This window comes from Tetrao urogallus (genome assembly GCF_951394365.1).
Source record: "Tetrao urogallus genome assembly, chromosome: 23".
NCBI classification, from domain to species: domain Eukaryota; kingdom Metazoa; phylum Chordata; class Aves; order Galliformes; family Phasianidae; genus Tetrao; species Tetrao urogallus.
This window is the reverse complement of record NC_136836.1, coordinates 4,395,447-4,678,454: the sequence shown is the minus strand read 5'-3', so window position 1 is coordinate 4,678,454 and position 283,008 is coordinate 4,395,447. Positions and strand designations below refer to the sequence as shown.

Sequence of the window (283,008 nt, the reverse complement as noted above, 5' to 3'; positions counted from 1 at the left end):
GAATTCTGTGTTGCATGCTGAGGCTGAGCTCCATCCTACCGATGCAGTTTGTGCCAGTGTGAAATGTGACAGAGTCCAAACCAGCAGAAAACATAATTAGCAAAGCGAGTAGAATCCCCATCTGATGTCGTGGCACTTTGCACCCTATTGACACAGGAATGACCAAGTTGCACAGGCTGTTGAACAAAGCACCACCAGCATCCTTCTCAATCTGATGGCAGAAAAGGAATGAAGGAGGTGCTGTAGCCCAAATGCCTGTAACCCTGCCCTGAAGGAGTGTTGGCTCAAAGAGGAGCTCCCATGTTTCCTTCCTCTTCAGGAACAGAAAAACTTACCAACAAGGAAGGGGTTCCTTCTTCCCAGTGTGACCTAGAGGAGGTGGTGGTCACTAGGTCATGTAAGTGAGGTCTGTTCTCTCCTTATCTCAGGCTGAGTGGATTGGGTTCAGCCCACAGGTTTCATCTTGAAGCATGGGATGCAATGTCTTGACTAGAAAATTGATCTGAAATCCTGCTCAGCCTTCCAGTAGAACCTCGGTGTGTCTGTGAGGGTCTCCTCTCCCCTCTGCAGGAACAGACTGCAGCTGAAGTTTTTGTAACGATTTGGTTCAGCTGTGCTTTACTTTCTGAGCTCTTGGGTATGACTCAGAATTGATCTTCAAACTCTTCAGAGTTTTTCTTACTTGAGAGGATAAACTCAGCGCTGCTCTCATTTGCAGGAGTACAATGCCAGATGCTATCCAGTCTGTAACCTTCAGGAAAGTGAATGCCTTGCTTTCGTAGCCTAGTGATAGGAAGGCCCAAATTGAAATTGAAAAGTGAAAAAAGACTGGTAACTTTATTGTCACATACTATTGATCAGAGCTTGGCTGCCCTTTGCTTGCACTGTGTTCATCATCCAGCCCTGAAGTTGTTAAACTGGAAAAAAGAAGTGGAACAAGGGGACGAGCTGCTTTTGGAAGGGCAAGCAGAGTGCTTTCTGTGGGGATCTTTCACTTCCATGATGGAAGATGGATGGGAAGATGGTATGGCTTCACGTGCAGGAATGGATGCATGCCTTATCTGATCTGTACAGTGTGTTTGTGGGTAAGGACATGGCACACCTGTATGCGTGCACCCAAAGCACACAGCACTGAAACAGCTGTGTGAAGGAGTAGAGAGGCCGAGTGCACAGAGAACTATTGGATGTTTTGTTCATCTGTCTTTCTGTCCAACGTGGAATCATACAGCCTGTGCTTTAGTTGTTGACATGAGCCCCCAGGAAAGCACAGCTGAGCTCAGCACTGCCATCACGATGCTGTGCTGAGGGGTGGCACGGGGGGGGGGGGGGGGAAATCCCCTCTGCGCCCACCACTGCCTTCCTGGGCAGCAGAGCAGCCTCTGTCTGATTGGGCTGATCCTGGGAGTTAAGGGCTTATTCCTCCATCAGCGCATTGATGAAAAGAGAAGCGGAGCTCGGGGAGGAAAGCTTATGAAAAGAAAATCAAATCTATCAATTCCCTGTCCTGAATAAATGAATCTGTTATCTCGTGCGTGTAGCGAGATGCCCGGCGGGTAATGGCAGTTCCACGTACAATCAGGAAAGGGAAGTGAAAAAAAAAAAAAAGAAAAGAAAAAAAAAAAAAAGAGAAAAAAGAAAATCAAGCAGCCCTGAGTGTGCCTCGTGCGGAGTCACAGGTCTCGAGTTGCTGCTGCCCATAAAGGGAGCTTCACGCCCGTGTGCGCCTCGCCTGAAAGCGAACGGAACAGACGCCAATAGGTGGCGCTTAGGGATGCGCGGAGATGCGGGGGGAGGCGATGCCCGCTGTGCGCCCCGCAGGCGCAGCCCGCTCCGCTCCGCTCCCCTCCCGCCGCCGGCAGACGCCTCTTGTTCCCCGATTGGTCTCATTTTGATTTTAAACAAGACAAAATCTTTGGAGATGAGATAAGCGAGGCTGGTAAAACCAGGTCGCCAAAGAGCTGGCCTGGGTATATTGTGGGTAAATCACTGTGCTACCTGCTGTGACAGGAGTAATTTATCTCGGGCTGAAAAAAGCTACTGCTTCCCATCCTGAGCAGTAAGGGTCATTCATCACTTTTTTTGTTATTTTTATAACAGAAAAGAGTGCGCTGGTTCCCTCCCTCCATCCCCTCCAGCCAGTCCCCAGGGGCAAATTAACCGGTTTGAAAATGGATGAGCTCAGGGACTGTTTTCATTTGCGTTTTTAATGGTGTCACAGAAACCCCCTCCATTCTGCAGCACGCCCTTTAGCACTGCTGTGTATGTGGAGGAAGGTTCAGAGCTCCCACTGCTGCTCACCTGGCAGCTGGCTGTGCCGAGAGCCCTCTGAACCCACTGCAATACAGCAGGAGCCCGGGGCAGCTGCAAAGTGCACAGACTGGTGTGAGGAAGCCTCGGGGATTCTCAGGACTGCAGCCCTTGCTGTCAGGAATGAGGGCTGTCTCTGCTCCTGGGGGGAAAATGGGATCCTGCCCTGAAGTCAGAGCCGTCCGTCTGTGTGTCACAGGAGCACACAGCCCTGTTTCATCATGATGCTGAGCTCTGCACAACCACACAAGTTGCGAGTTTGTACATACACAGACATCAGCGTTTCATCTGTTACTCAAGCTAAATGTGTACATATATATGCATGTGTTCAGTGGATTGTTTTCGTGATATAGACCTACTGAACACATGTATGTTTATATCATTGTACATCCCTGCCCAGATCTGCCACAGGAACACAACTTGCACTTGTGCCATGCGTTGGAGCTTTAGCATTTTGTTCTTCTCTCATCTCTGTATGGTTTGGGCACTGAAGAGCTGCATCCAGACAGCAAGAAAGAAGATTGGATAGCAGAGTCCTTCAGGATAATACAGATGCTACATGATCCCTTCATCACCGAAGGGACATTGCTTCAATTACTCTGCCAATCACCTGTCTCTCAGCCTGCCAGTCAATTATCCTACAGCCAAGGGATTCGCTTCACAGGGTAGCCAGAAGTGGCAGATATCTGTATTTTGAAAAGCCAGTTTTGCATAATTCTGTACACAAGGGAACAGAGCTGCAAGGTTGGGTCCAAAGTGCCACTTCTGTGGAAAATTTCAAGCTGGCAGGTGAGGTCTGTCTGGTGTCTGAAGTTGCTGGGACATTGGGGAGGATTTCATTTGGAATGGTAGAAATTGCTTTTGCGTCTCATGCTTCACTCTAGTGAGTTTGTTTCAGAGAAAGGGCAGTGAGAAGGGGACGGTGACTGCTCCTGCTGTTTGCTTCCCTCTGCCCTCCCCCACCTCTGCAGGAGCTGCAGTGCACCCTGCAAAAGGGATGGGGCAGCCACTGGGCAAGGTAGATTTGGATTCCCTTTTATATCTCCTTTTGTGCTGTGCAGAGCAAAGCGTATCACTTTCCTCTGCCCTGGTGTCCTGTCTGTGATAGCAGTGATTACTTATTGTAATGACTTGAGGACAAAGACTGTACAGCACTGAAAAGCTCAAAGGGTTTTCCTGGGGAAGCAAACTGGCACTGCTCCTTAGGGAGCAGCACTGCGCTGTGCTTGCTGTGTGTATGGTTCAGGGCTTCTCCCACAGCCTCAGTAAGAGCCATTTGTCTCCCAAAATACTCATTGGTTTCAATGAAGATTTGTGGGTTCTCTTTCTTATTAGTATCATTAATTCTCATTTAGACAGAATTTATGATCCTGTCCAGTGAAGTTTATACAAAGTGGTATACTGCAAATGCTCTTATCCCTATGGGGATGGGCAGCCCAGTAGTTTGGACGTGAAGAAATACCAAGTGGACAGGAGGGTGCTTGGACTGAGCAGCTCTCAGGCTCTGAGGGAACCTCTTCCTTTGAGCTCAGCAGGGTGAGGGACTGCAGGCAGCTGCTGTGCACAGACATCATCCTTCCATGCCATCAAGCTACGCCTCCACCTTCTTGCAAAGCTGAGGGATGCAAGAGGCTGTGTGTAGCTCTTGCCTTGGCTTGGACCACAGCTCTGTGGAATGACTCACAACCCAGCATTGCTTGTAATTCCATGGATCTAGCTCTGTTACTGGAACCTTACTGCCAGGTTGGTTGTTTTTTTTTTTTAATATTCATTCTTCCACTTAGACTCTTCGTTGCCATTTGTTGGGACCAACAGCTGCTAACAGACACCAAGGGATTCCTGGCAGCTTTGTAGACTGTCTTTGAGTGTCTCAGGCAAAACCTGAAATGTATACAACGTGGAAATAACCCATACTATTCACCCACTGCATTGTGCCCTTCTTCCTCCCTGGGGCGTGGGGATGGATGCATGGAGGGGTGGTCCTGTATTGAAACATACAAAAATCAGTATGAGGGGCTATATTTTTATTCTTAATTGCTAGGGAATCCTCTAGACCTTGATTCAGGAGAGTGACCTGATGCACAAAGCGTGGTTCCATTTGCTCATGTACTCATGTTCTTAGCTTGGCCTCAAGAGGAAGCGAAGCTCATGTGATCCTGTGCTATATGTGCATCCCTTGCACTTATGAGCCACGTGTATGATGAAGACCAGGTCTCCAAAGCCCAAGGCCATACATCGGCATCATGCCTTCAGGCAGCTCGCTCAGAGGAAGCAGATGCTAAATGCTGGCATTTCCTTGGGTCACAACTTTATGCTCAGCTGCGTTCAGCCCTACGTCCCCATTTCAGCTCAGACCTCTTGGGTTCAGAAAGGGAATTTCCTCCTTCACTCTCAGCTTGCAGCAGCAATGCCCAGCCCCAGCGGAGCAGTGCTCACCTGGAGCTCACTGCAGTGCCTGATGAAGGTCTGTGGCTCTGAGATTAAGAGGTGATGCTCAGGTTTGTCTTTGCTAATCTGGCTTTATTCAAATTGGCTGCTGCTTCTTTCATGTTAAACAAACAGACAAACAGAAAGCCTTAGGAAGCAAGATCTTGATTTCTTGATTAGCCCCAGCCCTGCTGGATTCTCAACCTGAAATCCATCTCAGTGATCTGATAGGAATTTTGTCAGTCCAGCGTTGGATGGAGAGCCACTCCTCAATTTTCACTTAATTCCTGGAATTTTGAGCTGGCTGAGAACTTTTTAGTGAGTGCTGGTCTAACAACAATAGCACTGCTTCCACAGTGTTATTCATCTAGAATCTGAGTGCTTGGCAAACAAGAAATAATTAAGCTTACCATCAACCCTCTAGGGTAGGTATTAGGATACTTACTTAACAGATGTGTAAACAGAGGCAGAGAGCTCATGTTTTCATGTTCAAAGCACTTCGTGAATGCTACCTAATTAATCCTCACAATGGCCTTGAGATATTTATTAGTCCCCTTCAAGGACAGAGCAAAGTCACCAGTAGAACCAAGGACTCCTACGTGCTTCTTGAGCAGCACGCTGCTCCCTGGGCTCCCACTGGGGACAGACAGCTCAGGACAGGGTTGGATTTTTGTTCAACTTGCTCAGTTCCATTTTTGGGCATCTGCTAACAGCTTTCTCTGGTTTTTCTTAAAACTCTGAACCTTGAGTGACAGCAGGAACCCAGGCAGGAGCAGGCAGGCAACGCTGGGATTAGCAGCACCAGGAAGACTTGTTGCATTGGTGCTGGGCTGGCAGCCTGGTTTCCTCTGCTCATGACTCTTCTGTAAGTGGCCCCTTCTCCAGACGTGGCTGTGAGCCCTATGGGATTTACTGTGTGCAGGCTGATGGCAGATGCATCATTCTGCTTTGAAAGTGTTGCTTTAGCAGTGCCCTCTCTGTCAGAACATAATTAGATTGCAGCCTTGCCAGTGGCCTGCTGGACTGCGCTGCTGGCCTGAGGGGCTGATAGGAATCACCGAGACAGCTCGGGAGATTAATTAGGTTGATGTATTGCACCTATGTAGGAGATGTAAACACGAACCCTTCACAGCCAGTTTCTGGATCATGGCAGCTCTGGGATGTTTTTATGCTAGTCTGCTATCTTAATAAATGCTGCAAATTGGGTGCCAGTGGTCAAGGGTGCTTTCTGTTCTGCACTGTGATCTGGGAAAAGCATTTCAGCCTCTTTGATCTAAATGGGATAATGCTGATTCTCGGGGCTTAGATTTCACTGCTATTCTGCTGCTACTTATTGCATCTGAGGATATTAGCATTACTAATTCCATGAGTAGTATGGGGAAAAGAAGATCCCTGACATTTGCAAAGTTCATGGACAAACAAAGTATTTTTCTGCCCATCAGTTCTTGCGAGCCCTGGAAGTGACACCGCAGGCAGCAGTGAATGCTCATTCTGACTGCTCCATACCCAGTCATCAGGCACTGAGTTGTTACCTCCTTGCCTGAGATTGGGAGCTCCTCGTTCTACAATTCATTAACAAAGCTATTTGGGAGCAACTTGAATCATTTGCCCAACCTCCAGTTGCTGAGAAGCGCATTTTGTAACTTCGCCTGCGTTTCAGCAGCGCCTTCCAGCCCTTTGCAAACACTGTGGAGCAGCTGTGTGTAACTGTGCTTAGAGCAAGGGGCCACAGAGATGTGCCATAGGTGTGCAGGATTACACAGGAGGTGCTGTCAGAAGGCACTGCCTGAGCTGACAGAGCAGCACCTGCCACTGAAACCAGTGGAGCTGTGCAGCATTACCTGAGTGGGTGCTTCCATCCCATTCGTTTTTAAAACTCAGATCCTAAAGAGCACTGAAACTCTTTATTAGCCTTTAACAAGGCGAACTTACAGTGGGTTTGTTCAGCATTAATGATATTTTCTGCAGTGTTCTACCTACACCGTCAATTATTAATTAATCTCCCTATTTTTAGCTGTTACCTGTCCCTAATCACCTGGCTGCTATAGCTCTCTGGTTCTGTGCCAGCATGTGTTGCCAAAACGCCCCAGACCAGTTGAAGATATTAGTAGGAATGTAATTACCTCTTTATTGCTTGTGTAATTTTGAATCCCCTACATGTACTACGTTAGACAGACTTCTTGGAGGAGAGAAAGTAAATATTTTCCTCTGTCCTGATGCTCTTTGCATGCTGACAGCCGTCCCTCCACCTGGAACAGGAGAGCAGCCCTCACCCATCACTGCTGTGAACCCTCCGTGCTGCCCCACAGCGGTGTGACACGAGGCCATTCTTGGCCTTTGACATTTGTCTCTTTCAGCCTTTGGCTCTCTGATCAATCCATGATGCAGAGACACAATGGTTTTCTCAGCACGTTACTGCTCATTAGGGCCCTGCTTTAGCTGCTGTTCTGTCCCATAGGTGTGACATTGGCAAGGTGTGAGAAGGAGAGGCACAGAAACTCCATGGAAGCAGCATGGCCATCCATAAGGGATTCATGTCTCTCATGCTTTCTCGCTGAGTTCTTTTTGCCTCTTTCATCACAGTCACTGCATGGAGATGTGGCCACATGCCTCTCGGAGCTGCCTGAAGAAATGGAATTACTCTGTGCATGTCAGATCTTTTCTCCCAGCTGTGCTTCTTGCAGCTTCATCTGTGTGCTCAGGTGTGTGGGGCTGCAGGTCTCCAAGCACAAGATGAAACCCTGCTAGCCTGCAGAAACTGCCTCTCTTCTTTCCTATGGTTGTTCTCCTACTGCCAGTCTGCTACACATCTGCACAGCTGGCTGCAGTGGTCATTGCTAGGAAGGAGGTGGTTACAGAGGGAATGGAGCTGAAGTTCTTCCCTTCTGCAGTCGAACACAGCTGTGTTTGCAGATGGTGGCTGCATGCTGCCCTGCAGCAGTGTGTGGGATCACCGAGCCACATTGCAGCCTGTCCAGCTTTGCAAAGGTCAGTAGCTGTTGTGCTGCATCATCTCCTTGCTTTGTTCCTGCCTAGGAAGCAAAGGGCTGTGGCTGGATCTCATCTGCTTGCTGTTTGTGTCAGTGAGTGCAGAGGAGAACAGTGCGCTTCTCAGGGTGTGGGAACAAGTGGAGAATCCTTTTCCATGGAGTGGGAAAGTGGGAAAGATTGCTGAGTTAACTCAGAGCAGTGGTAGAAAGGCAGTTGTACAGCCATAACTCAAGTCTGTGTTTTAATCCTGGGGTACTCGTGTTCCTCAGCTCAGCAAATATTTGAGGAGTTCTTCATGGACGCTCATACGTCATTCCTCCTGCCAAGGCATTTCTGTGAGCAGAATATCAGTCAAAAGGTTATGACTGCCCTGACACAAGTCCTTGAACAGCCTGTATGCAACCACTCTCATAAATTGAATGTTCCCAGTCCTTCGGGTGAGCAGTCAAGCAGCAGAAAGGAGGAAGAGCACAGCCAGTAATTGAGCACAACAGGAAATACTTTGGAGCAGATTGCAAGAGGAACCACACAGCTGCACGAGACAACGCTGCCCCAGGTTTGGGATCTGTTGTGCACAAGAGCAAACATCTGCTTCCTTCTTGCTGCACACACCGAGGAGCTGGCAGCACAGGACAGAGCCTGTGCTCATAGCCTGGGCTGCCTGGGTGCACTTGGCACTGACAGCAAATGGGTGTGCAGATGGAATGTGGGCATCCAGACCATTTCCTCCTGTGCCATTGGGTTAGCAGTGCTCCTGCAGCTATGGACACCCTTCAGCCAGTAGTGGCTGATCAGTTTTGCAGATGAACCCACTGCAGTTAGCAGGAGACAGAAGCTGCTCTTTGGGAAACGGCTCTTCTGGGAACAGTTTCATCTGTAAACTTAACCCCCAGCACTGGAGAATGAGACAAAGATCAAGTTTAGAAGAGGTTGATTTGCAGACACTTAATAAACGCTTGAGTAAAAGAGCTTTTGCATATGCTGCTGAGGGCAAAACGAAACTGTTAAGCACAGATGTCAGCAGGGAATTGCTGTGAGTGTATTGCCGAGCTCTTGCAATGTCCTTCTTGGCTCTTGTCACTTGGCGTCTTCTGATGTCACTGTGGTCTTAAAAGAACCTAAAGAGAACTCCAGCAACTTCAGTGCTAGATGGGGAGATCGTTGCTTAAACTGCAGGAAACAGTGGCTGATTTTTACCAGAAAAGCTTGTTTGTGTCCCTTGCACAAATAAGTCTTTGGAGCATGTCTGAAAGCATCAAACCACGATGGTTAGGAGGATGATCTCGCTTTGTGCCGTTGTTTCAGGCTGATGATCTCCAGCTGAGAGGTTGGATGCGACTGCATCAACCATCACCATAAGATTGACCTCATCTCTTCCTAAGCCCTGAAAGTGTATTTTAAATGAAGCTGGATGAAGTCGTGCTGCTGGCTGCGAGGTTCTTTGCAGTGCTGGTGATGCTCCTTTCAGTGTTTTAAGTAAGACCTGAGATGATTCCATTTGTCTTGCATTTAGGTAAGGAGTTTGTGCAGACAGTCATTCTGGCTCACCTCGTGGGTGGTAACTAGTTAAGCTGTAACAATTTATTCCTTAATGAACCCTAGTAAATTAGAGCTCAGGCAGGGATTTGTCCTGCACTATCTCTGGAAATGAGGCGTGCTGAGGGGGTTTGGATGTGTCTGCATCGTGCTGCGCTGTGGATGACTGCAAGCATGACAGCTATGGGTAAGCAAAGGATTTTATAAGCAACTACTTTGCAAATTGAAATCCATCCAGAGCAAGTGGAAGGCGTCAAACAGGTGGAGGGAAAACCTGGGAACATCCAGGCTCAGCCATTGGCTGCAGTGAGCATGGCTCATCAGTGCCAGCAGCCGGCAGGAGGACAGCTTTGGATGCTGGCAGGGAAGCTGGGGATGGAGATACGACATAAAATGCATATAAAAGGTAAAATATGGGGATTGGAGTCTCAGCTGGCATGAACTGAGAGAGCATTTTTGACATCAGTAGAATTATACCTTCCTCTGGATGAGATCTGACCTGCTATTTTTGCAGTGTTTTTGATTGCTAATTTGACTTTGGAGTTGAAGTGGTGCTGATGTGTTCATTTCATTACAGGAGCTGGATTCTAGGCTGCAAATAGAGCTTAGCAGAAACTTTTCCACAAAGCGATGCCGTTCTGTTTTTCCTCGGAATCTGCCAATTTGTCAAATTTGTTTGCAGAAACAGTGTGATTTGGGTTCTGGAGGAATCACGGCAGCCACTGAACGCAGCCTGCTTGGCAGTGCCATCCCTCCTCGATGTGCTGTGAGCTGCAGCACTCACCCAGCAGCTCGGCCTCCTGCAAGCCCGAGCACACAGGAGTTTGGCTCCTGCTTTGCTGCCCCATCTGCTGCTCCTCGGGATGGGAGTGCTTGCACCACTGCACACAGAACTGGAAGCTGAAAATGCGATAGCCGTTCTCCATCCAGCTCTAATGTGAATTCCACTGTGCGAAGTAGGGATCTTACTTTTGATTATTGTACAGCTCCAGCACAGCAGTGCTCAGCCCAGCTTAAGTATTTATGTGCTACTGCACAAGATGTGTTAGGCAGTAATGTTGAATTAAGTGGCCAGATCTGAGAAGCCTGTGAGAATCCCAGGATGCTCGGTGCTGCAGTGACTTCCTCTGAGCTTACATCTCCTTCTACCACATATCAAAACATTTCTGCCAACATCCTTTCTTTTTTCCCTGTGGCTGTTTGAAATACCTGGAGCTGGGGACTTTCCAGAGAAGGGACATTCCCACCCATCTTCAGTGCTTTGGATCACTGGGATCTCTGAAGCTTTAGCAGCTGCACTGCTACCTTTGTATTTTCTCTCTCGTTGGGAGTCCAAGTCTCTCTAGTGGGAGGCCAAGAAGCACTCTGGTGTGTGTGAAATGGTACAAGGAGGCTTGAAGAAGAAAGGAGGATATGGACAGGCTCTGATGTTCATTTCTCCTTCTCCAAGTTTGAAATTGACAAAGCGTGGCCACTCCTCCTCACACTAGCCATTGTGTTCTCATTTCAGAGACATCCAAGGGAAACAAGTTAAAAGCAAATAGGGAGAAAATACCTCTTACTGAAGCAGGCAGTATGGATCTGTTATCCTCTCAAGACGTCCACACAAACTAATATGATTTGTACAGATACATTCTGTGCCTCTGATGCTTTCACTGGGCTTACCTGCAGGGTTTGATGGTAAATCCATGTGACAATGCATATGTTAAAAACTATGAAGAAGTTAGTAAAGATTTACTGCCAGCCAGCACATGAAATGAACAAGGAAAGGCATGGATGTGATTGTACAGCGTGGCCTCGTGGAGTGACTGTGATTCATAGAAATGCTTGTAGCTCTGTGCTGGAAAATGGCAGAGTTGGACATCTTGGGTTTCCTCTTCCTTGTGGTCAAAGTGGTCCCTTAATATTAAAGGTAACTTTGTTCATTGGGCCATGAGGATCCACTCAAAACCTGTGAGAGAAATGGAAAAATTCTGTTTGAGATTGCAGGTGTTAAGAGGACAAGGCATCCTCAGCTCCTGGAGAGCAGAGCAGAAGGGCTGTGAGATGCAAATGTTCAGACCTGATTCATTTTCATTTCTTTACTCAAGGTAACTTCTAGTCTGACCTTGGCAGCTGTAAATCTCAGAGCTGATTCTGAAGAGATGGGAACAATGAGGATAATTGCTCTGTAACTCTGAGAGCCTTGGTGGGGATGGAGGTATCAGCACATGTGAGAGAGGAACAACTCTCTTTATTGCACTGGGAAGCAGAAGGTCTATTTGCTATTAAGCTGAGTGACAGCCCTGTTTGAATCCTGACATAGCTTTGCCAAATAGGTGATCCTGCAATTAACAACCATTTGGAAGTATTAACAAAGTGAGAAAATTCGGATGGTTCTGTTTTAGCAGAATTACCTTTACTTCCTACAGTTTGGGATTCAAATAGCCCTATTTTTTCCTTTTGCTGAGGCATAACCCAGCTCAGGCCCATGGCACAACAGGCAGCACAACAGGCAGCAGTGGGGCACGTGGGACAGACCACCTCGTTGTCAAGAAACTGATTCTTTCCTCATTATATAACAATGCAAATGTGGCAATTTCCTCTCTGCTCCAGTTGTTACTCAATCTCCAATTAATTCAGAAATGGGCCAGCAGTAAATATGCAAGTGCTAGCACAGTTTAATACGAAGTCTGGTTTATTGTCAGGTCGCTATTTGAGATGCCTCTGATTAGGCTGACTTTCCCCTCAGCTGTTTAAATGTCACTGCTGGAACCACAGAGGTGAAAAGGATCTGATCTCTTTCCCCCAGCCCTCAACCTCTGCATCACAGGAACTTTGAAATGTGCATTTCTCCCTATTGTTCTTCAGCCTATTGTGGAAGTGCTGCAGTGACTAATTCTTGCATAAATCATTGCCATGACAACACCTGTAATATCTGCTGCCAAACAGCACCGAGGCGCTGAGGTTCCTCAGCTCAGCCAGAAGGATGAGGGGAGGCAGACATGGCTGAAGCAGCCCCACCAGAGCACTGCTTGTGAGGAAAGGAGCAGCAGGCTTCTCCAAGCTGCTTTCTGTGCCAGTGCCCTCTGCTTTCCTGCACCCCTGGGTGAGCAGGACTGTGTTGGAACAGCTGAGCTCTGTGCTCTTGGTGCCACGTGGGCTACATGACAGCATATTGATTCTCACTGGCTGGGAAGCAGGCAAAGTTGGGTGTTGTGTTTAATTAGAGATCTTCCAACACGGGCTTGTAAAGCAATCAGTAACTATTAGGGCAGCGTAATCTTACTTTGGGTTTGCTGCACATCATCAGCAGGGCCATCACTGTGTGGTGGGGCAGCATCTTTTATGACAACCTGAAGCCAGCTCCAGTCTCATGGCAAAACACACCAGCCCACTTTTCTCCTGTTCTTGCTAGCTCTGTATTCATTCTAGAAAGAAGGGCTGTGAAGGAGAAATGTAGCAGAGAGGTTACTGATTGCTATCTACAGCCTTGTTGCAAAGGAAAATTTACCATCACGGTGCAACACGGGAACAACTTGCGTTAAATGAGTGTTGTCAGGAGTTGTCGCAGGGAGGGCTGGATGAAAAACGAGGTGTGGCCTTTCACACCAATGCAAAATCCATTTGTCTGCCTAAGTCCATCCGCTGTTTTTCTTACAACTTATTCATCCCTGTTGTAAGTGAAATGTCCTGTGATGTGTGAAGATCTCAGTTACACCTCAGATCAAAGGCAAGGGAAGAGGGAATGCGTAGAGTAAGCGATCCCTGCAGTGACAGCACACCAGCTTTTCTTTGGAAGCTTCCTCCTATGGAGTGACCTTTCCTTTTTATCCACAGTCCTGGCTCCCGACCTGATTCTGTACTCCACAGTACCTCCTGTGGGCTCTGACATCTAAGCGTGGCAAAGTGCTGCTGTTCCAGTTTCTCTGCTTGCGTATAACAAACTGTGTGGGGAGCAGTGGGGGATGCTCCATGTTGTCTCAGTGCTTTGCTCCAATGTCCCAGGAGCTGCCAAGCAGTGCTGCCCCACTCCCAGCTCAGGGTGCTGATGTGTTCCCCTGTGGTGGCATTCGGAGGTGCTGAACACAAATGGAGCTTTCTCTTACGATTCCACATCTGGATTTTTGTTTTGATTCCTTTCCTAAGAAAGACTGAGAGGGAAGGGAGAGGTTTTAGTCCCATGCATCAGCTTAGCCACAGCCAGGAGTCCTTGGGAAGAAGAACAAACTGCCCTGCATGCTCAGCTGAGAGCTGCCCAGAGCCCAACAGGCAGTGACTGCAATGCCTCCTTCTGCCCCTCCTCAGCTCCAGGAGAAGTGATTCCCAGCACAAAGCCTTTTTTTGGCCCAGTCAAGCAGACCTGGGCCGTTGCTGCCGTGAAATTTACTCACAGAGAAGTGCAGTTTGTGAGGGGAAGCGGAGGCAAAGCTGTTTGTGAATTTGAGTCAGATGCAGCAAACCATTTCTGCCAAAAAACACAAAGCAAAAAAAAAAAAAGAAAAAGCCAACACAACCCTCTGCCTTTATTGCTTTTGCAGATAATCAGAGTAATTCATTTTGTACTTCTCAGGCAAAGTAAGAATTAACATTTTCTTTTCACTTTGGAATATCCCCCACTGAAAAGTACAGCTGAGCAGTGACATTTGCCCATGCAAACTGTCTTATTATCAAAACCCATTGTGTTTCACAGGAATATGTCTGCACAACTGTGGGGCAGATGTGCACTCATTCACATTCCCCCCTTCTCAGAGCAGGTGTGAGGTGCTTTGTATGCACCGTTTGCTTGTTAATAAGAAAAAAAGCCAGCAGATGGTGCTCAAGAATTCACACCCTTGCTGCAGGAGGTGTTTGCCGGAGCTCAGGCGCACACCTGAGTGGGAATGGAGCTCAGGATGTTTCCTAACCCTGGAGTTGAGGGCAGAAACCTTTCCTCCCTGGGGCTCGGTGCTGGCACTGCCCAGGCCTGCTGTGCCCTGTGCTGCTCTGAGGAATCGCTCCAGGTTTGCAGGAGCAGCTCACAGCTCCCTTCTTGCTGTGCCGCAGCTTGGCGAGGCAGCCCAGCACCTGGTGGCATTTCCCATCCTGACAGCTCGTCTCCTTAAGATCTGTTGCCAGGCTGAGAAGTCTCTTTCTTTCTCTCATTTCCAGCACAAGGAGGGAGACGTGAACCTCCTCCATCCTCTCTCTTAATGTGTGAATTAAGCTCAGTGGGGAAGGAAAGCCGTGCAAACATCTGTCCTGTTCCTTGTGCTGCAAGCTGCGCATGGATACTGCAGCACTTTGAGCCCATGTGGGACACACAGGGCTGAAATCACTGTGCCTCCACATAAAGCCTCTCACCTTGTGTTTAGGATGAAGCCCCTGCTCATGTGCTTTATCTTTTTCCTGTGCTCGCTCGCTTCCCAAGTTGCCAACGCTCCATTTCTGCAGCTAAAGGAAATCTCCCACTGGATGCCCTGTGCTGGTGCTGTGATGTGGTGTGGGACATTCGATGTGTGCCATCAGCTTGTGCTGCTGCATGGGGTGAGCTGCTGTGTGCTGCTGGGCACATGCAGGTGAAAATGCACTGCACAAAAGCTGTGCTCAGTGAGGGTGCGAGGGATTGTGAGGCTTTGCACGCATGTGTGAATGTGTGTGCAAAGGAAATGGCGATGGAAATGGTCTCGGTGAGCTCTTCTCTTGTAGAGGAAGAGGGAAGTCTCATCCCTTCTGAGACAGTGCAGCAGAAGTTGACTTGGGAGGGCTCTCAGCAAACTCCTTCTGGTGTTTTGTGCTGTGATTTACTGCCTTTGTTGAGATCCAGTCATTTAAGTGTGATAGTCTACCAGGCAGCAACTCTTTTGCTTAGTCCTGCCATTTTGGTTTGTATATCTCTTAACTGTATTCTCTGAGGGAAATATTAACTTATCTACACCAAAGTACAGTATGTTGGCTAGTCTATCACCTGGGAGGGTTTGTGCTTTCCATTGGCAGCGCACAGAGATGGACAGAGTGTGTGTGGCTTTAGAGAGGCTGCTAAAATTCATCCTTTGGGTTTCCAGCTGTCAGTGCCTTTAGCAATGAGCCGAGGAGGCACAGATTTGGAAATGGCTGCTCCTACCAATTTCATCTCCTCCAGACAGTGATTGCCCACAGTGCATGTCCCACGAGTGCACTGAATTACACATCCAGTTCCTTTTCCCTCACTGGATGCTAAGCTCTATTGGAGGCTGAGCGAATTCTGCCCTGCTAGCACCTCAAGAAGCCTTGCGTGCTTCTGCTCTTCTGCTTTTCCTCTTTATTTATGGAATTTGCATCTCTCTCTTCAAACAAAGAGCATGGCGTGGTCTCCTGCCTCCTCCTAGAACCTCCCAGCACAGATACAGCTCTTCCCATCAGCGGAGAGCCAGGCTTCCTCAGCTCAGCAAAGAGCAGGGCTGGGCTCAGCAGGCTGGGTGGGCTCCTGCCATACCCACTGAGTGCAGGGGGGCACTCAGCCATGGAGCTCACAGCCCTCCAGTCTCTGCTGGTGCATTCTGCTGCAGCAAAGTCTCTTGTCATTACTTTTATGGGAAGCTTTCGGCGGCCTCATTTGCTATTCATATACATCTGTTCCAGCGGAATCTGCCATTAATCTCCTGGTAGGTTTAAGGTTTCCCTTTTATATTCACTGTCTGGCCAGTCATCAGATAACTAAATGAATACCAATACAAAACAAAATAGTGGGTTCTAGATAATTGTTTACTAGATGAAATACAGATGATGCATCTTTCTGTCAGTTAAAAGGACAGTCCAGCCATGCAGGCAGGTCACTGCAGCTGCAGCAGAGCCCAGGATGTGCAGATGTGTACATCCCTCCCAGTCTGACCAGTAAAGGCAGGAGAACTTGCTGCCCAGTTTAAAACTGGGGGGTTGCCGACCTCCTACCCCATCTGTGGGCAGAGATAACTGAGTCAGAAACAGAGCTGAGGAAGGGCTGAAATGAGCAGCCTGACACCAGGCAGGGCTGAAAGGGAGAGCTGCCTCTCCTACCCAGGGCTGGTCCCACCAGCAGCACTGAGCAAAGTCCCAGCCCTGCACAGCCCTTGACACACATCAAGAAAGACAAGGGGGTGATGCTTCTGGAAAACAGAGTGGCTATGGTTTGCCCTGAGCAGCCCCAGCTTTTCCAGTTATTGTTTCATCTTGAAGTACTATACTCATCTTCTAGAAATGTGATGGCTATTAGCCAGGGCTGCAAGCAAAGCTGTAAATGTTCTGCTGGGACTGCAGCATATGGTTAGAAAGGGGCATTTTTAAGGCTCTTCCTGAAGTAAGATGGAAATTAAAACGATATTTTTGTCACAGGGCCAGACCCTGAGTAAGCGTAATTTGGCTCTGATGACTTCAGAGGAATTGTGCCAGTTTGTACAGCTGAAGATCCATCCATGATATTACAAAAAAACCAACATTTATTCTGTGTCCTTGTTATCATCACAAATCCAGCTAGTAACAAAAACAAATCAGACCAGCACCGCAGGTACAAACCCAGCACACATGTAGACATTTAAAACGAACAAAAGTGATCCTTCTAGCCATTTATTTTTTCTCCAGCCTTGAGGAGCTGCATTCCCATGTTCCCTTTTTAAACACAAGGGTGAGAAAGCCTTCAAACAGCTTATTGGCCACAACACTGTTCTTGCTCATGTGCTTGCAGGTACGGCGGGCTCAGCTGGGCAGGCATCAGCCAAACGTGGACAGAAAAAGCCACACACCCACACAGAAACCTTCTGCCCCTCTCTGTTCAGTTACATTTAATTTACAGCTCACCCCTAAACGGTGAATTTTAATACCATTTTCTTTCAAAAGTGTTACAAATAAATTCACCATCCCCAGCGTAGAAGTGTCAGCTGGCACAGAAATCGTTATTGCTGGGCTGTCGGCTGAAGACTGATATGTTTAAAGAGAAAATATATATTCACTCCAAAGTGGAAACTCATATTGTAAATTCAATTTGTCAATAAATATGGAAATGGTTTCCATTTCCCTCTCCTCCTACTCTACACTACTGAGATTGGTCATTGTGGTACCGTGTCAGAAGTGCAGGAGGAATTACTGGGCCCCAGAGCCGAGGGAGATCTATTGTCACAGCCTCAGGTCAGTGAGTTAATTGTACATTCATCAGCGATAGCAACAATAGGAACAGAGTCTGGAAGAAGGTAATTAGATTTAAGAAGCTCAGAAAGGCTTTATGAACGACTAATCTTCCTAGAAATATGCAGTGGGGTAAGTAAGCAACGTGAGGAACATCGGGCTTCGGTCCACACAAGTGCTTACACCAGTGGTGAGCTTTAGGTGAAACTGTTCTCTGGTGTCCAGGAAGAAAGTGCCCATTTTAGTCCAAATGGTCTCTGATCTCCACTCCTGTGCTTCTGTCCCAAGGTGGAGTGTACATTGATTCAAAGCTGCAATCTGAACTGGGTGTAATGCAGGAAGAATTGTCCTGCTTTGGGATTTTCCTGCCTGCAGATGAACACTGAGGCGCTCACCGAGCCTCTGGTGTAGCAGGAATGCTGACTCACAGCTTGAAGCAGTGATGGAGCAGCTGGTGGGAAGGCAGGGCCAACCCAGGGGAGCTCAGCTGTAAGCAATGCAATGCCCGTGAGGGGCCAGGAGGGATGGAGTCAGGATCCTCCCCTTCCCCGACTTCATTTAAGGGCTGGCAGTGGAGGTGAGGAGATCCTGTTGGATATTTCTGCATCCTTGAGGCCTTCTGAAGGAAAGCAGCTTCTTTCCTTTATTTCTGCACCTGTGGCCAACAGCATTTGAGCAAATCCTTGCTTGCCGCAGCCTGGGACCTTGCTGTTCTGCTGTCACTGCTGTGATTTCTGTTATGTTACACCTGGAGAAGTAGTTTCTTGCTGTGCCTAAACCAGCACAGCCCTACTGGTCAACTTGGACCTACTCTGCCTTCTTTGAGCTTTTGGTTTGAGGGCTGAAATGTCTCTTGGATTAAAGATGTGAGTGTAAATACTGCTTGTATTGGTAGTTGAATTTAAAAGGGAAAGCAACTGAGGAGTGCAGGAAAAAGGCACGCTCCCAAGATATAAAGCTGAGTAATAAGATATGCCTTAGACCTGCAGGTCCTCCCAGGGGGACCAAACAAACTCAAAACTATCAAAGATGTAATGAAAGCCCATCACTTTGATAAATGGAAAAATCACTCCTGCATCAGAATAGAAATATCATTTCATTTTGTCACCCTGCCATCATTAGCCTGGAGAGCAGGGATGTGAGCCTGGAATCCTTTTTGCCCTGCCTGGCAACTCGCTGCAATCCTACCTCTCCCAACAGGGGTGGTTTAAGTTTTTGCTTTTAGTGAAGTTCAAAGGATTTTAATTTCTTGGTTCATTAAAGCCCCTATGTCTACCTGGCATAGTTGTCCTCCCACTTAATAAAAGCCTGCATTTATTAAGGTAAGCGGTGGAACGTATTTTATGGGATTCCATCATGTCTGGGTGGTCCTTTTGTGATTGGAATGGCTCCAGGAGGCAACCCAGTGCTCCGAATAGCCTCAGCCACCGAGGGGCAAGCAGAGGTTGGTGAATGCTCAGAGCTGGAAGGAAGCAAGAGGGAAGAAGAGAGTGCATTCCTTGGGAGAGCGGAATCCATTTCTCTTCCAGCCAGAATCCCAGGGTGCAAGCTGAGTTTCCTTTGCCTGCTTGAAAAGTTTGGGATTTTTTTTTCTTCCTAGGCTTCCAAGTGCACAGTTAAGTATAAAGAGCCACGTGCTGAAGTCTAGGCTTTGGCAGTGAGTTATTCACCCAGAGTTAAACCCAGGCTGCTGAGTTATGGACAGCTCTGCTTTATCAGAGAAGTGTCAGGCTTCCCCTTGCTGTGACTGCTATCAGTAATTAGCACACCCTACAGAGCCTGCTGCTGAACAGTCCACATGCTAAATGCTGCTTTGTCATCAAAGTACAGTAGCTTGTAACTAATTACATCCCGGCTTTATCTGGACCAGTTCTTCCTTTTAAATACACTTAATAACTCTGCCTTTGAAGGTTCTAGGCATAAAAATAAGTACTTCAAATAATCTCCTAAAGACACATGCCACATTAGGTTTGGAGTTGAAGTAGGCACCTTGGATTATCTGTGCAAAACAAGAGCACTGGGCCCCTGGTGGGACAGGGATGGAGAGCTGCAGGTCAGGAGGTGTAGGAGGGGAAGGCTGCAGAGCCGAAGTCTGTGTTTGACAGGAGTCTGTCTGTGTGTGCACTGTCATCAAAAATGTGAGGAAGGAAAAGTGCACCGTGCCAAAAAGAGCTGTGGTTTGACTCAGCAGTGACTGACCTGAATGGGAAGGCCAACAATGTAAGGGCCAACATCCAGTGTTAGTCCTGAGTCCTCATCTTCAACCCAGGCACCATCCGTTTCTCTTCCTCAGTCGTGTTTAAACAGCAGCATCAATTGTGCTGGGTTCACAGTGTTGTTTTCTGCCATCGTCTCCCTGACCCTGTCAGTAGAAAAACCAAAGAAAACATTTTGTTTTCCTTGTTTTGGTGGTTCCTGTGGGATGGGAAACACCTTTACACGGAAAGAGGGCTGCTTAGCATGGCTTGGAAATCAGTGACAAGCACATGATTCACGGTGTCTATTAAATCAGGTCTGCTGACTCACTTAGAGATCACTCACCACTCACTGAAGCCAATGCTGTGTACCATTATGTGTACCATAATTGGGTACTAAAATATCCTGTAATGCAGCACTGACTTTTTTTTGTGATTGCTGAGTATTTTTGGCGTGTTTTTATTATTACTACTACCTCGTTTCCTGTTGCACAGTGGGACCATAAACTAGTGATGCTTGGGACAGGTGGGAATGTGCCATTCTCTATCAGCAGTTTGCATCCCTGTGAGTTAGGGAAGAGAAAGGAAATCCAAAAGCACTCCTGGCGAGTGTTGGTGGGGGAAGGGAGAAATGGGAGCTGCAGCTCCTCATCTAAAAGCAAGCTGAACAAAAGGAGCAGCTGGAGCAGTGACATGTGGTGACTGCAAAGCACCAAGGAGGAAATCAACTTTAAGAGACAGCAGAAGGGGAATAGCTGGTGGTGCTTTTAAATTAAAGGTGTCAGGGGGATTCCTAGAGGGAAGAGGCTGGGAGTTAGGAAGGAATGCATCATGGTGAGGGTGACAGCACTTGTGAATCACCTGTGTTGTCTGGGCCTGTTAAAGCCATGTCTTACAACGCCCTCCAAATGCAGACGGGATCACTTTCTGTTGGTTACAGCCTGCTTGTCTCATCTCAGGCAACCTTTAGCAGAGGAGGCTCTGGAGGCAAGATGAATATTTACAGCTCCAGCACTTCCCCTGTCTCCCCTCTAATTGCAGCTGAAGGTGTTCGTGTGGTCCTGTCTGCACTCAGGCTGGTTCTTGTGATCAAGCAGCAGGTGAGCTTAATGCTGGTTTTGGTTGTTAAACTGACAGTGGTGTTTCCTTTCATTTGAAACAAAAACACAAAGGATGGGAGAATGATGTGCATGATGTAGAAGGAGAGTACACAGAAGTCCAGGAGACTTTGACCTTGAGGGACTGGAATCTGTTTTCTGTTCAAGTTGCGTAAATTCAAGATCAGCCCCAGAACTGAAGCAAATCTTCTGTTCTGTGAACTGGGAGCACCCTTAATAGAGCTGCTGTGGATTTATGCCTGGCCTGGCCCTGGGAGAGTCAATCTGGATTTGCATTTTAACTCAGCTCTGCCAGTCTGGAGTATCTCCAAGAGACTTCCTTGGCTTGCTGTGCAATATTTTTTTCAGCCATTTCAAGTGCAGTTGTTAATGGGTGTCAATATGGAAAACACTATGAGTAAATACAGTGCATGTGAAAGAAATCAGGAAGGAAGCACTAAGCACACTTTCCCCTATGCAGCTGTGCTGACGTCTGTGGCCTTGCAGCAGCTCCTGCTCTGTACCATCCCTACCCTTCCATTCCTGAGGTTACTTTGCTCGAGCCCATGCATCTGTGGCCCTTTGGTCCCTTCTGTCTTTTATTCCTGGCTGTAAGGGTGACAAAGCCTTTGCCACAATCCTGTGCTAAAAGCTGACCACATCTCACCCGCTTCCCACAGCAGCTTCCTCCCAAATGCTCCTCCACTCCTGAAGCTCTGTCCTTTTCGCCACAGGAGAAGGCAGCAAACAATATCTGCTTTCATCTTCACACGCAGAGTTGATGACTTGCACAGTTTGCAACTTGCCACCAAAACAGATACTGTTTGTCAATGCTTGCATATGGTCACTTATTCAGCCGTGCTGGGACACTGCTAATTATTTCAGTCCGCTGTCTATCTGTCAGAGTACTGCATTGTCTGCTGGTTTAATCTACAGCAGCTTTTGTTTGCTTCAGAACAGTCGATATTTTTTCCTACACGTTTCCTTTTTCTTATCTCGCCCATTGCTGAAGCTTTAATTTCTACACCAACTCCTCCCTCCCTGCCCCCTCTCAGAATCATCCTCACATCCCGGGGCTGTAGGGTTGCTGCAGTGTTTGCAGAGCACTTTTAAGAGCTGCTGGAACGCTGAGGATCCTTATGGCTGCTATTGGAAACGGGGCCGCTTCTGCAGACAGGCAGCATTCGGGTCAGGAGAGCTTTGGCTTGGGTTGTATTCTCCAGGTGGCAGCTGCTATAAAGGAAACAGATGTTTTGTTACAGTTTCTAAGGAACTCTAATAGTTTTGTTAGATCTAGGGGAGCAGAGGGCTAAGGTCAGCAGCAAGCTGCAATAGCTGGTGCTGCAGGACTGGTTTTAACATGAGACAGATGATTGTTTATTAGTGCCAGGGAGAGCTGAGGAAAAGGCTTCAGGGGGAGAAAAAGCATTTGTGAGTACTGGCTTGCTATAAAAGGCACATGTGGACGTGGCTGGGTCTGCAGCTCTCTTCTATCAGCTGCCCGTGAAGCCTGAGCCCAGCAGATGTTTCTTTGCAGAGGTTTCTTGGAAAGAGAAGCATCCGCACCTGGCCGAGCAGGGATGGAGGATGTCACAGTGCCTGGTGCTGCCCGTGTGGGCACTGTGCTGTGATGCCATGAGCAGAAGGGCTGTGGGGGTTTCCACCTCCTCCATAAAGAGCAGCTCCTCCTCGTGTTGTCTTTGGGGCTGTCAAGCTGAGCGTCGTCCCTCAGGTTCTACATCCTGCAGTAAACTGATGCTCTAAAATGATAACAGAGCAGTGACGCTCAAGGTGTGAAATCCAAACATTTCTGTGTTCACAGAGCCACGCTCTCAACATGATTTCCTCATGTTTTCCTTCCAAAACACTTATGTCAAATCTGGGAAGTTTAACTTACCATTTGCATACAGGTTTTGCTTAGCACAGGTCTTTATTTGCTCCTTTGATTCAGAGTTTGCAGTACAGCTTTCTGTACAGGGCATTAATTTTGTTTTTAACCAGCTTCTTTTATCCTTCAGACTTGAATGCCAGGCACTGAGTGCCAAACTGGGTGGCCACAGGCTGGGAATAGTCAGCAAGTGAGTTCAAAGGGAGTAAAAACATTTCATCTGTTCAAAGACCGCTCTAGTCCTGACTACTCTCATAAAGACTAATAATATTTCATAGTAAAAGTTAGGGGGGAAAAAAAATCTTGTACAAACAGCATATGAAAGCTTTGAGTTCAGCTTGCTGAGGAGGAAAACGGGGAGAAAAAAAACCATGGGTGTGTTATTTCTTGTGCAGTGATGGTGGCGTTTTCTGTCTCTCTGGGGCAATTTGTCTCATTGCTTCAGAGGTGAGAAGTGGGGCCTTCTGGAGCAATGCACGCATCTGTTTCCATGTTCCCTCTGCACTGGCCTCAGCTCCTTGCAGGGTGAAGCACCAGTAACAGAAAAACAACCCGCTGAAGCAGGTTTTGCTCCAGGTCTTTGCAATTCGAGTCTTTTCAGCAGTGAAACTTGAGGTTTATTATCACGTCTGTACTTGTGTTCTCATTCTCTGGGTGTATATTTAAAACCAGTTTACTCTCTTTGTGCTTGGAAGGGCTGTGCTTCCTGCTGGGAGGCTTTGCATTGCAGAGCAGCACCAGGTCGCTGCTGTCAGCTTGGGTGCTGAGACACAACTGGTGCTGCAATACAAGAACAAGAAGAACAAGAGTTTCACAGCCCTTTAAGGGGCTTTGGGTTCTTATTCTTTATTCAAATATCTTCCACTGAACACCTGACCTGTGATACAGCTTCACAAGTCTGTGTGTTCTTAGCAGCTTTGCATTCCACAAATTCTATCAAGCCATTTCATGGGACCGTGACAACTTTGCATGCGTAGCATCGCATGGCTTGCAGAACCTCAGTCCACCCTTTCATGGAAAAGGCATCTTCAGTCCTTGATTTTGAGTCTGGGTGGGAACTGAGCAGTGGAGGAAAAGCTCCATCTGCTTCCTTCATGATTCCAGGCTGCACAAAGCAGGGAGCAGCCCACAGCCTCTCAGGCTTTCCTTTCTGGAGGCTCTTGGGCTGTGTGAGCAGCACTGCAGCCCCGAGCTGGGACAGGTGCAGCAGGGGATGAGCATTGCCCTGATGGGCAGAGCAGAGCTCAGCAGCTGCAGTCACATTCGGGCTGATCTCTGAGATAAATGTTATTTAAATTGCTGTATCTCGGCTGCTGTAGGAGCTGCACACCTCAGCTCAGCATGCTAAATATACTTTATTAATTGCCTTGCTCTTTGCATACACCGGAGGCTGGTTCATCATTAAATATACCAGGAACATTTATTCCTTGAGGTTTTGTTTCTTAGTGAAGTATTCCAGTTCTTAATGGCTCCCCTGGATGGGATCAGGTTGGACCTGGAATATTGCTGCTTGTACTGCTTTTCCCTTCCTCACTGCAGCACAGCAGTGGTTCGCTGTCTGTATTTAAGCACATCATGCCTGTACAAAGCAATGCTGTTAGACTGAAGGTGTAAATATTCTCTGGTAGTGTTCAGTTCTATTCGTCTTTACTGCTGTTATCAAAAGGCTACAGCTGAGATTGCTCTTTGCATCACGCACAGGGACAGGCAGCCTCCCAAAGCACAGCTTGCAATTGGCAAGCAGGCAATTAGACAAGTGTTGGGGTGTAGCTCCTGTGCAGGTCAGAAACCGAGGCCCTTCTGCTCAGGGTAGCTCTCAGCATGACTCAATTTAGGGAGTGCAAAAAACGGAGCACAGCATCCAATTTGTTGCTAATTGCCTCTGTTGTGAAGTCTGAAGTAGCCATGCTGAAGTTGGGGCTTTCAGGCCAGCTGGTAATTGGCCCAAGAAGAGCATTTGGGAGTGACAGTCAGACTGGAGGCTGCATTGGGTTCTGAATGGAGAGTGTCTTTGAATACTTCAATGCTTTCTTTCTGGGCCAGCATGCATCCATAGGAGAGGACCAGAGGCTGTTTCCAAAGGGAAGAAGGCTGCTTCTTTAGCATTCTTTTAGAACTGCTACCCATGTTCTTATTGCCACAGAGAGGCAAAAGCTGAAAGAGCTTTGCTGTCTGTTGGGAGCAAATCTAACCTAGAAGACAACCTGGCCCTGCTCCGTATCACCAGCTAGAAGCATTCTGGGGGCTGAGTTTGCTTCTCTTAAAGAGTAGGAAGAAAAACCTTCCCACCTCCAATAGTGTGTTTTTTTATGAGAGCCTTTTCCTTTTTTACAGCCTTATTTGTTGTTGTAGTAAAAGGTGGTGGAGCACCTTGCACAGCAGCATTAGTTACACGCTCCAGGTTAAGCCAGTGCCTCTGCTCCCTCCCAGTGCCGCAGTGCAGAGGTGGGGGAATGTCATCTCTTAGCAGTCCTGGGCCAGGCTGCCATCAGTCTCTGGAGCATCTTTGTTTGCAGAACCTCAGCCCCTTGGTAGCCTTTAAAAAACGAATTCCTTCAGGCAGTTTCTAGTCTGCTTCCTTCCCTGAAAGCATTTGTAAAGGAAAACACAACAACAATCACCAGGCAACACATTATTGTATTATTCATGCCCCATAGTTGAGAGTGATTGAGGTGGGGAAAAGGAGGAGGAGAACCCTGCAAAATTCATTACAGCTTCAGCACCGCAGAACCTCACAGGACCCGGGATGCTGCAGCCTTAATTGGAGCTAATGGGCCCCTGCTGCACAGGAGATGCCTTTGAGTCCATGCTCCGTGGGGCAGAGGTTTCCCCACCTGCTGCCTCATGCAGCGCATGACACGTTTCACTTCTTGCATCAGTTGGCAGCTTTTGTTGCTGCAATTCCTTTGCATTTAAACCTATATTAGCCTAGGTGCATTGTAAGCACAAGCGTAACTTCTCAATTGAAGGCAATGATTTAATTGTTTGATGCTATTTAAGTACATTACTTTGCTTTTCAAGCAGACAACTTCCATATTTCCCTAGTCTTTAGATAGGGAAGGAGATTTCAATCTATCCAAGGTATTTATAGAGCCCATTATCCTAGTGTCTGCTATCTGATGTGTTTATCCTTGCAATGCCTATTAGTTATTAGGCATGGTTGTTTTTCTGCTTTATAGGGTGTGAGGAGAGGGGAAAGTAAATGTACACTGCTTAATGACTTCTTCAGCTGAGTGCTTAAGGTAGAACAAGGGGCTCCAACTTGAAGTGTGCAGGTTTTCTAGAACTCTCCATCTTCTATACAGAAGATATTAAAGGCTCAGCCCTGCCACCGTACCTTCAAAAGTCAAACCCCATGGCAGCAAAGAGCGCATTTAGTCTATCTGGGGCTCCAGTCCAGGAGCTCTGGCCTTGCACAGAGGCTGCATGGCTGCTTCCATCCCATTCCACCCTTGCTGTGCTCCCTGGCTGCGTCCAGCTTTGCTCCTGGCAGACACAGAGCTGGCCAGGGCTGTTAGGTTTCTGTGTGGGGATTTCACTTTTGCCCCTCATGCTGGCTGTGCACTGCTGCCCTCCAGGCAGGACGGCCTGGATGATGTCCTGATAACCACAGGCAGAGCTGCTCACTGATAATGCCCTGCAATGGTCAGCAGCGCAGTGCCAGGGGTTGGGTAAGAACTGGAGCACGGGCCAGGCTGAGCTGCCACAGCCTAATTAACTTCCACTGCAGGCTGCATTGTTATCTTTGTGCAAGCACGGTTTCACCCAGGTTTAAATTGATGACGAGTATCAGCGCAATGACAAAACACTGCTTTTGGGATCAGACTTTTCACAGTAAACGGTTATTTGTTTTTCGGCATGAAAATATTGGCTTATCCAGGGCGATACAATTCTTCCTCTCTCTCCTTCCACCTTCGTTACTGCCTGATTTGTGCGTGTAGTTTAATTAAAACCGTACAGTATTTCCACAACTTGGTACGTCTCCGCTGCTAGGCGGGTGTTTGATTTATATACAGCATTCCAGTGAAACTGCCTGGAAAAATTAAATAGACATGAATCGACTTGCCGCAGGCTTTTGAAATCCAACATTTCACAGCTAAGTCCCTGCGGGCGTCTCCTTTCAGCCCCACAGGATAAATGGAACTGTAAGCTACTGTGCGCCGAGATACGTTAAAACGTGGTCATTAGGATTGGGCTTTATAATTGTAGCTGTTTGCCAAATGATAGCTTGGGAGCTGAGGAACATTTTGATTCATTACTTGTGATTATACGATTATTAGTGAAAAAAAAAAAAGGAAAAGCTGCCCTACTTGGTCTGACTCTTTTTTTTTTTTGGTCTTGGCCTTTGGAATGAATCTACACCTGTGGCCAAAGTCAGATGTTTGTAGGAACAGTTTGGGTGTAACTGTGTTTGATGAAGCTCTTGTAAACGCTGCCTCTGCCGTGCTTTATCTGGAGCTGTAAGCTGTTAGCTCGTGGATGGATGCTTATTCTTAGCTGAGCTGCAGCTCTTTTCAGAGGCTGAGTACATCATAAACAAAGTCGACTCTTTATCTGAATCTCAGCTTTAGTCTTTATGAGCGTGGCTTAAAATTGACCTTGACAAGATGTTATGCAACAGAAGCCCCAAACCTGCCTTGTTGCTCTGCATTCAGATACCCAACGTGCTCAAGGCCAAGAATGAACATCCAGGAGAGATGCCTTCCAGTGAAGGGATTGAGGGCTGTGAGCCCCAACCCCTGCAGGCAGAGCCTGGGCTGCTCTCAGCAACGGTTCTGAATGTCCCTGAATATCCAGAGGTGCAAACAGGAAGGAAAGAAACCTCTTTGTGCCTCCAGATTGCCTGTGGAGAGCCTCCAGTCGCCGTGCACTGAGCTGTGGGTTCATTCTGAGCTGTTGTTAGTCATACTGGAGTTCCACAGTGCCTCATCCTTCCTGCCTTGTGCTACGTGGGACTGAATCCAAAATTGCTAGCTTTGGGGAAGGCAAATTAAACCCACTGGGGGAAGTGGGCTCAGCTGTGTCCTTTCAGTAATTTATATTAAGTCTTGGGCTCTAATAACCTAATCATAACGATTTGGGGAGGAGGGAACGAATTTGTTTGTTGCCTTGTAGCCACAGGTGATAGCAAAGCAAAGACAGAAAAAAATTAATCCCGTGTTCTGACTTGTTTTTCAAAAGATATGCAGATGGTATCAGGAGGAAGGATCAAAAAACGCCGGTGATTTATGGATTGCTGAGAGTGAACACAACGTGGCCCTTCTGGGAAGCACCATCAGTTGGGCTCAGAAGTGCCACCGACTGCAGAACACTGCAGGTCTGAATTTTCTTTCTGGTCACCTATGGAAATATGTTGGTCTCATAGGAGCCTCGTGCACAGGAAGTTGGTAAAGCACCAAACCTGGTTGGTGGATGAGAGCTCCGGAAATCCTGCTGCCACGGAGAGAAGCTGTCATCTCGTGTTTGCGAGAGCTTTTCAATTTAATACATTTTAATCAGAAAATTAATCAGGAAACACCAGTTCAGCAAGATAATTGAACAATGAAGAGACATGATAATTACTGTTTAGTCTAATTAACTTTGTTAAGTCTTTATTGGGAACAGAGACTTCCTGAGTGAAACTTATTAAATGGTTCTCCCTAGAAAACAGAATCCGCAGCAAGAATCCTTTGTTACTCGTCAGGAATCGGATGCGTGGCTTTAAATCACCATTAGGAATCCTGCAGGTGGGTTTAGTTCCCTGTCGGGCTGATCTCAGTCCATTCCCACCTTCAGCTCACTGCCAGGCCAGTCCTGCTCCCAGCACACAGCCCACAGTTTTTGCTTTCCTATCAGAGCGTAGCATTAAATATTTATCATTTCAGAAAGGAGAGTTGTAAATAAATATCGAAATGAACTTTATTGGCTTTTGATCTGCTGGGAAGGCTCCTTGGCTGCCATCCATCGAGCAGTGACCCACAGGTAACTGTGTTATCTGTGTCGGGTGAGGTCAGGAGGATGAGAGATGCAGAATATCGACCCTTTAGGAGAAGTGTGGAGGAATGTGATTTAATAGTCTGTGGCTCAAGGGGTTTTCAGCGTGAGTCAGGAAGCTGTGAGCTGGGGGGATCTCAGCAGCTGTGCTCTTAGTTTTGTTGTGCCAAACCTGAGACATCCTCTATGGCTGTGGAGATAGGAGTGCCCCAGTGAGCAGTGGTCCTTTGGCTGTTTAAGGGGAAGCTGTTTGGTTTGATGTCAATTTTGGTAACTATTGCAAACCACAGAAGCTGTGCTTCCCTGCCTGCTGCCCCTAGACCTGCATGGCACCAGGGCTGTAGCTGGAATCCCACTCCCAAACACTTGTTTGATATAGGACCCTAAGGACGAAGGCATGTCCCCAGTGGGGTTGTAGGCATGCAGGTGGATCAGCTCTTCCCAAGACAGTGCCTTGGCATCCCTTCAGACCTCCATGTTTTCAGTTAAGCTAGGGTACAGGATGGCTCCTTCAAATCCCGTTATCTCCTCCAGTTAATTTGGGCAACAGCTCCAGCATTTCAAATTCCTTGTCGGCCAATGGCATTGTAATTGCATTTCTAATTTATTTGGTCCGGTTTATAATTAAAATGAGCATTCTGACTTATCGCCGTTGGATGTTGCTCTTGGGTTTTCCTGCCCATGTCGTGCTTTCAAGGCTGCAGAGCAGGCTGTGTTGTGCTCAGCCCCAAAGCACGAAGAAGACGACTTCATTACCCGTCTGTTTTTCTGGGTCACCCAGTGGCGGTCGCTGCTGTGTTCAGCCACGCTCTGAAGCACTGCATATTTCCACGACTTGAAACGTGGGTCTGTTGGGAACAAGCATTCGTGGAGAGTGAAGCCTGGCAGCCTCGTGTGCTTGTTTATTTCCTTCTTCCCTTTCTCTTGCAGTTAATTATTTGGTAAATGCTACCGGTGAACTAAGGATCAGTCCACCATCCTGGCAGCAGTTTGCCTTCCATCAAGGAGAGGCAGCTAATGGTGTTGCAAGGGAGCAACTCTTGAGAACCCTCCTGACTGAATTTTTTTCCCCTCTCATCGTTTCCTGTGGTGTCATTTAGGAAACGAAATTGCCAGAACTTTAAAACACTTCCCTGGCTGAAGAGGAGAGTTAATTATTGTTGAAGAGGGACAGCTGGGCAAGGCGAAAAGCTGGGAAATAATACAAGGAAAAACAGAGAAGAAGTCTGAGGTTTCAGAGGTGGAAGAAACAGAAAGAAATGATGCTTTCCATCAGTTAAGTACCTATAAGGAGCGATGCTTGCAGTGTCCAGGTGGAAGGAAGAATGCAATCCTGTTATCGCTCCCTTCCCTGCACCTCTCCCAGGTGTGAGGACAGGCTCTGCTCTCACAAACAGCAACGGAGCATTTTCCCCTGAAATCACAGAGCTGTGTGTCAGAGCACAGACGCACAGTCGGCCTCCCTGTGCTGCTCAGAGCTTTTCCTGCTCGATGGGCAGCAGGCACAGTGTGCTGGAAGCACCACGCTGTCATCCACTGCCCTGCACAACAGCCTTCCCTCAGCTCCTCGTGTCTCTTTTGTCATAAAGCTCCTGGTGCTGTGCCTGCAGCTCTCACCCACGTGTCTAATTCACTTCCCTGGAACAGGCAGGCTACAGAATCCTAAATAAATGCTCGCCGATCATTAAAGCCATATTTACAGGGACTTAACGGCTCTGTAATAGACATAGAACTTGCTCTGCAGAATTGTTACTGCATAAATAGACCAGAATAAGCAGCTGGTGCTTAAAGGCTTTGTAATGTATGGAAAGCTGTAATTTCCTGATTAACAGTGGTTGATTGCGACGGTATTGCAATATCTATTTCCTAGCGTCGTCAAAAACCTGACCCATCTCCAAAAATACCAGATGAAATGGAAGTGCTGTTGGAGGTGAGAATGACCGAGGGCTGGAGGAGTGCTGACCCCTGGTTTTGAACTGTTCTGTGAGTTTGGGGTCTCTGGGCTGTGTGGGGCCAGCTGTGGTAGGGCTGCCTGCTCAGGTCAGTGTGCAGCTCCCAGGTGAAGCTCTGCTCTTTAGCACTGAGAGCCCCATTCATGGGAAGCCAACAAAAGCCACTTTTCCTTGCAGATATTTACTAGTGGTGGTCAACATACTGATGGTACAGAACTCTTTCTAATTGCCAGAATGTCATCAGGATGTAAGTTTGCCTTTTGCATGAGCATCCCCTCACCCAAAGAGCATCCAGAGTCTCTTAGCCCTTGTTTTAAATAATGATGTGTCCCTGCATGGGGAAAAAAAAAAAATAGAGTCAAGAATATAAATTAAGTCTTCAAATATATGTGCAGTTCTCTGTGACACAAACTTTGCTCTTGGGGTTTATGATGCTAATAAAATCCTACTCGCTGCTAACAGCTCTTTCCTTCGTAGCCTCACAAACTGAGACAAATAAGTGCATGTATTGAAGGAGTTCACATTTTATGTCTCTTTGCATCAGTGTGGCTCTGCTTTATTGACATTTTTAGGTAGAAACTGGCTAGTCATGCTTGGACTACATTAACTATTATTTATTGTAGGGGCTGAGTATCCAAGCCCTCCTTGTTCTGGGTGGTTGTACATACAAATCAGAACTGTTTGTATCCCAAAGAGCCTCTAAATATGATGAGAGGAAGAACTAAGTGAGATGGAAAGGCCAAAAGGCAGCGAGCCAGGCTGGGTAAGCTGCAGGAATGTGCAGAGTGGGCACGGAGGTTCCTACGTTAGAGCCTTCCCAGCATCATCAGCAATGGCCCCACGTCCCAAACCACCCCCTCCATCAAGGGTTTGTGCCTCTGCTGAGGATCCAGAGTCTCCTTTGCATACTTTTAGATTTAAAGTGTCAGGTGCTTAGAAAGATAGTTATTTTATGTGATCAGCTATAATCCATTTTTTGTCATCCTTTGAATAAATGGTGTTAGGAGCTGCCTGAGCAGGGCAGTGTAAGTGCTTGGAGCCAAGATCCTGGATGCGTGCCATGCTGGCTCTGGCACCAACACAGATTAGAGAGCTACCATTCCTGGTGCAACATTTGTACTTCTGGTGCAAAATCTGGAGCAGCCAGGTTGGGAGACCACTGACAGAGAGCTGCTGCTGGCACTTACTTGGGTACCAGATCAGGCAGCTGGGCCAGCAGAGGGAGCAGGGAGCTGAGCCCCACATCTTAGCGGATGTGGGTTTAAGGATGAGTGATACTAGAACAGATCTTGCAGTAAAATCTGTGATCTTGTCATGCAAGTCCTCTGAACTTCTCAGACAGCTCCATTTGACCTGCTGTCATGCAGTAATGCTTTTCTCTTGTTTTCCACCCAGCTTCTTGCCAACTTGGAATAATGACAAATGGCTCCATCCATCCGGAAGTCCATGTATGACGCCACAGGGATGATGTGCAGCAGAAACACAATGCAGAAAGCAACCCTCAGAATGGAGTCAGTGTTCAGGAATATCTCACAGGTAAGTGGCTCGTGCCCTCCAAGGAATTCTGTGAATCACTGGCAATGTGACTGTGTTTGTCACAAAGATAAGGCACAGTCAAAACCAGTCCCACTCTGGCTTTGCTGTGCTGCTCTGATGGGGTCAGCTCTTCTCTGCTCATCCTGAGGGTTGGCTCCTGCCAGCAGAGCTGGGCTGACCTGCAATGTGCCAATTCCCTCTGCCTAGAAAATCTCAGCACTTAATTTGCTCTCTTTTTAGGACCTGGGCTTCTTTCTTAAAATAGAGCTTTATTCTTCACTTTCACGTTCTAAAGGACAATGAGAAAAGAGAGAGAGGGAGGGAGAAAATGCCATAAACTGGGACATTTTGTTAACCACATTCAGTGCACATCTGGGAGCTCTTTTGGTGCATAATTGCTGTGTAATGGCATTCACAAGCCATAGCCTCACACAGGTCCTCTCAGCAGCTGGCATTGCAGTGATGTGGCCCATGTTTTGGCAACGGAATGTGACCTGTTGGTTGGGTGTATGGATCACAGAGTGGAAAGTGCTTGGTTCCTTCTCTTTGCTCTATGGGATCCTGGTCATGCCATTGCTGTGCTAATTCTTCTAGCTCTACAAAGCCTCGTTGCTCCCAGGTTCACTGCTGAGCAGAGGGGATTGCACTGTTTAAGCCCTAATGATGCTTCCCTTCCTTTCCTTGGGATTGTATAGGACTTAGTCATCTAGTTAACTAATCCCAAAATGTTGGGGTCCTCATCTGAAAGGCATTACAGTCATGCCAGTCCTGGGGACAACTGCATGCAGCATTGCTTCTCCTGACCAGCAGCTGGTAGAAATGGTGTATTTTGGGCGAATGATGTCTGATGATGCATGAATTTGAGTTTAAAACAAAGATAATTGGGTCTGCCTCTACCACTTCTTAACTCGAAAGCGGTGTCTGTCCGTGCCACGTGGAGAAGATGATAAATTGCACTGAATCTGAAGCCATCAAATTTCCTGCCTGTCTTTCTTAACCTTGGGACAAATTAAATCAAATTCTACTGTGAAGCCTAAAGACAGAAAATTTGTTAGCTGTAACAGTATATTCTGCCAAGCAATCAGAACTCTCTGGTATTAATTACCTTATTCAGTAAGTTAAACAAATGACGTGGATTCAAGGGGAAGCCACCCAGGAGTATATAAAAGATGCACAGACATTCCTGCCAGTGAACATCCAAACTCCAGTTGCCAATTTGATGTGGGAAGCAATAACCTGTTCTAAAGCTGCCTCCGTTCCTGAGCAATAACAAACCACGTGTGAGCATCGTTCATGGAACTGCTCCATCAGTGCCTGAAAGCAGTAACTGCTGTGTGCTGGGTGCAGTGGCAGCTGGAGGGCAACCTATCTGTTAGCTTTCCTGTTCCCCAGCAGAACGTGGTGCTCCTCTCATCCCAGCCTGCACACTGCCTGGCTGTGCTCCCCATTGCAGTGAGCATCTCAGGGCGGCCACCTCCTGCAGAGCCACCGGGGGTGCAGGTTTGGGTGATCCCTGCTGCTGCTGGAAGTGAAGTGGAAATCCTCTCTGTGGATTTCTTTCTTTCATGGTCCAAGCTGGGAGTATTGTTTTCCCCTGCAGAGAGAGCAGCCAGAGGGAGGCAGGGTCTGAAATGGCCACAGCAGTTGGTGAGGGCATTGCTTTGCCGTGGCTGCTCCAGCAGAGGTAGCAGGGTGAAATTGGAACCAGGACATTCATGGTTTTAAGACCAGAAAAGACTGTGAGATGATATATTCTAACTGACCAAATGCCATTTGCTTACATTGCTTCTGGTCACAGTAACTTCTGTGTGTTGTGTATTTTTCTAAGAGATCCGGGTCTGTTTGGGAGGCACTCAGTGATGAAGAGCCTCCTGTTTCCAGACTGTTTGAATAATTAATCACCATTACTTAAAAGATGCTAGTCTCATTTTGCATTCCTATTTGTCTGGCTTTAATTCACATCAAGAGAGTCTCTCTGTGCTTGTCTCTCCTCGATTACAGCCCTCAGTATCTGATCTTTTCATTCTGTGGAAGTGTTTTACATTGTAATCAAATTATCTTCAAATTTCTTCCTGATAAATTACGGAGATTTACAATGCAGAATGTGGGATTCCTGCATTCTTCATTGGGAGGCATTTGTTTCTCAGCTCCCATCTGCAGATCTGTGGCTGTAACCGTGCACAGACACTGCAAATAGTTGGGAACGTTTCCATTCCCTGGGTGCCCCTCATCCTGCTTGCTGGGATAACACTTTCATCCAACTTACTAGACCCAAAGCAAAGCTGTCAAAGATTTGTTATTATTCTTTTACAAAAGCCATATTAATAGGTTTAAGCATTTTGGCTAATTTTGGAAAAAAAGTGAAAAAGGAAGGAAGTTGGATGGGTAGGATGCTGCCTATTGCATTAAAACACTCAGTTTTTTAGCTTGCTCTGCCCTGAAAAACTTTGCACGCTCACTGTGGTATTAAACTTAATTTATACTGCCAAAAAAGAGGTGGGAGAGCTTAAAAGAAAGCAGCAGCTCAATCCTGGCAGATGCTGAGTGCTTTCTTGTGAAGTGCTGAGTTGGCAGAAGTCGCTGCTGAGCATCTCTGTGAGTGCTGCTCCCCCTTTATTGTCAGTCTGGTCTGCAGCTCTGGCCCTAAAGCAGCACGGGGGATTTTCAATAAAACAAAACTCATGTCCAAGTTTTAAGATACATGCATTTCACTCTACAGAGCCATTCCAGAGGGCAAAATGCTAATTTGTCATCAGTCCTATGGGAGGAAGGATGTTCTGTGCAGCAATACAGAGCTCCTGCAGCCAGAGATGGGGCTTCTGGAGGAGTGCGTACACCTTTAAGTCATCACCCAAAATTGCTGCCATGCGTTCTGGCCTGGCAGCCCCTGGCCTTGATTTGGATGTGGGGCAGCTGATGGTGTCTGCTTAGAGGTTTTTGAAGCTGCAAAACTGTTGTGAAGGAGCCTAGGCTCAGAGTCATCCCAGCAAGGCATAGGAAGGGGGTGTTGGGGTGTGCATAAGGCAGTGTGAAAGCGAGGGGTGGTCAGTGAATGGGAATCAGTGTGGTGGTGGGAGGCTGGAGTCCTCCAGGGCCTGGGTTGTATCTCAGGGGGGTCCTGGGATTGTACAGAAAAGGGGAGATAACAACAGAAGTGGTACGTGATAGATCCAAAGCTCTTCTGGGCAAAAACTGCCTCCTTCTCTGAGTGTGACCCAGACCTTGTGTAACGCAGCCCTGATCTTTGCTGTAAATCCTATCAATAGCTGTAATTAACAGCGGCAAACTGTGGAAGCACAGGTTGGGGTTGTCTGGTTTATGTGACTCAGGTTTGTGGGTGCTTCACCACCCCAGGGCCACACGACACCAATGCAACCTCATTGCCCTGACTTCCAGCAGCTCTCTGCTCACGGTGGCAGCTCCAGGCTGTCAGAGGGGCTGCAGCATCACTGAGTGCAATCACAACTGAGATGGGGTCTGATTCAGGAGAATAGTTTTCTTTTTAAACTGGAAACTTAGTGGTAAGTTGAGTCTTAACAGAGTCCCACAGTCCTTCAAAAGGCACCACGTGCCTATAAACAAGCACCCCCATCTCTCTAACACATCATAAAATCTCTCCATAACGACCATCATGACAACAATAAACTTTTGTTATTACCTTTCCCCGTGATTTATCAAGCTGGTGGAAAAGGTGGGGCTGCTATTTTATTGGGATGATGGAATGTTTGCAGAGGGAAAATACAATCTGCATTCTTCCAAGGCTACTTTTATACGTGGAATGATGAATACGTTTCTTTTCCTATTCCCAGTTTCACACTGTAGGATGCAGAAACGCCTCTTCAAAGTGAATTTTTTAGGAGCAGCATAAAGTTCTGTCTCCGTAGGAGTGAGTGAAAGAGCCTGTGGAGCTCTGGGAAAGCAAACACTCGAGCTTTCCCCACAGGGGGAATTGCCTGGGTTTTACTTTTCTTGGACAATTTCTATCATTTGAGTTGTCCTTCCTAATTGGGATGGAGCCACGTGGTGGGGGGGTCAGAACCACACATGGAGCAGTGTCTGCCTTCTCCAGGCACCTCTGCAGTGCTGGCCATGCACCATAGCAATGCCCAACTGGGTGAGCACAGCAGCCCTGGTGCATGCAGGGCGAGTGAGGCAGGGAGACTTTGGCCCAGAGAGAAAAGAGCTCAAAGGCAGGCAAGTCCTTTGTGCCTCACGTGCACTGCTCAGCACACAGAGCAGATAGATGATGGATGGGGCAGTGTGAATCCCAGCCTTGCCTTATCTGGCCATTTCTCTGTGTTAAACACTTTTCATTGTTTTCTGCTGAGTTAAAGGTCTATGCAGGCACTCTAGAGATACCACGTCTAATAGTTCCAAATGTGCAATCAAATACAATTAATAATAATAATTGGAGTAACCAGTACGCTGTTGTAATTGACCTAAATGTTCCTTACTAATTAGAACTACTACAGTTCAGAAATCATTCACAAGCCACAGGTGTTTTTATACTAGGAAAAACAAACCGGCCTCAATCTGTGACACACATTGTTGTGTTAACACAGTGATGCCCAAGAGAAGACTTTATCACACTTGTCAGCATTTGCAGGCAATATCAGAGCAGGACAGGAGGAAAAATGTTTCAGTGATCACAACAAAGGGGTCAGAAATTGATACTGTCAGCCAAACCTGGAGCTGGCACGGATCGGGTCTCTACAGAACGGAACTGCTGGGATGTGCAATGTTGGCCATGCCACAGGACAGCAGGTCGCTCAGCCCCCCTCCCCACAGCAGTGCCACCCCACACCCAGCAGTCAGCTCCCCTAAAAACACAGCAGTCCCTTTCTTGCAAAGGAGAGATACCAGCTGTGATGAGAGCAGCCCACGCTCACACCCAGGCTGTGGGGAGGTGAAGTGCTGTGGGTAGCAGGGCTCAAACTGCCAGCGATGCACAGAGGCTGACATTGCAGGGATATCAAAGGAGAGCAGCTAAAGGCCTTGGCAGTTGGTTGCCCAAAGCGACCGCAGCCATGTGTCCTGCCCTGAAAGGTTTCATCAGCTCAACTCAAATGTCATCTGATCCTGACAAGTGAGGGAGAGAAAAAGAAGTGTCCTTGCTGGGAAATAATGAGAGGGCTGCAAGGAGAAAGGGAGCAGAGGAGAAGGGTCCTTGTGATCGTGATCCTCCTCTCCCACTTTCTGTCCAATTATACTGATTTGGGGGGATTATAAAAACTGCTGGCTTTGCAGCAGCACTGGTTCTCCTCTGTGCCAGGCACTGGATAAATGCATGGGAGTAGAAAGTCTCAGCCCCAAAAGTAGCTGCTGAGCAACCAGCAAAGGCTTGACACAAGCCACCAAGCGCTGATCCAGAATTGAAGTTAAGTTCCCATCTTTAGCACACAGTCCCCCATTGGATGCTGAGCAGTTCTTTTAATCCCTTTGTGCCTTAGTTCCCCAGGCTAAAAGCCTGTTAGAGGCCGTTCAGGTGCAGCTGATGCTACATTAGGGGGATGGGGGTCTGTATACCACTGTATAGGAACAGACATGGCAGAGGTGGTGCCTGGAGCAATGCCCAGCTGAAACACCACCAGGATGCCCCAGACTGCCATTCTCCTGTACAGCATCCAGAGTGACACTGCCTGCTGGCACTGCCCCATGGCACAGAGCTGGATAAAGGCTGAGCCCTCATACCATCTCCACGCACCTGTTGGACCGACCTGCAGGTACAGCCTGCAGGCAGGCGTGCTGAGCTCCCTGGGTCTCCCTTTCACTTCATAAGCATGCTTTTGTTTTTTGCTTCCAATGCCTTTTATAGGAGTTAGATGGGGCTGAAGTGGAGATTTAAAGGGATGTGCACACAGGACGGCAGGTCAAGGCTTGGGGCACCCTCTCCCTTCCAGCCCAGGGCTTTGTTAAATCCCCTTCACATCTCTGCACACAGCTGAATAATGGGTATCTCTGCCACAGAAATATGTACTGCTCTCTCACTGCATTAAGCATTGGCTTCAAGTGAATTTCTCTCACAAGCAGAACTAATAAAAGGACTAAAAAGTGCCAGATTCCACTTGACAAATGGCTCAAAGGAGAACGTCTCCTAAATGCTTTTAGCATTTGCAGTGATTGATCAGGGCGGGCTTAGAAGCAGCTGACCTGTTGAGTTTTTTTCAGGGGGGAAATGATGGAAGGATGAGAATGCTTTTTTCTTCTTGATCACTATAATTTTTGCTCTGCTGTAGATAATGTATCCAGTGTCCAGAAATCACCACCTGTGTTTTGGAACTGGCCCAGGAATACCATTTAAATCCATGCATAACAACTATACATCTAGCTGTCAATTCACTATTAATATTGTAGCATGCTGGGAATGAGATGACACGTGCTGTGGCAGTGGCTGTAGACGTACAGAGACAGACAGTCCTGCCCCAAAGCGTTCCATGGGTCACGCAGCAGCTCGGATCAGTCTGGCAGCAGCCTCTCCCAGCAAGGGTCTGCCTGCAGCCAGGCACTTAGTCTTCATTTGCACGGTGTCAGTCTCTGCTGCAGAAGCTCTGAAAGCCTTTGCTCAGGCATGAATGGATTTGAGCTGGAGCAGGTAGGAGAGGGAGCCGTGGGGCAAAGAGCCGTTCCTGCCTGGGACCCCCTGTGCCCATCTGGGGGCTGTAAATTGGGGGATCTGGCAAGAGCTGCTCAGCAGCAGCCTGCTGGAGCACTGCATGTGTGGAGCTGTAAAGCAGAGGCTGAGGAGATGCGTCCTCCATGTGATCTTGGGCAAACGACCTCCTTTTAAGAAAGTTATGGTTCTCTCAATACCGAACAGGGGAATAGTGCTCCTGCTGTGAGTGCTGAGTGCTTTAGAATCCTGGGAAGTTGCTGTGTTTCGAGGTGCTCTGTGCTTGCTCCCTGGCCAGACGAAATGAGGCAGCTTCAGCTCTGCTCTGCTAACAGCTGCAGTCATCCCTCAGATTTTTCTCATCAAACACATTTTCAAGCTACGGTCACAGTTCTTTTCTCTTTCTCTAAATAAAGAAAAATAAAAGCAAGTAATTAATTAAAAGGAGACATACTGTCACCACTCTGGGACAGCTGTCCTTTTTGTGCTGAGGATTTCCAACACTTTCTCCCTGGGGATCACAGTAAACCAGGCGTGTGTGCTAACTGAGGCCATACTGCCATGTGGGAGAATCGATGGCTCTTCCTTGTGCTGTTTGTGCAGGTGAGGGCTCTCTTGATTAATTGATGTCCTATTTATTGTCAAAACGTTGCCTTGTTCTGTTTTCCCTCTTCTTCATTTCTTGCTTCCGTGTCCAGGAAGCAAGATTTGATTCAAGGATCAGTCACAAGAGATTAGCAAACAAGCTGAGAACACGTGTGCTAGAATGCTTGAAACCAAGCAGCTCTTCGGACCCCCACTTCATCTCCCTCAATCCCCAGCAGCCTTCCCTGAATGCATTAGGATGCTTAGCGGGGACTTTCTGGAGGTGGATATTCCCAGAGAGTCAGCAGCACAGCCGCCTGATTTATCACTGCGTGGAGCAGATAAGAGCAATTTCATGTCACACTCTTCTACCCTGTGTCCGTTTTATGTGTAACTCCAGCAAGAAGCACTTCAGAAGCAAATTTGGTAAAGAGGAAGGGACACCCAGGGGATATCCAGAAGAAAAGGGAGAACAAATCTGGTGTGTAGTTGGTTGCCTGGGGAAATCTGTAGGAGCTCACCCATCTGGGCTGGTGCAAAGGGGCAGCAGAGGGCAAAGGAGCTGTGCCATGCACAAAGCTACACATGCAGCTCCTCCCATATCTCTGTAACAGTCCAGAGCACAAAGAAGTGCAATAAGGGCAGCAGCAGGATGTTTTCTATTTCCAGCTGTTCTGCATCCTTGCAAAGCTCTGCAGGAGCTATTAAGGTGAGATGGAACTGCAGTTCATTTATCTTTGTGCAGGCTTAGAGCAGCTGACGCACAATCTGCCTCCTTTAAGCTCTTCAAGAAGCTGGCCCTGAGATTCAGAAGTTTGGAATCCATGCAGAGTGCCTGGAAGAGGGGTGAGAAGTAGTTCCCCTGAGCCATCATGGGCTGAGCAATGAAACTGCTCCTGTTCACAGACCCCAAAGGGAAAACCTCTGACTGGATGGGAATGTGGGGCCAGCAGAGAGGTGCTCAGCGCTGGATGAGCATCCGGATGGGCAGGACCTGTCTGAGGGCACCTGCAGGGAAGGAGCCCAGTCCCAAGGCCCCTGGCTGTGCTCAGGGCTCTGTGGAGCAGCACTGGGGGGCTCAGCAGCATGCCACTGCTGTGCCTTCATTGGTTCGGTGCTTCCTTGTGTTGTAGTGCTGGATCACTTTGGTGTGGATAGTTTCTAGCTGAGGTCCCAATTAATGTTAGGAGTAAATAATATCGGTGCATCTTCATTAAGTGGGAATGACTGAGCTGCCTTCTCCCCTCTCCTGCAAGCACACTCCCTGCTGTCAGGGCTCGAGCTCCAAGGTGCTGGCAGGAGGGCTGTGCTGCAGTGCAATGCATGCTGTGATTTTGGTGGGACAACTCCTGCTGCCAGCAGCTTGTTTACTGCCCAGAGATGCTTGTGTCTGCTTTGGATTTCTTCATTAAATGTGTGTGTTTCAGCTGAAGGGTCCGTGACCTCAGGAAGGAAACCAGAGCTCCTCCTGCTCTCTCAGTTTTTAATTTCTGTACATCTTTCCTCTTTCCTTGCTGAGATGTGGCGCCTTCACACCCATTCCTGTGCATGTGGGGATTCATCCTGACTTCTGATCCCGCTCTGTTTACTCAGGGTACTTTCTCACACCTTTTTATGCTGAGCTGTGAGCAAACAGGCACTTTCTGGAGGGCTGACAGAAAGCACAGGAGTGAGAGGGAGGACAGGAGTGCTGCAGTTCTGCAAAACTATCCACGATCCAAAAAGACAAATTCCCTTCCTACCCTCCCACTGCAGGAGAAGGAGTGGGGGAGAACATGAAGCGCTGACAAGCTTTTAAACTAACCCGAGCCAGAAGGAGGCATGTGCTTCCACTCCTTTCCTCGGGTGGAATGGTTGGATGCTCAGCTGGTTGTGCTGGACGCAACGCCTCCAACTCACCCTGTTTGTCATAAAGACTGCATTTTGCAAGCTGAGCTCTTCGGTGCCCTCTCTGTGGTGCAAGCAGCAGCGAGGGGCCGGGTGGGCTGCACAGCTCACACCGGCGCTGCTTCGAGATGCTGCAGGCTTTAATAAGCAAGGGATTAATTACGCTTCCCATGACTGCTTGGCAGCTTCACCTCAGTGCTTGAGCATGTTAGCACATCATTAGTCAGAGGGCAGTGAAATAATGTCACTGTCCTCCCTCTCTCCCCCGGCTGCTGGCCTGCACTCATTATATTGGTGCGAGGCGGCGGTGGGGTGATGGGTACAGAGTCCTCCCGGGGAAATGGGGGCTGTGCTCTGCGGTCAGCAGTCCACTGCTCTAACAAGTGTAATTGAAGGGATTTACTCCATTATCCAATTTGATTACAGGCGAGCTGCTGGGTAAACAAGAAAAGGGGAGGCCTGGGTGAAACCGTGCAGCTCAAGTGGCTCTTTGGAGCTGATCTTCATAACCTTGTCAGTGTCTGTGCTCTTGGCAGAGCCTCTCAGGCTCGTCCTTTGAAGGTCTTTGCTTGCTACAAGTGGTTCGTGTGGGCAGCTCTGTCACAGTGAGCTGGCACCTCCGTTCCTGGTGTGGGCAAAGCAGCGGGCGCTGGGTTTTCAGCCACTTCTTCCAGCGAGCAAAAGTGCGATGCTGCGACTCCTCCTGAGGAGCTCTGCCAGACTCACCGGGCAGCTCCAACCTCAAACAGCTCACGATGTCTTTGTTCCCCAACTAACGCACCAGCGAGTGTGAGATGGATCCTGCCACCTCCCAGCTGATGGGAACTAACGGTGTTGGAGCTGGAACAGGACCGGGCTGAAGGCTGCCCGGCTCCACACCGCTGATTGAGGTTAAGAACGTACAATTGAACGGCACTTTTCAATGCAGTTTGAGCCAGGAATGATTTATTGGCGTAGGGGAACTTTTCCCACTTGGGCAGCAGTTAAGGCTGAGCTGCTCCACCTGGTGCCTGCACTGATGGGAAGCTGAGGGCATTTGCATGGGGTCTGGTGAGCATGGCCTGCATGGGTTACCATCCCCCAGGCTGGATCTCAAGGTGTTTATCTGTGATGAGCCAAGCAGGTCAGTCAGTGCTGGGGCTCGGCACGGTGCTCCCCAGGGCTGTGTTTCTGCTTGGGGAACCATCTGAGGGTGCTCTCCCACCCTTCAGCCCATGTGTCCCTGCTCACAGTGGACCTGCCTCTGCTTCGTGTGTGTTTGCAGTGCCTGGGAGGGGGAATTGTTTCACTTCAGAGGAGAGAATGGCCCTTTAAACCAAGAGCAGCACCAGGACTTGCTCCGTGCTCGCTGCCCTTTCAGGCAAAGCAAGGCAATGCAGAGCTGCAGCCTGTCTGCCCCTCACCTGCTCATTAATCACATCTGTGCCCCAGCAATGCAGACCTGCCCACGGCCTGATTACTTATTGCTTAACAAGTGCATTAGTGTAAATCAAGAAGCGTGTTTCAATTATCTAATAGAAGAATTATTGATCCACGCTCTCACTCTGAACGTTCGGATGTTCCAGAAGGAGAAACAATATTTGTATATGCTATAAAAAAAAATAAAAAGAAAAAAAAAGGAAAAATCTGAAGTGTGTTTTCATGTTTCAATTAGATTGTGTTTGGAGAGCTGCTGCAAGATGCTTTTATAGAACCCAGCTAAGGTGCATGGAGGCAGCTGCAGTGTGCAGCCTGGTTCTGCTGCTGGTCAGCAGAGTGCATGAAATGACATTCATCCCTTCCCTCTCAGGATGCTGTGCTGAGAAGCCCATGGCCTCTTTTTAAACTCACTGTCCACCGATAAGAGCAGCTGTTCCTCAAAATGTGCAAATCCAATTTAAGTACATTAAATTGAAACAATTTGCTTTTCCCCTTCCTTGCACTGCGGTTCCAAAAGCTGGGGGTGAGGGGGAGGGATTCGTGCTTCTTGAAGGCATGACATGAGTGAAAGGAGCCTTAGGCATCTTGCTGATAAAACAAACATCCTGGAGGAGAGTTAATACAAAGTGCAGTTATTCTAAACCTTCTTGCTTTTAGTCCATTGTCCTTTGGTAACTGCGTAAAATGCAGTTGAAGGATGTTCCTATTTCCCTTTGATATAAAACATGGGGCTATTTTAGAAACTTAAAACCCATTCCAAGCTCTTTTCAGCAATTCTTTTTAAGGCAGCACAGTTCAGCTGTCAGTCCCTAGCTCCGCTTTTAATTAAAATAGGTTTGTAGCCTTCACTGACAAGCAAACATCTACAGTAAGTTGCAAACTATAGAGCAATCCTTCTCAGCTTAAGAAGAGTGCCAAACAAAATGTCAGTTGCCACCTCTCTAGGAGGGCTCTGCCTATCTAAGAATAAATATACAAATAAAGCTGTCAGTTGGGAAGCTGCTGATAACCCTTTTCTGGGACAAGGAGCTTAGATCAGACACAGCAGCAGCAGTGCGTAGTTTGTGCTGCTGCAGGCTTCGCAGCCCCGACTTTGTCCTCTGTTGTGGTCACACGTTGAGGATGCTTTATGATGTGGGGCAGCCGAGGGGTCCTGGAGCTGATAGTGGCTGATTCAGGATCCCCATCCATCGCAGCAAGTGGAGGGAAAGCTGCAGCCCTGCTCACACCTCCCACAGGGGCTGAGATGGAGAGCCCCACGTGGAGAGCAGGGAGCAGCCTGTGCCCGTTCCTGCAGCCAGGAGCATTGACAAACCAGGGTTTCCCAGCTCCTAAGAGGCACACGGTGAAGCTGTCACTGCTTTCGTGTTCCGTTTATTGAGTACCTGAAAAACCCTCTGAAAGCAAATAAGATTAAATCAAATCAAATGTGTGGCGCGGAGCAGCAAACTCCTGCTGCAGTTTTATAACTGTCACCATTATTAACAAATTTTTGCTGCCTGGCCCCATTGCTGCTTGCTTTATTTTTCAGTGTTTAAAGTGCCCTCAAGGCCTCGGGGTCCCTTCTCACCCTCTTTGGGGGTCAAGCTGGATTTGAGCTCGATTTGTTAAAGCTGTGTTGACTTCCAAATAAGCAGTGTGATCATTGAATCCTTGCTGCTGGGAGCTTGGACTGCAGCAGGAAGGGTTTGGGAGATGTGGTGCAAGAGATGTTCTGCTTCAGCGCTGCCTTTGGGTGGGCTGTTATCCAAACGCGGTCCAACGTGGAGCAGGAAAGCTTCCCCCCGTGCTGTGCATCAGCCTGTTCCCCTACCAGCTGCAAGGGATGCTGTCCCCGACTTGCAGATGGAAAGCTGGAGCCCAACGGGTGACCTGATGCTCAGGGCAGCTCCAGATGAACCTGTGCAGCGTGAGCCAGCTCCAGGCCAACCCTAACACTGCACTGCTCTCAGTTGATAACCCCACAGGAGATTATTCTACACCCCTTTATTGAGCAGAACATCCTCTGCCTCCTCTCCTGAGCTGAGCAATATTGTGAATCCATCCACGTGGCAAGCATGAAGAGAGGACAGCACTTATATCTTTCCAGTCTCCTGTTTGCATACTGTTGTAATTAGGAGGAAGTTACAAAAAACACGTCGCTGTCAAGCAAAATTCATCTCTCTTTAAAAATTGGCTTTTGTCACAAGTTTTGTTGGTTTGTTCTGATCTCGAATGTGGGCAGTGGAGTGAGAGAAATCAATTTTCCTACCAGGACTAATCATGACCGGTGTGAAATTAAGTTGTCACGCAGTACCCCTAATGTGCATCTCTAAGTGCATGTTAGATTGTTTGCAGGGGCAAATTGCAGAAACCTGGCTCTTCTCTGTCCCTTTCACTTGGATTAGGCTCCGTTGTTGTAAAACACTGAAAGGCAAAATGCAGTGTGACATGTTGACACTGAGGCTGTGCTAAAGTTTCAGTGGAGAGAAGTAGGGCATATAACAGCAATATGAGCTGTTGTGAATCAAGATGCTATTTGTGAGCCATTTACTTACTTAGCCTTAAAAATAGTTAGGGCTGTATGAAAATAGGTCCGTGATTGAAATCAAGCCTTTGACGTGATGTGATGGGGAAAGGGGTGCCGAAATGCAATCAGTTACTCCGTAAGCAGCCGTGCTGTCTGTGCCGTGAGTGGGGCAGAGGGCTGTGCTGGGCTCAGCTCATGGGGTGACAGCATCAGCACCCCAAGCTTGGCAGCAGTGCAGCGCTCTGTGCCCCTCCTCTGAGCCCTGTGGGTCACATCCTGAATGCATCCGTGTGCCAAGAAGGCACGGAAGGAGGTGAAGTGGGAGGCTCAGGGGCTGCCAGGAGGAGCGAGGCAGTGATGCTCTCCTTGTGACCCTGGGTGGTAGGGCAGGAGCAGCCCCTGCCCGAATGGCAAGGAGCAAACTGTGCCCTTCTCTTTCACCTGCCCTGCAGCAGAGCTCAGAGATGCAGGGAGAAGCAGCGGGATTTAAGCTCATACTTGGAGCTTGTAGGCAGTTAATAAAGAAGAACGCGCTGTATGCAGACTGGGAATTGGCCAGTGGCACCTGGGCAGTTTGTTAGCCCCTTCCTAGAGCAGATTCAGAATCATTGCTATGGTGCAATTAAATAAATCCACTACTACCAATAAAGCTTAAACCCCATGAAATACAGCAGTTTGGAATTGTGTTTCTGGCTTAAAAAGAAATAGTTTCACAGAATGGCTCCAGGTGTGTGCGTTTGTACCAGAATGGCTGCTGAATGCCTGTTGAAAGAGCTGCTGAAATATTTTGGCAGATGTTCTTCTTGGTCTGGGGGATATTGCTGCAGGGAATGGATGTCTTTGAACAGGGTAATGCAGAGAGGTGTGGGCTGAGGGCTGCTTTGGGCAGTGGAGAGGAATTCTGTTTGCAGAGTTGCGGTAGCGACTCAGCTGTGCTCAGTGTGCCCCATGGTGATGTGCTGCTGTGCCCCATGGAGATGTGCTGCTGTGCCCCATGGAGATGTGCTGCTGGCTGCAGTACCGCTGCTAAGGGGGGACCCAGAGAAGGGAGATGGTCCTGACCCATCTCTTTTTCCTAATCTTAGATGCCTATTTTGCTCTATTTTTCTCATCAACGCATTTGAAATTGGAGGAACCCAGCACCCATGCGGCTCTGAACCCAACTTCTGTGATACGAGATGGGATTTATGACCTGTGACCATTTTTCAAATTAAGCCCATTGATTTTTTTTTTTTTTTTTTTTTTTTTGGTTGCTGTTTCATCTCTTTGAAATGCAATCAGTTGCCTGAAGCACCTGGCTTTGCAGGGCTCCGAGGGCAGCCCCACCTCGTGCTCTCAGTGCAGTGCAGCTGTGCTGAATGCTTCCCAGCCACAAGTGGCTGCAGGCTGAGTGCTACAGCCACGTGGAGAACAGCAGTGCCCTTTGAGCACAGCCTTTCGGTTTGGCTTTTCTTCTGGTTACAATCAGAAAGACATCAGTTAGGATCCTTTGCATGTGGAGGAATGGGGGCTATTCCTACCCACTGCCTAAAGAGGTAAGAAGTTGCAGTGCTGAAACGCAGTGGCTGCACGTCTCCTTGTTATCATTCTCCTGCATTTACTCAGATCTGTTAGAATTTTTCCAACCCTTTGAGATCCTGCAAGGAAAATGCTGTTTATCACCTCCAATTTCCCCAACGAGGTCTGAAAACTCATTAGTACAATAGATGGTGCCATATGCTTCCTTGGTATGTTCTCATGCTGTAACTATTTATGTTTTGTTTTTTTTTTCTTTCTAAAATTGCTTCTCAAATGCTTTGGCTCTACCTATTGTTGCAGAGCCACGTTTACTCCTTCTGTATCCGTGCCTCTTCTTGGTGTAAAGAAGGAAGGAAGCATAAAGCAAAACTTAATCCTTGTTGTTCTTTCTGCACAAATGCCTTTGTTTCACGTCCCTGGGGCGACTATTCCTGGAAAATGCTGCAGGTAGGAGAGCAAGGAGCCGTGCACTGAGCGCCATGCAGGTCAGCTTGTGGCGCAGAGGAAGCAGGAGGCTGAGACTGTGGGTTCCTCTGTTCCCTCAGCCCTGTAGGCTCTATGCTGGGAAGTTCCATTGGCTGGGAAGGAGCCCCTCAGTTGGTCGTGGTGCTGTGGTCATGAGTTCACCCAAAATGTTGACTTTCAGCTAATTTGATGCTTTTTAGGGCAAAAAAAAAAATGTCGTTTCCCAGATGAGAGACTGTTTGAGCTCAGTGAAGTTCCATGGTAGATATCCATGAGAGTCTGCTTACGTTTGCCATTATTTATTTTAATATTATTATTCCTGCTGTACTCTAAACAAGTCTTCCCTGCTGTTTCATGTCCTCATTGCGTCTGCTTTCTGGAAGAGCAACTCGAGAGCAAAATATTTACATTCAAATCAACTCAGAGGTGGAAACCGTGTTCTTGGTTTGCATCTGCAGGATGGGTGATGGCTCCCTGAGCCGTGCCTCACAGCTGCCTTGAGCTTTGGTGTCTAATCCATTGGATCAGTTGGATGTTAGGAAATGAGGCATTTGGATCGTTTGGGTGTTTGGATTTTAGGAAAGGTTTCTCCTCTGAAAGAGCAGCGATGAATTGGCACACCAAGGAGTGTTGGGTCACCATTCACAGCAGTGTTCCAGAACCACGGGGACTGGGGGATGTGGTCAGTGGGTTGGAGTGGGATGCGGGGGTCTGAGAGCTCTTCTCCAGTCTCAGTGATCGTCTGACTCTATGAGAAGGAATCATAATGCTCTGAGTGAGTCAGTGCTGCCAGCAGTTGGGTGAGAACAGTGCTTCCCTTCTGAAGTGGGTGATGGCAGCAAAACTGCCACTTCTTCCCATGGGGGACAAGGTGATCGTAACTAATAACCCAGACAGGCTGTGTCAGAGCTGACAGCCCAAAGCTCTGCCAGGCATTCTGATGAGCGCCGTGCTGCTTTCTCTTTGTCTGCAGAGGTATCAGCAGTTAACAGGGTGAAAATTGAACTGATGGTTGTGGGTCAGCTAAAAATCTGTGCACGTGATGGATGCTGTTCCCACTTCCAGAGAAGCCAAAGATCCTTAGACCCCAGGTTTCTTTCAAGATCACGAGATTCCCATCAGGCTAGCAAGGATTGCTTGCCAAGTGACACTTTTGAGATGAGAGGAGCAAGATTCTCACTCTGCGTGAGCTGAGCTGGCTGGATCATGCCCTGCTTTCATCCTTTTCTTTGAGATCTCCCAGGCTGGTGGCAGGGCAGCAGTTCTCAAGTAGCTCTTCCTTTCCCGTGGCTTTGTGGATATAAATACCAGCTCCTTGTTCCATTTCTTGTGCATCACTTCTTTTCCTACGCTACTCAAAAGGACAAAAGGAGTTTAGAGCTTTCTGAGCTTGGAATTTAGAGGTTTTGCTTGGCGTGGCATTGCTGGGTGTTTTTTTTTCCTGCTCCCTTTGTGTTGAAAATAGGTTTCCATTACCGAAGGGTGGGGGTATGGAGGAAGAAGAGGAATGGTGGTGAAAGCTGGAGGGGGTTTAACATGCACGTGTGGCACTGTAGCAGACATGATGTTCGTGTCTGGGCTTTCAGATGGATCCCACATGGTCAGCTGGTTCTCAGTGTCTCTGCCCAGCCTTCCTCGCTAGCTGGAGGTTTAGTGGAGCACTGCCTTCCTGCTGACTGCGGCGTGGCTCTGCCCCTCTCCCCCCATCCCTCCCTCTGGCTTCCGTTTCCATTCGGAATATATATGGGACGAGAGGCATGCGTGACTCGAGGGAGCAGGGAGGATTTATGGCCAGCAGACAGTGTTTAGTACAGATGTGCAGAGCAGCAGCTATCAGCTGCCAACAAAACCTCTGGAGATATACATCACAGGAGAAAGTTGTCAGCAATTTATTTTCAGAGGGCTAAACTTCACCCATTTTTTAATAGAAGAGGAGCCTGAGGGACCACAGAGGGAATAAATCATTTGGACTCATGGGAGACTTTTCGCTTCTTTCCAGAGCAAGTGTTACTACCTTTTTCCCTTTGCAACAGGTAGAGCATTCATTTTTTAACCACTGAAACAAATATCCTTATCTGGGAAAGACTTAGAGAATAAAATATTAGGTTTTCCTTTCCAAGAAAGTTTCCAGCATTCCCCAGAGAAAGAAACCAAATGCTCAGATAAAGGTCTGGTTGATCTCATAGGTATGTGGTTGCTTCCTTATGGTCCCCCCAGCATTTTGCTGTGCAGTTGGTCTGTTGGCCACAGTGGGGAAACCCAGTTCATGGCAGAGATGGAGCACAGCAACGTCGTGGGGTGGATGTCCTGATGATTGGCAGCTGAATCAATGATGTTTTAACAAGTCTCCATCAGGAAAGGATAGATTATATTCATGTTGCTTACAGTAAGGCACATGCTTGAGTCCAGTGCTACTGTGCATTGGCACACGAGTGTCCAACAGCGGTCTGTGCTGCTCAGCAAAGTTCAGTGCAGTCACTTCCACCATCTCCCATCGCTTTGTGTCATTCTGCTTCTTCAATGCAAAGTGCAATGTGTGGTTGGAGCTGCTGGGAGGTGTGCCCTGGCAGCAGCAATGCTCCGGGTGGGAGCAGTTTGGGTGCTTGGGAGATAAAGCACCGGAGCAGTCGGTGCAGAAAAATTCCACTCTGTCATCTGTCTCTTTATTGCACTTTCCCCTGTGGCCATGATGGGATTAGTGATATTTCCATTTGTCTGCTTTATGTATTTTGTTTTCCCTTCCTTTGAAAAATGAGCACGGAATGAAAAGTTTGTCAGGCCTTAGAGTTCAGCGAAACTCTCTCTGGAATTAATTTCAGACTGCAGAGTGTGAGGCGGCACCTAGAATAAAAACTATTTGATTAAACTTTTGTTTTTATATAAGAAAACAGTTATTTTTAAGTTTGGTGAGTGTAGGACACAGTGCTCTGTGGGGAAAGCAGCATTTCTGTTGGTCGGATGCCTGAAGACTTAAAGCAGCAGTAAGTGGGGATTGAGGAAACAGAAATTTTGCTGCTGCTGATTGTCCTCTAAAGATGAGAAATTCTGTGGTGAGATGTGAAGCACCAGGAGCAGAGCATCATCCGTGGCTGGACATTGAGCAGGTCGGATCTGGTATGAAATGGCCCTCCTGATTTCAGCATCCCCTCTGCAGAGCCTCTCCAAGCCTTGATCTGATTGAAGGGGTTTGTTCTGACACCCGCTGCAAACAGAGCAAAGGCTGCTGCATAGAATCAATGCCAGGTATGGAGGCTGTGCTGCCTGCTCCTGCATCTCTCATCCTGGGTTCCACTCCCTCCCAGTTGTGACTTCTGCCCTCTGCACCTGGAGATGCTCCCGTTTTGCCATTTGCTCTCCTGCTCCCATTCTGGAATGCTCTGCCCTCCCACCCCATGACTTCTGTAGCTGGATCAGTGCAGCGATGCCCACAGGGATCCCACCAGGTCTCACTGCCACCTCCTGGCACTGTGTGGCTCACGCTGCAGCTTCCAGGAGCACAATGTGCCCACGAGAGCTGAATGCTCCTCCTCAGGGCTGTGCGGGATGCAGGAGGCAGAGAAGTGGCCTTATAGAGTCACAATCGTGGCATCCTTTGAGTTGGAAGGGACCTGGAGCAACCCACCTGCAGCGGGCAGGGACATCCACAGCCCGATCAGGGTGAAGTAAATCAGCCAAGTAAAATATTCATCAAACAGACCCTTAGGGAAACACCATCACGTTCATCAGCTGAGCTGTCTGGAGGTCTCTGCTGCTGGTTAACAGATCCAATAGGCAGATCTGAGTGTACCACGGAGCCTTTGGTTACATTCCTGGGGCTGCTGAGCCCCCACCGTAACATGAAGTCACTGGGATGCCTTGGCACCAAACGCTGTATGTGGATAGGTCCATGTGCACAGTGCCAGCCTCTTGTCCAAAATCGTTGTGAACATCTGCTTCCTTCAATAATCAGAGCAGGGGATCAGCAGTCCTGCAGCACTGCTGGGAGCAGAGAGCTGGAGGAGAGGCACCAGGATCCTCCAGATTGGGTTGCACAAAGGGGGGTGAATGTCTTGTTTTCTGTAACGGCTGCAATGTGCTCCGAGATCCTCCTGCTGAGGTTCCACGTAGCATTTGCAGTCATCAGGTCAGTCCTGTTTGCCATACCCAGCCTGAGCTCCAGCTGCACTCAGCTGCCCTAGCGACGCTCAGCCTACTTCAGATCAGCTGGAAGAAGCTCCCACAAGAGCTGTGAGGTCTGCGTGTGGGATTTCAGGGCTCTCACATTCATAGGGTGGTGGCAGTGGTTCTATGGAGCTTAATGGAGCCAATGCTTGTAAATGAGGATATTTTTAATTTCTGGAGGTAAGGCTCCCCTGGGAAAGTGCATTTGCTGTTGTGAGGCTTAGAGGTAATTATAATCTCCTTTTTGACACTGCACTGTTGGGAATGAATGCCAGCATTTCCATTCCAGGGTTTATTTGATTATTTTTCTCATTTTGCAGAACATTATTGCATTAACCCGCCACTCCTCAATCCTTATCCTACCATGGTATTTATGCATGAGAGGAACTGTGCTCTGAAAGGAACATCAAACTGAAGAATGCTCCATGATGATAGAAAGGCTTCTGTTTATCCTGTGGCTTTGGAATAAGAGCTTATTTTTGGCTTTAGTAGCACATGCAGCCTCATTTGGATCCAAAAGGCAATCTGATCCTTCATCTGCAAATTGCAGATCTTTATTGAGGGCTGACAGTACTCAGACGAGGTCTTGGGGGTTATTTCATTTGTTTCTGTAGGGTTTGTTTGTACAGCGTATCATAGATGGAGGGATAAAATGTGCTTCCAATGCAAAATTAAATAAATGAAGTCATTACAGAATTGGTTAACTGGGTTTCTTCCCACAGCTGCGTGCCCTTCATGCCCTTGGTGGTGCAACCTTCATCCTCAGGCCGTGCCACCACTTCCAGTTGGGGCTGCATCAGCAGGAAATCCCCAACATCCCTCCCGCAGAGCGCTGTGCTGCTGTGGGATTTCAGCCATCCACCCTTCTGTAGATGCCAGCTATCAGTGCCCTCTGTGTGGCTGCAACAGCAAAAGGTGCTTTTCCCTCATCTTGGAAGAGGTCCAAACAGTGCCATTTCCACTTCTTTTTTCCTTACCTTTTCTTCCAGTCTCTTAAACATTGACCTGACTGCAGTTCAGTTTCTGGCTCATTCTTCTAGTCCATACAATATGTGATTTTGTTTGCTTGCTTGCTTTTAATTAAATCTCATCACTTGAAAAATCCCAAGGAAGAGCTTGCGGATCTTTCAATTTGATTTTTGTTTTCATTAAGCTGAAGCTGACATGACAAGTTTCCAAAAGCCTCTGCTAAACACACGTTGCTTCCATGCAGTGCTCTTCTGCATGGGGTCCCATTGCTGCCCTGGGGATGGGGATGGGATGGGGACGTCCAGCTGGCTTCAGTGGCTGCAGATCTGCCTTGGTCTTTGTTATTGGGATTGCATTCCCTCCTTGTCACAATGAAATACTCTGTTTTATGGGGTCTGCAGAGCCTTCTTTTGAGTCCTTAGACGTGGTTTTGGCATACAAAGCCAAAGGAAGAAGATTCTTCATACGGTGCAAGCAATTCTTCTTGGACCTTATGAAATTAATTATTCTCTATCCCATAACTGAAACTTATAACTCAGTGTAATTGGCAGGGAAGTCCCACAGTAACAGTCACACAGCCTGTTATTGCTTCTGCTACTACTCCACTGTGGGAATGCTGGAAAAACAGCCTCCCGTTCTGGTGTTTACTGGCAAATGTACAAATAAATCACACCGGTTTGTACAATAAGCTCAGCAATAAGTAATTCCTTCTTCTTTCAGAGTGTTTAAACTGTTGCAGGTGTGAGAAGGATAGAGACAGGCAGGTTTTGTGCTGCCCATTCAGCAGGGATTGTGATGTGCAGCTTAGGAGAGACAGATGGATTGGGAAGAGTTGGCTCTTTGGCTCCAGAGCCCCACAGTCAGCACTGTGCTCATGGCTCACCCGGTTCCTGGAGCACTCAGGGCTGTGTCAGAGCTCCAGCTGTCGAGGTGCCCTTCCAGCTGAGCCCCACAGAGCAGCTTTGCTGTGCAAGAGCTGAGTTCAGAGCTCACCCTGGGGCTGCAGCTGACGTTCGGTCTCACAAGCCCTCCAGCAGCATGATGTATTAAGATATTTTTTTCCTATCTGCTTCTAATTTCTGCCTATGCATCTCCCAGGTGGAGTCTACATTGACAAGCTCAGCAGAGCAATGCATCTGTAAACACTAACAGCCTTGCCATCCTGCCACGTTCCTGCTCAGTGCTGTCTCTAGCTGAGGCTGCAGCACAGTCAGGGAAGGGGAGGGATAGCAGAGCGTTGCTTAATTTCAGCCTTGGGAGCTCCGTGATGGAACAACCAAGGGAAACAGCAAAGCAAGAGATCACTGATGGATGTGGAATCTCCACATGGTTTGTGGGTGGCTGAGGAAACCACTCCAGTGTAACACTTCAGCAGCACATCTCAGGATGCATCACCAGCTGGAGCAAGCTGGGCTCACGTGGAAATACAGACAGTTTATGAACCATAGAATCAGTGAGGGTGGAGAAAACCTCTCAGAGAAGACCTCAGAAAAGGATTTTTTCCTGATATCCAACCTGAGATGGAGGATGGGGATCTGACCCATTGATAACAAAGGTCTGCAATTCATCTGGTATGCTTCGCTGGCAGGCGGTGCATGCGCACTGCCTGGAGCTGGAGTGGACTTAAGCACGTGCTTCACGTTTGTGAATACATAAATGTGTTGCAGAATCATGGAATCATACATTCTGAATTGCTGAGTATCAATTTGGATTTCCCTGTACCCTTTTTTTTTTTTTTTCCTTTAAGGAGAGTGATTGTTCAATAGAACAGTCATCTTTGTGGAAAAAGATGTCCTGATAAGAGCTCTAGGGCTTTTAGTATGAAACCACGGTAATCCTGGAAAGAATATTAACAAACCTGTAATTTTAGGGGATTGCTGAATTTATTTTCCTATCTGTTTAGGTCACACAGCCTGGGAGCATCCCCAGAGGATGCTGTAGAATGGCATTTGTGTGACCCTGTGCAGGGGAAAGCACTTCTGATCCAGTGCTGCTCAAACGTGCTACATCTGAAGTGTTTATCTTCACCAGAAGCACATGCCTGCATTGCCCTCCTATCACTCTCATGTCTGCTGGTATTGAACAAAGCTTAGGTTTGAACCAGAACATCTTGTTTTGGGATTTATTTGAACTTTGTTAAAGCCAGCACATGGGGATTCTTCCTACCTTTGCTTGCAGAGACCTGGTTTTACCTTCCCCTTGACTCCAGGATGCCAATTAGGTAGCCCAAAGCAGGGAGGGCTGTGGATGTTATTGATTAGGGCTCTAATTGCTTATCTCTCCCCGCTGTCCAAGCGAAATGGGCTGTATGGAGATGAACTGAGTGAAATAGAGATGTGGCTGCCTGCAACTCAGATTGCAGCACACATTGTTCCTCACCATGAGGGCAACAGGGCTATTTTTGAGCTGCTGTTTCCCAGTGGCGTCAGCTTTGTCTCAGTGCCTCCCCAAACTCACTGCTCCCAGTGATGCTCTGTGTTGTGCTCAGCCAAGGGAGGGCAGCCAGCTGCTGGTGCACACGTTCACTGCAGTGAACACCTTTTCAACAGTGCTGCAACAGGAGGTAAATTATTTGGTCATCAATTCCATCCCAGCTTAGAAGCAACGCTTGGCAATGTCAAGGCATTGCATGAGAGTAAGTGGACAACCCCAGAGCCAAGGCTTTGAGAAAACTGCTCCCTGTAATTCTGGGCTGGGGGTGCTTGGGGCTACTGAGAGCCAGGAGGCACTGGGAAAACAAGACAAGCAATTTGTTCCTGGCTGCAGGAAACATCGCCTCCCTGGGAGGAAAGAGATGACTACAGAGTTGTCTAATTGAGCAGGCAAATGTTTAGTGATGATTGCCAAAGGATTTCATGTCCTTATTTGAGAGAACTCAAACTGACCTGTGGAGGGAGGAGAAGGCTGAGTGTCACTGCAGCCCCTGCACAGAATGGAATGACCCGGCTGTGCCCGGGATGAACCATGCTGGCACTCTGCTTGGGCTGGATTTCATTGGGATGGGATGATTATTGTGTTGTAAAGACAGAGTCAAACAGGGTCAATTTAACGTTGAAGACTGCGAAGCACGAGATCAAGGCAACCTCAGGACTGTACCAGACTTTAAGAAAAAATTCTAGTCTGAATACCACTGTCTTGAGGCTTCAGCCCTGCGGGCGTTCAAAGCCAACATCAACCCCTTGTGCACAACAGGTTGGTGCAGCAAAGGGGATTCACGTCCATCACAGCAATGACAGGGCTTCTTCCAGCTGGGCCCAGGGCTCCTCGAGTGCATCTGTTGTGCTTCTCTTCTCTTTTCCAATGGAAAACTGGTTGCAAACACCAGAGCATATTGTGTGTGGGTGGGGGTGTGCTGGGGAAATACCACACTGCTTGATCTCTGTGACAGAGAAGGCTGGGGGAAGCTCCTGCAGCACTGCCCAGAGGTGCAGCACGTCTGGAAGGAGCGCTGGCATCCCTTGGGAGATGCTCTAAAGGAAGAAGCTTCTATGTGAAATAGAGGAGAGCAGATGTTCTTGAGGCAGCAGTGCACGTAAAGAGGATTGAAGGTGATAAAACTGTTTGCAGGTAATGTTTTCCATTTTCACATCAGATCTGGATATTTATACCCTATCTACACACATGTAATCTCCCATTGTGGCTGTGCATGAGCGTTGCCCATTACTTCAAGCTTGGGCCCTTGAAATTTCCTTTTCTCAATGCAGCTTGGTCCTGTTTCTATTCCAGTCGTATCACACCAGGTTGTTTTTTTCCTGAGGTCACTGTTACTGCCTCAGAATCCCCCTAACTCGATGCTCACAAAGCTTGTAAATAAAGAGCTCTCTCTAAGGAGCTGCTGAGCCAAGTGGCCACGGCCAAGTGAGCGTGGACCTGAAGGGGCATTTCCATCCCATGATTAACTGCCTGTGCTGGAGCTGCTGTGAGCACAACATGCTTGGCTTCAGACGCAGACAGAAGCACAGCCCAACCTTATTTATCTCGTTTGCACATCTAGATAGTCCCAGAAAACCCACTGAGGATTATGACAAGATAAGCAAGTTTTAAGAATACATAGAAAATGAGAACCGGAGTATTCCTCTGCAGCAGACAAAAGCTGGAAACTCTTAGTAATAACAAAGCACATTTTTGAGATTTTTTTCTTGCGTCGCCTATTCTTACTTCTGTTTTTCCTAGGGAAAAAGAAAAAAAAAAAAGAAATTGGTTTTGGAAGCCTCTGTCAGTGGAAAGGCCACATCGATCTCTGGAAGTGTTTTTAACTTTTTCTTTCCTGGCCATCCATCATGCAGTGGAACATCGGCTCGGCTCTGTTCTGCTGTGCCTGAGCTGCAGAGGGATGGGGCTGAGCAGAGGGCTCACACCCTCAGGCAGCCTGGGGCTGTGGAGGCACGGAGTTGTTCCTTGCTGGGTGCTGGTGGGAGCTGTAGTTAAAAGCTGGGACTGAGGAGTGTGGTACATAAACAGACAAGCAAGCAAACAGGAAATCCCAAGGGAAGCTTTTTTCGATTAATTAACATCCAGAGAGTACGGGGCCACCGGCTGAAGGAGCAAAGCAGGCGAAGCAAATCACTTTGCACCTTCTGTTCAAGATCATTTGGTGCCCATGCAGGTTTTTTGGGTGGCAGAGTGCTGTTTGTGCCCTGCTCCACATCCATTTCCCTTCTGCCCCTTCCCAGCTGCAGGCAGCGGTTCCCAAATTTGGGCAGGGAGTCCCAACTGAAGGAGCTCTTAGCTCTGAATTGTCCCTCTGAGTGTGAGCAAAAATCCATGCTACTCCTGCTCTGCTGTTTGCACGCTCCAGGATGCAATAGAAGCCTTCCTGAGCCAAAGAGAGCACTGAGCATCTCCTCAATGACACCATCAGTGGGGACACACGTCAGCCAGCAGTGGGGTGCTGGGATTACGCAGGGCTCAGGGAGACAGAGAGCGAAACGGATGCTTAGTGTGGATCCTGGTGGGTGATAGCTGTGAGACAAGCCCAGCGCTGCGAGGCACATTTTGTCTTGAGGGAGTGTGAACTAAATCAACCTGAGGCTGAAGAAGCCACAGGAAATCAGAATCAAATCAGCAAGAAGCTGAAGAGAGCACGGCAAAAAGGAAAACACCCCCGTTCACCAGCTTGGAATTGGAGAAAATGGGCTGGATGGCAGCAGCAGCAAAGAATCTTCACTTTTCTTATAAGCAGCAAAATCTGGAGTGGCAGAGGTGCTTCATTTCCTCTCTGACAATAAACACAGTGAAGAGTCAGCGTGGGGAGCAACGCGTTGTGTGCTCGAATCTCTCTGATAAGTCACAATACGCCGCGCCTCGTCAAAAGAAAAATGTTATTCCTCTGAAGATCTCAGCTCTTTGCAAAGTCGCCTTCTTGCAGTTCTTCTGAGTCACAAAGTGAGAGGGGAGGTCAGGCTGCCACGCTGGTGCTGTGCTGAGCAATGGAAGGAGCGGGATGCTGGGAAGCTGCTGGTTTTCTGTGCCTGTCCTGAGCCGTGCTCTGAGCGCCCTGAGCTGCCAGCAGTTTATTCCAAAGGTTCATTTTATGCCATGCAGGCTGCTGGCATATGCACACGCATGCAGCCAGCGTTCGTTGGAGCTGAGAAGATGGAAAAATAACAGTGTCCTCAGGGAAAACAGATACTCCCTCGTTGGTACCTTCCTTCCCTCTGCTGGCAGCTTCTCTGCACACATCGCAGCTCTCAGCCTGCTGCCCCCGAGAGCCAGAGAGAAAGATAAAACATTCCCATCACAGTGATGTTATTTTCCTTTCAAAGTTCTCTCTCGCTTTCATATATGGTTGTTGATATAGAAAACTGTGGATGCCACAGATCAGGATACACAGATAGAGATGTGCAGCTGAGTGCAGCAGCGGGGTGTCCCTTCTCCATCTCAAAGTCTGATCTCTCTCCTCTGCCATCAGTTTGATTTGCTGCCCTCTCTGACACCTTCTCAGGTTTGGAGGTTGTGTAGGATCCGAACCTTCATTTCCGATGAGCTTATGGGATCTCAGCCCACAGCAGAGAACTCGTTAGTAAAATCAGCTCTGGAGAACATCTGTTGATTACAGACAACGTCAGCATGTGTTGTGTCCAGGGAACCAAGCTGCCCTCGTGCAAAGGCTTTTCTCCCTGGAGATGCAATATTCATTGGATTTGTCAAGCTGACCCTACAGAGGGAGACCATAGCACCCAGCTCTGCTTGTTTGCAGCCCCATCCAGCAGTTTGACCATCCTCTCTTGCATAGGTGCAACTCAAAATGATGGGGTTTATGTTATTGCTGTATTCTTCTGCTGGGTGCAAGCAGAACTAACAGCACCAGCTCAGCAGGGTTCTTAGCTCAGCGTGGTGAGAGGATGCCCCATCCATGGAGGCATCCAAAGTCAGGCTGGATGGGGCTTTGAGCACCCAGACTGAGCTGTGGGAGTTGGACCAAGGGAGTCCCTTCCAAGTCTAACAATTGGATGATACTGTGTTTCTGTGAGGGTGTGAGATGGGGTTGGGAGGCACTGCCCCATCAGAGCAGCTCAGTGCCAGGTCCCTCCGGGTTCCTCCTGCAGCACCAGCAGCACCGATGCATTCCTGCTGTGAGGCTGAAGCACGTACAGCCGGGAGCTGGCAAGGCTCAGCAGCTCTCTCCTTGTTTCATGTTTAATTAGCTGGCGTGGGAAGGATGGATTGGATAGAACAAGGAACCAGAAGGGAGAAGGAAGGTTAATCTATCCTCTAGCCTTGCTATTCCTTCTTCCTTGTGATCTTGTGAAGCAAGGAGATGATGTGTCCTTTGAAGTGCAAAGCAGTCCCCATCCTTCTCCCTAAAGTGGCTGCCTGCTCCTCCTCCTCCTCCTCCTCCTCCCTCAGCCCCGTCCAGCTGCGGCTGCAAAGTGCTGCTGATGGTCGGAGCTGTGCTGGCAGGGAGGATGGCGAGCTGGGATCAGGATTCCTGATCCTGCATCCTCTGAGCACCAACATCCTGGGGATATCAGGAGCAGAAGGAGGGCAGCTGCGGCACGGTGTAACAAGCACCCTTTGGCCAGGACCCGTGTTCTCCCCTAGTCCTGTAATTGAATTGTTTTAATATTAATATCTTCTCTGGAGCTCTGCTGACGGGAGGAAGGGAGAGATGCTCCTTCCAAAATAGTCTTAAGCTAATGCAGAGAGTATGAATAAATCTCTCAGAGATTATAGCCTCTGGAAAGCTCCTGTGAATATCAGAAAGACATCCTCACTGCTACGGGAGGTTTGATTGAATTACAAATTTGAGGCAACTCCATAGCAAAACTGATTAAGTCTTTTCTTTTCCGCTCTCTCTTGTTGTGGCTTTTTAAAGTACCAAAGCTTTTTTAATAGTTAGAACCCTTCCGGTCCTATTTGTAAGTAATTATAACTGGCACCCTGTCCACATAGATGGTTGGGCATAAAGCAGAAAGCTTGCAAGGACCAAGGCCATTATGAGAAGCATTATCACTTCTTATCTCCAAGGCAGATTCACAGTCAGCATTAGAGGGAATCCTGCATCTCAGAGCTCTTCCATCAGTCATTGCCATGAGGTTTTTCCAGCAAAAGCCACGTACCAGAGCACAGAGGAGGAGAGGAGGGTCTCATCCATGCTCTGCCCAGCGATGGGCACAATGCTGGATATTGGCACCACTTGCCAGACCCTAACGCCCTACTTTGTGAAACACTGCTGGTTGTGTGGATGCGATAAAATTCACCTCATTCAGTTGTCTCCTATTATACCAGAGATTAAAAAAGAAGAAAAAAAAAACAACAAAGAGAAAGAAGAGCGTTGTAAGACAGAAGCTTTGCGTCTCTTGCAGTGCTGTCTGTCGGAAGCAGACAGCCATGGTCTTTACCAGCCCATGACAAGTGATTTTTCCAACAATCAAATGGGAGAACATGCTCTGTTAGGCTTATAATTGATAATATACCACTGTTGAAATATGCCTGTCAGTTCTGCAGGTAGATAAAATTGTATCATTGATATTTCATAACAATTTTCTCAGGCAGCGTCTGAAGCCACATCCTCCCCTAACAGATAAAGGCTGGGCAGGAAGACATGCCAGCAGGATCCAGCCTCCGTGCAGGAGGGGGGGAACCAGCTGCAAACCCCTGGCTGCTGGGTCTCAGCTCTGCACATCACACGCCTGTTTGAAGCCTCTCCCAGGGCCTGGCAGACACATCGCAGCTCGGTATGGAGATGTCTGTATCACAGAGGGGTTAAAATAATGAATAGGGAAATTGGGATGATCTAACCCAAGCCGTAACGCTGGCTTTTTAAACAGAGAAGGCAATTAGCTCTTGGACGTTTCAGAAAGCACTGTGATTGATCCTTTCCTCCCCGGGAGCACAGTGGAGTGCAGGTGTTGGGGAAGATGCTGCTGGGAGCAGCTGGGCTTTGGGAGTGGAGAAGGAGCACCTGTGGGACACACCTGGAAGGAAATCAGAGCATCATCCAATATCCCAAGTTAGAAAGGATCCAGATGGGCTCTGATGGCAGCACGCGGTCCTTAGGGTGGCTGCTGAGAGGGCTGTGGCTGCCTTTGAGATCACAGAGCTGAAGGGGGTTCAGGTCCCTCCATCTCAGAGTGCCAGGACATTCAGAAGCCCAAGAAATCAAAAATATTCTTTTTGGATCTCTTTTTGAAAAGCGCTTTGGGAGAAAGCCTGGGGCTGAGCAGGCAGGGAGCCCCAAGGCTGCCCACCATCACACCTCCTTGCTCTGCTCCTTGTCCTGCTCCCCAGCTCCACTCTCCAGCTTGGGTGTGGGGAAAGGACACAGCAGCTTCTGCTTCCTTTCTCCTTCTTTCCTTTTCAGACTGATGGTAAGAGCAGTCACGTGGAATCATAGGCTCAAATCCCATCACCTGTTTTGCTGTTCTGAGCAATCTGTGCCCGCCCCAACGGGCGCTGACCACCACCACCCCTCTCTGCACCCAATCCGTGGGTAATTGGGGCAAGAATTGTGCTGTCTGCTGCTCACCCATTAACCCCAATTAGCACCTCCGTGGAGGCTGGGGCATCTTGGCATTGGCACTTTGTGTGCTGCATCTCCTTCCCGTTTGTTAGCACTATTGACTAACATTTGGAGTCAAATTAAAGGCATGTAGCTAATAGCAGAATTCTGAATTCCCTTCAGGGTTGGCTGCACTGAGTGAAATTAAAGTTCCCGACATCCCCGCTCCCCTTCCCCTTTCCTAATTAGCCCTTCCCAACTCTTAGAGGCTGACATTTAAAATGAACTCATCTAAAATGAGTATTTTTGTAACCATGGTATTCAGTGCCATTACAGGACAAAAGAAGGGGACAGCTTCTGACATAGGGGGCAGCAGAAGGGGACACGGTGACACGTCCTGGGCAGTGTGGAGCCATCTGTCCCCTCTGCCATAGGAGCACTGCTTTGCTGGTATCACTGCCCTGGTGTGTGAGCTGCAACCTGGGAGGGGGCCGCAAAGGTCCCTAAAATCGATGCGTTAAGAGGATTTGTGGCTTTTCTGAGTCCCTTCATGAGAGATTTCTCCCTGCGAGATACAAGAAGCAGCAAACTGTGGGCTAAGTCAGCAGCAAATCCACTGCTGACACTTGGGACTGGGCTGACTCTGCTGAGCAAAACGTGGAGTGGAAAGACACGAGCCTTAGCAGCAGTGGGTGACCATGCTGCCCGAGTCCTAAACCTCCAATCTGGGGGCTTTGGGTGGGTTTAAGTAAGCATGGATCTAATACTAATACCCAGTACTTACATATGCTTTATCTTTAGCATCCTGTACAGACATTAATTACAGACACAGAGAGTGCCTGCAGATGCATCGCTGCAGATGCCACAGCTTTGCTTTAGGGCCGTGCATGCTTTTTGCTGACAGCTTCAGCTGTGCTTCCTCCTGGAGAGGTGCTGCCTCCTGGATTTGGACAATTTGCTCTGAGCAAGGCAGAAAATGTGTAACCGAGTCGTGTGTGGACAGGCACATTCCACACATTTGTCTTCATTCCTCTTTTGGGCAATTTGCAGGCGATGCAGAGATGAAAACTGCCCCTCCGCTTCTCCAGATGGAACCAAGCACCTCATGCTGCACGGCTGCTGCCCGCGGGGTGCTGAGTGCTGGGGGTGGGGAGGAGGCAGCAGCCACACGGATGGGCTGGCTCTGCCTTCACAGCCTTTCCCCATCTCTGACCACATGCCGGACATGCAAAAGATCCCTGTTTCCTTGGAAACGGGTTCTTTCTGCATGTGCTGCAGTGAGTCAGGAAAGTTTGCCTTCATCAAACCCCTATGGTGAAGAGAATAAGCTGCAGACTTGCTGTCCTAGGGATGGCAGCCTGATTGCTGCTGCTTCCCTTATTTACATCCTTTTAGAAAGGGAAAAGGGAAAAGAAAATGCCTTCTGCTCCTCGCAGAGATCTCTCAGCAAAGCGCCCACCAGTCTAAACCCCTTTGGTTCATCTTCTGACAAATATTTCCATCCTTTTTTTTTTTTTTTTTTGGAGAGAGGGAAAATCGAGAAAAATGGCCAGACATTTCTAATGTGGGGCTTTAACTCCTTGTATGGGAACTACTGAGTCACGGCCTGAACCTCTGATTGATCACCTGAGGCGAGCCATAAGCCAGCCAGAGGAGCACAGCTGAAGGCAATTCACCTGTGCTGCAGGAAGGGGTGGAGCCAGGCTGCCCCCCTCCTAGACCTATTGAAGAGCTGGCTACCAGGGGGGAAGGATCTTGCCTGGAGATCCCTCCTTCTGGTGTTTTGTGGGTGAGCCCAGCATAAGGGTAAGCCTTCCATTTATTCTCTTTTGTTATTGTAATCTACTTCGCCTAACTCTCTTGTTTATTTTGTGATTGTAACATCTTAACATCCATTGATCATACACTCCTATTATTCAACCAGGATTTACCAAACTGAAATAATGACAAAAACTTTGAGTTAGATCCAAAATGAGTAGGCAACTCTCATGAACAATTTTTTGCTATTCTCCTATGCTTGTTTTGACTGCCTCTGCCTTTGAAGCCTTGTTTGAATTTGAGAGCGAAGTTTAATTTGATTATTTTTACAGCCAGAAAGCAATGAAGAATGAATGAACATTCTTTGCTGAACATTTCATTTGAAAAATTCTGCAAAAACCACTGAATAAATGATTCAGTGATTGCAGCTGTGAATTTTGGTTAATCATCACTTTAAGGGCTGTGCTGGTATAATTTTGCCAGCTGAGGAATGCCATTACGTGCTTTAATGGTCTTTAATGGACCAACACAATGCTGTGTCGTGGTGCTGGTTGTGCTGTTGGTGGAGCAGTGGCAGCATTGACCAGGAACGTGGCTTACATGTCAGCCCTCATTCACACCATGTGTTAATGACCTGGGTCTGGTTGGAGCTCACTCCCTGCAGCTCTGTGAATGCTGACAACAACATTCAACATCCATTAGAAGTCTGGTGGTTCTTGGCTTTGGTATAAGCAAAGCAAAACTTGTTTTCAGGGACCTGGGACGGGATTGTTGACCACCAACCCGCTCAGCTTGCTGGGCTTGCTGCCCATGGGCTGATTGCAAACTGAATCCGCTCTGGTTTTGAGCAAATACAGGTGCAGTTTATGGAACTGATTCTCAGCTGATTCCTTTGGTTTCAGCATAAATCCCAGGAGAGATCAGCACTTTGCTTTAAAATCTTTGAGCAGCTCAAACCGAGGGATGGATAAAGGGAAATGTTTGCACAATCTCTTTGCAAATCAAATCTGTAAGTCATGCATTGCTCTGAAGAGGCACAAAGGAGATATAAGCCCACGTTTTGACTTTGGGCTTGCAAGGCAAAGCTGTCCTGCATTTTAACATCAGTGGGATTTTGTCCTGCGATGGAACTGGAGCCCTGAGGCACCCAAACACTGCAGTCCTTCCCTCAGCCTGCTCCAGCAGCTTCACCCCATGCTGGTCACATGCAGTGCAAGCACTCCGACACCTTCCCCTAATTATGGGATGTATAAAGCACTTGGTGACACATGGCAGAGGAGCCCTGTGCATGCAGCAGAGCGATCCACCATCCCCAGACCCCACACCTGCAGCAGAGCCATCTCATGGTGGTGGGTTGAGAGAGTATTTGGGGACATTGGTACCTCCAGACTGAGCCCATCACTCTCCTACATATGGAATGCACAACGGCACACCCAGGATAAGCCCCACATCCCAACCTAACCTTGGCACATGGATCCTATGGCACCATGAGCCCTGCTCGATAGCCAGGGCGGTGTTTTGCATTTTCCTCTTTGCAAAATTACCAATTTCTTTCTATACTGAAATTTCCCCAATGTCTGTGAACTTGAAGTTCAGCCCCCTTCCTGCTGTCCTGAGCTGGAGGCTGACTGCAAAGGTAGTGAATAACTTCAAGGTTTTTGTGAGTTTGGACTGATGTTTGAAGGTACTGAGCCACTGCTCTGTGTCTGTAGGACCTTAAATGCCTTCACAAATCTGTGCTTGGTACCCAGCCAGTGAACTTCACCCAGCAGGTGGCTGGTAGCCAGCCCATGGCGCAGGGATCCAACGCAACGCACGCTCATTATCTCTGCCTTGCTCAGAAAGGATATTGTGGTTTTAATAACTTCTTGGATCCATTTTTTTCCCTGGTAGCTCTTGTTACCTTGGATACAGGCTCTGGAGAGGCTCAGCCCTGCTAAAGATGGTAGATCATTTAAATGGAATAGACGATGAGGTGCGGATTTGCAAACTGCTTTTGCTCTCCTTGAGAGCTGGCTGGGAGTTGTCCAACAAAAGTGAGTTTCCTCAGGAAACACCAGTTTGATAGAAAGGGAGCTGTTTGTTGGAACGTGGCACCAGATCATCCCTTGGGATGATTGCACGAGCTTGAATGTAACATCTCCTGTATCTGCGTGACAGTGCCAGTCTGGAAGGAGCAGGGCACTGTGGCTTTGGCATGTGGCAGTGCAGCAATTCCCAGGATGAGCAGCAGAGCTGCACGACCTCCTTCCCTTTCTCCCAGCCCACGTACACGCACAGCTTACCCATGGATAAGTCGTGCAAGTCTGAGAAATTCTCATTTCATGCCAAGAGGTTACCCATCCCTAAAGGTCATCAAATCTATTAAAGGAAAACCCCAAGGTTCAGAGCTTTGGACACTTAATTTGGTTTGCTTTGGTCAAATTTCACGCTGCTGTACGTTTTGATTTATGCACTTTGAAAACCTTTCGCTGTGTTGGAAAAAGCCAAGGTGCCTGTTGTAATGAAATAGCTCTGGCTTTTCTGAGATGCCTCTACTTCTTTTAATGACTCTGGGGTGTCCAGGCCCATCCTGATGGTAAACAAACAAAATAAATTGCTTTTGCTTCCTGCTCCTCATCATAAACAGATTTGGATATGACAGCTGCCTGACAAATCATTAAGATCATTTGATCACTGTCAGAGCAAATCAGCTCGAACTTGAGACAACGCGCTAAGGCTGTCTTTGCTGTTGGGGTTACTCGAGTACAGATGCTGATGGCACTGTGCTCTTGCAAATTATTCTTAATTGCTTTATTGGAGCTGATCAGGGCCATCGTCTTTTGGTGCTGGGTGACATGGGCAGAGAAGCAGCTGTCTCAAGAGGGACCAGAGAGCTTCATCCCTTCTGCCATGAGCCTGGCAGCTCCTGCGAGTCCATCACAGCCCGCTCCCAAGCTCCTGCCTGCATAGAACTGAAATGCTCTGCTCCCAGGGCCCTGCAATGCTCCAACCTTATCCTGCCTTGGGGAGAGGGTGGCAGAGACACAGGAGAGGAAGGAAGAATCATTTAAGATGTAGCAGCAGAAGGAAGAAGAAAGAAATCTTTTTTCTTTGCTTAAAAAGAAATCTCAGCCTTCCTGGAGTGAAGAAAGAAGGGGAGGGAGGTAAAGGCACCACACAAAGAGAGGAAAATGTGCTGAGAAACCACAAGGCATTTAAAAGCTAATGCAGGAAACCGAACCGACTTTGATATCCCCTCTCATTCGAAACGTTTGAGGACAGAATAATGCTGCCATGATTTATTGCACAAAGGGATGAGAAAGTGAGTGGGTCTGAGAGCTACCTTCTGGTTCCTGGGACAAAAAATGCTTTGTATTAAATTACAATGTATAAGCAAAAAGCCCTTAATAAAGTGTCTATTTGCAGGCACGTATTTATTGAGGAGCAACATGTGCCCGTTCATGAAGAGATAGCTGGGTAAAAGCAAAGGTCATTGTGCAGGAGAGGAGCCTTTGTGAGCCTGTAAGAACTTTTCCACACTGCTCAACTGTTGCTGTGTGCACTGAAGCCAGCACTGCAGTGCTTCTGGAGTGGAGCTTCCCAGCTCATCCAAATACACAGGGGCTGTGAGATGGGGTCCTAAGGATGCCCTGAGTTTGCTTAAGAGCAGCTCAGCCAAGGAGCTGCAATCACCGCGAAGGGCCGGGTCCAACAGCTCAGCTTGCTAGCCTTTATTTTATGCTTGTTTGAGTTAATTTTATAATCAGTGGACAGAAGAGGCATTTTGGCTTCATGGCCATTTGCAGCTGGATGCAATCACAGCAGCAGTAAATTGTGCCCAGTTACTGAGCAGTGAGCAGATGAGGCGGGACCGGAGCTGAGCTGCTGGTGTCTGTTCCGAGAACGCTCTGTGCCAAGTGGGAAATCTGCATGGAGGCAAACTTACCCTGCCTGTTTCCTATATACTGAGTGGATGTAGTCTTGAGTCCTTCACGAGAGAAGGAAAAACCTCTGCAAACTCTTTATTCCTTAAATATTCATCCAAATATATGGTGGAGCACTGCTGAATGAATGAAATATGGAGCCGCATCAAAATCAACTTTTTTAACAGGGATGTGTCTGTTATATACGGTGCATCAAAATGAACATTTTTTAAACTGATGAAAAATCGATGTTACAGAAGCAAATGCTTAATTCTTCATTTGACGTCTTCATTTTTTAACTTCCAGATTACATTTTCAGTCATTTTACTTTCCTGCCTGTTGTAAACAAGCTGTGTCAGCCTGTCCGTTCTGCTGCCTCTGCTTTCGATGTGCTGGCAGGGACACAGCAGCTCCCTCCAACCTTCACAAGGAGAAGGTGAACAAGAAAACCTCAGCGCATGGTTATAGGAGCCCCACATCTTCTCCCCATAAGGGGAGAACAGGATGCAGAGCGCCCATGAACTTCCGTCAAGGATTCCTTTTGTGTCGGTTCCTCTTGAATTTGGGAAAGAGAAGGAAATCCTCAAGAGATGTTGGTTTTTAAGATGTTCAGAGTCTGGCTGAAACCGAGAAAAACTGAATTAAACTGCAGAAGAGAAGAGGGATATCTCTTAGACACAAGCAGAGAAGATGAGGCCAGGTTTGCCATGAGCCTTTTAACCCGGGGGTGGCCTGGGATGAGCTGCGTGGCACAGAGGGGCGCAGCCCCGCAGAGCGCGGTTTCAGCACCGGGCGGGCGGACAGCAGCCATTGGGATCCATCGGCGTCCATTGGGATCCATTGGGATCCATCGGCGTCCATTGGGATCCATTGGGATCCATCGGCGTCCATTGGGATCCATTGGGATCCATCGGCGTCCATTGGCATCCAGCTGGTCCCATGAAGGGATAACCATGACAGGCAGAGCTGTGCTTCAGCCCAGTCCTTGTGGTCCTCACATTGCAGGTCCACCCCCAGCACAGCCACACAGTGCACTCAGGGCTTGTCAGGTCCCGTTCAGGCACTGCTTTCCTCCAAGTCCAACGTGCCTCCAAAGCCAAACTTCTCCCAGCAAGGAGCAGACAGTGCCTCTCCCCGGTCCCACCCCCCAGCACGCTGCTGTCTGAGCACACACGCTGTGATCTCTTTTAAATGGATGTATTAATCCTGCTCTGGCAGCTCCAGCCTGGACTGCGTTCCTTGTAACCAGAGCCTAATTCTGCTCCCAGCTCGTGTGATTTACGTCTATTCCCTGCATATTCAATGAGGTGTAAAGCAACCCCTGCCACCATCAGCATCACCTGGGCTTGATTTGTTTCAGCAAGAGAGCGCTATTTTTTCTTTTATCCTAAGCAAAATGCACATTTGAATGGGATTAAATCTAAACCCCTTCAAACACTTAATTCTGACTGGAATGCAAACAGTCCCTGCAGACATTCGGAGCAGCTCCAGGCAGTGGTGAGAGCAGCAGTGGTGCTGTGCCTCCACATTATTTTCAATTGCAAAACAAAAGTGGGAAGAGAGGCCTTAAATGATGTGAAAATAACACTGTTTGAATTAATGTGTCAGCTCTGATGGATGCTTGTACTTCCCAGAGTTTTGAAAAGGCTCTGAAGGGTGAGATTTACCTACCATACATGGCTTCCAGTCAGCAAAATCTTGGAGGAAAACCTATCCCTCACTCCACACTGACTTCCCACGGAATATTGAATCAAGGTAAAGACGTGGAGGGCCAGATACACAGAGGCATTCTGGCTTCTAACTCCCATTAGTTTTGATGCGAGTTCAGTCATTTTCAGCTAATACCTTTCATTTAGTCAAGAAGGGGAATATCATTCCTTATCCCCACTTGGCTCTGTGGCACGAGCCCAGGCAGCACGCAATCCTGAATGGGGCTGACCAGCAGAGCTTGCATCCAGCTCTGTCCTGCAGCATCTTTCTGCTGCTTTGAGCCCTCAGGAAGGTGAGAGACCTTCTCTTGGTCTCACACATCTGTTCTCCTCCAGCTGGAGTCAGCACTGCAGCCTCATGTGACAGACAACAAGGTGTATTTACTGGTATTTAGCTCCAGTGCCAGGTGTGTGCAATGCAGGCTGCCTGCCCTGCTCCTCCTGGACTGATTCAGGACTGAAGAGGGGACACAGGGTGAGATTCTCCCCTCAGTCTTGGGGTGATGCTATTGGAGCAATGCTGCTTGGCTCTCCGTTCTGGTTCCTGCTCAGTGCTGGAGCACTGCAGATGCTTGCAGTGTCAGGATGCTCAGGTCCACAGGGGCTGCTGCCCTCCTGCCACAAGATACATGCTCTCCTTCACCCCTTTCACTCCTTTCTTTCCTCCTCCACTCTTTCCTCTGGACAAGCCCTGGATTTGGTGCTGGGTTGTGGCCAAGCAGCTCAACTGCAACCAAGGCACGCAGGAAGGTGCAGGACCCAGCACCAAGGGAAGGGGTGAAGGTATGGAAGCATCCTGTTTGCTGACCTCTGAAGGAGGCTGCATTGCCTGTGAATGTGGGCATGAGTTATTGCCTTCAGGGCCAGGGGAGAGATGCTAAAGCTGGGGCCACTGCTGCTCCAGATTGGAAGTGAAAAACCATCCTGAGATACTGCTGAGCTGCCCTGGAGCAAAAGGAGCTTTTCTTTATTCTCCCTTTGACTCTCAGCACGAGCTTCCTTTCCTCTTTCTTTCTTTCTGGCTCAGGTAGGAGTGTGCATTGAGAAGAGGACAGAAATAGCAACCAGCATCTGGGGAGGAACAGATACATGGAGAGGGACTGGGGAGGTCCAGGCTTTGTTCAGCCCCAGTGCAGCCCAGCCCTGAGCTGTGCTCAGCTATTGGTGGTTTCTCTGTACCTTAGAAAACATCATCTCAGTGTGTGCCAAGCTAGTCATGTGTTGCTGGTTTGGAGCCTGTAGGAATGCTAAAAATGCATTAAAAAAAAAAAAAAAAAGAAAAAAGAAAGAAGCTTAAGCACCTTCTCTTTCTAGCCACTGGGCAATTACCAAGTGAATCCAGAAATAAATAAAACATCCCCATAAATAGAGACAAGCAAAGGAAATTAAGCACCTTCTGTTCACAGCTGATGTGCTGCCCACAGAGCTGCTGGATGGGAACCACGGGGCCTGGGAGCCCCCAGGGGCAACAGTAGGGCTGTACAAGAGGTGTTAGCTGTGGGAAAACCACTGCTTGTGGTGATTATGGAGTGACTGTTTGAATGGTAACGTTGTTTTACCTTTTCTCTATGCTGTGGTAGTTGATGTGGGATGGCTGGCTGGATCCCATCCCACACCAACTGGTTCCAGCACCACCAGTGTCCTGGGTTAATGCAGTCACTGCAGTGTTGGAGGTGGTGGAGAGGTCAAGGCCTTGGCAAGCAGCACAGCTGCAGAGGGGAGAAGACAACATCTGTGCATTAAGAAAATTCTGACGGAATATTGATAGCAGATGCTTGTATTATGAGGGCGAAAAGCACCCTAAAAATATGAGGCTGTGTTCTATATGAGGCTCTTCAGAGGCCCAGAAGGGTATTTTCTCTTTAAACAAGCAGCACTTAAAAGCCAGTGCTTTCTCTCCAGCAAAACATGAAGTCTATTGGAAATCTGTACTGGGCTGGGAGGAGCAGGGGAGGCTCAGCTGTCCCAGCAGCCGCTCCGCTTTTCCTCTGCAAAATAAATGTGGAATCAAAGGAGGATCCAAGTCCTGGGTTTGTTTGAGACCAAAATGGATTTCAAAGTAACTCCCACGGTGTTTGCCTTTGCTTGGGCATTCGTGAGAGCTGGGAGGCCACGGGGTCATGATCTCCATCTCTCATGTTGGCTTTCCGTCCTGCTGCCCATCGCAGTGCGTCAGAGCGTTCTCCTCCTAAATCAATAGCAACAAAGCTCTCTTCGTGGTCGTTATGGCAATCAAGGTTAAATCCCAGCTGTGTACTTTTAGGTTTCCCTTTAATTTTTCAGGATTTTTTTAGGAGTTTTTTGATCATTTATATTTAAGAGCTGTGGATTAGGTCTACTATTGGCTGGAGTTGGCTATCGTATATCTTCAAAGCACTCCCTAAGCAGGAGCAGGAGAGGGGAGCAGGCATGAGGAGGAGCTGAGGCTAGAGGTGCAAACTCTCTGCTCCATATCTAATAAAATCACCCACAATTACTGATGAGACTTAATTACTTGCAGAAATACCGAGCAAACGTGAACAAAATGCATGGAAAGTATTTCAGGAATGCATAAGCTACCAAACAAACCACTAATAATGTACTATTATTAATGTATTAATGTCAGCATTAATGGCAATGCAGTGTTTTGCAGCCGGTTTAGTAATAATGCTACAGTTTTATCTATTAATAAGTGTAGTTATTTTCTGCAGTAAATAACACTGAAAATAGCATTGCTTTTCTGGGGGTCTTGACAGCTTCTGCTTGCACATTGCCCGGCTGGCATCCCTGCCCTGCTCTTCCCTCGCTCAGTGCGCTCAGGTGCAGCACAGCACTGCTCACTGCATTTCTGCTGCCCTGGGCAATTCCAGCTGAAGGGCCTCTGCATTTTTCTGAGCTTTCCTTCTTTGTTCCATATTGCCCTGCAGGAACCTCCTGTCCCACGACCTATAGAGGCTCAAGCACTCAGGGGATGTGACCCATTGCTGTCCCACTCCTCATCCCTCCTGCACGGAAGAGCTGCCATGCTTCAGGATGCTTCCAGGTACCATGTCATTAGCTACAAATTAAGCTTTGCAGTGCTGCTGGCAGCGTGGATCCCATCCTTTCAGGTCCTCCCTGCTGGGCACTTGCCATCAGAAGTCTCCTGGCTCGTCTGTGGTCGTGCAGCAAGAGGTAGGTCAGCTCAGAGCTGCTTTCTGCAAAGAGCTCGTGAGCCCGCAGGCTCCTTGTTGCTGTTTTTCTTTCTTAATTGGCTTGGAGTGTGGATGTGTGGATGTGCGTGTGCCTGCCTCCCTCATCAGCAGCACCCCTGGTATTCGGCGGAGTAATTAGAACATCTAAATCTTCCCTATATGTCATCCAGACTTTGTGAAATTAACTGTGATTACTGGCACCAGCCTGCAGACGTGCCGGATTCCACCGCAGCGCTCCCGATAAGCGTAATTGCTGCTCATTGTTGCTCTGGAGAGCCTTGCGCTCTCTGCCACGCGCGCTCTCCTTCCTGCTCACTTTTATATTAGCACTGAGTTAAATGGCTTTGGCTTTTGTTGACTCTGAGGCTTTACGAGGAGATGCACACAACCGAAATCAGAAGCGCTTCTTGATTGCTGAGCAAACAAAAGCGCTGGGTTTGGTGGAAATGAATCCTCCCCCGGCCCCTCGCTGGGCTCAGCAGGAAGAGCTCCCCACTATGTGTGCCTGCACATGTGTATATGGGGGACCTGCTTTGTGGCTTTCCCCACAGGAGAGCGTTATTTCTGCAGTCGGAGGTTGCAGCTTTGAATACATATGCCATGCAAAAGTGCCGTTGAGCAATGGGGGTGGTGGTGAAGCTAAGGAGCAGCGATAGATCTTCATTAGTTTCTTGTTAAATGAGATGTGCATTGACCACTTGGCTGCTAACGATGTGGGCAGATGGAGTGAAGAAGCACAGATTTTGCTCTCGTTTCCTTTTTCCCTTCTTTTCTTTCCCCCGTGGGAAAGAGAGAGAACAGGGGACACAGCAACAGGGATGGGATTGGTTTTCATTGGAATCCCTGTGGTGGCAGGGGCAGGAGGGCACATCACCAAGCAGCCTGGAAGCTTGGAAATGATGCTAACTATGGGCAAACTTCAGAATTCAACCCAAAGGAGGCATTTCCAGAGTGACATTTCCAGCCAGGAAGTCTGATGCTTGGTGTGTCTCTCCACTCTCATTATATACTTTACTATTGCTGTTATGTATGCTTCAAAGGTTAATATATGTTTATGATGAGTACGCTTTTTATAAATGTTAATTAGCCCTGGTGCAATTTGGGGGATTAGTGCCTCAGTAATAAATGCTTTTCCTGTATTTTAGCCATTGTTAGCAGTGTCACAGCTGGGTTTGGGGTCTGTTCTAGGTCTTAGGGTCTGGGCCCTAAGAGCTGAAATCTGGGCTCCTCCACCCCTACTCTGTGTCCAGAACCCTTCAGCTCTGCTTCTGCATGGCCCACATTGCACAGAGTGCTCAGGAATGGGGTCTGGAGCCCTTGTCTCTGATTTTCCAGGGTTAACGAGTGAATGCCCTTCCACTGACCACGTGCATAGACAAAATGGGATTTCAATCAGTGAAAAGGGAGAGGTAATTTCCCAGCTCCCATTAACTGATAGTAATTGCGTTGGGAGCAGAGATCTGAGCTCGGGATTTCAGCACAGAGCATGCAGACGTGGTGCAGGCAGATCTTGCTGCTGCTTCGCTTCCCATCACCTCTTCCCTGCTCCTCCGTGGGCTTCCTGCACGACTGGCATGGTGCATTCTGCACAGCCCCATGGAGAAGCCCTCCAGGACCAGGAGTGGTGCTGGGACACGTTGGGTTTGGCCAACTTCTGCAGCTGGAACCTTCCTGAGGTCCCCTACATGCAGCCCCATGGACATGGCCACAGCCCCAGCCCTGGTGCTCAGCTCAGGGCCCACAGTTGGAATGCAGGCACAGAGCTCCCCCCCACCACCGCCGTATCTCTGCAACACAAAGGTCAATGGAATTCATTACAGTGTAAAAATGAAGTTCTCAGATTGATTGAAGGCTCCTCTTTAGCACTTCAAATAAACGTGTTGGTTTTACTTGATGGAATGCTTTAAAGGTCCATTATGAAATGCCCTTTTATAAGAGAAGTAATTTTTTTACATCGTTTTTCTTTTCCTTAATTTTTGTGGAATGCAATTATCCATCCCCCCATCACTTCCTTTTCTTGTTAATAGTTTTTTTTTTTTTAATTATTTCTCCCTCCCCAGTGGAAAGAAAGCAGCATTATTTAAAGAGATACTGTAGTAAAACACAGTTATATGATGGATACAATGGATAGAAGAAGAGATGGATCCCTCCATCTTAGCTTTTCAATGGCTCTCATCGCCATAATATCAGTAATATCCAAGTGCTCTGGTCTTTAATCCCAGGGGTGCTGGGCTTCCCACCTGGACTGGGAAGTGGAGGAGTGCCCAGGAGATGCTGTCCCAACATCCCCATCCCTTTTGGGGGGGTCCTATGAGCAAACCCTTGTGGCTGACACCACCACTCCCTGCCAATGTGGGCACAGCACACCAGGGCTGCACTCATTGCTCAGCAGCACTGCAGGAACCCAACCAGGCAGCATGTTTAATTCCTATATTAATAGATTAAAAAATGGTGTCTGTTGGTGCCCCAGGGGACGGTCAGTGCAGAGCTGGTGTCTGCCAAGGTGCCGGGTCTGGTGCCGTGCGAGCAGTGCTCCTTGTCAGCTCCAATAAAACCTGGAATCTATCACTGGCCCTTTCCTCCAAAGGTTTTCTTACTGAAGAAAGCAATTATAAATTGCCCTTAATTCCAGGAGTGCCAATGGGGAAGGGGTGGAGGAAGGCAGGGCTGGGGCAGCAGCCACCTCCTTAGGGCTGTGCAGTCAGCCTGTGGGCATTGGGTGCTGCAGGGCTGGGTGTGAGCCACGACTGCTCCAAAAAATAGGGTAAACCCCCCCCCCCCTCATGTGGGTCTGATGCGAAGAGACACCTGACGTGGAAGATGAATGAAGAGCTGCATCTGAAGTGCCAGATACATAATACATCCTAAATAGGCTTCATTAGTGGTAACAATTAAAGTTACCATTGTGGATTGGATACGTTTTCTATTAACTTTGCCCTTGTCTCCAACTCCAGCTCACCTGGCAATAATGAGCTGTGTCACTTCTGATCTATTTCTCATAATAGTTCCTTTCTCCTCTAAATCCAGGCAGAATATGATCCATGGGCAGAGCTGTTCTGGGTTCCACAGGGATGGGTGCATGCCGAGCAGACTCCAGCTTTGTTCATCCCTTGCATTGGGACAGAGGCCGCTCTGGGTTGCAATTCAAGGTGCATGGACTGCAAGGAGTGCAAGAGGAATGGGGAAATACTGGAGGCTCCCTTGGCCAGGCAGGATCCCACTGTGCCCAGCAGCAAAGCAGCCTTCCTGCAGGAGCAAGAAGAGCAACGCTGTCTGCGGATTAAGTCTGGCTCTCTCTTGCCGCTTTAGCATTTCTTTTATCAAGGGGATTTGTTGCTTGGTGAAATATATTTTGAATTTTCTCGGTGCTGTTTTTACATTTTGGAAGCTGAAAGGGAATGGGATTGTGAAGTGCTGCCCTGTGTCTGCCCCAGAGCCACTTTTGAGCCTCCGCCAAGCGCAGTGTGCCACAGTGCAGCACAGCCCTCCTGCTTAATGCGTTCCCCCTCAGAAAGCTGCCTGTCATCTCATTATATCAATAGTGATTAAGAGAGGAAACTGGCAGTTAATCCTCTGCAAGGTATTTTGATGATTAAATTGAGAGCATCTGGCTGTTTATTAAGTTTGGCTCTGGACAGATCAAAGGGGGGGCAGTGGAGAGGTGACTCCCATCTCCAGCACCCAAGGAGGGTACGGCCACACAGTCCCCCTCCCCATTCAAGTTCAGCTTTCCACGTGGTTTGCTCTGAAAAAGAACGTGCAGGAAAAAAGAAATGGAGCCGTGACAATCAAGTTTCCATCAGCCCAAGTTAAACAGGTTTTGACGCTTCGGGACTTTCCTGATAATTAAAAGCAAAGTGATGGCTCGTTGCTGGTGAGAACTGGTTCTGTTGCTCAGCCTTAACAAAACCCCAGGCAGCAGTGCGAGGGTCGAGCATGGGGAGAGTCCTCCCCAGCCACACTGATGCTGACAGGGAGATGTCACCAATGTGGTGCCCACTGCAAGAGGAGGGCAGGGCTGGGGGCACACTGGTGGCAGAGGGACCTGCAGGTGTCAGCGAGGCAGCATCACTGCTGGCACGTGGTTGCCATGGCGATGCATTGCTGCAGAGCCCCGAGCTGATGATTATTGTTATTTATTATTTTAATCTGGCCCTCATCCTGCTGTGGGGTGTGGGATAGCGCTCAGCTGGTGCAGAGCCCAATGAGAACCACTGTGCTGTGCGGGGATCCGAGACCCTGGTGACAGCCCAAGGCCACAGGGAAGGTCACAGCAGACCTCAGAATTGAGATTTCATCTTCAGGAGCTGCTCAGTGCTTTGCTTTCAAAGCCATTCTTCATCCTTCCTCAGGGAAAGGGCCGCCTCGCCCAGAGGCACGCGGAGCTTTTCATATACGCGGTATCAATCTCAGTAAGGGAAGCACTTTTATATTGAAGATCTGATGGAGGGATAAATTCCCACAGAAGTAGAAAGCAGAAGCTAATAGGCTCTTTCACAATAAAAGAACAGATCTGCTGACAAAGGCATTTCCAGGGCATCCAAACAAACTGTAGCATTGGCAGAAGCCAGGGCCCCCCCAGCTCAGCACAAACTGCCCCAGGGGCTGCCCCCACTGCCACCCACCCTGCGCATCCCAGGCACGGTGCATCTCGCCCCGGTTATCTTTGCTAAGCTTCGCCCTGATTGATTTTACTTTGCTTTTTGCACTCCCCTTTTCCCTTGGCAGATTCCCATGGCAGACCCCGCCGTGGGCTGTCCTGGGTTGTGCTCTGTGCCTCGTGCAGGGAATGCCCCCTTCCTGGCACTGTCGGTTCTTCCCGTGTCGCTTTTGGAGGCGGCTGCAGGATGAGGATCTCGCTGCCCAGATAATCCTCCTGTTTAAGCTTCTTATCCGAAAGCGGCTCTTTGGAAATGATAGGGCCCTCGACCTCACCCTTCTGTGCAGGGATCACCCCGCACATCCCTGTGCTTCTCCAACAACCCCACACTTTTCCTCTCCCTCTGCCCCATTGCTGCGCAGCTTCAGGAACCCAAAAGGGCCCCATCTGCCCCTGGGGTGCCTTCTGCATTCCCCCTTTTGAAAAAATACGTGTTAATTTGTCTTCCCTATCAATTGATTTTCCAGTTAAAACTGCTCTCTGCCTGCCCTTGATTCACACCCTGCAGGAAAAAAAAGCCCTATAAAAGAAATGGATCCCCCCGTTGCTGAAGAGGCTAAAATTTACTGAAGACTTATGCGTGCCAGTCCCCAAAGGGGGAGAGAGGAAATGATTTGTTCAATTAATTATAAATGTTTTAATTTAAATGGCTAATGTGGAAGATAGTCAGATATAAAACAGCAAACTACTGAAGTGTTTTATGGGTCCTTAAAGACCACTAAGTGCTTGTTCTGATTCTGCTCCAATCACTCCAATGACTTTTCCTCTTGCATTCCGGGTAGGGTGCGATGGGAGGCGGCAGGGAGAGATTTCCTCTGGTAGTTCACATTCCTCCAGGAGAGCTGTGCTGAATGTTCAGCGATTCCTTTCTTTGGAGCTGGAATTTGCCTTTGGGGGGGGGGGGGGGGAGGAAAAAGAAAGAAAGAAAGAAAAGCAAACAGATGTGTTCCCCCGATATGTGGAAAGGTGACAAAACAGAGCAAAGCCCAGGAGATGCTGCCAAGTTTCTGTCCTGCAGCAGCACTGTTCCTGCTGAACGTGTTCCATCCCACGTGTTCGGGATGCTCTGACACGGGGCAGTGCTGCCTTTAATTGCAAAGGGGCGGGTGATGGCCCTGCCCGTGTCCATGTGAAGCCCTGTGAGTCTCAGCGATGCGCTGATGGACGACACGAAGCATTGCCAGCCCAGCCTCCGTGCTGTCACAACTGTCGCCCGTGGAATGGATGAGACTTACTGTAGGGAGAAATACTGCATGGAAAGAAAGAGTCCCTCAACGGGGGCTGAGAGGGTGGAGCAGCATGTGTGTCCGTGTGTCTGTGTGTGTCCGTGTGTCTGTGTGTCTGCATGTCCGTGTGTCAGAGTGAGACGACACTGCTGCCGGGCTTTGCTTCCTCCTGCATTCTGCTCCCACCGCCCCTTGTAGCCTTGCAGGCAGCTCCTTGCAGTTGGTCGGAGCTCTCTGTCCTCATTGCCATTCCCCTTTATTTTTCCTTCCCGATGACTGCTGCGGTGCTGCCGCTAATTCTCCTCCCCGGTTCCTATTTTGATGCTGTAAAAGAGCAAACAGGGAGGGGGGTAAAGAAGCCACTTAACAATGCATTGTTTCGATTCCTTTCTCTTCTTTGTCTTCAGGCTGTCCTGCCCTGAAAAGCATTTTCCTGGAGTTCTCAGTCTGCTGACCCCTGAAGCTTCGGAGCTATTACCTAACTAAATGGCTTTGCTTTTCACGCTTCAGCAAAATCTCTTCTTTCCTCTCGGCACAACCCATCTCCTCCCAGGCCACGCAGAAACAATTACAGCAGCAAAAGTCTTCTATAGCCGTAATGATGCTCCTGGCCACGCAGCAGCGCCTTGCGAGGTCCGTGCGTTGGATGCTGCAGCATCAGCCCTGCTCCCTGCAGAAGGGATTCGATGTCAGTGAGCGCTGAGCCCTTCCTGCCATGCGCCTCCTGCGATGCCCTGTGTGTCCTTAAGGGGATGTGCCTGCAAATTTCGGGGGCTGAATCTAGAAAACACCGGGAAAAGCGACCCGTCCTTGAGCTGACACTGCAGCATCGGGGGCCAAAGAGGGGGAAGGAGAAAAGCGGCAGGAAAGCAATGGGAAATGGAGTAGTTACGTTTTATGGAGTGAAGTGCAAAAAAAAAAAAAAAGTGGGAACAAGCATTAAGGAGAAAATGGGATTCGAGAAATTATTACTTTGGAGATTATTAAAGTGGAAATATTTGTGACGGAGTGCAGAAATTGGCCTCTAAAAGCGGCGCTCCCCTGAACCTGGATGTCCTTGTGTGCAGGGGACAGATCTCAGTGTGTGTGTGTGAATTTAAGCACTCTTAGGTAAGAGTTTGGGCCTTGTGCTTTAAAAGCACCTTGAAATCCTATCAAGGTGAAACAGTCTTTTTTTCCCCTTATTCTCAATTATTGCTTCGGAGCTGCGACGTGGAGCAGAAACATTTGGGGAGGGTGCAGCTTAGCTTGCAGGAAGCTGCTTGGGGCTGCTCCAAAAAAAAAAAGCCACACTGGAGAAGTTTGCTTTCAGGCTGTGAGCTCAGGATGTGATGAACTCCAAGTGAATCCTTGGGAAGCACAGCGTGGAGATGCCAGGGGCAGGAGCACGAGGCTGCAGGGAGAGCGTGAGCTGTGACCTGTCTTGTTAGAAAGCAGAACGCCTCTCGCAAATGGATTTCCAATTTCCCGTCCACCTGCTTAGCTGAGACAGATTTCTTGCTTTATAATTACTTTTTGGGTACTTACAGGATCTGGTATCCAGGCAACTCGATGCCTCTTAAATCCTCTTGCAAATCTGTTGTGTTGTTTTATTTTTATTTTTTTTTTCCTCTTGATTTTTCAGGTGCCACAAAAACACCAAGCACATCCCTAAAGCTTCCCTGATGCTTTTCATCCTGAAGTCTCCTGGCTGGCAGTGATGCTGTGCCATCAGCCAGGTGCAACAGGGCTCTGCTCCATGGCTTTGCACAGTGTTAGCAGGAGGCGTCAGCAGCATCCTCCATGCACGAGCAGCACCGAAGGTCACTCTGGCACTGTTAGAAGTGATCGACCGTCCCCTCCTTCCATTTATTTCATGGGCAAACGAAGGAGGAAGGCAGAGGGAAGCAGCAATAGCATTTGCTGTTGTTTACAGGCCCCGCAGTCTCTCCATTATCGTGCAAAGATCGGGGGCAAGTCAATGCACCCCACTGAAGGTTACGCATCAATACGCATTCAAAGGCTCTGACCTCTGTTGGATGAAGTGTAAGTTAATTAACTTTTGCTTGACAGCTCGTGTGCTGGAATCATTTGGAAACCTGCTGACGGTGTTGCTGCATGGCCCATCCCACCCAGCCTTCACCCCTATGGCTTTCCTCTTCCCCCTACCAGGGCTGGCAGCTATCGCTTGTGATCCTGATGGCAACAATTAGGCCATCAATCAATAAACTAATTCTTCCATTTACAGTCATTAGGGACTGTGGATCTAAGCATCTGCTTTTGCTAATGAGTTTAAAAGTTGGCTAAATATGGCAGACCTGCTCTCGTGGAGAAGGAACAACAGGAGTTCGTAGCAGAATTGGACTCTAGTGAAGATGGCATCAATTTTAATTAGCGGCTTCCAGCTAAAGCAGAACACAGAGGGGAGGGGGAGAGCCCAGGGCTGATTGCAGAGAGCTCAGAAGGAAGGGCTGTCCTGGCTTTGGTCCTGCACTCAAGGACCTGTCCTATGGCTATCAATGCTGTGGGTCTGGCTGCTTGCTAAGGGAAGAGAAAGAAGAAAATAATGCATGGAGCCACGCACCTAAATCTTCTCACTTCTGACTTATAACTTTGACAAGTCTTTATACAACTGAAACTAATCTTTGGCTGCATTAAATCTTCAGGACTGCAGTTGCTGTGTTCCCTTGAAGATTAATGAGAGCCACACCTGAGCTGTGAGCACCCGGCTCCTGGCTGCTGTGGGTCTGGGTCGACCCTTCTCAGTCAGAACAAAAAGCAAAAGGGGAAATCTCTGCAGCACAATTCCAGAAATGTCTCAAAAAACAGCACAGCCACGCACAGCTCGCTCATTTTGTCCTGATTTTGTGCAACTTTCTGAAGGCCCCATGCAGCCCAGCTGGGATTTCACCAATGCATACAGCAAAGCAGCACTCACCGATGGGCGTCTGCTGGTGGGAAAGGCACTGAGCTCCTCCCAGCAACAGCCCCCATGTGCTGCCTCTTAGCTTGGGACTGGGAGGTGCTGCTCCTGATGCTGATGCTGGTGCTGGTGCCAACTGCAGCCACATGTGCACTCAGAGCAGAAGCAGAGTTGTTTCCTAAGCCAACGTTTGCTTCTTTCTACACAGGCTCACAGAATCTGCCATGAAAGCAAAGCAATAAACACAAAGGCAAGTGTCTTTTTAAGACAACACGGAGCATCCTCAGCAGCAAACCTTGCAGCTCAGCTGCTTACAGCAGTGCATCTCCCCTTGTCCCAGCAGTGCAGGTGGCTCCATGTCGTGCTCTGTGCTCATCAGGCACGTTCTGCAGGGCCTGGCTGGGCAGAGCTGAGCCCCAGCACTGCTATTTCCTGATAGATCTGTTCTTACAGAACATCAGACATCACATTTTCAGGAACCTCGTGTTTCTCTGCACAGATTAAAACAGCAGATAAAAGGAACTGTTTGAAAAGTCCTTTCTTCTTTCGTCGTGCTCTCTTCAGTGAGTCAGATTGAGGCATTAGCAGCTGTCAGAGATGTTTTATGGCACGGCCTTCTCCAATAGAAGCAAAGTCCAGACAGAGGCTTTGGCTCTCATGGAAGATCTCTTCCTGAGTCTTGTTTCTGTGCCTGCACACACGTTGCAGAGAGCGGATGATGAGGATGGAGGAAGGAACAGCCATCCCAGTGCTGGGGGCACTATTTCAGCCCCTCGGAGGAAGTTGTGGTTGTTGGCAGTACCTGCAGTAATTTGCTGAACCTGAAAGGTCCTTGCACGGCTGAGGATGGAGCGTGGTGCCCATCTTTGGTGGCTGCTCCATCACAGATGCGTGCAGCTGTTGGGCAAAGCAGGATGAAGGCATTTGGATCTGGTGGGGATCGGGACCCCCAGCCAACACCCCCCAGTGGGAGAGCACAGCCCAAGAGCTGGGTGGAGCAGCAGAGGCCTCCACAGCCAACGCTCCTGGTGCTCTTTGTAACACATGTATTAAAAGGGTGATAATAAGCAAATCCGTCAGTTATGCAAATGAGCGGCAATTGCATCTTGAAGAGCATCCCACAGTTTAATTACATCATAATTGCAATGTAACACTTTAATTACCATATGCATCACGAAATCATGAGCGCTATTTCTCATCTCTTCACTAATATTGCAAATCAAACAGATTGCACGGGGGCTCTGCAAGCAAAGGCACCCAGCACCTCTCCATGCAGCAGTGCTGTGAGGTCCAGGCAGCTTTTCTTCAACCCTTGCACAGGGACTGCTCCAGAAAAGGGCTGGGGACTGAAAAGTGGTCATTCTGGTATCAGGTGTGACCAGCAGGACAGGGGAGGTGATGGTCTTTCTTCTTTTCAATGAACTCAGAAGTGAAAAATTTGTATTCTTGGTTTGCACCTGCAGGATGGGTGATGCTTCTCTGCGCCGTGCCTCCCGGCTGCCTTGAGTTTTGGTGTCTAAACCGTTGAGTTGGTTATATAGCAGGAAATTGGGAATTTGGATCATTTGGGTATCAGTGTTGATATTGGGAAGAATTTCTGTTCTGAAAGAGCAGTGGTGCAGTGACACAGAGAGTGGTGGATCACTGACCCTGGAGGAGTTCAGGACCACAGGGATGTGGCACGTGGGGACGTGGTCAGAGGGTAGGGTGGGATGGGCTGGGGCTGGAGATCTGAGAGGTCTTCTCCAATCTCAGTGGTTCTGTGTTTCTATGAATGCTGCTCCTGACCTTCAGTTCCCCTCCCAGCACAGGAGAAGGAGTTTCACATTGTCCTTCTCACACCCGAGAGGGAAACAATAGCGCCTTCTGGAACACAGCTTTAGCTTAAAACCTGTGAATTTGATTTAAGCCACTTTATTTCACAGATATTCCAAGTTTGCATGCTTTATTTTTCCTCCCATCCAGCTCCTTCCTTTACCCTGGGTGCAGCTAATGAGTGACAAAAGAAATATAACAGATAGGCTCCAACAACAGACTGAAATTCATGAGTGGACGCTCAGGGAGGACTGCCCAGCAGCAAAACCTCATCTCCTTGTTCCACAGAAGCTGTGGTGCAGGTGGGCTCTGGCCTTGGTTGCTCCCACTCTTCCCTCACACCGGAGCTGCTTCCAACCCATTGCATCGCGGCTGCTCGTGCTGCAGACTGCTGGTATGCTTTGCCGTGAGCTGGCAGTGATTTAAAGTCATCTTGTGCTAATCCATATAAATTCTTTTAATCGTGGATTTAATCTGTTAAGCGTGCAGTAATTAAATTACACGGCAGTCAGAGTCACACCAATGTAGTGTGTGAGGTGCACAGCCCCGCGGGCAGCAGGGATTGCTCCGGACAGGGCCCTGTGACTGACGTGGCCACATGCATCCTTCCTGAGGCCTCAAACCATTGCTTCCTTGCTGTTATTTCTCTCTTTCCCTTTCCCAGCCCTCTGAGGTCCTCAGGAGGGTCGGCACATCCCCGCATCCCAGTGCTGCAGCATCGCCCCGGGCAGCATCCTGAGCTCCTGCACAGCGTTGGCACAGCTCTCCCTTCCCACATCCGCAAGTGCTGCAGAAAGAGGGGATGCAGGAGGAGAAAAAGCCTCAACAGGAGCTGGGACGCAGCCTGGAGTACCTGCATGTGCTGGAGGAGACCTGGAGCTCCCACACCATTTGGGTTCTTTGTCCCCTCTGCTCCGCTGCCCTCTTCCCCCCAGCTGGACGGCGCTGTGCGTTCCTGCATGCTGGCATTGATAGAGGAGAACACTGCAGCACGAGGAACACATTAAGAGATTAAACTTCGTGGTGGGAAGGGGGAAGCAAAGATGAACTGCGAGGTGGAGAGATGGCTGGCTTCGGGATTGTGACAATTACTGCACTTAATATTTTTTAATGCTAAGAGCCAAACAGGGGCATATATTTAATTCATTAAAACTGTGTGAAGTAGCTCCCTCCATCCCAATGCAGTTAATCGGTGCTCTATGGATAAGTATCAGGGAATAAGTGTCTCCTAATGAAAGGGTCCCTGTAAGGTCAGCCTGCCGCTTGTTAACTAATCTGAGACTTATTTGTTTTGCAAATTGCTCTCGCGTTTTGAACCGCTGTGCAGTAATTTCCATGGCGGGGAAGCAGGAGGGAGTTCATGGGGATGGTTTTGAAGCTGTCAGTCTGTCACTGGGAGGAGGATAAAAAAATGCCACGGGGAAGGAATGGAACTGGTCCAAACTTGCACTACACAGCTGAGGGCAGTGCTGGCACCGTCCTGCACCTTACTGGGAGCACTGGGAGCACTGGGAGCTGCCCTGGCCATGTTACTCTCTCCAGTGGTTCCTTGCACACACAGCAGCGCAGTGATTGGGTGATAGAAATGACCTTTATTTCCAAATATCATCAGAAAACAGAAAATACATCCTTTGTTTTAATTTCCCCCTGCAGTAATGTAGCGTGGGGAAACCTTTTGATGAGGCAGCTTTTTTTTTTTTTCTTTTTCCCCTCAAATGTCATGGGAATGGAAGCATTCCAACAACTGTGTTTGTGTGCAAAAGAGGTGGAAGGGGGTTAATTCCCTTGATTGCAGGGAGGTGTGAGCCACAGAAAGGGCTGTGCAGCCCCCTGGACGAGTCAGGAATGAACTTTCACTGTGTGTTTCTCTGCAGGAGCCTTTAGGGCTGCTTCTGAGTTCCACCTCTGGGAAGAGCACCTGGATCCTTCAAAAGAATGAGGCTGATTTCTTGCAGCCCTATCGAACCGACACAAAGAATGTGGTAGAAAGGAACCTGGGAATGACAGTGCCCCTTCCATCCATTTAATCACACGCGGCCTCCTGCTCACCTGGCCAATGCCACCGATGTGGGCTGGGCTGTGTGCCCTGCAGGACATCAGCACCTCTGTCCCTAGACATGCAGGTTTGGTTCATTCCAGGGGGAGTTTGTCAGAACTGAAGACAGCCAGGTCCACAAGTGCTCTTCCTGGAGCAGATGGGAGGAGGAGCACCTCCAGGTGAGTTTGCTGTCTCCTTGCTCACTCCTCAAGCTTTCTCAGGCCCCAGTACAGCTCTGTTTATGCAGCTCCAACAGCATGGACAGACCCAGCCATCTTCTTCCCTTGTTGAGCTCACAGTACACTGCCTGCCCTGGACATCAACCTCTCCCAAGGGGCTGAGCAGGACCTTCCCTCCTGGGGACTCCTTTTCTTCTTGCCACCAAGGCAGCCCCACTTTCAGCTCACAAAAGGTGCCAGCACCCATGGATGTGGAGCTGCAGACCCCTGGGGTCAGCATTGTGCACCTCCTTGCAGGACACAAACCTGCAGCCCTGGGGACATCCAGCACTGTAACTCCCGGAGTTTGGGACAAAGATGCCCAACAACAAAACAGCGCCATCCTCTCCTACGAGAACTGGAGGGGATTTTTAAACCCCAGTGACCACAGTTTCCTTCTGGCACAACTCTGGAACAAACAGAGCCGCAGCACAGCCCCAACCAGCTGAGCTCCGGCGCTTCCTACACTGAGCGTGCACCGACGCTGACTTTCCTTTGCAGTGGAGCACCGCGCACTCCGCACGCGCGGCCCCATCTCCATGCAGTGCCCCCAACCCTCAGAGCCGCCGCTGTAGGGTCGTGCCCCGGCACCGCGGTGCCCCACGTGCCCACCTTCAATGGCAGGCGGAGGAATCGCTTCGCCTTGATCAGGAGGGAGAAGAATAACGAGCGGCAGGCGGTGGCCGGTGGGGTGCGGATGAAAGGCGGCCGGCTCAATTCTTCCCACACCCAGGGCGATCTGCCCCCGCTTTCTTCCTGCCATAATTGCCTGCCACGCCGCAGACGACTGTCGCACTCCACCAAAGCCCGGAGCACGGCGAGGCCAGGACTCGGGGCTCTCTGTCAATGAGCGGGGAGGCAGGGAGGATGCTTTGATCCTGCTCTTCTTCCTCTGCCGCGCTCAAGAATTACTACCAGGCTGCCGTTAGCGTTGCTTCGGCTCCAGCTTCCACTCGCTCTGTGCGGGACCAACTGAGGCTCTGCCATTCTGAGAGGGTCTGAGGCAGCGCAGCACCTGGGGCTGGTGATGCACCATTGAATCACGGAACCATGCCACATCCTGAGTTGGATGGGATCTATAAGGATCACTGAGTTCAACTCCTGGCTCCGCACAGAACCACACAAAAATCAGACCATGTGTTTCAGAGCGTTGTCCAGACAGTTCTTGAATTCTGCCGTGACCACTGCCCTGGGGAGCCTGTTCCATGCTGATGCCCTCTGGTGAAGAACCTTTTCTTGACATCCAACCCGATAAGAAAGATGCTCAGTGAGATCCAGGCCAAATGCGGACCAAAACCCAACACCCCAGAGCCTTCAGCAGCACCCAGCATGTTGGTGGCGGCCCTTCAATGGGGGCAATCACCACAAGAGCCATGTTGAGCTACTTCATGCCAGGTGGTAATTGCCTCAGTAATTAGGGATGGCTCAGAACCATAGGCAGTGCTTTTGGTGGTGTGTGTCCTGGATCACTGTGCCATCAGAGCCCCTGGAGGCTTTGTGCTGCCTCAGCACCAGGAGTTCCAAAGCCAGCAGCCACTATGGGGCTCTGACTTCCATGTGGTTTTTCAGGCGCTTCCTCTGGCTTTGACTTCATTGATTTGCCACATGTGCAATTGTAAGGGAGGCTCAAAGCTCCAGCAGTGGAAATCCAATACAGAACCCACCTGGAGAGCATGCGCTGCTGGTCAGCAAATTGTGAAGGAATTCAGTATCCTTCAGAGCAAGAAATTATCCTGGAGTGGAAGTAATGACTCTGGCAGCCTTACAGGTACAAAAAAAAAAAAAAAAAAAAAAAAGCCCAAAATATAAAGGGTGGGTAAGGCTGGAGATTTATCTGGAGCACTAAAAGCCTGCAAGGAGGCAACACCTCCATCTGGATAACTTTAACTGTGGCTTTTCCTTTTACGTGAAGGTGACCTGGTAGCAGCATCCAAAAGAGCTGAAAGGAAAAAAAAAGAAACCCTTTGGCTAGTGATATTCTGGGGGGCTATTTTCACCTAATTTTAGGAAATGCCAATATGAAATGGGAATCTGGAAGATCCAGCAGGCAAAAGGTCAGCTTGAACAAATTTCTCAGCCCAGGCTAAAACAGGAAAGGGGCAAAACAGTTTGCTAGCTGTTTTCCAGACAAACCCACGCCAGCTTCAGATGGTGGCTAATTAAAGTGCTGACATTTTAAGACACGGTGGTGCACAATCTCTTGCTTCGAGCCAAGTCTGGGCCCTTTTCAGACTTCAGTTCATGAATTTTGCTGTCCAGGGGGCTTGGCAAGCCAATTGGGGGTGAAGGGGATTTTGGTCTGGTATTTTCTTTTGAGGGTGAGCAAGCTTTCAGCTTTTGGAAGAATGCTATGACATTGCCCTAACAGCTCTCACCAGGAGCCTGCTTTGAAGCAGCCCCTTTCCAGAAGGCCAGGCGCCTTTGGAGCACCTATGGGAGGGGATCTGAAGGCAGCTGCTGGGCTGTGAGTGGGGCTGAGCCATCTGCCTGCTGCCACTGTGCTGGGGAGATGGGCTGAGAGCACTGGGTCGGCTGGAAGAGAGCGAGCTGCAATCAAGAGGCATATTGTGGCTGTTCGACTTCCTGTGCGATGCATAATTTAGGAGACAAAATGCAAAAGTCAGCTCAGCTCAGCGGGGATTCAGGAGTTGATTTGGGGGAGTGTAGGAGAGGAGACGTTGTCCCTTTGATTGCTCAGTGCGGGAGGAGGCTGACAGGTGATGGGAAGCAGTTGGAAGGGGAAAGAGCCTGACTGCTCCCAGCTGTTGGAAACGGCGATGCTGGCACATAGGGCTCATGCACAGGGCTGTGTGCCTGCTGCCCTTGTCCCACACACAGAGGTTTGTGCAGGCGGTGCCCAGAACCACCCCCAGACCCTGGGATGGAAGCAGGGCTGCAAGCAGACGTGTGGGCATTGAGCCCATGGATGAGGTCTGCAGTGGCCCCTCCAGTGCAGGGGCCGCAGTACACTTGGAGCGGAGAGATCTGGAGTAACATCCCCAATGAAGAGCCTGTGGAAACCAACAGAACCCCCAGACAGCAGGTGGGGGGCAACAACTGTGCAGGGTCTGACCTGCAGCTCCTGGGAGAATAAAGAATGCCAGGAACGGGTGCTGTGTTAGCTCAGCATCAAAGCATGCAGCACAGCTCCCCGGACAGCCGCGCCGTCGCAAGGTTGGTGCAAGGGCTGGAGGTGAGCTGCCATCCCTGCCCAGGCACAGACATTTTCTGCTCCGTCATCCTGAGTTTTCTGCTCTGCTTTGCCAGATTGTTCCAGGGAAGCTGTCGGCACCGCACGGCGCGTTCTTCCAATGCCATCTAGTGTCTGCACAGCCAGTCCCTGCGCTCTGCACCATGGCACCAGCACTGATTTATTGCTGAATGCTCTCTGAGGGCCAGCAGGCTGCTCCGGCTGGTTATTAATGGCAGTACCTGCAGCCTGGGTAACTAACTGGTTGGTGCACAGGTTAGGCTTGATTATTTTTTCTATTACTTCCATTTTGCCATACAAGCCCACCCCGGCAGGATGGATTGTGAGGATACAATGACACGTCCGGGGTGATTAAAATCTTTCCGTTTTCAGCCACTTGTCTGGGAGCCCCAACATCACCTGAGGCTTAATCACTCAGAAAACTGCTGTCATGTCCTATTGTCACTGTATTGGGAGCACGACCTCTTTCCCATTTAGCTGCCATTTCAAAATAATATGACTTGCCAGGGGACAGGCATGACTCAGGAGGCTGGTAATAGGATATAAAGACTTTGATCTGCAGGTCATCCATCCGAACACTGCCAAGGTCAGCAGCAAGGGCAGAGATATTACTGGCATGATGATTATTTTGCCAAAAGACCCAACACAGAAATAATCCAGCCCCTCTGTGGCAAGCAGCAGGGTCTGAAGGCTGGGTTAGATTCATAGAATTATTAAGGTTAGAGAAGATTACTAAGATCATCGTGTCCACCCATCGACCCAACCTCACCATGCCAGCTGCACCATGTTCCTCAGTGCTACGCGTTGCCCCTGTTTGGAGAGCATCCCAGGCCCCTAATTCCTCTCCACTTGGGTTTTGGGATTTGATGGCTGTCCATGGCCCCATTCTTCCTCGCCATCATTGTGCCCTCCTCTGCACTCATCGCTATCAGCTGCTGTGATTCAGGTCCTGTCTTCCATCCTTGGCTACAAGCAACCATGCAGATTTATCTCCACACCATCCCATTCAGTCAGTTTGATTCCATGATTAATTAAGCTCTTGCTAGAAATGAGGTTACTCCCTCCAGCCACGCTTATAAATATTAGCAGATTAATGGGAACTGGCCACGTTGAACGGCCGCTACCAGGCTGTGCCCTGGCATTTACCATTGCAGAAATGGGGCCACAGCACAGCTGCAAAATGCTGCTCATTGAACCCCTGCACCTTCGTGCCTCTGCCCCTCCTCATTAGCACAGTGCCCTCACCCCACTGCTGCTCCAGAAGATGCTTTAATTGCTGTTGGTCTCATTAGCAGTGCCCCCTTCTCACCATCCTTCCTTTAATTGCAGGATTCCTCCTTCCCCAGATCTGAGCAGAACAGAGCCTGTTACATGGGGTGGGAAGCCCAGGTGTCCCTTCCTGCAGAGCTGGGGCTGCCCTGGTGCTTCCCATGCACCAAGAGGGGGGTGAGCATCCCAGCACAGGGCTGGGCACAGGGCACACTGCTGTTTGTGTTACCTGCAACAGCTCTGGATACTCGAGTGACTTTCCCAGGAGTTCAGCCAACACCCAGCCTGCTCGGTTTGTTTGGTTTGCACTAATCTGTTTGGTTTTTTAATTGTCTGCAAACAAAGTGCCTTCTTCTTTGCATAGCAAACATGTTGGGCACAGGCAGCGCTGCTGCATGGAGTCATGCCCGCTCTCTGCTCCCAGGACCTGGGCTTCCAAAGCAGAACACAGCCCTTGTTCCCCACCACTGCTCCCCTCCTGCTGGCTGCTGGAGAGCAGAGAACACGACGAGCCTCAAGCCTGACGCCGTGCACAGCAGCTCCATCACTGCTCCCAGAGCTCCTTTGCTGTATTTATCCAGCATCAATAATGGGATTCTGCCCTACTGAACAGCATCTGCATCAACATCGCTGAAAGCAGGAGTGATTCCTGCTGCGTTAGTGTGTAAAAGCCTTTGCAATCATCTTGTGCTATGGATCTGAAGAAGGGTTTTAAATATAAGGCTCTTTAATGATGAAAATATGATGAATATAATGATGAAAGTAGCCTCTCCTTCTCAGCATTCTGCCACGGTTTGTGCCATAGGAACACTCTGGTCATGTTGGAGATGCTCTTTTGCTGTGGGTTCCCCCGCAGCCCTGATGCAGCAGCCCCTCCTCACCACCCCAGCTTGACTTTACTACATAAAAATAAAAAAAATCAAGCTTTTCAGATGGAAAACCCAGGCAGCAAAGATCGAGGAGCTCTGCAAAGCTGGAGAGCTGCACAGGGCTGGGGAAGAGCCATCCTCAGTGTGTGCAGCAGGGAAACGGGCACAGCCCCATCCAGCCATCTCCCTGCAGAGCTCACTCTGCGGTGTGATTCATGTCAGGAGCTCGGCGAGTGACTCCGAGATGAATGACACTATATAAATGCAAAGCATTATTAATATTTCACGTTGTAGTGAAAGTGCTCTAATGGGGCTTTTTCCTGCAAGACGGAGTGCTGCCATTAACACACCTCTGTGCGCCGACCCGCCTGGGCGAGCTGCTCCCCATGGGCTGGGTGCAGCTTCTGGCACCTCTGTGCCTCTGCAAGTCTGAACTCTTTGGCAAATGGAAGTGGGAGAGGCAGCGGGGAGCGTGCGTCACCCCGATGTACCCCAAAAAGGATGATTTGGGCCCCAAAATGGCAAGCTGTGAGAACCCCTTTGAATTGCCTCCATCACTAAAGGGGAACCTGGAAACCCCCCTCCCGTCACAGCTGTCACTGATGCTTTGAAAAAAAAAAAAGGGCTTGTTTGATTTCAAACTGCAGAACTCTTCCCTGGAGCCATCGGCAAACAGTGGTAATTTACTTTACAGCTGTTTAGATTTGTTTCTCTACTTTTTTTTTTCTTTCTTTCTTTCTTTCTTTTTTTTTTTTTTAACACCCAGCGGAATTGCAAATGAAACATCTATTTGCTCTTCAAATGAGGTCGGCCCTACCTGTGCTCTGGCACTGCATGCAGCACCCAGGCAGCCCCTGCACTGCTGTGGGATCGGGTCCCCATCTGGGGAGGATTTTGGAGCAGCCCCTGGGGGTCCGAGCAAGAGAAGGCAGGGGCAGCAGTAAGGACCACGTGGTGGAACAGCAGCACTGGTTGCACTGGGACACCCCAGTGTCCCCAGGATATCCAGGCGCCCTGAGCACATCCCTGCAGTGTTCCAGCCCTTCCTGCAGTGCAGGCAGAGTGTGACCCAACGCAGCACGCAGGGAGCTGCCTCGAAGCCAACCCCTGCCCCCAGGAATCTCCTCCTCGCTCCCAGGAGCCCCGCGATGACTCACACCCCGCACACCCTGCCATGCGCTCCTGCCCTGCGAGCACCGACCCGGCCTCTGCGGGACGTCCCCAGGTAAGGGGCAGCCCCGGGTGCTGGGGGCTCTGGTGGTGTGGGATGGGGAATGCTCTCAGTGTGGGTGCACGCAGCTGAGCCCCGCACTGCAGTGTGTGACTGTGCACCCTGGGCTGCTGCTGTCAGTTTGCTTGGGAAAGGCAAAAACTGGGTGGTGTTGTGTATCCTCAGTCCTGCATCCGTGCCTTCAGGCGACCCCATGGGGGGATGCAGGGAGCTCTGGCTCCTATGGAACGTATGGGCATGGGGAGCACTGGTAGGGCAGCATAGACCGCACAGAGCAGTGGAGCCTGTGTTGCCTTGCCAGCAAAGGGAAATGTTCTTATTCTGTTGATAAATGAAGTGTTTAAGGAGAGTCGGTCCCAAAAGCAGCACTGGGAATTGTGCCCTTCCATGTGGGATGTGCGCATTGGGCTCGATGCAAGCCAGGGTCAAACAGAACTGCTCTAGGTCCTGGGGATGGAATGGGCTGAGTTGATGCCAACTGGTGATGATGGGCACCCAGACCACCAGAGCAGTGACTCTGCATTGCCAGGGGCTGAGCAGCCCCTCCAAGCCCACTGCATGGTGTCCACTCGCCATGGCAGAATGTGCCATACCACGTCGTGCCATAAGGCACTGTCCCATGCCGTGCCATCCCATGGCATGCCGTGCCACACCAGCTCACAGGAGCTGCCTGCCCTGGTGCGTGGGCAGCACTGCTGAGTTGATGTCAGGCTCCTCCTGTGCTTTGGGGTGGGGGGAGTGGAGGAGACGTCGGATTCCAGCGGTGGGAGAGGACACAGCGGTGGAGCCGCGGATGAGTCACACCCCAACCTGCTCCTATTTGTCGTGCCAAGCCTGGTAGCGTAAGAAAAAAATAATAACAAATACCTGGGTGATGAGGTGAGAAATGGGGAGGGCAGAGTGGGATGGGGACAGGCTGAACCGGGCACAGATCGCGGTGAGCAGTGGCTGGAGGATGCTGCTCCTGAGGCTTTGCTGGGTCCTCAGACCCCACAGGTGGGGACGGTGTTTGGCAGAGGATACTTCAGAGCGAGCGAAGGGCAGTGGCTGTCCCTGAGGGCACCCAGGTGGGAGCACGGCTCAGTGCCACGGGGCACACGGTGGGGAGCTCCCGGTGCTGCAGAGACGGCCCCTCACTGTGTCTCCTCTCTCTTCCCAGAGCAGCTAACAGGACCGGGAGACCATGAACTGGTCGGTGTTCGAGGGGCTGCTCAGCGGGGTCAACAAGTACTCCACGGCCTTCGGCCGCATTTGGCTCTCCCTCGTCTTCATCTTCCGCCTTCTGGTCTACGTGGTGGCAGCCGAGCGCGTCTGGAGCGACGACCACAAAGACTTTGACTGCAACACGCGGCAGCCGGGCTGCACCAACGTCTGCTACGACCACTTCTTCCCCGTCTCCCACATCCGCCTGTGGGCCCTGCAGCTCATCCTGGTCACCTGTCCCTCGCTGCTGGTCATCATGCACGTGGCTTACCGTGAGGCCAAGGCTCAGCAGCACCGCGCCGAGCGGGGGGACGGATACCGCTCCCGCTTCCCCAACCCCGGCAAGAAGCGAGGCGGGCTGTGGTGGACGTACCTGTTCAGCCTCATCATCAAGGCTGGCGTGGACCTGGTTTTCCTCTACATCTTCTACCGCTTCTATAGGAACTACACCCTGCCCCGCTTGGTGAAGTGCCAGCTGCCCCCCTGCCCCAACGTCGTGGACTGCTTCATCTCCCGGCCCACTGAGAAGACTATATTCACCCTCTTCATGGTGGTCACCACCTGCATCTGCATCGTGCTCAGCCTGGTGGAGGCTGCCTACCTGATTGGGAAGCGGTGTCGGGAGCGCCTGCAGGCTGGCACCAGGGAGAGCCACCGGAACAGCCATGACTGTGCTGAGCCTGCAAGCACAGAGGGACAGGTGTTCCATGGGGTGGGATACAAAGCCCCCAGTGCCTCCATCCCTACCACCTCCATCCCTACAACCTCCATCCCCACAGCCTCCATCCCTACAACCTCCAACCCCACCACACTGCCCGAGCAGGAGAAGAGTCCTTCCTAGGGCTTCTGGAGCACTGTCTGCCCAAGATCCTGCTCCAGATGGGACCATCTCAAGTCCCCATCATGGGAGCACTGGGATGGCTCAACCATGGAGCCTCTCCCCTCCTCAAGGCAAGGCAGTTCGCATCGTTCTGGTGGATTTAGGGTAAGAGCAGGTGCTGCAAGATGAACCAGCGGGTACTGCAAGTTGAGGGGCAAGCAGCTCTGTGCCATGCACTGAGCCTGTCTCAGCTCAGTGCCTCATTGGGTCCTGAGTGTATCTTTGCAGCAAATAAATATTTCTGTCTCTAAGTGATGTTCTCCTGCTTTTTGGGCGCAAAACTGCAGGGGAGATCTCATGCCAAGGAAGGGCACGAAGGCTGTGCTGCCCCTGGAAAGGCACCGAGCAGCTCTGGAGCCGGTTGTGAGCAATGCTGCTCTTGGTACAGCAGCCACAGCCACGAAGCACAAGGGCGAGGAGCCTGCTGTGGGCTGGAGAAAAACACCCGAGCAAAGCAGCCAAATAAAGGAGAGGAAAAACACCCCAGCCATTGATTAAACAATAACATTAAATGGCAGAGTATGATCTCGTTTATTGCTGTAATATGTCGCGTTCTGCCGTGACTCAGGCTGCTCTGCAATTTCTAAGGCCATCAACAGTAACTGAACATTAGCTGGAATGAATAATTAACAATAATTTCATGGCGAATGCACTCATAAGTAACATTAACATTGAACAAGCAGCTCGATCTGTTACTGGTTTCGCTGTATTTAGAGGGTGCAATTATTATTTTTTCCGTGTGCACAGAAAGCCCCAGTGCTTGCTGTGTTTGCTGCAGAGAAAAGGCACACAGGGGGCTCTCCTGCCCAGCCCTGCACTGCAGGGCTCTGCTCGGCCACCTCTCTGTGCAGCTGCTTCCACTTTGCAGCAGGTCTGAGCTCATTAACCCTGAGCCCACAGCTCTGCAGAGCTGAGCTGCGATGTGCAGGGGGCAGGAGATGCTGTGTTCCCCCGTGGGGATGATGTGTGGGTTTGCTCTGTGAGGATGGGGGTGATGGAGGAGCACAGGGGGGTCTCTGCCTCCTGGGTCCCTGCTGGCACGTGGCACAAACAGTTTGGACACCCTTGGGGTGATGGTGGCAGATGGTGTGTACGAGTGGATTCCTTCCATCTCTTTTAAGTGAAGCTGGTTTGATCTCTGTCTTCTCTTTGCTGTGGATAATGTTCCTTGCTGAGATCTTTATGCCAGAGGATTCAAGCTGCTCCTTGTGCTAAGACCTCACCTCTCCTTTGGAGCACAGGGCTGGGCTGTTCGATTTGCAGCACGGTTGGCTGCTGTTGATCAAGGCTGTCCTCTCAGAGCAAAAGCCAGAGGTGTTTCCCAGCTGAAAGCCATAATCCCTGCTGGGATGGGACACATCCAGCTCAACCCAGCCCGCATCCAAACATCCTTGCCCCACTTCCATGCATCAAAGCAGCAGTCACCTAGTGCAGGACCTGACTGTCCAGGTGCTGCTGTTGTTGTGCTGCGTTATCTTGCCTAGAGCAAGCATTGCAGCAGCTCTGCAAAACCTTGCACCATCCAGGCTGGGGTTTGGTGGTGGCTGGAAGGACATTGGTGTGATTATCTTGTTCCTTCAGCTGTGTGTCTGTGCTCTGCACCAAAGGGAGCTGAGATTGCCCCAAATGGCGCTGCAGGAATTGGGAATGAGGGACAGTGGTGCTCCCATGGGGCACAGAGCACTTGGTGTCAGGGGATGTTATCATAAAGGCTATTTTCTAGACTTTGCATCATCATCATCCAGGGATTCTATTGCGAAGGATGCCCAGAAGCCTCCTGAATTTTTGGAAGGCAGCATTTAAAACTAAAGCATTGCCAATGCCAGCCCAGCTGGGGATGCAGTGGGACTTAGGTGCCACTTGGGGCAGCCCATCCTTCCCAGCAGGGTCACTGTCAGAAACCCGCCTGATTGCTGGGAACTGAGGACAAAACCTCTGATTTGTGGCCAATTCCCCGCTCCCACGCCCCTGGTGACTCCCACACTGCAGTGAGGTCGGGGCTGGGTTGGATCAAAGGCAGCGCCAGGACCTGGCCCCACTGCGTGACCCGGCACCTCCGCCTTGCAAACCCCATTGAAAACCCTTTTAAGGAGACTTTGAGATCTGTTTTTTTCCGGTGGTGTTTGAAGGCTGCGTGCTCCACAGCTCGATTGCTTCCTTATGGAGGCCCCGGGGTCAGCGCACTGGAAGTCACTGAGTGCTTTTTGCATTCATGTTGTACTGATTGTAAGGATGGGGCATTCCCAGGGATGCCAATGGATTTGGGGGGGGGACTCCAAGCATTCCACTCCCACGTGGGCACGAATTCACAACACAGGGCTGCTTCCTGCTAAGGAGTAAGAGCAATCCGAAGGCCAAGCACAGCCGCAGATGGGAGCTATGCTTTTGGCGTGGCTGCCCAAATACCCAGCGGAGCGCAGCACAACACAGGGCTGTGCTCCTTCCCCACCCAACCGCCGTGGGCAAAAACTTCTGCCCATGTCAAAAGGCACTGAACTTTCTCCCCATGTGTCAGAGCCGTGGGGCACGCGGCCCCTGCTCAAGTGCCCCAATTGCAGCAGAGGGGCTGCTGGGACCACAGGTTTTGTTGCTGCCTGGGGAGCAAACCAGACCAGCTGGGCGGCTTTCGGCGTCTCCTCCCTTTGCTTTTTCTATCTCTTAGGCCACAGCCCCCAGATTCCTGCCGCCGCTCATGGCTTGCTACAAAATAGCTCAAATTCCTGATCCTGCTGATAGGTGCCCAGGGCCAGGGAAGGGCTCCAGGGGCCCTGGCTTTGCTTGCAGCGGGGAGGTGGGTGCCTGGCATAGCATCACCCTGGCTCGCACTCCTGTTAAGGGGGGAAAGAAATAGGAAGGGCCCAGATTTAGCACTGGGAACTGCTGTGTTTCCTCTGAGCAGAACAGGAGAGATGCCTGGGAACTACTCAAGGTTTCGCTTGGGCTCTCCCGCTCCCTACCGTGCCCCCAGTCTGGCACAGCACCAAATCTTCTTGACCCGGAGTGAAAAAATGCAGCAAGGCTCCATCACCTCAGGGAGCGGCTCCTTGTGTGCCTCGAGTGCCCTGAGCACAGCATGCACGGTGAGCATCCGCCATGCCCTGCACTGGGAGGGGTCCCAGCACCGTGCCCTGGGGGCCCCAAAGCCACGCTGTGCTGGAGTGGTGCCATCAGGAATCACGGGGCCGATAAACCACAGGCAAGAGGAAATGCAATCCTGCCCAGGCCATGTTGGCAGAGGCGTGAAATGGGGCTGAGGTGGAGCAGGGACGCTCGGTGACACTTGGCTGCCCACACAGGGAGAGTCTGACCCAGCATCCCATAGGACAGGGGTGTTGCCCACTTAGGGATGCGTTCTGGGTCCCACGAGGATGGGGCAGGACGCGGTCAGCGGGGCACGGTCGTGTTGCTGGGTTGGTGCTGTGTGCTGGGAAAGGTCTCACCCAGCAGCACCCAGAGCAGGGTGGTGTCTGTGGGGTGCTGTAGGTTGGAGACATTTATGTTCTGTTGCCAAAGCATTAGTAAGGCAAACTGTATTAGAAATGGGTCATAATTGTATAACCTGTGACTCTTAACTGTTGCTGTTGCCTGGCTCACTCCCGGTGTGGATGGGGCTGATGGTGAGAGCCCCATCAGCACTGGGCTGGGTTTGCTGCTGGGTTCGGTGCTCAGAGGCCCCGGGGCACAGAGCATCACCTGGAGGAGCTGCTGTTTCTGGTGGAGGAATCTGGATCTATTGCTCTGGCTGCAGGATTTGACCTGCCTTTGTTGTTCAACCCAAGCATGTATGTGCATGTGCACAGACAATAACCACACGGATCTGTTTGCTAGACTCACCCAGTTACTCGGAACAGAACAAACCTTCCCTTCATGACACATTGCAGCTGGGACCCAAGCATACAGGAGTGCTGCAGCCAGGAATGGGTTTCCCCGCTCCCAGAGCTACTCAGACCCACCCTGCTTCCCTCAGTGCAGGGCAGGTACTTTGCTGGGGCTGGGGTGGGAGTTTACAGCTGTGGGCTGAGCTGGATGAGGTGGGATGGATCCTGCAGTGTTAAGGGGGTGTGGGTGTCACAGCTCTGGCTGCCGTGCTATGCTGCAGTGGCTGAAGTTGGGAACTCTGATGCCATGCCAGGACCCCACGGACTTGATCCACAGGGCTGTGCATGGCACATGCCCCCACAGCATGGGGCAATGCAGGGGGCACGACCACCCCATCCCTGCTCCTAGCTCTGTTACATTTGCACCCCAGGTGGGAGCCGGGTGCTTTCAGTCCCACCGCCCTGCACCTACGCAGGGCAGGACCTGGGGCTGACGCAGCAGGTTGGCACGCAGCGGTGCCGGGTGCTTTGCAGGAGGCAGAGCCCAGCGCACCTGGAGCTGCCCCTGGCCAACAGCCAGCATCACCCAGCCGCGGGGCTTGCACAACGCGGGGCGTGGTGCTCGGCTCCCAGCTCAGCTCCCTTCCTGCCCCACTGCAGACACATGGACAGGAGCTGCAACAGGCTGAGGTGAGCGCTGGGTGCAGGGCGGGGAGGGGAGAGGGCTGTGCAGCATCACCCATGGAGCCCTCAGGGATGGGGACGTGGGGGATTTACAGGTGGCTGTCGGGGGGATGGTGAAAAGCCAGTGGTCCTCATGGGATACGCAACAGTTACGGGCTCCAGGTTTCGCTCACCAGCTTTTGGTTGAGGATGGGTACGTGGCAGCTCCCTGCTCCTGATCTCACAGCAGATGTGTAGGAAGTGCTGGGCTTGCTCACACTCCAGCAGGGCTGAGCTCTCCAGCTCTGTGGGCTCCGGGCAGCACTTGAGGATCTGTTCCTTCCGCACAGCCACAGGACACGTAGAACCAAGGTGCCACGCCACGTAGAACCAAGCAGTGAGGGGATCCCGAGCACTGCGCTGTGATTGTGCTGCCAGCCATGCCCCAAACTGGGATCTTCCCACCCCGCAGCCCTCGGTGAGCAGGGACGGAACCGGAGCCTCTTGCAGGTACGTCTCAGAGGTGCTGGGTTGGTACAGGCAGAGCTTGTTCAGCATGGGAATGTGGGGTGTGGGAATGGTGAGGATGGTGATACTGAGAAGTGTCTGCACTGGAACCTGGGAGAGGAGTGACAGCCAGGGTAACATACATGGGTGATTCTGCCCCTACCTGGGCCCAGGATCCCTTGTGTCACCTACAAGGGAGAAAACTTGTTTCCTGCAAACCCCTTTGGGCTCTCAGTGAGCAGGAGCCATTCAGCCCAATTTACCCATGTGGAAACTGAGGCCTGAGTGGGGCTGGGATGGGCAGAGTCAGAGCCTGACATCCCCTAATGATAAGGATCATATCAGTCACCAAAACTGATGGATGCGCACAGGGGCTGCTCAGCACTCCCAGAGCCCCAGGGCTGTGCAGAGCGTGCAGGGGAGTGCAGCTGATGGATATGAATTCCTAGAGAGGTGAGCCTGGAGGAGTGGAGACCATGCACACCTGGTGCTGTGCCCCATGGGGAGCCCTGCCAGCCTGGTCCTGCTGGGGAGCTTCACCCGCTAGGTGATTAACGGCAGCCACAGGCTCCCCAAAGCCTCCCTTCCATCATACCACAGCTCTGATGTGTCTCAGCACATGAAGTGACATGCCCTGAGTAGTCACACAGTGGGTTGATGTGTGAGTACCCAGCAGACCAAACAGGGCCTGGCAATGCACTGCGGTGGCCAGCAGCACACGTGCTGGAACTTTGGGGAGTGAAGGGGGGATGGAAATGTGCAGCAGGGTCCCCTCTTACCCCCATCCCAGGGGTGCTGCCAGGTCACGAGGCTGCTTTTCACTGAAGGGTTTGCTTTGCTGCAATACCCAGCACGTCATGCAGCCCTGACATCCTCCCAGGGCACGGCCTCTCTGTTTATCCAGGGGATTTTGTTGCCAGTTTATACCGATGCATGCAGTCAGGGACTGTGGTTGGCAGGAGTGCTCCAGGCAGCTCTTCCCTTATGGCAAAGGCTCTGATAGAGGGAAGCCTGGAAGGGCTGAATCACCTCTGAACGTCGCTGTAAGAACCCAGGGTCAGCCGTGTCTCCATCAGCCCAGGCTCTGCTCTATGTTGTCATGCCGTGTCCCCAGCTGAGTGTGATGGACAGGAGGAGTTCAGCTGGGTTAGGAGGGTCCATACAGCGCTGCAGTGCTGCAGGAGATGAGCTGCCCTGCTGTTGTGTCCTGTTGAATCTCCCCACCCATCGATGTTTCTCTAGGTGCCTGATTCGGACTGCAGCTATCACCACTCATCATGGATTGGAAGACACTGCAGGGGCTGCTCAGTGGGGTCAACAAATACTCCACAGCCTTCGGTCGGATCTGGCTCTCCGTGGTCTTCGTCTTCCGTGTCCTGGTCTACGTGGTGGCAGCCGAGCGCGTCTGGGGGGATGAGCAGAAGGACTTTGACTGCAATACACGCCAGCCAGGCTGCACCAACGTCTGCTACGACCACTTCTTCCCCATCTCCCACATCCGCCTCTGGGCTCTGCAGCTCATCTTTGTCACTTGTCCCTCCCTGCTGGTCATCATGCACGTGGCCTACCGGGAGGACCGCGAGAAAAAGAACAGGGAGAAGAATGGGGAGAATTGCCCCAAGCTGTACAGCAACACAGGCAAGAAGCATGGTGGGCTGTGGTGGACTTACCTGCTCAGCCTCTTCTTCAAGCTCATCATAGAGATCCTGTTCCTCTACCTCCTCCACAAGATGTGGGACAGCTTCGACTTGCCACGGCTGGTCCAGTGCACCAACGTGGAGCCCTGTCCCAACACTGTGGACTGCTACATCGCTCGGCCAACCGAGAAGAGAGTCTTCACTTATTTCATGGTCGGGGCTTCTTCCATCTGCATCGTCCTCACTGTCTGTGAGATCTTCTACCTCATCTTCAAACGCGTTGTCCGGAGCACACGCAAGTGGAAGAAGTCCATCAAGCGCTCTATGAGCTACAGCAAAGCCTCCACCTGCCAGTGCCACCTCAAGGCGGAGGAGAGGGAGAACAAGGCCCTGAATAGGTGTGTGGCAGCCTAAAGGCCATGGCTCCCATCCTGACCTCCATCGGATGGGGTCATGGAAGGGGAAGAGGGAAGGATAAGGGTCCTGGCACGTGCTGGGGACGGCTGCCCTGGAGGTGACCACCAGCAATGCCACCACCAGAGCCTTCAGCTGGGACTTCACTGGCTCTGTAGGGGAGGGAAAAACATCCAGGGGAAATCTTCTTGGTGCCTCTAAGGGCAATTGTATGTCATGGGAACATGAGTGACGTGATGATGATGGGCTGGGGTGGTTGTAACCTCTGCAGCTTGTGACGGGCAGGACAGGGCAGGTACAGAGTGGGCACAGATCAAGCTGAGACACAGAGGAATCCCATCCCACCACCAGACAAGACCTTTTTAGGGACCCACAGCATGAGACGTGGGGACTCTGAGGACTAACAGTGCCAGGACTGACGACCACATGCATATCCCCAGGGTGTCCCAGCAGTGAGGGCATGCCTGGCAGTGGCCCAGTGGAGCTGCCCACAGGCATGCTGTAACTATGAGTGTCTGTTCTTTCCACAGAGGAGAGGAGCTGTAACCTCCCCTGTTCCAGCCAGCTTGCCTTCCCCTCGGACCATGAGCTTTTCAAGCCTACGAAGTTCCCAAACTCTGGATATTTGACCTCTGTGAAAAATTATTACACCCAACAAAGTCCCCTGAGAGAAGATTATGGGGTGACTGAGAAGACACAGGTAAGGGAAGGGCAGCCCCTGAGCTCTGCTGGCTGCACCCAGTGGTGCTTGGACATCATGCTGACATGTGGACACCAATCACAAGCTCTGCTAAGCAGCCACCACGCTGCCTCCAGTGGGGACAAAGCCATTGTGCTGGGAGGGCACACAGGACTGGGACCAGCAGGAGGGAGCAGCCAAAGGCTCCAACAGCTCCTCTTGAGTTTCCTGTGCTGCTGCTCCTATGCTGGGTACAAATGCACTGAGTAGTGCCCAGCCCAGGCTGCTGGTGCCCATCATATGGTGCTGCTGCCTTGGCCCAGGACAGGCAGGAACAGTTTCTCTCTCTCTGCTCATGCAAGCACCTGGCTGACGTCCTGCCCAAGTGGCTTTTCTGGCTCTGCTGCTTCCCTCTGCACCCACCCCTTGCCTCAGACGGATGTGTCATTCACATTAGCAATGAATCCAAGGGGTCAATAAACGTTTCATTGTAGACATTGGGATCTGCTCTGCTTGCTGGAAATTGCAGGGGGGAGGTGAGGGCTGAAGAAACGGATTTGTGTTGCTTCCTCAGGTGCCCCTGGTGGGTTCAGCCCCCTGGCCTCGTGCCTGGTATCCACCTGCCCCCTCCCCTCCCACTTGTCACACGTCGTTAAACTTTAATTCACCAGAACTGCACGCTGTGGCCCCCAAGGAAATCAAGGCGAGATCAGCATCAATCATTTACTAAACCTTGATAAATATTACAATAAATAGAAATGATTTCCACTTAATCTCTCCGTAAGCAGCTGTGTGCGGAGGGTCTGCACAACCCATGCTTTTTCAAATCCACACACGTCGTGCAGCAGGTGCTGCCACGGCTGGGGCTCATGCTGCACTGAAAGGCAGTGACACGGTGGCACAGTGACGCATCTCTGCTGCTCAGCACCTTGTCACTTATGCCATCTGTGGTGCCAGACTTGGGCACCCGACACCAGAGGAGAGAGATCATGGGTTTCTGATCAGGATGCGCCTCTGCAACCAGTTTGGAGTCTGTATTGAGGCGCCCTTGTGGCTTACTGGAGACCTGTGGCCGGTGTGAGTGAAGCAATGTGGGAGCTGGTCCATCCACAAGTGGGGACAGCTCCATTTCCTTCGTGGTTTTGGGGCTGCTGCCCAGAGGTGATCATTTCCGCCCATCAGGGACTGGCTGCAGAGCATCACTGGGGACAGATGCAATGAGGGGACACGTCACAGCAGCAGCCACAACTTTGGGCTGGTGGGAAGGGGGAAGCGGTGACCCTGCTGAGCTGGCTGGGAGATGGGTGATGGACACCTGGTGCCACAGCACGTGGATGTTACCCAATGCAATTAATTTATCTGAAACGTAACGAGGCTGTTCTGGCTCCACCTCTGCTCAGACCTGTCTGTGAGGAGGAAATGCCACGTCCTGGTGTGGAGACGCAGCAGTTTCCTGGCCCAGTTTCTGCTTGGATTGCCCAAGATCTGCCACTCTCATGCAGCCTGTGCTGTGTGCCGTCCCACTGCAGCTGGGAGGACACAAATGGGGGTTTTTGTCCTCCAGAGTATCTGCACTTAACCCTGGGCATAAAATATCAGCATCCGCTTACACTGCTTTCCTGTATCAGTTCCCTTAGTGAGGGGAGTACACTAAGAGCAAAACTACCCAGGGCATCCGCACCGCGGCCTCTCAGTGCCGCCCCACAGCCTCCCGCTATCCCAAACCCTCCCTTATCTCAGCCGGGCTCTGTTCAGACCCATCGGCGGCCGCGACCCCGTGCCATCGCTAGCGCTCAGCCTGCGATGTGGCTCCAGCACCACCCAGCGCCCACGCCGCGCACGGCCCCGCTCCACAAGCGCCTGGAGGAGCGAAAGATCCCAAAATATATCCGGAACGGACCGGCCCCGAGGGCAGCATCCTCCGGGTACGGGCCGGAGCATCTCCCATCGGGTGTCCCCGCGGCCGTCCCCGTCGCCTCGCGATGCTCGCGGTGCCCCCGGCCGCAGAGGAGCTTTGAACGGGTGCGGGACGCTCAGCCGCCGGGCTCTCCCCGCAGGACTGCGGGGGAAAACGGGGCACGGCCATTCCCATCGCTTTCTGTCCCGGTCTCCCCCCCTGGAGCTGCCGGACCCCCCCGGCTCCTCTCCCCCAGCGCGTCCCGTACTGCTTCGACTCCGACGGACGGCCCCGGAGCAACGATTCGCGTTTGGGTCGCGCACAACTTTTCTCTCCCCGCCTCCCGCCGTCACCGGGAGCCTCCCGGGCGGTGCTGGCGGCCCCACCGCCCCCGGCCCGCCCCGACGGGGTGGGAGCGGGCGGCCCCGGCCCGGCTCCCCGCACCTGCGGCGTTTCGCTAAGCCCCGGCCCCGGCTTCCTGTCCGCGCTCCTCCTCCGAGTCCCCCGGGCCCCGCACGGCCCCCGCAGCCCGACCCGGCCCGGCCGCTCACACCCTGCACGGCCCGAGGCAGAAGGGACGTGCCCGGCGCTGCCAGGCGGGCGGTGAGTGAGTGAACGGGACCCCCGGGACCCCCGGCACCGCATCATTTTCTGCTTTGTGATGGGATCGCTGCTCTCTGCATGCACCCGCTTTTCTGCTTCGGGGCACTTCTCCATCCCATTGGGAGACGTGTCCCTTAAATGGTCCAGCTGCGCTTAATTAGCAAACGTTAATTAGGAGTCAGGGCTGTGGCTGCTTCCTCTTTCCCAGCTGGGCTGCAGGGCTGTGCTATGAGGGGGGATGCAGGCAGGCTGCCTGGCTGGCTGGGGTGACAGTGGGACAGCCGGGGTCCCACGAGCAGTGCCAGGTCTGTGTGCAGTAAGTGGCTTTGGGGTCCCTAAGCTGGGGGTTACAAGGGCATGGGGGGAACAATTTGGGGCTGGGGTGGTATTGACCCACAGCAAGGGAGCTGGCTGTGGTTTGCAGGTTGGGCTAGCTGAGCTCAGTGGCCTTTTCCAACTTTAATGATTCTCTGATTTTGCACTCAGTTTGGGGACAGCACTGCCAGGGTGACAGCTGTGCTCAGGGCTTTGTGCCACTGTCACATTGCTTGCTGCCCTTTAGTGGGGCTGGGCTGTAGGAGGGGTGAGTTTAGGCTGCCCCTGCGAGCTGCCAGCCATGCCCTCACAGTGGGTTTGCTGGGACCTTCTAAAGAGGGGTTGTGTCCTGAGAAAGCTTGGGGACAGACACAGTGTGCGAATGGGGGATTGACTCGATCCCCCTCTTCTCCCTCTGCTGCCAGAGGCACGAGGCTCCTAGAAGATGGGCGACTGGGGATTCCTGGAAAAACTGCTGGACCAAGTCCAGGAACACTCGACTGTGATCGGGAAGATCTGGCTCACCGTCCTCTTCATCTTCCGTATCCTCATCCTGGGCTTGGCTGGTGAGTCCGTGTGGGGGGACGAGCAGTCAGACTTCGTGTGCAACACCAAGCAGCCGGGCTGCACCAACGTCTGCTACGACAAAGCCTTTCCCATCTCCCACATCCGCTACTGGGTGCTGCAGTTCCTCTTCGTAAGCACCCCGACCCTCATTTACCTGGGCCACGTTGTCTATCTCTCGCGGAAGGAGGAGAAACTGAAACAGCAGGAGAATGAGCTCCGGGCTATCCACAGCAAGGACCCGAAGATTGAGCAAGCATTGGCAGCTGTAGAGAAGAAGATGTCCAAGATCTACATGACGGAGGATGGGCGGCTCAAGATCCGAGGGGCGCTGATGTGGACGTACATCGTCAGCGTGATCTGCAAGAGCATCTTTGAGGCAGGGTTCCTCGTTGGCCAGTGGTACCTGTATGGCTTCTCCATGGTGCCCCGCTACGTGTGCAGGAGGGACCCCTGCCCACACCAGGTGGACTGCTTCATCTCCCGCCCCACCGAGAAGACCATCTTCATCATCTTCATGCTGGTGATGGGCCTCGTCTCCTTAATCCTCAACCTCTTGGAGCTCTTCCACCTCTGCTGCAAGAGCCTGCTCAGCAACATCAAGAAGGTGCCGGTGCCGGCTGGCCCGAGCCAGGGTGCCTTTGCTGATGACATGGGCTCGGGTCCTTACCCGGCCAAGCATTACCCCTTCCTGCCCATGGCCGAGAGCCACACGCCGCCCTACCAGGCCTACAACAAGCTCTCCAGTGAGCAGAACTGGGCCAACTTCCGCAACGAGGAGAACCTGGCATTGGGCAGCAGCACCAGGCCCCTATCAGACCCCTACGCCCCCAGGGTTCCAGATGCCCCAGTCCCTGAGGAGAAGCTGTGCAGCCGGCCCAGCAGCTCTGCATCCAAGAAACAATACGTCTAGGGCCAGGGTGGGGCCATCCCCACTCCCTTTGTGTCCAGACTGTCCCTTGTGCCCGCTCCGAAGATGTGGTGCCTGCTATTGGGAGCTGATGCTCACAAACTCACCGGCTCCTGAGCACAGCCTCTGTTCTCTGCTGTTTTCCCCATGGGCCTTGCAAGGAAGGAAACTACATGGAAACTACATGGGATGGTGTGTGCAAGGCAGAGGGACTTGGCATCACTGTGGGAAAGGGAGCAAATCCCCAGGGCTGGGAACGGGCTGTCCCAGGGCTGTGGCAAGGGGTCCTGTCCGTGCAGCTGGCCCCTGGGACCAATGAAGTCCCACTGCCAGTGTGGGAGCACTGTGAAGCCATGGGAAGCCGCTTGTCCTGGCCGTGGGCTGCGTCCCCTTCCTGTGACCCAGCAGACAGCTGGCATTGCTCCATGCGGGGGGCTTTGCTGCCAGAGCTGCCCCTGTCCCTGTGGACCACAGTGGGGTTAACCCTGCGCTGGGACATTTGTCACACCGCACGTCCCATCGCCCTAAGTGCCCCAGGACCCCCCCTTGTCCTGTCCCTGGACTCTTTCCCATGTGATGTCTCTAAGTTATTTTTAACGTGCCGACCCAAGCACGCAGCTTTCTGCCTTAAAGGTGCCGTTGTGCAGGGGACCAGGGAGCCGTGTCCATCCCAGGCCACCAGCCCTTGAGCCCAGTGGCTTGGGGGAGGAATTAGCCTAGCAGTAACCAGTTTGAGGAGCCGTTGTTTTTAATACTTTGCACTAGTCATCTCCTGCTGTGGGCTGCAGTGCTGGTGATGGGGCAGAGGAATGGACCACTGCCCACCAAAGCTGTGAGATGGAAGGGGCTGCGGGATCCTGCTCCGTCTGCTGCTCGTGGACCACGTGCATCCACAGAGCGTGAGCGCAGGGTGTGGGCTTTGCTCCTCTGTTCTGTTTCCTTTTCCTCCCTGCCAGACTGAGCGCTGTATTGCATTGAATAAAGTTGGATGAGTTAAAGGTGCGCTGTGGTGAGAGCGTGTTTGTACCACCTTGCTGCTGTCCTGTGGGTGGTGGGGCTGAGGTGTGTGCAAGGGCACAGTGTGAGTTCTGGTGATGCTGCTCGTCACTGCAAGTGCAAACCCACCTGCTGCCTCTGCAGGGTCCATTATGGGGCCACTACGGTGCAAAACAGAATTTTGGGTGCCCCCATCACTGGGGCCTCTCATCCGCCTGCCCCAGCTCTGCTGCAGATAAACCTGGTGGAAGCCACAGAGCTGCTGCATAATAGGTGGAAGTGAGCTGCAGATAAAGGAGCACAATGTGCCTCGGGGCCCTATTTGGTTTCCCTGGCGGCCTGAGCCCAGGGCAGAGCCTGCTGCTCTCTGCTGAGGGCCTCTTCAGCGAGGGTGGGACAGGCTAAAAATACCCCACAGGCAATGAAATATGGGTGATACGGGGCCGTATCGCTGCCAGAGGAAGCAGAGAGGGAGGCACTGTGCAGAGCCACAGCTGTGCCCAAGCCACTCCCTGCTTTCTCTCCCTCCATGGGGATGGGAACGCGTGCCTGGAGCATCCCCAGACCCCCATGCTGGGGTGCTGTGGGGCACCAGGACAGACCCTCTGCGGGGACCTTCCCAAGGGGTGCCCCTCGGCTGGCTCCCATCAGGCACCAGCAGAGCTCGGCGGCCCCATGCTCTGCAGGGAGGAAATGCCAGTGGGAAGGGGACCGGCGCAGCCCCACAGTGTTTACCGCCGGGCAGCCGCTGTTTGCTCTCCTCGCTGTCCCAGGCTGATATTTTTGTTGGCACCAGGAGATCATCACGCTTTTCCCTGCAAGGTGGAAAACAAGACGGCCGCAAGCCCCCTTGATGGAGCCAGCGGAGCCACGCGTGCCCGGCCCCCACGTGCTGCAACAACACAGCCCCGCACACCGCTATTGTTCCCGTGTTGTGACAATGGTGGCTGCTGTGACCCCGCGCCGCCGGGACCTTCGTCGGCACGCGCCAACAACAACAGCCAGAGCTCACCTGCACCGCGGCAGCGGGGATGGGGCAGGCGTGGGACCCCCTGAAGGCGGGCGGGCAGCCCTAAGACAAATAAAAGTTTGCAGCTGATAAGCGTGCTGGCTGGCCCGTAGGAGCCCTTTTGGACAGATAGCAGCGGGACAGACATTCAGGGCCTTTCTCACACCTCTGCGTTGCCTCCTGAATAAACAGCCCCCCTCCGGTCCCCTTCTGGGAACAGCACTCGCTGTCCCAAAGCCCGGCCCTGTGCCGAGGTGCTGAGTCCTGCAGCTCCCCGTGGGCACCCCAGGACGGGCATTTTTCTGGGCGCTGCCCCCCAGTGCCTCCCCTGGGATGGGGAAGCCCCATGTCAGAGCCTATGGGGTTTTTCTCTGTCCAAGGCTGGAGGTTTTTTCAAGGGTGCAGCCCCTAAAACAATCTCATTGTGAGCCTGCCTATGCCGTGCCCCATGTGCATGTTTTCTTTAATGGAGTGCAAGCAACAACTTGCTGCTGTTCCTACACCCATAGCTCCTGGAAGAAAGTGAGTGCCAAGAGAGTGATGTGATGTCTTCAAGGTGTGAAAGAAATGGAGGGAGGAGCACCGGCAGGTGGATGTGCACCCAAACAACGTGGAGCTCAGGGATCCCAGGCAGAGGCATCCCTTGGGCACAGCTTTTGGGCGTCCACTCTGAGCACCTCCTGATCCAGGAAGGGTTTAGGGGTGCTCAGCTGGTCCTACAGGGGCGACACGTTGCCCAGGACACCAGTTCCTGCTGAGGCCATTGCCCAAACACCAACCACTGTCCCAGGACCACCAGTTACCACCAGCCCGCACTGGGTTCTTCTGCACAGTACAGCCCAGACTGGAGGCAGGAGCAGCACACAGACTGCTGCAGCTCGTCCCACCGCAAGACTCTGTCCAAGGAGCTGGCCAAGCACCAAGGAGTTTATTTTTAAGCTTTCCCAGCGCAGAGAAAAGAGCAAGCTGCTAAATCCGACTTGCTCGCAGGAAGAGCAGCGGCGGCAGCGGGAGCAAAACTGCAGCTGAGAAGGGAGGAAGGGCAGAGGCTGGGCAGGGCGATGCCAGCTGGGACCACAGCAATGATGCATCTCTGAGCCCCAGCAGTAGCATGATGGCATCACCAACCGTGGCACAACCCTGCCTCTATCAGCCCAGTCCCTAAGGAGGACCAATGCAGCCAACCCCATGCAGCACCCTGCAGGGTTATATTTAAGCCTCCACGCGTGGGCACAGCAGACAATGTGGCCCCTGAGACCCGCGTGAGAACCACAGGCAGGAGGAAACGCGCTCAATAGCCTCGACGACTTCCCGCATCCTGACATTGTCGCTCCCCTCCAGCCGCTTCCTCGTGTTCAGGCAGTGGGGCTGCAGCACAACCCGCACCCCCATGCCCACCCCAGGATGGTGTCCGGGAGCTGTGGCTGCATGAAGAGGTGACACTGAGTGGGATGTGTCCCCTGTTGCTGTCCCATGCCTTGGATCTTGTTTAAAGTGGAGCTGCTCTTCTCTAAAGGCTCTGCAGGGCTTTTGCTGGAGCCGGCAGCAGCAATGCGGCTATGCTGTGGGACCGTGGGTCCTGCAGAGGGACTGAGACACTGGGAAAGGACAAGATGGGAGCCTGGGAAAACAGCCTGGGTTCACCAGGGCAGGGAGCAGAGGTCCCCAGGGAATGCGGGGACACGCTGGGGGACACAAACCATTCGTTAGCCAGCACCTCTGGGGTGAGCACACCTCTGCATCTCGGGGCTGTCGGCACGTCCCGAGTGCCCTGGGGTGACAGTGCTGCCCCAGGACAGGAAATGTGAGTGGGAGTCCCCATGGGTCCCTGCACTGCTCTGCAGAACCACGTCACTCACTCATGGCCCTGCTGCTCCAAGCAGCCCTGGTGCCACCACATGGTCACAGAGTCCCAGATCTACAGCTGGCCTGTCCCCACACTGAGCTCACCGGACATCCTCTGCAGCTGCCCAGGTGTGGTGAGCTGTGCCGAGCAGCTGGGGGGGCTCTGGGGTCTCCGTTCCCCCCCAGCAGTGTGAGCTGGGAAGCAGAGTGGGGAGGGCAGCAGAGCAGACTGGCTCCATCCCTGCATCCTGCCTCCGGAAACCAAAATCTGTTCCTCGCACCTGTGAGGGACCCCCAGCAGCAAACACAGCCACAGCCAGAGCATGGCTCTGCAGGGAGCACAGCTGCCCCTGGAGCTAGTGGGGAGGAAACCACAGGTCTGGCAGGGACAGTCCCAGCACAGCCAGTGGCCCCAGTGCCATTGTGGCCTGTGGACACCAGACCATGGATGGTGGCTGCTGCAGACCCTGAGCGCTCAGTCTGGAGTCCTTTGCTCTGAAAGAAGGGATGAAATGCCTGTGGAACACCAGCAGACACATATATCGTGCAGTCCTGTCTCAGGAGCTGAGCCCTGGCTGCACAGCATCATGCACAGCGCGCACCCCAAGCACAGTGACATTTTGGCAGTGCTGGATTTAATCCCTGCTTGGAGCACAGCCCACTGCCACATGGGCTTCCTCAAAGCCAGATGGGTCCTGTGCTGATGAAGGAGAGCATCCTCCCACAAAGCAGCAGCCCCTGTGCTGGACCACAGCAATGTCTTGCCCATGAGCTGTGGTGCACGAGAGCTGGAAGCTGACTTTCACCATAATGGTGCATTCAGCAATGCTTCCTCTCGCTCCTAGTAAGATATCATGGCTATTTTTCCCAGCTCTGAGTTCTCGCCGACTCCTATTCTTGTCCAGAGAGTGATTCCCAGGCAGCACATTGTTGAGATTCAATGGGAGGAAGGGTGGGTTTGCAGCACCAAGGGTTTAGGAGAATTGTGGCACTTTCCCTCGTTTGTAACCGGTCTGCAGAAAGCCCCCAGTGCCCTGGGGAGCCCATGGCTCACCTCTAGTGGTCTGCTGGTGCAGAAACCAGCTGGAAACGTGGAAGCACTGGTCAGGTAGCAGGTACAGATGGCTGCAGAGGTTGGGGATGCACTGCGGGGCTTGTGGTACCCACACAGATGCTGCTCGTGGCCCATCCTTCTGCACACATTGTTTCAGCAAGCGGAGAGGCTGTGTGGGCTTAGGGGCAGGAAATGGGCCAACAAAGCCCCAACAAAGCACGATTGTGCCCTGCGGGCCTGAGAACAGGCAGATCAATGGGCTATAAACAGCCACGGGAGACGCTCCGTCGCAGGGTGAACAAAGGAATTTCAGAAGAGGTTTCCGAGCTGGGTCCGACTGGTCCCAGGTGGGGGAAGTGAAGGGTTCATTCCCACCCCAGAGCACAACAGTGAGCCCAGCATCGCTCCCAGCTGGGCTGGGAAAGGCAGAGATTGAGTACAAGAGCCTCTCGGCAAGGGGGACAGAGAGGCATTTGAACTCCAGAACATGGGGAGACAGCAGGACTGGGCTTGGGGCATTGCCACAAGAGTCTTCCTGCACATTCAGGTCCAGGCAGTGCTGATCACAGCCACCGCACAGCACACGCAGCTCCTCTTGGCCCTGCCTGCCTCATTTCTCTCACAAACAGCCTCAGATGGCAAGTTCCTGGTGGAGAGCTCAGCCAGCAGGCAGCAAGCCAGCCCGAGGAGAGCAGGTCGGGAGGTAAACATGGCCCGGGCAGTAAAGCTGTCAGCAGGGCAGAAGGAAGCGGGACAGAGCAATGCAAAAAGCTGAACTGGCTGCTGACATCAGGGCTTTGCATGAGACACAACAGATTTATCGGCCCCGAGAGGGGAAGGCCAGGCTGGGGCAGGGTGAGAAGGCTAGCTGCGTGACCAGGGAAAAACAAGCCGGGAGGGAGCGATAACCCCAAGCTGCAGGCAGAGTAACAGCACAGAGTGGGGCTGATGCTGCTCAGAGTTTCATCCCAGTGCTGGTAACACTCCTGTGGCACGAAGGGACACCACTGGCCCTGGCCTGGTTTCAGGTATCCCAGCGCTCGCCCCTTGGCACAAAACATTCCTGCTCCTGTCCCTCGGGCCCCCACCCAGCGCTGTCACCACCCTTCTGGTTTAGATAAGGACGCTGAGGGGAAGCGGTGACGTGGCACGGGGGGGCTGGGAGGGAGGCACACAGCAACACAGCCTGGCATTTCAGTGCTTCCTCCACCCTTCTGACCATCACCCCTCCCCAGCCATGCCAAGTGGGGTTTCTTGAAAACACCAGGAGCAGAAACATGCTCTGAATCAGGTTTTCGGACTGTTGACAATGCAGAAGAAGACACTGAGGCCCAGGACTCACAGAAGTTTAATCTGGCTGTGCCTGTACAAAGCAAGAGTTCTCATTCTCTACACCTCTGAGCTCCACAATGGATGCAGGGCCGGGATGTCTGCCTCCTGGTCCATTTCTCTGCTGCAAAGCCCCAGGATGGTGCAGAGAGCTTCCGGATCCCCACTGCACTCAGGCTCTCATGGTGATAACATGTTGGTGAGGTGCTGAGGTCTCTAGCAAACCAGTCTGGGTTCACAAAGAGCAAGACGAGATGGAAGTAGGAGGGCAGGTCCTCCTCGCCCTGCAGTCAGCCCACCCTACCCCATATCACTCAGGTCCAAACGTACAGTAGAGAGCAGATCTCTTCTGTTTCCATGCCCACAAAGAAATCAAACCTAAAGCGACACGTGTGGCGGATAAAGCCATGAAGGTTTCGTGCTGCCAGGGCCAGAATGGGTTGAGAGCTGGTGAGTTTCACACATTCCATCTCCAAACCATTGCTCCGTTCCCCATCAGCTGTGGAGGACAGAGTCTGGCTGCAGTCCTGGAGACATTCACGGGGTGGGGAAACCCTGACAGGTCTGCAGAGCCCAGGGAAGGTGACGTAGAGGCAGAGAACAGCCCGAGCACAGCCAGGTGCAGGACGGGGTGGTGGGCAGAGGTGTGCAGGTGCAGAGGAGCCCCAGCACAGTGCTGCTGTGCACAGCCCAGGGCCAGCTGGGAGTCCTCAGCTTCAGCTGGCAGAACCGACAGCTCCATCAACTCTTCTCGGGCCGGTTCCTGTTCAGCACCGCCCGAGGGGCAAACTCCAACTTCTCCTTGAGGCTCACCACCTCGGTCAGGTCCTTGCCCGCAATCTCCTGTAGTTTTCGATCCTCCCTCCGTTCCGAGATGCTTTTCTCCTCCTCCTCGGCCGGCGGCGGGCTGGGGCCGCGGATGAACCACTCCAGGTGGTATCCAACGGCACCCACCACGAAGGCCACGGGGAAGGTGACGTAAGGCGCGTGGGTTCGCACGGCGCTCCACAGCACGGACCACATGGCGGCACCGAGACGAGCGGCCGAGCCCAACGAGCCCCGCTTGGGCCTACACCGCGGTGCCCGGAGCCCGGCGGCCTCCCCACACCCCGCACCCCGGAGCGGGCGCTCACCGGTGCCCCGCAGCGGCTGCGGGACACGGAGCTCCGTGCGGGCCGCGCTCACCCGGGCCCGGCCGCCGCCGCCGCCGCCACCGCTACTTCCGGTACCGGGGCCAGAGCGGCGCATGGCGGTGTGTGCTGCCACCTAGCGGGCAGAGCGGGGAGCGGGATGGGAAATGAGGGGAAAGGGGGAGAAACGGAGAGAGAAGCGGGGAGAGGCGGGTGGGAGGCTGCGGGAAGAAAGATGCGGCAGGAGAGCCGAAGGGAGAGCCGTGGGGGGAGAGCCGCGCGGTGAGACGTGGGGTGAGACGTGGGATGGCAGCGGGGGAAGCTCCGCGCAGAGGGAGACACGGGGGTGGGCGGCACGTGGGGTGAAACCGTGCCGGGAGACCTGGAGGGAAGAGCTGCGCACGGAGACGCGGGCAGCCCGCGCTGGGGTGCCCCTGTGCTGCCCGCCCCTGCAGTCAGCCTGCTTTAGAGGTCCCTTCCAATCCCTACTGTAAGTTCTGTAAGACTGTGATTTCTCGCCCCCACGGATCATGAACCCCCCCCCCCCCCCCATGCCCACCCCTTAAACCCCCCCCGTGCCCGCCCCACGCACACGAAGGGCACCACACAGAGCAGGGAAAGGCGAGCCGGGCGCCAGCCGTGTCCCCATGGGGAGGTGGCCGCTGCCCCGGAGTAACCAAAGTGGTCTTTTTATTAATTCTGGAGGTTTGTTACAATAAAAACGGAGCCACGTGTCACGGTCACTGTACAGTGCTGGAAGGGCCGGAGGTCTCGGGGGAGCTCAGGGTGTCCCTGTGCAGGCACAGCTCTAAAGCTACGGTGTGGTGGTGGCAGGACTGGGCTGTGGGGTGAAGGGCTGGGAGCTCCATCCCTACACCCTTTCTCCATCATCCTTCACAATGCCTGATTCCTACTGCCCCCCGAAGAAGTGACATCTGGACCTTCAGCGCCGCTTCTCACCAGGGCACAAAGCCCCCCCAGAATCATTGCCCTGCTCTTGAGACCCTCCCAAGCCTCCACTGTGAGGGGACACAAGCTGAAGCCCCCCGCTCCCAAATCCTGAAGAGCTGACTGTGGGTTTGAGGAGATGCCTGGCACCTATAGGAACTCGAGGCACCGATGTCCACTCCCTCTGCCACCCGCCCATGGGAAGAAGGGGACTTGGGGATGGGAGCCCTTGGAGGGGTCACAGTGCAGGCAGATTCCCTGGGCATGGGGGTGGTGGGAGCAGGCAGCTGGGGCTGCTCCCCATGGCAGCCCCTCGCCGAGGGCAAGCAGCACAGATGTGCTGTGCACCTGCCCTGTATGGGCTGTGCTCGGAATGGGGATGGGATGGATGCAGCCTCATCTCCAGATCCCCTATGGAAGCTGCTGTCAAGGAATTCGTGGCTTCAAGGAATTCCTGTAGCATAAATGCTGCATCCCAGGCTGCCCCCTGTCCCCATGGGGCACCAAGGGCTCAACAACCCCATCCGTGGTGTCCCATCCTTGCAGGGCAATGGCAGCTCAGGGAGAAGGCATAACCCTGTGAGGGATTTCCAGCAGCCCCACACTCAGGGGGAAGCTCCTGCCCCACACCTACAGCCCGGTCCCCATGTGCAGGGGACACCGAGGCCAGCCCCGGCCAGCAGCACCATACCTGCTCTGTCCCTGCACTAAGGTCCTGCATAAGCATAGGAAGGTCTCCCCAGCACTGCTGCCTTGCTCACACACCTGTGCCCAGGCTGCAAGATGCAAGGGAACCAACTGCCCTGTCCCCATGGTGTTCCCATGCAACTGACTGGGAAAAGTGGCAGGAAGGGCTTGGAGAGCACAGTGCTGCTGCTCAGTGTGAGAGATGCAGGTTCAGCTCACTGGGACCAGGGGACCTGCTGCTCTGGTCCATCCCGCCCTCCAGAACACAGCTCTGGTCATGTGTAGTTTCTGTTTTATTCCTTAGGTAATATTTATATATGAATATAGGTTGAGGACTCCTGGGTTCCCCACAGCACCGGGGCAGGAGGCAGGGAGCGGAGCAGGGCTCCAGCTGGGCATGGGGCTGGGGGCTCGGGGGTTCGTCCCCGCAGCCATGGGATTGCACTGAGTTACAGAGAAGTGGGGGGGCCTGCCTGCGGCCCCATCCCCTCCCACCCGGCAGGGCCGGGGGCTGGGGTCACCTCTCCTTTGGATGGGATAGGGACCAAGGAGGGGTCAAGGATACAAGAGCTGAGACACGGCCCCAAAGAGGGCAGGGGGAAGGAAGAGCCCTGGACCCTGGGAGAGACGGGCAGGGGCATGCGAGCAGGGGGCAACGGGATGGGGCAGAACCGGGTTGGTGCTCATTCACCGTCGGATCCATGAAACGTCTACGATAGAAAAGAGAGAAGCTGTGAGCGGGCCAAGCGCTGCCCCCAGGGTGTCTCCACGGCCCCTGATCACAGTGAGCGATGGACGCGCCGTCCAGTCCGGGTAGAAAAGCCGAGGCCGCGGTCACAGCCGGGTCTGCGCCTCGGGGATGTAGATCTCAATGCTGTCTGCGCTCTCAGTGGCCGAGTTCTGGCGGAAGGAGGCGGCGCGTTTGGCTGCCAGGAGCCGCTTGCGTGCCTCCTGCCGCTGCCGGTCCACCGAGTCCAGGGAGCGCTCCTTCACCGGATGCACCTTGGAGCGCGGCGGCTTCTTTGGTATCGGGGGAGGCACCTTCTTCTCCTCCTGCACAGACAGTGGGAGAGCCTCAGGGCGAGCGTGGGACCGGCCCTGAGCCTCCTTTCCCCCCCTGCCGATGTCAGAGCGATGAGATGAGGCTGTGCCGTGCATCCCTCCTTGCAGCTGCACGTGTGCAGGATCGTGCCTGGCCCTTGGCACACGGCACTGCCCAGAATCCAGCTGCAATATCACAGCAGAGGAATGGCCTCATTTTTTCCTGTTCTTTGTTTTTCAAGTGTTTGCTAAAAGCACCCGCTGGCTCTGCTGGCGGTAACTCCACAGCAGTGGTTTGGCCACAGATGTGCTTGGGGATGAAGAGGAAAGGAGGGATGTGCACAGCACCGGCCCTGCACACCCCTAGCGAGCCCTGCCCTTACCTTGGGCTCAATGATCTTCCACCCGTTGGCCTTGAGCTGCTGGAGCTCTGCAAACTTCATGCTGACATCCTCAATGGAGAGCTGCAGCAGGTCCCAGAAGCCGGCCAGGTCTTGGAAGGTGGGCACTGGGAATGCGTTGGGATCCTGTGGGGACGTTGAGGGAGACCACGTGGGTCACATTTCACGTGCAGGACACCCGCTGTGCTGGCATCGCCCCAGCAGCCGCAGGCTCAGCACAACCCAGGATGGTGTTCAGGCACTCACCATGTTCTGCTGGCAGAGTCGGTAAAACTGCTGCACCTTCTGGGACATGAGGAGCTGAGCACTGCCCACGGCGCTCCGGATCTTCTCCAGGACTGGCGGTGCCGGGCAGAAAGCAGACAGTCATATCTCCTACGGGGACACGGGCATCCCCTCCCCACCACTCAGCAAGGGCCCCGCTCCACCATTTGGGATCCCCAGAGACGTCTACACTGATCCCAACCTCTCGACCCTCCCTGAGCCAGGTGGCACCACCGAGATGCTCCAAGTGAGAGCAGCGCGGTGCAGCCCTGGGTACCCGGCCCCACTCACTCTCCTCCGGCAGGTCGTAGTCCTCGGCCTCCCGCTCCATCTGCTGGCACCAGCCCTCCATCTTCTCCACCTCAGCCTGCAGCAGTTTGATGAACCATTCCCCATCGCGGTGGCAGGGGGAGGCACGGCCGGAGTCAGGCAGGCTGCGGGAGCCCCGCTCCATCCACGCATCACGGCGTGGCACCTCCACTGCATCGTACTGCATCTGGTAGTCCTCCCGGTACGCCCACTGGCCCTGCGTGTGCACCGTTTTGTACACTGCGTACTGCCGGCCGGACTCGGGCTCCGAGGAGTGCCGCTGGAAGGGGCGGCCAAACTGCAGAGCTTTGTCCTCAGTGGCCACGGCCAGCCCGGCGAAGCCCTCCAGCTCCAGGTCTGCCTGCACACCCGCCGTCACGCTGTTGGAACGCTTGAAGCGGGCGCGCCTGGGACAGAGAGAGCGTGTGGGGTCGTTGTGGTGAGGATGCTGGGAGCTACGGGGCCAGCGAGGACATCCCTACCATTCCTGTCCCCCTGTGGGCATCGTCCTGCGGCTGGGGACACCCAGTATTTGGGGCTGCAGGGACAGCCCTGAGCAGCTGCATCTTTCCTGTCCCTCATTTCCTGTGCTCTTAGCCCGTTTCCATGGCTACCAGTGCTGGACGATGCTGGAGGATGCAGAGCAGTGTGCACCAGGGTGGGTGGGCACGCTCCCAGTGCTCATCTGCTCATGCACCATGCAGGTCCCAGCACACAGCACGCCCACCCATGCAAAAATTCATGTTTTGTTGCAGAAAAGCCCAGAGTTTTCACCCACATCTGTGCAGGTTTCGAGCTGAACCCCAGTAAACGAGACCCCAACACAGTGTGGGAGCAGGGGATCCCCTTCCCCAGGCTGTCCATTACAAGCAATGAAGTGTGGGCACCAAGGCCAGATTCTGCTCCTTATGGGGACAGAAGGCTCAGGATAGGGATGGTGCTGAGCTCTGGGAGCATCAGATGAGAGAAAATGATGCAGGCAGGAACTGGGTCAGTTCAGAAAGCCCAGGAGGGATCCAACTGGGGAAAGCCACTGGCCAAGGAGCTTGGCAAGGCATACCTTTTGTCTTCCTCCACCTGCACCCCGATGGAGTGGAACTCCCTCTGGCTCCGGCTCTCCGTGTCCGAATCAGAGACAGCCTCAACCTGCCAGGGGCAGAGAGAGAGCATGCTGGAGGGTGGCCCCATACCATTGGCATCCAGTGCCCAGAGAACGCTGCACTGTTAGGAGAGTGGGTGGGCACAGGGGTGGCATTAGGGCCGCTGTGGTGGCACAGGGGGTGGCATTAAGGCCACCCAGTGGACGTGGAGGTGGCTTTAGGGCCACTGTGGTGAGCGCGCTGTTGGCATTAGGGCCATCAGAGAGGCACACTGGAAGCAAAGGGACAAGTGGTAGACGCTCAGCATGGCTGGGACAGACTGATCTCCAGATCTCAGCCCATCTGGAGGAATGAAGCCCACCTGGACACCAATGGACGGCCGCCACTTCCTCTGCCGAGCCAAGCTGCGCAGCTCCTCCCGCCCGGGGATGGCCTTGATGATGAGCGTGGAGGGCTTGGGGGCTGTGCGGGGCTGCACCGGTGGCAGTTCAAGGGACACGGCCGTCACCTTGGAGCTCTCCAGGCTCTCTGCTGAATTGCAGCGGGCCGCGGCATCTTTGGACCAGGCGGGGCCGCGGGTGACCTCGCTGGGCAGGTAGCTCTCGTGAGCAGACTCGGTGCTGCTCTGCGCGGTGACGGAGATGAGGGGCTTGGCTTTGGTTCCTGGAGGGATGGGAGGTGGAGCTTTTCTGTAACTGAAGGCTGTTGTGGGAGAGGCGCAGGATGAAAAGGTGCGTGAAAACAGAGAAAATTTGCTCATTTCCTACCGCGAGCGGGCACCCTGGGGAGCAGCACCCACCCCCCTCCGCAACAAGGAGCCCAGACACCAATTTGGGGCAGCCCTGCAAGACGCTGAGCAGTCATCTGGCTAATTTAGCCCCAGAAAGGGACTGGAAAGCGGCCCAGACCCATTCATGCAGCAAGGGGCAGCAAAGGGAAGCAAAGAACAGGGAAAGAAAGACAGCAGAAGGATGCTGGGGGCAAGGTGGGGGGCATCCCATGGTGCGGCCGAGCCATGAGCGAGGTGGGGCTGCACGGGGCTCAGTGCAGGTGGGGCTGCATGGGGACCCTCCTGCTACCAATCCCTCACCACCCCCAGGACTCACAGGTGCCAGGCTTCAGGATGCTGCTGGTGATGGGCGGCCCGGCGGGGGCTGACATGGAGAAGAGCGAGAGGCAGTCGTCGTCCTGGGAGCAGCCCGCCTGGATGGCCCGCAGGTAGCTGTGGCTCCGCATGCGGAAGCAGCCGGGCAGGTCCAGAGCCTCCACGGCTTGCGACTCCACCTCACCAAAAACAGACTCACACACAGCCTCAAATTGGTGGTTGAGCTCATCATTGATCTGCAGAGAGCAGTGGGTGATGGTTGGGGTGGCATCCACAGCATCCACTCTCTGCCCCGGTGTGGGGACAGATCCGTGGCCCCAGCACAGTGCCAGGTGCCGGCTGGGACAGGGACCCTACCTGGCCAGTGGTGAAGGAGCGCCCGTAGCCCTGCCCCCGAGGGAGCATTCGAGGTGGCACACCGCAGCTGGGACAGTTACAGATATATGAATCAGAATAGTGCCTACTTGCAAACCTAATGAGAGACAGTGGGAATAGAAGGGATGGCACCAAAAGCAACACAGTCAAGCCGAGCATTTGGAAATGCAGCCGCAGCAATGGTCCCACAAGCCCCACTTGTCCACTGCAGCTCTTGCACAGAGCCCTTCCCACTGCCCCTACTCTCCTGGCAGGGCTGGGGGCTCCCCAGAGCTGCCGCAGGTGGGGCTGAACACAGCTCTCCAAAATAGTTGTGCTCCATGTGCCTGCCTGGTGCTTTGCCCTCCACTCGGGTTTGGCACGGAGATGCTCAGAAGAGGCTCCCTGTGCCAGCCCCGAGGTGGAGCAGCCCCTGGCAGGGTGCTGCCGTGCAGGGCTCCGTGCACAAGCGGTGGCAGCAAGGCGCATGCAAGGTCCCCACTGGGGTTCTGCACCCATGCAGGCAGAGTGCAGCTGCAGCCAGAGCTCCTGGCACCCGGCACATTGCAGAGACAGCAGGCGCCCAGCACAGGGTCATCACCAACCCAAAAATCCATCCTAGGTGCCACTGGTACAGAGCCATCAGGAGAGCGGAAATTCCATGCTACGTGCAGTGGGGACAAGGACACTGCCGGTATTTGGGAATCTCCCTGCCATTGTGCCCCTTTCTCTGTACGTAGCTGCAGCCCGGCTCCCTCCCGTAGCCCAGCAGCACCCTTACTTGCTCCTGGCCTGGTCGGCGCTGGAGGAGCGGCGGTAGCTGTCTCTCCGTGTGGCCGCCCGGGGCGACACTTTGGCGCTGGCATCTGAATCGGCGCTGTCCTCGTCGCCCATGGCCTTGATGTAGCTGCCACTGCGCATCCTCCGGCAGGGGATCTCCCCGTCCTTGCCCACCGCCGGGTACCCACTCCACTCGTCCTGCGGCACCTGGGGTGGGGGGTGTGTGGGTATGCAGTGGCACACAACAGCCCAAGCCCGGCACCACTCTTCCACCCTCCCTGCCCCAAAACCAGGAGGGTAGATCCCTGCTGGCAGTCCCAGCTGCGTCCCCTGCTTGCCTCTTCCCACCTTGTGGCCCCCCTGGCAGTCACGGCCAGGCCAAATCCCACCCATGTCAGTGTGGCTGTGCTGCTGCCACAGGCCCTTACCAAGCTGCGGTGGCACAATGTTGTCCCCAGGCCATGCAGGATGGTGGCAGGGCCGGCACTCTGTTCTGATAACCCCTGCTGCCAGCCACCCCGGTGTTGTTTCTCCCTGTCTCCTTCCCCGGGAAAGGGAGCGAAGAGTTAATTAGCTTTTAATTAGAAGGGAGGTGACCTAGAAGGGAGCCTGGTGACGTGATGGGACTGGCGGTGGCACTGGGCCAGGCGCAGGAAAGATAAAAGCCCAAAAGAGGGAGAGGGCAGAGGGCTGCGAGGAGCCTGCGCAGCTAGAGCTGCCTTGACCCCAACCCATGGACCAGAAGACGGCAGAGGAACTTAGTGCCACCTGCAAGGAACCCTGCAAGGATTGAGGACAGCAGCAACCCGTGGAGCTGGCATGGCCCCACACCACCCCAAACCATCAGGATGCAGAGACACGGTCCCAGCTCACCCCACGGCATCTCTATGGCATCACCAACCACAGTCCTGTGGGACAGCAGCACCTGCCCTGCCTGTCCCCCTCACCTGCAGGTACTGGTAGGCTCTGTCTTTGGCCTTTGTCTCCTGAAGCATCAAGGTTTTCTCCGTGCCGCTGGCGCTGGGGTAGGCTTCGCGGGCTTGGCTGACGGTCATGGTGTGCCAGGCGCTCCTCTTGACCGTCTGTCCATCCAGAGACATGGACATCCCAGCACACGCCAAGCATTTCCCTTCCCCGCCGCTCTTTAGATTCTTCAAGGTCAAGTCTCTGAAGGCACTTTCGGGAGCGTCCACGCAGTACTGGGTGCCCTGGTCCACGGCGTGCCGGCCAGACACCATGTAGCTGCTGTCGCTGTCCAGGTTGTCGTCGGAGCTCCACCAGCCCATCATCTTGGACCGGTGCCGGGAATCCACCTTGCGATCCTTGCTCTTGCTACGCTTGCCGTGGCGGGACTGGTGGTGGTGGTGGTGGTGATGGTGGTGGTGGTGGTGGTAGCCGTCCCCGCGGCCGTCCATCTTGGTGTCGTTGTAATCCCGCTTGGCGGGCGCCTCCAGGGAGTGCGACTTGGCAAAGAGCTTCTGCACGGAGTGGACGAGGTGGCGGATGCGGCTGGGGCTCTCGCTGCGCGGCTCGGCGCCGCCGGCCCGCGGGTACTGCAGAGTGTGGAAGCCGTCGTGGTGCAGCGGCAGCTGCTTCTCAAACTGGTCCAGCAGCGTTGGGGGCAGGCGGTTGATCTTGCTGGAGGGGTGGGCGGTCGCCATGCATTCGTCGCAGGAGTCGTAGGGCTGATGCTGCTGCGCGTGGTGCATCCTCGGGAAGGTGCTGCTGGCGCTGCCGGAGGGCGGATCGCTCAGGGGACCGCACTCGCCGGCCGTGCCGGGGCTCCGCACCGGGCAGAAGGGATGCTCCAGGGAACACGGCTCGCTGGGGCTGAGCAGGTAAGGCGGGTGGCCGTCGGGGATGTAGTCGGCGGGACGCTCGCAGTCCTCTGGGATGCAGCGGCAGCGGTGGCCGGAGGAGTGCTGTGTCTGGCTACGCTCCCCATGGTAGCCCTTCATGGTGTCAGCACCTGCCCCGTAGCCTCGGCATCCTGCAGGGTTTTCCCTGCGGGCTCACCTGCGGGGACAGGCAAGGGCAAACTGTCATGCTCCCATCCAGCTGCCCAAACCCCCATTGCTAAGCAGGTAAAGTGTTCTGGCTGCACGGGGTCAGGAAGCACCCATGGCAGGATCCAGCCTTGCTGAGCCCCCCAACCCCACCCAGGGCACTAGGCTGCCCGAGGGGATGCCAAACCATAGGGATTTCTAAGGAAAAGCAGCAGCCTGCCTCAAAGCAGATCCTTAATGCGGGAGGACATTTCGACATCATAAGAAACTTGTTTTCTTCCCTGGCACCAAACATCATGACGTGCTTTTCCATTAGGAAAACAGTTCTGGCTGCATTTTCCAGCCGTTGCGATTCACAGAGCCACTAATGAGCTGAAGCGGGGGGCCGGGGGGGGCTGCTCCATGATGACATCTCCAACCCGCCCATCCTCCCACCATTCCACTGTGTATTGACACCTCACATTCCTCCAATGCCATCCTCCACCACCACGTGCCCACTGGCAGCAAAGACAAGGAGCAAGGAAAGCCATCCCCACGCATTGCCACCACACACACACATAGCTCTCATTTAATCATTTCTGAAGCAAAACGCAGGGCATCACATCAGCCCCCTCTGATGGCAGCCCCAGGGCTGGCTCTGTCCTCACTGTGTCCCCAGATGCCATGCAGGGCCACAGAGACCCCCAGAGATGTGTGCCCCACAGGAGTTTACCTTCCTTACAGCCCCTCAAAGGCTCTGCCTTGGGTATGACTATAAACGAGGAAATTACTTACTCTCCAGAGTAGCTCAGCTAATTAACAGGCGTCAATTAACAGCCTTGTTATCATACTTAGGGAGGGTGCCGTGGGCACCCCAGCTCTGCGATCAGGCTCAGGAGAGGTGGAGCAGCCATGGTGACATGCCTGGGGACAACACTTGGGGACATGGGACAGCAGGGACAAGCAGCCCTGGGGGGCCACATTGAGCAATTGGATGGGGAGCAGGAGGGAGAAAATGAGGAACCCCTGGGGTGCACTGAGACATACAAACTGTGCCCACGGAACACCAGGAGGGCATGGGGACTCAACACCTCTGAGTACAGCACGGTCCGGTGGCTGCAGGCACTGGTGGCAACAGGGAGCATCCCCCAGCCACCCCCGAGCTTCTCCCCTTGCCTTTCTTCCTAACATCAAGGCTGCATCATATGGCCCTGCTCATCTCCCTCCCGCCCTCGCAGTCTCACTCCAGCTCTAACGAGGCTCCCTAATTGCTGCATCTTAAACGAAGGAAGCAGCAGCCTGCTGGAAGAAGAAATGCCTCTGCTCTCCTGGGAGAGCTGGAATGAGGCACGGGCAAGCAGCTGGGGGGGTGTGGGAACAGGTGGGCAGTCAGCAGCAGGACGGAGGGGTGGATGGACGGACGGACAGACAGACAGAAGGATGGACGGACAGACAGACAGATGGGTAGTGGCTGTAGGATCCCTCCCAGCCCCGCCTCTGCCTTGGCCTGAGTTATCATCTCATGTTCATAGAGGGAAGTGCTCAGCTGAAGCAAATATTGCCATGGCATTGGGAAGAAGGAGTCAAAACAGCTGAGCAGCCTGTTATTAGGAGCCAGGTGGGCTTTTGTGCTCAGGAATGGGAGGAATTAAACAAAGCAGCATGCTGCCGAAGCAGTGCTACAGCTTTTCTGCAGCCACCAGCAGTGGGATGGGGATGGGGATGGGGATGGGGATGGGGATGGAGCACTCCCATGGGTCTCACCATGGACCATGTGTCTGGGTCACTGCTGTGCTGCCCATGCAGGGACCCAAGGGAATGCTCCCATCCCCGCGTCCCATCGCAGATTCAGAAAAGGGAAAAAAACCCAGCACCCGTCTGAATTTTGTGCCATTTAACACCAGGGTAATTACCACCATTGGGAACCTACCGCCCACACAATTATGTGCTAGGATAAACTGGAAGAGCGTAATTACCATTACAAATAACTCACTTCTTGCCTTTATTGCATCCAAAGCCTGGAGAAACTCCCATCAGCAATTCCCCCGCCACCAACCTCCTTCTGACTTTTGCTTTTGCGGCAATTTCTCCCCACTCCAGGGTCAGCGGCGGGCGGACTGGGACCCATCACCCCAGGCACTGTGGGGCTCACCCAAATTCCACCTCCCTGCTTGATTTCCCACCGGGGCCTTTAGCAGAGACAAGTTCTGCTTCCCAGCACAGCACGGTGAGATCTCAGCCTCGGCAATGCCACGATGATGCCGAGGGCTGTTGGGATGTGGTGCAGTCCCCACAGAGCCCAGACCCCTGCAGTCCCAGTGGGAAGGGGACAGGATCGCAAACACCACTGCAACGCTCAGGTCTGACACAATGTTGGAATCATAGAATCACTGAGGTTGGAAAACACCTCTAAGATCAAGTCCAACCGCTGACCCATGCCCACTATGCCCGCAGAATCCATACCCACTACACCCACTGAACACATACCCACCGATCCACGACCCCTAGTACCACAGAATGAGTTTTTTCCCACATTTTCAGGTCCAACCCCAAAAGCCAGCATCCCAGCACTCACCGCCCGGCGCTCAGAGGGATGCTGTCCTCACGTCCTCATGTCCTTACAGCCCGACGTCCCCTCCAGCAGCGCGTCCTGGGGCGAAAGTTCTGCAGGGAGATGAAGCACAAAAAGGAAGAGGTGGTCGTCCCCAAACAGAGCCTGACCCAAATCCCTGTGGCTTTTTAGCACCGCATCCTTCCCTCCACCACGGCCAGCACAGCCCTGCACGTTTGGCGCAGCAACGCCCCGAACCCATCCCCAGCCACATCCTCTTATGCAATTCCCTGCCAGCGGGCGCCGGAGCTGCCCAGCAGCTGCCTCAGCACTGACTTTGATTTGCACTGGAGCCGTCCATATGCTCCACAAAGGCTCCTCCTGCCACCAGCGAGAGCAGAGTGGTTTTGTGCAGCCGCTCGCCCGGCAGAGATGCGCAGTGAGCCCGGTCCATTCTGCTTTGCAAATTAGCGACAAGTTTGCCAGCGCGGTTCCTGCTGGGGATTTTTATGGCTTGTGATGAAAGTAAGAGAGAACAAACACGCAGCTTGAGCTCCCGGCACCGCGTGCGAGCTGGAGCCTGAAAAAAAATAACGCTCTTCCCACTTCAGAGCTGAGCAAATTTGATCTACAGTCGTTGGATGAAAATAAATACGGAATAGCGCCAGGTCGCTTCCACCATGCCTTTCATCTATTTACTTTTTCCCCAACTGGTTGTAAGCGAGCAGGATTGCAGAAAGCAAATATTTTATTTTATTACTAATTAGTCCGTTATTTTATTAGGCCGTATTAGTAAAATTTACTCAGCCTGAGGAAAAAAAAAAATAGAAAAAGGGGAGGGGGAGTGCTGGGAAAGGAATCACCTAATTTAGTGCGTAATTCTGCATCAAGTAATTATTTTCTTAAAAGTGGAATTAGCTGAAAGCGGCTCACAGATATTTCATTAGTTGCGTCAGGCCGGAGAGAGAGAGTGTAATTAGTCAGAAGTTTGTCGTTCCTGGAAGTAATTACTTTGAAAGGAAGGAGGAGAGCGACCCTACTTGGCTTCATGGAGCTGCAGACCACCTCCCATCCCCAGAGCCCACACTGGCCCTGCCTGGCTGAGCAGGGCAGGAGCAGCGCTGGCTCCTGATGGCAGCGCAATATCCGTCGTGCAGCAACGTGCAGATGGAGAAAGGTTGGCTGGGAGCTGGGAGCAGAGGGACGGCACCGAGCACAGCTGGGAGAGCAGGGTTTGGGGCTGCCTGAGAGGGCTTTGTTCTGTGCAGGGCTCTGTGCTCCCAACAGTGCTCAGATGGACATCCAGAGGAGCCCCAAGAGAAGCCAACCTGGGATAGAGAGCGAGCAGGATGTAAAAATCACAGCCAACGTAATGCAATCAAGAAACCAAATTACCGGTAATGAAACAACAAGCAGAGAGCAGAAACTGCCTGGGAACGGGTGGCGAGGGGTGGGAACCACGTGGCTGTAAATAAGGAATGAAGGTGTTTTTTTAAAAAGTCACGTAGGACAAAGATCAGCTGAAGAACCGCAAATGTGAGCGGCGCCAGCGCCAGCCATCGGAGCTGGACGTGCAGAGCCAGCGCTCAGCCCAGCCCCAGGGCAGCACTGCTGGAGCTGCCCACGTCCACGTGGTGCCACGAAGCAGCGCAGGAGCTGCTCCAGCCCTGAGCGCTGCTCAGCCTCCCCGGGGCGACCCCGACCCGGTGATCCCCAGGAGTGGCGCTGAGCACCGTGCTTCCCATCCGACCCACTCCCGATGCCGAGGACGGGTTGTTTGATGGGAGCCGTTGATTAAGCACATGATTAGTTTTGGCACCGGCGCCGGTTGCCTGACAGCTCCTTCTCCCAGCGCTGGGGAGAGTGAGCGCGAGGTACTGCCTCTGCTGATGCAGCGGTTGGTGGGATGAAAAATCCTGCAATGCAGCACTGCTTCTTAATGAGCCATTTGTCTTTGAGGCTTCTTGACTCATTACCGTGCCGGGAGAGGGATGGGAGTTGCCCCAAGTCCCCATCTGAGCAATTACTCCTTGAGTAGAGCGAGGAAATACTGCCGTGCCGTGCCCCAGCTGCCGGGGATCCCGCACGGCCGCCAGCACCGGGATCCCCACCGCCACTGCTGGCTGCTGCTGCTGGAGCTGGGGGCAGAGGGCTGCCAGGTCCCCACCGGCGCTGTGTGCCACTGCTGGAGCCCTGGGGCAGCTGGCAGGTTTGTGCTGGGGCTGGAGAATCCCAGTGTGGAGGAGGAAGGAGCCTCGCAGACCCCCGGTTTGTGAGCGAGCTGCTTCACGTGCAGCAAAACCCCTAAAAAATGGGAGCAGATGGGGCTGGCAGGAAGAAGACAGCTGTGACGAACGCCCCATGGGGACACCGGGAGCCACCGCGCATACAGGAGGGGACAGAGAGGGCCAGGGGACAACCCTGCTCCCCAATGGGGACGTCTCAAGGCCACACAGCTCCGCTCAATGGATCAACCAACGGTACCAGCACAGAGGCCTCAGGGTGTCGGGAGGAGTGAGTAATTAAGGATGAGTGAGTAATTAGGACAGGGGCTGCCAGGGAGGAAATGCACCTGTGCAGCGAAGCGGTGCGTGGTGGTGATCCTGCAGCTCAGCCCTCCTTTCACCATACAGCAGAAGGATGCGCCCTCCCAGGGCGCTGCCACTGCCCTGCGGTGCCACCAACAAACCAAAGGCACGGGGCTCCCACACACACCAACACGTGCCTGTCGCTGCTAATGCCCACAGAGAGCTTTGCTCCCTCGGCCCAGCAGGATGGACAGCCAACGTGCCCAATATTCACGCACAGCCAAGGGGGGGACGCAATGGATGTGCCCCCAGCGGCGTGCTGACCCAGCCCGGTGCCCTCTGAAGGCTGTGTCCTGTGGTCCTCCTGCACTGGGGGCTCTTTGCAGGGACGTGGATGTGGGGAACCTCACAAGTGTGCAGCAGAACCAGTTGAACTCCAGCAGTTCTGTTCCACCTGCGCTGCAGCTCACCCCATTTCCAACGTAGGGAAGTGCTGCGCCTGCTTCAAAGCCACTTATCTCCCCAACCACGCAGTGTAATGACTTAAGCTGGGGATCACTTCAAAGCAGCTTTCACGAGCTCAGGGCACGCAGCCGTGCCAAGGGGCTGCTCTCTGGTCTGCTTCCCCCATCACACGCCATCCTCTGCCCCGACCTCAAATGCCACCCAAAAAAACCCATTAACTTTGCAGCACCGGCCCTGTTCTGCAGCTCACGTTGCCATTTCCAGCAAGCAGCCCCTGCGAATGTGCAACAACTGTCCCCACCAAAGGACATCGTGTGCCACTGCACCCCATCTTCAGCTGCAGCCCCATGATGGGGTGAGGGCTGGATGGACACAGATTGCCCCGAGCAGAGCGCAGCACCGCTCACCAGTAAGGGCCTGAACTGCCGCTTTAATCGATGGGCTTAATTTGCAAAGCTGATGAAAACCTAAATATTTAAATACATAATTCTGCACAATGCTCTTAAGAGTGGGGGCAGAGCACATGGGTTGGGGGAGACATGAGCACCAGGCACAGCACAGCCCCGTGCCAAGAGAATGGGGTCGGTCCGTTGTGACCGGTGTCCCCATTGCGAGCAGTATGGGGGTGGCACGGGGTCAGGCTGAGCTGTGCGTGGGGTGCTCAGCTCACCCTGCATCCTGCTGTGCTGCAGCCCCTGAGCGTCCCACCGTGGCTGAGGGAAGGGGAGAGCAGTGAGATAGTGAGCTGCAAAGGGCAGCACGAGGGGCTGCGGAGATTACACCCCTGAGAGTCCTGCGACAAGAGCTTAGAGATAAAAGAGATTTACAGGATTTACCAGCAATACAAATTGCATATTTAATTTTAGCTGTGGGGGACTGAGCCCGAGCAGCACACAGAGGTGAGCGGGTGCCGCAGGGCACAGCCTGGACAGCCACGAGGCCATTCCCCAGGGATCACACTGATGACATCCATGCACAGCCCTGGTGCTCGGGGTGCTCCTGGGTACCTCCTGACCCCCAGCCTGTGAGCCAGCTCAGGGATGACACTTGGCTGCCTCCTGCTTTGCCATGCTTCCTTTCATCCTTGATGAAGCTGTCCCTGGAGGAGGCTGTTTGCCATCCAGGGCACAGTGACTCGAGCTGGGGACAGGAGCAAGGGACAATCAGAGCTGAGCACCCTCTGGGGTGGGATGGAAAAGCCCTAAAGAGAACCAGGACCCCTCTGCAAAGCAGGATCAAGGTCAGGGGCGAGGCACACAGCCTCTGTGGCCCAGGGGACAGTTGGTGGCCCCAGCACAGGGTCCCCATGGTGCCACCCGGTGCACACATCCTTCCTCCCCACTCAGTGGGTGCGCAGAGCGGCGCAGGGACACGAGAGAGGGAAGGACGGTGGAAGATGAATGGGGGAGTCGAGAGGCTAATGGCATTGTCTGGAAAGTAGGTCGTGTGCTGAGCAAAAAGATATTTATATCAAAGCTCGTTCCCCCGCAGAAGCTCCAAGCTGGGCGCAGGCAGCACTGTGAGCCCACAGCCCCGTGCACCCCACTGCACCCCCTGCTCCAGCCCCAGGCCCATAGGGTTGGCACCTACAGGGGCCCTGGATGGGATCCTGCAGGCTGTGCTGCAGCACAGGATGGAAATGAGGGATGTAAAATGATCCCAAGTGGAATCTGTTCCTTTTGCTGAGCTGGCTGATGGCTGCTGGAGTCGCATGGGGTAATTTTTCAAGTCTCTTTTGTGAATGTGTAACAGCTCCCCAATGATCCCTGACAGGCAGCCACCAACAGGGTCCCCACAGGCTGTGCAACCCCTGTCCTGAGCTGCAGCCAGGTCTCAGCCCGGCGCCCAACCCCAGCCACATCCCTCTGTGTAAAGGAGACACCCCATGCACCGCACACAGCCCCAGGTCCCTCCTTCCCATAAAAGCTGGCCTGTTCCCATGCACACACTGCAGCCAGGCAGTGCCAGAGGTCCTGCTGCTGGGCACAGGGACGTGGTCCTCACTCATCCATCCCCATCGCACACTGGGCACCTTTGGTCTGTGGGGCCAGCACAGGAGCAGTTCCGTTTCCCATAATAGCTGCATCGGCTGAATTTACAGCCTTGCTCCAAGTTATTAATAATAATGGCCTCCCTCTTAAGTAGGGCTTTTCATCTGTCTCAAAGCCCTTTCCAGAGGACGTCTGCGGCATTATCACCATTTTATTAGCGTTTCAGTGGGCAGCAGATGAGATAGAGAGAAGGAACGTGCCCAGTGCCCCAGGGGCCCTGAGGATGGGAACCCTGGAACAACACCACAGGGCAGCAGGGACTGAACGGCCCTCAGCCACCACGTGCAGAGCTGCTGCTGTGATTTACACGGGTGGTGAGCCCAGGTCCCACCATGTGGATAAATCCACACTGGGCAACAATAAAACAGTGTCACCTCCTCGGTAATCCGCAGCGTGGTGACAAATAGAGGTGATGGCAGTGTTGGCTCCAGTGTTGGCATGAATAAATCCCAACCCCACGGCAGCAGGGCTGGGGTGAAGCCTGGGGTGTAACTCCTGTGCCCTGAGCAGAGGGCACCCATGGGTGACACACGGCACAGATGGCACAGGGGATGGCCACGTCCCCATCCCTGTGAGCGCAGAGATCTTGGCATATGGGACCCATGGCAGCCACATGGGACTGGGGACATTCCCATTGCGTGTCCCCACGGCCCTGTGCATATCCCCATCACCCTGTTTGTCCCCACGGCCCCATGCAGGGCAGCACCACTCCTGCACACCTCTCCCCACAAATCACACTGGGACTCTGTGGGCAGATTTATTTCCCTCTAAAAGTGCTTTGATCTGAAGTTATTTTTTGTTTACTAGCAACAAGGTATTGTAAATACATCTTTGCTGATAATTATAGAGTCTGGGCGCACACCTTAATCTCCATAAAATATCAGATGCTACAATTTGCCTGATTTAATGAGATTAGAGGCTGATAAGCCGCTGAGGTAAGCTGTAAACTTGGAGGGGAGGAGGAAAATGATCGCAAATGCTCTGTAACGCCCTCCTCCTCCTCCTCCTGCCCCCAGGTGCCATGCCCAGACCCACAGCCCCAGAACTGCCCACCCCACACCGCTCACAGCAGCTCCCAGGCAGCGCCTGGACCGCGCACAGCGGCTTCACGCAGCGATGGGCATTTAGGGCAAACGGTGCTTTTATACCATTTACCTCATTAAAACTCCAAAAGCTCAGAGAGGCACTGAGGCCGTGCGCCACGTGCTGGTGGAGGTGCGAGGATGGGGCGGTGGGGAGGGGGTGGCTGCTGCTGTTCCCCACGTGCCCCAGTTTACCCAAAGGAAGGGGCTTGCAGGAACAGGGCACGGCCACGTCTGCCAGGGCTTGGGGTGACATATGGGCACGGACACGTGTGTGGGGGCACACGCAGGGGTGTAGGGCACGGTTGCAGTGCCTAGAAGGTGAGCATGCAGGCACCCCATGCTTTGCAAGCACATATGTGCACGCAGGTGTGACTGTGTGCATGCAGGTGCACGCATGTGCAGTGAGGTGCACGCATTCCTGGTACCTCTGCTCACACCAAGCACAAGGTGGGAGCTTGTTGGAATCCATGCCAGAGGATGAGGGGAGGGGTCCCGGCCTGCAGGAGCTGCACACCGCCCTGCCACCCCTCACCCCTCCCCAAAGGGAGACCCTCGAGCACAGCGCCCTGTGTGTCCAGGCAGGGGTCCCCCTCCTGCAGCACTGGGGGGGGCTGCCTGGCATGCAGCAGGCTCTGCTCCATAATGAGCACCACCGTTTCCACAGCAACCTTAAAGGCCTACAGCTGCCGCCTCGCTAACGAACCTGCGCCGGTGGCTTTCCTGGGGGATGCTGAGCCCCCCAGCCATTGCCCATCACTGCAGCCTCAGGCTGGGGCACCCCCTCCCTGCACCCGATTGCCCCCATCCACCTTCCCCCCAGCCCCACGCCCCTCTGCACAGAGCCCCCAGGGTGCAGTGGGACCCCCTCCTCCCCATTGGGATGGGTGCCTGAAACGTCCCCGCTGCCAGCTGGAGGGCACTGCGACCCACAGATGTCAGCCTGATGGGTTAATTAATTTCCTTCTTCTTCAGGCTGTTATCAGATGGGATACGACGTCACCTGAGACTGTTAACTGGGCTAATTACTCCAGGTTCAGGTTTTGAATAATTACTTACTGTTGTCTCCAGCCTTACTTCCACTACTCTTCACAAAGGTCAGGCGGTTGCCAGCTCCCAAAGTGCCAGCAGGGGTGGGGGGCTGTGGCAGGGACGCCTTGAGCCCCTCAGGCTGCCTGGGGACAGCGGGCACAGGGGCAGCACCTGAAGCTGTCTGCATGCTCCAGTGCTCGCTGGGGTGACATCCCTGTCTGGTTGGGGACAGAAGGACCCACCCAAGGAACGCTGCACTGCCTCATCCCCCGCTATTATTAGCCCTTGCTAGCCTCCCTGGGAGCCATTTGCATATTTGATTGCAACTCCGAGGCGGGGCAGGGCCCTTCAATCAGCTGCTCCCGCAGCCTTATTTGCATGGTGTGACATTTTGTGCCCGGAGTGCTGACACTGTCACGGTGAGTGGGGACCTGGCTCGGAGGTGGCACAGCATCCCCAGGCCCCATGCACACCATGTTGGACAGGACACCCACCTGGGGACCAAAGCACCTCTCCAGGCCTCCAAAACAGATGGAGCTTTGGGTGTCTCGTGTCCCCAGGTGGCCCTGCCACGCTTTCCAGCCCAACCCGCGCCCCAGCCCCGTCCAACCTGCCCAGTGGGTAATTAGCAGCGGGTGCACAGGGTGTGGGTGTCGGCACAACGGCGCTGGCTGCCCATCCTGCCAGCCCGGCTGGAGCTGCTGCACATCAAAGAGCAGCGGCAGGCAGGGACCTGACATCCTCACAGAGATGGGGGGCTCCTGAGCCTCAGCGCACCCCCAGGAGGGGCACAGAGACCCGCCGTGGGTTGTCCCTCTTGGCCACGCAGCGTTGGACCGGATGACCGCACAGCTCAGCCACACAGTGCACAGCACAGCAGACAGCTTCAGGCCACCACAAAGCCACCGCTACGGCCACCGCCAAGCCACTGAGATATCGCCATCGCAGCCGCCACCGTGGCCACCACACCACCCTGCAGCCCCATCGCAGCCCTCAGCCCCCACCAGCCCCTCTTGCACCCCAGGCCACGGAGGCTCCGGGTGGCTGTGGATGGAGCCAGGCGGCCCCAGGGCCCTGAGCACTCAGGTAGGACCGGCGCGGGCGCTGCCACAGGCCATGTCCCAGGATGCTCTCACTCAGCATCACAGGGTGCACGCTCAGCAAGAGAAAAACAACCCGGGGTGAGGGCTGGGACCGAGCCTGAGGATGGCGGGGATCGAGAGAAAGCTCTGCTGTATCCCTCCCTCCTGCATCCCTCCCTCCTGCCTCGGTTTCCCTTCGTGGAGCACACACTGGAGGTACAGGCATGGTGGCAGGGGAAAGTTGCACAGAGGGACCTTGCTGCCATCGAGAGGAGTGAAATGCAGACAGGCAGAGCTCGAGGCGCAGCTGTCAGCACCAACTGTGCTGCTCACGGCAGTCTGGCGGGCGGGCAGACACGAGGTTCCAACCAGAGCACATGGCAGAGTGCAGCCCTGTCACCCAGACACAGGAATCTGCTGCTGGAGCAGGAAAACCCCTCCAGGATGCAATGGGTGGGCAAACACACCCCTTCCCAACACACGTTGGGCCGCCCGCTCCCACGGCACCTCCAAACGTGCAGCACAGCCTCTCACACGCACAGCCCCCTCCCTCCTGCCCTGCATCACCAACAACACAGCACGAGGACACCCAGCACAGCGTGGCACAGAGAGGGCTCACCTGAACAAAAATCCTCATGGAGAGCACCGCGTCTGCAGGGGGGAGCACAACGTGTGAGCTCAGAGCCCGGCCCCAACGCACACAGCCCCAGCACAGCGCAGGGCTGCAGGGGAAGAGAGGGAGGAGAACCCGGCTTGTCTGGGCAAGGGCTGGCCGGGAGCCACGCGCTGCACACCGAGGTGAGCCGGCTGCCAGCAAAGGGGATTCGACCAGGAAAGCGTTAGGAGCAGCGCTGCAGGAGCGCGGGCTCCCGCTCAGCACCCAGACCCAGCACCCCTTCCTCCCTCCCTGCACCCCACTCACCGATCCCAGCTGCTAAACCACACACTTGCCCATCCTCTCTCGGTGGGAAAAGGCAGACGGGAGCACCTCGGCGGCCCGGTTCGCTTTCCTCCCGCAGAACCCCTTTGGGCCGCCCATGCCGCGGTGAGGCCGGAGTCGCCCCCAGGGTCACGGCCACCCGGAGCAACGCGGTGGCCGCGCTCCCGGCCAACAGCGGCACCTCCGAGCGCAGTCGGCGTCTCCGCGCTGGGGACACACCTCCCCCCCCTCCCGCACACGGCCACGTGCTCGCCAAGGGCTGCCCTCCCCCGCACGCCCCCGGAGCTGAGCATCGCTGTGCAGCGACAGACGGACACGCGGCCCCGTATGCACGGACGGACGGACAGATGGATGGATGGAGGCACGGCCAGGCGCGCACCGCCGCGTCGCTGCGCAGGTGGATGGGCACGCAGTGCTGTGCACCCCACTGCCCCCACAGTGCTGCTGTGCACCCCCCAGCACCCCCACGCGATGCAGCAGTACCCCACGCACCGTGCACGCCCCAGCCTTACCGCAGCCCCCGGCTTTACCCCGCACCCCCCGGCACCCCCACACTTCCCACCCGCAGCCCTCGCCCCCGGCAGCTCCCCCCGCACGCCCACCCCTCCCACCACCCCCAGGGAGCTCTGAGCAGAGCGTGCTGTGACACATCGACACCGCCTGCCGTTCCTCCATCTCACCCTGACCGCGGCCACGTTGCAGACGCCGCTCCCCACCAAGGACCGGCTCAGCATCCCCCAGCGGAGGGTCCCAGCCCCAGCGCAGCACCGGGGATGGGTACCACCACCAGGATTCAGCACCTCCAGCTTCCCAACGCGGCACCCCCGCACTCCCACGGGCCGGCTGTTCTGCTCTGCTCTGCCCACCGCAAACTTCAGCTGCTTCCAGCCCCAGTGGCTCCGGCTCACCGAGCAGCGGGGTTGAGGCCGAGCCGCCCCTCGGTGAGCACCGGGCGCTGGCAGCCGTGCCGCAAACATCTGCTCTTCCAGCGGCCCCATGATTCACCGGTTATTAATTGGGGTTTGGCAGTGCTGGGATGTGTTTGCATCCCCTGGCTCTGCTCAGAGCCACAACTCGCTGCTGACAGGCGTTAGGTGCCAGAAAAGGAGCCAAGAGCAGCAGTGCACCGGGCACAGCGGAGCCGGGCCAGGACGGGCACGAGGCGCTGGGCACAGGAGCGGTGCAGCACTGCGAGAGGTGCCAGCAGCAGTGCCAGGAGCCCAGTGCTGCTCCTGGGGCTGCAGGTGGTGGTGGGAAGGCACTGCCTCGGCTCCCACTCTTGGCAGCATCGCTGGGTGCTGCTGGTTCGTCCTTCCCTGCTGCAAACAGCACTTGGTTTGCGTAGGGTCTCCTGGATGCTCCCATGAGCAGCACTGAGCTGCTCAGGCATCGAGAACTGCAGAGCTCGGGTAGCATCAGACAAAGGCTTTGAAAAGCCTCCTCCAAAGAGAGCCAAGAGAAATATGAATTCAGAAGCTGATTAGAAACCATGTCATGGCTCGTTCCAACTCCAGCATTTGGGGAGGAGTGAGCTGGAGGGGGGTGGGGGGAAACGTGCAAAATCTAACTGGGATTTAGGGAAGGCTTTATGCACGGGGAGATGCCGGAGCACATCTGCTTGCAGGGCGGGGGGACACCAGAGCACCCCCGGTCCTGCAGAACCGTGGAAAGCACAAATTAATTCTCTTTAATCTGATGGGCACCAGCCCTGCTGCCACGTGCGGCTGCCACAGCTGGCAGCGAACAGCCCGGCCCCACTGCGCCGTGCCCCCATCGTCAGCACTGGGTCTGCAGAACCCCAAGGATGCTTCGATGGGCACAGTGCTGCTCCACAGCCCCAAAGGCCGCTCCGTGTTTCCCCATCCCATCATTTTCCCCACACCGCAGGCTGTGGGAGAGATGCTCCATCCGCCTCCATCCACCCATTGCTGGGACCCATCCACCTGTGCATCCCGGCCCCCCCGCCTGCAGCACGTCTGCTGCTATTCTTAGCTCCCAGCCCTGCGCTCTCCCAGGCGATGGCACCGTATTTTACTATTATTACTCGCTGCCAACGGCTCGGAGCAGGCAGCCAGGATCGTGGTGGGGCTTCCACACCCCTGTTGACCTGTCATTCGGTCCCTGTCGGGGTTTGGGCCTCTACGTGCTATTTCAGGAAATCCAATTTTATGGTCAGAAGGAGCACACGCCACGCATTCTGCTCCCAAGCTGAATCCAGGCCTTTCGCATCGCCCTCCTCCAGATTTTAGCTTCGCCCATGATGGAAACAAGGGCCAAGAGTCACCTTTGGCTCCAGATCCCAATTTCTGCCTCGGTGGGATCCAGGGTTTCAGCTCAGCAGATCAAAGAGAAACGAGCGCCTGCAAAACCTGGAGCTGGAGCCCCACGGCAGCACATGGGCACCGAACCCATGGGGCCGGATCCTGTCCACACGGGTGGGCACAATCCACAGCCACAAACGGGCTCTGCCCCGAGCTGCCAATGAATGGGGAGGCAGAGGAGGAGCCCTTGTGCACCGCAGCATCCTTCACCCTCCCCTCCAAAATCTGCCACCAGTGGGGCATCGCAGGCAGGAATAACGCCGCCCCACAGCTGGGAAGCTCTGCACTTTGATGGCGATTTTCTCCCTCCAGCTCTGCCAGCACTTGACAAAACACTTGGGATAAGGGATGGCTTGCCTCGTGCCCGGCTCCCAGCAGCAGCGCCCGCGGCCGCGTGTCCTCGATGGCCGTGTGTGCAGGATGCTCAGAGCTGGGAGGCGAGGGACTGAGATAGACAGGAAATGACATCCATTTCCTAAAGGGGAATCTGTGCTGCCGGCCGAATCCTGCCCCATTTACAGTGAGGGAGGCCTTCAGCTCTTGGCTCAGGCTCTGGTGGGGGCTGCTGCTGCCCATGCATGGCTCCGGCCCCTCCTGCACGTTTGGGGTTTTGTGCTCAGCCCCATGAGGGGGGTGACACGCGGGGCTGAGTGTCACAGGATGGGAAAGCTGAGCGATCCCAGCGCCAACTTGCTCTGCAGGTTGGGCACGAGGTGGAGGGACAAAATCTGATCATGCAGGGGAAGGATGGCGGTGAGAGAAAAGAGGGACCCAGATCCCATCCCCTATAAGCCCCCACTGTGGGGCCGGGTTGGACCACAAAGCCTGGAAACACACTGAGAGCCACAGCCCTGCGGCCTGCACCCACCTGGTGGGACACGGCTGTCACAGCCCCAGAGCCCTCGTGCTGCCGGCTCCACGACTGCCGAGGAGGGGGACCCCCGAGCTGGGGGGGGCTGGGCCTGCCCAAACCCAATCTGAGCCCTCGGAACCAGGTGAGCACCGGGACCACATCCAAGGGATGGCTGCAGCGATGGCACAGCCTCTCGTGCCCGGGGGGCGGGTGATGCTGGATGCTCCATCCCTGCCCTCCCCATTTCAGCCCCCACGCAGCGGCACCGAACGGCTCTCGGGTGGGCACCGAGCATCCCACTGCGGTGCCTGTGAACACCCCGACCCACCCGGCCGCCCCCAGCTCTGCTCCAGCCCCAGCGCAGCCCCAACGCGTTCCCCGACCCCGCAGCCGCGCTCACACCGACCCCCGCGGGATACCGCGCAGGGAGCGGCTGCGGGAAGCGAACGGCAGGAGAGGCAAAGGGGCCGCCGGGAACACAGCGAGCATCCCTCGGCAGCCCGGGCACCAACCCCGGACAGCCCCCCCCGGTGCCCACCCCGATACCCCTCCGCAACCACCCGGTGCCCACCCTGTGCCCCCGCAGCCCGCCGCCCTTACCCCTCTCCGCCGCCTACATCCCGCGGCTGGTGCGGGGCGGCCCCCCGACGGCCCGGCGCTGCGGGGCTGGGCACGGTTCGGCCCGGTTCGGTTCGGCACGGCTCGGCTGGGCTCGGCTCGGCCCGGGCCGGCGCCCCGCGCGTGGAAGCGCGGCGGGAGGCAGCATGCGAGTGGCGGCGGCCCCGCAGTGCAGCGCGGAGCGGAGCGCGGCCGCCGAGGCGCAGCCAAGACGCGGCGGTGGATTTTCCCCGGGAATCAGAGCGGGAGGCGGCGGCGGCGGCGGCGCAAAGATGGCTCCGGTGCGGCTCTGCCGCCGCCTCCCGGCGCCCCGCGACCCCCCGCTCCGGTGCGGCTCAGCCGGGCCGGGAGGGGGAACCCGCGGGGCCGCGCACGGGGACGGGCAGCTGCGCGCCTTGGGGGTCCCTCCCACCCGTGGGCTTTCCTCCCGGGACCCCCCTTTATCCTCCCGGGAAGCCCCGAGGGGCTCAGCCCCCTCCCCCTCCCAACAATGCCGGCGGCAGCCGCCCTCTCGCAGAGGCCCTCGTGCCAGGAGCTGTAATTTGCTAATAATAATAATTACAGCACTCGCAGGGGACAAGTGCAGCAGAACAACGGGGTGGGGAACGCCTCGCTGCGTGCAGTGGCGGCGGTGGCACGGTGGCAGAGCCCGGCCCTGACCCAAAGCCACCCACCAGTCCGGACGTGGGGCAACGGCACGGCCCCTGTGAGCTCCTGGAGCTGCTTTTGAAGCTTTTTTCCCCCTTAAATTGTTTTCTTAAGCAGCCACATTCCGTGCCCTGTGCCCACATCCCAGCACTGCGGTCCTTGCGCAGGCCGCTGTCACCACGTGGGTTTGTCACAGCATCCCAGCTTACAGCAGCGGTCCCATCGTATCCCACCACACTGAATAGGGCCGCAGGGAGCCGTGGTTCGCCAGCACAGCCCCCGGCCTGCACACTGCCCCCATCTCCATGTGCGATCCTCCAGCTCCTGGTGCACGTGGGGACCGGCAGCGCTCTGCCGACCTCCTCACGAAGTTACATAAAACAATTAAAATTTCATGCGTGCTCCTGAAGGCGAATAACGGGGCTGCCGATGGGGCTGGGTCACGGCACGGCGTGGGGCACGGGCGCGAGTGGGCCGTGCTGAGATGCAGCAGCACAGCGTGCAGAGCTGCGGGCACAGCACGGCGCCCAGCCGCACCCCGGCCCCTTGCGGATGTTCCTGCCTCGGTTTGCGGCAGCGCAGTGCCCACATCCATGCGGCGCAGCCTCTCTGCCCCCAGCAGCGTCCCCAGAGGGATGTGAGGGGAGCAAGACACGGGTTTTGGGGGTGCCGGACGGCGCGGCTGGGGGCCGAGGCCATGCTGTAGCAGCGGGACCCCGCGCAGCCCCTCTCCCCCCTCCCGCTGCTTTACGTCCTCCCAAAGCATCGACCGTGCCGAGAGCCCTGCCAGGGGGCTGAGACCCCCAGCTGTGGGGCAACCCGTGCCATCGTCTCCCCCCATCCCCTCCATCATCCTCCCGCTCCCCCCGAAGCCCACCCGGCCGCAGAGCAGCGCCCACCGTTCACATTCGCGCGGTGTCGGGGACGCGGGGCTGAGGCGGCGACTGAACGAAACGGGGCTGGAAAACACCACCCGCCTCCCCCGCAACGCCACGGCCCCGCACCGCCTCTGCTGCTCGAGGGCTCCCCGGGGAGAGGAGAAGGCGCGGGGGGGTTCGAGGCCCACGGGTGGGAACGGGAGGGGGGGGGGACCGGGGCTGCCCCTGCCCGGCTGCGTCCCGGCGTTCGGCAAAGAGAGGCGGGCAGCTGTCGGCTCATTCCTTTTTAATCCGGCAGCGGAGTGACGCCGAGGGCACGGAGAGGGACGGGGCTTTGCACGGCCCCACCGGGAGGCCCCACTCAAAGCGGTGCAGTAAATTCAGCGGTGCACATCCCCGAGGGACCCCCAGGAGGGGATGGAACCCTCGGACTTTGCTCCCCACTGTGGCTTGTGGCTGCTGGGGATGACAGCGCTGTGCTGTGCACATGTGAGAAGGGAACCACGCGCCCACACTGCGTGGAGATGCGCTGAGAGCACAATGGGGGCGGATGGAGATGGGGGCGTGAGGTGAGAGCCCCCGAGGAACGGAGCCCCTCAACCCCCCCAGCCCTATGTGGAGGTGAAGGAGATGGCACGGCCACCGGGAGCCGAGCCGTGGGGGGCAGATGGGGACAGCGGGAGGCAATGAGCGGCCGCACGCAGCGTCCTTCCCAGGTCAGCACGGAAGCGTCGGATGCAGAAGCAGTAGACGAGGGGGTCGAGGCAGCTGTTGAGGCTGAGCAGAGCCACGCTCAGCACGTGCAGCACATCCAGGGCGGCCGGGGGCCCGCAGGGCGGCGTCGGGGGCCGACTGCCCACCCAGGGAGCCAGCATCAGGTGATAAGGAGCCACGCACACCGCGAACACCAGCAGCATCCCCAGCACCATGGCGCGGGCCTGCTGCCGGTGCGACCCCAGGGAGGGGACGGCGGTGTCGGACAGCGAGCGGGCGATGGAGGCGTAAGCGCCCAGCACCACCACGAAGGCGACGGCAAAGAAAGCCACCATGGCGTAGGCGTAGGCCCGCTGCCGCGCGTGCTGCTCGAAGCAGGCCGTGGCTCCGGCACGCGCCGGTGAGGTTTGCCGGGCGCTGAGGGCGGGTGCAGCACAGCCCAGACCCAGCAGCCACGCCGCACCACACGCCAACGCCGCCCCACGGCGCCCCGCCAACGGCAGCGCCCGGCGCACCGCGCTGAGCCGATCCACGCTGATGAGCGCCATGAAGGTGACGGCGCTGTAAGTCGCCAGGTAATAGGCAGCGCCAGCCAGGCGACACGCGGCCTCCGGCAGCATCCAGTCCCCCCCGGCCAGGTAATAAGGGATCCAGAGAGGCAGCGTGAGGTTGAAGAGGATGTCGGCCAGGGTCAGGTTGATGAGGTAGATGCGGACGGCTTTGCGCACTTTGCCGCGCTGCAGGAAGACCAGCAGGGCCGCCAGGTTGCCCGGCAGCCCCACGCACAGCACCAGGCAATACACGACGGGCAGCAGCACAAACTGCACCGGGTCGCTGGGCACGCACGTGGCCGGCGCCGAGATGTTCATCCCAGGGTCCTGCGGAGATGGAATCCAGCACAGGGCTTGGCTTGGCTCCATAGAGACGCTCTTCACCCCCCCCTCCTCCCCCCCCAGGCCCCCATCCACACGGCTGGCACGGCGCACTCTGAGAGCGGCAGGCACAGCTGTGCTGTGGCCATGGGGCTGAGCTGCAGATGGCGGCACCCGGAGGTGCTGTACTGGCTCCAGCTCAGTGCTGTGGGGTGTTTAACACTGGTCCCCCTGCTCTGCCGTGCCCCCATCGCCCCACATCCCACCCAGAAGTCAGCACACAGGGGAGCACACGATGGGGAGAGGTCGCAGCATGGGGCAGTTTGTAGCCCCAGCCCTGCAGGGCTCTCCCAGCACTGTGCACCCATGGACTCATCGCCATTCTCCAGTTCTGGGCATGGAAAACCTCTCTCTGTTGTAATCCCCGTAGCACAGAGCTGCAGCAATTTCACCTCTCATCACAGCTGCCCACACCTCAGCGATGGCTCTGAGTCACGCAGCGGGCGGCTCTCAGCACAGCAGGGCCAGACTCAGTGCAGCATCCAACACTGTATCAATGCAGGACTCATCCAGTGGGCCTGAGCTGCCTTGCAGACCCCCAGATCCCTTAACAATCCCTGTTTCTTTTCCCTTTTACTGGCAAATAGGGGATGCACCCACCCAGCCCTGCACCCCACACTCAGGGCATGGTCCCAAGCTCCATCCCATCCCTGCTCAGCAGGATGCTGCAGTCACACTGAGCTGATTGCTTACCACGCGTCCCCTCCAGCTGCTCTGAGTTGTCTGGCAGAGCTGGGCTGCAGGGAGCTTTAAATGCTCCGGGTGGGCTGGGAGTGCTTCATTTCCACCCCTATAGGAGTGAGTGCAGCCAGAGAGAGGAGGCACCTGTGTGTGTTTGTAATGGGGGAGGCCACGCTGGAGCCATGCTAAGACCCCCGCGCCAGCGTGGGCTGGGGAGAACGGGGGGGAACCTCCAGGCCCATTTCCCAGGCCCCACATGAAAGCAGCAGAGGTCAAATTTCTGCACTCAACAGCTGGGGGGAAGGAGGGGGAGGAGGGGGCAACCGAATGGGATCAAAGCCGGAATCTGCCTCTTTGTGCCTTCATTTGCTTCAAAGGGGGATTCAGTGGGAGTAGTGCCCCGGATCCCCCCAGCACCACAAAGAGGAGGCAGCCCCCTCCCTGCTGCCTCGCACAGCAATGCTTGGGTGCTGTTTTGGGTCAGGATCCCCCACTGGAGGTGCTGTGATCAGTTTGCCCCAAACGTGTCCCAGCCTCTTTTGATGGTTGATGCGCAGGGTTCCAACGTGACCTCGGGGTTGTGCCCAGCTCTCACCACAGGGCATTGAATGCATCCTGGAGGGCAGATGTGCCCTGACAGAGCAGGGTGCTCAAGAAGCTCTGCTGAAATAGGGTGGGGTTGGGGACACGGCTGCTGTCCCACCTGGATGTGCAGTGAGCAGCCGGGCGCAATGTGGGGTCACCACAGGGCTCCCATCCCATGCAGACGCTGCCCCTGCACGACACCCGCATTGCCATCATCCCCAGGCGCTGCTCCAGCAGCCCAGCACCCCCTGCCACACCTCAGGGACCCCCCAGTCCTGCAGCTCAGCGTGGAGGGAGGCAGAAACGGAGGAGGCAAAGCATGAAAAAAACAGAGGCTTTATTCCAAAAAACCACAACCCGCCCCCATCAGGAGCCCAGCGCCAGCCCAGCACCGCAGTGATGGCAGTGCCACGGTCACCATCCATCCCGCAGCCGGGACAGCACACAGCAGCACGGTCACATCGCTCCACAGCAAGCAGAGCCACCGCTAAAACCGCCCCGACGGCACCGAACGGCCGCGGCCGCCCGTCACAGCACCGCCGTCCTCGCTCCGTCCCGGCTCATTCTGCCTTGGCCTTGGCGGGCGCTGCGTGCCCGCGGACGTTGAGCAGCAGCAGCAGCCCGAGGCACAGCGTGGCGGGGGCACACATGGCCAGCGGCTCCCGCAGCGCCAGCAGCGTGTAGATGGCACCTGGGGGGGCACGGGACGCTGGCACGGGGCGAAAGGCGGCGGAGGGCATCCCCGACACCCCCCCCCCCCCCCCCCCCGCCGGCTCTCACGCACCGATCATGACGACGCTGAGCACGAAGTTGCTGATCTCCTGCAGCAGCTGCGGCCCGAAGGCGAGGAGCAGCCCGGCCACCGCCTCCACCGCACCGACGGCCGTCAGGTAGGAGCCGGGAGAGGGGGAGAAGCCGAAGTCCCTGAGGGGGAACACCTCCGCGAATCGCACGAACTGCTCCTGCTGGAGGGCGCAGCGCAGGGCACGGCTCCGGCATCGCTGCCCACGCGGAGGTCCGTGCGGCGCGGCGCCCCCCGGGACCCCCTCACCATATGGCGGTGCGAGTCGGCCGAGAGCCGCTCCGAGAGCTTCACGGAGCCCGCGAGAAGGAAGAAGAGCCCTAGGAGAACGCGAAGAGCCCGGAACGCCGCCGCCATGGCCGGGATGGGGCGGGGATGGGGCGGTGCGGAGCGGAGCGGAGCGGGACGGCCCTTCCGGCTGCTGCCGTCCTCCGGCCGCTCGATCCCTGCCCCTATCCGTGCTCCTATCCCTGCCCGCAGCTCGGGATGCAGCGGTGCCGGTGCCGAGCCGCTGCTGGCATTGCTGTTCCCTGCCCTGCTGGAGCACCGACCGATGGCAGCACGCAGCTCTGGCGGCCCGCGAGAAAGGGGAAAGAAAAGAGCTGGCCCTCCCTGCAACGCTGGGGTCGGCAGCTCCAGGCCCCGCACACGCGGCAGTGCTTCATTAAGTGCAGGAAGGATCCAGCGCTTCTGCAGGGACACACAGGAGCGAGCTGCGGGAGAGCAGCGCGGAGAGGAAGGAATTTTCCCTTCGCTTGCGAAAAACGCCTTCCTTCAGCAGGGCTGAGGCACAGATGGGAGCCGGCTGCAGTTTTCTGTGCAGAAGAGCAAAATCATTGCAGCGTCTGTTTGCTTCCCTCTGCTCCCCGGGCCCGGCAGTGCGCTGTGCTGGGAGCGGAGCAGCGCTGCCCCTCGGCTGCGCGTCATCGCCGCAATGACTCAGAGCTCAGCAATAAATAACAGCGCCCCGCGCAGCCCTGACCTCACGGGAAGCAGCTGCGGACAAAACGCGGCTCTTTCTTTCACCGAACCCCTCGTCCAGCCCCACCTGGGATCCCGCTGTCTTTAGATTCAAGAACCCCCTTCTAGGAGCCGTTCATCGTTTGTCGGGCCTTAAAGGAATCGTCCCCATTCAGCACGAGGCCAGACAGCAGCAGCTGCCCCAGGCGCGTTCGTCCTGCATCTCACCGCCCCATCCTCCTCCCAGGAGCAGCCAGCAATCCCAGCCCCAACTGCTCCCAGCACAGCCCCCCGTCCAGCACAGACCCCAACACCTCCCCTCCATCCCACGCTTTGCACATAGAGTTGATCAGGCTGATGAAACAGCAGAACCGATGCCTCAGCTCCAGCAGGCAGGGAACAACAGGCAGCTGCCGGCACAGCGTGCGCTGATGGAAACGCAGCGCGAGTCGTGGCTCAGGTGGCAGAAGGGCAACAGGGAGAGAAAAAATGAGGGCTTTGTGCAGCCCTCCAAAGCACATCCATCAATTTCCAATATAAAAGCCACAGTTTGCTTATAAAAGGTGTGGGAGGTGAAGAGAGATGTGAATGCTGATGTCACTGAGGGGGAAACAGAATTAGGGCAAGTTAGTGGAAAACAGCAGGAATTTGAGGGGAAAAAAGGCTGCGTGAGAGGACAGCAGCCATGGAGACAAGACAGTGGTGCAGTTCATGCTCTTTGAAGAAGCAGCAGTGGTTGGAACAGTGACGTCTGAGCCATTGCAGAGCAGCTCTCAGGGCTGAGGGCCTTTCCACCTGTCGTGCTGCCCTGCCAGCAGGGGGATGAGCAGCACGACGCACGGCTGGCCCAGGCTGACCAAAGGGACGCCCCCCGGCATGCGGTGCTCGGCTCGGCAGTAAACACGGGGGAAGCCTGGTGGTGCTGCCTGCACAGCAGATGCTGCATTTGATCCTTCCCAGCCCAAGGGCAGGAAGGAGGCGCTCAGCCCCAGCGCTGCAACACCACGAGGAGCCACCTCTGCAGGTAAGGCAGCTCCAGTTCTCTCCTCAAGCTTCCTCCTCCTCAGTTAGAACTGAAGTCTAAATTAAGAGGGGAGTAGTTTAACTTTCTGAACATCACACAGTACTGATGAATCTAATTAGCAGAACCTAATCACCAAATTCGTCTTCTAACGGCACGTAACGCAGCACCACTGCACCTCCTGCAGTCACTGCACTGCAGTTCAGGAACCACAGAACCTCTCCTGGAAATCTGACAGCTGTCAGTAATGCAGAGATGTCAAAAACACCAACAAATCCTTCACCTCACTGCACCAAGAGGTGAAACACAACAGCTCACGGCTCCAGCGCAGCGCCAACCTTCCCCAGTGCAATTATGCAGAGCGGCTTTAATGCATCACACCTGTCCTATCCAAGAAAATCAATTTGAACCATGGAAACTCGCGCTTTAAGAGCAGAAAAAAAAAGCACTGCTCTGGTTTTCAGGGAACTCCAACCCTGGCATCCAGCTTTAACTGCTGCAGTCATTGAGTAAATGACGACAAACCAATCGAGCAACGTGCAAACACTGAGAAATCTAACAGGTACACAGAGCCCTGCAGATGGGGATGGAACGGGTGGAACTTCCAGCATCAACTCAGTGCCTCAGGGGAAAGAATCCAGGAAAAAAAATCAAGCTAGTCATTCTCACAAAAGCCCACACGGCTGCACGCTGGTCAGGAAGCACAGCTACCCCACAGCTACCGTAGGTCAACTGGCAGAACGAGGCCAGGGCAAGGGCACAGCAGGTGAAAAACAGACACGTCCCAGCCCTCAGCTCAGGGTGGGCGCCTCGTGTGTTTGCCACGTGAAGCCCAGTGCCTGAACCCCTTCCTCACCCAACGCTCAAAGCACATCCTGCATTCCCCTCCCACAGGCTCGCACTGCAGGCGGTTACTCAACACAGAACGTAACGGCTCACCTGCTGAATGCACTCCACAACAAAACAAGGCAGCATTAAGAAAATTCAAATACTTTATTTTTAAAAAGTCCTAGAACGTTCCTGGCTCCTCTTCACTGCATTTGGGCTTCATCTTCTTCTGCAAGTACAAAGCGTGCCGTTAGCCACAACGTAGAAATCGCCACCAGAAATCACAAGCAGCCACACAGAAAGGGAATCAGTGCATCACAAAGGAAGGTCATGCACCTGACAGACTTTCTCTAGAATCTTAAGGTCTCTCGTTAAGCTTGAGATGAAATGAACAGCATCCACATCGTCCTCTACTTCAAACTTAAAAGATCTGAAGTGGCTTCGTGCTTCACTACCCAAGAAACAAGAGCAGCAGTGACAAGTCACACTGGATTCAATCAGCTCACTGATTGAATCTCATCACCTTCACGACTTGCAGGGTGAGCTGCAGCACGTCTGGGTTGTCACTTACCCCTCCCTCGTGTTACAGAACTTTGCATGTTGCTCTCCACTCAAGATTTAAACAAATCTGCAGCTCCCCTTGTAGTTTAAGTAGCAAATTAGAGGGAAGATGTCATTAATTCCAGCTCTACAAGTTACTTTATTTCCCTAAACCACTACCTGCTCCTTTTCGTTAAGTTCAGTGTTCATTAACTATTTCAAAAACACAGCTTTTGTAGCAACTTTAACACTTAATTGTCTGCTTCATTGCTCTCCTCCTTTGCTGACAATCACTGCACCCCATTCCCAACCCACCCACTTCAGCCTCAATCTCAGGCATGATTATTTCCTGCCCTGACCACCTGCAGTGTTCAGAAAATGGTTTTGCGTGATGCTGCATGGCTGAAAAGCCTAAACCAACAGTCATCCCTTGGCTCTACGAAAGAAATACAGCTTTTATATAAAAATGAGATCAATCACAGAAGCTTCAGGCAGGAATTGCCCCACACATCCCCTTGTGATGTGCTGCTCTAACAGATCAGCAGCCTAAGGGCATTCTCTACTTACTTGTTGCCTTGTTCCCTTGCTCCACTCACATCACGGGACATCACGCTGGATGTGCTCATGCTCAGCTCCTGAACTAGAAAAATCATCACAGCTTTTATCAACAGCAGGTCTGCAACCTGTCGTACAAACAGAAAGGTGTTTCTGACCACTGCTCCCAAGTGCCAAACCCAGGTCACAGCCCCACAGCAGCACACCAAGTCCCACATCTCACACACTCGCTGCTTGTTTCCCACTGACTGCACACCAGCTGCCCATTTTGTTATTCCTCCCATTCAGAACAGGACAGGGCTGTGCTTACCTCTCATGGATGAGCACCCCAGTTTCACTCAGCTCGCATCTTCACCTAAAGGATAACAAGTGAAGTTATTACAATAACATACAGAAACTTCTAACCATTTCAAAGCTAACTTAAAAAGCAAAGATTTCAGATACGTGGACTGATTAGTTATGAAGGGGAATTTACAAACTATTCCAAAATATTAAATGGAAGAATAAGGGGCAGAAATAGGCTAGCCTAAGCACTTGTAAAGAAGTGAAGGAAAATGCATGTAGTTGACTGAAGAACTGCACCTTGTCAGAGCACAAACCGTAAATCACCAGTCTGAGTACAATGTGGTTTGATTGCAGCCAGAGGTATACTATCCCTTATGTGAAGGCATTAAGGATTCCAATCAAGCTACTTCTTCTATTTGAGCCTAGTTTGTCTCCTGTACAATGCCCTCTTCCTTCTGCTTCGTGAAGGAGTGCAGTGCCCCTTACTCCTAGCAGCCCCCAGTTCAATAGTCCTAGAAGTGCTTCAAAAGCCAAAGGAAGACACTAGAGATTAGCACTGGAAGTCTACTGCTTTTATTCTAAGCGACAGCTTCTTCCCTTCTGACCTCACCCCCCCTTTTACTTACAGCTTAATTGAGGGCAAACTTCAATGGTTAGCAACTAGGGATGTAGCAGTACAAGGTTCTGTGCACACCTCAAGCTGGGAGGCAAATCGCAATGCTCACAGTGGGATTTGACCAGGTAGGGAAAAGTTCAAGTTTAGTCTCCAACCCACCACCTGGGTTTTATCATGGCCCTCGGGAGCAGAAAGAGAGTATGCACGTTTTGTTTTCTATGCCATAGCAACAAACACCATGCATAAGGGATACTATATCTTTGTGCATCCTTTTAACACTCCAGATTCACTTCTATAGCCACACTCCTCCCAGCCCTCCCAGTTAGCTCTTCAGTACTGGTGCTCAGAAGCAACATTTATAGAGATGGGGTTTCACAGACCACTGCGGGATTGCACAGCCAAGTCCTAACATGTCAATCATTACCTAGCAGCAATGACAGAAGTGGGAGAAGGCCAATCCTCCCTTTTTTCCTTTTCCAGTAAGTAGCTATTTAAGAGCCCCACTAGCTGGTATGGAGAGAGAAATCTGAAGCTAATTAGCCGATTCCAAACTTCCTAGTAGTGGAAGAAGCCAAGTAATTAGTCAGAGCAGCAATACTTTTTATGCATCCTTTCTAACGAGCTTAGCCTTATTTAACGTGATGGAACAGAACACTGGCCTTCCTGATCATGTCACTGCAGCTGGCAATGATTAACAGAGACATGCAACCCCATTACTGCTGAAGTCCTAAAACTACTCACAGGCCTCAGTGTTTAGCTATGGGGAAAACTGCAAGCAAATCAACACTTTGGATGCTTAATGTTACAGTAAAGCCCCCATACACGCTATGCTGTGCTCTCCTGACAGCACCAGAATCTGGCCTGAGGGCCTAACAGGTACGCATATGTATTCTGACACCACACTTCTGAGCTTCAGATGATCTTTTTGAGAAAAAGTGTGTTTCACACCAAGATAGAAAACCAAGATGAAACACAATGCAAGCACTTCAATGCCATTGGTTGGTACGCGCTTGTTACAGACTGGCTTTTCAGTTATCTACCACACCGAGTTTCATTACTGCAGGCAGTCAGAGCTGGTATGAGACCTATGGTTCAGTCACAGGTTGCTTGCTCCAAGAGTGTCAAAACCCTACCAAGTTTAAGTATGTAGAATAGAGCAGATGTGCCCAAAACCCCTCCACGACATTTCTGCAGGTAAAGTCAAGTGTCCAGAGCACACTGGAAATACTACTTCCATCTGAGCATCGGTTTAAAGATTAACAGTTCTGGTTTACTACATGACAGCATGCACACTGTCAGCAGTTTTGCTGCTGAATTCCAGTCCCAGGTTTAGAGTAAGCCATCACCAAAAAAAAAAATAAAAATCAAACTGACTTTGTGACAAACTGTGTCCCTGCTTGGTCAGATTTGAGCTACACTCACTGTGCTCTAAGCAAAGGCCTAGCATTGCAGTCTTGAGATGTAAGGTGCAGCTGGCTGCTTTCAGAGGAACACTGTAAGCTAACTACAGCAGGGCAAGGCTGACCAGCAGATCGCGTGTTGGACAGCAAGAGTATTTTCTTGAACATAACACAGATTGGTGCAAAATACCAGAAACGAGTATGCAAAGCAGAACTTTGCAGATCAAGCAGGAAAACACATCACAGCACCTCTGAAAAAGCTGATCAGACGAGCCAGGTCGTGTGCTGAAACAAGGGACCTTGAAATTCAGGTTCAAGAACTCATGCAAAAGAGCTGGAGATCAGCATGTCTGGATGTCTGGAAACGTAAACATGTTAATCCTGAAAAGCTACATTCAGCATTTCTATTAATGAAGAGTTTAGAATCACATCCTCGAGACAGATGAGAAATGAAGATGAGCATCACGCTACCAAGATGACTGAGAGGCAGAAGTATAGAATCTCACCGCTGTCCAAGGCAGAGAAAGGTACTTTGTTTGCCAATCGAGGATTAATTAAAGACAACTGAGATGTCCAATAAGCTCTACTGAAATTTTACAGGGCTATTCACTCAAGCAGTCATATGTATGTCCTGAGCAGCATTCCCAATCCATCCTGAAGCTGACCACGTTACTGAGCTTTGGCTACCAGTTCACACAGGGCTACAGCAGCGATTACTGACACATTTCCTACCGAGCCAAGACTCTACATCAAGGGATGCATTGCAAATGGGCCACTGTCACTGCGGAAAGTTTGAACGGCCCTGTTCTATGCACTGAGAGCACTGGGTTGACTTGTTCACTGAGTGCAAGACCACGCTCCCTCTTCCCCACAGAGCTCCTCCAAGAACATCTTCGTCACACCGTAACTGAGAGAAATGCACACAGGCCGAGCCACACGTACAAAGGAATCGGGTCTGAAAGCACTTTGCTAAGAACCACAGTAAGTCGTTGCCTACTGGCTTTGAACAAGGCAGAAGCTTAAAACCGAAAACCACGCAGCTTTGATGCAAGTTTAACATACAGGTATGAAGAGTGCTGCACTGTAATTCCACAGTCAGAAGTGTGATGTCAGAATACCCACAGTATAAGATTACATAGAAAGTCACCAAGTTATATTATATTGCTTGTTACCTACCTGTATGCAGTCGGCAATGAGAATCTTGGAGCAAGCAGGAATACTACATCCGGGTCCTAATGTCCATTGCCATTTGTGGTACTACGTTCCTCACAGTTATGAACTGCAGAAATGCTGGCTAAGTGCAGTTATGTAGCAGGCCACTAGTTTTAAGTGTAAATTGCAGTCTCAGAAACTCCAGCAAAAGCTTGCTGCCACAATAAATGGTTGCCAAGGAGAAGCCAAGAATTTTTCTACCACAAAAATACCACAAAATCTCAAAAGCAGTTTCAGGTTCTCATCAGCTGTATACATGATTAGTGTAACGTGTCTACACCAGAAGATGGGATCATTCTCTATTCATTTGAGAAAGTGTGAAGATATGAAGATACCAGTTTCTACATGCTGCAGTTTTTAGATATCAAGTGTCAAAAAGGGCTCAAATTTTGTTAAAACAAAGCTAAATTGCAACAGCCAATGTCCTCCAAGTCCAGTACAAAAATAGGTTATGCAAGGCAGACCCAGCCAGGAACAGGTCTGACCAACCAAGCACTTTTCTTAGTTGTTTTGATGATTCAGTTACATCGATCTGATTTGCTGAAAAAAGTCCAAAACCTCATCAAACAGATCAAAGGAACATGAGCTTCTCACCTCCCACGTTTCATAACTTGATCACGTTTTAACATTGACATGTTTGCCAGCTTTTAAGACACTACCTTTAAAAGGTCTTGAAGTGAAGTTGGCTATTTAATTGTCATGCCTGTTGAATACGTGCAACTCAAAGCAGAGCTCATTTTAGAGATTCTGCTTATGCAGCTACAACCAAGCCAGATTTAGCCGAGCTTTCAGATATTTTGAAAACTGCCAAATCCTCTCCATATATTTACTATAGTCATTGTTTTTGCAACTCATCTATGCTACCAGCAGTAGCTTATGTACAAAACAGGGTACCAAAAGACCGCCTCTGTAAGGTACAAGGACATCAGCATCCTTCACTCTTCAGTTACAGAGCTACAAAAGAACGTACTTTAGGATATGCACCAGCATCTCTTTAATAAAGAATGACATGTCATCTGAAAAATAAACTGAAAACATTAATTTCATGTTTGCGTTCAGAATTCCCCAGCTCAGACACCTTCCGTTTTTGTGGGTGTCCCACGAACACCCTGCAGAAAACACAGGCATTATTTAGTTCTCCTTGAAGCAAATTGCAGTGGGACTGCTGGTTTTAAGCTCAATATCCAACACAAGTACTCCCAGATACCTGGTCTGCAGTGCAGGAACTGCCAGTTCAGAGCTTCCTGAGTAACAATTCATTGTCTTAGCACGTTATCAATCTCCAAACTTTTCTGGGAAGATAAAAAGCATTCACCAAACCAGCTGAGTCACTATTTCGTGCACTGAATGTTCCAGTCAGTGTTACCTGGGACCAGTATTTCACAACATGCCACTTTGGTCATTTAAGGGGTATCAGCACTTACAGGGAGCACTTCACGAGCGATCATCTGCACTCTAAGACACTGCACATCTGACACTGAACTTTTAACCACAGAGAATTTAGCACAGAATTTAGAGTTAGCCAATGCTCAGCACGAGGAGTGGAAAGATCACTGTTAAGATTGAAACTACTTACAGAACGCTCAGTAGTTGGGGAATTGCATGAAGGTACAGCCAGCTACGTCTACCTACTGTGTGCTAAGCAGGTTCATGTATCCTGCATTAACACCAAGGCATTTTATGCTGGGAAGTCGTGTTCCCAGCTTATCTGGTACAATGTAATAATAAGCAAAGCAACTACCTTGAGTCCAGAATGCTTTGAAATTCTCCTGAGGGGAGTTAATGAAATTAACAGCAAGCTAACGAATTCATCAGATCTACAAAACAGCCTTGAAGGGAATTTATTTGTACGGTGCAGCATTAACTCCAGATTTAGATACTGCTTTTGATGCATTACCTCTACACATCAATAATAACAATAGCCATCGTGCAAGAATGCTCATTTCTCTGTATTTTACATACAGGCTTTTATGATTTATCCAGCAGCTACAAGATTCAGGACTAGTTCCTGCAGCCCCCATAATACAATTGAATTCTGAGCTATGCAAATTAGTCCACTCAATTAGCACGAGGACATAAGCAAGTTACAAGTATGAATTAGCAGGTTCTCCCCTAATCACTTGAGCAGCACTTCTGGGGTTTTTTTTTTTGCCAAGCAGTTTCAGGCAGGTACACAATACGGAGCAAGGCCAGATCCTGCAATCTCAAACAGCTTAAGAGCACATAAATATCTCATTAATAACCCGTAAGTTAGGGAGTCAGTCAATACAAGTCTTTCTATGGATTTATTTTAAAACAACCATTGCTAGTCTTCTGCTTAAAGTCTTTAGAAAGTATCAAGCAGTAACTGCCAAGGTGGTAAGTGCAACCATCCCACCACCCGTCATCCAGAGCTAAGGTAAGAAATGCTTTACAGGCTGCATTACTTGCAGCGTAGCTTTCGTTACCGTTATCTGACAGCATCTGCAAGATTTTGAGTTGCTTTCTTATTGCAGCCCAACGTTCAAAAATCTGCACCTACTGGGCAGTTAAAGCTATCTGTCCCAGTCTTAGGCTAGAGGCTTCATGGGAAGAGATCTCAGCTCTTCACTACAGTTCCACACCCTGGGCCTAGTTGGATCTCTATGGCAAGACTCTCAGTTTACTGCTGAAGGTGTGGTTATATTATATTTAGCCTCTTAATTTAACCATGAATGGCAAGAAAAGTTACTACATTTAGTTTTCTATTTATTTGAAGCACAGTAAAAAAAAGTTGGTACACTTTGGGAATTCAGTGGCACAACGTACACTGCCATCAAGTTAGGGACGTTATACATCAAAAAAACAGCTAAACTTGTTTTGAAACACTGCATTACATAATTAAGTTGTACTTGCCCAAACAGACCACTTACAAATATTAGGTCAGTAAGTTTCTAACATCCATAAAAACGTAGCTTTCTTACTAAAATGCAAGAATTAAAAAGTTGGTGTCTAAACAAGACAGACAAAACAAACTGGAATGAAACTACAGGTCACATCTAAAATCGGGGCTTTTTGTTTGGGCCTTCGTATTCTTCTCTCCCTCTACCATATCCTGTTGGTGTTCCAGGCCCCATTCCTCTAGGACCCTGGCCACCCACAGGCCCCGCACCTCCCTGCCCAAAGCGTTCAGGACGCTATTGGAACAGAATTAACAGTTCATTATATGTAGTTGATGTCCATGTGTGTTAAGTATATATTTTTAGAAGGTTCCGCAGTCAAGGTTCGTCGATACAATCACCATTGAGCCGATCCACAGGTACCGGGAACATAGAAAGGAAAAAAGGGTAATTTAAAAATTAGTTTATTGTAATACATGCCTTGAGGTATGTTCCCACTTGATGCATTCTCATACATCTGTTACAAAGAACAGATCCTCCCTGCAGTGCTAGAAATGTAAGCATTAGTGCAGATGTGAATTAACAACTTTTCACAATGAGCTCTAGCAATTTTCAACCAAGTTAATGCAAACAGCTTGCAAACTTCTCACCTTTAGTGCGATAAAAGCTTAGATTACATCACTGTCATTTCCAAACAAGCCTAGCCAGAGAGAGCTTCTTCAGTTCACTGAAGTACGAGCTGACATTCATGAAATGTCACTGTAAACAGAATGCCTACTCACCAGTTAATGGCATGTGCTGCAATAGAGCCCATGTGCTTTTCAAGATGGGGTTAAGACTACGGTCTGCTGACTAAACTGTAGAGGCCTTAGGCAGTAATCAAAACTGACAGTGAGCGCTACTGGATTACAAGGAGAAAAAAAAAATGTGAAAAAGCTCATGACCAGTGATTTACCTAACCAACGCAACTGCTCCATCAAAAGACTTGCTTCTGTTCCATCCCACACACTCCGAAACTGCTGCTGTATGTGCAGTGTGTGTTCAGAGAACCACAACTGACTCCGTTTCAGGTTAGAACTATGCACAAAGGGTTGTGTGCATCCAGTCAATAGATCCCTTCCCACCCCACCTTCATCACAAGCTCCTGGAAAAATTCACAGCTTCAGTGTTGAAAGGCTTCACACCAAGATGTAAAAGCTAAATTACCCTGCAATAAAGCAGAGACTTCAGATATTCTTGCTAGCACCTCCCATTGCACGTACTTCATTCAGGTACTGTAACAGTAGTTGTGATCAGCATTCAATGTACAGAACTGCCAAATTTTAACAAAAAGCTCTCGACCTTGGTCTCAAGCACAGTTTTCTGCTACCAAGTAACAGAACAATGCTGGGCTGTTTGTTACAAAAGGTACCTGCAACTGAAAACTCAGACCCCGCTTCTGAAAGTCAGTTTCACTCCTCCCAAGGAAAGTTATGTCAAATGCTAACAAATCTTCTTCCTGCCTACTTCGTGGCAGCTGAAGTCTACCTCCTCTCCCTCACGAAGATGTCAGCCCAGTAACTGTGACAGCACTGTGTGGCAGAGATCCCCCATCCTAAGAAACTCAAGGCCATCTCCCTGTCACACGTTTTCAGGTATTACACTCGTTCAGCATGCACCTGTACCGGGAATTTCAAGAGGAGAAAAATACTCACAGCATTTACCACAGACTGCCTAACTATTGGCTGGAAGCTTAAGAGCTGCCTAAAGGTATCAGTAGACTACAGGTACATTAAGGCCACCAGCACTGTCTGCTGAATCGTTGCGGCTCTGCAGAGTTATGGTTTCTAAGACACAGTTCCCATCAAAACAGAAGATATTTGATAAGCTGTTATGGTAGCTCACAAAGTTAAGCCAGAGGCCTAAACCCACCCAAAAATCATTTCGTTCAGCTTGTGCAACACAGTACACCCTGTAAGAGGAGGGTGAAAGCACGCTAGTATCACCACCTCAACCAACAGCTTTCCATTATACCCAGTAAGCATTTCTTTAACCTGGATCAGCATTGCTTCAGTGTGATAACACCAAGCAGGCTCAAAGCCCATCCACACATATAGTGTGCCAAAAATAGTGCAGCTTGGAACCATACCTCGGAGCACGAGATATGCAGCAGCCTTAACAAACTCTACCTACAGTCATCCCCAACAAAGAGAAAGCAACAAGAACAGGCTATCATTTCATTCCCTTGTGGATCAGGAACCACAAAATGGCTACAGTCAGACCACTGGAACGTGCCTAAGTCTTGGAAAAAAAAAGACAGCAATCCTGCTTTTCTATAGCAAACATCAGCATGTAGAGTAAGTGATATGCTGCTCCCATTATTTAAGTTAATCTGCTACTTAAGAGACGTTGGCAGATTTCTGAATTAACAGCATATCTCTAACAGCATGCATCAATTCTACCAAGGCTTGGAAGGGCCAAAATAAATGCAATGTTCAGCTGTGGAAAGGAGAACAATCATCTCACTTGCCCATACAGAAGGTCACATTACTCAACAGCTGCTACTGTTATTTTAATTCTGAAAATTTTCGTATTCTCTAGAATTTATAAAAATCCTTCCAAGCCTAACTGTGATGCAGAATTTCTCAAGTCCAATAAGGTCAGAGTTAATTGCAAATATGCTTAACAGCACATTTGAATTCAGTTACAAACAACTTCCAACTGCGTAAACTACCGTAATGGTTAACTAAACTAGTACTACATAATGCCAAACTACTCCTCCATGTTAAACACCTGACGAGAAAGTCAGCAGTTAACAGTGAAATTTACACAACCGAACACAGAACTTCATTTCCAACTGCAACTTTTCTCTTGTGCTAAACTAAAGCCATCACAGGATACGTTACCATGTCACTTCCCATCATAGAACCACTCATGGCTGCTTGGCCAACTCCTGGATTAGCTTCATAACCTATGCCGCCTCCACCTCCAAGAGGTGGAAATTTCTGGGCTGCAGAAGCATAAGGATCTAAGAAAGAGAAATATATAATCATATTCTGACAATTTCTGAGGTAGCCACATTAAGTAATCATTTAAAAATTCTTTACCTCCCATGTTCATTGTGGTGGCACCACCCATTCTCATGTCTCTCTCCCTCTGCATAGAAGAAACAACTTTTAGCACAGAAGCTACGACTGAGACCCAGCCTCTCAGGAGACAAAGCGTGCGCACAGCCAACTACTACCACCTCAATTACACAGAGACACCACCTCTAACCTAAAGGAAGCAGAACACGACCTCAACAACATGCAAGAACTCTGGAAATCTCTGAGCACGGTCATCAATCCAGGAAACAGAGCGGTTTCACTTACGGGATCCATATAACCCATTCTACTGTAATTCTCTTCCCTCTGCCTTCTCATCTGTTCTTCCATCTCTCGCTGACGGATCATCATCTCCTCCTCCCGTCTGCGACGCTCCTCCTCCTGCCTGATCAACCCAGAGCAGATTATTAAACCACAGCAGTCACACACACCAGACATCAGCCCCACGCACGAGCAATTTCAGTTAATGATTACGCTTCAGAAAAAAACACAATCAAGGAAAAAAAAAAAACAAACCATGAACTGCTGTTCAACTTCTCATCTACAAACTGAGGCAGCAATAATTTCTCGAAGAAAGTTTTCGCAAATCAACCATTAAAAAACGTACAACTGAAAAATCCTGTAAAAGCCAGACCAACCTGAGCTGAATTTCCTTGCGTTTCTGCATTTCCTGATTATGGAGTTCTTCCATACGTCTCAGTTCCTCCTGACGCCTCATAAGGTCTGCAGAAACCAAGTCTGTCAGCAGGAGCTCCACACACTCAGATTTAAATTCAGATTTGAATTAGAGTAACATCAATTCTACTACTGCAGACACCACACAGCACTGGTCTTAACCATACTTTTAGGTCAGACTGAGGAAGCGCGCTTATTCGAGCCGTTAGCAAGTTAGGCACTGAAGGCAGCATTCAGAGCAAAAACAAGCATGAGGAGACAAAGAATTCGGAGCCCATTACCTTGACGCAAGAGGTTTGCCTGATGCTCGTGATAAGCATCTTCCATCTCACTCTCGAGTTTGTCCTTGGCATCTTTCATGTTTTTTGCCACTTGTTCTCTCTGCTGTTTTTCCATTTCATCTAAAGATTTCCATCTCTGGGAATACTCAAACTCAAAACTGCCAGGCTGAGCAAAACGGGGAGGAGTTTCTCTTTCCCTGCAGAAAGGAAGATGCTCAGCCAGGCTGCACAAGCCTCAAAAATGAAGGTCAACAAAAAAATCAGTGGCACCACAGCCAAGCACAAGGAAACAAAGGAAACCGGGAATCACCTCAACAACGTGATTAAAGATTGCTTGGACAGAATGAAAACCATACAGCATTTTATGGATTTAAACAGCAGCATTTAAGTTAACTCAACAACTACACCAAAGGCAAACACAGTGTCTCCTGCACCATCACATCCAAGCAAATTGTTCTGCTTCCTGTTCTACTGCATGTTTACCCTGCAGCTTCCTCATCAGAACCCCTCTCTGCAGGCAAATGCCAGATGCAAAATCCAAAACTAAGACGAGCCCTTTGCCCATATGCAGACAGCTGCTGAAAAAGCCCCTGAGCACAGAGTTTCCAGAGCTGACTTACCAGAGTACTGTGCTAAAGCAGAGTAATATTTACTTTAAGCTAGTCTTCAAAACATCTGAGAGCTGACAGCTTATGCTGACAAAGCAGCTGAAGTTAAGAGATGCAGTAGTTAATGGTAAAAATAGAAAAGTTGAAGAACTTTTCACATATTACCAATTCTAAGTACTTTTAAGGTCTCAGGAAAAACACTACACTGGTCTGCACTCTTTACAGGAACATGGTTACTAAGGTGCTTGAAGTCTTTGACCAAAACAAGTGATTTCAAACACTTTCTCACATAACACCCATAAGGCCTTCTCCATCCACTCCCTTTTGCAGCCTGAAAAGCACAGTTCTACAACAAACAGGCTTACATGCACAGGTCCTAACCTAAAACTCATCTACCAACTCTCATGCACAGTGGTCTCCTGGTAAGGCAAGTCCATACATTTGGTAACCATGTAGCAACCTGAGATTTTTACTTTGTTTCTCAAAGTAATAATTCCAACACATTTATTTCCCAATGGAACACCAACATAAGTCTCACCACTACAATTATCAACAACAGAACGAGCTGTAACAGCTGACACCCGATTTCTGAGCTGCGCAATTACACTCCTACATTTAGCCCCAAAATCTGTTATCAGGCTGATATTTATGCACCATTTGTGATATTCAGAGTCAGGTTCTGAAAACCACCCTAACTCTTACAGAGTCAGTGACCATACTACGTTATCTGCAGACTCATTATAGCAAAAAGAGCGTGCCTACTTTTGGTACATCGGGTTCTTCTGAGCAAGCTTTTCTGGAAGACCATCTTCATCATCCAGTTGCTCCAACGGTTCCACAATAACTGGCCTAGGGGTGCTAAATACAAAATACACACGCTTTACATTTCTATATCGATCCTTGTTCTCATATAACAGAAGGAACTGACAGTTTTACTCCGCTTAGAACTAAAAACCCTGAGAAGCAAAAATACTTACGTCGTCAACAAGAACACTCCCTCAGTACACCGTTCAAACGCTTTTCTGGCAGCTGGCTTTGACGCAAATTCAACAATGCCTTTTCCCGTTGATCTACCTCGATCATCTACAATCACAACAGCTCTCTCCACCGGACCGAACTGGGAGAAAGCTTCCTCCAGTAACTCGTTGGACACGTAAGGAGAAAGGTTACGCACTGACAGCGCGGCGGCGTGCGTGGCAAAGCGAACGCGGAGCTGCCGGCCCCGCATGGGGGTGTCGTCCAGTTCTGCCTTAGCGATTTCTGCCAGAGCTCTAGATTCCTGGGGGAAGTTTAAAACCCAGTTTTAGGAAATCGGGTTACAAGCCGCTACCTGCGAGATTTTTTAAGGAGACGAGCAGACGGTACGAATGCCTACCAACTTAATGAAGCCAAAGCCTTTTCCTTTGTTGATAAAAACCTCTCCCGGCTCCCCGTATTTGGCAAACAACCTTTTAAAGTCTTCATCCGTTATATCGGCGGGCAAATTCCCAACAAACAAACGGCACCTCTGAGTGTAAGTCTTCTCCCCGGGCCTCCTTAGCAGTGAGAGGTTTGCCTTAAAGCCCTACGAAGAAGCAGAGCACATGGAGCCGCCGCCGCAAAGCCGCGGTCGGATCCGAGCGCCGCCGCCGCCCCCCCCCCCGCGCAGCCCGGACCCCCGCCCCGCGCTCCTCCCCTCAAGATGGCGGCGGGAGCGCGCGGATCTCCGTACCCGGCCGCAGCCGCCGCCATCTTGTGGCTGGGAAAGGGGGAGGGGGCCGTGACTCACCTCGTCCGAAAGCTTGTCGCCGCCGGCCGGGCCCTGCTGCGAGGAGAGACTCTGCTGTCCCTGGTGCTGCTGCCCGCGGCCCCTCGGCTCCCCGCCCGGCCCGCCGCGGTGGCCCGGCCCGCCCTTGTGAGGCCCGCCCGGCCCCTGCTGCGGCCCGCCTGGCCCCTTGGGCCCGCCGCCGGGCGACTGTCCTTGTCCTTTCTTAGGGCCGCCGGCCGGGGTGGGGCTGGGGCTCGGCTTGGGCTGCGGCTGCTGCTGCCCCCCGGGGCCGGAGGGCGCGGAGGAGGGCGCGGAGCCCTGGGCCTGCTGCTGCGGCGGCTGCCCCGCGGGCAGGGCGGACGGAGGAGGCGCCCCGGGGCCGGACTGGCTGCCGGCGGGGCCCGCCGTGGTGGCGGAGGACGAAGAGGACGAGGACGGCGGAGCGGAGGTCGACGCCGGAGGCTTGGGCGGTTCAGACTTCGGGCCTCCGCCCGGCGGGCCGCCGGGGCCCTGCGGGCCGCCCCCCATAGGCCCGCGGTTCTGGCCCATGCCCATGCCGGGCGGCGGAGAGCGGAAATCGTGGTTGGGGCCGCCGCGGCCACCGCCGCCGCCGCGCCGATGGAAGCCCCCTCCGCCGCCTCCACGGCTACGGAACCGATCCCGCGACATGATGGTGGTGGGGAAGGCGGAGAAAGAGAGGCGCGCCGGCTGCCGCTGCTGCTCCTCAGAGCCCGCTGCTCAAAATGGCGGCGAGCTAAAGGGCCTCGCCGCCGCCTTTGTCCGTCCGTAATATACCTTCCCCGCCCCCGGAAACCGCCCCCTCCTCCCCACTAACCAATCCTCTGCCGCAGCGGCGAAGACCGATAGGTAGGGCGACAAATGGCGCGCCCGTGTTCCGTAAACTCTTTGATCCTATTGGTAACGAGCCTACCCTCCGCCGATTGGCTCATTTGACCGCCGACATCGGGACAGGATGATCCGTTAACCTCCTGCGTGCTGATTGGGCAGTTTGACCGGCGGGAGGTCAGTTACGACGGAAGTTCAGCTTTCGATTGGCTGCCGGGGAAGTCAGTCGGGCGCGAACCCGCCCGCCCCGCCGAGCGGCTGCTGGCGCTCCGCAAGCCCGGTACCCCGGCGATTCGGTTCCGTTCGGTTGGGTTCGGCCCCACCGACGGGGCGGCTCCGTTGGGCCTCCCCGGCGCGGTGTCACTTGTGCTCTGAGAGCGGGTTTGATGTAAAGTTTCCCATGTGTTCGTTCAAGCACGGCAGCGCAACACAACGCCAACGTGGGAGGTCTGGGCCAGCAGCGCTTTGACCCGAGCTGCTGTGAGGAGCCTGGCAGGGGAGGGGTGTAAAGATTTCCTTCCAACTGAGAAGAATCATCTGCAGAGGGGTTTACAAGCCCCCCTTGTAAACGAGGGGCACAGCTCTCTGCTGTCCCCTCTGCTGGTAAGAAAGCAGATGTCAGTTCTCCAAAGCATACCTTCAGGTAGATAAACAAAGAAGCTGCAGAACCCGGTGTTACGGCTGGAATATCCCATGTTCTCAGACAGAAAACAGCCCAAAGTGGCTCCCATCCATTCAGTGGGGCTGGTTTCAGTGGTGGTGCACTGGCTTTGCATTTAGCACACGAACGTTAGAACAAAGTGATATTTTTAATGAGGGCTTTAACCCATCAAGGCTCACGTTGACATTACGTGTTCGGTTTCAGGTCCAACGAAACAAACTGGAAGTGAAGCCCAAGGGAAAGCCACGTGTTCTCTTTATTTGGGCAGAAACGGTGAATGTTAAATTGCATAAATTGTGATAAAATATCATCAATCTCATAAATATTTGTGAAGTACCGCACAAAGGCAGATTTCACTGCCTAACAAAATGGATTTCCCTTTGGCTTTAAAAGTTTGAAACAAAAAGTTTGCCAGAGACCCACCTTTTCCCCACGTTAGCATCTCCCCAGGCTGTACGACTTCAGCCACTTCCATCTGCAGCAGAACGAAGGCCCCGAGTTCTGTTCTAAAATGGATTCTTCCCGAGATGCCAGCCCTGCAGCGAGCAGTGAGCGCTTCCACCACGAGGTGTCTCAGAGGTTAAAGCGCTGGAAGAAGCAATTTGGACTGGCTCTTACAAACAACTGGCGTGGCCTCCTGCCACTACTTGATTATTTCTGAAGGCTTCAAAAATTATTGGGTATAAAAGAGTTGTTTTCAGCTTTGTTGCATCCTAAGTACAAGTGAACTATATTTTAGGGAGCTATTAATCTATCAGCTTTTGAAAGAAAAGAGAGTATAACTGTGGTCCCAGACCCAAACAAATCTGGACAACTTCTTTGAAATATACAAAATAGCTTTCAACTTCCATGTGCCCAGTAAGGTCCAGGACACGAGTGTATGTTTTTGTAACGCTGTAACTGCAATAGGAGTATTAATCCTGGGCTTGAAATCAAAGACACACAAACATAGCTATGAGGACTTGAAATAAAAATGACCTCTGCTAGCAATCCCCTGATTTTGTCAAGTATTCACTCTGGGAAGCTTGCTGTTCTAATACAAAAACAAACACTGAGGAGGAAAGCTTGTTACCTCTCCCACCCTAAATAAACATTGTGTCTGAGACTGGAAACCTGGGACAACCAAAGCAGTCCGCAGCTGAAGACAGAAAAACACCTGCAGCAGGCTTTGGAAGGCATTTGCAGAAGGCAGGCAGACACCGAGGTCAGAAGTCATTAATGCCTCAGTAGCCAACAAGGATAATCTTCAGTTAAGAAAAGCTGTCTGCACAAATTCAAGTAGTGTCACAGAACTAAAGATGCCCAGCAATTAAAAAAAATAATCAGGAAGGAAAAGGCAGGAGCAGACAGAGTGCTTGTGGCAGTGAGGCATTCCAAAAGCGCAGGCTGGTGGCCTTACCCTGCTGCAGGCTCTGCCAGTCAAATCTGTGGTGCTTTCTGATCAACCTGTCTGGAGCAGCAGGGATTTCTGCAGAATTTCATTATTCCAGCATTCAACAGTTTCATGAACAGCAGCGTCACCTTTAAAGAATAAAAGAGGAAGTAAAATGCCTACAGCAACATCTGGTACATAAAGCTGAGAAACGATGAAAGCAGTGGCAAATAGCTGCAACGGCTCCTCAGCACAGCAGAACTCTCAGCAGCCTTCCTGTGCACTTGATGATGAGAGTTCTCCCCTCCTTCCCTCCTCTACTGTTTCCTTTCCCTGCTTGAGTACTGACTGATTATATCTCCTTTTATATATCCTTTCCAAGAGGTTGTTCCTGTACACTACGACAAATATGCCTGTAGGCCATTTTTAAAGCCAGATGACTGTAAATAACGTAGGTCTACAGGAGAGATTACAGTGATAGTAAAGCAAATGCAGAGAATGACTGCAGGGAAGGAGGAGTTGATTGTCTTTGCACAGTAACACCGTGATTTCTTCGGATATAAACTTGACTTATCATCAAATAAATGAAAGCTGAATCGGGTTCAAGAGTCTACGCAAAAAGTAATATAGTATCTGTAGGGAAATCTTCTGTTTGAAACAAACTCAACACCAAAAGTTCACAGTTGTGTTGGAGACTGTTCTCTCCACCTGAAAAGATCAGGATTTTCCCTTTTACGTTTTCTGAATCAATTTAAATTCCTGAAATACATTGAGTAGCAAGAGTTCTGAGACCTCTATCAAAGCATTGGAGACATAAATTTGGTCTCCTGTGAAACAGACAGTCAGAGCACCATGAGAAAATGTAATAGGAAATTTCCCTTCCTTTCCCTTCCTTCTCATCTCTTACCCTTCACTCTTCTCTCCACCTTTCCTCCCATGATGGACAACACAGCTGCTGTGGGAGGTCATAGGAGTATCTCTGGTCTGTTTACCATTACTTCGCACTGCTCATCAGATCACTCCTCAACACCACTGTGCATTCCAGTGTTTGTGAGGGAGAGTTCACCTGGTGAGACTGGATGGGTGAGAGCAGCACTTGGCCTGAAAAAGAATCCATGGAATCATTAAGGCCAGGAAGGAAACATTCTACACTGCTATTATAACTGGAGAAGCGTACACCTACTTATCATTCATACCATGCAGTTCCCAGTGCCACAGCCTGTGATCCCCTCATGACTTTTAACTGAATACAGTAACTTAAGAACAGAGAACTCCAAGATGGGGGAAGTTCTGTGGCTTGCCCAAATTCACAGCAGGATGGGAAGAATGTCTCAAGCACTCACACAACCAGGCTCTCCCACCTCTTGGCTCTCTGTTTTCTCCTTACTCAGCAATAGCTGTGTTCTGCCAGTGGATGGAGTGAAGCTCGTACATACTGTGTGTGTCTGCTGAAGGCAGAGGAGCGTGCCAAGTCAGTCCTCCAAGAGGCTCCAAGAGCCCTCAATTTCCAATGAAGTCAATTGGAGTTAAGAATGCACACTGGGCTTGCAGGAAGCAATCAGCAGAGCTGTATGACAAAGCAATCAATCCGTACATTTCTTTGAGCTGTGGAGAGACAAAAGATATGCATAACTAAAATTTATCCTGTCGCCATACAGCTAACAGCTTTCACTTCTTCTGTTAAGATAACAGAAGGCAATAAATATGTGATTGAATGGAAGGTAGCTGTTAAAGATAATCCCGTTCCTCATTCCCATGGACAAAGACACAGGCTCAACAAAAAATACACGCAATAGCTCTGCTAAACTTCCAGCAGTTCTAAGTTGCAGCTGTGCTTAATGCTTGCCACAGTACCAGTGAGGCAGAAGAACGGTAAATCCACATGGTATTCCTTCCAACTGCCATTGCTTCCTGAAAATTATAAAGACCAAAAGAGGGAAGATTGGAAACAAACAGACAGTGGGCACTCCGTAGATTATTCATGTCAATTTTCAGGAACTCTCAGTAGACAGAGATAAAGTTCATACTGTTATAACCCCAGAACAGCAGAGTAGACTTCACAGAGAACTGATTATCCAACAACCTGATGCCTATCCCAGGCAAAATTTCTGACCTTCAGCACACCCAGATTTCGCAAAAGCCCAACACTTCACTACTGAAAAAAAATATTAGCTTTGGCATCTTATTGAGACAAATAATGCCCTCTCAATCTCAGCACACCACAGTGCCCACCGGAGCCCGAAACAACGTCACACTGAGTTCCTTCTAATCTCACCCTCCATTGCTCTGCATGCTCAGGGAGGACAGGTCAGTTGCCGACACCAAGTCTCCCACTGATCAAAGCAGCACAGGGCTGTGCTACAGGAAGAAAGCTGATAAGGGGGGGGGGTTCGACTGCTAGAAAGGAGTGAAGAGCAGATGAAAAAACAAAACTGAAGACACACAGAGAAAAAAAAATGTTTTTTCCTCTCTTGTGCCTTGACGCAAGACTGTGTTAGGAATGTGGTGTAAACTCCAGCTTCTGTGAACTGGGTTGTCATTGTAAAACCTTACAAAAAATGCCATTAAATTCCTGAAATACATTGAGTAGCAAGAGTTCTGAGACCTCTATCAAAGCATTGGAGACATAAATTTGGTCTCCTGTGAAACAGACAGTCAGAGCACCATGAGAAAATGTAATAGGAAATTTCCCTTCCTTTCCCTTCCTTCTCATCTCTTACCTTGGCAGAATCAAGGTCTGAATGTAGTTGGAAAGCAGTCAGTGACCACGTAAGAATACTTACTGCAACAAATAGGAAGTTTTTGCTTGCTCTCTCTGCTATGGACTAAGTGCACCAATGCCCAGGAGGATGTAAGGACCCCGGTCCTCTCTGAGTTTTGTACTTTTTGCCATAGACTTTTTCACCCAGTGCAAAAAATAAGCTTCAAAATGCACTGCAAGAAATAGTGACTTTTGGATGGCGTACTCTACAGAGTAAAAAAGACTGAGTCACTGGCACAGCGTAGCATCAGCTGTTTATAATACATAAATAGCTGTACAAGTCTAGATACCAGATTTGCACAGGCTGGTCACTATCTATTTAAATATTTCATGACATATGCAATTAAGCTCCTCCATCACTGCTGACTGACTGTAGAAATCCATGCGTTTAGCACTATCTGTGCTCTTGGTGCACTTTTGCATACTGTGCATTTCCCAGGGTTGCACTGTGACAATGACTGAAACCCATTCCCTTTCTATTTACAACCAGATTCACTTAGCAGACTTGAGAACAGACATATTTGGTCTGTGAAAACAAAGGTCTGTATTATACAGACTTAAAAAAAGAAGATGGAGAACGGGTTGGTAATTATTGTAATTGGAATAAAAACATGATTGCACTGAACTTAAATTCTGGGCCAAATTTCATACACACCCACAAATCCATTCAAATAGAAATCAACTTCATAATTAATACTGCATCATTCCCATTATTAAAAAAAAAAAAAAAAGTCACTATTAATTATTGATGGTGCTTGCATTTCCGCCGAGCTGTTTGCTCCTTTTCACCCTCCAGTTCACTGAGTGCTTTGGATCACGCAGCACAGACAAATCAAATCCCTCAGAAACGTGTAAGAGAATACTCCATTCTCCTCCTGCACGCAGGAAGACTCTGCCACTGCATGTCCTTATCAAGCAAAATACAGAGGGGCATTTGTTTGCACGAGCAGAGCTAGAATATTCTCTTTAGAGTTCAGCTTCCTCCTTTTATCCCACCCACCATCAGACACTTCCTGACATTTCTCCTGCAGGCAGAGTAAGGCAACTGCTTTTTTTTTTTTTTCCCCTCCTGCAACGGCTGTTCCTCCAGTAATCTGTGGGTGGTGGGGGAAGGGGATGTTATCTCCACAGCAAACACAGCCAAGCAAAGCAAGTCTGGGACGTGAGGGGGAGTTTCAGGATGAAAATAGGCCTCTGCCACCCCTCCTGCGTTTGTGTATCTGTGACTAAGCAAGCTGAACGTGTTGCTTTTTAAAGCTTGGCTTCTCTCTTTCCTTCATCTTGGTCGGTTCCAAGCCTCCTGGTGGCCTTTGTCCTCATGCCTTGGGGAGCCGTGCAGGCCCCTGACGTCACCATGTGCCCTGGTGCTGCAGGACAAACCTACAGCCCTGCCCCCCCACTCTGCTCAGGCACTGAGAGGAGCCTCTGCTAACCATTTCATTCCCTCTGAACCATTCTCTGGTTTTGCTTAGGTCATGACAGCCCTGCCTTGGAAGCTGCTGGTGTCTGCAGCGGAGCTTTTGGCAGTTCTGCTCATCTACTGGACAGAGAAGATTGCTGGCAGCTCATCTCTGGAGCTGTCACTGCTGCTGTGCCAGTGGGTACCTCCAGGTTCAGGGGACCGGTGGGCAGATTGCAGCACTGCCAGGTCCTGGTTCTTGCACTCACAGCAACCTCTTAATCTCACTCCCCAGCATCGTCTCTTCTGAGATATTGGTTGAGAATTAGGAATTTAGGAAAGTCGTTGCTCCCATCAGTGCTGCCTAGAGCATCTGTTTGCACATGAAGCTGAGTTGGCCTCTCATCACATCCAGTTTCATTCCCCCACAACGCCATGGACAAAGAAGGACCCAAGGTACCATGGTACGACTCCAAGGCCTCCTTCCCTTCAAGTCTCACGTTCCTCAACTCTCCAAGTTCTGTTTCCTCAGTCTTCTAGACACTGCTGTCCCTGTCCCACAGCCTCAATGCTGTGCTCAAGCAATCAGCTGCTACTCTGGAAGTCACGATGACACAATTCTGCCTATATCAGAGTCCCATACTCTTACTGCACGTTCTACACTGGTTTTTGAGTCTATCCACTAACCCAAATGTGGCTACGATAGATGCAATGGTCCCTTACAAAGCCTGTCCTATTAGGATGCTCACTGAGCTCACTGAAAAGGAATTCAGATTATTCAGTTAATTTGTGCTCAGCCAAACCATGAGGCAGCAGCACTCCCTGCACTTACAATCTGAATAGAACACTGAATAGAACCTGTGCTGGAATGGAGGAAGGAGTGCGTGGATCTCAATACGTAGGGCTGGCTGGTTTTCTGGGAGATCTCTATTCAACTGTGCATGCCTGTGGGTATGGCAAAGATCACTCATCCAGTTCATTGAACTGCAGCCTGCATGTGAAAGGAGCTTCGTGGTTTCTTTTTAAAATGTCCCTGTTCTAAAGACAAATAGTCTCACGCAGGATTGTACAGCAGATTATAATATGGACACAGCAGGGGTAAATTAAAGAGCAATTCAAACATAATACTGTGCGGAAAAATCTTATCTTTCCCCTGCTTTATCAAGGCATTTATCTAGGTCTGCTCTACACCAGTCATCACCACATTATATCTACATATTCTACAGACTCTTTTTTGGCCACATTAATACATACACAGTTCATTTAGAGTCAAAATAATGTCAGGTCTGAACAAGCTGAAAACATGCTTGACTACTTCAAATGCCCTATTCACAGAAAGGGCAGAGATGCATCTAAGCAGCAAACATTCCAGTGATCATACAGCTTTAAGTGGTCTGTGATTACTGCCATCCTCTCATGTACCCACAGAATCAGCTTAAGCAAACCTTCCACCAAGCATAGATTTCAATTAGTTTTATTATGCTCCATTTTAATGACAGGATCTATTCTTAACAACATTTTTTGTTTAGTGGTCTGAAAGCATTTTCAGTTGCACAGGGAAAGCTCAAATGTTCCCATCAGCTCCACAATTCACTTATGAGAGACATTCAATGAAATAAAGATGCCTCCTTCTGTTGTCATGCTCTGAGCAAGCTACACAACATTTTCATTTTATAAAATACAAAAGAAATGTGCAACGCAGCCCAAAGAGGTAATCACAACAGCTTTGTGAAGTCTGCTGTTATCGGTATTTGAGGTTAGTCTGAATGCCTGAGCTTTTGGAGCTGTGATTACATGAAAATAAAGGTGTAATGAAGCCAACCAACCAACCCACTCCGCCAAGAGGCGCGCTTTCAAAGCTTAAGTCTGCAACTGAAAAGGAAGTGCACCATGACTCAGAAACCAGAGGTCAGCAAGAACAAATAAATACATTTGTTGCTGTTAAATTTGTAATTCACAAACTAACGTCATTTTCTAAGGTTTTTTTTTCTGACTTGAATACTTGGATTTCTCAACACTGCTGCTATGATTTAAATCATTTATAAATATTCACACTGTAAAAGGGTCCTTGCCTTTTTCTTTGTGTTTCCTGTTGTTGCAGAAAATACCTTTCACAAATACCTGCATTTTCAGCACACCTCTGTGCATGTCCAGAGGCCATTTACGCACCACATCCACGTGTCCTGCTGTCAGCTCAGGGCTTCAGTGGACATATCTGCTGGAAACTCGACATGTGGCAGCCTTATATGTAGATTTTCGAGCTATTCACAAATCAAAACCAACATAAATATTAATTCACATTAAAATATTTTATTGCAACTGCATTTGATGCCCATTAAATGGAATAAATACTTACACTTTTCACCTGCAGCTGACAAAGGATGAAAGTAATTGTGGAACAGTTACTTGATTTCTCTGTAAGCTTACAGTCTGCCTGTAATATCCTTTGTCACAAAGAATCCCAAATTCTGTAAGAAATTTAACAAAAATACACATTAACTGGAATTACTTCATATTTGAGGATGTGAAAAGCGTTGTTATTATTGTATTACTAATTATTATTGTTAAACATTATTAAAATATTATTCATTAACTGTGATGCTGTCGTTGGAATGCAGCCGCTTCTAAGGAGACATCTGACAGCATTTCTGAGAGGAATCCCAACATTACGCATCGATTTCAGGCCAGATGAAGATCAGCATTTGCTAAAGATTCATTTCAATTACTGCTGAAATGCAGCTGCTGCTCAATACCACCCGTAATTGTGCAAATCTGATAAACCTGGGCAGTGGAGATTGCTCTGTAGGACCAATTTTAATATGCTTTTAGATTATTTAAATTGTAACGAGAAAGGAACACATTGTTCTTACCAGCCCTTGTAGGTATGAGTAAGGGTTGACATTGATCGCCATAAAAAAGGCAACAATTTCTATCTTATTCATAGCATCTTATTTTTTTTTAATAGGCCTATGCCTTGCTAACATTTTGAGTGTCTTAAGTACTGGAAAGCACGAAAATCGCAGGCAACATTACAGAGCTTAAAATATTTAGGCTTTAACCTTGAAGAGTGATGCCAATTTTTGCAAGTGAAATGTGACCTCTCAGGTATCTCAAGGTAAACAAGTATGCAAATCTTCACGGGATGAAATCCTCAGAGTTTGTAGAAACAGCCCTTACATCATGTTCGATTGATACCAGATGAGGAAAAATGTGGTCAGACATAAAACATTCATTCTACATTAAAAGCACGGCTGTTTTACAGTTGTACCAACCAATATGGGATTAACCAAAAAAAAGAAAAAAAAAAAAAGGTTTGTTCATGAGTAATAGAGCATTGGCACAACAAACAAACAAAAAAACCAACAGGTTTTTAGGCTGTTCCAATAAAGTGAGAAAACTGAATGTCCTGGAAGTGCTCCATGAGGTCTTCAAAACCACTCCACAGTGGATTCAACACAGGAAGGAAGTGCTTCCAAGCTCCACGGTCTGAGATGAATCACAGAATCACAGAATGGCCAGGTTGGAAAGGACCTCAAGGATCATGAATCTCCAACCTCCCGCCACATGCAAGGCCACCAATGTCCACATTTCACACCAGCCCAGGCTGCCCAGGGCCCCATCAACCTGGCCTTGAACACCTCCAGGGATGGACGGGGCATCAGAGCACCTCTGGGCAGCTGTTCCAGCACCCCACCACTCTCATAGCAAAGAACTTCCCCTTGACATCCAACCTCAACCTGCCCTCCCTGACGTGGTGTGAGACAAAGCATGAGGCAAAGCTTGAGGTGTGAGGTGAGGTGTGAGGTCAACCTGAAGCACCCATCGCCATGACACAGAGGTCTGGCAGCACACCATGGGCCTCGTGGCCGCCATGGGGACAGCCGCAGCCAGTCACCACTTGACAAGACCCAAGTCAAACTTCGCAACTCCATTCGTACACCTCCCTGGATGCGGCCAAAGAGGACCCCGCTCCTCAGCCCCACACCGCCCTCCATCCTCAACCTCCCTTGGGGGAGCCACAGAGCCAGGCCCTGAGGAGGCCGCAACGCGCCTGCGCAGAGGGGAGCCGGGAGGCGGAGCCGAGAGGTGCTGCGCAGGCGCGCGGCGCATGCGCGGTACGACCCCGCGCTGGGCTTGTCGTTGCAGCTTTAAGAGGGCTCGCGGCCTGGCGGGTACGACCCCCCCCCGCAGCCCTGAGGAGCCGCCGGGCCCCCCGCCACCCCTCCTGCCGCGGGACGGCGCGGGGCCGGCCCCGGCACCCCCCGATCCTCCCTCGATCTCCCCTCGAGAAGCGAGAGGGAGGCTGAAAGGGAGTGACCCCCGGCCCCGCGCCCCGGGCTGGGACGGCTGAGAGAAGGAGGAGAGGGGGGGGGCGCAACATGGCGGAGGCCAAGGAGGAGGGGCCCGGGCACTGCGCCAGGGTGAGTGGGGGGCGTGAGGGGAGGTCAGAGGGGAGGGGTCAGGGGGCGGGGCGGCGGGCTGCGACCACCGGGATCCGCCGCTGTCCGGCCGGCTGCATCGCGGGTGGGCCCGGCGGGCTGGGAGCTGCCCTCGGGCTGTGGGGAGCTGCCCTCGGGCTTTGGGTGCTGCCCACCCTGCGCTGTGTTCCATTCTGTCCTTGTTGAGAGCATCTCGGCAGCCTTTAGGTAGCATCTCTGTGTCGCTGAAATCATAAACTTAGAACCTACTGTTGATGCCATCCGCCTGTCTGACCTCTTCTTGTGCCAAACGCGATGTTCTTGTTGCTCTCCTTCAGTTTATTTCAGTAAGTGTAAGTGAGGCATCGAGATGGCAGCTCCGTGCAGGTGGTTCCCAAAGCCATCAGCACTGCTGGCCCCAAGGCTTGGCCCTCCGTTCTCACAGTCTGTAAGTACACGTGGATCTGCTTGAAGAACAGTGGAAGGTTCTTGTCCATGTCTTGCAGCCTGTGCAGAAACTGAGGACGAATAACTTTGAAGCAGTGCTCAAGGTAATCTCGCAACACCTCGTGTCATTTCTCATTGAAAGCTTTATGATAGAAATGAGGTTGTTGCTGCTAATTTGCATTTGAATCTGTATGGAGCAGTCTGTAGGCTGCTAAATGTCTCTGAGCTGTCGAGTTCCTCATTTCCAAAGATGAAGAACTTTTCCCATTCTCTAACCTTGGAAAAAGGAAGAACATGAACTAGTTTTCCATTCCTATACGTAAGAGGAGTTTTGTTGTCTGAATTTATTGCGGAGAACGCAAAACTTGCATTGAAACTAATTGTTGCCAAACCAAGCAGTTGACCTTCCAGGGTGTAACTGGAGCAGTTGCACAGATGTTTGGCTACTCTGCAGCTATGGGAATGAACTTTATCACTGATTTGTCTTAAAGCCGTGGCTTTCACCATGTTCTTGCTCACAAGCAGAGTCAAAGAATTTTGCGGGATTGCTCTCAGTTCTCACTCATCTGGAGGATCAAGAGTTTGTCTGTCTGCAAGACGTTCAAAGAGAAGTGGCTGGCCGTAGGACAGTAGCATAAGAACTCTTAAACAAAACTTCATTTCCAATAACTGAAAAGTTAGCAGACATAAAGAACTTTCAGATCATGATGGCACTCAAGCCTTGAAGCTGGTTGCTCACAGAGGTTGTGGTCTCTGTCCTCCCATCTGCTGGGCTCACCATTGCCATTACTTTGGTACGCTCCATTTATCTGACAAGTTACCCAGTGTTGCCTGGTGGAAAATAGGTTTTCCTTTTTTCTTCTTAAGAGTGTCAACTGCCAGCTAAGATAAAACAAAACAAATTATCATAAACTTAGCATTAGTTTCATTGGTCTCAGGAAAAACTGTGCTTGTGTTGGTTGGGTAACCTCCCACTTGGTAGTAAGTCTGGAAGTTTCCATCAATTATTGCTCCACGCGTCCCTCCACATTATGGAAAACTTCTGTGTGGTGTTTTTTTGGCAGAATTGTGGAATTTCTTATGGCTAAATGCTTAGTCTACCCAAAATCAAAACTGATGTATTTTCTAATGAAAATACATCAACGCATCCAACTCTTCTTACTTACTAAATATCAGGGTTGACATAACAGACCCTTGTATTTTTTATGTACTTAGTTAAAATATTTATAGCACTTCAACTTGAATTTGTAGGTAATGTTGCTGTGTTGAACAGTTTACATTTTGAATAGAATGATCATTTATTTCCAGTACTCAATCAGTTGAGATGGACAGGATGGTTTGTGGTGTGCAACACAGTGCTGAAATTCGACACGGGCTGCTGGGGATGAGTTTGGTGTGAATAGGTGAACACCTGGGTGTCTGCATCAGCAAGCAGCTGTTTGCACAAGATGTTAAATTTTTCATGGGTTTATTTAAAAATCGAAGATCATCTCCTTTGGAAAGTTTTCTTTCTAGGTGCTCCTAAGTGGTGTAGAGGTGATGAAAATAGATTTATTTGTAAGGGCTTGAGCCCCTCTCAAAGGATGCTGTGCTGTCGTAATCCTTGAATTAACCTTGTTGAAGAAAATAAGCATAATCAAGCTTAGTCTTTTAGAGTGAGACTTTTCACACAGCATATCATAAGCAAAAAGAAAGTAAGCTGTTCTCCCTTGCTTCAGGGCTGCTTGCATAGTTGGGATACTGGAAGTTAATTCCAAGATTTCTCCCAGTGTTCTCAAAGCACTAACCTCAACTGTCCTCTCATTTGCTGACCACTGTATGCCACCATTCCTTCCAGGCATTCCCATTCATGTTGGCTTTTCCATGAATAAGTCTTGCAGCAAGTTTAATGTAGTGAATTTTCTTCAAGGTTTTCTGTCAGTGGCTGCCTCTGTTCGGATCGTTTCCATCATGTTTTACATTGCTGTGCTAACTGCATAAAGGCACTGCTCCTCCACCTGACTTGTGATCATCTGAACTTCTCAAGACAAGGCTTCTCCAGCAGAGCATGCCTCATCAAGGACATGTTAGCAGAACTGTTTGTGCTCTTGGCATCTGTCATCTTTGCCTTTCACACTCTAGTAGAAAAATGTGTTTCTGATCCAACAGTGGCATGCTGTATTCTGTCCTTTCTGTAGAGAACCACGATGGTAATGTAGTTTGTTATCTACCTCGGATATGTGTTGAATTGTGAGAGTAGTTTGAAGCTCTTAAAGAGTAGACATACAAATTATCATTAACTTAGTAATGCTTCCATTGAATGATGTGGTTAGAATCTCAATTAATCTAGCAGTTGCTTACAGCCTGGGTCTTGGGCTGGTCAGAAAGCTTCAGCGCTGCCCAGAAGGTTGTGCCAGAGAGCAGGAGCAAGATGCAAGCGTTCTGGATGCTCTGAACTGACAATGTTAAGGTATAGCAGTCTGCTGTGCAGCCTGTGTCTGTAAGGCTGTACTGTAGTGTACAGGAGAAATGAGGACAGGTGGGTGTGATGGGGTTCTGGAGGAACATCTTCATTTCCACTGAAAAGAGAGAAAAGCCGAATCAGTCGCCTAATAAACTAACGTTTATGTGTCTGCATTTAGGTGAGAAGAACCTGATACAGAATCAGTGCATCTGGGCGTAGCTGTTCCTACAGGAGTAAATTTGGAGTTCTTCCTTACGACTGTTTTTTGGCTAACTTCTTCCTGCTGGTTTTTTTTTTTTTTGTGTCTTGATATGCCTTAAATCCATTTCAGAAGTCAGTGGAATTATTTCAGCTTTATTCTAAATGGTGTTACGTGCTCAAGAGGGCTTTTGTGAAATAAAATTTAGTGTAGGAAAAGAGAATGGTAGAAGTCAACCAGGGCAACAGTGGCAAATGTGATGGGGAAAAAGAAACAGTGATATTTTTTTTTTCTTTTATAAGAGCAGGAGAGGAGAGCATCACAGAGCATCGTAGAGCAGAGGAACGTGGAAGAGAAGCAGAACAGGAAGAAATGATGCTTGAGTTAGGAAGAAACTTTGAAGAGTAAAGCTGATTGTGTAATTGCTTATCTCTCATTAAGGACTGAGATAATGAAGTAGACAAGCTCTCCAGCTTTCACCCCCAGTTATTGTTGGCACTGAACAATTAGGAGAAGGCAAAGACTGGCAGTACCTGATGGTAGTTGAGATGATTCACCAGTGTGGGCCTGTTAACATATCAGCCATGGTGTGAAGGAGGGCTGATGATCCCCGCTGTGTTTATCAACAAGCAGAAGGTGCTACGTGTGAACATTCTCCTCGTTTGCATGCAGTGCCATCCTGTTGGCTTCTGATTTGGGCGTAGATCACAATGAAAAGCAGATGACTTCAGTTTTAAACGTGCATCTCTTTCTTTACAGGCACCTAGCCTGGTTAGTTATCCACTGAGCAGAGGGATTGCTCCTGGGTTGTATGGCTTCTCCCACCCCGGGTTGTTGTCATGTTTCTCAGTGGTAGCTTAAGGATTCACCTTCCCTTAAAGACGTGGTGATAGCACTCAGTTAATGAGATCCCTTCTGGGTTAAGTGGAGTCGCAGCAATTGGGTGCTGTGCAGAATGTCGTCGTCCAAGTGAGCTGTGCTTTAGAAAGAAGAGGCCAAAATATTGAAGTATGTGCTTGTAATCTGGGCAGTGCTGTCTTCGTTGTGAGATGCTGGAGTGCAATGTTTGGTTTGGGAGAATTGCTTGCTGTGCATTGCAGCAGAAATAGGTGATGTTGTGTGGACAGGTCTGGTTTTGGAGCTTTTTGCATCTGTGTAACTTCATGAGCTTCAGTTTTCTTTCGCTGCCATATGCTGTGAGGAATGGGAGTTCTCCAATCTTCGATGGAGGTGTAGCTTAGCCAAAATCTCATTGGTTGTAGTGACTTAACCAGAGTGGGAAAGTTCAGCGAGGGTTCAATGGAAGAATTTCTTTGTTGTTAAAAGACAAGCCTTTGTTGTGGATTCCTCGCTTTGCTTTCTGTGTGGTGTGTGTGCATTTCTTCAATTGCAGAACCAAATGAAGGCTCTGGGGCAGTGCATCGTTCCCAATGCGGGAGGAGCTGCATGGCGAGCACCTCCCAATGCTCTGCACAGGTTCACAGCTGCAATCCTTCAGGGAGAACACACTGTAACATCCTGGTGTTTGACACCAGCTCGCAGCGCCTTGGTGCTCCGGGTTGTGGGAGCCATTGGTCAGCAGAGGCTTTGTTTGGAGCCGGCCCATGAATATTCAGAAATCCTAGGAATCTCAGAGAAATCTGGGGGCAGAAAGGGACGATCCGAGTCTGCGTGTCCCTGCGTGTCCCGGTGGATCGTTTGGTTCTAGAAAGGGAGAAATGAAATGCCAGCAGCAGGTGCCTAGCTCAGATTGTAGGAAGCTTCCACTTAAGAAGGATACAAAGAAACTGTACTTCTTGAACGGGAAGATGGAACCCGTGAGAAACTGAGCGCTGCCTGCCTTTGTCCTTTCACATGTATAGGTGTTTGGATATTTTTTTTAATGCATCCCAACATCCATCTCATTACTTTTAGACTAAAACCATAGAAGTTATTAAAACCAACCTTTCACAGTGCTGAGAAACCCACCTAACTCAACCCCCCCCCCGGGGCTCCATCTTCCCAAGGCGCGCTCAAAGCCCACACGGTGCTGCCCAGGCTGTGCGCTCCCCCCTTGGGCTGCTGCCTGGGCCGGCTGGGGGGGCCCTGCAGCTCCCAGCTCCATGTATGGCTCGCTGACCCCGCCGGCTTCTCTTCCTGCTGCCAATCTGTTCCTGCAGGTACCTACGGCAGGCCGGCTCTTTGTTACCTTCCGCTCTTCCTTCCCCAGGTGCTCGAAGGTACGGATGGCTGAAGCCAGCTGCAGTTGGGCTCCAGCAGCTCTGCTGCTGGTTTAAGGCTCCTGCTGTGAGGTTTGCACGGCTGGCAGCTCGGCATCCCTGCCGCTGTTACGTGGGAAAGGTCAGGGGATGCTTCCTGGGCTGCCAGCACCTGGTTCCTGAATGGCGGCGAGGATTGGAGTGGCTTGGAAAAAAAAAAACACCCTCCATCTTCCTTAGCAGAATGCTGAAGCGAGGGGGTGTGCTGTGGTGTGTAGGTGCAGGGAAGCTGTGCAGACAAATTGAGGGATCTCTGCCTATTTTTAGTTGCAGTTTTCTTAACATCTGCTTCCTTCCCACAGTTCGCTGCTTGGCGATGCGGTACAACCTAGGATCAGACTTCAGAAGGCTTGCTGTGTGTGTTAAGTTGCTCTGGGGCTTGGGGTTAAAGACATAATTTTGCATACAAAGCCAGGGTGCAGCCACAAGCTGCTGCTCTCTCCTTATGCACTAAAAAGCCACTGATTCTTTGATCTGTGCATACTCTGCCAACCTGGGATGCTGTTAAAGTATGGCACAGGTTCTTAGTTATTTCAGATGAGCCCATTGTATGGAATGGTAAGCAGTGTCCTGCCACCCGCTCAGAGCAGTGGAGGCACTAATCCTAACACCAGCGTACCATTAAAGAGATGCAGTGACATAACTAGTGGATGGTGTTTGCTTTTCTATTTTTTAATGTATTTATAAAAGCAGCGCTTTGGTTGTAAAGAATAGTTAAAACACATTGCTTTCAGGAATGCCTAATTGTTTTGTCATTATTTCTTGTGTTATTTATTGCCACCTCACCAGGCAGAGCGCTGCTTTCTGCACAATGCTGGCTAATGAGGCAGAGTCACTAAGGAGGATATATTTTAAAACATTTAATTTTACTTCCATCACGCTCCAACAATTCTGTATCAGCTCTTAGGGAATGCTCACTGCCTTAGAAGCCCTAAGTGTCATTAAGTTCCTCCCTTGCAGAATGCTCGACTGAAGTGATCAAGTGAAGGTGTTTCAAGGTGTGATTGTGCTGAGTTTTGCTTTTGAAACTGGAAGTGAGTTTTGAGGGCTCTGCTGGGAGTTTGGAGCCCGGGGTTTTATATTTCCATTCTGGATCCTTTTTGTCCTGCACTTATCTGGGGCTCACGCTGGGATATCGAGGTGCCTCTTCGTGGGACTGTACGAAATGACCACAGGAAACACCTGAAAACCAGTTCCATGCTTCCCTTTGCAGTTCTTTTGCCCCCTTTTTATCACCGAATCTTCAAAAACTGTTAGCAGAAGAAATAAAAAGCATTGCAGCAAATGGCAGCTGGGAGAACAGCCTGTGCTAATTCAGGAGAAAAAGTGCATGAGCCCATTTTGGGGCATCGTTTTGTTAGGGAATACATATGTGTACACATGTGTGTATTTATGTGTTTGTGCATATGCAAATACATGTGTGCCCATACACACATGCCACCACTTGCTCTGGTTGCTGCTCTTTGGATGTACAGCAGGTGAGAGATCTGATGCTGTCCACCATCCAGGGCCGTGTGCTGCCTCAGCTCAGGCTGCTGCCGTGACCAGGAGTGGGAATTCTGTCTTACAAACACGTCTCGTATGAACTTGTGACCATAAACACAAATCATCCCCTGCATCACAAACTGTTTTAAAGAAAGAGGATTTCATAGGATAGCTCTATGGCTGACTTCTAATGAATTATTTTGAACTTGCTGAAGATGCTCGTGGCAGTGCCTGATGTGCGCTTGCAGATGTTGCCGTCGTGCTGAGCTGTGCCTTGTCATTTCTTTGAATGGAAGAGTGAATTAGACATATCCAGAAGCTGGGATATTTTCCTACGTGTACAGAGGATCTCAAAAGAGTCAAGAAGCTGCTTTGATAGAAATTTGCTTCGGGGAGAGGATGGTCATTGCTCCATCTCAGCTACATGACTAGAGTTCAGTGCAGTTAGTTAGTATCCCTTTGCTATCAAATCCCATTATTGGACGGCCTGTCAGAAAGAACAGCATGGAAATGGAGGTGCTGAGGAAGGAGAGATGAGTTAAACAAATCTCTGTTATCTTTTAGGCAGAGGTGAGGAGTGCTGCCCAGATTTGGCCATTGGAAAGCAAGCTTTGTTTCTCCATGGCGCACACACTGCACTTCAGACACACTGTTAACTTCATCATCTGTCAGAAAATGCTCTATGAGAACAGGTTGTGTGCAACACTCAGAATCATCCTCTGGTTCTTTGTCCATTGTGCTGCTCTGACTCTCGTTATCTCATTATTAGGAATGTTGACATTCCCTTCTCCACCTTCTCAAGCTAGCAGGGCTGATTCTGAATTTGTTGTGTAATTCTTTTCTGTATGCTTCTGAACTTGTGGTAATTGTGACTTCTCAGCAATGTAAGATTTTTACATAGAACTCTGCGTGGGGCAAGAAAGGAAGGAGGAGGAGCTGTGATTCTTCATGTTGGTTTGGCTTTTGATTGGATGCGTTTTAGAAAAATACTTCCAGGTTGACCAAGATAATGATGCAGTGCTTTCCTTTTTACAGTTTGAAGATAAATCTGATGCAGTATTTGATATTACAGAAAAATGTAAGTATATTTCTTTATTTCTGTAAGACATAGCCCAACAAAGCAATTCTTAGAAGTACCACTGCTGACAAAAAAGCTACCTTTGCCCTTCTCCTAACCCCTGCTGCTTGTTCCCTCCCCACACTACTTTCTGCACAAATAATACAAGTGATAGGAATTAAAGTCCTTACTTTCTTGTTGTTTTTTCTCAGATCAGCTTCTGTTTCACTGTGTGGTGAGTGGGACAGAACTGTTTCTTTGTCAGCAGTATTTGATCAGTAATGTTGGTCCAAGAAGGCTTAAAGGGTTCAAGGAATTCCAACATTACACGGATTAGCAAAGGACCCTTTTACTCACTTTTGTTACACGCAAAGCTGGGAGATGCTCTGACTGTTCACAATTTTCTTTTCCCTAGGTAGTGAAATCCTGGATGCAGAAATGTCTGAGGACGCTGTCCACAACTTACCAGCCACCCTCGACAGCGTTTCTTATGAAATACAGAATCGAGCAGGATCTGAAAACTCCCTGCTGGATGATGACGACGACGACGATTATTTTCTGAACTCTGGGGATTTGGCAAGCATACCTGTTGTTGGGAGCGACAACGAAGATGATCAAAGTTTCACTCCAAAAGACACTCTCCCTGCTGAAGACCATCTGGAAGAGGGCAAGAGGGTTACAGAACACGAGCTGGACACTGAAAAAGATATTCAGATCGAAAATGCAATCCAGAAGGATCTCACTTCACCTTTTGAGCAGGGTCCTGTGTTTAAATCGATTCAAAAAGATTTTAGCATCGCAAGAGATAATGGCAAAGAGACTTTTTCAACAAAAGACAAGAATAGAGAAGTAAATCTTCAAGAACATGAAAAACGGTTGGAAAAAATCCCTAAAGATACGGATTCTAGATTGAAAAGCAGTTTTCTTGACAAAGCAGGTAACTGTTGACATCGTAGACCTGGCTGCCCAGCAAGGAGGAGCTAGATGGAAATTAGCAATAGGAATAGCTAAAGGCATCATCTCGGCGAAGATAACGTGCATTGCTGTATGGAGGGAAGCATTTTATCCAGAACCCCGAAGTACAGCAAACTGTGTTAGGAGTAGGATGTGCAAAAGGGCCTGGCAGCATTAGGGGGTGTCTCATCAACCACAGCCTGTTTTGAAGCCTCTTCATATCCTTTGTTGGTGTGGTTTGGTAAACCGAACTGGGTGACACCTTGAGCTTCCTTTGGTTTTGTCATCCAGCCCCCAAAGCTCCTTTAAGGAATAGATGATGACATTTTGGCTTTCGCTGGCTGGAAACATTTTTTTGAGCAAAGTGCCAATTCTTCATTATTGCCTGTGCTTAAAGCAGCATGTTTTTCATAGTAACATCACAGGAAGGCTTGCTAGAAATATTAGTGCCTGCAGGAAGTCAGCCAGGGAGTAACTTGAGATCTGCTTTTCCTAGGAGGCTGCTCTCCTTTTTCTTCTGATACTTGCATCTTGGACTTTGTCCAGCAGCATGGAGAGAACCAAAGATGCCTGTAATGCATTTCTCATGTGAGGGAGCCTGAAAGTCACCAGCAGTCTTGCTGCCCACACACCTGGTTTTGATTTCCCACGCTCTGAAAATTACAGTAAAACAGTGAATGAGAGTGTTAAGAATAACCAGGGTGGAATGTGCAATTTAATTTCATTCTGAAGATTGTACAGAGTGAGGGCTGGCCAACCAGTGAGAGCCTCTGACTGCTTGTCGAGACTCACAGCTTACATTTCTGATGTTTAAACTTTGTGCAAACAGTAACAGCATCTTAAAATCAGTGCTTTCAGGTTCTACAAATGGTAGAGAAACAATACCAATATTTTTTTAATACCTTTTAGTATCTTTTTACTCTTGCCTTCAGCTAGAAATCTAGTAAAGAATATTTCTGTGCAAAAGGCTTATTTCAGAAGATGGTAAATATCTACAGTCACAAAGTTGTAGCTGAAAGCTGTGCAGCCTCAGGTGGGGTAGCCAGTAACTGACCAGCTTTAGTGGATGCTGATGGGCAGCATTGAATAACCAGGCAAATCCAGTATTTTTTAAAAGATATATTGCTGAAAACCTGCTGTTTCCTGAGAAAAAGGGAAAGGCAAAAGACAAACAATGAGAAAGGTGAAAGTTGTTTCTCTGAAAATTACTCTCTGGTTTAATAGTAGAAACGTGGCAGAATTAGGAACTCAACAGGATATAGAAAGTTCAGAATGAACAATTCTGCCTCAGAATTATTGGACTGTTTTGCTGGCATAAGAAAATAGTGGCTCAGAAGGCTAATAAAAATATCAATTCTCTTTAAGGATTACCATCTTATTTACAGGGGAGTATTTTAATGCTTCTGAAGTGCTGCCAGACTCTGGGGTTGGGGATCAGAATGAGACTAGATAGTTTGTAAGGAAATGCATTGGAATCTGTATTCATTTCTATTTAATGTATATGTTTTCCTCAGTTCATAATCAAGTAGAAGAAACATTACGGACGCAGTTAGCGCCACAAACTCCAGAAACTAACTTCAGGGTAAGCTATAGATCTTTCAAACACTTTTGCAAGTGCAGCAATATGCTGGAATAATTCAAAATACTTATGTTGTATTTGAGTGTAAATTTGAGTATCAAGAAAACTGATCTTCTGACTCATAGACGTCTTTGCTACTTAAACAATCTGCATATAATTTTGTAAAAATTTTGCTGACCCTCTCTTTGAATTGAGGATTCTCTTGATAGCCACTCTCATGTCCAGCATGGTCTGACTTTGACGGGTGAGTTGATTCCAGACCTGGACGCATCCATCTGACCTGTTGCCTTTTTTCCAAATGAAACAGGGAACAGCTCTATGAACAGGAGACACTGCCCAACCAACCAAGTGCCCTCACTGACAACCATCTTAGAGAGCTGGGTGGCTTCTGCTTTGTCCAGAGGAGTGAAGAGGATTGGGGGTGGGATGGCAGAGGGTGCTGCAGGGAGGTAGAGGCAGCGGCTGCTGCCCTTCGTTTCTCCCACCTTCCAGTGGCAGGACCCATTTCTTTTGGTCTGCAACAGAAACTCCCCTTGGCATCAGCCCAACTCCTCTTGGCAGATGCAGGAGGGTGAATTCTTTTTCATATTATTGTTTCAGGAGTCTAGCTACCTATTTTCTAGTAAGGAATCTATTGGACAAGAGCTGGGGAATTCCTTTGCACCAAATATTAGAATTAAGGAGGAGCCTTTGGATGACGAATATGATAAAGCTATGGCCCCACAGCAGGGACTATTAGACAAAATTAAAGATGAACCTGATAATTCTGAGGTAAGTTTCCCATTGCATTTCTCATTTTGGTCTGACAACTGACCGCATAAGCTGGACATAAGTTCAGCATTTCATTTGGTTTGTTGACCGAAATTTAACTTGAAGAACGTAGTTTAGTAGAAGAATTTCTCCCTCTAATTCTACCATGGAACCCAAACCCTCAACTTTTTGATATCATGTTTCCATGTCGCTGAGTTTTTATGCTTTTCAGCTAGAGACGAGGCAAACTGCTGTACAACTTGCATTATTAAATCTGTGGCAATATAGGCACTTCATCTCCACTAGATCTCACTAGAAAATAAGTCATGTCTCATTGAGTATTTTGTGGATTGTCACAGTTAGAGCTGCACAGTTCAAGCAGTGCTGTTCCTGCTACTTCCCTCTTTTAAGGTTGGCGGTTTGAGCACAGTGCTTCTTTGTTTTGTTTTTATAAACATTTCTAGTTAGAGGTCTTAGCTGACAAAGAACATTTAAATACATACAGCTCAGTGAGGTCAAGTGGCTTTGTCATTTCAGGCTGACATCTTGTGTGATGTTACAGTTAAGAGTTCAAAATGGAGAAAGTCAGAACTGTTGGATTGAACAACGCCAGCACAAGGATTGCTGAGCCCTCCCCTCTCTGTTTGCCACTGGCTTGCAGTGTTACACCAAGGAGATGATCCATGTTGCAATTCTTGTCTCTTCAGTGCTGATATTTGGGTTGTGTACCCAACTTTACACGCACTGAAGGTGCCCAAAACTTCCAAGGCGACTCATCCCACTTGCAGTAGTTTTGGTGTTCTAGCTCAGGCATTCGTTTTTCCAGTCTCATTCTGTGTACTTTTGCTATACCTCATCTTATTTCTGGGCCCTTCTTTTCAGCATTTTTTTCTTCTCTTCCCACCGTACTGTTGGGTAAATGAAATAAAAAAGTTCACTGAGTATTTGAAACTGTTAAGATTTCACTGCCCTTCTGATTTGTCCTGTTCTTGGAGATTAATATCTAACCATGTGTAGATTAGTTAAACCTGTTTCTTCTTTTGTCATCCCCAAATGGCACCTGCTGCATGGATTTGTGTGGATGTGCAAGATGCTAGTGGTTATAAAAGATGGCACTAATGAGGACATTTGGAGACCTGAACAATCTGAAGTATCTTATTGATCAAAATATTAATTCCTGGGGTAAAATTCTGGAACGATCAACTTCGATACTGGAAAAGTGTGAGAACTGATGATGGTTCATTTTGGTTTGCTTTAAATCAGAAAATAATGTGTTTTACATCTCTTTTTCCTGTGCATTCTGAAAGAGGAGAGCATTCCTTGCTGAATTGGTAGTTGGAGCTGGAAGCTCCCTGCTTCCAACAGTTACACTGCTGTGAAACTGTGCTTCACCCTGCAGAGCTGATGTTGGCATTTGCTTCAGTCTCTATTACTAGTATTAATTTTAAATGCTTAAAAATACACGTTCCTGTAAATAACTAGCTTTTAAATTGTGATATTAGAGTAAAAGCAAGCACGGTACTCTAAAACCCATCATCGTGGTGCGCTCATACACAGCTTAAAACCTCCCTTCCTTGCAATGTGAATGCATGTCTGCTCGTTCAGGTTGAGGAGATAAGGCTGTTCTCCTGGGAAACCTGTTGAGCAGTTGGTTGCCTTGTGCAGAAACTTAAGATTTTGCCACAGGAGCATTGACTCATGGCAGGGCTGCATGGCAGGGTGTGATTTTTCGGAGGTGGATTCAGCTGAGGGAGCAGTTTGCTGCTGCTGAAAAGTGAGAGCTTATTTTTGCCCAGTGATTTCGAATTGGCTTACCTTGCAGTCAGACAGCAACTGTTAATTTAGCTCAGTCATAATATGACATCATGGCCTCGCTATTCTCCAATGACTGTAAGTAGGTTAAATCTTATCATCCCCGTGGCTCCGTGAGATTATTCTTTTCAGCCTATTAAGATTCACATGTAGAGCGTTACAAGCTGCTTTACGGTTTGAATTTCTAGGAAAAGCATGGGCAAGAGGCATGGTGTCCAAGTCTGAATAGCTGCTGTGAGGTAAGCTAGTAATTTGTAGGATGTCAGCTATTCCACAAGCAACTGTCTGCGGGGATTTTCTCGTCTGTACAAAATGCGAGGTTGTTCCCCTCCACTGAAGTCAGTCTAAGTGTGGATTGCAATGGTCTGCGTGCTGCCAGCTTCGCAGCACTGCTGTGTGGAGCTCAGCTGACTGAGAAAGTTAAAAAGATTACAATAAAAGGAGGGTTTGTTTTTTTCTGATTCGTCATCCCTCAATCAGGTCCGGTTCAGGATGGGGCAGAACATGGGTGTCCCAGCTGAAGATTTCTTAACATGCTGTAAAGCTTCACCTCGGGCTCCTCCCAGGTCCTTCACCTCAGGGTTAAGCACAGAACGCTTCTCGCCAGCCAGGGCTCAGGTTCTGTTCTGTTATAGTTATCTGTGAATTGGAAAATAGAGCTGGTTTCCAAGTGAGGGTAAGGACTGCAGAGCACTTCTGGTTGGACAGTTTGTGTAAATGGAATGCAAATATTTAACTTAAGACGTTGATGTTGAATTCTGAGGTGCGTTGGGATACAGGTGGGGAAGGGAAGGCAGCAGGCATCTGAGTTCTGCCTGATGTTCCCAGCTGTACACTTTGCTGTGAACCCCTGGGGCAGTTCTTTGTGTGCTGCTTGTATGGCAGCAGCTGTGAGCCGGGCCTTTGGGACAGGCTGAAGAGGTTCTTTCTTGCCTTCCTGGGCCTTAAGATTCAATACAGCATTCCAGAAGAATGGAAATCATGCAACCTGTTATTACATGTGTGTATTTGTTCTCCTTTTCCTTTCCTTTTGTTTCAGGAGTACGGCCAACAGCCAAAAACTCAGGAAGGGGAGCTGAAAATCAGTGCTGTATTTTCAGTCAGTGGCAGTCCTCTTGGTAAGGAACTGGCAAGACTTAACTTGATTTAAATCCATAAAATGCATCACCTCAGCAAATAGCCTCGCAGTTGATTCTGTGAGAATAAATTTTGTTTATTTAATATATATTATTGATATAACCCCAGTATTAAAAAAAAAATTGTTTTGTTTTAGAGATGATGAAAATCACAGACTGAAAAATAATTGCATCTTTGAGGCAAGGGAGAACTGAACGTGAAAGCAGTGTTAAAAGTGCATTCTTATTCTTAAGAGCAGTTGAAACAATCCACTCTGCAGAAAACCAGCACAGGGCACCTATTGTAGAGAGTTCCCTTGCTGTTTGCTTCTCCCTTAGAGCCTGACGATCCCAATGAAGCCATAAGCTTTATGCTTGCTCCCTGTGCATAAGTAAATTATGTGCAATATGTATCTTAACAGCTACTCTGTTTTCTCTCTCTCTCTTTCTTTTCATTTCAGCTCCACAGCTGTCATCAGGTTTCCAGCCTGCTGTGGCATCCTCTGGCATGAGTAAAATGCTTCCTTCAGTTCCAGGCACAGCTGTTCGGGTTTCCTGTTCTGGCTGTAAAAAAATCCTCCAGAAGGGGCAGACTGCATACCAGAGGAAAGGCTCTACCCAGCTCTTCTGCTCCACACTGTGCCTCACTGGATACACTGTTCCAGCTTGTCGCCCACCAGCTTCTACCAAGAAAACCTGCTCAAGCTGCTCGAAGTAGGACAGCCTTTTAAATTATTTGAGAGTAATTATTGCTCAAGCAGATGATGAGAAGGTTTCAGTTTTCATCTTGTTCTGTTCGGTTTTCATGCTGTTCTGTAATGCCCACTTCACGCTTCCCTTCTGTAAATGATGGTGTGATTTGTTAATTGATCTGTCTGCTTTCAGTTCCATTTAGTTCATTGTGTTTTGCATACAGGTGCATTTAAAAGCCTCTGTTGTGAAGTGTACCTTTTGTATTTTTTCCACGTAAAAGATGGAAACATGGAACATAGAAAACATGGATTCCGTGTTTTCTAACACATACTACCTGTGTTGGAAAAGGGACTTCACTTCCCTCCTGTTCTGAGATGTCACTGCACTCCAAACAGCTAACAGATACTTGAAGAAAATATTTATTGTTTCCTCTTGGTGAAAATAGATTTACTGATGCCTACTAATGAAGTAAAACACAGATAAATTGATGTGTTCTGCACAACGCAGACCCTTAGATTCTATTTAAAAGAAAAAAAAAAAGCTTTCCAGTCTGGCTCCATTCTGTGAGCTCACATTTACACAGGTGTGAGTTCTTGAGTTCTTCAAAATATGTTACTGCTGCTATGACACGATCGTGGTCAAACCTTCATAAGATTACAGACATTAAGCATATCAAGAATTGAGTGTTTCAAAGAGTTGGGGCTTCAGTATTCAATCAGTTGGTTTCTGCATAGAGCCTGCTTCAAAAAAAAACACTTTAGGATAGAAGATCTGCATTTTCCACTGGCCTGCTGGGAACACCAGGGTGAATCTTCAGCTCTAAGAAACATCTCAGTTCTTCATATTCTGTTTTAGTTTGTATTATTATCTCCAAATTAGCAGAAGGACGCATCTGTGGCCAGCTCTTAGAGCTGTCACTGCTATTCAGGAGCTTGAGGCAAGTCAGTAACTGCACAGACTGATTGTTCTGGGCTCTCTTGACAGAGGACAGTGATTCATATGAATTATTTGTTGTTATGAAAGTTACTTTGCAAAGTGAATGCTGCTTTGTTCATGCATCATTTCTTAACAATAGATTTATTGCTTCCTGTTTTACAAGGTCAACTGAACTTCAGCTTGAGACTTCAGTTAATTATTCCTCTTTCTTGGTCTCTTGGTGTAAAAAGACCTTGTAACAAAGTGTGGCAGTCTTACAATAAATTTGTATTTATTAAGATGGAAAATGGTTTATATCTGAAAAGACAAGAAAGAAGGAGGCATCCCTCCATCCTAGAAAGGAATATAAAGATTTCTTCCCAATTTATACACTCATTGAAAATGTTCTGTGAATGACAGTTTCAAAAGAGAGACTTAAATAGTTTGTTAAATCCAATGGCAGAGAGAACAGTAGATTGGAGATTAAAGAGGAAAATAATTGTCAGACCATTTGGGGCACAACTAAATGGGAAGTAGAAATCCTCACCTTTTGTTTTTCCCCCTTTCTTTCCTTATCCCATGATTATTGATATTTTCACTGTTAAAGGGAATTCATCCCCATATCCTGCTTTTGAAAAAATGGTTTAGTAAGTACTGTGCAAAAGCTCCCAGTTCCATCTGAAAGGATTAATTATACAACCTGATGTCTTTGTAGGCCACTCTCAAGACAAGGTACAAAATGTTTCCCAGTGTATTTACTTGAGAATTGCATCCCACTGCTTTACTAATGGGAAAAGGAAAATGAAGATAGGTACTAAGATCAGCAAAAAGAAAATCTCTGAATTAAATAAATCCACCATCTTACAGGAAATGTTTTGTCTGCCAAAGTGGAAAGGGGAGCGAGTTGCCATGAAACCAGTGTTTAATCTCTGGGCTCGTTTTTCTTTTTTTTCCTGTAGAGAAATTCTGAATCCAAAGGATGTAATCACTGCCCAGTTTGACAACACGAATTCCAGCAAGGATTTCTGCAGCCAGTCGTGTCTTTCGACGTATGAAATGAAAAGGAAACCTATTATTACTATTCACACTAACAGCATTTCAACCAAGTGCAGCATGTGCCAGAAGAATGCAGTGGTAATGGCAAACTTCTTTTCCGTTTAAGCTTCCTTTAAATCAGGGAACTTGCATTTTCTTTCTGTTCTTGTTAATATCCTTTCTTCTCTTCCAGATCAGACATGAAGTGAATTACCAGAACGTCGTACACAAGCTTTGCAGTGATGCCTGCTTCTCCAAGTTCCGCTCTGCTAATAACTTGACCATGAACTGCTGTGAGAACTGTGGAGGTTACTGCTACAGTGGGTCTGGGCAGTGTCGCATGCTGCTGATAGAGGGACAGTCAAAAAAGTTCTGCAGTTCGACATGTGTGACACTATACAAGCAGGTATATTTTGACACGGTGTTAGAAGAACATCTTTGGGAGGTTTTGGTTTATTAGCTGATGGTGTCCGTTGCTTTCATAGTCTTAAGATGCTTCCTTTGCCATTTGCTGCTTAGTTTTTGCTAGAAATGTTGCTCTGTTTCCCTTACCACTGCAAAGACAAGCTGAGTATTCCAGTGTGAGAGAAGACACAGTGGGACCACTTGGCAGCAGTCTGCTGTGGCACATTTGAGCCATCCTCTGAGGAGCTAACCATCATCTGACAAAGCACACAAACCTCACGAGCAAAGCCCTTTTGTCAGCCTTTGGGATTGCTCTGAGCATTGTGTGCTGTGACAGCAGTGGTGCAGTTTCACACCAGCTGCCTGAGAATTCTTAAAAATCAAGGGCAATTTAACTGTAGGGCATCACACTACGACACATCCTTCCTGACACTGAAAAAGAGATTATTTCTGAAATTATGTCTTTCTAAACACCTTGTCTCAGGCATGCTCTACAGCTTTATGGTCTTGGGTGCCTTAAGTAACAGAAAAACACGAGAGAGCACTTCGTTCTTGACCCATTTCAGCTGTGAAAATTGTAGCATTTGAACTAAGTGGAAAAGTGGTAATTAGTTGATCATTTTAATTGTCATTTTTAACTTCTTTAATATTTTAATTTTGATTTTAATGGTGTTGGGTTACGAAAAATACTAAGCTTCAGATGCATGACCAATTTTACTGTTTCCACAGAAGTCAGCTAAAATTACACCCTGTGCACTGTGTAAATCCTTGAGATCTTCAGCTGAGATGATAGAGAGCACAAATAACTCGGGAAAAACTGAGCTGTTTTGCTCTGTTAACTGCTTGTCAGCATACAGAGTAAAAATGGTTACTTCGTCAGGTAACTTTATTCCTTTATTCTGTTACAGACATAATTTCACGGGGCTTAAATCCAAACTTGGTCTTGAAAGTTAAGGCTGATGTTCTTTTCTGGGGTGTAGAAAGCAGTGTTTGTTTTAAGGGAAGGTGCTGAGATGGGAGCATAAGGATTTTGTAACGTAAATAAACCTAACGGTGACAGTGTAGCCATTTCAGCTTTGTTTATAGAGATCTGAGAGATGATAACAAACCTTAATGTATTTTCTGCTGGTGTAAGTGAAGGCCAAGGAGTGGGGGGGGGAGGCTTCTAGTGTCCTAGGGGTACTGGGAGAATAATGAAAGGATCTGGCAAACAGCAGCCACTGCAGCTGTGGTGTCTGCTTCTGTCTTGTGCCTTAGTGTGCACTTTGTCTTGTCATGCAGAACCTCTGGGTTCATATGCACGGTGCAAAACTATCTGCAGGGGGACTCGATGTTGACTAAATCACTTTTTCTTCTCTGTTTCACTCTCAGGTGTTCAAGTTCAGTGCAACAGCTGTAAAACTTCAGCCAACCCTCAGTATCACTTGGCTATGTCAGATGGGAGCGTACGCAATTTCTGCAGCTACAACTGTGTGGTAGCTTTTCAGGTGTGATATCTGGGATTTCTTCTTAGCTCGATTAATAGAGTAATAAATCAAATACCTGGGGTGTCGGGTAAAATACACAACTGTAAAATAAGGCTCTTTTTTTTGCTCTTCTGCAGAATTTGTTCAACAAACCTGCAGGAGTGAACTCTTCAGTCGTACCCCTGTCTCAAGGTCAAGTCATCGTAAGCATTCCCTCGGGGACAACGGTGTCAGCAGGTGGCACCACCTCCACTGCATCTCCCAGCTCTGGGAGCAGTTCAGCTGCAGCTGGTCTACAGAGGCTGGCTGCCCAGTCCCAGCAAGTCACTTTTTCCCGCAAGGTTGTAAAACTCTGGTGTCAGCACTGTAACAGATTATTTGCAACCAAGCCAGAACTGCTTGACTTCAAGGTAATAAAGACCAGGACTTCTCTGGCTTGTCTCTCTCGATCAGACAGCTCAGAAATTATAACCTATATGGCCGTGGTCTGTTGGTGCTGCTCTGTTGTTTGCTGTGATCTGCTGTGGGGGAATTTGGAACCGATTTTGTTATCATTCAATCGTTGTGAAAATTAATACTGAAAAACAGAAAACAACTGGAAAACAAAAACCCCACACTCAAACCATTACATGTCAAAATAAGCACATTCCTGATCCTTCGTCCCAGAGACGATCTTTTAATTCCTGCACAAAGCACATGGGTGAGGACTCGTGGCAGAAAATTCTGCTGTCTTTGCTGAAAATCTATTTGGACTTACTTTGCTGGTGCTGTTGATGATTTTTCAAGTGCATAAATATGCTGAGTTCTTACTATTTAGATGTAGTAACTGGATATGAAATATTGAAACCAAAACATTCTGACCGTGTTGCAGGGTAAAATGTTCCAGTTTTGTGGGAAGACCTGCTGTGATGAATATAAGAAGAGGAGGAGTGTAACAGCACTGTGTGAATACTGCAGAACTGAGAAAATTATCAAGGAGACGGTGCGAATCGCGGGCATAGATAAGCCATTCTGCAGTGAAGGTAAGAAAGAGCAAGGCTGTCTCAGAGAAATGGAGTTAGAAGAGTCTTGCCTTAAAATTATTTGTGATACTAAGGGAAACCTAATAAACCAGGTCAGAAAACTTTATTTTAGGCTTAGAAACCTGGAACTTCATTCACACTTTAGTGCCGTGTTTCAACAAATGATTCCAGAACCAGAAATGCCAAACACACAACATTTTGATCTTGAAGGATGCTTTTGTTATTCTGCTGTTTTTTCTTCTCTTAGGTTGCAAACTGCTCTATAAACATGACTTGGCTAAGCGCTGGGGAAACCACTGTAAAATGTGCAGCTACTGTTTGCAGACCTCCCCCAAACTGGTCCAGAATCTTTTTGGGGGGAGAATGGAAGAATTCTGCTCAGAAGAGTGCATGTCTAAATTCACAGTTTTGTTTTACCAGGTAAATAATAATGTCATATTCTCTATAACACGAAAGTGTTAGTGGAACTTCTGAAAGTTAGGAGCTGTGTTAAATGCCTGTGGTTGACCTCCGTGTCCCTGGAAGGTATTACATACACATATGAGAGATGAGTAAATCCTTCTCAACTTCGGAGTGGCAGTTTCATAAATAAAGAAAACCTGATATGTCTCTTGGGGGGGGGGAAAAACCTGAGTGTCGTGCTGCTTTGTGTCACACTGATGCACTCTTAAAGGTTTATTTACACTGTGTTTGCTGAGTGTGTTGTGAAGAGGTTGGTATGCATACATGCTTTGTTGCTTTTAACACACACGTTTAATTTCTCTCTCGCTGTTTTCCCAGATGGCAAAGTGTGATGGCTGTAAGAGACAAGGTAAACTCAGCGAGTCTCTGAAATGGCAAGGAGATGTGAAACATTTTTGCAATCTGCTTTGTATTCTGATGTTCTGTAAGCAGCAACGTACTTCTGACCTTCCAGCCTCAAACAACACAGGTAAAACGGGATGTGGCCAGCATTACCTCTTAATGTGTGTGATAATGATAGGAATGTTTCTTTGGAAACTCCATTCAGTGAAATTTTTAAGGCCCTCTGTTGGGGTGCTTGTCCATTGTAATTGAATGGGCTCAGTTTAAGATATGTCTTTTACTTCAGGCAGATTCAAACTTCCATAGGTATGAAATGATGTTGCTCATGAAGCAAACCTGTATTTTGATTTTAGGTATTAAAATAAGCACTTACTTTTCATCTGCTTTCCTAAAAGAGGAAGCCCATTTCAATAGGCTGAAATGTACTGATATCTGTTGAAGGCATGATAAATACTCAGCTTCCTGTACTTGGTAAGACAGAGATAAAGGGGAACGTTAATGTTCATTTAACAAGGAAAGTCAAGCAGATAAGTGCTTAGGTTTAGTGGCTGTAAATGTATGTTTTGATGTACGACTTGGTTGCTGGTTCTGTGTTGTCAGTAGGCGTTGAAGACTTGCATTTTCTGTGTCATTAAGTGTTGATTCTTCGAGTATCAGTTCTGAGGTTAATGTATGCTGTAGCTGTTTTGTTGCTCATTATTTCAGCAGGTGGAATGGGGAGGAGGGTGGGAGTGAAGCCCACAGGAATAGGAACTGTGAGTTTCTGTAGGGAATGAAATGCAAAGGGAAGAAAGGAAGAAAGGCGCACAAAGACAGGAAGAGGAAGCGAAACAAAGGGCAGAAATAGCACTGATCCTAAAGAGGGGCATGTTCTCCCAGAGAGTGATGGTGACTGCAACAGTAAGGTACCCATTAAGCAATAAAGAATATTAACTGGCAGTTTATAGTATGCACCAGGCCATACTATATTGAATTCTGTGCTTCTGCTTCGCTTGGTGGGGATTGTTTTCTTTGACTAAGAGTAATAAGTAACTAAGAGTAACTAAGAGTATAAGTAACTTTTTACCTTCAGGCCATGATTAGACTGTGTGACACTCCTGATTTTGATCAGTATGCTTGGCTGTTAGTAAGGAGGTGGCTCAGAACAGTATTTGTCATGAAATGCAATCGTGATGCTTTTAAGTAGGAAGAACCTAAAAGTTCCTCTGCAAGAGTGTCATAAAAATCCACCCCATTCATTACTTGTTAGGATCTTGAGGATGGTGCTGAGCACAGTGGGACACCTGCTTCTGTTGTCTGCTCAGTGCTGCTCTAAGACACGTGCTACTAGAGACAGAAAACTGCTTTCATACTGTGATAAACTTCTGAAAAGTCTCAGTGAATTGAAAACAGCTGAAGTTTGCTCATGGATCCAACTTCTATTTGAGCTGGAATCCTCCAGTTTGACACACTCTCCTCATAAAGCAGGCTTTTTCATCTGGAGATAAATCCGGAGGGTGGATGTTGTTTCAGAAACGCCGTTATGTCTGTCATCATATTGCTTACTGCTGTTTTCTCCTGTTCGTTCCATCCAGCAAACCCTTCTACAGCACCAGCTTCCTCGTCAGGCCCTCCTTCTTTGAGGAAGGATTCAACCCCAGTCATAGCAAATGTGGTGTCCCTTGCGAGCACCCCTGCTGCCCAGCCCACGGTTAACTCCAACAATGTTTTACAGGGTAGGACTGTTACAGTTGATTTCTCTATTTTTAAATCTCTATTCCTGGATGTTTGTATTTGCTCAGGGGTCTTTTCCACTGAGGACAACGGCTTCTTCATTATGCTTCATGTCTTTGCTGAGGGTTGCTGTCTTGTCCCTCCTTTACCTACGTGTAAATACTGATGTAGGTCTGTTCACTTGCAGTGGGGAATGAGGTTAAAGGAAATTCTTTTTCCCCACCTGGCAGAATGTGGGCTGTGGTCTTTGATAAGTGCACAGACTAATCCTGTGTGTTGCTTTTTTTTATCCACAGGAGCAGTCCCTACAGTGACAGCAAAAATAATTGGAGATGTAAGTTTTACAAGAGACTATTTTTCTCACTTTTGTCCAGATTGTATCAATAACAAGTAAAGTATCCAATATTTAGCACCTTAATTTTGTTACTATTTTTCCTGTGATTGACATTTAAGATTCGTCCAGCCTGCAGTTACACACCTTATCCATTTTTAAAAATGTGTGATGTAAAAGTTCCCATGTGTACAGTGATGGGTTGGTTTGATGGCTTAGCAAGGCTTATCAGACTGTGGCTCTTGAGATGGCAGCAGCTCTCAAGCACTTTGTGCATGGCTTTTGTACTGAAGGCTAATTTTTGTGGCCAGAGGTGGGATGTGATGTCAGAAGGGCTGCTGTGGGAAGAAGGAAACCAGCGTGGGCTGCTGGGACTGATGTTATCCACCTCTTGCAGCTTAGCTGTTCTTCCCCACTCCTTTGTAGTGTGGTAGTGAAGCTATGGGGAACGGCTGTCACTTCTTATATGTGACTAACTCCTAGAGCTCCTGTTCTTGGGCTCTTTGAGGTAGGTGGTGTACATCTTGGAACTCTCTTAAATTAGGAAGATTTTGCTGTGTAGCTTGTTGTTTCTGGGAGATTGGCATCCTTCCTTTTATCTGGAGGGTAATTTATGGATTAGAGTATCATTTTTTTGTAATGAAACAGATCGTGTTGTATGAACGCATGACTGGAAATTACTGTTGGCAGAACACAAAATTAATGCAAGCATAGAAAGTCAGTCTGTGTATAATTAGGAAGTGATACTGCCAGCGTTTGTGTTCAGTTTTTTTCTATTCCTTTGCAGTGATTTCACATTGATTTACTGAAGGTTTTTTGAGTATATGTATCAGCCAGTATTTTTGTCATCAGGAGTATCTTAAGTGCTGATCTTAAAATTCTACTGCTGATAAAAAAGAAGTTTATAGAGGTTTGACTACAGAAACCAAATACCCTCTGAGATCTGTTTTTCGCTTTGCAGTAAAATAAGTTGATGTGAAGTGCAGAAAACACCAAATGGATCACACCAAAAAAACACCAAATAGCAAGCTATTTTCTGGGAGCTTGTAAATTTAATTAACAAAGACAGTTTGAAATTGTTCAACATTTCCTAGCAGAGGACAAGTATGAATCAATACCATACTGCAACCAATGCTGACTGTGCCCTCGTTTATATTTTTCCAAACAGGCAAGCACTCAGACAGATGCCCTGAAACTGCCATCCTCACAGCCACCTAGGCTTCTGAAAAACAAAGCATTGTTGTGCAAGCCAATCACACAGACCAAGGCCACCTCATGCAAACCTCATACACAAAATAAAGAATGCCAGACAGGTATGTGTTTAATCTCCAACCCATTTTATAGAAGCCTGTAGTGCAGTCAGCGTGTGTGATTTATGCAACAGACTGTTAGTAGTCTCTTCCTATGGTCTTGTAGTTAGCTGTGAGATGACTGTAATAGCATTTATTTGGCTGCAGACCATAGCATTTATTTCCTCTCCCTTCCCTTCCACCTTTCATGTATTTGGTCACTGTGCTGCTTATTTCCAAACTGTTCTGTCACTGTTTGTTCCAGCAGTGCTGACGTGCAAGATGACTGTGAGCAAAGATGTACTGTGCCCATTGAGTGACAAGCAGAAGTCACTACTAGTGGAACACCAAGCAGTTGTGGTGGACACTCTGAAGTGTGTGAGGGTCTAATGGTCACACAATTGTTGTTTTGTTTTTCATGTAACAGAGGAAGAAGAAGTTCAACCCAAAATCATTGTGGTACCTGTTCCTGTACCAGTGTTTGTGCCAGTACCCCTCCACCTCTACACACAGTACACACCAGTTCCACTTGGGATGCCAGTACCTGTAAGTTATGCTCAAGTTCACTGAAGAACTGGTTTGCAGTTTTGGTTTTGATTAAGAGCCGCGTGACTGGGCTTTGTGATTAGTCACATGAGTGGTGTTTGGAGTCTGTGAAGCCATTTCCTTATCACCTACTTCATTATATCAAAACACCAATTTGTAGGGTAATTGCAGAGATGACAAGGGCTTTTTTGTCCTGGAGTTATTTGAAATTATGTGTAGTCCTAAAAGTGTGTAAGTAAGATTAAATAAGGAGAATCTCCCTTGTGTGTTTGCTGCTTCCCTTCATCCCCAAACAATCTCTAATAATTTCTGCATGTCTGTGTAGGTACCTGTTCCCATGCCTTTCCCAACTACTTTGGATAATGCTGATAAGATCCTTGAAACAATTCAGGATATCAAAGAGAAGATTCCCATAAGTCCATTTGAAGCAGATCTCCTTCAGATGGCAGAAATGATTGCAGAAGATGAGGAGAAAGACAAAACACACTCTCATGGTGGTATGTGGTGCTTTTAAAAGGGAACTAAATGCAGTGAGATAGAGGGGTCCTTTCCTCATGCTAAATAGGCAGAGAAATGGGTGTGTAGCCTCTGTTACCTGCAGAGCTTTCTGTGTCTTTGCCTCAATCCTAGGTGCTGATTTAACTTACATTGGCAGTAACAGGTTGCTAGTGGAAGTAATCTCCAGACCAGTACATCATGCACTGGCAGGAGACAAAATCAAGAAGGCAGAGCAGCTGCTTTACAAGAATATTTTCCTGTCAGGCTCATTATGGTGGATTCCTGAAGGGTGATGCGGGTTAGAATGTGTTGGAAAGCAGTCATACTATGCAACAGAAGTGGAGCAAGCTGAAAAGAAATGAACAAAATACTGCATTTGCCTACAGATGACTGCCAGTGACAAATATGGAGGGATGAAAATAGAACATGGTTAATTCTTTTTCTCCCATAACAGCGTGAGCTAGGAGAGAGCTGTTATAAAACTGTAGTGGGGGGTAAGGTGTGGAAGCACTGTGACCTCATACATGTATTTTTTTGGCATTCACAATAGTGTATTAGTTGTGTAGGCTGTAAATCATTTGTAGATGAAAGTTTCCTTCTTTCTCTAAAGGCTCTCAAACATCTGAGCATGAGCTCTTCCTGGACCCCAAGATGTTTGAGAAAGGTCAGTTTGACTTTTTCTTGCAAAGGGACTTTGATCCGGGCATATCTTCAAACCCTTCTTTTTGTCTGTCCTTTCCTGTAGCACGTGGTATATCTGACTGCTCTCATTACAGACCAAGGTAGCACTTACAGTGGAGATCTAGAATCAGAAGCAGTATCCACTCCACACAGCTGGGAAGAAGAGTTGAATCACTATGCCTTACGATCAAACGCCCTGCCAGAACCAGATCCAGAACCCAAGCAGATCTCCAAAGGTGAAGTGGAACAGGACCTGGAGGCAGATTTTCCATCAGGTCTGTATAACACTAAGAAAAATACACACAGCTTTGGGTCAACGTTGTCTGCTTAAGAGGGGGTTTATGTTTTCATTCAGTTAAACTGGATATTTAAAGCAGCAGCAATACGTCAGCTCTACTAAAATTCACTGTGTTTTTACAATATTATTGCTATCTTTACAGACAGCATTTTACAGAACCACTGTTGAGAGTAGCACATATTCTTGCCTGACTCTCTTCAATGGATCAGTTTTGTTCCTAGCTATAATCCATGTTAGTGGTGCAAAAGAATATCAATTCATCTGGATGAATGCAGCCACTGTTTGGGGGTGGGGCTTTTTCTTCTGAGTGCATTTATTGCCCAGTTGTTCAGTCATGAAGTATTACATGAGTATACAGATGTAATTGGAGTTGCTGGGGTACTTAGTGTTTTTACATGATGCTTCTTCTCAGGCTTGTTAAATCATATAATTTAAATTCTTAATGGTGTTGATTTGACTTCAGACTCATTTGACCCTCTCAGTAAGGGACTGGGTTTGCATTCGCGTTCACGAGCAAGACGGAGGCACAGAGATGGCTTCCCCCAGCCAAAAAGACGGGTAAGAAAGTCCTGTGGAGTGTTAATGCCTTGCACTTACAGCAGTAATGTTAGATGAACCCCTGGAAGTAAAAACAAACTATTGAGCCAGGGTGGAAGTGAGAATTGAGTTTAGCTGCACGGCATTTTTTCCTGTTCTTCGTGATAAATACTTTCTTCTCTTCCCTGCATGTTAAAAAATGCATGTGTATACCTTCACCTCCTCTCACGGGAGTAGCATTTTGTTACCATGTCAGTTTATTGCTCTCTTTATACGAGGTGAAGTGAAGCATCCATGGATGAAGTGCTTACTAAGCTTTTATTTGCTTTGCTTTCTTTGTTTTCCTGTAGGGACGAAAGAAGTCTGTAGTTGCTGCAGAGCCCCGCAATCTGATGCAGGGCTCCTACCCAGGATGCTCTGTTTCTGGGATGACCCTGAAGTACATGTATGGGGTGAATGCCTGGAAGAACTGGGTCCAATGGAAAAATGCACAGGAGGAACAAGGGGACCTGAAGTTTTCAGGTAAACAGGAATAATTGGCTGAATAACTCGGTATAATATGTTTGTCAAGACAAAATTCAGTTTTAAAATAGCCATAAGTAGACAAAAGTTTTCAGAGCATCTTGCATTTAAAAATCTCAGCCTTTCATTGCTTTCTTAGTTGATCCATTACCTTTCAAAGCAGGCTCTGAAATACCAGATTTCAACACGAAATGTTGGTCTTTTAACCTCACGTGTGTGTTTGTTTGCATGCACTAATTCTTCACTTCTAGAACAGCTGTTTTATGCAGCTGCAAAGCCCTTACTAAGCTGTTAGTAGACCACACTTACAAGCTGACTACACGGACTTGGCCCTGTCTTTCCATCTCTAGCTCATACATTCACAAAGTATTTGTCAGCATCAGTGTTTGCTGTAAAAAGCTGTGCACCACAGTGTTCTTTCTGAGCTGCTGGAAACAAACCTTCCACAAGTGCACCCATTCTGTGCTGCACTCTGCCTGAAAGTACCTTTAAAAGGCATGAATTGTTCCTTGGGTCTCACTGGGGTGATAGATAATAATGACAATATAAATGTCACTTCTGCTTGTTTTTCTAATTATGGATGTTTTTTGGGTTTTAGTTCTTGTACAAAAGCACAGCCCCACTCCTGGGGTTTGGCACTGTCTGACTCCCCTTTTCCCTGGTCTCAAGTCTGTCTTACATGCTCACACTGAGTGTTTTGTGGGCAAGTTTTCAGAGTGCAGCAGAGAATTTGATTTAGTTTTGTAACTGAGCTTTTTGAGGACAGTGGGGAAGAGAGCAGGCAGTATTAAATGCTTCTGCAGTGCATAGATCTAGGTGTGGCAGAGCTTATATAAGAAGGATCCCAAAAGGGAAAATGCTGTTTAGAATGAGCTCTGCTTTCTCCTCTGTCATTACACGAGAGCAGCTGGTTTTTGTTTTAATCACGTGAATGGTGGGCTTTTCTCATAGCTAAGAAAACAAAGGTTACCAACAGCTCCAGGAAACGATAGCAATCCCCACAGCAAGGTTCCCTGTTCAGCCCCAGGCAGTCGCTCAGCAGTGGAGTGGCCAAGCAGTCATTTCACTGCAGATTCTTTGATCGATTCTCTGTGCTGCTTCATTTTCTGAATCTCACAGCCCTGTAAATTCTCCATTCCTTTTCCCTTTAAGGAGTCGAATTCTCTGTGCTCAGCTCGTGCCCAGAACTACTAGGAAATATTCAGGATCTTTTTCTCACTCAAGGTTCCCCTGAGTCCAGCTGTGAAGGATTTGCCAACCCTGCTATGCCAGCCCAAGTACAATTACCATTGCTGCACCTGATCTTGGATGCAGCGAACCCCCTGGTGTTTAAGTGTAAAGATTTAATCTCTGGAATAAAGATATTTCTTTCATCGTGTTCTTCACCGCAGTTCGTCCTGTGAAGCTCAAGGAGGACATTCTCTCGTGCACTTTTGCTGAGCTGAGCTTTGGCCTGTGCCAATTTATTCAAGAGGTGCGGAGACCGAATGGAGAAAAATACGATCCTGACAGCATCTTATACTTGTGCCTTGGAATTCAGCAGGTAAACCACAATCAGGATGCTGCAGAGAGCATACAAACTTGTAGTGGCCTTCTAGGCTTCATACCCATAGTCTCAAGTAGCTGCTTGTTTTTTGTAGAGGTGAGAACGTATCTTTTTGTGCTTCTTTCTTAGTGTGGCTTAATCTCTTACTCTACTAATTTGTTTTTTGATCAGAGTAAACAAACCTCTTCTGTACTTGGGAGGAATGTGAGGTGGAGGGCTTGACACAAATCTTTAGGTTTGGGACTGTATTTGCCCCTTTAATGTATAGGAAAGAATTGTAGTAACCTGAGGTTCCTCAGAAGAATTTGATTTGTGGTTGAATGCTGTAGATCTAAAATAGCTGCACAGTGCTCTTCTGAGATGTGAGTTTGCATGGAAGAGATTGCCTGGCAAAGGCTGTGCTCATTCAGTAGCTCTATTTCAGCAGCTCAATCTGCTGGGCTGCTTTTTCAAGAATATTTTAATACCTAGAGGATGGTGATTTTTTTCAGAAGAGAGCTCTAGAGCTGGGAATAATGAAAATAATTCTGGCCTGGATCTCTCATTTCATACCAAGGAAATCCCAGTCCATGCAGAAAATCTGATGTGGTATCTTACTGAAGATTTCAGCAAAGCATTTTGGACCATAAGACACTCAGACGTAGGAAGGGTGAAGCATCTGATGTCCTGTATCTCTGCAATGTTATGTATTCATAAATTACATGTCTTCCTTTTTTTCTCTCGTAGTACCTGTTTGAGAATGGTAGAATAGATAACATTTTTACCGAGCCCTATTCCAGGTTTATGATTGAACTTACAAAACTTTTGAAAATCTGGGAACCTACAATTCTTCCAAATGGTAGGACAATTATTTTATTTTGTGTAGCTGCATGACAAAGCCTTATTATGAGTATTTTTCTCAGTGCCATGAAGAAGGGTGTGATCTGAGGCATTCACATTAGTCTCCTCTTTCTCCACCATGCAGTTGTTTGTGGTAGACTAGAATCATGGGTTGTGTGTCTGTCTCTACCAGTTCTGGGTTTCACTTAAAGATTCCTTTCCCTCCTTTGATTGATCTCTCAGCCCCTTTAAAGGCTTCCCACTCCTGCAGTCAGTGTGTTGGTTCTCTTTGCTCAAGTTTGAGCTGATCTTTTTGAATGCAGAATTGCATGCAGTGTTTGAGATGAGTTGCTTGGAGTGGAGCTGCAGAAATATTTCCACATCAGTACTGGAAATACTTCTGATCAATCAGGATCATCTGAGGAGATCATTGCAGTCTTGTCTTAACTCCTTGGCTCCAAGTTCTTCTCACCTCAATCACATTAAGAGTTCCCCAATCCTGCAGATATCATTAATTGTCCTTGAAGGATATTCATGCAGTTTATGAAGGTGGTCAGAAGCAATATGAAGATGTAAGATCTAAAGAATGTCAGTGAGCACCTGAAGCTGTCCTTTGCCACCAAAACATGAGTGATACCAACAGCTCCATAGATGGATCTGAAACTGGCTTTTTGTTCACAACTTCCTGCTGGTGCAGAAATAACCCAATTACTTATAGGCAGCTGTGGACAGTGGAGTTTTCTTGCAGACCAAATCTTTCATCAGCCTCAATTTCTCCTTCCTAACTTAGGATGATAAAACTGGGTGATCTGTGTATAGAGATGGGGTATTTTAAACCCGTGCTCCATGCCCCAGGAGCTGGATGTTCCTGCAGTCAGCTGATTTAATGCAATTAAAACTGAGCGAGGTTCTGCTGATGTCTGTAATCTTCCTTTGTATGCCTTTGTCCGTTCATCAGGTGTAGAAGATGGTGCTGTTCCACAGCTTGGCTCTCCACGCTCCCTCTATGTCCTTGCATGCAGTGCTCTGGGTTTTATGTTGCAGTTACCTGTGATAGATCTGATTTTGTTCTAATGCACAGTTGGTTCATGTACAAAGTTAGCTGGAAGAAGACTTAAATCATCTCTGACAGAATCTGCCAATGTAATTTTACTCATTTCTGTGTCCTGCTCTGCTCATGTATGAGGGTTTGCTTTGGGAAGATGGGGAAAATCTCTTAGATTGCCAGCAGCCTGTAAAAGCCATTACATTCCTTTGTAACTGAGCATGAGGAGCAGTCCTAAAATTACACAGGTGACACTTTGTCTTTCTCTGCACATTGTTTCTAGGTTATATGTTCTCAAGAATAGAAGAGGAACACTTGTGGGAGTGTAAGCAACTGGGTGCATATTCCCCCATAGTTTTACTGAACACGCTGCTATTCTTCAACACCAAATACTTTCAACTAAAGAATGTCAGTGAGCACCTGAAGCTGTCCTTTGCCCACGTCATGAGGAGGACCAGGACCCTGAAGTACAATACTAAGACAACATATTTACGGTTTTTCCCACCCTTTCAAAAACAAGAGGTAGAATCAGGTGAGTGGATGCTTTGTGATCGCTTCAGTTTCTGCAGTCATGTTTCTATGATCTCCTCCTTATTTGAAAAGGGCAGGGGAGAAAGGCATAGAATAAGCAGAGCTGTGCTTAGTTTGGTTTCTGCTGTTATCTTGCACTTTCTCCTTCACTCTGGGATGATTTAAAGAGAAACAGTTTGAAGGCAGCCACCTCAAGCAGTGTGTTTCGAGGTGTTGCAGAGTCCAGTCAGGCTGCTGCTGAGCTCTGTGTAACCTTTCATGTGCTGCTCTTCTCTGAACTCGAGCGATGCCATTTTTGTGTGTCCAGATAAACTCTCTGTAGGCAAAAGGAAACGTGGAGAAGATGAGGAGATTTCAACAGCAGTGGAAATGGCTGAAAATGCAGATAACCCCCTGAGGTGTCCGGTGCGACTCTATGAATTTTACTTGTCAAAATGGTAAGTGATAGAACTTCATCTTTGATCTGCACCTAGATTAGAACAGGAATTCAGGCAGCAACTCTCCTCAGTCATCTTGTTCTTTGTGAAAGAAGGTAGGAAAAGTGTGATTTAGGCAAAAGTGGTGATGGCTCTTGCTTGCTGAGATGTGAGATTAATTTTTATTTAGCAGTTAGAGACCAGCAAGGACACAGACACAAATCATTTTGCCTTTCCTGCTCGGTATCAACTTTAGGTAGATCTGTGAGCAGGTGGGGCGTGGTGTCCCTCAAAGAAAAGACACCAACAGAATGAAACAGGATCTCATTAGTGTCAGCTGCAACTCAAATAGATCACCCTCCAAAATGCACCTAGTGAGCTTCCTGCAGAGTCCCATGGCTCTGTTTGTGCCTCGCAGCTGCCCCGACTCTGTTGTATCTTCCTCGTATTTGCTTGCATAGCTTTAGATGTTAGCTGTCCTTGGGCTGAGAAGGATTTCCATGTTCCTCAAGGAATATCAGCTCCTGCAGAGCTCTGCAGTGGCACGAGCTGCAGTGAGTTCGCTTTGCTGTTCTGATGTGAAAGCACCAAGGCCAAGCAGGAGGGATCCTTGCTCTGGAGGACTTTGTCCCTTCCTTCCAGCACGGAGATCTGATGGTCAGTTTGCCAAGCAGATGAGCTCCCGTTCTGCAGCAGGAGAAGCAGGCTGGGCTTGAGTTCTGCTGCTCCTTCCACATTTATTGTCCCAGAGCTGTGGAACGGAGGGATGGAAGGTTTTGTTTAGAGATGGAATGGCAGGCACTTCTGTCAGTCATACAAAGACTCCGGTGTTGGATGGTTGGTGTGGCTGACACTGCAGCTGAAGAGCTGCAGGAAAGAAGTCACTGAAGTCTTTGTTTCTTTGTAAGCAGCTGGAGCCAAGTGCCTGGGAGCAGCTTAAATGTCCACAGAGCTGAAGAGGGGAAACCAATCCCCTACCAGAAAGATTCTGATTACACTGCTTCAACGGCAGTGTTGTGACCTCAGTGTGACTCCCGTTTTCCTCGTTGTTTCTCCGTGGCTTTTTTCTGAGCGAGGCTTTTAAAGCTGCCTTCTGTGATGTGTTTTCTTCTTCCATTGACAGCTCCGAAAGCGTGAAGCAGAGAAGTGATGTGTTTTACCTTCAGCCCGAGCGCTCCTGTGTACCCAACAGCCCCATGTGGTATTCCACATTGCCCATAGACCCAGGGACTTTGGACATCATGTTAACTCGCATTCTTATGGTGAGGGAGGTACACGAAGAACTTGCCAAAGTCAAATCAGAAGATTCTGATATTGAGTTATCAGACTAACTGAAGTGGGATGTTTTCCTTTGAAGCACCAAACTGTGAATACGTCCAGCTTTTGGAAAATGTGTATGAAATCAGCCAGGATCGTGTCACCTACAGGCATATTTGGAACCACAGCGGATGTACAAACTGGAACTGGAAGGAGACAAGCTCCATAAGCTGCAAGAAGCAACGTCCTGTGGCAGGCAGCCACGAATCCTCTGAACAAATTCAAGTTGAACTAACCTGTTTGAGTGGTGCATAAATCCTTTATCTGTGTAGGGTTTAAAAAAGAAAAAAAAACAAAAAAAAAAGATTTTTTTTTAAGAAAAATGGTCGTGGAACATCTCCCATAACGGTGTCAGGCTGTGGCTCACGTCACCTCTCAGCCTGCTGGCTGGCAGTCCTTGCTGCCAAAGAACAGTGGAGATCTTGGAGGTCTTCACGGGAACAGGAGAGGATTTGGTGGTATGGAGAGAACCAGGCGACTTCCGTGACAAACACCAACAAGCTTTTGTAATGTTTTTTAAAGCCGGGATCAAACGCTGGCAGGCAGAGGCTGAGCAGGGAGCTGCTGAAGCCGTGGCTGCGGTGCCAGCCTTGCTGTCAGCCCAGGGCAGCAGCTCCCAGCCGAGCTGTGCACAGTGCTGTAGGTCAAACCTGAGAGCATCGCCTCTGGGTTCCCTATGGGAGGGGGCAGCCGTGGGGCAGGAGCAGCAGATCCTTTACCTGCCCCCAGCTCTGCAGTCTGTCGATTCTAATCTAGCAAACACTGAGGTGCGTGGACGTTTTTTTTTCCCCTTGAGGCAGCTTTCCTTTCTCCTCTCTCCCCACCCCTGTGGTTTTGGTTATTTCAGAGGGCAAATCCCCAGGGTTACTCGGACAAAGGGACGTGCACTCTTTCTCTTTCCACCCTTGCAGTGTGTGCAGTGTTGTCCGAAGGACGCAGTATTACTTCTGACAGCAGAACTGTGGCAGCCAGCAGCCCTGTGTGTCTTTCCCACCCCACGCAGAGAGGTGCAGAGGTGTGATGCTGGGAAGTCAGGAAGCCTCTCTGGAGGCTTGGCTTTGAAGAGAAGAGCTCCCACCTTGTGCTGAGAGGACAGGACCTCATCAGATGCTGTCTGTACCTCCATACATAGCTGTGTGTTTCTGATGACTTAGCGACCACAAATCCATTGGAAACCCAAACTCTGCAGAAGAGAATGGTGTGGGTTTTCTCTAGTTCTGGTCAGCTGTCCATCTGCTGTAAAACAGGGGTCTGACATTTGATCTCGTCACTACAATTTCAAGAGGTGAAAATCGACAGCCTTTCGTTACCTTTTTCGTTTCGTTTTTCGTTCGTTGGTCGTTGTCTTTTTTTTTTTTTAATTATTTTTTTTTAGCGGTAACAAAAGTAATTTAACAAGAAAAAAAAAAAAAGAATAAAATCAGAAAAGTAGCCTATTGACGTCGTGTAAACTCGGTAGTCCTGTCCCTTGCCTGTAACAGATTTCACTGATGTATTTTTTAATACAGAAAACTTATGTGAAAAGTAAAGCTGCCCCTGGTTGTGTCTGCTCCAAGCCCACCGTGTGTGTGTGTGTGTGTGTGTGTGTGTGTGTGTGTGTGTCCTGCTCTGCTCTGCCATCCTGGGCAGGATCCTGGTTCCCTTGGCTGTCGTCCATCCGTACCATTGCAGAAGCTGCCCCGGCTGCTCGGAGGCTCGGTGGAGGTTGGTTTCATGCTCTGAACGCTGACCTTCCCTCCCCCTTCCCTGTAGTTTGAACGCAGGCACGGCGTTTTGTGCTGGGATGCTTCAGGGAAAAAGGAGTTCAGTGACTGCATGGCTGGGTCTGTAGGGGGTGGAAAGAAGCCCGAGCTGCACTGGTGGCAAATGGAGCTGTGTCTGAATCTCAGTGTCAGGAGGAGGGAAGGAGCCAGGAGCTGCTGCATAACGCATTCGGTTTGCCCTGTCTGGAGCCCGTTGCTTTTTTGTGAGCACTTCTGCTTATGGTGATTTTATTTTTCCAGGTACTTAGAATGGAAGGGATTTGCCCTCAGCAGGGAGAGGTGAATCCCTAAAAGCGTGGCTGGCTGAAGGCAGTTGTTCCCCATGGTAAAGAATTCCTTTTATCTCATGGCTCTGAGGCAGACAGGGCTGCTGGGTGGTGCAAGGATCAGAACAGATGCTTTCGGTTTCCATTCCGGATTGAGATCCGCCCTGGGCGCTGTGCTGAGGCTCCCAGCCCTTCGTGGTCACGCAGGTCCGAGGTACGGAGATGACGCAGCAGTGCTGGAGCTCTGAGCGCTCAGATGAGGCGGTTTGGGACAAGAGCTGAATCCCCTGCTGGCCGTGCAACGCCGCGTGTTGATGGTGTAAGCTTTGGGGGAGGAAAACCTCGTGTTGGAGAGGAGAGAAACAGCCACATGAGAGCAAGAAGGGCGACACCTCGTGCCTATGGCTGTCCTCCCCCATCCCCGTGCCTTCCACTGCTGCAACCCGCCTGGCTGCGGCTCAGCGCACAGAGGCGACGCTGTGGCTGTTGGCTGGGGAGGACAGGCGGCGTTTCTGAGGGTGTTGCTGCAGGGAATTGCAGCGCAGGGGTCGTGCAGAGCAGTCAGTGCTCGCAGTGTCGGTTCAGAGGTGCTCAGCCCGGTGTCTGTGGGTGGATGGAGGAGCCTGGAGGCGTTCGGTGTCGCAGTGAGGTGCAAAAAGCGGCTCAGTTACGATAGGAATTGCTCTGCCAGCTTGAGAATGAAGGCAGGCTCTGGGTTTCTCTGGCTGTAACCTCCAGCCAAGCGACGTCCCCTCGGAGACGCAGAGTGAAAGGGCACTGCAGCCCCTGCCTGTTTCCTGCAGGGAGCAGAGCCGTAGGGCCGGGTGCTGCAAAACCTTTGGGTTCGGTTGCTGACTGGGGGAGGCCTTTCAGCCCCGTGAGCAGCGCAGAATTTTGGGAGGAGGTGGTGAACGTGAGCACAGGGCACAGCTGGGACGAACAGAAAGCGTTCCTGCACCCAGCACTGCAGCTCCATCTGTCCTGCATCTGCAGGAAGGGTCGCTGAGCTGAGCTGCTGGTTTCTCAGCAGAGATTTGGGTTGCATTGAAGGAAAACCAGGAGTGCAGGAGGTGGTGATGATTCACTTGGAGGGAAGGAGGGCATTGCCACAGGAAGCTCTCGAGCTGGACGAGGCATCGAGCACCAAATCTCCGCCTGCCCCCCATGCGCACAGACGCTCGGCAGCGCTGCAGTCACACCCAGCTGTGGAGCCCCTCACCCTTCTCTCCCTATTTATCTGGAAGGCAAAGCACAGCACTCAGAAAGGCCTCTGAGAGCCACAGGGGCTCCTCCCTCTCACCCAGGGCTTGGTAGCACCGCTCTGCCCCCTCCCCTCTGCAGCCCAGGGCCTGACACCACTGCTGTGAGATGGGTGATGCCTCCCCTGCGCTCCTTTGCCCCTCTGTACCTCGGTTGCACCCCTCTGTAAATTGGCCAGACTTTCCTACCTCGTTTGGGCATTATGAGGCTAAATTCCATAGGATGCTTTGCAGCCCCGTGATGAAAGGTGCTATAAAGCTGCAAAGCGTTGACTTCACAAGATTCAAATAGGTCGCCAGTGCATCATAACCTATATGAAAAAGACTTCTTTTTCTTATATGAGAATTTATAGAGTTCAATGTATGGTATTAATAAGTGAATTCCTGAGACCCCCCCCCCCCCAAAATAGTTTTTGTTGGAATCGTATCTGTATTCTGCAAAAGTGATTAAAAATCTTTAACCTTAACCCGAGTGTGCAGCCTCGTTTCCTGCGTGCTGTTTCACTCCTCCAGCAGAGCTCCCCGATCCCTGCCCCACACCGTGGATAACGAGGCTCTCCCTGAGCCCTGCGCCCACCTTTTCCATTTCCTTGGACCGCAGGACCTGCGTGCCCCCAACCCGGCCCTCCCGTCCCCCCCAGGACACACACGGCCACCGGTTCGGTTGCTCTGCCGTCTCTTTATTGATCTGTGCGATGCGCTCCCGTTGCCGATCACGCAGCGGCGGCCGCGCCGTCTCTCGGCGTTTCTGAGCTTCTCCATTCATCCCTTAAGGGATCTTCGATCCGATCAGCGCACCGAGCGGCCCGAACACGGAGGCCAACCCGAGTTTGACACCAATGGAAAGCCCGGCGGCTCCTGCAGGGACAGAGAGCGGCCGATGCGAGCGCAGGGCGGAGGCAGCCGAGAAGCTCCGACCCGTTCGGCGCCCGGGCGGCACGGAGCGCGCTTCCAAAAGCGCAGGATCCCTTACCCAAACGGATCCCTTCCTCCACCCAGGCTTTGTGCCACCCCCCAACCTTTCGGGTGAACGAAGCCGGCCCGCAGCCCCGCGCTCACCGACCGACTGCAGCACGGCCACGATGCTGCCCGCAGCCACTCCGCCGCCGTTGGCGATGGCCGCAGCCGACATCATCTTAGCGGCTATGGAGCCCGCGGTGATGCCGGCAGCCGTGAAGCCCAGCGACGAAACGGTTAACGGGACGGCCACGAGCACCGCTCCTGCACCGGGACATCGCCGCGTTAACGCAGCCCTGCCGGCTCTGCGCCCGACGGAGCTGCGGGATCCCGCGGGGTGGCGATGCCCCGATCCCACGAGGCAGCCGATGGCCCCGGCCCCGAGCCGCTGCTGCTCCCCCCATCGCACCGCCAGCCCTCACCTGTTGCAATGCCGCACCCCATGAGGGAATGAATGATCGGTTTCACGGCTGAGAAGGAAGAAAGGAGAGAAAGCGTTGCTCGGCTCTCGCAGCCCTGCAGCCTCAATCCCCCCCCCCCCCCCCCCCCCCCCCCCCCCCCCGTTTCCCGCAGTACCTGCCGCCTGTAACATCCTCACAGCACCTCTGAGCACCCACGGACCCACGAAACACCAGCGGAGCAGGGAGCCCAGAACTGAGCGCAGCGATCCCCGTGCTGTGATAAGAGGCGGGGGGGGGGGGGGTAGTAAACAAGCGATGATGTAAGGAAAGTGAATTTCCAGGAAATCCGTCTGTTTGCTTTCGGTTTTGCTAAGTTTTCTGGATCGAGCCCAGCGTTTAACCCTTGCCATGCCGGTTCACATTGCTGTGCCGGGGGGGAGGGGGACGGCGGCAGGGCTGGGCGCCGCCTCGCAGTGCAGCACACGGCCGGGGGTGGATGGGGCAAAAGGCAGGAGTCGGGGGGGTCAGAGCCTCCCGTCTGCGATCGTTGCTTTATTGAGGTCTGACAGCGGTGAAGCTCTGCACTTCTGGATGAGGAATGGTGGACGTTCCCAGCTCCTCCCCCTCTGCTCAGCAGCTTCAGAAAAACGCCCCAACCCACTCCTTCCCAGCCCTCCCCACGCCCCATTGCCCGCTCCTTACCCTCTGCGTCCCCTCCATGTCCCCAGGCCTCGTGTCACCTCCTGCCGCCTCGTGTCACTGTGTGCCCCACTGCAGCTGGTTGAAGGGGACCAAATCCAGTTGTAGTTGATCTGGTTCCTTTTTACCAGCCCCAGGGACGCACCTCTCCGTCGCTCCGCAGAGGCCATCAGAGCTGCTGGAAGTGACGGGGTCCCAGCACGGGGGTCCCAGCCCAAGGATACATACTTCTTAACATTCCATAACGCCGGCCGACTCCATATGGGCATATGAAGAAGTATGTAGGGTTGGGAGGAAGAGGCAGCAGGCACAGGGCTGCTCCTGGAAGCAGCCCCAGCCCGCAGGGGCTTCCAGCACAACCTCCAACCTGCCAGGTGTGCTCCATCTCTTCCCCATCTCCACTCATCAGCACCAACCCCAATGGCACCCAGCTGCAGCCAAGCACTCATTAACCCACCCCAGGCCCTACCAGGGTCCCTTCTTTCCCACAGCTGTGCTGGCTCACAGCGCCCCCCCCTCAGCACCTCTCACTGCACTGCAGTCAGGGACAGGAATGGGGGCACAGCACCAACCTGCATCCCCTCCTTTACAAGGCTGGGATCATGCAGGAGCCCTCGATCCCCCACAGCATCTCCTGGCACAGCAGGTTGGGGGCACCTCTCCCAATGTGGGGATTTGGGAGTGTGTCTGGGATTGGAAACCACAGTGAGGGGTGGAGGGGGCTCAGCAGACCCAGCGCAGTGTGACCACAGCCAGGGCATGGTGCTGGGAGGGGACGAATATGACACCAGCTGGGCTGTGTTGTGACCCCAATGACCTTCCTATCCCTAATCTCAGAGCTGGAGCACTGCATGGGAACACAGAGACAGGCCCTGTGGGGCAAGGGGGGCACAGGAAGCCTCTGTGGGGCTGTAGGGGCACCCAGTGCGGCCGTGACTCAGCGCCCCGTGTGCTGCAGCTCTGCAGGAGCCAGAGACAACCAAAGCAGCAGAGCCTGGGGGTGCCCTGATCCCCCCCAGTGCCATGGGACTGCCCAGAGCCACAGACACCGTGGGGACACGACTCCCAGGGGCCGGGTCACCAAGCTGGTGGCAGCTGGAGATGCGGTCCAGTGCTCCCAAAAGCATTCTGAGGGCATCCTGTGGCTGCGCTGCAGGGATGTCCCTGCTTTACCCCTTTGGCTTTTCCAGCCCTGAGCTGTGCTGCAGGGGTGTTTTGGGAACTGTGAGCCCACGGCTCTGCCCACAGCTGAACCCCCACCATCAGGATGTGGGGTCAGAACCGTCTCATCTCAGACAGATCAGCTCCAGTCGTCCCCAGGCACATCTCCCAGCCCCGCAGTGCTGCTGGCCCCCAGCCCTGGGGTCACACGTGGCTCCGTCCCACAGCTCAGCCCTGCAGCCCCCAGCCGAGCTCTCACGGTGACCTTGCAGGGCAGCACCCAGCACTGCGCTCACCCCAAAGCCCCCACATCCGTACCTGCACAGTTCCAGGCATGAGGGAAAACGGGCTGACAGGGGGAGGCAGCGGCACGGGGGGGTGCTGGGGCTGCCCGTGGTGTCCCACACGCTCACACAGCACCAAACAGCCCCGGCCTGGCTATAAAAGGAAGCATCTTTTTTGCGTGCTGTGCCCCAACCACGCGCCCGGCGTTGGTGGCCTCACCAAATGTCACTGCTCAGTCAGTGCATCGCCCCACAACAACCGGGCTGTGGGCACGCTGCCACCTGGGGGGTCGTCACGCTTATCTTTGGCCATGGAGCATTTGAGGGCCCACAGTGCCATGCTGCTTCGCCATGTGCAGGGCTGAGAGTTGGGCATCCCATCCCATCCCATCCCATCCCATCCCATCCCATCCCGCAGCATCAGGCATCCTCGCACCACACGCCCGGTGGTACCCCAGCCACCCAGAGCCACCCCCACTCCTCCTCCTGCCCTACACACGGGAACCCCCCTCAGCCCGGAGCTGTGCCCACCCAGCTGCCATCAGCAGAGCCGCGGTGCTGCGAGCAGCGGCCGCATCCCCACCCGCGCGGTTCTGCCTTCCAGCGGCGCTCGCTGAAGGTTAAACGCCGGCAGTGGGAAAAGCCCCGCAGCGCCCCGCGCCCACTCCCTTCCTGTCCTCCCCCCCCCCCCCCCCCAGCACTCACTGCCCTGGAGGCGCCCGGCGCGGAGCTCCGGTGGCAGCGGCTCTCCGCGTCCCCGCCAGCTGCACGCCGCTCCCGGTGACTTTGCCATAGGACTCCTCCGGTTCGTCCGCAGGAGCTTTGCAGCATCCTCCGGTTCAGCTGGAGAAGTTCCCTCACCGGAGAGGGAGGAGGGAGGGAGGGATTTAATGCAGCCCCCGCCTGAGCTGCGGGTGCCGCCGGGCTCAGGCGAAGCCCCTTCGGGCACGGCCCCCTCCCCGCCCCGCGCTGGGCCGCCGGGATGCGGCTGTGCCCGACGACGAGCATCTCCCCCTCGGGGCCGCGGCCACCTCCTCCTCCCCCCGCGTCCCCCGGTTGTCCCGCAGCGCCCGCAGCCCTCGCCCTGGCCCAGCAGAGGCGCGGAGATCCCACGGGGCGCGACGGCTCAGACCCAGCGGGGATGCGGACACGGTGGGCGCGGGGATCCCGAGCGGAACGGGGACCCCCGGCAGAACCACCCGGCTGAGCCCGGCACGGCGGGGCTTTTAGGATCACGGCGCAGAGCGATGCTGCTCTGCCCACCCCGCTCATCCCCCCCGGCCCTACCTCTGTGCGGGGTCAGCACGGGGACCCCGCGGTGCTGCCCATCCCGGCACCGACGGGCAATGCACGCCCCGCGGTGCGGCTGCCCCGGGTGGCTGCGCTGCTATTTTTGGCAGCCTCCGAAGAGCTCCTCTCGGGCTATTAATAATGAGAGTGCGAAATTCGTTTGGCCTCTCCTATATAAGGAAAGGTAGAGGCTCAGAGGCAGCTAAATATACTGGCGCGTGCGGGAGCGAGTGGGGAGGCTTTGGCACCGGGTGTGGAAAAGGGATCGTTGGAACAATGGAAAGACAGAGCGAGCTGCGCAGACGGACGGACGGACGGAGGGATCCCCGGGGTGCCCGCAAGCAGCGCCCGATGTCCCAGGGCCGCGTCTCTGCGGCAGAAGCACGAAGGGCAGAGCAGGAGCGGCCGGGATGCGCGCAGCACCGCGGTGCCACCAACACAGCCGCGTCCTCCCGCACCTCGGCCCCACCGCTGCCCCACTGCTGCCCGCAGACCTGAAAGGCCCCGACAGCTCCCAGAAGGGACAGCAGAGATCCGGGGAATCCCAAAGACAGGAAGGCAGTGAGGAGCGGTGCCAAACCCACACGGTCAGAGCAAGGACAGCGCGGGCAGAGGGGTGAGAACTGCTCTCAGCCTGAGCTCCACGAAGAGCCCTTTTCTGTTCTCCTTCTAATTCCACCTGGGTGAGGTGGTGGGAGTTAAGAAAGCAGAGAGATGAGCAGCGCCAAAACACCTCCCCTCTTCATTCACCAGAAACACTTGGTTGAAAACAATTACGTTTAGCCTCGATCCAATTAACGCTGCAATCAGGCACCGTGAAGCAGAGCTGGGCAGGTTGGGCGGCCCGCTGGTATGCAGAGGAGTGAAGGTTTGAGAGCAAACTGTTTTAAAACTGGATGGCAGCGTTTGCCTCCATCATCTTAACGAGGGTTCAAAGTAAATTTATGTGAAAGGAAATAAAACCAGAGGCTCCGAGCGTTTGTCCAACAGCCGCCTCCGCCTGTAACTTCCACACATGGGTGTCTCTAATTGTGAAATCATAATGCATAGCAATGCAGAAACCTTCCCCGTGCAAGGTCAGAGAGGGACCACAGAGCTCGGGTAGCAAATGAGCAACGCTGGTGGTGACGTGGAGGGGGGAAGAGGGGTTTGGGAGGAACGCGTTCACTCTCACGCGCGGCCCCGGGGAGCCGCGTTAAGGGCGCGTTGTGTCACATCGCTGCAGCACGGCAGGGTTCTCCTCGTCCTCCTGCCCAGCGCCGGGCCGCACTCTGCACGCCGTGCCCCGTGCGGTGATGCCGAGGCACTGAGGGTTAAACGGCAGCGCGCTCCGGTGCCGCACGGTGAGGGAACGCCAACGGGGAGCGCTGCGCCGTCACAGAGCCGCGCTCGGCGCTGACAGATGGCCACGGAGGGAAATCCTGAGCGGGGAAACGCCGCAGCAGCTGAGCGACGCACCTCAGCCTCCGTGTGCTTCCCGTAGAGAACGCCGAGGACAAAGAAAAGAACCTCGGCCGTGCAGTTTTTTGGTTCTTCCCTCTCCAACGCTCTGCGCTCGCGGTGAGCGTTACTGATCTCTGCAGCGGGGAGAGCCGGCGCACACAGCACTGCAGAGGGGATTCCCCCACGAGGACAGCGAGGGATGCGCAAGGCAGAGTCCTCCAGCACGGAACGAGCCCCAGCGCCACGTCGGCTCCATCCCCCCAGCTCCAAACCCTCCTTCTCTCGCTCTCCGTTCGTCCTCCATCCGAACGAGAGGGCGGCGGTGCCCAAAAACGCCGGGCCGCGAGCAGCCCTGCAGCACAGCACTGAGCTGTGAGCCTTCCAGATGCGGGGGGCACCTCTGTGGCACAGCATCCCTGCGTGTGGGCTGAGGGGGAGACAACGGACGGCCCAGAACATAAACTCAGCAGCAGCCACGGCCACATTCAGCAGGGCAACGTCCCCCCGCGTTCCATAGTGTTTAATCTTCAACTCGCTCGACACAAATCAGTAGTGCAGCAATATAAATACAACCGAGGAAGTCAAAGCCTTTTGGCTTTCACAGCTCGAAAACAAAACAAAATAAAACAAAATAAAAGCCAGTGAAACGAGTCTTCCAGTTTTAAACACAAAGGAAGGCAATAAACTGCCCACCCAAGCACTGAGGAGCAGCGGCATCCTTTGTGCCTGTGAGAGGACGGGGGTGCAGCCCATGACAGCAGCACAGTGAGATACAGAAGCAGCTATGGGGAAGGACCACAGCTGAACCCCGGCACTCACCAGGTTCTCAGGGTTCCCTTACCCCACTGCAGTTCAGAATTGAGATATGGTTGATGTTCAGACTCGTGGAGGGCTTAAAGACCGACAGAAAGTGCTGGGGGTGCTGAATGACATCTCAGAGCTTTGGAAATGAAGTCTGCCGTGAGACAGAGGTACCAAAGGTGAGAGTCCTTCCCTGCTCTGGTACCAAACAGGAGAGCTTGCTGCAGGAGGGGGTCTCCCAGCCCAGCTAATTACCACAGACAGGTCAGCTTCTCCACAATGCCATCCCAGTGAGAAAAGTCTGACCGTTACTTAAGATGGCTACAAAACCCTCTCCTACCTGCAAGCTGATGCAGCATGAATACAGTGTTTAGATTCCTCCTCCTCTATGCTACAAAACAGCCAGTGCTTGTGAAAGGACAAGCCTAAATTAAAACAGCGCTTAAACCATTAGGGAAGGTGGAAAGAAAAGAACAGAACGGACAGCAGTAGTTGGTGGTGAGCTGCTGGAGCCTGGAGGGAGCTCAGAGCACAGCCTGCAGCGCAGCTCTGACCTTTCTTCTTCAACAGATTTCCAAGGCAAAGAGCCTGGAAGTCCACAGGTGCTTCCTGTGCTGCAGTGAGGTGGGATAAGAGGGTCCTGCACACCCACAGTCGCTCCTTCCAGATCCAGCTCTGCCTTTTCTGATGCCCTGCGGTTCACAGTTGTCTTCTCCTCCCTTTGATTTTCCTTGCAGTTCAAATTCAAGTACAACCAGTTTTAACTGAACGAAAAGAAACCCACAAAGTTATTTTCTACGAAACAAGTTAGCAGCTGCTGTCCTAACCAAAGCGGCCTCCAAAGGCCTCTGTAGAACAGGGACGGGCCTTCTCCTCCCCGCTGAGCTCCAGCAAAAGGCCACCTGAAGGCAGCTAGAGGACCTCCTCCCTCTGGCTCTTGGCTTTCAGTGTCACCTGCCCGTTGCGCAAGGAGCCGTTCTGGCTGCGGAGCAGCTTCCCTTTTTCCCGGTCAGGCCAGGTGAAGATGGCTTCATCGCTGTCCAGCTCCGACTCCGAGTGCATCAGGCTGGTGTTGAGGACCTGGGATTTCTGCCTGCCACCTTTGAAGGAGAGAGATTTGCAGGTTAAAGCAACTCAGCGCTGCACAACCACAGCTCCCTCCACCCCCGTCTCATTTCACGTCACGTCACGTTAGGGGTGGCCTAACCTGACCTCCCCCCATCTGACACTCATTCCCTCACAGGCTGAAGCCAAAAACAGAGTTGATCCTGCTTCAGAAACCTCGGTGTGACAAGAGGTGACGCAGACGCTGCACACAGAGCAAAGCACAAGGCATGGGCAGGGAAACAAACCACAGAATACCTGGGGTCTGCCTCCCTGACCTTGCTGAGAAAGCTCCCTGAGCTTGCTTAGAAAGCCCCCTGGGGGCTGGGGGCTGTGGTAAAGAGAACATGCAGGTGTGCAAGAGGAGATCACTGCGTTCTTACTCCTTTCCCTACTCTCATCTCTGCTTCTCTTGCCTGCAAGGGGAGGGAGATAAATTAATGGGCTGAATTCAGATTAATGCGCAAGGACGGGAGAGAGACATTTGCTGCTATTGTCAGCAGAGGAAACATTTAAATTTAGCTTTTCCTTAATGGAGAAATGCAGCCTTTCCTCTGTTAGGAAATGCTCCCTGGACGTATCTAGAAGGAAAGAAGACGTCCGTCAGCAGCCAGGCCTGGAAGAGGCAAAATGAGTTTGGTTATCAGGGAGCAAATGGTTGAGGCACCTTTGCTACAGCCTGCAGAACAACCAGGCCTTTATTTAACAGTGGGGCTCTCCTGCACCTTGAGGCAGAGTTGGGTGCTGAGGAGGAAACCCACCTGATTTTTATTCTACAGGAGCAGCTGTATTTGTGCAGCTCTCAGTTATGCGTCCAGCTCTGCTGCTGCAGTGCCCTCAGTGCCACCATCAGGCACCGTTTGCTTTGCTGGACCACTGCTGCATGGGATAGCACTAGGATGAGTCATTATTTTCCATAGTAATCAAGGACCAGGGACTGTTTTTCGCTCCCTCTAAAAGCAGGACCAACATTCTCAATCAGAACACATATTTCAGCAGCCCAAGCACTGCGCTGCGTTTGGCAGGGCCAGGCTTTGCAGGCACCTTCCCATTCTTGCCTCCTCCCCTGGTCAATCAGCAGGTGACAAAGGCTGGCTTTTGGTATCAGATACGACCTGATACAAGCCTGCAGCCACAGAGAACACTGTGGACCTCACTGGTCTCCCTCCTAAGAGAAGCATTTGATTCCAGCAAAAATTAAAGGGTGGGTGAAGCTCTCAGAGCCTCATGCCAAGGAGGAATGGAATGGATACACTTACAAACAAGTACTGTGGAGTGGGAGAACATGAGGGCAGACATGAACAGCACTCTCTGCAGGCCACCAAGAATGCTGATGTTGCTTGGTGTCCTTTTGTTTACCAGTCAGTGTCAATCAGTTCAGTGAAATGCTCAAAGACACTGAATTCATGCTCAGCCTTGCCAAGGAATTGGATGCTGGCAAGAAAAGAGTACATGGAAAACTTGGGAGCTGGAGAAGCTGCAGCTGACACCCAGTTCTGGACTTCTTGGATCAGGTCAGTCTCTGAAGGGCTTATGTGCATCCACTTTGTGATGAGAAGCAGAAACACTTGGACTACGCCAGTTTCAGCCCCAAATATTTAAACCAAAGTTAGTTAACTTGATTAAACAGCCTGTCTGCAAATGAAACAAGCTGAGATCTTCAGAGACTCATCCATCAGTGACGAACATCATGTTTCTTTCACTCTGTGGTTTTTAAGTCCACCGAGGAAGAGTTTTCTTAGCAAGCATTCTGGAACTGCTGAGCTCTTCCCTCTCATGTTTTACCTGCTTTGGGATTTGGTTTTAACTCCAGGCTTTCTTGATCCGTTGCATCCAAAATCTTGTATTTGCTTTTTCTTTTGGATTTTCCTTTTCGTCTAAAGGGGGAAAGACAGAATTCAGAGGCAGGCTGCTTCTTCAGAACAGTTGGAAGAAAAAAGAAACAGAACAACACACTGATCTTCAAAGCCAGAATGCTTGCTTATTTCAGACTATTGTTAACATCAGAAAGCAGAACATTAAAAACATTGCTTTAGCTGCACATTTACAGGCTAATCCAAGTCTCACTTCTTAAACAGACCCAGAGTTTTAGGGCTTCAATGTTCCACTTGAAACACTGAGCCAGAAAAACCAACATCCCAGGGCTGAGCAGACAACCTGCTGGGACTCTGGGTTTAAAACTCTTTCACCTCCTAAAGCAGCCACTTGGCTCTGCAGCACTGACACTGGGGGGGTTATGGCCTCAGTCCCACCTCTTGCAACAGCAGATCACCATCCAGGATAAGATTCCAAAGGCAACCACAATGACGAAAGAGGCAATGATCACATACAGCACACTCCACTCTGAAAGCAAAACACCCCAGAGATAAAGACGTTGTGGCAACTCATCCAGCTGACAGCGTGCACTTCAGATGACTGCTCTTGAGACAAGAAAGAAGGCAGGCTCGACCTTTTGTGGAATTACAGAGACTGGCACCCATCACTGGCAGGATCTCTGATTCTCCAATGGAAGCCAGAGTTTTGGGATCTGCACTCTTTCTGCATAAGTTTGGGTTTTTTTTTTCTGCCTGTTGTCTTAAAAATTGGCTTTCCCGTGGCAGAAAATCCCCCATAGGATCACAGTAGCAAAGGGGCACAATTTATAAACTGAGAATGGACTCAACTCTTAGCAAATGCTCAGCATGAAGAGCATTTCCTAGCCACTATTTCCTATGTGCTCTGTGAGATCAGCTCAGGGACCGCAGTGTCACAGTGAGCAATCAGGCATCTCTTACACAGCGAACCTCGGGCTACAAACTCTATTTGCCTCCTAAAGGTGAGCAAAGCCAGGGAGCTTTCACATACCACAGTTACTTTCGCCATCCCCCATCTGCACCTTGATGAAGTTCTCCATCCAAAAAGGGTCACAGACGCAGCGTTTGGTGAAGGAGTCGCAGCGCCCGTGCTCAGAGCAGTTCAGCTGACAGGCTGGGGGCCAGAAACAGCAAGGTGAACTCAGCGACTCACACGTGAGCCAGCAAAAAAAGGACAAGACAGCTCAGTATGGCCAACCACCATGAGGTTTTTTACACAAATCACCGTGCCGTAACTGCAAGAAGGGCAAATGTGAGCACCCAGGCCTGATGCCAAAGCAGCAAAGTCCTGCTTCATTAGCAACTTCACATGTGAACACGCTCAGAAAATTCTTGCCGTTCTTGCAAGTATCCAAAAAGAGTGCAAAAGGCATTAGCTCCCATCACAGCAGCTCTCTGACTTACTGACTGTGTTGATCTCCAGTGCCCGGAAGATGAGGAAGTCTGACTGCTGCTTCCGCAGTTCATTTCTTAGAGTCCAGGCCACCTCCCGTCCTTTGAAGATCTGATGGGGAGGCTGATTCTGCACAAAAAACACCATCTTCGTGCTGCAAGTCAGACAAAATGGTTATCTCCACTGCTTCTCCAAACACCGCGCAGTCATTTCCCCTCTGTCTGTCATTACAGGGATTCATTCAGAATCCCACATTGATTTGAACTTCAGGTAAACCTGCTCATGCAGCAGACACCCCACTGGGACATCTGATCCAACCCCATCTTCAAAGCTGGGATGGTTTTTAGTTTGCTAATGGCTTCGTCAAGCCAAGTTTCAAACATCTCCAAGCACAACTTTGCATGCTCACACTAAATGTGGAAATACCCAAGCCTTATGGCCTTACTGTTTTCATAATCTCCTCCCTTACCATGGGATGCCTGGACCTCCAGCACCCTCAGACACACCTAAGGCAACAACAGACTGCTGTTAATATGGACAATGTGGCCCACATGCAAACTAACACTTGTTTGGAAGAGGCCAGCTGTAGCTTACTTTCAACCACGCTGCAGTCAAAACCAACCTTCTATTTTCTGTTCTAACAGCTGTTACACTGTTTCTCCATATTTAATTTCACATTAAATTGAACTAGTTGGTAGTGCCCAATGAAAAGCAAAGCTTTTCTGGACAATCACCACCTCCAGAGGTGAAGGATAACCAAGACCTGCTTGGCAACTTAGAAACATCAATTTTACACAAGGTCTTTGCATGTCCTGGTTATCCAATCTGCTTCCCCAGGGGGAAAAAAGCCCCTTGGTCACTAAACATTTCAGCAATTCCTCTCCTTGTGCCTTCACAGACAAATCCTACCTTTGCTCAGTGTATGGCTGGATCTTTTGCACAGTGATGTCTGAGTCAAGGACCCCCAGCAGAACTCCTATCTGTCGGATGAACATGCCCTTCTGCCTCTCAGTCAGCTGGCTGACATTCACATCCAGAATGATCTCCACAAGGTTGTTTTTCCTAGGATCTAGTGAGAACACAGACAGCACAGATCTTTAGATCTTCTATTTAACAGTCCAGGTACAAGTCAGGTTTCTAGCATCGTTCTAAAATGCTTCTGGTTTGAATCCAAAAGTACAGAATACAGGTCTATGACCCTCATAGATAATGACATGGTAAGAGTCAGCCTCCTAGAACCACATAAAAATATGACTGTTTTCCCCTACACGTTTGACCTTTTACACTTCCAAGCAGGACCCAGAACTTGCAATATAGACTGTATTCAGAACAGCAGGCCAATGAACTGTAGGCAAACTTGCTACAGCACAAAAAGCACTCACCAGGTTTGACTTCCACCGTGGTCCTTTCCACATCACTCTCTCCTTTGGCATCTGTTACTCTGAGATGGAATGTGTAAGTTCCTTCTACCAGATTGGACAGGAGAAGCACCGGATGGTGGTCTGAATTATTTAAGACCTCCTGGAAGGCAGAGCAAAGCAAGTATCAGTAAACTAAGCATCAAACCAGGATGGCTTATCACTAAAAAGTAACCAGGGCAATGATCAGCTTTACGTTTCCTCAGGAGCTATCAACGCTCCCTCTCTCTGACTGCTGTGATGCTGCAGGATGCCATTTATAAAAGAAACTTTACCCCAGCTGCAGGGCTCCCCTCATCCCGAGTCCACAAGTAGCTGACAATTCCCTTATCATCAGAGGATTTTGATCCATCCAACTCAGCTGTATTTGTAGGCAAGGTGATGACAACATTCCCCGCAATCTTTGCAACTGGCGGCTTGTTTATCTCTAAGCAAACAGAAAGAAACAATTGGAGAGAAATCTGGTAGTGCCCAATGAAAAGCTACAGCCTTCAGCCTCTGCTGCAACCCAGAAATCCCCCTCTAAAGCTGGTGGAGAGAAGTGCCATTAGGTACAGTGGGAATCAGTGAACAACACCACTCCTCCAGGAAAGGGCAGACATCTGATAACACAGGCAATTTCAGTGCTCTGCTCATCATCCTTCGTCCATTCCTCCTAAGTTTGCCTCTTGCTCAATTGCTCAGAGATAACCTGGGCCCCAGGTAGTTCTGTGTATGGCTGGACCTACCTTCTTTGACGATAACGTTGACAGAACTTTGGCTCTGCAAGTTCCTTTCATCCTTAACTGTAAGAGTGAACTCATACGTCCCAACCTGGAGGCCTGTTACAGTGGCAATGCTGCTGTTGGCATTCTCCAACTTGACACCATCTGGTCCCCTAAACAGAGCACAAGAGGATCAGTTTCAACTTTGCACAGCGTGGGAGCTGACCATGAGGCTCAAGCAGAGTTTACAGGGTTGGAAACACAGATACCTGGAAATACAACCAAGTGCTTGGCAGAAAGCAAAAATTATTTTCTCCCATCACAGCAAGGTAATCAAAAGAAAAAAGGGCAACATTCGCTCTAGTTCAGTGGTGAAGCTCATCATGCCTGACGTGGCAAGGATTTAAGACAAGAGGGGTAAATGTGGTGTGTCCTGGTTGAGATGAAAGACCCAGATGCTTGCAGAAGAACAGGCTGGAAGTTGATACGCACCGTGTTTTTTCCCAAAGAAAGGAGACTATTTTCTGGTCATCTGAGCTCTTGCTGCCATCTAGAGTGGTGCTGTCCACAGGAAGAGTTAATTCTTTATCAGGACCAGCATCTGCCTTTGGGGGCTTATTGTTCTCTGAAAAAGCATTGCAATACTTTTTACACAGATGCCAGAAAGGTGGAGCTTGCTCCCCAGCATTAAGAAGTTCCTCCAAGAATCCCTAGCATATTTTCTGTCCATTATTTCAATCAACTCAGACCAAGTGAGTCAAAAAGCAGCTAAGAATTCAGATCAGAGTTTTATTGACACATCTACACTAAGAGGTAGATTAATGAAATCTAGGAGTTTTGATTTGTGATTCTCATCCTCTAAGCATTACCTCACCTTTCCTGCTCCTGCACTGTGAGCAGAGACAGCACTCAGGAAACACAATCCTGCCATCACAGGTGGATAATACCAACTAGATGACATTGTGAAAAATAAGATAACAGCCTACAAGGGTAATATTTGTAGAAATTTTCTTAAGTTGGTTCATCAGCAACATAAAGTCCTGGAAAGGTCCTCAATTAAAGCTTTTCTGGAAGCATTAGAAAGCTACTACAAGATCTAGAGTATGCTGACACAGTGATGCCCACCTGGAACTGAAGAAGCAAAAGCAAGGAAGGGCAGCTTACCTGGCTGGACTATCACAGTGACCTCTGCAGTGGACTGGTGGCCAGCAGAATCAGTCACTATTAGCTGGTAAGTGTAGTCACCTTCTTGCAGTGCAGAGAGCTGCAAGACTGGCGTCCTCACCCCCTGTGAGAAAACATATTAATGCATTGAGAAGACTCTCTCCAGCAATGATTATAGATCTGAAGACTCTGTCTCTAAAGCCACTGTTATCAGCAGGTCCCAGGTGTTTATTATTACCTCCTGTTAAAGGACCAGAAGTCTTGTGTCACTTCTGGGAATCTCAGTGCCATCCTGCCCCTTGTTTTAGTTAGATAAAAGATGACACAGCCTGGCTCCACACCTTTTGACTGCACTTAAGCATCCATCCTATAGCACCATTGATTTAGTATTCACTAATGTTCTGAGGAGTCAGCAACTGAGCAGACAGAAAGCACGCTTCCCTAGCAGTCACATAGGTTAAAAGGAGATACAAGCTATGCTGAGACCTGCTATATGGAACAGCAGAGTCCAAAGCTATCAAGTTCTTATTTCTCTTAATACTCTATCCTCAAGCAGTATTTAAAGCTGCATTGCTCAAGAAAGGAAATAGGATGCCACTGAAAACCTGTGGCTAGACTGGTGCACCAGCTCAGCCATAAGCTAATAGCATCTTTGTGTGGATTCAGTTTGAAGTACCGAATCGTCACATTCTTACTCTGTAAGCTTAAAAGGCAGATTTGCTATCAGCCATTTGAAAACAGCTTGATCACAGAAAAAAAACAACAAAACAGCTAACGAGGAATCAGAGATGAGTATAGGAGACCTGCACTGACCTGCATCTCCATCACTTTCCCTTTGCTGTTAGGGCTGAGCAGCCACTCGTAGCTGACGATGCTGTGATCATCAGTGCTCTGGTTGCCATACAGGGTGATGGAGTTCTGAGGCAGGGTGATCACTTGGTTTGGGCCCGCGTTTGCCACCGGGGGGTAATCCACTGCTTTGTTCACTGTCAAGTTGGCAGTGGTAGAGTTGCTGGCACCGTCTGAGTCCACTACTGTTAGACTGAAGGAAAAGCACAGATAATTGTGAAAGCAACCCGGAGTCACAATTGTAAGAGCAGAATATAAAATGGTGGCTGGAGAGGCACAAGAAAAGCTAGAAAGTGAAGACACTTAAGGACAGTATTTCCTTTTCCTCATCTAGTACTTTCATCATCTTAGACCAGTGCTACAAATTAAGAACAACAAGCAGTCAGATAGCTTATCTTTTTTAAAGTGAAAAGCTATGAAACCACCTGAAATTCTGATGAACACATCAGAAAACAGAGTGCCATTCCTGTTTGCTTGGAGAGCAGGCTGACTTCAGGAGTATTGTACATTTTATCCTCAGGGAACAAGAACTGGCAAAGGTACAACCTACCTGAAAGTGTAATTGCCAGGAACCAGGTTGGTCAGTGTCAGAATGGCAGTGTCACTGGAAACCTTCTCTTCCCGCAAAGGACCCTTCAGTTCTTCCCAGTGATAGCTGACAATTTTATCATCATCCGTGCTTTCTGTGTCAATTATGAAAGAAAATCATACAAGGAGCTGGAAAATAATGCTTCACAATCCCAGATGTTCAGTTCTCCACTTCAGCGCTGGGCTTAGCAAGCAGAAGCTTTTCTGGTCCAAACCCAACCTCAGATACCCAAAGTGTCTGCCCTCGTCTGCTCTGCTTCAGAGGTGCATTTGAATATCCTTGATTCCAGGTTTGTGTGTTGAGGGAATGCAAAAAAAACCCAAACACAAAACCAAAAAATACAGATAAAATAGTACTAGTCCTGGACCAGCATTTAAAGAAACTCCTGAAAAGCTCAACTGTGGGCCAGGGTCATCACAAGTGATGCGTCAGCTAACCAAGGCACGTGAAGCTTAACACGAGAGGCCAGTTCTTTTGATTAAGAGCCTTTTTTTCTAGGAGAATCACTCAGGGCAGCATCTGCAGGAGGAAACACGGAGAGGTGCCTGCGTGTCAGCGTGTGGATTCCCCCCTCCTAGCAGGAGAAGCTGATTCTATGCACTGAACTTATCCACCAGGCCAGAAAGAAACAAAGAAACCAGGCACAGCAGACTATTTAAAGCAGGAGGTACTCACGGCTGCCATCAATAACAGTTGAAATGGTTGGCAGTGAAATCTCCTGGAAGGGTGGGGAGACGATGGCAACAGGAGGACGATTCACTCGAGGCTCTGCAACAAAAACAGAGCTGTTACAATGACACCTACAGGCAGACCATGGTACAAGGTCCTAGCCGAGGAGCTAGAAAACTGCTTTGCTTTCGGGCACTAGGAGTGGTGAGCAGAACACGTGCTGCACATCTGCCCTCTCCCCAGCTCTATCTATCCCTTCAGACCCTGCAATCATCTGATAGCCTGGAGAATCCAGGAGTCCAAAATGTGGAGCAGATGTGCTGTGCAGCTTCAGGACAGGCACAGAGACCTGCATGATCACCAACACAATAATTCTTGCTTCCAGCAAGTTATGAACCAGTGCAGGGAAGCAGTGCTAACAAAAAGGACTTAAAAAAGGAAGGAGGAGAACTGCTACCACACGAATACTCTAGAAATGGCTGCAGTCCATCAGTGCTCCCATGCTGAGACAAGATGATTCTAAGTGAGCAGCACCGAGAGCTTCTAGTTCCTATTGCAACAGAGCTCTGCCAGCATGAGGCATTTCCTGAGCACTTGTGTATCAGTATTCCAGCCCTTGCACTGGGTGGTTGGCCTGCATGTTGTACAGCAAACAGCTGTGTGTATCAGCATAGCTGTGTGTATCAGCATAGCTGTGTGTATCAGCATAGCTTCACATCTCAGGAAATGACTCAACGCACACTGAGATCTGAGCACAATCAATTCTCATGATGTTAATCTAGGGCCCAGTCCAGTAAGCAAAACAGAGAGGCAGGAAGTTAACAACAGATGCACTGACACTGAACTCACTTGGATTCACTGTTACATTCACATAGCCCTCTCCGTGTGCATTTTCCCCATCGACCACAACTTTGAATTCATACAGGCCAACAGTAAGCTGGAAAGCAAACACAAACAATTATTCACCTTTGATCAAGACAGCAGAAACACAGTTTGACCTGCTGAAAAGTCAACTCAACTCACCATGCCTTGGTGCTGTATTAGAAGCACAAAACACACAATTCTGCTCCAATCCATGCATACGAGGCAAAGCACAGCTTCCAAGCCAAAATGTTCCTACGTATATTTCAGTTTACAACAACTAATCAGAAACTAAAGACTAACATTTCTTACTGCCACAGGTGACAGGATTGTCAGTCAAGACTGACTTTCCATCAACAACAAGCAAACAGAACAGGTCTGAGGGATTAGTTCAGGCTGTGTGGCCACAGGAATCTGTACGAGCAGACTGTGCTTGAGATTTAAAAAGCCTGAATGTAAGAAAAAAAGATCTCTTCTTATGTGTTTTTACAAAAGAAATGTATTTCTTCCCTTTCTTCTAGGGGACATGAGTCAGTTTGTCACAGCTGAACCAAAATGAGGTCTGGGTGCTGCACAAGTCATGCAATCCAAGAGACTGAAAACCTGACAGGGACAGATGTGCTGCTTTTGAAGTGCTTTTCTCTGCATGGTATCACAGTTAATGCCTGCACATTTTGTTCTGAGTGCAGAAGAATCCCTGATGCTCAAAGGAATGTCCCATAAAAACAGAAGTGTATATTCATGCAATATTTAAAGTCGTTCTCTTGTTAAGAAACTCCATGTGCAGGAACCAACAATCCTTTCATTCCTTTAGATCTTGTCTAAAAGCAGCAGCCAGGGACATGCTAGGAGGTATTCCATCTCTCCAAGCTAATGGAACCTGCCAGTCCTTTTAGAGACTAGCACCAGGCTTCCAACCTAAACAGACCACTGCAGTGTTTCGGTAGTAGAAACATTCACAACCTTTTGTTAATGTTAAATTGTGTCCTTTTGAGTTTGACACATCGCATGTAGGCAGCTTTTAGATCCTGAAATCCATTTCTCCCCCTCATTCCAGAGCACCCTCCTTTTTCTAAGGGACTCAGAAGAGGGCTTGCAGTGAAATGTTGGCTGCTGGCCCATCGTGCTATTTCCTCTTCATTGTGAAAACACACAAGTCTTTCCTGGCTGCCAGGATTCCTGTTTTCCTCACTTGGCATTCCATACAACAGGACACCAAGCAGCAAAAGCTTTACCTTAGATAACTTAAGGGTCTGGGAGTGTTTCCCTTCCATTTCTCCACTGTAGTCTTTCGGATGAGTAATCAGTTCCCACTCATAGGAATAAGTGGTTCCTTGAAAAAATAACAAAAAAGAAAAGCTCCAGAAGTTAGTTTTTAAAAGACTGCCTTTCTGCCTGCTAAAAAAAAGCAAAGACATTAAACATTTACAAGGCCCATTCTGCTGCACGGAGAAATGAGACTGCTTAGAGTCTGGACTGCAGCTTTTTGGGAACATACCCAAGACAAGAGACAATCTGTGCTCCTAAACACATTTACTCCAAAGCCAAAGCCCATCTTTCTGCCTGGAAGGCATTAGAGAGCTTCGGAACAGTCACAACTCAGGATGGTAAGAGAGAAAAGCATTACTGTGCTCACAGATCCTGCAGGCACAACATAATGCCAGTTTCTGAACAGGGACACGTCTCCCCCTGCTGCTGTGCACCACTCACTTGCTCGCCTCCACTCCTGCTGCTATTACTGACATGGAAACTGTCTTCTGACAAAAGACACTTTCAAGATTGCTGTTTGTAATGCTTATTTAATGCTGTTTGTAATGCCTGCTGGTCTTTTCACCATCACCTGCCCTTGGCAGAAGCCCCAGGGAAGCCTTACCAGGTGGTGGTTCAGGAAGCACAAATGCATTCAGCTGAACTTCATTCTTTGGCAGGGTGACTTCTACGCTGTCTCCAGCAGAAACCACCAACTCCTTCATCACTGAGAGGGAGAAAGACAGAATTGAAAGAGAAACAGAATAATTACACACGTACCTAAAAGCCACCTTTGCTTCAGAGCCCGTGGAATAAAAATCAGCAGCAAATGGGTGTATTTTGTAAACACCTCATCACTCAGTGCAACTCCTGCTCCAGGTTTCAGTTTCATTGCTAAAGCAGGAGCGCTAATGGGCAAAATTACTCAGTCACCTTCAACCCTTTGCAGATGCTGGGCAGCTCCTGCTCCTTTTCTGAAGAGCTGAAATGTGACCCTCAGGCCCTGCACAGGGGCCTCTGGGCAGCCAGGTCCAGCAGGATGTGAAGGGTTTTTTGCTGACAGGTTTTTGGCAGAGAACCCAGCTGCAGCCTTATGGCAAAGCAAGACCAACATTGCTATTTACCAAACTGCAATTTCAGATCTTTACAAATACACGAAGAATCCAAGGCATTTCTTAGTTAAAAACTGCTTGGGGGCAAAGAAATTTTCTAAAATCTGCATAGCTACAGCACTGAGTTCGGGAACTCAGAATACAAACAGGATCCTTTTGTTTAGATTTTCTTCTTATCCTTTTCTTTTCCAAATAGGAAATCACTGCAGCACTTACTATGACCTTTCCTCCACTACCATTTCAAATCCACTGGCAGACAAAGAAAGCTTACTCCTTCCTAGTTTGCTACTTCCAAGTTCGATCCCATCAAAGACAACGTTTCAAAGATAGGTACCAAAAAGCCAAGTAAAGATGGACATGGAAAACACCAGTAAATATTTAGCCTTACTTCCATTTGTTTGATAGCTATTGGAATCAACCAGTTAACTAAGAGAAAACAAATGTATCAGATCCTTTCTTCCCTCCCTCAATTACTCCACCTCCTGAGATTTTACAGCCCCATCACTCTTTCAAGCTGCAAAGAGTTCCAAGGCAAAAAGAAATCTGACCTCATCAGAAAACAAACAGAGAAGAACTTAAAACTCCTCTGAGAAAAAAATACCCTTCACGTGACCACCTCTGCATCACTGAGCAAAACAAGGAGGCCCTGGCTATGCTGCTTTTCCAGCACAAACCACTGAAGACATTTTAAATAAGTCTTTCAGTTTTAGTTGGGTTTAAGTCCCTAAAAAGAATGCTAACTTGTTAGCACAGGCATCCAACCAGCTGCCTGCCTAAAACATCCTTGGATGCAACATTTCCTTTACACGTTCTGTTTGTTTCCTTGTAAGGGAAAAGAAACCCTACGTTCAAAAGAAATGCAGAAAATTGGATTAACTGAATTCTGAGCTCTCACACGACCAGCACGCATTGGTCAGTATGAGCAACACGTCCCCCCAGGGTGAGGTGATGGCCTGTGTGGGTTCACAGAGCTGCCCAAAGTGCGTTTTTGTTTTCCTACATCTTCAAATGTTTGCTTTCAGAAATGCCAGCGTGAACAGAAATGCCACTTTGCTGCAAAGCACAGCGTGGGCGAATGGCCAGGCACACTGCTCTGCTGTGCACTGACATTTCAGAGATGGAAGACAATCAGATGAACAGGCATTCATTAAGCTTTCTGCTGAACTTGATAGAGAACAACGTGTCACAGCTGCTGAAGCAATGCTCCACATGACTGTGCCTCACACCACATCTCAACCTGCACTTTGGCAACGGAGATCTCACAGTTACTTTCAGTCCATTCTTGGAAACAAACCCAATGGTCCTGTGCAGATTTATGATGCCAGTATCTCACCAATTAATGGGGACCAACCACTGCACGCACTAACACTCATGTCCCAACATCCTTTTGATGGTACCACCCTTAAAAGACCCAGTGCTTTTCAGTGCTGCAGTGGTTTATCAACAAAACCTGAAGAGGTGACCATGAGGGATCCCTGCATGCTCTCACCTGGTGCAGCTGCAGTAGTGCTCGGTGCCACAGCAGTGTTTGTCTGGACTGGAGAAACACTGCTGTTTGTGGGAGCACCGCTGGGCACAGAAGTAGCAGCCTGCATCTTCGTTGTGCTTTTCCCCTGTGCGGGGCTGATGGTGGGCAACGTATCTGAGGAGTGGGTTTGGATGTAAGCATCATCCAGCAGCTCGGGTTTCTCTGTCTTTCCAACAGCTGTCAAGCTCAGTGCCACAGGACTGGAGAGCGTAGTCAGCACTGGTGGCTCCGGTGCAGAAGTTCCTGCATGGATCTGGAAAGGAAAGAGCAGTTTTAGTCGAACTGAGCTCAGTTTTGTTTTGCTGTGTTTGTTTCACAGAGGATCAAAATGCCATTGGATTGTTCTATATACTGAACTCCACCAAAAGTTGCACTCCTCCATTTTGGGGGATGCTGAGAAGTCCGTGGGTTGTTTCTCCCCTTAAGGATGATGTTTTACTGCTTCTAAAACGTTTCTCCATGCTATTCCACAGCAGAGAACATTTCTAGCTGAGCAGAACACCAGTTGAGACCTCAGATCTAAGTACAGCATCTGAAGTCACTGCTGTTGACGTGGCAGACGTGACAGAAGATCTGGGCTCAAAACTGCAGAGAACAGGACCAAAAGAATGGAGAGGTGGAATAACACAGGAGCAGAAAACAAGGATTGGGAACTGGGGTTCATTTGGGGCGTTTGTTTTGGCCACGTCCTCCTTGTCCTAAAGCTGCACAGCTGGCAAGCACACGGAGAGGGGGCTGCAGTGGCATCTTCATTTAATAATGAAAGATTTTCAGCAAGATTAAATTTATTCCAAATCTCCCTTCAAAGCAAGGTGGTCTGACATAAACAACTGCCTCAGTGCATGCCAGGGGAGATGCTGCTGGGGCAGGGAGCAGAGCCTGAGGGCAGAAAGCTTGCTCACATCTACACAGGATGAACAACTTTATTGAAAGTAATCAAAATGGCAGCAACAATTTCCTTTCTTTCATCAGAAAATTCCTTTCGCAGGACCCAGCCCCGTTCCCATTCCAGCTCTCAGTGCAGCAGGCACTGCTCTCGACAGCTCACCTTCCACCATGAAGCACACACGTGTGCACCACCATGTGTGCAGCACATTCTAACTAGAGCTAACCCTGCTTGGGGAACATCTGCTAAATGTTTAAGATGGAACAACTCCCTGCTTTTGACTTTGGAAGTGTTGTGGAACTGGATTGCTCACCGCTGCTCCTCACCATGGGAATCCATCACAAGCTCACATTGCAGGAAACGTTCTCAGGCTTTTATGCCATGCTTTTGGCATCCAGTCCAGGCAACAAGTGCTCTAGACTACAGTGGGCAACATCCTGCTAGTAAATGGGCCAGGCTTACTAAGTACAAAATGCTGGTTGTTAAAATAAAGCCATTCTGCATGCATTGGAACAGCCAGCCCAGCCACGAGCAGCAACAGAGGCACTGAAGGTTTCTTTGCAGAAGCATTTTTTGCTGTTTCAGGCAATTTCCTCCCTCCATATCCTGGTTAGCCTTCCCCAGCCCCTGAAAGCATTGCCCCGTGCTGCTCTCCAGCAGCAGCCTCGAGACCAGCAGCTGTGACTGGAGATACTGGCACACTCTTACCAAGTAAGATCAAGTCAGAAAAGCTTCATGAGAGCTCAGCAGCCAGGCAGGAACTCAGAAACACTCAAGACAAGCTGCTTCAGGAAGGCACAGGAGGGGAAAGGCTCCATGACTGCACACCACCACAGGGAACCTTTATTTTGCTTAGTGAGAATCGACCCATAAGGGCTGCAAGAACAGCTGTCACAAATAAGGCACAGCAGCTGCAGCTCTGCTTTGCTCAGTAGTGTTTTCACTGAGATGGATGCTTCCTTGAGACACCTTTAAATGCCTAAAATACCTGACAGTTAAGAAAGAGCCTTTTTCCTCCAAGAAGTCTTCAGGATGAACTGACAGCCAAATGTCTGTGTGCAGCTCAAGTGAGATAAGCTTTGCCTGGGGCAACATCACAGTCAAAAATGCCTCTGATGCTTGTAAGCTGAGACATTTCTTATCTTTACCCAATAACCCCAAATTCTTTAAAGCAAAGAACAGAAGATGGGGGTGAGGGGAAGACTAGAAGTTTGCCAGCTGTCCTATCTTATTAGCTTACAAAACAGAGAAAAGTGGCACAGTGGCCCAAGAGAATGTGCCAGACATTTCTTATTCCAACCTATAGCTGCCTTTGTCTGGGACAAGTGACCTCTCTCCCTGTCTGACAGCATTATGTCTGTAACATTCTAACAGAGCAGCTACTGCATCAGAACCTGCACTGAACTTTAAAGAAAAACACCCACGATCCAGAATTCTGTTTCATCCTTCAATTTAAAGGGGCCTTTCTTTGGTGAGAGAGGTGTGCATATGCAGAACAGCCTCTCTGCAGCTCTGATTGTTGGCTCTGTTGTCAAAACCCCACTTTAAAGGCTGCAGATTTTCCCATGGTCTGCCTGCAGGACTGCTGCAGTGCTGCTGGAGCCCTTGTCATCAGCAGGGCTGCACTTAAATACTTCTCCTGTTTGGCTATTGCATGCACTGTGAGAGTCTAAAATTGGCAAAGTAATTCTGCAACAAGGTGGAAAGATTTTAGTGCCTGGCAAATATCATTCACTAAAGAAAAAGCCCAGATTCCCATTCCTTAGTTAAGGACAGGCGAGGGTGCACTGCAGCTCACCCTGCTGTGTTGTCCTTCCCCCATCTCTACCACTGTAGCACAGATGTAGTTAAAGCCACAAATTAATGCTAGCTGCAAATTAGTGACACTGCAGATGGCTGTGAGGCTGTCAGAAATGTGAGAGGAAAATCAGAGCTCAGAGAGGCAATGTGCTCCTAAAGCATCACCTGACCATTCCCTGCATCTTTAGGGAAATCCTTTCATCTTCTCCTTGCCACGCATCCAATATTCTCACCCACTTCGGATGTTTGATGCTCCCAAGCATGCACTGCTTTGCATGCAGTGATTTCCTCCAGCTTCCACCCCACCTGCCAAATCTTTGTAACAAATACAGCATTAGAAGCACTGCATTCACCTGCTCAAACAATGTACCTGATCAAATCTAGCTCAGATTAAATTCTATTGATTTCCCCATGTGTGTAACTTCACTTCTTTTGGCCCCAAACCAACCCAGCTTGGAAAAATCCCTACTTTGGCATCTCCCTCCTGCAAAGGCTGGCCAGGGCCCAAGTACAAAGCCTTCAATGTTGTATCCTTGGCCTAAATTAAACTGCTCTCAGATCAGAAATGTGAGGACAGCTGCATAGCTTGACTTATATTTTGCTGCTGAAAGTTGGATGCTTCGCTAGCCAAGGAATTAGCCCAGGGCTGGGCAGCATCAGCCTCAACTCAACACTCCTGTTAAGGTGGTTTTTCTTAATTCTTCCTCAAAAAGTGCATCCCAAACCTCAGAAATGTGGTTGCCAGGATTTTCATCACCTTTTAGGAAGAATTTCATCAAACATCCAGATCTTCTTGCTAGCAAAGACCAGAAAGATGAAGGAAACCCATTGCCCCTCACATCCACCCAACAGTGCACCTTAATGACAAAGAGGAGCACTTGTACATATGGGAAATATGGACACTTAGCAACATTCACCCATTGATTACTCCACGTAATTTAATATTTGCAGCCCATTTTCTGACAGGCACTGAACAGTAATAATGAATACTCAGCTCCATGCAGAACAAGCAGGGAGATACAGCAGCTCTTCAAGAGCAATAGAGCTCTCAACACAGGTTACGTGCAGAATAAATGAGAGAATGGGGTCACCGTGTAAATCTCAAATAGGAGGAGGAGGGGAAAAAGCAGCAGGGTAGGAATGCTGCAGTACTGCAGGGGAGAGAGAAAGCTGAGCTTTTATGTCAGCCCTGGGTGCTGCGAGGCTCTGGAAAATCAAACATTTGTGAAGTCCTGGTGCATGATTTCACATGGCAGCAGGGCTGCCCTGCAGCTCCACGTGGTGCCTCTTGGCTGCTCTCCACATCCTGCTCACAGCCTCACCTGGAACCACGATTTGCATTCAAAGGAGAGAAAGAAATTCAGGCATTTCCAGTAGCAACAGGAAAAGGCACCAGGCTTCAATGCTGCCAAATCCTGGAGGTGTGGCAGAAGATATGCAAGGAATTTCACAAAGGATTCTTCTCGTTTCACTGTCATTTGTGGGCTTTTCTGTGTGTTTTTAGAAATATTTATATCTGCAGATGTAAAAATGCTAACTTCTCTTAGGACCAACATCTGGATTTACTGGATTAACGTGGCGCGTGTTTGCAGCAGAGCCTCAACTGGTTTCATTCAACCAATGCCAACGTAAGCTTTTGGGGATTTGAAAAACTGAAAGCCTTCAGAAAGAGAAAAAAAGAAGAAAGTTAAGATGCCAACACAAGTAAGCAGGCTGACGTGGGAAACCCTATGCATAAAAGTCCAAGAATAATTTATCTGGCTGCTTCAGTTCAGTACTCCAAAGGAAACAGGTTTTGACTTTGTGGATCCAAAAAGGTATTTTAATGGGTAACAGGTGTCAACTTCCAGGTGCTTCCCACTGACATCACAGCTATCATACCTCACTTTTGCATCTCATTTGGTCAGTATAGTCCATGATTTCATACAAAATGCAAGCATTATTATTATTATTTCCATCTTCCTTCTCAGTTTATCCCAAATAGGAAGAAGTAGGGAAAAAAAAAAAACAACTCATCCCCCCTCAAAATATACAAAACAAAGCAGAAAATGAACACTTGTCCTTGCCTTGCTGACAGGAGACTGAAAGCAGGCATCTAGAAAGTTATTCTATCATGTAAACACTCCAAATCTATATAAAGCAAGAGCAGGAGAGCGACAGCTGTCCAAGACAGCCCCATTAATCACTCACCTGTGGGAAGCCAGCACTGTCTGCATCACCAGATCCATTCACATTATTGCTTTTAGGAGGGGATGGGCTTTTGGTTTTCTGCTCTTGAGGACTGAGCCCATTTTTCAGCAAGTCTTTCTTTTGATTTGGATGGGCCTCAGGAACAGGCCTGTCCTCCCCCAGCTGCTTCAGCACTCGATCCTTCAGGCGCTCTGCGTCTCTTCGGCTGCTTCCAGGTCTGCTGTCTGCTGCTCTGGCTGCAGCCCCACCACCAGGGCTTGCTGCTGTGTCCCCTTTCAGGAGCTGCACTCTGTTATTTGCCAAGCTCCGTTTCTGGAAAGACCTCCATGGTCGTTTTTTTCCCCGCACTGGGATGCCCCAATCTAACCACCTGCGAAACCGCTTCTTCGCATCATTTCCTGTTTGAAGCTTGAAGAAGTGCTCTGTGCTTTTGGATTTCTTTAAAAACACCAAAACAGAATCAGAAGTGCCACTCCTGGTTGTCGGACACGCGGCAGGCACAGAGCAGTTCACCTGGATGCACATGTTTTCTGAGAACCAGAAGGCATCACAGGCAGGGCTCCGGCAGCAGGCAGCCTGACAGGACTGCACGGTGTGAAAGCCTGCCAGGAGCTGCAAGTGATGATCTTCCCATGACTGCAAACGTCCACCAAGCACGACCTTCCCTGGCTCACACTTAGATCTGTTCCAGTCTGCATCTGGGAACGAAGAAGACAAAAGACAATTCTCAGTTTTCTAAAGCAGTCGACAAGAAATCCTCATCACCGCTGTCAAGGCAAAGTCACCATGCTCTGCCCATAGTCTCCCTGCAGTACCAGCAGTGCCTTGCTTCACAGTGTAAAAGCAATTACCTGTCATGCATTTCTTTACAATTAAAGCTGCTTCAGATTTCAGACTGGGGGTAGAGCAGCAATTGCTTTACATAATGGATTTTATTTTTTTTTTTCCTTGTGCATGTAGGGATCAATGGATTAAAGGCTTCCAAAATTCAGAGCTCTGCAGATTAAGGACTCCCTAAAAATAGACTAATGACCTATGGGACTGTTACACTGTGCTGTGCTCAGCATCCAAGGCACAGCAGGTCACTGGAAGATTACTTTACCAACTATGCCACTGGACTTTGAGTCGTGCAGCTGGAGGCTGTGCTCTGATCTGCCCCCTCCCTGTTCAGACCACAACACAGATGGGGATCTTTTTTCCCCTGTTAAAGTAGTCACAATTTCCTTTTTTTTTTCCTCCTATTTTTCTAATCAAATGTGGAGCTCACAAGCAGCAGCCAGCCTCCACCTCCAGCAACAACAACCCTGGGAAACTCTGTGAGACTGTGACACAAACGCAGCGTTTCCCACCTTGGCTGCTTTTATCATTTGACTTCAGAATATTCCTGCCACGGAGGCACTTACCTCACACTGCTGATGTGGCAGTGAACTCTGATCCTCTCAATCGCAGTTAATACCCAGAATTGGCAGCACAGATTTGCTGTGACTCTCCCCCTCCTCCTGCATCACCCCCCAGTATCTCTGGGATAACATTATATGACCAAAGAAAGCGAGCAGCAATGACAGATGCACTTCACTGTAATCCAGTTATCACAAAACATCACAGTGGGTGTTACAGCTCTTCTCTTACTCCTCATTAAAGGCTTCCAAATACATTAATTTGGTTTACCCAGAGTGGATAAGGATACCTTATAATAAATAATAAATAAGGAGTGATGGCCATTTTCACGTTCCTTCCACGTGCATCTCTTGCAACACCAAGAGTTTCAACTCAAAATGGGAACTCAGAGCACGTGCAAAGTTTGTTTATGATACAGCAGAAAGAAAGAAGCAGAAATGTTATTCATGGCTCATTTGTGAGACTAGCACAGCAGAGGCAGTGTGAAGACAAAGCCGAAGCAAGCCAGCATCAGGCACAATAGGAGGCACCTGAGATCTGTGAGGGGATCACAGAGGCCCAGAGCTCTCTGTGGGTGTCTGAGCCCAGAACTGCAAGAAAGGAAGGGAAGCTCTTCACTTGAGAAACTGCAATCTGTGAAATACTGCATATGTTCACCAGAAAGAGATGCTGACAACAGCAACTTTACATCAACACAGCATTTCCTTGCAGAGCAGGCAGGCAGGCTGCCCAGGGCCAGCAGCTGACCTCATTCCACTCTGAAGTGCTGGGCTGAAGTCACCCCAACACGTGGCTGTGAGCAGGCAGGGATGAGCAGCTGGCACTGACCTGGCAGGTGTGGAAATGGGGCAGAGCACCAGGAGGGGCTGTGAGCACAAGGAGGATGTGGGCACACACACTGAGCACACATTGGGCTTGGAGGAGCAGGCAATGAAAGGAAGGATAACACTTCTGCTGGGAATTTCAAGAGGATCTTATCTGCAGAGATTCGAGTTAGTCTTAAAAGAAAGCAACAAAAGAAATCCTCACTTTCTGTTTAAGGTGAAGCACTGTTCCTTAATACTTACTGTGCAGAAAGTGCTGCTTTCCACAACCTTAAAAAGCCCTTCTCATCCTGAACTCATCCATCCCTCCTCATGTTGAGCCCTGGCTCATGCCTACCACACAAATTAAGGCTCAGTGCAGAACCCAGGGCTTTCCACCACAGGCACAGAACTGAGCACAAACACAATGGCTGCATTTAAAATGTAAGTGCTCCCCAGGAAGACATCACTCGTAAAAAAGTCACTACATAGACAAGCATGATATGCATGTATCTAAAATTTGAAACTCTAATCTCCATAAGCATCTTCTAGGTATGCCAGAGCCAGGATTTAGTCTAGATGACAACACACCACCATGCTGAGAACACTCTGCTCTCCTTTAACCCGCCATGAAAATGCAGAGATCTGAATTCTATTTCATCCAGACTTCATTTCCAAAGTTCTGGTAATGCCCACCTAGGGCACGTTTATCTGAAATAAGCCAATATGGTTTTTGTATTGCTCTACACTGATAGCTTAAAGCTCAATTAACTCACAGAAATAATAGAAGTTAAACAGGCAACTCACAATCTGGAAGGCCAGCATTGAAGATGAGCATTTTTCATAGAACCACACTGATTCTCATCTATGCAGTTCCCGTGGTGTTTGGCAGGGGTCACAAATCACACAGCTTCACTGAATCACGCAGAGCTCTTCTATCAATCTACATTTGCATTTCACCTCTGGTCTGCCAAGAAAACTCACCTGGCCTGTTCACAACACAGTGCCTCCCCGGATCCCACAGGAACACCCTAAGGGCAGACAAAGCCCCACACTGCTGTCTGCAGCCCTATAAATGGGGATCTCTGCAGCACTGGGCAGATGTGGACCTGTACCAAACGAGTGGAGGCAGCTGTAAGCACAGGCAGTTACCTACTTTGGCTTCCTTAGACAGAAGCCACCTGCTCAGCCCCTTACAGCTCCTCGTGCTTCATCCCAAGCATGGCAGCTGCACAGAGGGACCTGCAGGCTGGGTCAGGCCAGCAGGGTGGTGAATCTGCTCACTGTGATCCATGCCAGCAGCTTCAGGGGATGCAAAGCAAATCTGCAGCAGAAACGTCTCTGTGCACAAGTCCTATCTAAGCTCCAGAAAGGAACCAGCCTTGCACAGCACCAATCACATCACTGCTGCACACTGTGTGCTTAGTCACTCCTCAACACTGCTTTTGTCATTTTTAGTTCTCTAGTGTATACATATATGCAAAAAATGCTGTCCTTCTCAGTCTGTGGAGCTCCTGTCCCTCTGATGCAACTCACAGCTCTGCTGAACAGCAGGGAACTAAAATGGATAAGAACAGTTTCTATTAATAAGCTCAGGTTCATAGACTTAGGCAGTTAATCCCCCCTGATAGAGAATTAATGATTAACAACTTGACTGCACAGACTTTTTTTTAGCCTGTCACATGTAACCAAGTATGTCAACACAGCTCCTTGGGTAACCCCACATGAGCACACCGATTTCTGGGCACCTCTGATTCCTCTTCAGTTGAGCAAACTCTGCAGCCTAAGAGATACCTACAAAACCAAAAGAACAATGTGCACACAGGGTGAAAATGCCACCTTCTGGGGAAGATGTGGGCTTAAAACACTTAAGAGAAATTTAACCCGTTCATCTGAAAAGACAGAATTTGATTTTTTTTTTGAACAAAAGAAAACCCAAACACCCAGTCCTTTACGTGAAAGTCTCCACACCCATCTGGTGTATTTACTTGAGCAAGAGGTTGATTACTCAAGTTTGAACAGGAAACATAAAAACAAACAAAAATTACCCGTAGGCAAATAGGCTATTGACTTACAGTGTTTGTGGAGACTTTACAAACATTAAGTGCTTCAAAACGCTCCTGCCTTCCCAACCTCCTTCAGGTACTGCTCAGATGAAATTATTAACCAGAGCATCACCTGTTCCTTTTTGAGAAAAGGGTTTTCAGCTCAGAGAAAGCTCCCTGTGAGATACAAATGTCTGAAAGCCAGCAGCACACGTGAAGATGCCCACATTTGTGGGGCAAACAGACCCTGCTGCTCAATAAGCAGTTGGGTACCAGAGTGATACAGCATTATAAGAAACAAGCCCTCGTTGCCCCACACCTCTCCACAGAGCTTTGGTTATCCCACATTTCTGACAGCTCATTTAGCAACCATCAAGTTAGTTTGGTTTTAATCCAGCTACGAAGGCTAGCAGCTAATAACTCCACTTTCCTCTCTGAGTATTTCAAACATGTGAGAGAGACAAATACCCACAACACAGACAAGGTCCCAGGCAGAGCAGCACAATCACCTGTTGAGGAGCACAAGGCACACAGGCAGGCGCACACGTAGAGCAGCTGCAGGCTTCTCAGCTCCCTTGCAGGTCTTCCCCAGCAGTATTGTGGCAAAAATGGAGCACTAATGCTGAGCTTGGCTTCCAACCTCTTCTCCATGGCCTTTGTGGGCAGCAGCAGGGTTCTGGAACCACAGAAGATATCCACTGGTCATTGGTATATTCCTGCAAGGACTCACTCAGCATGATGGAGAGCACGGAGTGTTTGCAGAGGAAAAGAAACAGCTAATCTTATCAGCTGAGCACAGCAGATAAGCAACCATCCATGTCACAGTGCTAAAGTGAGACCTTTGGCAGCACAACTCCCAATCACTGAACCGCAGCAAGCCTTGCAATTCCCCCCCCCCCCCCCACCGGATTCAACAGGGAAACACCAAACAGCATAAATTGCAAAGTATTTGGGGCTTTTTGGGCTTCCAATAACCCACGGGCGATGGATCCTCACCCAGCTCCTCCAGCACAACACAACGACAAACCACACACTGACAAACCACACATCTGTGCGGCGATGTCACTGCTCACACACTGGTGCTGCTCGGTGCCAGCCACCAACAAAGCCAGCAGAACACAGAATCGTTGAGCAGCACGAAGATGAAGGGCACGTCCAGCTCCGTGGACTAAAACCAGAAAGCACTGATCCTCACCGGTAGCATGAATGTCAATTTTCAGTATCCTGAATGTCAATTTTGGAGCCTCAGATGCTCCCGAAATCCCAACCATCGCTAAGCAAGGTGCGATACAAAACTCAATTCCGCACGAGGGATAAACAGCGCCTGTTTGCAGGGGCAATGGGGCGTTACTGGGCACGAGGAGCTCAACCTGCCACGGTTCCAGGCTCGGAAGGCAGCGTCACCACAAAACCGGCCGTCAGCACGTCGCCTCAAACTCGTTAACTGCTAAATCCGGAGGGCAGCCGCCCCGCACACGGAACCGGCCGGCAGAGCCCGGCACCCCGCGCTGCCCCACGGTCCGACCCGCGGCGGCTCTCCGCGGCAGACACGTACCAGGGCCGCGTGCCGCTCCGCCGCTCCTCATACCGGGCGGCCGGGCCTCCAGCGCTCCGGGCCGGGGGGCAGCACGGCCTCCTGCCCTGCGGCCATAGCGCCGGGCGTCCGCTCAGCCCCGGAAGCGCACCGACACCTTCCGGAAACGGAACCGACACACCGGGAACGCCTGGACCGGCGTTGTCCGCTCGGGGCTGCTCCGCTCCGCTGCCCGGCTCGGCGCGGGGAGGAACCTCGAGCCGCCGCTCCTCCCGCAGCCCCGGGAGGGATCGGCTGAGCAGCCGCGGGGGATTTGCCCATAGGGCGCGGCTTCGGGGACTACGCAACAAGGAGGCGGCTGATTGGTTGGCGCCGCGCTGCGAGCGCTCCGATTGGCTGAGGGGCCGCGGTGGCGATGTCCGCGTGGATCACGTGCGTGCCGCGGCGCGCCGTAGCGGCCGGGTGCCGTTTGCTATGCAGAAAATAGCCGCCTAACAGCGTGCGGAGCCGCGCCGGTCGCCATGGCCTCGGGACCCGGAGCCGCCACGCTGAAGAAGTGCCTGGAGGTGCTGAAGGACGCCAGGAACGACAGCGAGCAGCTGGCAGCCCTGCTGCTGGTAAGGCTGCGTCACCGCCGGGCCTGGGCCGCCGCTCGTCGGTCCCGGGAGCGCCTAAAGCCATAGCGAGCTTCTTGCTATTCCTTGTGAGATTGAGAGCCACGTTATTGAGGGCAACGAAGATGATCAGGGGGTTGGAGCACCTCCCCTATGAGGACAGGCTGAGGGAGCTGGGCTCGTTCAGCCTGGAGAAGAGAAGGCTGCAGGGTGACCTGATTGCAGCCTTTTAGTACCTAAATGGAGCCTGCAAACAGGAGGGGAATCAACTCTTTGAAAGGGGAGATAACAGCAGGACAAGGATAAATTGTTTTAAGTTGAGGCAGGGAAGGTTGAGGTTGGATGTCAGCGGGAAGTTCTTTGCTATGAGAGCAGTGAGGTGCTGGAACAGCTGCCCAGAGAGGCTGTGATGCCCCGTCCATCCCTGGAGGTGTTCAAGGCCAGGTTGGATGGGGTCCTGGGCAGCCTGGGCTGGTATTAAATGTGGAGGTTGGTGGCCCTGGCATGTGGCGGGGGGTTGGAACTTCATGATCCTTGAGGTCCCTTCCAACCTGGGCCATTCTGTGATTGTCTTTGCTTTCCAGGTGACCAAAGCAGTCAGAGCTGGAGAGCTGGACTCAAAGACCCGCCGCCAGATCTTTGATGCCATCGGCTTCACGTTTCCCAACCGCCTGCTGAACTCCAGGCAGGCACCACCAGGCTGCCCCGAGGACACATTCAGGGCGCTGGGCCTCACCCTGCTGGCGTGCTTCTGCACCGACCCGGAGCTGGCCGGCCACTCACAGATCCTGAACAAAATCCCAACCTTCAGCGACGTCCTGCTTTCCCCCTGTAACCCGGACAGCACGTCCATGGTGGATGATGCATACCAATGCCTGGCTGCTGTTCTGGCCACTCCCAGGGGGCCCAGGGAAATGGTGACCAAAGGAGCCGTCTCTGCTCTGTGCCAGGCTTACACGAATGGTGGTTATGGCTCTGAGCGTGCCCTGACGCTGCTCTCGGGGCTGTTGGCTGTAGCAGAGGTGAAGTGCTGGCAGAGAAATGCTCCGCACCTCCTGGCTGTGCTGAGCAAGCTCTCTGAGGAGTTTGTCAAGGCTGAAGACGTGACCAAGTTTGAGCTGTGTGAGCTTTTGCCTCGCTTCATCCCCCTCTCACCACCACTTGCTGAACTCTCACAGGGCTCTGAGAGCATCTGTCAGCTTTACAAAGGGCTGGCCAGCATTCTGGGCAGTAAACTCAGCCAGTCACAGCGGGACCCTGCTCTGAAGCTTGCTGCCAGCCTCGTGCAGGCCTGTGGGTCAGAGTGGATCCCAGCAGGGAGAACTGGCAGCAAGTTCCTGGCCTTGCTGGTGAACTTGGCTTGTGTGGAGGTCCGCCTAACCCTAGAGGAGCCTGATCCCTTGGAGGTGGAGGGGAAAAAAGAAGTGGTAACAGCCTGCTACGTTCTTATTGAGATGGGGATCCAGGAGTGTCTGAAAGAAGAGGAATCCCTGCTAGATGAAGCACAGAGAATGCAGCTCATGAGGATTATGGAGGAGGCATTTGGAGCTGTAGTATTTTACTTGAGACAGGTAAAGAACTTTTAAGCAAGGAACACATTTGGTGTCTGTTCACTGCGGATTTTTCTGGGAGGCTTTTAAACAGCTCCTAAAGTGCTTCAATTGGGTCCTACTGGCCTCTTACCCACATGCGGGTACAGCATGATGCATCCAAGCTGATAGATCACAAGATAGCAAATGAATAACTCAGTGATTACTGTGATTCTTGTTCTTATATTCCATCCTTTTCCTACCTCAGAATAAGAGAATCAGCATCTACTGTAGCCACAGAAGTCCAGACTTGCCCTAGCAGCTCACATTCATAAGCTGCATAGACCAAAATATGCATCTTGGCCCACTGTGCTTTTCATCCTTTTCTATCAGCTGCTTTCTTCTGTACCCAGGTTAAAGAGGAGGAGCTGCAGGATCCTTTTGTATTTGCTTCCGTTCGAATCCTTGGAGCTTGGATGGCAGAGGAGACATCCTCCCTCAAGCAGGAGATCTGTGAGCTCCTGCCTTTCCTTGTTCGTTATGCCAAGAAGCTTTTCAAGGAGGGTGGTGCAGCAGAGAATCTTTCCCAGGCAGCTGGGCTGGTCAGCAGTGACAACTCCATTTTAGCCCAGGATGCTCTGAGGTATGTATTTTAAGTACAGAGCTGGTGCATTTCAACACAAAATAACTCTTTTTCCTGTGTCCAGAGAAATGCATCCTGCATTTAGGTCAAGTTCTTGTTGATCCTTTGGTGGGAAAGAGGTGACTGGAACTGCCACAGTGCAATGCAGCTGTCCAAGCCCTCCATGTGTGACTAATGGGAGATGGCAGCTGCTCACACAGACTGAGAGGCAGGGAAAAACTTCTGCAAGTTGTGTGCAAGTTGCTAGGCTTTAGCGATAGCAAGCAGGAAAAGAATAGAGTCTTTGTAGAAGCAGATCAGCGCACATGGGCTCTTCTGTAAGATTTCAGCACATTTCCCTCAGGCATAAGGAACTCACCACTGTGTTCCTGGTTGAGCTGATTTTGAGAGTAGTTTCTCCTTTCCTTTCTCCCTGCAGTATCAATAATATGGCTCTTTTTTCCTCAGTTTGACGTAAATCCAGGGCTTTGACCCCAGCTTTTACTCTACCTTTTGTTTTCAATTTTTTTCCACCTTGCAGACTTCTGCTACCTGGATTTTGCCATTTAACAGCAGAGGACAGACCCAGAGACATCCTCATCGCAGAAGGGGCACCAGCACTACTGTGTGATTACTTCCTGCATCAGTGGGGGGTGCTGAGCTCTCAGCCTGGGTCCCTGACCAGCACTGAGATGAGTCTACAGACTTTATGTGGGATCTTCCTTAACCTGGTTGTGACTGCACCAGACCTCATCAGGTAACAGAGCCACAGAAGCTTGTTTTAAAACTGTCAATTGGAAGGAAGAGGATGCAATGAGAGATGAGCTTCCAGGATCCTTTAAGACGCTTGCACTGAAAGTGATATCCCTTTTCTCAGTGCCAATCTCATTGCTTTTGTTAATGCTGCCTTTATCAAGTGTGTCTGGCTCTGCTCAGGAAGTTTCTCAGAGTTTCCTTTCTCTCTAGGCAGGAGAAAACTTTCTCTTCTTTGATGGACACGTTGCTGAGGTCTCTTCCCTTCCTTCTACCTCAGAAGGATCACCTGGTTCTAGCAGCCAACGTTGCCACTCTGGGCTTGATGATGGCAAGGATCCTTTCAAATTCAGCAGGTAAGAAGCATTCCTGGTGGCAGAGCTGCACATTGCACAGACTGAAGACCCCAGAATGTAAGGGGAACAGCCCCAGTTTCACGTAGAGCTTTTGTCATTGGAAGTGTGACAAAACCAGAATCCCAGAGGAGAAAGCAGTATGCAGGCTGAATGGCTGGGAAGCAGCGTGGAGCACAGTATTCTGCTCTCCCTGAAAGCCCTGCTGCAGGCCAGCCCACCAAAGGGTCCCTCCTTTGGCCAAGTATTTTATCAACTCATTTGTTTCCTCTCTCTTTCAGTTCTTCAGAAGTCTGGCTCTGCAAAGGAGTTTTTCAAAGCCACCATTTGCTTCTTGTCCCAGGCTCACACAGCCCAAGCAGACCCTGGTAGCCATGGCTTGGCTCTGGCCGTATCCCCCGCCTACGTGAGTGCCTGGGATGACATCCGTGAGCTCTGGTTCCTGGGGATGCAGGCCTTGGCCAGCTGCGTGCCTCTCTTCCCCTGGCTGCCAAAAGCTGTGCTCCAGGCCCAGTGGCTGGAGGAGCTCTCAGAGTTACTGACACGCATCACTGCAGCCTCGGTGGATTTTGAGCTCATTGCTGCTTTGCAGGCTGTGCTGGTTGAGCTGGCCAGAGCCAGTGAGCCGTGCAGGGAAGTGATCCTGTCACACCATGGGGAGGAGTGGGCCAACCTTTATGGGATGGCAGCTCTGGAACAGTGTCTGTCCAAGCAATAAAGAGCCGTTTTTCAGCAGCGCCCTGGTGTGGGACATGAAGCCAGACACCCGCAGCATTCCTCATGCACCTTTTGGTGCCACTGAGGACAAGAAACATTTAAGTGACCAACTTCATAAAGTCAGCAATGCAGCAGAGCTCTGCAGGATTTTCTCTGTCCAGAACCCGACACACAACTATTGCTGTTTCAGAACATTTCCAGATGTACCTCATTTATCTTCTGTCAGCGTTTTGTTTTAAAACCAGATCATTTGACTATTAAAGAGGTTTTCTGTTCCTTTTCCAAACATGCAACACTGGGATTTCTGCCCAAGGCCCCGAGAAGTTTCTCTTTCTCTAACACACTTCCCAATTTTGGCACCCTTTCAGGATGTCACCTTACTTTCTGCAAAAGCCCTGCGTGTCACTGAAGTGGTTTTGCACAACGGGTAGAAGACTGCAAAAAAAGCAGCAGCAGGAAGAGCTTGAACTTTTAACAATAACAGCAAGGATAACTATGAAATTCAGCAGCAATCTGTCCCTTCCTAGATGTGTGGGGGGTGCAGAAAGGCCCTTCTGTTCACATCCACGATAGTGCCATTGTCCCAAATTCACCCTGTAACAGCTGCACGAGGCTTTGTGGTGCTTGCTTACACTCTTTGCTGCAGGGATGGATGTGCAAGGGTTGCTTCCTGCTCTTGCAGGGAAGAGGGGTCGTTCAGCCTGCAAAAACCTTCCCTGTTTTTAGACCTTCGGGTAAATGCTATGAAAACAAAATCAAGCAAACTACACCTCAGCAGATGGAGAATTACCGTTTGATTTATGGCAGAAAGAACCCAGGTGTAAAAGCACACGCACCTGTACGGTAGAGGAATAAACCATCAGGGCTTTGTCAGGGTGCCCTGGAAGCAGAGGCAGCCGCCTGGCTGGGGCAGAGCAGGAGCTGGACGAGCCGAGGATGGCTTCACCCAGCCCGCAGCTCTGCCAGCGCGTTTCGAGGCTTTTCCACCAGGTGTCAGCATAGGAGCTCTGTGGGAGAGGCAGCCCGGCTGGCAGCTGGACGCGGCACGGATTCTGCTGCCCTGCATGGTTGGGGGCTGCGGGATGGGATGATGGAGAGAAAAACAGGCAGGGAGCTGCCCCGAAAGGAGGGCTGACTACAGGGAGCCCAGCTTAATGCACATATCCAGCTCAAATTCATCAACACCAGCGCCTTACATAAGCAGAGAGGAGGCATCTGCTGTTGATCAGGTATCTTCCTGATCTCACCAGCTCAGCCCTGAAACGTTAATGCAAGTTGAAACAAAGGTAGGTGCTACCAGCAAGCAGAGCAAGCCAAGCAAGCAAATGAGAGTGCTGGAGTGGGAAAAGAGCAAACCTGGTGTGCGTGGGCTGCAGGCCTCCCATCCTGCCAGGAGCAGCTCATCCTGCAGCGCAGGGCGATAGAAACACGTCTCAGAATCGTCAGGAATAAAATAATCATCACAATCCAACCCATCAGATGCTTTAACCTCAGCTCTTCTCAATCCCACACAGCGCAATGCTTCCAACCGAAGGCTGTGGGCTTGCTAATCAAAGGCTATCGTTAGCATTAATGAGAGATAGGTGGCTGTATCAGCAGGTGGGAGCTCCCCAGTGTCCCCAGCTCAGGGATGTTTGTGTAATGCTGGGCTGACAGCATTAGCCCCACATTGACCTGGCCCCATCCAGGACCGGAGCAGTCCCACACCTCAGGTCCTTCCCTGTTGCCTTCAGTGCCCAAGCAAACTGCCTGCTAACACCCAGCTGTGCTCCCTGGCAGCAAACCCAGAGCCCCAGAAATCCTCCAAGTGCTGGGCAGCAGGTTTGAGCTGCATCAGTCCCAAATTCAGCACAGCGGCCCATGGTGTGAGGACCATCCAGAGTTGGACCCGCTCAGGGATGCTTGGGACACAATGCATCATTTTCCTTTCTGTGCCATGAAACGCCTTCCTGAAGGCCAGCAGAGGACAAGGTGAGGATGAGACAACCCTCTGCTCAGCCAGAGCCCCCTCCGGGCTGACCCCCTGCCCAGACTGACCACCTCTATCTCCAGGCTGACCCCCCAGGCTCTGGCAGAGCAGCACCAGCCCAGGAGCAGCACATGGCCTCATGCCGTGGGGCTCTGCCACCCAGAGCTGTGTCCACCTGCAGGTCTGCCAGCGCTGCTCGTGGTGCAAAACATGGGCTGCAGCTGGGCTGGAGCTCTGAAGGCGAGCCGCACTGAGCTCTGCCAGCCCAGCTATGGGTGCTGCAGCCAGGAGCTGCTGTGCCCCTCACAGAGCAGGACTGCAGGACCTGGGGCAGGCAGCAAGCAGCGCGTTGTCTACCAGCCCATCTGCAACACCGGGGCGAGCTCTGCAGGAACCAATCCCTTCCCACAGCTTGGACAACATGCAAAAGGCCCCAAAGGAGCAGAGGCACATCCGCCACAGCTAAAATGTCACCGTTCCATTGCAAGCCCTACCTCGGCGTGTTTTACCTCGCCGTGTCTTCGTGTCATCCCAAGAGCACTGGCAAGCAGATGAGGACTTTCCTAAGGCTGCTCTCTGGCACTGCAGGAGCCTCGTGCTGCAGGAGGGGATGGGGGCAGGGAGGGTCTGCCCAGTGCTGCACGTTCCCATTTGAGGATGGAAGCACAATTTCCCCACTTGCTGCATTCTGCAGGTTCACCTCTCCCAGATGAATAAAGAGTGGGCATTATTGAGGGACTTCTAAGAATGAACTGGAACATCGCTGCGAAATACAGCATGTCCAATCCGATTTTTCTCAGCAAATGAAACGGATCTGGTGGAAAATAAACACGGGACTTTCAGGAGCAACGTCCTTGAAAAGCATCGGGGTGGGGGGGGGGAAGGAAAGATGTGAGCACATCGGCCCTTTACCTCCTCATACCCCTCCTCCCTCTCCTAAATGCCATCTTTAACAGAAATAAATTAGAATAAATGATGAGTCTTTGCCTCCTGAAGACAGGTGGCGGGGTAATATTGAAAGAAATGAATAAAAATTCGTTTAATGAGCATTGTTAATTAAACCTGGAAATCAAAGAGGTCTGAGATGTGGGAATTCAGAGGAAAAATGAAAATGAAGGGAGCCGTAGCTCGGGGCAGGAAGAGCGGAATTAAATTAAATGTAATGTGGGATTGTGTTTGTTAACGTCTATCACACATCACAGTGTATTACAGTTTAGGGTAAAGTGTTTGTTCTCTGCTCGCACACAAATTACGCTCTGCCACGAATTGGAACTCCGGCACGGCGATGGGCAGCGCGGTCCCGGCACGGTGAGGATGCGGGACCGCGGAACCTGCATGCGTGCGTGCGGCTGCGTGTGCAGGAGCGCCAGGGCGAGCGTGCAAACGCGCCGATGTGGGTCGGTGTGCATCAGTGTCTGCATGCGTGTGAGCATCGGTGTGGGGCAGCGCGGTGCCGAGAAAACCCCCGGCACCTCAGAGCCGGAGCCCCGCGCCACGCGCAGGGACAAGGCGCTGCCACGCTGCGACCCGAAGGGAGGGCGCAGAGAGGAGGAGGGAGGGATGGAGAGGAGGAGGGACGCATGGAGGACAGAAGGGAGGGCCGCTGGGCCGAGCGAGGAGCGCACGACGCCGCCCGCTCTCCGCTTTCCCCTCGCTCTGTCGCTCCGCAGCGCCCTCCGTCCCGCCCGTCCCCTCGGGCAGCAGTCGGTCCCGTAGCGCCGCACGTTCCTCTCTCCCTCTCGTTCTCTCTCCGGTGCCCGTCGGGCAGAAGTGAGGAGCGCCCCGGGGGGATCCCCGGGCTCTGTCCCTGCCCCAGGCACTGCTCCGGCCGCCGCCGTCGGGCAGAGGATTCAGGGCTGCCGCCGGCGGCTCCGACACTCCGCTCGGGTTAATAAAGCGAAACCGTCGGGCCCCGCCGCTCCCCGCACCCGCCCCCTCCCGGCCCTCGGGGTTCTCGGGGAACGTGACCCGGGGCGGTGGGTGCTGACGTCGGGGGGAGCCCCGGGGGGGTGACGCGGGAGCGGCGCGTGCCCGTGGGACAGCGGAGCCGCGCGGCCGTCCGACGGCGTCGGAGAGGCCCCGGCCGCCCTTCTCCCCCTCCGCCCGTCGGGAGCCGACGGGGCCCCGCGGGAGCGGGCGGCGCGTTCCCGGCCCCGCGCACTGACGCGCGCCCCCGGCGCGGCGGGCGCGCCCCCGCCACTATAACTGGAGTGCATGGAGTCGGGGCCGGCGCAGAGGAGCGGGCGGGCGATGGGAGACGCCGCTCCGGCGGGATAGAGGGGCGGAGACGGGGGCACCCCCGGGGCCCGGCCCGCCCGGGGCTCGCCGTGGGCCCGCACAGATGCTGGTGCACAGCTACCCGGGCATGGTGAGTGTGCGCCGGGCCGGGCCGGGGGTCGGGCCGGGGTCGGGGCCGGGATGTGGGATCCGGGACCGGGGCTCCGCTCTCCTCTCACCGCCGCTGTCTCCGCCGCCGCAGGACCGCGCCGAGGGGCTGCCCGGGGCGTCTGCCGGGGCCCGCCTGCCGCAGCTGCCCGCTCTCAACCAGACGCCCTACGGCTCGGCTCCGCCGCTCTGCCACACGCCCGCCGCCGACTTCCAGCCGCCCTACTTCCCCCCGCCATACCCGCAGCCGCCGCTGCCCTACCCGCAGGGCCAGGAGCCCGCTTACCCGCACCTGGCCGACCCGTACGCGGCGCTCAGCCCGCTGCACCAGCACCAGCAGCCCGCCTGGCCCCCGCAGCGCTCCCGGCAGGACGACGCGGGGCTGCTCTCGCAGACGCACCGCGCTCTGGGACTCGACCCCCGCCGCGAGTACCCCGCCGTGCCCCGCCTGCTCCACGGGCTGCCCGACGGCGGGCACGGCCTCCCCGACGGCCCTCTGGGCCTGCACGGCCTCGGGCACCACGGCCTCGAGGAGATCCAGGTAGCGGGGGCTCGGGGGGAGGACGGGGGGTGGGCGCGGGGGAACGCGGCCGGATCCGGCTTTGGTGCCGGGAGCGACCCTGCGGGCAGAGCGGGGCCCCGGGGCGCTCGGACCCCCGGGCGAGGAGCGTCCTGCCCCGCTACCGGCAGGGAGCGCGCAGCGAGCGGCCGCCGAGAAGCCGGGCCGACGCTCCGCTCCTTCCCCCGGGGCCGCCGCGCCGGGGCTCGGCCGTAGCCGAACGATTTCATCGCGCCGCGGCCTCGCGGTCGCCCCGCGCCCAGCAGACGGGAGCCGCGCCGGGAGCCCCCGCTGACGGCTTTTGCTTTGGTGCTTCCAGGCGGCGGACGACGGCGGGATGAACCTGCTCGATCAGTCCGTCATCAAGAAAGGTAAGAACCCGCGGGACGCGGCGCCAGGCCCGGCTCCTGCCCTCGGGGCTCCCTTCCGTCGGGTCCCCCGCGACGGCCGGCACAGCGCGACTCGGGAAGGGGGATAATTGGAGCGAGGAACCGGCGCGGTGTTCCGGCTCCGGTGCTGCTCGGAGGTCGCTGCTACACCCGGCGGCGAAACGAACGCGGCGGATTCCGGCGGGCCGAGCGCACGCGGCCACTGAAAAGCCCCGACGGCCGCGGGCGGTTCGCGGTGGGAGCCCCGGTGGGACCGGAGCGATGCTGGGGGTGCAGCCGCGGTCCCGCAGCTCGCCGGGAGCGGGGAGGATGCATTGAACGGGGCCGAGGCGGTTCCGAGCGGGGGTGAGCCGCCTCCTGCACGATTTTGCTGCCGATTTTTCCCGACCCTTTGCTTCCAAACACGGCAATAGTTCCACTCCGTAAAATAGTTTTTCTCATGAAAACATCGTCGGGGCACTGTTGGGAGCGAGAGGAGCACGAGGGATCGCAGTGCCGCACGGGGTGAGAGCCGCACGGAGCAACCGGGCGCTGCTGTCGGCGTTTTTAACAGCAGCGGGTAGAGGGAAAGGAGCACAGCGTGCGGGTGGCGGCCCGGACAGCAAACGAAAGATGCGGGATCGACACCGCGCGGGGGCTGCGGGGGCCGGAGGAGCGGTGCAGGCGGGGAACCCCGGCCCTGCGCGATGCGGCGCGGCGCTCCCGGATCTCTTCCCTGCCCCCCGTTCCGTGTAAATGGGAGTTCAGCGAATTCGTGACACGCGGAGCACGAATGGACCGTCATTATTGGAGCTCTAATTGGAACACGCGTGAGGCGTTGCGTGAAATGGTCGCGGTGTGCGCTCCGCTCCGCGCCTTCTCTTTTGTGTGTGCGGGCGGCATCGGGGCGCTTCTGGAAGATGCTCTCAGGGACGGCGTTTGCGCGGAGTTCGGCTGAAACCAGCGCTCGTTTTCATTGATTTTTGTGCATATGCGTGGTTTGTTTTGCTACGTTTTGTTTTCCTCCCTTTTCCAAAACGGGCGCCTACCCCCAAATCTTCGTTTGCCGTCGGGAGGAATTATTGCTCGGTGCCACGTTTGGACCCGGAGATCCTTCGGTTGCTCCGTTCGGATATAAAAGGTCTCACGGCGCGCTGCTCTGTGCCTGGGGCGGCCGCGTCTCTTCCCATCCGTTCTTTCTTTATTTTTCCGCCGTGTTTGGAAGAAAGATGCGAACTCTTTGTGGGTCGGAGGCTCCCCGGCGGCTCGAAGCGTTTGCGGGAACAGCCGCGCAATGAGCGCCCGCGGTGCAGCGGGGCGACTCCGACCTCAACTGACGGATCTCCGTTCGTTCTGAGATACATCGTGGTTTCATTTCATTTAATTTAATATTATTGTGATTTATTTTCCGGCTCTGCTGTGAGCCGCGGCCCGGACCCTCCGGAGCCCAACAGCAACCCCCTTTTTTTTTTGCCGTACGCCCTCGGAAAAATAAAAGCGGTGGCAGAGAATCCGCGGTGGGGGCGGCAGTGGGGCGGACGGGGGGGGTGAACGGCGGGGGGGAGCAAATATCTCCGTGGGAAGCGGAAGAAATTCAGTCCTAAATCCCCAACACCGCACTGGGGGCATCAATGCCCCAATTCCTCGCGGTGCGGCCGTCGGACGGAACCCAGATGGAAACGCGTGCGGCCCTGAGCCCGCAGCTGCCCTTCGTGAGCCGCCGCCGTGCTGCGATCCCGGGTCAACCAAACCCCGATCGCTGCCCCAAAGCGACCTCAGCTCCGCCGTGGGGGGCAGCGAACGCACAGCGGCTGCGGGGAGCGGTGCGGGACGGGGAGAAACGCGCTCCGATATTTGCGGCTCTGCGTTTCGTGCCCCCCCCCGCCGCTTAAATAAACGGCTTCGGCGGCTCTTAGCAGGGATTTTTTACGGGACTGCGAGCAGAGCGCTGCGCTCGGGGCCGTTTTGCTGCATGAAAGGGGACAGCGAGAGTGGAGGGGGGGGGAGCAGCGGGGATCCCCCACACCGCACACAGGGGCTGCGTCGCTCCGGAGGGTTACGTGAGCAAAGCCCTGCGTGGGGCAGCGCCGGTTTTCTGGCTGCCTGTTCTGGATCCGTTTGTTTGTTCTCTCTCTGTTTTTTTAATAAGCAGTACAGAAATGGTTTTTTGTTTTTTTTTGTTTTTCCCGTGTCTTTTTTTGTTTTTTAAACGGTGCTTTTGGGTCGATTTGGTTTTTTGTTTTTGTTTTTTTTTTTTGCTTTTTCCTCCCCCCCCAAGCGTTTCTGTAAGACCGGGAATATAATGGATGTAAAAACATTATTGTGAGCTCTGAAAAAGTTCTGTCCGTGGCTCCATCTGCGTGCAGCAGGGTGGCATCTTCCAGCAATGGACCCCAGCATTCTGTCGTTGCATTTCTTAGCAAAACAAAAACCAAACCCAAAACAAAACCCAAAACCACAAAAAAAAACCCAACCCTTCAGCTTGGTCGTAAAATAAGGAGGAGTTTTATGGCCTCACCGTTCTCTCGGGCTCAGCAGAAAGCTTTTGGTGGAGCCTTTTTATTCAGAAGGAGAACAAGAAATCCCTCTTCCCAACACGGTGCTGCCTGTGGGGTTGAGGGGAGCCGCGGGGGGGTCCCTGTGAGCAGAAGGCTTTGGCTGCTCGGCTCTGCTTCGTGTCTGTGAGCAGCAGAGATTTCCATAGGAAGGTTTTCGGCCGCCCCGCAGCAGCGGTGCAGGAATGCGGAGCTGGGCAGGACGGGGCAGGGGCTGTCAGCGCTCGGGAGCACGGAGGGCTGCGAGGCTGCGAGGCTGCGGGGCTTTTCCCCCTGTTTGGTCTGGTGGGAGCAGAGCCGCCGCTCTCAGCTCCATCCGTGGCCGAGCACCGAGCCAGACGCGGCGGCAGAAAAGCGCTCTGACGCTGGCAGCAGATGAGATAAACATCATTTCCTGCGATGGGGGAAGGCAGTGAATGAGGTCACCCTATAAAACACCTGGGGCTGCGAGGACTTGTTGCTCTCCGGGCTGCAGCAGCTCCGGGTGGGACGCGGTGCTGTGAGGCTGCAGGGCCGGGCTGCGCGCTCAGCTCTGCTCCCACCTCCAAGACGCGGCGCATGCAGGAACACCTCCTATCAAACAGCAAGAACTTGAAAGAAAGTTTTTCGCTCTGAACTGAGTCCAGATCGCCGTTCCTCCATTAAAATTATATTTTTAATGTCCTGTAATTGCGCCGGGATAAACCCAGGTGTGTGTTCATGTGAGATAACACGCGGAGGTGCTGGTGGAGGTGCTGGGCTTTGTCTCAGCCTTCCCGGTGCCTCCCGGGCATGTGTTATCTCCGAGTTTCATATACCTTGTCATGACTTACTGCTTAATTAGATGTTTCTAAATGAATATTTTGCTTTGTTCCAAGCAAAGAGCAGCTCTTACAGGGGAGGTTTGGTGAAGCCAGCTGGGGTTGCTTGTGTGGCTTGTGTGGCTGGTGAGTCAATCAGCAGGAGAGGGGCTCCGGGTGAGGTTTGCCCATAGGATGGGGCCGGGGTGCCCTGGAGATGCTCCTGCAGAGCAGTGCTTTGGCTGCTCCTGGGCCCATGGGACCCAGTGGTGGACGGTCGGCACGAGCTGCTTGTGGGGAGGGATGTGGGCAGCAGCAGCTGCTCCGATGGGGAAAACTCAGTGCCTCTGGGGAGGCCTCTCCTGTGGGCACTGGATTGCAGGGTGACATTTCTTCTGCTCCTCGCTGAAGTTCCTGGCCCAAAACCGGGGCTCCCGTGCTCCATTTTGTGCCCAGCACTCCAAACCTTTGCAATGCAGCCCTTTCTTCTCTACTCACCTGGCAGATCCTCCACTTTCCCCCTACTGCTGTGCTGCTCGAGGTGTTCCTTCCCCCCCCCCCAGGCTCTGCTGGGCTGCTGGATGCAGCTCACAGTGCCCATTCTCCAGCCATGGTGCAGACTGCCTGCTTGCAGTGTGCTCCCATAGGTGTGCAGGCAGCCGTGCCCAGAGAGGTGGCCCTGAGGCTTTGCTTTGTAGCAGTGCCATGGTGTGGGGGCTCAGTGGGGCAGACCTGGGGGCTCTGTGCCACCTCCGTGAGGCAGAGGCCAGCGTGGCCCATTCCTCCTTGTTCAGCACTATTCTGAGATCTGTGATCTTGGACAAAAAAAATATGCGTGCAACCCGTCTTAATTTTTTCAAGAGCCCAAACGTGGCTCTCTGAAGTTGCAGACTAGAGCCCTGACCACGGAAGCCTTCCACCCTTTCCTGTGTGATCCTGGGGAATAATTCGTTCTTGCTGTCCTTCCACGTGTTTGTTTATTTTAATTCCTAGTGGAGGAACTAATTAGCAAGCGTGGAGGTAAAGCGTGGAGCTGCTGCGTGCTCGGCTCTCATCTCAGTGTGCTGCACCAGGTCTGCTCTGTTTGGGTATCAAAGAGAGGAGGGAGGAAGAGCAGGGAAGCGTGGATGAGCCCCAGCTGCGCAGTGCAGCCCAACATGGCCGAGGGGAGCAGAGCATTCGCCCTCCTTGGGTCCTGCAGTGCATGCTTGGGATTCCAGCAGGCTGAGACTCCCCACCCTGTATCTCCAGCATTTATCTGGCACCAGTCTGTGGGTGCGAGGCGCCCATCCCCGGACTGGTCGGACGGGTCGTGATGGCAGCATTGGTGCTCACAGAGCTGCGGCCAAAGGGACCCAGAGCTGCTGTGTGTCTCCGTGGTTCCCATCGGAGAGCCGAGCTGCACTGCGTCACGGTGGTCGTGCAAGGATCGGCACCGAGTGCCGTATGAAAAGGAGCATTTTTCTGTGATTATTCACGTCTAATCTTTGCTGAGGGGTTTTTTTTTTGTGCCCTTCAGTAATCAGAACGTGTTTTAACAAATTGATAGCAACGTTAGCACGGCTTACGTGGGATCCGCGCCGCGCGCAGGGGACACTGCAGCTTTGTTCTCCTCGTCAGCTTACGGAGATCCGAGCTGCCGCTCCTATAGGGAATGCAAGGAGAACCTCTCAAGCATGTTACTGCAAAATGGATTATACTGTTTAAACACATAAAGATCCCCTATACCGGCTGCCAAAATGTAATGGGAGTTTGCGCTGCTAAATGAATAAACCTGTGATGCTGAGGGCTATGGGGCAGAGCGGGGTGGCTGTGGGATGGCAGTGGGGACCTGCCCTCATTGCGGGTTCACAGCTCCTCTCGCTGACACCCCAGGGCTCCCCATCCTCCGGGTTCCTTTCCTTTCCTTCCCCCTGTGCCCGAGTGTTTTCCACGCTGTGAATCTCAGTTTTTCTATACAGAGGCAGAGCTGCTTCGATCCGCCCGGAGCAGGGAATCACAGAACCAAAAGTGGGATCTGAGTCCATTTCTGTTTGTTCCTGTGAGGACGTTGCTAACATTGCTGCCTTCCCATTCCCAGTGCTCCCATCCACGAGCACAGCGCAGCCCTACAACCATGCACAGCTCCCCCAAATTCACAACAGATTCAGAAAGAGGGTTTCAGGCCGAGTTACTGCGAAATGGCAAAGCAGGGAGATGCGGTAGCTGCAGTAATTGCAACAAGTGCAGTAATTGCACATTGCTTGCTCACCACCTCCCCAGTCCCAGAGGAGCTTGCAGTGCTTTTGGAAAGGTCTGGGTGCGTTTTGTTGCTGTGTGTCCTTCCAGCACATCACTGGGTGCACGGTGAGGCTGCGGGAAGAGGTGCAGGAAGGGAGATGGCCACGAATGTCACATGGCACCTTGTGATGGAGCTCGTCCCTTAATGTATTGATTTGCATTGGAGGCATAATGACACGCAGGGAGCTTTGCATGGGCCCAGCAGCTCTGCTGGGTGCTGTCCCGTGGGAACGCTGTGGGCCCTGCAGCTCCATCTCCTCCCGACGGTCCCAGCTCTGCTCCGTATCACAGTGCAGCAATCTGGACAGCACAGAGATAAAACCCGGATTCTTTCCGTCCATCCATTTGAAGAGGCCTCCGAGCCGATTCCTAGAGAGCCTCTTTGACATGGGGACTCAATTCAGGTGGTGCATTCGAGATAAAGAAAATACCTGTAGAACCCCTCTGGGAAGAAAGGATAATTACAGAGCGCGGTTTGAAATATGGCCGATGGCACTGACCTCCTTCCCGGCCCCTCCATAAATACCTCTGTGCTGAAGCATGAGGAAATGGCAGGAGCTGAACCGCGCACCTCCTCTGAAGCAGGCAGGAGCTGCTGCCTCTGGCTCACACCCACACGCAGACACTGCCTGATGTATGGATCCCGGGCTTGTAATTTACAGCAGAGGCACTCAGACAAAGGTTGGGTTGGTTCTGCTCTCCCTGGCAGACAGCCCCGCACGGCCCCTGTGCTTCTCTGCAGCGCTGCTCCTCCAGCAACCAGTGCCTCACAGCACTGCGTGCAGAGGGCAGAGCAATGTGCCTGGCTGCAGGGAGCAGAGCGTGGGGCAGAGCTGCAGCAACGGGCACGGCTGCAGGGAGCAGAGCCTGGGCTCAGTGCTCAGTGCCATCGCCATGCATCAGTGCCTGCAGCTCGACCCAATGCATTGCCTCCCGCAGTGAGCAGCAGGACACAGCGTGCAGTGGGAGCAGCTGGAAGGGTTGCATATGGTGCTGGTGACGCAGAGCAGACGCCTCGCAGGGCTGAGCTGCTCCTTTGGGGGTGGAGATGGGAGACTGCCCCAGAGAAGGAGGTTTAGGGGGCTCAGCTGAGTTAGATGTGATCTGAGCTTCAGCACACTCCTGCTCTGAGAGAGGTGTCGCAATGAAACTGCCAGCATCCAGCGGTCCAACGCTGCTGAGGAGGAGGATGTGCCTGAAATGGATCTGAGTAGGAGGAAACCAGACCTGTCTGACAGGCAGCAATCCGCATCTTCCCTCTGGACTCGCTTTTCCCCTTGCAGCACCCCAAGCTTCAGCTGGCACTGGAACTAGGCAACTAATACCATAAGCAATTTGATTGCCAGGAGCCCCACATCTCCCTGCTTACAAATTATTTTGCAAGCCGGTAGCACAATTCAGCATTTCATCTATTTTTTTTCGGTCTCTGGTAGGCAAAAGCTCTTTGCCCATGTAACTCAAGGTGTCTGTGGGACAACTGCACAGGGACGTGGTGCAGTGGGGACAGCAGCTGCCTCCCAGGAGTGAGCACTGCTGTCCCCTGTGCTGAGATGCTGCACTGTGCCTTTCCTCACCCACTGTGCATCCTGTTGGTGACATTCACCACCCAGGGGATGCAGATGCCTTTGTCTCCCTTTTGTTGATGCCTGCACCGTGGAGGTGACCTCAGGGTCCAGCGTGGCACCAGGGAGCTGCTAGCGGCGGGTGCTGAGCCTCGTGGAAGGACAGTGCTGTGATGATTACATCATTATTTTGCAGCATTAGAAGGAATCTGGAGCTTCGGAAGCACAGCACAAGGTAACAGGTTTTCTGGAGCCCAGTGTTTAGGAAGTGCTGTGCAGTCTGGATTGCTCTGAAGGCATGCAGTGAAACAGAGCGTGCGTTCAGGTCGTGCTCGTATGGCTGATTCCTGGTAAATCATTGAACTTGTTCTGTGCCCCGCTGCTGTAAGCAGGCAGCTCCTGGGGCACCGCTGTGCGTTCAGGATGGGGTCGGGATTTGCTGTTCTGTGAGCTCTTCCCATCCTGCGGAGGTTCCTGAGCAGCCCAGCGATCGCGTCCTGCACTGAGCACTGTGGGGTGGGCGATCCCTGGACTGCCATCACAGCATCCTGGACTGGGCTGGGCTCAGCTGTGCTCTGTCCAATCCATCCATCCATCCATCAGGGAAAGGGATGAGTGCCCAAACCGTGCCTGACCAGTCTGTGTGTGATGCACATTTCTGCCCCAGGTGCTGCTGTCCCTGGTCTCAGTCATCCGCTCGCTCACCAACACTGGGCACTGTTCAGCCACTGGGGGAAGGTCCTTGGTGCCATGGGCAGGGGTCTCCGAGGACAAGCCCTGAACTTACATCCCAGTGCGGCCACCCCTGCGCCACATCCCTACGCTCATCCATTCCACCCGGCCGAGGGCCAGCAGGGCTCAGCTCCAAGCACGTCCCACCCGCATCCTGGCGGCGTGGCACCCAGCTCTGCCATCGTGTCCCCCCTCTGTGCCCCTCACCGCGGTGCAGGTGACACGCTGGCTGCCACCCTGGTCTTACGCTTCCTTTTGTCTGCAGGCTGGCTCAGGTGCTCCGATCACCTGCTGCTTGCAGGAGCGGGGAAGCAGCAACTGAAGATCGAGGGGGACTTTTGGTTTACTCAGATGACAAGAGACAATTTTGCTTCCCCCAAAGCCAAGGAAACAAAGCTGTCAGGCTTTAATGGTAGCTTGTCTCCCTCCTGCAGCATGTTTATGGGCAAACAAGCTGCAGAGCAGACCAGGCAAACTGCAGGTGAGGCCAAATCACAATCATTAATAATTAATGGCGACTGTGGCTATGTTTATTCTTGTATCGAGGCAACGTGGTGTGATGGATGCAGCGCTGTTGCAGTGGTGTGCCGTGCTGTCTGAGGTGCCCCTATCCCTGCACGTGCCAGGGCTATGCTGGTGCCCGTGGGGCTTGGACATAGGGCTGCTGTGGGGCAGCTCCCAGTGGGGTTGTTTCAGGCTGTAGGGTCATTCCTTGAAATGCCACCATGTCCTTTCAAAGCGCGTCCCCACTCCACCCCCCCGCGCGTGCCAACATGCGTCCTGCACTCTGCTCCATCCCACAGCAGTGCTCCGCAGCGCCTGGTGCTGCTGCCAGCTGGGTTGGCCTCCTCCCCACGCGCCCCATTCCAGGGACACACGTGGTGCTGCATGGCCCCATCTCCTGCATGACGCCCACATGTGCACGCAGCTCCCTGGCCACGCATGCGGGCTTGGGCACACGTCACAGCATGATCCTGGGCATGCAGGAATGTGTCCGTGTGTGAATGATGCAGAGTGCTTGGTGGGTGGGCAGAGTGCTGTGAGCAGCAGCTGCTCCCTGGGTGATGGGTCTGGTTGTGGGGCGGCTCGGTGCAGCATCCACCAGGTACCCGGCCCTGACACACACCTCTGCAGTAATGCATGGATGTTTGCGAAACTTGCAAGGGTAATTTAGAGACAAACACGACCTGTTCTAGGGCCCTGAAAGAGAACTTTGAAGTTGCTGCTTCCTGGAAATAGCTCTGGTTTCCTCCATCCCATGATGACGTTGCTGTGATTCCCTTCCCACCCCTCAGCCAGTGGCCGCAGTGGCAGTGCCAGTGGGAGCGGTGCATCGTGCCCTTCAGTCTCTGGCCGTGCCGAGGTCCCATGCTGAGAGGGAACTTCTCTCATTCCAATTCATCTTACATCCTTAAACACAAGCCATTTTTATGTAACATTGCTCCTTTTTTGCTGCCACGCCAACAAGTTGTTAAGCTGCACTTACAATATGCTGATTGTGAACGTCCACTAATAGGTCCGACCCACGTAGCCTTCCCCATCAGTTTTCAGGGTTTCTGTTCCATTTGGGGCATGTGTATTTCCTTTACAAACCCTGCATTACCTGCCACATGCGTGGCACCATTGGGGCAACCATTACTGGGGAACCACAGGGAACGTCAGGGCCAAGCCGATGCGAAGCGATGCTGTCGGCAGCCCTCTTCGGCTTCATTGAAGATCTGTTGATGTATTTATTTTTTTCCAGAGTTAAATTGGCTATTCGTTTCAGAACATAAAAGCCAAAGAGTTTTGGCACTAGTTTCAGCCAGAACTTTTGACCCATAAAGCTTTGCTGCGTCTCGGAGCGTTTCTTGCTGGGGTGACGCATGGGAGAAGCCGTGCTGCGCTGCCCCAGTGCTGTCTGACTCCTCTGCTCTGATGCTGCCCATGAGCAGCAGCTCCTGCTGTGTTACTGAGGTTTGAGCTCCTCAAGCTCCCTTTGCAGGGCTGACCCCACAGCTGACGCCTTTCCCTGGTTCCTGTGTTCCTGGCACCTCTCAGCTCTGTGCAGGGCAGTGGGGCTGTGGGTCTTGAGAGACCTTCCCAAAGACCAACCTAAAACCCCAGTTTTAATTGCACCAGAGTGGGAGGTGTGGGAAAGCAGTGAGAGCAGAACCTGGGTTTCTTCCATTGTGCTTTTTTCTTCTTTTTTGTTTGGCTCCATCAACCTCACCCCTCTTCTCCTTCATTGAGGAGCACACGAAGCCATGCCATGGCTTCAGCTGCGGACGCGCTTCCCGAGCTCTGCCCTCTGAAGCCTGCTCTCCTCTCCTCTCTCCCTTTCCTGCCCTGCAGTGCCCATCCCCTCGAAGGCCAACGGCACCATTCCCTCCCTGATGAACAAGGATGGGCTGATCGGAGGGGTGACGAACCCCAACGAGGTTTTCTGCTCGGTGCCCGGCCGCCTCTCGCTGCTCAGCTCCACCTCCAAGTACAAGGTGACGGTGGGGGAGGTGCAGAGGAGGCTCTCGCCCCCCGAGTGCCTCAACGCCTCCCTCCTCGGCGGGGTCCTGCGCAGGTAAGGGTGGGGGTGAGGAATTGCTGCTGCGTGGTTCGCTGGGGAACGGCCTTTTTTGGTGCTTTCTCTTCTATTTCCTCCAAACCGAAAAGCTTACGCTGGAATCCAGAGAGCTGTGGATGCCCCATCCTTGGAGGTGCCCAAGGCCACGTTGAACGGGGCCGTGGCAATCTGGTCCAGTGCTTGATTTTGTACTTGGCAACCAGCCCGTGGCCGGGGGGTTGGATCTGGATGTCCTTGAGGTCCATTCCAACCCAACTCTATGATTGGGATGATTCTATGAATTATGGTTCTTCTAATATGAAAGGCAGCATCATTTTATTTTATTTTTTTCTCCTTTCTTTCTCTTTCCAGAGCAAAATCAAAAAACGGGGGTCGGTGTTTAAGGGAAAGGTTAGAGAAAATCGGCCTCAATCTACCCGCAGGACGGCGCAAAGCTGCCAACGTCACCCTGCTGACATCACTGGTGGAAGGTAAGAGCCCAGAGAGATGGGAGTGCCGAAACTCCAACACCCCTCATTTGCAGCTTTCCACAAATGACAGCACTTAAAGCAAAGTATGCCGTGGTCAACACTGAGACTGGAAGTGCCCTTTGTCGGTGTCTGCACTGATTGAAACACGTCTGTCCTCTGAAACGGGAGCATTTCTGTCGGAGCAGTCATAGCTCATTTGTGAAAGGGCATCTGGGGCTGAACGGGGCGAAACGTTGCAGCTGTGAGCTCCCCCCGGCCAGCCCTCAATTCACTGTTCACTCTGCGAAGCAGTTTTAGGAAAAGCTGGTCAAGACCACCGAAACCAAGTAGAAAAAGGTGTGAGTAAAGCTGATGATGAGGTGTCAGGCCAACGCTGTTCTGCAGCACTGTGTGCCCACGATGGCCACCAGCTCGCTGTCCTTGGGAGCACCGAGAGCTTGGCTGGGGCTCCATAGAAACGCAGAATCACCGAGGTTGGAAAAGCCTTCTCGGATCCCTGTGTGCCCATTGACCACATCCCCAGGTGCCACGTGGAGCAGTGCTGCTGCTCAGAGCTGTGGGGTTGCCCCCCTCCCACCTTTGGCGCTATGGAAATGACGAGGTGGTGCCGCATCTTTGGAGAAAAGGACGCGGGACGCAGACAGACGCGGTGACAGCTCCGACTCCCTTCGAGCTCCGGAATCCATTGTGTCCGTGCCCAGTGTGCTGGAGGCAGCTGCCTGCAGATTCTGAATAGAAAATCATCTCCATTGTCGCCAGCAAATTAAATGACCCGCTTCATTAGGCGGAGGTTGTTACCGAGGGCAGTTGGTTTGTGCTGAATGAAAGGTTGATTTCCATTAAAAGAAAAGAAGGAGAAGAATGAAAGAAAGAAAGGAAGGAATGAACGAACGTACGGTCTGATTTCAGGTGGCTGCTGATGTTGTGGTTACCATTTACCAGCTCGTAGTAAATAAATAGTGGTGTCATAGGTGCTCGCTGGATACGATCTCCTGCAAGTCAGTACTGGAGGTGCTTCACCCAGAGGAAGGCCTTACGGCACCGTCACTGCACACAGAGATGGATTGGTTCCCCTGCACCCCGGGTACCTCCTTCTCAGATGTTTGCTGCCACGCTTTATTCTTCTCCCCTCTGCCTTCCCCATTTTTGGTGTCACAGTGATTGTTTTTCAGCAGCTGTTGCGCTTTAATTGTTTTCTAACATGTGAACGACCGCAGTTCCAATTAAGTTTTTCCTCATCTGCTGCTTCTTTGGAGGAGGAGGTGGAAGTGGAAGCAGCAGCTCTGTGCGGGAAGCACGCAGGCACATTCCGTGTGCCACAGCTCTGCAGAGCAGCCCTGGCTGTGCTGGGATCTGGGTTAATGCTATCAGGATGGATGGCCTCGTGTGTGTGAGCCGCAGGGGGCACATCCAATTAGCTCTGCCTGCCCGAGCGGGATTTCGGGTGCTGGATGTGATCGATTGCCATCAGCTCTGATTACTTCCAGGGGGACGCCCGGAGATGGATCAATTCCATCAATGGGTGGGCTCTTCCAGGGGTGATGGATATGTGCACGTACAGCCAGCCCGAGGGCCCGGCTCGCTAAGGTCTCTTTTCACTCTCCTTTTAAGTCACCAGAGGAAGGGACCAGCTTCTGTTTAGAGGTGGTGGTAGTTCATTTAGACCCACATGCACTAATTGTCTTACAGATGGGTATGAGAAACTCTTAGTGGTGCCCACCAGCTTGAGAGCCATAGGGGGAGAGCGCTCCTGGGTGGCACTTGTGAAAGGAGAGCACCCTGATTCCAGCAGAAATAAACCCTGACAGTGCCAGATCTGAGGCTGTTGGAGAAAATGTCCCCTTGCAGCCGGGTGCTGATGCATTGTGTGAATCTGTCCCACCTGCAGGTGAAGCTGTCCACCTGGCCCGGGATTTTGGCTACGTGTGTGAAACAGAATTCCCAGCCAAAGCGGCGGCAGAGTACCTGTGCCGACAGCACTCCGACCCCACGGAGCTCCACACCAGGAAGAACATGCTGCTGGCCACCAAGTGAGTGCTGTGCTGGGTCGGACTCCAGCCATGGTGCAGGGGCGGCCACAAAAGCTTTGTCTTCTGCAAGGGAGGATGTGGTTGCATTGCTGTATGCAGCCAGACCTGGTCAGGGCTCCGAGCAGCCTGACCGAGATGTAGATGCCCCTGTTTGTTTGAATCACAGAATCATTCTGGTTGGGAAAGCCCTTCCAGAGGGCTCACCAAGTCCAATCCCAGCCCACTCCCTCCATGGCTACTGACCATGTCCTCAATTGCCACATCTCCATTGTTCTGAACACCTTCAGGGATGCTGATCCCCCACTCCCTGGGCAGCCTGTGTCAGTGCATCCTTTTTCCCATAGCGCAACTTGCGGCCATCACCTCTTGTCCTATTGCTGTTACCTGGGAGCAGAGGCTGACCCCTCCCTCGCCACAACCTCCTTCAGCTCATTGCAGGGAGTGATGAGATGGCCCTGAGCCTCCTCTTCTCCAGTCCAAACCACTCCAGCTCCCCCAGCCACCCCCTAATAAGTCTTGTGCTCCGTTGCCCTTCTCTCCACACACTCCAGCACCTCAACGCCTTTCTTGTCACGAGGGCTGCTGGCCCAGATGACCTTTAAAGATCCCTTCCAACTCAAACCTTCTCTTCCAGGCAAATTTGCAAAGAGTTTGCAGACTTGATAGCACAGGACCGCTCACCTCTGGGGAACAGCCGCCCCTCGCTGATCCTGGAGCCAGGCGTGCAGAGCTGTCTGACTCATTTCAGCCTCATCACCCACGGCTTCGGCGGCCCGGCCATCTGTGCAGCACTGACAGCCTTCCAGAACTACCTGGTGGAATCCCTCAAGGGGCTGGATAAAATGTTCATCAGCAGCACAGGGAACGGGCACACGGCCGGAGACTCCAAAGCGTCAGAGAAGGACGGGAAGCATCGGAAGTGAGGTGCAGGCTCCATCCCCTGCCTGGGGAGCTCCCACAGCCAGAGGAAGGTCAGCAGTGCCAGGAGGACGCGGCGCTTTCTGAGCCGCTCCATTCAAACGGGGGGGGGGGGGGGGCCAAACTAAAAATGCAAACTACAAAAAGAGAAACGGATCGAAGCTCAGCAGGAAGAAAACAACTCTGACAGACGCGGCGAGGAGGAGAAAATAAGCCAGTTTGATGGCTTTTTCGTTTTGCCTTTTGTTTTTTTTTTTTTTTAAATCACGGATGCAGGAAGCCAAGTCATGTGCAATTTTTTTTTTTCTTTCTTTCTTTTTTTTTTTTTTTTAAAGCCCGTAATAAAATCCTGACAAGCTCCAGGAATTTGTTCTGAGCAAAGAACTGAGAAGAGCAAACAAAAGCCGCCCCAATACCAGGAGTGGGGGCACGAGTGGCACAGAGCTGTGCTTGGATCTGCCAGCTGGCTGTGACGGGCAAGCAAGTTGACCCAAGCAACCTTCCTATTTCTTCCTATTTCCCCACCTACAGCCCAGCCCTAAAGCCAGGCCAGGAGAAAACCTCCAGCTTTGGGTTTGAAGCGGTTTCAGGCTTCATTTTGCAGAGCACCTGCGATGCTCCCAGGAGGGACAAAGCAGGAACACGGAGCCCAGGACTTGCTGCAACTCCACAACCTACAGAGAACAGCACACACACGTTTTTAAAGTTATTATTAATAATAATGAATTAAGCACAAGGAGCAGAACTTGAACCAGGCCAAACTGAACTGTTCTAAATCTGTATATATTTATTTATGTGTAATTAAATCTGAAAGTTTTAAAATGTCCAGTGCGAGTTATTTATATCAAATTGAGTTGGTTATTTGGTTTGGTTTATTTTCTTTCTTTTTTTTTTTTTTTTTCCTTTTTGAAAGATGGACGTTTCTGGTCTTTCTGCCATTAGAAATGGGAATGAAGTTTTGGATACACAGAACTGTAGCATGGACGAGATAGGCTATGATAACAATAGAAGTTCTGCAGGATTTTGTACTTGCTGTTGTTTCTCTTAATGCTGCACTAGATGTACAACACCCACACCGTAATGTCGTTCTCATTACCTTAATAAACCTCTTTTTATTTGAAGAAAGCACCTCCACCGTCTTTGTGAACGAAGGTCCTCCTGCCTCTGTGGCTGAACCTTGAAACTGTTGTGTAGATGTGAGAAAGGACACCCTCCAGTTCCATGGCTCACATCCATCCGACCGGCACAGCCAAGAGAAAGCTCAGGGAATGGCATTCCAGGGGAGCAGACATGGCAACGGCATTTGGCAAAACCAGAGGGGATGCTGAGAACGTTTGCAGCCTTCCCAACACATCTGTTGCTATCACAGCTAGAGAACTGGCAGCTGGGCACGGGTCTCAGCATAGGTTACCTTGGAATGTTCTCAAAATTCTGTTTCCTTTGGAGGTTGCAGAAGAGGACAGTGATAACAGAAATAATCCAATAGGTCCCAGAAGGAGCCACAGGCTTCCAGAGGGCCCCATGTTTCAGCAAGAACACTTTATGTGCTGATGTAGTTTGTGGGGATGGCTCTGAGTCAGAAGCCTGTCCCTAAATACTCCCTTGTAAAACTTACGTGGGGATGCACATAAATTGGGAATCAGATTGGAAATGTCCCATGGTACGAAGCTTACAAAAACAAAAACCTAAATGACAGGCTCCACAGGTCTGGTTTTGCTCTGGACCTTCCCAAAGGAACAAGGAGAAGGCAGGGAACAGAATGGAAATCTTAGAACCACATTAGACACTTGTCTGCACTTCAAAGCTATTTTGGATAATGCAGGGCGTGAGCTGAAAGCACAGAAGTCATTCCTATATAAAATTACTCCAAAATAGGAGTGGCCTGCTCTGCATCATAATCCATTTTAAACATGGATTACGATAAAGGAGAACGAGGTGCTTTTGTGCTGGAGTGCAGGTTTCCCCCCCATGGAGCTGCTTAGCATAACTATCCTGAAATCATTCAACATGCAGACATCCCATGGCACTTGGTATCAGAGCAAACTGCCGTCCGATACATGATGAAAGTGCGTGCACACCAATATTAAAGAGTGAAATACTTCATAACGTAGTCGTGTTATGAAAACCTGACTTGGCTGGGGCATCCTTTGAATATCAAGTAACTCTTAAGCACAGCAGTGATGAGCAATGCAGACGGAGAATCAGGATGTGCCTACAGTAATTACACACCACGTCCATCAGGCGGAAAAAAATCTCTCCTCGTTTTCCTCTTTGGGCTCTGCAAGTCTTTTGAATGTTTTATGAGGCGTTCAGCAGTCTGGTGCCTGAAAGGCCAGGATGCCACCAATTACCCTTTAATGGGAAGGAAGTTTGATGATTTGGATTCACTTGTTGACTTTGCCGTGGATGTTCAGGACTGACGGTGGACACGTCGTGTTGGGTCAACGTCTGAAGGCGCTGAGGCTTCCCAAAGGGGCTGAGATTTTGGGCTTTCTGCGTGCACACATGCATCCAGGCAGAGCACAGCTTTCAGAGGTTGTGCCAGGCCAGCCTTGCTTGCACATCAATGCTGGAGTTCCCCTCCTGAGGACACTCAGACAAGGCCGTGCCCCGGTGCGTTCTTTGCCTTTACAACCTAAGAGAAAAGGGATTTTCACACAATTTGGGGCTCTACCCTGCTATAAATTCCCACAGCGATTACAAATCGTGGGAAAATACGTGGGATTGTGTCGAGGAGTAAAAATAGATTCGGGCTCATGGTTTCTACCCTCGTTACAGAGCGCTGTGGAATTCCAATCCTAAAGGGGAAGTTAAAAAAAAATATAATTCTTTTTCCAATTAATTTGGAATGGATGACAAGTCCAGGGAAACCACATGGCAATCCTTGACAAGTGGAAAAGAGAACATTAACAAGATCTCTTCATTCCTCTGCAGTCAGCTATCCCAAGGGTGAACTCTGACTACGCTGCACCATTAAGACAAACAAGCAGAGGCTGTGCTTTGTGCTTTGGCATTCTGCATGGCTTTGGATAAACTAAATAATTACCTTTAAGTAGGCGACCTTAAAAGCAACATAGTAATAATACCTCTCCATACTGAAACAGCACAATAAGCAGACTTTGCTGACCTGTAGTTAATGCATTCTTTCATATATGAGAGAGTTCATTAAGTTCCAAGCTTTACATAGACAGTCCGAGGAGCCACACAACGAGCAGAGGAAGTTTTTCCTGTAAGTGCAACTGAATTGAGACGTCCAAAACAAAACCATTTTCCCATCAGGCGTTAAAAGAAGTCGTATTTGCAAGGGAGACAAAGTGCTTGCTTGAGAGATTGATTTAGCAGCCCAGACAAATGTGTGCAGCGTCCCACTATTGCCTTAATTATGCTAGCAGACTCCAGCAGAAACAGCCCAAACCCAGTCATTACACAGAACGTGAACATGTTGACCCAGAAGGTATCATTTTGGTCTTCCTGCCCAACCTTCTTCATAGTGCAAAGAATTCCCACTGCGGCCACCTGAATTTCCAATAGGACACCACAAATAGCCACCATAATTCCAGGCACTGAACGCACACCCAAGCTTTGACCCCATAACTGCAGCGCTGCAGCATCCCAATAACCTCCCAAAGGCAGAGGGGTGAAGGATGCTCCAAATGGCTCCTTTGGGTGCTTTATCCTGACACCTTCAGCTGCTTCCTATTCTATCCTTCCCAGCAAACCAGAAGTTGAAACATATCCCGAAACTCAGAAGTATTTCCCTTAAGGACAGCTTTGCCTTGGTCTCACAGCCTATAGCCAAAGATGTGAAATGAATGCAACTCAGCTTTTTTGTGGTATGAAATGAACTCAGGGAAAGAGCAAGATGTCATTCCAAGAAGCTCAGCAGCACACAGAGATGCCTCTGGAAGCTACAGCCTTCTCACCTGATGATTGCTCTGCCTGCACACAGCTGTCCTGGGCTCCTTCTTGAGTTTTCCACTGTACAAAGCCTGAAATTGGCTGAAGAACATCCAAAAGGCAGAATTTCCTTGGTGTGACTTCTTGAATGACCTGCACTCAACATGAACCACAATCAGCCCACTGTTTTCAATCCAAACCAAATTTTCACGCATTCCATGTGGTTTTATTATCCCTTGCAATTGATACATTTCTGCTAATTCTCCAATGGCATCTAGGATTTACCTACTCTCAAGGGCACGCTGAGAAGTAAATCATGTTCTTACTTACACTGTTACAGATCTGAGCAAAGGGAATCCACAGTTTGTTTCAGACTATTGGTGGCTGGAATACCACACACTTTTATTCTGTTGTTCACAGAGTCTCCTCACACCTTGGAGGCATTCCAAAATCTATGTGGCTCTGTAAGGACCTCTGTAAGGTCTGTGCAGACCACACCATCCATGGGCATCTCTTTTCCACCAGGTTTACATCCCAGTAATAGGTGGGAAACCCCCTCACCTGGCAGAGCATCTCCCAGAGCAATAGGAAGAATGCTGAATAGCTGAGAGAATCTTTAAATTAGGTCTAATCTGGTGAAGACCAAAGGCATAAGTGAATATTCCCATTTTAAGTATACACAAACTTGTCATAGTGCCTTTGGATCTGGGGAGCTAAGGAGTAATGCAGCTGAACGCAGTGAGGAAAATAGCTCTGTTCAGATCAGGGCAAAGATTGGCTTTTCTATTAATGCCATGTGTTAATAAGCTTTTTCACAGCTTTTGAACACAAAGCACCTTTTGGTTTAGTTCTCTGCAAATTTTGGAGCCAACACAGAAACCAAAACCGTATGGCTTTACAGCTTCTAAATACATCAGCAGAGGTTAACCTCAAATCTTTAACCAGCTTATGCAAACATCAGAGATGAAGGCGAGCTGACCTCTGGCAGTGTTCACACAACCAGCCTTCCTGGTGTTTCATCAGAGCACGGGCAATAAACACTCAAGTAAATATGAAAACACAACCTTAGGAATATCAGATGTACCAGACCAAAGCCTCAGGTGTGCTGGTTTGGAGAGGTTTCTTGTGTGCTTTGAGTGAACACCACAAGACATACGAGATTAGAGCCCAATTTTAACTGTTTTCTCCTTGAAGGTGTCCACTCAGAGCAACACCATTTTAAGGATGACCAAGAGAAAGTGGAAAAAGCAAGTCTGAATCTTAGCATCATTTCTTTCAGCCATTGTCCGAAACAGCATTACATGGTGCTGTAGCTTTTCCTCCTTGGCATACTGTTGCCAGTAAAGCACTGCAAGCATCCCCACTTCAAGCACTTGGCAGTAAGCACCAAGAGCAGTTTTGCAAAGGAGACTGACCTGAAACTGCCCGGGAAAAAAAAAACAACACAACAAATTAAAGATGTGCTTATCAGTGCTTGGATTAACAAAGAGAATGGGATGAGAATGGGTTCCAACCACTCTTTGGTCATTTTGGCAACTCACGAGCTACCAGACTTCACTTTCCTGCTTGTGAAACCATGGATGATCACAGGATGATTTTCCAACAACTACAGAAGAGAAAATGCATGTCTTTACAGGGAAGAGGCAACCCTGTACTCAGCCATTGCTATGCAAGGTATAAATTCACCTCTTCCCCATGATGCTGAGTTTCTGTGACCACCTGGTGATCTGCACAGAGATGGAGCAGCCAAACAGGTTTGCAAGGAGGAGGTATAGTGGATGCAAGATCACTGCCCTCTGCTGAATGGAAGAGGCTTCTGAGAGCCCACAAATCATGAATCATCTTTGCCTTCTCCAAATTAACTAAAGGAGATGCACTGTTTTCATGGTTGTGCACAAACACCACAAATACTGACGATCTCAAAGAAATCTCCATTACGGAGCAGGTATTTTAGCCAAGTGAAAATGCAGTCAGTCAAGTCATTGCTTCAGACAACTGGACTATTAGGTTGCCTTAGAGTTCATTTACAATCCAAGTTTACACTCTACTCACCGGTATTCAGATTATCCACATTTTAGTTTCACCTCTCCAGAGGTTTGATCAGCAAAATTCAGTTTTGAATAACGCTTTGCTGCACTGCACAGGGAGAACGTACTGCCAGTCCCCAAACATCCTTTCCCCTCTCCCCATTCCTAAACAGAGGGTTTGCTCTATTCCTTCCACAGCTGTCTTGAGTTAGACTACATGAATAAGCTTATTGGATAACCACCGAATTGCACATTAGCACAGAAACAAAACACTTTAAATGTCACTTCACATTTTCAAGACAACTATTTTCTTTTTAGCCCGGTCCTCAGCAGGTCATGGGTACCCAGAGGTTCAAAGCAACGCAGTCACGAGCACAGAAAACACAGTAGAAGTACATGTTTTGATGCCACCACTTTCAGTTTCTTTCAGTTTCCTCTTTTTAATATCTGCTAAGACAACTTATGCCTGTTTAGTTTGATCAGTGCTCACGTGAGAATTTCCTGCACTTAGTTATGTTGATGGCAGCCTGATAACAACATATGGAACCCCTGAAAAAGGTTAAAGCTCTAAAGAATGTTAAGTGGCTCAAAGGATAAACTTTTTACAGGCAGGATAAATTAATTTTGCCTTCACACATTTGCTTGACAAGTAGCAAAGTCAGAGGCAGTCAGAGGCATCCTTAGAGCTCAAACTATTTTATACAGAATATTCCGTCCCTGCTTTAGGCTGGAAAACTGAATCAACCTAACCCACTGCTATGAACACAGCCCTTTAACCTTCAACAAAGAGGGAAAAAACAAAAAGCATCTTCTGACTGTGTAAGGTCCCCTGCTACTGGGGTCTGCTGGAACAAGCCAGCTCCTTCAGCACAGCCCAGACCCAGCAGCTCTGCACCTACCCTCACACTCCCAGCATCAGCACAGCCCTAAGGCACACAGCTCTGCTCCTTGTAAACCGACCTCATGGCTCCCGAAGAGATGAGCTGGTGCAGTGATCTGTTACACACACACTGCTCAGGAAAAGACCATTTTTAACAGGAAACCTAAAACGAGAAAAAGTGCCTTGTTAACTCTTTAGGCCCTGAGGCTTTGCCAGTAAAACATATGGTGAGAATTACCAGCCAAAGCAGAGCGGAGCAGAGCACGGTGGATACGATACCCTGCAAATGTTACCTTGGTTTACAACTTTTATTTTTTAATATAAAGAACAAAAATACATCAGTAAAAAGCAGGGGTTTTTTTGTCCTTGTTCAATTTAGTCCCAAAGATGAAACAGACAAAAGGTTTTCTTCCCCTTAATGGGAAGCATAAAACTTTTCCTCTCGACACCCCGTGCATTGTAACCAGGGAAGTGGAAATCAAATGTTTCTGAATCTAAAGCTCAGCATCACAGCAGACCTTTAAAACATCCCTCAGGGTTTTCTATAGCAAAAGTGTTACACCTTTCCTTAGAAAGTATAAGTTCTTGAGAAATCCACAAAACAACCTCCTCTTCTTCAGAGGCCGCAGACAAACCTCACTGTAAACATTCTTTTGTTCAACTGCTTTGTCAAAAAAGAGAAGAAAAAGAAAAAAAGGGCTGCATTTATTCATTTCCAGAGGTTGCTGCTCTGTTGGTTTCTGATGTAACCCCTTGCATCCTCCTCTCAATGGGGGATTCAGATCCTGGTCCCTGCCCTCAGGCATAACATATGTTCCACTGCAACCTGAATTCAACGGGGATGTTTGCAATGGAATAATTGTTTTATGTTTATTAATCACCTGCATGCAAATAGGCGCCAATACAAACACCAGGCAGAGCCTCTGCCAGACTCTCACGTGATCTAATAGCACCACAGCCCAGTTTTGGTGTCTGAAATAATGACTGCCTCCAATAGGGAGGCATTGCAACTTTGATATGCGGTGACAAAAATATCACATCAGCTCACCCTGCAATGATGAGTTTGAAAAAGAGACAAAAAAAACCTGCAAAAACATTCAACATCGGGGGTAAAATTAGATATGCTGCATATTAAGCTGAACAACTACATTAATGCAACACGAAGAGGTGAGATTTCAAAACAAAAGTAGAACACTGTTCATGTTAAATGTGACCTGCCAGGAGAAAATCATGCTAGGGACAACTCATGGGTAAGAAAAAAAAAGAACAAAAGCAGTTTGAGGTTTAAGAAAGTCAATTTCAGTGAGATCTTCCAGAGTTGTATTGGTGGCTTTAAATAAAACTAACTGCAGATAAGAGTACAACAGAAAGAGCTCGTAATGAGACTAATCATGGAAAAAATTAAGACTACATAGTCTGATGTGACTTCAGATTTAGCTTTAAGGGCAGTGTGAAGAGGTAGGATGAGTAAAAGCACCAGAGCTGCAAGTTTATCTGTGACAGAGTGAGGCTCAGCCTCCAGCTCCCACGTGATCAGGAACACAGGAATACCTGCTTTACAGCTGGCAGCTTTCTGAAGAGATAAGCATTCTGCATCCACTGAAATGGAGCTCTACTACTGCCTTCAATACACTCAGGATTTCAGGGTAAACCCATGCATGGTACAGCAGCAGTGGCGCCTCAGCCACATCCTGAACATCACCTGTACAGAGGATATAAATGCAAGTACCCTAAAAACACAAACAGAAAGCCAAAAAAGCTTAGACAGATGGATTGCTGGCTTGGTCACCTCTCCCAGGTGCATAAACTTAGGTGTTATATCATGTCACACAACATAACCCACACAGAATCCTGCACACATCCATCCATTGCCAAGATTGTTTTTCCAAACTGAAAACATGCACCCAAAGAGAATGTTTGAGACAGCTGAGCTGCACAACGTAATTTCAGGTAGGGAATCAGTCTCAATTAGTTTCAATTTCTTCCCAACAGAATCTCTTCTGGGCAGAGCATTAAGGATCAGCCACACAAACATCACTTAAGGCTCCTAGCTACAACCCAGACAGCATCAGTGATTTTTCTTACAGTAGCTCTCGCTAGCTGAGAGAATCCAGGGATTTATGAGAAGTGCTGAAATTGTTTTTCATAGAGCTTCTAGGGACAATTAAGAAAAAACAATCAGACAATCAGTAAGTATGTTTGAATAACACAGCTCCAAGCTGACTGTGCCAGAAGAACATCCCTTCCCAGAATCCAGGTGAGTAAAAAGTGACACTAGCATTTTAAAATCCACTGTTTATTGAAAACCTCTCTTTTCACTTGGATTATATTGAAACCAAGAAGAACAAAAGGAAGAATAACAAAAAGAAGTCTTTGAAAATCAGATTTTTGTAACGCAGAGGTAAAGTCCTGTGAAAGATGCAATAGGATGCTGGTGTGTTTAGCACAAAGCACTTGCCTGCTGTTTGCTGAGCTTTAATACTCAGCGAGAGGAAGGTGAGTGCAAATTCTCATCCAGAAAATATGGTGGTTTCCCCACACATCAAAAAACTTACAGTAAAAACTATCAGAATAAGTGTAGGAGCAATCTGAACGTGGCACCATTGCCAACAGATCACGTCTCATCTTCACGAATGATGAAGGGAAGGAATTACTAACTGAAACACTCCCAGGAAGGACCAGTGGAATCAGGAGGTGGAACTGGCATAAATGTCAACCTTTATTCAATCTCCCAGCACAGTACACGCCTTGGGTGCTTCAAATGAATATTAAAAAACCAAAAACTGAACAAAAAGACGGCTGAAGAAAGATCTCAGGGGTTAAGACAGCGCTTTTAGAAGGGGTACATTGTCCACTTCATGGATGCCATCCTTGTCAATGAATCGGGCATTGAAAGAAGTCAGATTTAAGACGAAGCGTTTCTGAAGCTGTTTAAAAGACAAAGAAGGTAAGATTAATCCAGAGCTTAAACAAAAGAGGATAGCATCACTTAAGGGATAGGCTGTTGCTCATCACAATTTCCATCCTGTTCTTGTTGCTGATATTTAATGTCACTAAACTAGGGTGACTTTCACAGCTCAGGAAACGTTTAGTACAATTTTGTTATAATATTATCCATGTTAGAGCAGAGATTCAAAGCACAAAAGCCTGTTAGCGTGGAAGACACTTAAGGAGGAAGACAGCAGGCTGTAACTTAGGACACAGTGCAGGCATCAAAAAGAATTTAATCAGAACCTTGTTAGAACAAGTCTTCTTAATGTTTCCCTAGTTGTTTCTTCCCAATGATATTAAATTCAATCCCAAAGAGAGAATACTCTCCTTCAATAAAAGCCTTGGAGTCCGAAATGATACGTTTACATTAAAATAGATTATGAACTTTCAGGTCAAATCTTCACCCCAATTAGACTTAGATATCACTTCACAAGCTGCAAGAGAAGTATCTTCTCGTTACGTGTAACACAAGTAACAGAGGGATGCTTGCATTACATTCAGAATCAACATAAAAGAAAGTCAAAGACTGTCTGTATCAATATTATGCTAAGCATGAAAGAAGTAGAAGTAAAAAAAAGCAATTAAGCTTAAAGTTTATGTTCTGGAGGACATGAACCATGCTAAGACAGCGCAAGCGCCCACAAATCCTTTTCCTCAGTAGCTATTCCACATCTGGTCAACGTGCATTTATTATCCCTTCTGGCAAAGAGAGCAAAATATGCGACAAGAGGAACAGGAAAATATCAGCAAATGAATGCAAACAAACATTCCTTTCTCAGGATCACAAGGACCCAGGTTTGGCAACTCACCTCCTCCAGACATTTCTTTAGGAGCTCCACAGCTTCCTCACGTGTGATACCTGAAAGAAAACATCCCCAGATTGATTTGATTAGAGGCCATCTCTCTCAACAGAAACTTTATTAAATTTAAACAACTTTTCAGCTGAGCACCAAAAGCTCCACTTCCCAGCTCACAGAAAACACTTTCCAGATGTACTGAGGACGCCCTGAGCTGAAGCACTCACACTGCAACAAGCCATTGAGAATCGATTTGTTCCACTGAATGGGAAGCATGACGGAATTTTGCCTCCCATGGCCAGGGAGCAGGCTTTGGAGGAGTCCAGCCTCCCCTCTCCCCTCAAGTTTATTACAGTTTTAAATCAGCTCCATCTGTCCACAGCCGGCTGCAAGTCAGTGACAGTAGGCGGAGACCGGTTTTAGTGCTGTGTTCCCTGCTGGGTATTAGTTTTAATAATGGGAAAGGCACGTGTGTGATGCCCCTGCTATTCTCACACACTGGGCTGAAATCCAGCACTGGATAGGGATGGCAAGCCATGACAGCCCATTGTCTGCTGTTTTTCCTCTTTTCACAAGGAGTGATGAAAACGTGGTACCATCATTTGTAAAGGTCGTGGCTAGAAAGCAGCTAAGCTCCATGGATCTTATTTCTAAAGCTTTTGTTCCTGACTCACATTCACTGTTCAGTTAAAAGAGCTCCCATTAAAATGAAATTGCCATCCTACAGCTGCTTTTCTTGCAGTAGATAGATGGAAGGATTGCTAAGTGAACAAATTCACTGTGAGAACAAGCTCAGCTTTGCACACAATAAGGAGTAAAGCAGTTTTGTGGCTAAAGTCAAAGATGTCACTAATTACAGTTCCAGCTTTGCACATCTCATCTGAAGAACAGGGATGGAGCACAGATCTAAAATTAAGACTTTAGACAGCTACAAGCATACACAATTATAATTAACTACTGTGCCAGCTGACCTTCAGCACCTCAGAGCTCTGAGATAACCTTGCTAGGAAGGAATGTCTTTTCACCCCTGTATTTCTGATACACCACAAATGAAACCAATCCAAAACACGGAGCAAAAAGACGGGGGGTTGCACTCTGGAGTTCGATATTCTGGAATAGCCATGTCACAGCAACAAGCAAGTGGAAAACAAAATGCTATTTATTAAAAACTATTAACAATAAACTGTCTAGAAAAGTCCAGTCACGTCCTATGTGAAACTGGAACATCTTTTGCTTGCAGACCATTATGTTTCAAATAGGAAAATAGAAAGGACTGTCTGGTTTCACTTGACCCCTTCAGCAGAAGCAGGAGGCAACCTTCAAAGCCACATTTAGGCTAACAGTCAAGTTTAAACCTGCAGCAGCACAGCAGTTGTGACAGACCACCTGGCTCTGTACACGCCAAACTCACTCTTTAAGCCTTTAAGTTATTCATCAACAATGGGAGAATTTGCCTCTCTGCAGGCTCCACTTACCTGGCTTGTAATAGCGGTCCAGGATGCTGAGGGTGAGGAATGCACCGTATCCATGTGCTGCAAAAGGAGCTTTAGCCAGAGCTGCAAGGTAATCCATGTAATAAAGGGCAGGACCCTCATGGTCATCATAGCCAGCCAGGAGAAGGTTGACATGGTAAGGGGTCTGCAAACAGAAACAGCCACACACAAGGTTTTGGATCTTAACCATCACACAAAACAGCAACGCAGCTGGTTTTGCAATTCTTTATGATACAGTGACTAGCAGCTGACATCCACGCTCTTTGCAGGAGATGCTGGACTTCAGCATCAGAGAAGATCAAGTCTCCTGGTGTTACAGCATGCAGAATCAAAAGAAAAAAGTACAATTCTGCCCTTTTTTCTTGAAGATTTCATGGCGCATTCAAACAAAATGAAAACTTTGATCACGTTTTCACAACGAATTCTTTAACTTCAACATAAAAGTTGATGATTTTTACCATCAACACAGGAGCACAATGTGAGCATTCTGCAGTCTGTAAGAACTTCTGTTAATTTCATATGCTCTTTCCTCAGTCACACCACTGTTAACCAGAGACCATTTTAGCACACATGGGAGCTTACAAACGGTGCAGTGTGAACAGATATACACAGTGCTGCACAGCCTTAATTGGCAATTAATTTTTTATGGCGTGTACCAAACTTAATCTTCACTATTTTGCTAAATTGATCACACGAAGCTCTAAGGAACTGGTTTGTTACCATTTAAAATCCACTAAGATGCTGCAACACCACATCACTGCGCTGTACATTAATCTTACAGCATTTCAGAGTATCTGTAACCAGTAACTATGCAGCTGTACTCATCTAATTAGGCTGCATTTTATTTGTTCTCCACCATCACACAAGCTGATATTTGAAAGCCGTGACACAAGATCACTCAAATCACTGTGTGACTTGGAATTACCAACACTGGCATATGTGAGACACTCAGCAACAAACAAATGGTCTTACACAGACTCCAATCTGTAAGCTATTTTTCAGTTGTATGCTCTCCTGCTAAAGGGCTGAGATAACTTCTTTAAGGCAAATTAATTGTTACCCATGCTATCCTATTACTCTAATAAACAGATCATGCATTCCAATGTTTACTTCCATAAGTGAAAATATTCTCATACAAGCCTCTCTGCTGAGTTTACACAGGACTCAGTTCACACCCTCCAACAGTGACATTTATGCTCACAGTGCACTAAGATGCAAACACTCAGAATCCCCTACGTGGAACTTAATTGGACCAAGTGATCACTGCTCCTTTCCAAGGCTCCATTTCAAACTAATCCCATGCCCACTGAGGACTTCAGTCCTCGAGTCCTGAGGACTCCACAGTCTTCAGAGGACTGCAGTGGCTGAATGGTGACCAAACACACGGTGCTGCTGTCGCTCCAGGATAAACGCAGCTCCCCCAGATTTGCCTTTATTTCTCGCCACAAGCAGCTTTGCACTTTATGCTGTTTGATTTAAAATAACCACAGCAATTAAGGCACGTGTGAAATTCTTCAGAACTTACAGCTGAAGAGAACAGCTGTGAGAAATAGAGCCAGCCAACAGGCTCAGGAGGCTGGGCTGCGACAGGCAGCCGTGTGACATCTGGCGGAAGCCAAAGTCACAGCAAGGGGGAGGGAGAAAGGTGGGAGTGAGGAAGCATCCTGCCGAGCGTGGACAAGGAGAGGGGAACTGACAGCCTTCCCTTGGACTCAGGCCAGAGCCTGTCACCTACAATTAAACACAGCATCACAACCCGACGAGAAGTTGAACTTCAAAAGGGTTTCAGGGGCAGAGGGGAATTTTTCCTGCTCCCCACCACCACGCACACTCAATAGTAGGTCTAACATCTAACACTGATTCACCTGCTGCATCAAATGCCAATGTGGAAGGAACAGTGGAAGGGGAACTGCAGCACCACTCACCTACTTAAAAGCTAGCAGGCTCCAATGCAGCATCTGGATTTGCCTCACAAATGAGAAACAAGCAGCTCCCTGCAGACACTACTTCAGAGCCTAAAGCCCTGCATGAAAGCTGAATTTGACTTGCAAGAACACCACAGATCTGACACACTGCCTGCCACCTACAGCAATATCCTCAGCACTAGGAAAGTACTGTGAGAAATGTTGTACTACCCCTGTAATGTCCTTATTACAAGACTCTGTGCATCACTGGCTGTGTGAACAGAAGCCATTTCCTTCAAAAGACAGCCTATTTCTACTTCAGCAACAGCTTCACGTCTGCATGCTTTGCTAAAGCTTCAGAGCTTTGCTAAAGCAGCAACCACACTCTAATTAGAATGGTTTCAACATTTATCAACATAAATGTAACACTGCACAGATTTACTGTACCAGCTGGTTAACACTATTTGTTTTCCCCTTCCGTTTTTCATGCTTCTGTTTCTACTCAGAAAGTAAAGCTCACAAGTGAAAGAACTGCCTGACAACAGACATTTATTCCAGAGAATATTTATTAATAATGTGGAGAAAAGCAGGGGAAACACAACCTCCCTCAATAGTGTGGAGCAGATTTTAAACTGTGAAACAGTACTATTAAAAAGAATGTGCATTGCAAGGTAACAAAAAGCCAGAGATTCATATTAGTACTGGCTCATCTGCCAATATAAACGAAATCAAGCTACACAGCATAGAGAAGAACCTAGAACATTTTCATCATCCACATAATTCACTTAGGAGCTTCCAGGAATCCTACATGCAATTTGAACAGATGCACAGAGCTGGTGTTAATCCTTGTATCGCATCAATTAAAAAGAGGCACAAAAATAGGACAAAAAGTTCTGATGGCAAGGTTTGTATAACCAAATTCTAAATGCACACGAAGACACGACGTGCTGTGTTTAAAGAAAAAGAGTTCTCAGAGCAGAGATCACTGTAGTGTGACAGTGTCAGAGTGCACTGCTTGCTCTGGGGCACCGCCATCTGCAACAGCACAGCGCTTTGTCTCCAGTAAATAAACACATCTGCCTTTGCCAGTGTCCTCCCCACTGTGCTGCCCATCTGGAGCAGGTGAGCTGGAAGACAAGCAGGGGCTCAGGAAGCAGGAGAGGCACGGGGAGGGATCAGGCCCCAAGGGACGTGGCACAGAAGACAAGAGCCACATCGTGCCACATGCTGCCAGCTAAGGATGCCAAAACCTCTGCTAAATTACTCTTGTTAGTGGTGTTTAAATCCTATTACAAAATGGTTGCTTCTGCACACAGGCAGGACACTCAGCATTGCCTCACCTGTGGAACACAAGGACCCTGCAAGGAGTTATTCCACTACAAGCTTGATTAACTTCAAAATTTGATACCTTCAGCTGCCCTCCACAACAGAAAAGAGAAGGCTGCCATCAGGTTGCTCCTACAGATGAGTTCAATGCACAGCTCTGTGCCTCACTGCACACAAGCCTAATGCTCAGAATAAAGCTGATGTTGACAGGGCCTGCATGTGCCCATGTAAAATATGATTTCAAGCCTGTGAAGTAAACTGCTGGAATAAGCACCAACCTCATTTACCCATGTCCAATCCCTGACAGATTTGTTCAACTTCATTTTCAATATCCTCTTTGCTCTTGTTTTGTTTTACACAACACGCTGGGAAGAATGCTAACCAAGTAATTCCTAACCTTGGATCTTTAGAAGTCTGTTTGCCCCTCCTGAAAACATTAGAACATTTTACAAGAAGAATTAAGCCTTTTCTCCTGGGGAAATAACAGATTTATTTCAACACGCGTTACGCCCGTTTATCAAATTTGGGAAGCACAGATCCAAGGACACTGACTTGCATACAGCCAAATGAGATGAAAGGCAAACAGAAGTTCTGACTTCACTGTGCTTCAAAGGGCATCCCAGCGTGACAGCTGGAGAATCACTGACAGGATGCATTTATTAGCAACACTTCGAAAAAAAAAATTACCATGAGAAAAATCAGTAATTACAGCTCAGTAACTTGAGAAAAAAACATAAAGCTTCGACTTGGATTTCTTGTTTCCTGAAAGCCTCGTGCTGCTGTTTACAAAAGGGACTTGTTTTGCTAAGCACATCAAACAGCTTTGCTCTATTAAATCATTTTCCAAGAAGATTGAACGGATTCAGTGCATTTGCATGAAAACTAACAACCTTATCTAGATGCTAAAGAGGCTTAATTCACTGAACTGCGCTTACGTTTGGAACAAAATGTTTATTGGGCCCAAAGATGAAATTTTAAGACCACAGTTGTATCAGTTATCAACACCCGATAACTTCTCTGAATGTGCAAATCAATATTTATTTTCAGAAGAAATGTCTTTTCCAAGTGAATTCACACACAGATACAGAAGCCAACACCTCTACATCAGACCCTAGTATTTTAAAATGGAAGTTTTGGCCAAAATCTTTTACTTATTACTCACTCGACTGCGCAGGTAATCAGCCAGATTTCGTCGTGTGAAGTTTGCAGCTGCAGTAGGAGACAATTCGTAACCTGGAGCAGAAATGCATATTGAATTAAAAAAAATCACATACACGTTTAAATCTATGATTTCCCATAGTATTTCAGAGGTAACAACATAGATAATTTCATAGAATGGCCTGGGCTGCAAAGGAGCACAGCGCTCATCCAGTTCCAACCCCTGCTGTGTGCAGGTCACCAACCAGCAGCCCAGGCTGCCCAGAGCCACATCCAGCCTGGCCTTGAATGCCTGCAGGGATGGGGCATCCACAGCCTCCTTGGGCAACCTGTGCCAGTGCCTCACCACCCTGAGTGAAAAACTTCCTCCTAAAATCCAGCCTAAACCACTGATTTTGGAAATAATAAGTTAACCCTTTAATATCGAAGTAATACATTATTTAATCTGTCTAACCCCATTTTATTCTGAAAGCTACAGTTACAGAGATAATCATGCAAAGAGCCCTTAAAGTCCAGGTAGCTCACAGGTGTACAGAGCATTCAAACACACATCTTGAAAAAGTTAAATACTACGAGCACATAGCTGGAATTTCTCAGCCACATACATCAGGAAAGCTGCTAACAGCTGGCACGCAATGGATATCTTCCTTAAACACTGTCACTGGTGTTAAAAACAGCTTAGTAGGGCTATAGATAAGCAATCTCCCTCACTCACCATTTCGCATTTTGTAGAGCTGAACGTTTTTCTGGATGTATTCTGCAAACTGCACCGTGTCTCCAGCCTCGCCAACACACAGCAGCAAGATCTTTTCACTCATCTTAAACATTTTATCGTGGTCTAGGCAAAGGAAACAAAGAGATCTGAAGTGAAATACAGTTTTAAGCAAAAGCACCACCAGCTGTAAAACTGAAGATTTCACAGAAAATTTACCAATACATCAACTTACAACTTTTTGGTAGCGTTCTAGAACACAAGGCTTGGATTAAGGCTGCTACACCTTGTGCACATACTCCTAGCCCATGTTACTACAACAACAGGCAGAAAAAGCCATGTTTGAGAACTTCAAAGGCTTGGAAACTCCCCAGTGTTTTCCCACATCAGGAAGCTAAAAAGATACCGCAGCCATTCACATAACTCGAGTTGCTCTTACTTCCAATATCCCCTTTTCCCCACGAAACGGCCTTTAGCAGGGATACAGCTCCAACCAAGCCCTTCCTCCTGCCCTCATTATTCCTCCAGAACACCCAACGCAGCCCTACCGCAAAGCCTGGGCCAACAAGCGACGTTTACCTCAAGCCTTCAGCTAACACAACCACCAGCAGGCACGGCAGCTCGGAGTGCCGGCTTCACACAGAGCACGCAGCCCTGCGAGACCAGAGCTGCGAGCCCCTCATAGGAACCAGACCCGAATTAAAGACCCTCACAGCGTTTCCCCGCGCGGTGCCGCACATCGCGGGGCTGGAAGCCCCCGGCAGCACAGGGAAACGAGGCCGGGCCCAGCGAGCGGCAACCCGGAACAGCGGCAGCTCCGCTCGGCCCTCACCGTGCTTCATCTGGATGATGCTAGAAGCCGCCACGGTGTCAGCAGCCACCAGGACGTAGTCGGGGCCCTGGATCCCGATCAGGTACTCCATGGCGGCCGCGCTCCGCCGCCCTGCGCCGTGACACAGCGATGCGCCGCCGCCTCCGAAACGCCACCACCGCGCATGCGCCGGCGCGGTGTGATGACGTCAGGTCTCGCGAGAGCATGGTGAGGGAGTCACGTGGGGGCGCGCGCGTTACGCCGGGCGTCCGTTGGCGCCTGAGGGGAGGCGGGGTGGGGGTGGGTGCTGATGTGCTTTTATGGCCTCTGCCCTAATTATCTCTGCTAACTAATCTTGATGAGCAGGGAGCAGCGCTGGGTGCGCTGAGGGGTTACTTGGGTTGCTTTGTCTAAGGGGTTCTTTGCAGGGCACGGTCTGTTCTCTGCGTTCTGCAGTTTGGTTGCCCTGTGCCATGGGGATGGTGGAGGCTTCAGGCAAATCTGGGCCTCTGCTCTGTGCACGTGAGTTGGGGTGGTTGGTGCTGCTCCCAGCCAAAATGTGTCTTGTTCGTTATTAAAAAGCATGCTTGCAAAGCACAGTCTCAAAGAAAGGTGGAAAATTGAGTTGTAGTAGGGCAGCTTCTGCTGCATGTGCTTTGTGGGATAAAAACCAAGCTGGCTTGGCTTGCACGCCCTGGAGCAGAGGGCACTGCTTGGAACTGAAACTCTGCGGAGGTCCAAGAGGAAAGGAAGCTGCTCCAAACCCTGCCCTGCGAGGCAGCTGTTCTTGGGCACAAAATGCATTGAAAACGAAACCCTGGCGCTGCCGCAGCCTCTGATCTGCGCGTTCAAAGGGAGCTGAACTGTGAAGAGAGGCGGTGAAGGCCCTCCAGCAGCAGCACGGGGATTTATTCACTGCCCATCTTTCTGTGTCAGTAGTGGCTGGCAGTGCCAAGCCTGGGCCCTGGCCTCGGCTCTCTGCTGCTCCTGCAGTGCATGCTGTGCAGCCGGTAGCCATGAGCGAGTTCAGGCTCTCCCTGCCAGCCCCATCCCACACAAAACCCCCGCAGCACAGAGACAAGCCCTGGCTTGAGTCACCTACTGGGCTAACGCAGGAATTTTTTCCTTGCTGATCTGTGCGTGCCAAACACTGGGGGAAAACTCCCAAGCTGCAGATGTGTCTGCTGATATCCTGATCCGATGGTAGATTCAGAGCTTTGTGATCTCTGCTCTGGGACTTTGGATGAAATGTCCCTGTTTTGTCCCTTGGCTGAATGTGGGTTCTGACAGCTGCTGAGCAGCAGATGCTCTCCTCACTATTCCCTTCTTTTTCCCCACTCCCACTCTATTTTAGTTTCTCAGTGCTTTGTGTTAGGTGGCCACCGAGCACCCAGAAGCTTCCAGGTGTGGCTGTAAAGTAGGTAACTGATAACGAGGAACAAAACAAATACCCTAATTGCCTGGATGTTGTCTGACTGCAGGCACCATCCTGCCGAGCACTAGCATATGCTTTATTGATTAAACACTGCCTGAGCCCGTCAAACATGTGAGGTAAGTGCAGCTCCACAAAGACCCAGCCCCATGCCAATGAAAGGGGCCACCGAAGCATTAAAATCCCACGGTTGCTGTAAAGGAAGCAGCCCCAGGACATAAAATTCTGGATGCTACAGCACATGGCAAATGCCCAACTGCACCTATACCAAGAAAGTCACTGTGTAATTATGAGAACTGGGCATAACCTTTGTGTGGTTTAAAAAGTACTAAACATGCCAAGAAGCAACAGCAAACCGTCTTCAGGAAACAGCATAAATGAGTGTAAGCAGCAAATTCACCATTTTGACTGTTTTCCAATTGCCTGTAGCTACACTTGTTAAATTGAGTGCTGCGTGCGTAAATCAAAACAGGATGTTTTCTTTTACCTAACAATGGCCGAGCTCTTTGCCAGTGCTTAAGTATTTTCTGTGTGGATCCAACCTATAGTTTTAAACACATTTTCCCCTATAGATGTTACTGCGTGTGTGCCCACAGCCAGCCTGTTAACAGTGATTTTCTGAGACCTCTTTAAGAGAAGCTTAACGAAAAATCAACAGTTACCTTTCTTGTTGATTTTCATTGGGCCCTAGGGTGCAATTAAATGTTAACATTGTTATTGAACTTTCTCGACAGATTGAATTTCCCTGGTTAGGAAGCATGCATACGTGCAGTACACACCTACCTCTCTTCCCAGGGTGAAGGCACTCCTGACATCATGATGTGGGTGTAAGGAAGGAAGCAAGGCATCTCTGCTAGCAGAATTTGGGGAATATTTTCTGCTATTAAAAGGAATTTCTCCAACCTGTAGTAGATCTTAAAATTGAATGTGCTTCTGCCTTTTTAATTGTAGTGTATTTGTATGTGTGTGTGCTCCATGTCCTTGGTGAGAAGGATCGCCCAGCAAAGAGGAAGCAGCCTGAGTCCCTCGTGTAGCTTGCCATACCAGCAAACCAGTGCAGAGATGCATGTTGTGAGAAGTCAAGAGGGACAGGCTAGCCAAGACCAGGACAAATGGGATGGCTGGAAGGTAGATACAAAAGCTGGTAATGATGAACAGCTGTCATGATTTCTACACGAAGAAGTTAGCCATATGAGAAAGCCTATAAAGCAATGAAGGTATTACCAAAGTCCTCAGCCCAGCCCACGCTGGCTGTGCACACGCTGTGCTGTGGCTCTGAGTGCTGCAGCTGACAGCAGCTGTGGGCTGGGCAGCCACTGCTCATCTCCTGCAGTGACACGGCTGACCAGTGCTTCCTAATGTGAGGTGATATGCGCAGAGGAAAGCAGTCTTTTTACCAGGTGCTGATTGCTCCAGCAGAGAACCTGGAGCCGGGCAGAAAATGCAAGCAAGTCATTGCATC

General features: G+C 50.7%; 14 protein-coding genes across 14 annotated transcripts; 6 read left to right on the top strand and 8 right to left on the bottom strand.

Moving 5' to 3' along the window:
* Nucleotides 1-92,230: 92,230 nt before the first annotated feature.
* Nucleotides 92,231-93,091, top strand: LOC306954885 (gap junction beta-5 protein-like; the record flags this gene model as incomplete). The annotated part of the gene is made up of 1 exon (XM_079546085.1): nt 92,231-93,091. One exon carries the CDS (start codon nt 92,231-92,233, stop codon nt 93,089-93,091), a length of 861 nt encoding a protein of 286 aa, XP_079402211.1.
* A 6,304-nt stretch (nt 93,092-99,395) lies between these two features.
* LOC306954824 (gap junction beta-3 protein-like) lies at nt 99,396-100,169 on the top strand (the record flags this gene model as incomplete). The annotated part of the gene is made up of 1 exon (XM_079546004.1): nt 99,396-100,169. The coding sequence occupies one exon, from the start codon at nt 99,396-99,398 to the stop codon at nt 100,167-100,169; it is 774 nt and encodes a 257-aa protein (XP_079402130.1).
* Nucleotides 100,170-104,108: 3,939 nt separating this feature from the next.
* On the top strand, nt 104,109-105,140 carry GJA4 (gap junction protein alpha 4; the record flags this gene model as incomplete). Its single annotated transcript, XM_079546011.1, has 1 exon — nt 104,109-105,140. One exon carries the CDS (start codon nt 104,109-104,111, stop codon nt 105,138-105,140), a length of 1,032 nt encoding a protein of 343 aa, XP_079402137.1.
* Nucleotides 105,141-112,111: 6,971 nt separating this feature from the next.
* SMIM12 (small integral membrane protein 12) lies at nt 112,112-112,393 on the bottom strand (the record flags this gene model as incomplete). The annotated part of the gene is made up of 1 exon (XM_079546033.1): nt 112,112-112,393. One exon carries the CDS (start codon nt 112,391-112,393, stop codon nt 112,112-112,114), a length of 282 nt encoding a protein of 93 aa, XP_079402159.1.
* A 2,576-nt stretch (nt 112,394-114,969) lies between these two features.
* On the bottom strand, nt 114,970-121,447 carry DLGAP3 (DLG associated protein 3; the record flags this gene model as incomplete). Its single annotated transcript, XM_079546111.1, has 10 exons — nt 114,970-115,188; nt 115,560-115,703; nt 115,824-115,915; nt 116,133-116,557; nt 117,211-117,296; nt 117,612-117,952; nt 118,357-118,591; nt 118,713-118,779; nt 119,491-119,696; nt 120,437-121,447. The coding sequence occupies 10 exons, from the start codon at nt 121,445-121,447 to the stop codon at nt 114,970-114,972; spliced, it is 2,826 nt and encodes a 941-aa protein (XP_079402237.1).
* A 17,687-nt stretch (nt 121,448-139,134) lies between these two features.
* Nucleotides 139,135-140,157, bottom strand: LOC306954950 (platelet-activating factor receptor-like; the record flags this gene model as incomplete). The annotated part of the gene is made up of 1 exon (XM_079546158.1): nt 139,135-140,157. One exon carries the CDS (start codon nt 140,155-140,157, stop codon nt 139,135-139,137), a length of 1,023 nt encoding a protein of 340 aa, XP_079402284.1.
* Nucleotides 140,158-141,995: 1,838 nt separating this feature from the next.
* Nucleotides 141,996-142,594, bottom strand: TMEM35B (transmembrane protein 35B; the record flags this gene model as incomplete). Its single annotated transcript, XM_079546035.1, has 3 exons — nt 141,996-142,126; nt 142,220-142,397; nt 142,487-142,594. The coding sequence occupies 3 exons, from the start codon at nt 142,592-142,594 to the stop codon at nt 141,996-141,998; spliced, it is 417 nt and encodes a 138-aa protein (XP_079402161.1).
* Nucleotides 142,595-146,475: 3,881 nt separating this feature from the next.
* SFPQ (splicing factor proline and glutamine rich) lies at nt 146,476-159,575 on the bottom strand (the record flags this gene model as incomplete). The annotated part of the gene is made up of 10 exons (XM_079546070.1): nt 146,476-146,496; nt 155,398-155,519; nt 155,599-155,647; nt 155,863-155,980; nt 156,234-156,318; nt 156,552-156,748; nt 157,922-158,017; nt 158,137-158,438; nt 158,535-158,723; nt 158,928-159,575. 10 exons carry the CDS (start codon nt 159,573-159,575, stop codon nt 146,476-146,478), a joined length of 1,827 nt encoding a protein of 608 aa, XP_079402196.1.
* A 10,749-nt stretch (nt 159,576-170,324) lies between these two features.
* Nucleotides 170,325-202,905, top strand: LOC306954823 (zinc finger MYM-type protein 4-like; the record flags this gene model as incomplete). Its single annotated transcript, XM_079546003.1, has 29 exons — nt 170,325-170,366; nt 178,231-178,277; nt 178,672-179,189; nt 180,721-180,788; nt 181,386-181,556; nt 184,387-184,465; nt 184,924-185,176; nt 187,030-187,204; nt 187,299-187,511; nt 188,240-188,390; nt 188,882-188,997; nt 189,114-189,386; nt 189,848-189,998; nt 190,246-190,418; nt 190,779-190,929; nt 192,377-192,517; nt 192,812-192,849; nt 194,015-194,159; nt 194,563-194,681; nt 195,007-195,178; nt 195,790-195,843; nt 195,956-196,135; nt 196,622-196,716; nt 197,046-197,217; nt 198,609-198,760; nt 199,490-199,601; nt 200,911-201,159; nt 201,466-201,595; nt 202,698-202,905. 29 exons carry the CDS (start codon nt 170,325-170,327, stop codon nt 202,903-202,905), a joined length of 4,548 nt encoding a protein of 1,515 aa, XP_079402129.1.
* A 3,942-nt stretch (nt 202,906-206,847) lies between these two features.
* On the bottom strand, nt 206,848-207,751 carry LOC306954883 (interferon alpha-inducible protein 27-like protein 2A). The gene is made up of 4 exons (XM_079546082.1): nt 207,713-207,751; nt 207,559-207,606; nt 207,239-207,400; nt 206,848-207,037 (listed from the first exon to the last, which is right to left on the bottom strand). Exons 1-4 carry the CDS (start codon nt 207,726-207,728, stop codon nt 206,949-206,951), a joined length of 315 nt encoding a protein of 104 aa, XP_079402208.1. The 5' UTR covers nt 207,729-207,751; the 3' UTR covers nt 206,848-206,948.
* Nucleotides 207,752-214,127: 6,376 nt separating this feature from the next.
* Nucleotides 214,128-237,480, bottom strand: KIAA0319L (KIAA0319 like; the record flags this gene model as incomplete). Its single annotated transcript, XM_079546132.1, has 20 exons — nt 214,128-214,315; nt 216,105-216,196; nt 216,572-216,662; nt 217,164-217,286; nt 217,577-217,719; nt 218,475-218,634; nt 218,948-219,086; nt 219,259-219,410; nt 219,712-219,860; nt 220,180-220,312; nt 220,852-220,975; nt 221,665-221,893; nt 222,251-222,383; nt 222,965-223,057; nt 223,808-223,895; nt 225,055-225,152; nt 225,693-225,794; nt 227,669-227,960; nt 232,584-233,281; nt 237,339-237,480. The coding sequence occupies 20 exons, from the start codon at nt 237,478-237,480 to the stop codon at nt 214,128-214,130; spliced, it is 3,369 nt and encodes a 1,122-aa protein (XP_079402258.1).
* Nucleotides 237,481-238,884: 1,404 nt separating this feature from the next.
* On the top strand, nt 238,885-243,052 carry NCDN (neurochondrin; the record flags this gene model as incomplete). The annotated part of the gene is made up of 6 exons (XM_079545974.1): nt 238,885-238,980; nt 239,562-240,548; nt 240,920-241,149; nt 241,670-241,885; nt 242,095-242,237; nt 242,516-243,052. The coding sequence occupies 6 exons, from the start codon at nt 238,885-238,887 to the stop codon at nt 242,950-242,952; spliced, it is 2,109 nt and encodes a 702-aa protein (XP_079402100.1). The 3' UTR covers nt 242,953-243,052.
* Nucleotides 243,053-247,261: 4,209 nt separating this feature from the next.
* On the top strand, nt 247,262-262,123 carry TFAP2E (transcription factor AP-2 epsilon; the record flags this gene model as incomplete). The annotated part of the gene is made up of 8 exons (XM_079546073.1): nt 247,262-247,288; nt 247,400-247,846; nt 248,184-248,235; nt 256,406-256,621; nt 258,475-258,697; nt 259,052-259,170; nt 261,059-261,200; nt 261,835-262,123. The coding sequence occupies 8 exons, from the start codon at nt 247,262-247,264 to the stop codon at nt 262,121-262,123; spliced, it is 1,515 nt and encodes a 504-aa protein (XP_079402199.1).
* A 9,535-nt stretch (nt 262,124-271,658) lies between these two features.
* Nucleotides 271,659-280,226, bottom strand: PSMB2 (proteasome 20S subunit beta 2; the record flags this gene model as incomplete). Its single annotated transcript, XM_079546103.1, has 6 exons — nt 271,659-271,849; nt 272,723-272,772; nt 274,186-274,348; nt 278,596-278,666; nt 279,307-279,429; nt 280,136-280,226. 6 exons carry the CDS (start codon nt 280,224-280,226, stop codon nt 271,742-271,744), a joined length of 606 nt encoding a protein of 201 aa, XP_079402229.1. The 3' UTR covers nt 271,659-271,741.
* Between the last annotated feature and the right edge of the window lie 2,782 nt (nt 280,227-283,008).

What these genes read in the sequence shown, in the direction of transcription:
- LOC306954883 (XM_079546082.1), bottom strand. An exon ending in GGGGTGCGGCATTGCAACAG is followed by an intron (nt 207,401 to 207,558) that starts GTGAGGGCTGGC and finishes GTCCCGGTGCAG; the next exon opens with GAGCGGTGCTCGTGGCCGTC. An exon ending in GGCCGTGCTGCAGTCGGTCG is followed by an intron (nt 207,038 to 207,238) that starts GTGAGCGCGGGG and finishes CTGTCCCTGCAG; the next exon opens with GAGCCGCCGGGCTTTCCATT.